Source organism: Adelges cooleyi, unplaced genomic scaffold (genome assembly GCF_023614345.1).
Source record: "Adelges cooleyi isolate 19-005CV unplaced genomic scaffold, UGA_ACOO_1.1 ACOO_flye_CR_arks_rails_tigmint_CR_PRNA_30, whole genome shotgun sequence".
NCBI lineage: Eukaryota > Metazoa > Arthropoda > Insecta > Hemiptera > Adelgidae > Adelges > Adelges cooleyi.
The window spans coordinates 5,342,494-5,630,851 of NW_026095971.1; the positions used below are offsets into that span (position 1 = coordinate 5,342,494).

The following is a 288,358-nucleotide window of genomic DNA, read 5'->3' on the forward strand; positions in this document are numbered from 1 at the left end:
ACAAAATATTTTAACAAAAACATATTAAAATAACCTAAAGTAATTAAAAATTATATTTAATTCAAATACAAAATCATATTTAATAGGTAACACCAATATGGTATAATACCAATTTTTTGTTAAATTGATTAGTTATGTATTATGTATGTATAAATATATATATATATACACATTTGTAAAGATGATATCCACTTTATCTCAATGTATTAAAAATAAAAATCATGTCAATTGTTTTATTACATTTGTTTTATCGTGGTTTGATAATAACAATTATTTCCTTTTAATTATACATAAATATTCCAACGATTTTGTGAAGTGATGTATTATATTATCGCTTCGTTTGACCTTCTAATATTGTATTTAACAACCTAATATGATTTCCTATTCATACCTTGTATATATACGCGTATGTTTTTATTAATTAACACACAATATTATAAATGTGTTTTTTCCCGAGTCTGGCCTCTATTTAGCGTGCTGGGCGGCGCGTAACGATGCAAATTCCAAATCACAGCATAATTATTATGACTCACTGGAATACCAGAATGAGTTTTACGTTGTTTCTCCAGTCAACACGTCTCCCACCAGTTTGTTCGTGAAACCGGTCGTCACCGAGTAGAGTGGTGGGCATGTTGTGGTCATTGTAAATGAAGACACGTCTTGACTCTGTATGCGTTAGTGAGTGCGATTCGTGCGTAACATGATGTCGTACGGCGTGTTGTGTTAGTTGTTAGCTTGCATTTCGAACACCCGGGAACATCGCGGCCAACATGAGTTTTAAATCAACGGCGGTCCGGCGCCTAAGTTTGGACGAGAGTACGCGCGAGTATCTTGAAATGGGCATGGACCTGACGGCCAAAAAGAAGCGGTACTTCAGTTTCCACGAAAAAGCTCTAAACCGCGATCGGGACCGACCGGTTTCATTCAGGGAGCCAGATACGGATTTGGTCGAAGATACGGAAGACCCGAGCGCTGCGGAAACGACCACGACGGACACTGGCGGTCAGAGGAATTCGAACCAGCTGAGCGTGAATAATTACAAAGAAATGGTAAAACAGTGTCTACTAGATTCGTCGAAAATATTTACTAACGGCTTTCAGTTTCTTCGGGAAATCGAGACGGGCCGAGCGGATCTGACCACACTGAAACGGTGTCCCCAGCAGCTGAAAAACTTAATCATGTTGTGGGCGTGCTTCGTTGACCAGTGCGAAATGGTCGGCACTCTATTGGAAGCCGGTACTAACGTAAACTACATACTTCCGTTCAGGGGCTACGGCGCTGTGCATATTAGCGCCTTGAACGGTTGCGTGCGCTGTCTAAGCCGGTTGTTGAACGCCGGATGCGATCCCAATGCTCGCGTCGATGACATGTCAGCGTTGCATTTTTCCACTTACACTGATTCGGTGGACGCCATGCTGTTACTCTTGGACGCCGGCTGTAGATTGGAACCGACCGTGTTGCACAGCGCCGTGAAAGCCAGGGCCGTCGGCTGCATTAAGCTATTGGTGTCCAATTACGCGATGGATATAAACGTGTTGGACTCGACGGGATTCGCCCCCATACATATATGCGCCGATCAAGGGTTCTCAGACTGTTTGTATATGCTACTGAGTTCAGATAAGATTCTAGTCAATATCAAAGATTACCAAGAATACACTGCTCTTCATTTGGCCTGTGAGTCGGCTCAAGCAGAATGCGTGAAGCTGTTGATCGAGCACGGTGCAAACGTGCACGCCAAAAACAACAAGTTTCAAGTACCAATGCACATGGCCGCCAAGGCGCAGAGCGTTGAGTGCATCGAAGCGTTGATCAAAGCCGGCGCTGACATAAACGCAAGAGACGCAGACGACCGCACTCCGTTGCACTCGGCCATTGCCGTCAAGACCTTGAACGTCTGGCAGGCCGTGGACACGTTGCTCGGCTACCAGGCTAAAGTTAACGTCCAAGATCACTTTGGGTTCACGCCGCTACATGTTGCAGCATTAAACGAAGTGCCCGAGTGCGTTGAATCGCTGCTGAACAAGGGTGCCAACGTCGGTATCCAAACGTTTGGCGGCATATCGGCGCTCAACATGATCGTGAGAAAAGTTCCGTCGTGCGTGCCGGCCGTCGCTAAGCAGTTGGATTGTGCGGTGACGTCCAATTGGGCCGACGGGTTCAAGCGTGGCCCTGAAATCCAACTGAGGTTCAAATATCTGCTAAACAGTAATACGTTTGGCGAAATAGACTTGTTAAAATGTTTTCAAGAAGAAGGTCAATACGAATTACTACAGCACCCGCTATGTCAAGCGTTTCTATTTTTGAAATGGAGAAAAATCAGAAAATACTATTTGATGCGGCTGGCAAGCTTGGCAATTTTTATTATGTTCTACACATTGTACGTGCTGACCGTTTTGAGCCATGACTGCTACAACGCGGCTAATCTGCCCAATCAGACGAACTCGACTTGCTCGACAAACTCGAGCGTCGGCCAATTTTTGATCAACAATTACCAAATCATGGATGTCATCGCCGACGCGTTGTACTTGGTAAGTCTGATCGAGGGTTTCCTAAAAATATCCGAAATGGCTGGATACATGTACTTGCACGAATATTTTTTGAACTTGAGCAATTTTAGCGAGTGGTTGGTTCTAATGAGCGTGCCGATCATATCTTTCTATCACAGCGGCCGGACCTACCATTGGCAGAACCACGTGGGTGCATTTTCCGTACTTTGCGCTTGGACTAACTTAATGGTAAAAGTCGGCCAACTGCCGTGGTTCGATACCTACGTTGCCATGTACACGAAAGTTCAAAAAGAATTCGCCAAATTACTAATGGCCTACATTTGCCTTCTAGTAGGATTTGCTGTCAGCCTCTGCGTTGTGTTCCCGTCATCCCCTTGGTTCGGCAATCCAATTACCGGATTTGTCAAAGTACTAGTCATGATGGCAGGTGAACTGGACATTGACATGTTGGAAATACACAACGAGTCCGCTGTTACAACCAAGCTGAGCGCTTATATTGTTTATTTAGCGCTTTTAGTTTTTGTGTCGATCATACTGATGAACCTTCTAGTCGGTATTGCTGTGCACGATATACAGGGGTTAAAGAAGACGGCGGGCATGTCCAAAATCAGATGTCAGATTAAACTTATCTATTACATTGAATTATTCATGTTGAGGAGTTTTTGGCCGAAAAGTATCAAACGTAAAGCCCTAGTTTATCCGTCTAAGAATCGAGCGTACATGACGGTTAAGCCGCTGAATCAAAGACAAGCCTTACCCAGAGAAATCATTGACGCCACCCGCACATTAGTTAAACGAAAAAAACAAGATGGCTGTGATATCGACGAAAAATTAAGTATGCAGGAAATTTTAAAAGAAGTCAAAGAACTGAGAGGTGTTGTAGAAGAAAATCAAAAAGTTATTAGACACTTGTTATTAAATGTCAATAACGTTAAGTGAATTACTACATTAACTGTACTCAAATCACCCTAATGCAAATGTCAATAACGTGTTAAATTAAATGCTTAAAGAATTTGATTTCTTTCTTTTTTATAAGTTTTAGGGATATTTGTAATCATTATTCATGTAGAAACCTAATTATGTTATTGTTTTTTAAGGATAATAGAAAGTGCCACATCGATTTTTGATTCGTGTTGAATGTATTTAACTTAAATGTTTATAATACATGTACTATAAAGACTGTTTTACAATGCGAGTTTGGTAAAACAAATAAGTGATATGTTTTGTTATTGTTCCTAGTACGTATATATTATTGCTCAATAAAAGTTTATAGTATGCCATTATCTCAAAATCACGACTGATTTATATTATATTATTGTTATATTGTTATTGACAAAACAATTAAAAACACTTTGTTTGTGGAATTAATATGTTTAATATTTTTATTTAACATTTAGTATTTTTTAGTTGTATAAGTTAAAACTCATAAATCATAATATATAATGTAGATGTTGTTAATTGCATGTTTAAAAATATAATATTTGCGATATAAATTACAGATTTCTACTATTGCCTATTAATAAGACGTTTAAGGTAAATGTTCGTTAACTGCAATGCAACTCATATTGTGCGAACCTGCAAATGAAAAATTGAAACATCATATCGTTGAACAGGTTTATGATGTTTTATTACCTAGTAAAAATAACCCCGTTCACAACGATGTGCAATAATATTATGATGTATGGTAATTTTGTGAAACTTGTTCATTTGTTACTATAGAACGACCTTGAATGTATAAAATATGTATGTATACTTTTATAATCAACACATTGATATGCATATGGTGGTTATGCGAGTTAATCATCTGGTAATATTTAATAACAATAAAAATGGTACTCAGAGAAACTTCTAGGTGCGATTATAATTTAAGAGATAACAGTATCAAAAAAATATCTATTTTAAATTTGTAACTTATCTAAGGATAACATAATACGCGGTAATTACATATTATGTACTTGTAATTTTAATATAATTAGTTACCTTAAAATTGTAACCATAACTACAAACGATGTATCTTCTTGTATCATTATATCAAGGTATTATAATTCTGTTTGATGTTAGCAAAATAGCAAGGCTCTATTAATTATACCTAAACCGAATTGCTTATCTTTGAAAAAAGGTGGGTTTCAAATTCTTATTCGAATAAATTTAGTCAGGTATATTACACATTTACGTTTAATTGTCTATTAGCCTACACGGATTATATGGTTAGATTGACTAGTCCAAATACATAAATGCTTATTCAAATTTGTTTTTTATTTAATTAGCTTATAATTAATTTAGAAAACATGTAACGCATAGAACATAAATTTAATAAGATTTTATTTGCTTAAATAATTAAAATTAAAAATATATAAATACAACACAAACGATGTTTTTATCGATAAATAGTTGTAATTGTAACATAATACATAAAATGTATTATGGAAAACATTGAAAACATGTTTCGACATTTTTTCTATAAACTTTTTTTGGTCTAATATAAGAGATATAATCTACATTTTTTAAAATTTTATTTTTCACAGAAAATCGATTTCGACCCGTTTTAAAATTCTGAAATTTGTATCAAAAAATCAGAGACTCAAATAAAATCTTTTTTTCTATTAACGGGAATGGGCCGAGATTTAATTACATTATATTTTGGTATTGAAATTTTTTTTTTTTAACTAAAAAAAATTGTATAATTTCAGTTTTTTTATTTAAAAAATAAAACATATCTTGGTAAAATTTGATTTTTTGCATAATTTGGGTGTATAAAATTAAAAATAAAATTATACATTTTTTTCTACAGACCCTTTCCCGTTAGACGAAAATAATTGATTTAAGTCTCTGATTTTATGATAAAAATTTCAGAATATTAAAACGGGTCGAAATCGATTTTTCGTGAAAAATAACATAAAAAACCTTTATTTTTTGGGTAAATATGAGTGATTTTGTAAAAAATTGCCTATACTTTACTCCTTAGAAATAGGTTGAGTGGCATCCTCTTAAGCTTCTTAACTAACATTTATTAAGGCGCATTGTATAGGCAATTTAAAAATTGTTCAACTTAAAATGCAAACAAGCCCTATTTTAGTACAAAAATATTTTTTTTTTAAATTATAATTATGTAAAAACATAGACGTGAGTATTAAAAGCGTTTATTGGTAGCTACTATACATTCGGCGTTTAGTCAACGCCAGGTTACAAAACATTTACATTGAAAAAATTATTAAAATTAACACATATCAAACTTACTCAACAAAATGTAAAATACACGTATAAATAGTTTAAATAACTTTAATTAAGAAGTATAAATTTTCAACATTAAGTGAAGTTGTAATTGTATCATCCCTGTTATTATCTTGATTCTTTTGAATGTGTACGAAAGTAAATAGGTAGGGAGTTATTTTTATAATGTAAATACAGTCCACCTGTTTTTAATAGGTTTGTACATTTAGAATATTATTAAATCCATTATTTTTTATTTCTTTGTGAATGTTAACTTACTAAAACTGAATTTAAATATTTATTACTATGAGTAATATTATGCCCAGTCTCAAAAACAAGCTTAGCAAAATTTGATTTAGGGTTTTGTTTATTTAACCTTATTTTAGCTATATTATGTTATTTAAATTTTGAAAATTTAGCATAAACATTGAGAAAACCCTACATTTATAAATTTATGTAGACATAAGAAAAGACTTATTTATGCGTGTATGTACATTATTTAAAGTTCGCGTTTATTCAAGTGTTTAAATTAAAATGTATTGCAAATGTTTCGTTAAGTCATTTGGCCAAATGAAATTAACTACCCCATAAAAAATTATATTTCTATACGCCTTTGGTTTTATGTCGCCTTACTGTACTTCGTGGTTTCAATAAGAACTGTTTTCTGAGCCGTCTTAATTTTTACAAATTTAGAAAAAAAAAACTTATACAATTTGCTAGATTGTGTATATATACGGAAAACGATTTAAATTGCAATAAACAGGTAAAGCTGTGGTAAACATGAATGCAACGGTTGTTTGGCGTGGTTAGCCTATTCTAGGATAGATGGCGGTTGCTGATAATCGATTTCAAAATATTCGGCGCCGGCCCTCGGTTTTTTGATTTTTCTTCAGTGAGCCACAGACCACAGTTTCCAGGACGCGTCCGTGTGTTAAGCAAGTAGGGAACAGTGCGATTTTGGTCGGTGTCAGCATTTTTACGCGATTTCCGTTAGTTATAAATTTAATAAAAACTGCATAATTGGTTTTTGCCAATGACATCGTGTATTATCTTTTGTATTAAATATTTAAATAATTTTCATTATTTTAAGGTGTAATTAATTTGTGCGCGCATTTATATACATTGATTTATTTTTAAGGTCTACAATATTTTATCCAAGAGATATCTCCATTCGAGTAAGTTCATTTATTTACTATAATTAGTGTAATCGCACTTAATACGGGGTTATTATCAATTTATTTTTTTTTTAAATTTAATTTCTGGCTTATTTCCTAGTCATAATTTGTGGTTATGAACTTTAATGTTTACCTAGAGATACCTATAATATATAATAATTATCCAAAACTGTTTTCAACATTTCCCTTTATTAAAAAACAGTATTTAAAGTCATTAATTTTACAAAATCTACAAAGCAATTTTCTCATTGCTTATTACCAAAATAAAATAGTATTTCAGTACATTTTGTACGTTAACCTTTTTTTAAATAATTATAAATTGCATTTAAAACTACATAAAATTATCCCAGCAATTGCTTTATTGCATATTTTATTAATATTAACAGAAACAAGGTCTTCAGGCAACGTATCTTATTGGATACATTTTTAAATATAATTTATTAGTTTAAATTGTTTAATAAAGTGCTATCCTAAGCATATAATATATTATATATTCTTATAAATTTGTTTATTTATGCTTATATTAATTGTATTATTATGTTTTTTTTTAAAGTTAAATTTGTGTTAAAAAAAAATATATATATGTTACAACAACTTTCAATTATCTCACCTTTAAAAAAGTTAAACACAAAAAAAGTATTAAATCATTATTTGACCTACCGTAACCTACTCTTTAAAATATCTTTCGACTTCTATATATTTAGTGTAATCATTCATTTAATACTAAAATATATGATATTGCCGAGCATGTCAAGTCAATTTTGGAAATACACATGGATTACGTACAAAGCCGATGTCACTATTGACACAGAAAGGATTATCGACATCAACGTTAACATAATAATATATATGTTGTATTCATATAAATTAATATATACTATGTACGAGGCTTTCATAGTTTCATGTTTCACCTGATTTTTTGATGATATACTAAAATTTTGTGAAAGTGACACTTGAAAACGTTTTTGACTTTTATTAATCAATAAAAGTTTTTTTTTTTATCAGAAGCGAGAATTGAGGAGGGTAAATTTTGAAACTTAAAAAGTAATGCATACCAACTAGTTTTTTAAATTAAGAATTATTAGCTTAAATTGTTGACTGGTCGATAATCCAGTTTTGTGTCATTAAGTTATTAGAGTTTAAAATGTAGGATGGGAAGTGGAGTGTGGTTGAGTAATCGCGCAGATACAAATAATAGTACTCTCCAATTCCTTCCTATCGTCATAAATTTTAAAGTCTGAGTAATGACTCATAACTGCTTATTGACCATTTAAAGTTTTCAGAAAATTATTCTTAATGTAAAGAAACGAATTAAATATATTATATTATGTTTCCGTTTAAGTTAAAAAAGTTAACCCCTCCCCCACTCCTCTTCTTAAATTTGGCTTTTGAGTGATAAGATACAAAAACTAGGTTATTATTGTTAAATAAAACAATTTTTTATTTTTGTTATAAAGTTTAACGTGGAGACTAAACATTTTATAAGCATTTATAATTCTAATTTGTTTTAATGGATCGAACTAAATTTTTATTGCTACAACAAAAATTGGCCTTTCAGCCCCATAGAAAAAATAGTAAGCTTCACATAACAAAAAAAAAAAAATTGAAATTCGTCAAATAGATACGCCATTAAATGACTTCGACGAAAGTCATTTTTATCAAACTTTCGCCATAACTCGAAGAAAAATAGCCATAAATGTATTATAACTAGAAGAACTTACGATGTTTTCGCCTTAAAATTAATCGGCTTATTAAAAATGACTACTAGTTGAATTTTTGTCTAATATTGCTTATCCTTTGCGTTATCACTGCAAAGTATGTCTTTGTGTAAATAGAAAACGCATCGCTGCGCCTTTTAAAGAAAACAGTAACTAGCTCTAACACAGTTATAAGCAATTATACTGATTATTGAAGTATGATGCAAATAGCCTATAATTAATTATTATTAGTCTATCAAATAATTTATACTTATTATATTAAAAATCTGTATTTTTGATGACAAAAATCTATTAAAAAAAAAAAAACATTATCCACCTTAATTAGACATTTTAACATTATGCGCCGTGTAATTAAGTTTTTCTGAATTTTCGGGTGGGGGCTACTGACCTTTCCTAACCTGCCGGCTGCTACTATATTACTCACAATTGTAGATAAAATTCTTTAGAATGCATATTTCTAGTTCCTTTTACTCATTTTATAAAAAAATTATCCACTGATTTTAATCGTAAACTGGTGTACAGTGTTGAAATTATCATGGTAACAACGGGTTACTAGGCGAAATGTTTGATAAACAATTGTCCAGATAAAAGAAATACGATATGATATGATATGAGTAATTATTATTATTTATAATACGGTATTATTTAACGTTTTAAACAAATTTATTAACAATATAAAAACATTTTATTTTGGAAAAGTATAAAAACTATACTAAAATTCTCCAGAAGAAGATAAAAACTTATGTTTAAATAACACATAAACAAGATAATAGAACTCTAAGAAAAATTAAGAAACAAAATCTAAAATTATTGATAATAAAATTAATGTATACATAATAGTAAAATATATCCTTTTTAGTAATTATAATAAACCTAGAAAAAACTTGAGCAATATATAATAAAATAGTATTTAATACACCCTTAACTATAAAATAATTCACTCTCCGCGTATACCTATTTCGGCAACAATGTTGTCACCTTCAAAAGACAGACTGACTCAGTATTTTTTATGGTTAAGGGTGTTTTAAATATTCTTTCATTTTAATTATAAGAACATTACATAAATATGAAACACTCAAATACTAAGGTATTAAGATATGATAATTTAGTTAAACTTTATAATATCTGTATTTAAAGGTTATTTTTTTATAAATAAATAAAAGAATAAACTTGAATTAATAGCTACAATTATTGTATCTTGAAGACCTGAGCGATTTATTTATTCTTTATTATTTTGTATTAACTATTAATGTATTTATACATATACATAAGTTATAACCTCAAAACCCAGATCACTGAATTTCCTATTTTTAACTTGAAAATTCTGCACTAGAATCGATAAAGAAACACATTGTAGCCTTTAGTAACGCACTCCTCGTTAGCTAGAATCATATTAAAAAAAAAAGCCAGTACAGTGGTTCGGGGATAGTGGGGACAGGGCGGTCACAGGTCTACGGATTTTATTATAACTGAAAGTGATAAAATCACTTTTAAATAAACGCTTCGATGCGAATCTGTGGATAGTATGTGTCAAACTACTTATAGTGGTTTAGAAGATACCGTGGGACCAGCAATAATGTACTTAAAATTTAATATTTAGTCTTGTGCAGGGTGGATACGATAAGGGTTGATCGTCTGTTTATAAAAATGTACTGTCATAGTTACCTATAAATCGTAATTAACAATAAAATGAACATATTTTCATTACCTGTTGACTGTTGATTCACACACACATAGTAACCTAGAAACTGACTACGACCAAAGTGTAAATTTACCCTATTTTTGGAGTTTTTCCTTAATAAAAAGAAAATTTGACTATAGATTTTTGAGAAAATTGTATATATTATATTTCCATTTTAGATTTACCTTTGGTCTAATTTTCAGATCTAAGTCTTTAAAACTTTGCTTGAAAAAGTGAAATAAAGAAAAAAAATCTATCCCTTTTAAGGGAAAGGGTTTATGATATTTTTTTGGTTTGTTAATGTTTATCGATACTACTATGTTTGAAGAACAATTCATATAAATTTGGAACATTTTTGACTATTTTTAAAAAAGTTATAGAGCATCGTAATTTTAAGTTGACAATTTTTTTAATTTTTTAGGTGTTTTTCTCGATTTTGATGGGGAAGGGGTGACTTTTTTTATTTTTGGCTCAATTAAGTACCTTCCAGGTATAATTTCTGATCTACAGAGTTACTACTTAAAGAAACCGGCTTAGTGGTTTACAAGATATCGTGGGTCCAGACACAAAAAAAAAAAAAAACCACATCATTGTAAAAACAATACCTTCTCAGCTCCGCATCGAAGCTAAAATTGGCATATTGCATAACCCCAACGCAGCTAGTATTTATACAAAGAAATGTTTTATTAAAAAAAAAAAGAATACATGGAGCTATCAAGTTAACTCAAAATCAACGGTAAATTAGAGTCAAATGAGTACAATAGATACAAATTATATGCTACTTAGTCCATATAGTTTCCTCCTGTTTAGTAAATTAATATAGTAATAACTTAGTGTTATGTCAATTTCAGTGCTCATCTGAAGTTGTTTGAGGAGTTATATTCACGTGTCTATGAAATTCTAATACACATAGGTAACTTCGCTGGACCACGTCTATCATCAAACTTAAATGTACTGAAAACTTGGCAACAGTTAATAGTGATAAGGGGCACGTGAATGTATGCTTTTGACGTTTAATGTAATAATGGTGTTCCTTATAAAGCTATTATGTAAGCTGTACATACATTGTATAGTAGGGATAATTTATAATCTTGCTTTAGTGTTATCCAAAAAACAAGTGCGTTCTAAATATGTGAAAATGTACTTGCCGAGATTTAACTTACTTAAAATATTTTTTTCTAACTTATATTCTTAATAAGATTTAGTTTTAATGTAGCTGTTAGCTCATTTTAGAAAACAGAAATCTATTATTTTTACTAAAAATATTATTTAACTATTAATTAATTACTTAAAAAATAAATTAGATGTACTTTTTGAAAATATTTAACCAAACAGAATAACCTAGACAACAATTTGTATTTTTTCGTTTTATGAGCTAGACGTTTACGTTGATCATTTTGTTTATAGTAGGACAGCTGTGATAGAATTTTTGTCAGCTATTATTACTCCCCTTTTAAATTTAGGTTCTAGCCACTGTTAAAAATGTAAACAGTATGTATACTTACAATCTTATACTTCAAATAAAGAATTAAACTAAAACTATACGTTGTAACTTGTAAAGGAGCGGAACAGTTAAAAGTAAAATTAAATAGTATACAAATAAATAAACGTACGATATAACACGAAATAACACGAAAACAAAATTACTAACATGTAGTTTTGTAAAATATAGGTGTGTACAATTATGTATTACAAATCTTTATTAATTATATTTTGATAATTTTTCTCTAACAAGTTAACACTCTGAAGTATATCTAGATATTCTATTATGAGATATATTGTTTATATGATTTTAAAGACAACATTTTTTCCTGTTGTATAAAATGTGTATTTTTGTGTTAAGTTATCAAATGAAAAATAAACTGTGTATTATTATTTTAGCTTGGATGTTATTATTTGAAAATGCGTTATCGAAATTTTTTTGTCATTGTTCGACTATGTTTGTCTAACATTTTTCAAAAAATATTGTCATATTGTCATAAAAGTTTTATGTGAAGAGAAATGTTTTGTTTTAGAAAAAAATTCTTCCTGAAGGTAAAAAAAATGTCTGAAGCGGTTGATTTTCTTTTGTATCTATCTTACTTACCCCATACTCCCTATATAACGACTATACGTGTTATACCCTAACCTGCAATACTTTTTATTTTTAGTTTACTGTTAGTTTATTGCTGTATATTGTACGGCCACGATTCACAAACTGTAATTACTTCGCCATCCGTTGATAAATATAAATGATTACTAACATTTTTTAATTTTTTATTAATACATAACCAAAAAATTTAATTCTTACAATTTTATCAACAAACGGCATATTTTAAATATGTTCATGTAAGATTTTATTGTTAAGTTATTTTTCATTATTTTATATGAACAATAAGTTATTTATAGCTAACAAACATTTTAAATACTTTATACTGATATTAAATGGCGGGGGCCGAATGTTTATCATAAAATATATACTTAAATTAATTTTAAAGTTGAACATACTGGTGGCATGACGTAGAAAATCGATTGAAAAAACTTTTCGATCCCAGGTATGTCTTCGGAAGTATATTTGTTTTAGAACCGACTGAAAGTTTTGTTAAGGTTAAAACAATGACTTTACTAGGAAAGATAAACGTGTCGAATACGTTTTATGACTTTCTCAGTTGCTTATTGACTTGGGAATTCGAGAAACCCCGCTTACCTCTCTCTCGATCTTTAGTTACCATACAGACGAATGACAATATTTTGTTTTATACTAAGGTTTTAGGTACCAAAATTATTGAACCTAGCAGTTCTGAGAAAACAATTAAAAATGCGTTTCAGTTAAAATGTAATTTAACGACGTTCTTAAATTTTAGCAGAACCAACATTTTATTTTCAGATAAAAATTATTAAGTTTGTTTTAAAGTCAATATTAAATATGTCAATAAAAATTACGATTAACAGAAAATGAGTTAATAATCAATAATTAGTATCTACGTAAATTGTGTAAGAACAATCTGAATAATGTGTACTGTATAGTAACATTAATGTTATTATTAAACAATATTATTGTTAATGCACGTTAAATCAAATAAATGTATGTATGTAGTAATCACTAATGTAGAATGGTATTGAACCTATAATATATGTGTTATGTTAGTATAATATAGGCTACATTATAATAAAAAATAAAAATGAAGTACACGTTTAGTTCCATAGACTATAAATAGGTGTTTATGTCGATTAATTTATATTTTATAATCATGTCTTTTTAAAATTTCAATAACAAAAGAAGAAGTTGATTGAATGTTGATTTAACTGCTGTTATGTAAGCATGTTCTTAAGAAAGTTATGTACTACTTTTAAAGTTTAAATAAGGTTTTTCATTAAAGATCTTTATATCTAGTCACAAATCACCAATGGTTGAAACTCTAATAGGTTTTTATCGGGAATAATAAACGTCTTATTATTTTAAGTTGGCCAGCAATAAAAACCGCCTGTTACGTTTTACGTAGTACGTAAAACGTATATTTTACGACTAATATAACTGAAATCGTTTTTATTTTGTTACGATAATACTTTGTGCAAAAAATGAAAAGAACACGACTAATAATAATAATTATTTTGCTCGATCTAGTGGTGTGGAGGGTGGGAAAGGACATTAAAGTTATTTAAAAGTTTTTACAGTGCTTCGGTTCCCGGTCCTTTTTTGTATTACATTTTAGAATAGGCATTATACCCGTTCCCAGCGATTCTACTGACTTTGTGTTCTCGCATACACAATTGAAATTTCCAAGCAAAACTAATTTATCGCCTTCCATTTCTATACGAAGGAGACTACTCATTTTTCCTGTATTTCTATAGAGTATTCAAAAATTCGGCGGGTTCTAAGTTCAAGAGTAAGTATAAATAAGAATAAACAATACTCTATTTTATAGTGATTGAATAATTAAAATGCCTTAATTTGCGTATACATTTTTCAATAGGCTTGTACTAATTGTTCCAAGTACTTTTGTATGATTAACAAGTTTTAAAAATAAACTGCACTTTGATTTTCTATTAGTCTTAATACGTTTAAATATTGTAAATAACAATCCACGCTAATGTGGCAGCTGTTGTATGATAGAAATTATTGGTTTTCGTTTTAAAATTGTTTCATTAAATTTACTTTTAAAAATGTTGGTAGTTAAGTATGATAAATTATTTAATGTGTATAAATTAAAATAACATTGTTATTAGTTAAGTTACTGTAACTCAGTAGTTTGTTTTTGAATTAATGCTCTGTGAGGGATTTTAATATTAGAGTCAACTAGTACAGTATTCTTCTTTTATATATTTATTTTGATATAAAAACAATTTTTTTTTTTAATATTTATTATACGTCATTTATTGTCTTAGCTCTATAATAACAAAAATTATATATTATAGTAGTTTTCTTAAAAATTGGATGTAATATGCTAATAATATTTTTGTTTTATTTTTTTAGCCAATCTTCATTACACGTTATTTAAAATTATAACTGATAAGTTTTTTTTCTCTTCAAGGCCGGTTATAGTAACGTTTTACACATAGTAGTAGCTATAATTTTCCATCCCAGTATTCCGCCAACCGCATGAGATTGCCATTCATGTCGTCAATATCCCTCGCTGTACACCCACCTTTTATTTCGGACTTCTCTACCCTTACACTTGTCATCTTCGGCTAAACCCAATTTATATATAATCTTTTTAGTATGGCCACGTGACACTTTTATTCGGTTTATGGTTCTCCATAAGTTCCATGGGAGAGTTTTGCCTTTATGACATTTTTCCCTTGACTCTTTACACTCTTTCATTTTGCTTTATGTTCAGTATCATTTGTTCCCATCACTTAACTCTTCCTTCACTTGTTGAAATGACAATCAGTGTACTTGTTATCATAAAACTCTTCCTTGATTTTAAAACAGTGTTTTGTCGGTTTTATAAAACTTTTATTCCATGCAAGTGGTTGTCTGACATCGTTTTCTATTTTTGGTCTCTCTTTATCGGCCGCCACATCTCTTCTGATCTGCTATCGCACTAATTATATATAAATCGTCTATTGTCGTGGGTTTAAGGCAATCTGTAATAATCCATCTTGTTTTATTTGTTGTAATATCTATTTTGTAGGTAGAGTTCTTTTACGCAGGGCATGCATGACACGCATATTATGCTGCCGAAAACCAAAGTGATATGGCAGATGTGCGTAATGTGCTCGGGTCTGCTCTCCTTTTAGATTCTATAAATTTTCTTATAATTCCGTTTCTCGTATTAACTTTTTGGTTGTGTCCTCGCAATGTTTCCTTAGCTTAAAGTTCTGTCTAATATTATTCCTAAATATTTTGGTGTATCACAATATGCCTAGACATTACAAAAAAAAATTATCAAGTTATATTGCTTAAACGTCTAATTTATTGGATGAAAATAGGAGACAACTTTTAATATTATCTGTACTCAAACGTGTAATACAATTTAATTAAAAAAATATTTTTAATTAAAACTGTATATTTTAGCATACATTCATAATTTATAAGTAGAATTTACCATAAATTAAAAAATATTACCTAAACCTAATAATTTTTATTATTGTATCTTAGATTTTATGATTATATCCGGATTGATTAGCGTGATTATGACTATTTATAAATTTCGAGCAGACGTTATGTTTAAGTAAGTACGGATTTCCGGAGTCGACTCGCCGACAACGAGGGAAACAATGGCAAAATGGGGTTTAAAAAAAGAATTAGACATGGTAACGTCACCGAAATAACATCAGTATAATGGACAGAACAAATAGAAAAGAAGATGTATAAAAATACTGAAAAGTTCACGAAGCGAGAGAACAGTTGGTGGACTTGAGAAAAGTTTATTCGATTACAATTGAGTTCCTTGTTATTTTTTTACTGACATTTATAGTCAGCTTCTGAACGACGTATTTGCATACTTTTGGGGCTAATTTATTTTTTCCTTACTAAAACATTTGTTTCAAAAACAACACTTCTACAATATTATGTCAAAAATTTAACTTACTTAACAAAAGTAGAAAGTGCGGCATTTTTGTTATTTAGCGAATTTCTAAGACGGTTTCTTAGTTACCGTAAATCTCGTTTCTTAAGGTCTTCAATTCTGCTTAACGTTCGTAGTAGTTTGTTAAAGTTATTGTTTGCTTTAAAATTACATTTCCGTAAAAATGTGTGGCGCAGTGAAAGTCGTAAAGATAACATGACAGCACAGCGCACGGTCACATGGGCGTTCAAACAAATTTTAGGTTGGTGGGAACAATCTTCATACCTAAAATGATATTTTAAAGTTTAAACAAATGATTTTGTTCTGTAATTTAATTTTTGTTTTGTTTACACGTTTATTTTGAAACACTGTATATAACATCATAAATCACGCCTAAACTCCCACATTTTCTACTCCATTTATTTCTCGTGTAAATACTGTATACATGCGTATCGCACATTTATTTAAATAACGCACATCAATGTAATCATTTACGTGCACGCTCAGACTATAAAAAATTTAGATTAAGATAATAACAGCTAAGAAACAACTGATATGATAAATATAGGGTGTTCCAAAAAGCAGCCACATTTTGAAAATTCTATAACTTTTTTAATATTCGTCCAAAATAAAAATAACACATACCATTGTGTTCAGGAGGTCCTGAGGTTTATGTGTGGAACATAACATCGGGCATATGACCGCCCCTGCTCGCCCTACAGGCCATCAATTCAACGTCCATGAAATTTCGATTTTCATCAATTTTTCGCGACTTTACGTATCCCCATAAAAAAAGTCACAGGGGGTCAGGTCACCAGACCGTGGTGGCCACGGAAATCAGGCGAGTGATGGGTGATCTAGACGTCGAAATCTGCGAACGCGTCATCCGCAATTTCACGGTCGTTGAATTGATGGCCTGTAGGGCATGCGGAGGCGGTCATATGCCCGATGTTATGTTTTAAGCATAAACCTCAGGACCTCCTGAACACAATGGTATGTGTTATTTTTATTTTGGACGAATATTAAAAAAGTTATAGAACTTTAAAAATGTTGCTGCTTTTTGGAACACCCTATACATTTAGTATTTTTTTTGTTTGTTTATTATTATGGCTTCAGCAGCTAGGCTATTAGCCAGACATTGGTTAATTAATTACAATAAAATTGAGCTTTTATAATACAATACATTTACAAATTGTTATACATGTTGATTTTTTTAAAATAATTGAACAATTTGGGAACTTACTCGATACTCAATATGGCTTTTGTCGTTACCAAAAATATTTCTTTCGTCAGACCACCGACGACAGTCGATAATTATATGCTTAATTGTTAGCTCCATGTCACATACTTCACATCTAGGTTGTGGTTCTTTGTTGACAAGGTAGAGATGAGTAATCCGGGAGTGTCCTATTCTTAGTCTTGCCAACGTAGTTTGTTCCCTCCTAGACATGCCATTGTATGTTATTATAGGGTTAAACTGGTGAAGTTTGTTAGTGGTTTCTTTTTCCCAGAGGGATTGGAAGGAGTCTCTTGCATTTTTTTTCTATTGATCTTTGCATGTCTTTGATAGATGTGGTTTCACACAGGGGAGCACCATTTTGTATCGCATCTACATTTAGTATTATTCCTGTTACTTATTCGATAATTGCGGTATGAACATTTTTGTAGCATTGCTTAGTAGAGTTTGGTTATATTTTAGAAATAAGTACTAAAAACGAAAAATGACGATATAAAGAAATGCGATAAAGATAGACACATAAAGAGACAGTTAACATTTTATACCTAACGGGTCCCTCGGTGAAAGAAGAAAATCCAACTGTACATTATATATACTAAATATGTATAACTTCGATACGAATATTAGACGACCATACGTACATGTATAGAAATATAATATTATGTGTATCGCCATTTTCTCACAAATGTCTTTAATGGTCCGGAAACACCGAAAGTGTTTGCCATTACTAAACTTATAAAACTTACCTACTGGAAAGCTTATCGTGTAGTTTTAAAAAAAATGCATTAAACAATATTTCTCATACAGGTCTTTGACTTTATAAAAGTTTGTACAAAGCTCATGTATAGGTATAAGTTTGTGTGCTTAATAACTATAGTAAATCATAAACGTTTATTGAAGGTCTTATTATAAAACTAATATTGAACATTACATCACGTTTTTATTTCAAGTGTTGTGTTTTTAAGCTGCTCTTTAAATAAATTATACTCCCGTGTCATTAATACCACATTTTTACTATTTTTAATTTGTTTTAGCGATTGTAGTTTGTACGAGTTTCTTGTTATTGTGTATGTATTGGTTTATTAATTATTTATAATTATTAAATAAATAATAAATAATTATTAATTATTAAATAAATAATAAATAATTATTAATTAAGAATTTAAAAATGAAATGCTGTTCGTTGGTATGCGCATCATATGAGAATGTCTGGACCGATTTGGCTCATCTTTTTAAATGATCGTAATAGTCCAAATAAGATTTTAAAAATTAAACAAAATTGGAAAAGTTGCTCGGAAAATTGGAAAATTTGGGAAAAACTGAGTGCTATTTTCCATGGGATTTTTGTATGAACTCCCGACCATATGTGTAAATTTGCGTAATTCTTTTTTTATTTTGTTCGTAAGCAAAATAAAAATCGGGAAAGTAGAAAAATTTGGAAAACTATAAAATTGAACATTAAAATAAAATTACATTTGTTGATTCATCTTGCATGTAAAATATCCCATTGACACATTTCGAAATGTACTCCTCCTTAAATTGAATATCCATGGTCACGATCATTATTAGATACAATGATCACCCAGAAATACATTTTCCTCTCATTTTTACTTTGTTTACACATTCTCAATAGCTTTTTACAAATTCAAAAAATGATAACAAACTAATTTATTGAAATTTGGACAGGACAACGTCCTAATAATCTTATTTTTTTAAATAATTGTAAATTAACGCACAACTCAGAAGCTTAATAAAATGTTAACAAAATACAAAACAAAGAAAGATTTGACCCCAGTAAGACGAGCACGAAATAAAATGTAGAAAAAAATATTTTTTGGACAGTTAATATTTAGAAAGACAGACGAGTAAACTATAAGGTTATATTATCAATTGTTTTGGTCTAGTTTTAATATTTTAAACAATTTAAATTCCTATAAAATATTTTCTACGAATATTTTTTGAAAAGTCTAATTCTACATTTTATTGTATGTAATTAAGGTATCAAAAATATTTAATGTATATATATTCATGGAATTGGGATCTTTGTAAAAGAGATCAATAAGTTCTACGTTATTGTGTTATTATATCTTTATTTATTCATACACAGAAAAATATTTATAATTGACTCTACCATAATTATGGTTATATATGTATGTACACAACACATATTTTATAGATAGAATAACTAAATAATAGATAGGTCAACTAAATTTAAAGTTGCTTTAACTGCACTTACCATATACACGTTATAATTAATAATTGAAAATGCTTTGATGTCAGAGGTTTGAACAATGCCGATGATGAGTGCTTGGAAATTATTGGGTTCTGTATCATCCCCATTGTCAGTCACTGCCAATACCATTAGTACATACAGGTTAATTTAAGCATAATGTATAACGTATATTCACTTATGAAGTTATCAGCATTTAAACGTATGCGATGAAGTATTTTTTATTTTTATTTTCCAATCTAATAAAATAAAGCTAGTACAGTGAGGTCGGGAAGATCACAGCTTTATAGGAAATATTAAAAAAAAATTATTATAACTGAAAGTGATAAAACCACTGTTAAAAAACGCTTCGATGTGAATTTGTGGACACTTAGTACTTTCTTACTGTGCTAAATCAGACTGTAAATGGTTTGAATTGAGTTAGATTCTTACTCTCCGCAGATTAACATGTCATATAATTAATATAGTTATCTATAATTATTAATTTGGATTTATTTATAGGGTTTGGTTGTAGTTCATTTCTATGCGTGGTATTTTAAGATAACTTTTCTTTTTATCTAACACTAGTTTCTGCTGTTTATGAAGTATAGAAAATAGTTTTCTTTATCCGACAACTTTATCCAAACCTACTTAATAAAACTATCAACGACAATTTCATTTCATATAATAACTATTAACCAAGTATAACACTTCATTAAAAGTTTAAATTGTTTTTAATTTAGCGTCTGCTATGGACTGAAACTACATGATTTCATATCAACATAAGACTCTGAATATAATATGTAGGTGGAAATCTATGGTACTCGGGAAATTTGACTAAGTCTAAAATTTGGAATTTTCAGTATTCAAAAATTAAAAGTAAAAAAACAAATAAAGTAATTTTTTATATTTAAAACGTGGAATGATCTTTTCCATAAACTTTGGAAAACGACAAATTTGTATTATAATGGAATAAGTAAATATTAGCTACATAAATAATTAATTAACTTATTTTGATTATATTCTAAAGATGTCCTATTTTTATAAACGTATAACGACTGATAAAATCGTTGTTAGATCGTTTTACCCATAACACCGTATAATTTTTCTGAATCTAGGTATGATATAAACTTATTTTCACAAATTTTAGACTTGACTAGTTTTTCCGAAACACAATCGAATTGTCCTTTTCTCAACATTAGATATTCTTTTTTAAAAATAATTTTTTCCCTACATCTTATAGCGTTATGTGTCCTCGGACAAAATTATTTCCTAGGTCCTGTTATTTCAATACAGGTAACTAAAATTTTAACCTCAAAATTACAACACTTGCACCTTTATTTTTGTAAACCTATTATTTTTAACATTTTCATTAACTTATTTATAATATATTAACAGCTATTTCCATCATAGTATTATTCCAACATTTCATAAAATCCTTACTATTCTACTTTTTTACCATAATTAACTAGCAACTTTATTCAAGCTACATTGACGATTATTTTAATGACTATGAATATGACCAATGATTTCATCCTCAAAAAATTTGCTGGCTTCTTAATTGTTATCCACAATTTACATAACGGTTTTATTCTCTATTGTCTGACATTTATGCGGAGAAATTAAAAAAAAAAAAACATAATTTTGTAAGCAGCTACAAACGTATTTTCTCTCAAATCTACCAACAACGCTGGTTTAAGTATCTAAATGTATCCCATTATACTTCAATAATACAATTTTGGTTTTTACATTTAAAATATGTATTGCTCTTAGTTATCACTTCTAAATTGTACTTAATAATTAATTAAATGTATCTTAAATTATATTAATAATGAATTTTGATTTATAAGAATAAAAAAAAATAATTAATAATAATTAAATGCATCTACAATTGGAGACTGAATAATAAATTGACTTTGCCCAAAAAATAGTAAGAATGATGGTACTGCGTTTGTGCAGGGTGTGTCTAAAAAATGAATTTATTATTTAATTTAATAAGTTGACTAGTTACTTAATATAAGTATTATACAAAATACTTGAGATTATTACTCAAAATATTATCATTTGAAGATTTGACATATTAACTCAAATTATGGTATAGAAAAAGTTTATGGTCTTTCATACGAGTTTTCTCAGTGAGAGTCAGTATTCTGATATAAGTAACAAGTTATATTAAATTAAGTTGTATAAATACAAATTAATGACATTTATTAGATATTTTCGTAATGAACTTAAAAAACAAGATGATCTATTAAAAAAATGTCATCGTGTAATAATAATAAATTAAAAAAAAACAGAAAATTAATTCATCTAATTTGAAAAATGGATTTAAACGGCATTTAATTGTAAAAGGATTAATATTAAAAAACAAAAAAGTACAGTGTCATGTGATTAAAAAAAACCTACACGTTTCGTATCTTCTTAGTACCCTTTCACGCTTGAAAAGCCTTATATCCGGTGATTAGCGTTATACGTTATCAGTGTGCTTACCCATAGGCAGGCAAAAAACCGGAAAAACTTCATCAACAGATAGAGGTTTTGAAGGCTTTAAACTCATTTGTCATCCAAAGTTAAGGAATTAAAAAATCGATAAAACCTATTACTTTGAAATATTAGCATTTCTTGTAAAATATGAGGTTGTATATATTACCGAAACCTTTTACAAAAAAAAAAAAATATATTAAGGAAACTAATTTTGAGTTTCATAATCAACGGTAAGGGTTTTGCTTATAATTAAAACATTTTCTTCTTAATTTGAACTTATATTTTCAATATATTTGTCTACATTATACATTATGTCTACATTATGTTTAAAACCTTTGTTTTATTGAATGTTATTTTCTGTTGGACGGTTTCAATCAATTATAATGTGGCAATGTGAAATATAGTGTATATAACTAAATTTCCTCTGAGGTGCTTCCCTAAAAAAATAATGTAGAATAACTCTGGCGTACTTAACTAAGAGCTATTCTTCCGGATGTCATTACATCGCCTTTTTCTCCATTTTTAGGAAGGGGGGCACACGTGCCAAATTTAAATATTACTTAAAACAGGGCAATGATTTAAAAGCGAGAAAATGTACATATGATATTTATTTGAAAGATACATAACACGGCATATCGAACTGTTCATCGAGTAGTTGGCTCACTGAATAAGATTATAATAAAAGTTGTTCGGTGAACGGTTGGATAGTTGAGGAACTAAAATGGACAAGCGATTAAGGAATTCGGGACAATAACTGAAAACACACTCTAAGAAGGCGTTATTTATGTTTCAGATAAAATATGTATTAGAACGGGATTGACTAAAAGATATAAATTTACCTTTTTTTATAATTCGCGGATTGAACATTTGACGATACGAAGATTATCATTCATCAGCGAATAGGAACATTTTTATTATGAAAAGGAAATGTCATTAGTATAAATAAGAAAGTAGATAGGTACCGAATGGCAACCTTGAGGTTCATTACTAGTTTGTTGAAATGAAGAAGAATAATAATTTTTTTCTTAACTATTTGTGAACGCTTAGAAAAATATGAAGAAAGTCATGATAAGAGCGGGTTGTAAATACCAAAAAATCTTAGTTTATCTTTAAGGATAGTATGACTGACAGTATTAAAGTCCTTAGAAATGTCTGTGAAATTAGTAGCTGCATATCTTGAATTTCGAAAACTATGTTGCTCATTGATCGTGTTAGAGTTAAGAGTATGAATAATATGCTTTGAAACCAGATCCTCAAATAATAAAATACAGGAAAAACACCGTATTTAATTATAATTATAATCAATATAAAGTTTTAAAAAATTATTATTATTATTATTTTATATAAATTACATTTAACGTACTAATTTCAGTTATTTACCGCTAAGTATTACATTTAACGCTAAATATTTTATAATGTCGCGACATCACTCAAATTTTTCGATATGTTACGTTTATGTAACGTGTTAACACCACCCTATATTTTATGAACATTTCAATTCACGGAACAATTTACATGCCACGTAAAATGATTTATAGTCTAGTTTTTTCATAGAACGATAAATCAGAACAACGCTGTGATTGATTTCCGTTATTATGTGCATGTAGATATTTTAAAAAATAATTGTTGTCAACGATCGTTTATGTGCAGTTTTTCGAAAAATGTTTTAAATCGATTAACGTTTTTACGATTAGCTTTTCTTAATTATTTTTATTTTGTTATTTATCGAATTAAAAAATCGGAACCATTCACAACTTGCATTACTTAATGCGATTGCCTTGTTAAAAATGAACGTTTGTTCTAGTTTTAAATTTTATGGTGTCGTTACTATCTACTGAGTTTATTAGCAATACTTACTGCGTTTTTTTCTCGTTTTATTAGCTACCTACCCTAAATATTCATTAGTTTATTGCCATCATTCTCTTCAGGCATGGCATCCTTCCTGTTCATACTCAACCGTTTAAAACTAATGGAGCTTAATGAAACTAACTTCACGTTGTTAGAAGGGGCGTAATTAATTTGACCTCGAATCAATATCAATAATTATTATTGTATACGAGAAAAGATTAAATGGACTCATAGATTTAGTCGAAAAGTGTTAATTTAAATTTTGTTTATCAATCGATACATTGAACATACATAAGCAAATTTGTTTTTTTCCTAAACTTTGGCCACTTTTGTAATAACTGTGGGTTGATTGGTCTTGAGTTTTTGGTTGGGTTTATGTAGATGTGGAGCACGTGCGGTGGGGACATGACAAGGGGCACCGTTAAAAATCCCGGGTGGTCACCTATCCTATCCTAATATTAATCAGCTGATAACAAAATATTTAATCTTTTTTGGAAGCAACTGGCTAATGGAAGAATTGACCAACAACAATTTTATATATCCACCCATGATGTATTCAATTTTTAACAGTAAAATCTGGGATTTTTTTTTTTTTGGTGATATATTAGTTAGCAAAACTATAAAAACTGTCAATAGTTCCTTATTTTTTTCCAGTTGTGCGGAAATCCGTATGATTTATACCCTGGTGTAACGAAGTGACTGGGACCCAACTGTTTCTTTATCACTACCAAATACGCATAATAGTTTCCAGTAATAAAGAAACAGTTGAGTCCCAGCCCCCACGTACGTTGTTAACATATTATATTGTTATTAAATATATTAATATTTTGTTCTTAATTAGTTAAATTTGTGAATATACAAAGGATAATTTTGTTTATTACTGTTATTCATCTTCTCTAATACATTTTTATAAAAAGTGTTGGAACTGCTTGTAAATTATTTTTAGCTACCATATAAACCCATACCCCACGTCTATTGGGCAACATAAAGACTCCTTCAATACCCCAGCTCTCCTGTACATGGACAATGCAATATATCATTGAATAAAAAAACAAAAAAATTCAAATTTGACTTTTTAATGACCTACAACTTAACTTTAGTAAAAAAAAATTTTTACCCGAAAAACAAATGTTAGGTCTGATGGGTTAAAAGTAATTTTCTGTCATTTTTTATTGGTCACAACAACTATCTAAATTAATTTTTTTATTTTTAAGATGTTATTTTCACCAATATTGTCTCTTTTTACTTATAATGTTTAATATTTCATGCATACAATTCTGCTGTTAAATTAATGCATTTCTTTTTCAATAAAATAATACATTGCCGCTTATTTTGAATTATTATTTTGAATGGCTTGGTAACGTTTTATCAATGCCGTTATTTTTCAAAATTCCCAAGACAAAAATAAAGTATATTAAATTGTAGGTCACATTTTGTATATTGTTATTGAATTGATTGAACCGATGTTTGTAGTTTTGGAAATTCCCAAAGTATTTATATAATCAACTAAATGTTGTGTTAAGCCTAGGCGAGAATAGCGTAATCACAGGTATTTATAAAAAAGAAGGAGGCACACAAATATTCTTTTGGAAATCTCGTCGGGGTTAGATCCAAGAGGGGGAAGTAAAAATTGTCTTTTAATAATGTTGCTGCGTGGCCCGGTGGGGAAATCTCTTGAGTATATATGAATACATTCGAGGGGTGCAGGTGTGGTGTACCTAGAAGGCGCAGCAATAAACCATGAGCAACGCGTTCCGTCTCATTTGTGCGACAAACCAAGTGGGTATACTGAACCGGGAGTAGCTAACGTGTGTAAGTGTCGCCACAGTACATTATTATCATCGAAATCGAGTCAGGGCAGGTCATGGCGACAAACGCAAAAGAGAAGCAAAGGAAAATAAGGGGCGGAAGAAGCACACATCTAGTAAAAGAGACGAAGAAAAAGATGAAACAAGATCCCTCGTGCACAGAGGTCGCCGTTGGGGGTGTGTATGCGCGCGACCCGTGATTTACAGCCCCACGACCGCTTTGTGTTACTGTTAATAAATAAAACACGGTTACCGCTGGTCTCGGGAGCAACGTTCCAGTGACCGAAACAGTGTCGTTTATCACTGTTATACTAATGAATTCAGCTTAAACCGTTGTAGAACGCCTATTATGAAAATTATGCCACGGTATGGTAAATTTTAAAAAATTCGAAAACATTTTTTGTTTTAAGCGGCTTATAAATCAATTATCAGTATTTCGTCATTTTATTATACTTAATATTATAGCTTGGACACGTTTAGAAGAAGAATTATACCTATATATTACTTATGGTTAGAAAACGGTCGTTAAAAATGGCGGTTTACAAAAAAAGTTGTCAATTTGAACGTTTTGGAAAACCACAAAAACCCTTCTAAAAATTGTCAATATTTTTCTATTAAAAAAAAAGTCCACAGGTGTCATATCACAAAAGTGTATATTATTGAAAATGTTAGTTATGTGTATTAAAATAAATACCTTAAAGCTTATTATACACATAGTGTACCTACAAATATTGGAAGTCAGATATGTATTGTTTTGACGTTGGAGGACTTAAAATATGCCATTAATGTATACAATTTTTATATGTTTTTCATACAATATAAAATATAAAGGGTGTTTTAATTTATATGTTTAGGTGTCTATCTCATTTTTGCCAAAAATTGGTATTACCATTACAATAAATATGTATAATATGTACACGCATATTAATTGCCTGTTTAGTTTTTGTACTACTAAATTTAATTTCAGTATTGAACTAGAAGTAAACATATTTTTATCAATTTATTATTATTTTTTTAGGTTTTATGAAGTCACAGAATTTCAGCAAATAAGTAAGTACCTTAATTATTTTTTACTCTTTAGTGATTATAGTCATTCATTTTTTGGTTTATGTTGAGCTATTAATTTGCGAGCTGATACTTTGATTTGTCGACTTCTTATTTACAGCATATAGTAAAAAAATCTATTTTTTCAAATACTGATTTAACATATATATGTTAAACATTTAAATGTATTAGTTTCATGTTACCAACAACACACATCAGAAATCGTACTGGAAAGATACTTAGCCCAAAAATTAAAAAAAATCATCCCATCCCTTTCAAAATCAAGAAAAACACCAAAAAAATGTACATCATTTTCAACTTAAGACTATGACGCACTATAACTTTTTTTGAAATAATCGAATTAGTACCAAATTTGTATAGAACAAGATTTAGAAAGTATTATCAATGTGTATTGTTTGTCTATTGACTATCCAAAAAAGTATCAAAAGCCCTTCCCCCAGTGAAAGTACGAATTTATTTCGCTTCTTACGTGTAGTTTGAGAGCTTAAGGTCTGAAAATTAGACTTGTGAATATAACCCTTTGTTTTTTAACGCTAAAAGAGAACTGTGCCAATTTATCTAGATATGCCGTAACTTCTACCTGAATTGTTTTATCACAACCCAAAGCGAGGACAATAATGACCAACTAGTTAAGAAAAGCAATGGTTCCACCTCTAACCCCTAGTTTTATTGGCTCGATATCCATTGGTTAAACTTATAACCTGTATATTGCATAATTCAAGTGTAAGTATAAGTACGATTTAAAAGGAAAAAAAGGACCAATAACATGAGTATTATCAAAGTAGTCAATTTTTTTTAAGCTCTTAAGTTTTAACAACTTGGTAGGTTATGGAACTGTTGAGATACGTATACTGTAAATAGGTTTTTGCTTTTTTTCTCTTCTGTACTTCTTCTGTGACTTTTTTTACATCGATTTTTGTTGGCGATTATTTTGTGTCGATTTTTACAATGCCGTAGTTTTTGTATGTATTTTATATTCGTATTTATTCAATGTATTATACTTGTATAAATTCCATTTTGTCACATTTCCTCCATATACTAAAGTTAGTTTTATGGAAATTTGGGAATTTTTTATTCAAGAACGACAAAGTGATACTTTAAAACTTATAATGTTTTTGGTAAAATGCATAAGTGTACAGGTATTAAGCTCACATAAAAACGTACATTTTTTACAAAAAAAATAATAACTTAACTTAATATTATTAAGGTTGATCGTCTGTCTATAATAGTTGGTTGCCGTTGTAACTTTTCTATATATATATATATATATATATATATATATATAAAAATAATGTATATATGAATAACTTATTATTCATTTATATTTTGAACGTTGTGAATACAACATATATATATATTGTATGTTATAACCCAAACTTTAGATCCATTTCTGATCTATATCTTTCATACTATATTTATAATTCCCATGTTAATACAACGTTAAAGGTATGTCGGTATAGATATATGGTTGCTACTTTAATGATAACTGACATGGACGAGCTTTGATGTTTCGATTAACAGTGTTTGGGTTTTTTTCTGGGCACTTGCCAAATCTAACAGAGAGGCAAGGCCATTAGTTCTTGTAAACGAACCAGCTAGGTGTACTCCTGTTCCAAACATATTGTTGTATTTACAATTGGATGGTTGTTCAATTCGTACGTCCAAAACATGTTTGTTACTTTTGTTTCCAGAATCTATTTGACCCAGCCATAAAGAATATTATATAAAGACAATATGTCTGCAATATTATTGATTTTTACTAAGTGAGTGCTGCACCGGTTGACGTGATTTTCACACACATTATATTATCGGTAACGAGTGTCAACATATCTATACCTCAGAACCAGTCAATACGTAAGCTATTATGCCAACTTTTCAAGAGTAGCATAAAAAAGTATAATGCGGAATTAGATCGGCTAAAATATACTTACACCTTTTTGACCCGCATAGTTTTTGACCAAAACGAATAACGACCGTTTTAATTTTAGGCCACTTCAATTTAAACACTAAACCAACGATAAAATATTTGAAAACCAATGATTGAAACATATTATGTACCCTAATTTATTATTTAACTTAAGTTTTTCTTTTTGATTACTGTAATTAAAAACAGATAAATGTTAACACCTTCTCATCGACAATCTCTAATTATGTCACTATTGCAGGTAACTGATAAATACAAAATAAGTAAATTCAGTTAATAAGTAAATAGGAATAATTATGTTGATATAAGAAAACTGAGTACGATCCATCACATTTTTCTGTTCAAAGGTCTGGGCAAACTTTTAAACAGAAATTTGTAGCATATTAAATATTTTAGATTACTAGCTTAACAATAAGTTCTTCTTTGGATTTTTTTTTTATATTTGATTAGCATGGGAAATTTTAAGTTTTTTTTAAATTGCTTGAAGCGAACCAAAATTTTGTAATTGGTCTTATTCTGTCGTGACTCGTGAGCGTTGATATGATAGTATTGCTACCAAAATAATCGTATAGACTAATGTATTTTTTTTTAAAAATACTTTACTGACTACTCTTTTATTCTTTACTAAAAATCGTAATGTTTTACTATAACAGCAATTATTGTCTCAAATTTATTCTTCAATGAAACGAAATTATTAACTTTTTTTATTAAGCATTCATTTTCATTCATTCATTAGTATAACAGTTATCATTTTATTTATGTAATTATTGGTTAGCATACAAATCAATAGCATAACCTTAAATTCTGAAAACTGTTATAAAATTATCTTAAGAGGACAAAAAATAACGAATTTTTAGTGTAAAATCAATAGTTAACATTTTGTAAACGGCCTCGAAAATATTTATTAAACAAAAATGATGTTGACATTAATACAAAGATCAAGATTAATTATTATGCTATGTATTCTTGAGTTTTTTCTGGTTTTCATTAGGTTAAATACTAGACCTAACGGTATTTATCTGTCATTGTGTCGGTATATGTTTCGTCTAGCTCCGTATCCAAGATTTTCCTTAAACAACCTTCTGTTCTCTTAAAACTTAGTAAACACAACACCGAACTATGTCAACAAAAGATGCCTACGCACCGTACAATTTAATTGCACCCCAAGCACCGGCTTATTCTCTTGTAGTTCTTATAGCGGTTCCGGTTCGAAAAGTAGATAATGGAAAAAAGTCATTATAAACGCTTTTTGCCTATATGATTTACACAGGTTTTTTATTTTCTATGTGAAATATTTCACAATCTTATGACATACAGTATTATTATTATTATTGGTCATTAAATCCTATATAATAGTTTTAATTTTGTATGATACATGTATAAGCATTCTGCATTAGTTTGATCATTAATTGTTAAATCCGGTTAGACCTTCTGTTAATTGCCAACAAATACATACTGCGCAAGATTCTGATTACTTATAATTTAATGTATGTGTCTATACTTTGAGAGCGTGAGCGCTTTGAATATATAATATAGCGCGGGTCCCGGGGTAATTTACTGTAATATCATCATGTATTTTGCATGTGTTAACAAATTATTTAGAACGCTCTATGCTTGTGAAATTTAGCCTTGGTCAAAATATCGTTCTCGGGCGATTAATATTATATACGTTGTTTTATTACGTATGCAATTGTAAAACTTAAGTGAGTGAAATTTTGTGTTTTTAATTTCTTTAGTAAAACATAGATATCAGTAATAGATTTAGTAAATAACTACCGTATTGATATCGCGACACTGTTATTATTGGTATTATCCTATGTACGTATGAAATTTGCATTTCGGTAAAATTAAATAGTAACGAAGCGGTCCAGATGAGTCCAATTTGTCTGACTATTTAAAATTTACAAAATTTTGGTTGAAAATTAATACTTCGTTTGCATTCAGCCCACTTCCGTGGCAATGAGCAAGGAAGTGAGCATGAAAATTGGCAGCGCGAGTATGTAAACACGTCACTCGCGCTGGCCATGTTCCTGCCCGACGCTCCCTCCAACGGCGGGTTTTTCAGCAGTGCGTGCAGCAACCTAACCGGTTAATGTAAACAATGGGCAATGTCAACACTCACTGCCTTCGAAGTATTTTGGGAGGTAAATTAAGCAGCACGAGGAGCAATGGCAATGGCTGAATGTAAACGAGATATAATACATTATAAATTAATTTTACTGGATCCCGATTATCTATGCATTTTAATGTTGCTTATTCTTTGTACTTATCAATTACTATAAATATTTTTCAATATCCCGTATAATATTATAAAAAAAAGTTACAATGTCATTCGATAATAAATTATACAGCGACACAGTCCTAACTTTTATCGTGCCTTATGACAAACAACTAGTCGATCAGTTATTTGATAAGTTAGTAAAGATTCATTAATATTTGATGAATCAATAAATCTTTCATATATGTAGTTGTCATTATGTCAGGTCTATGTATATAGATTCCATCTTCGGAATCATTTTAATTTTGTATACAACTATCATAAATCAGTAAACTAAGGTATACTGATAGATATGATTAATTTAATGAAATAGATCTATATTGTCCAACAAACCATTTATTTTGCCAATACTTTTACAGGAGTCTTCAGAATTTTATGGCCCACATGATTTTTTGATGATATACTAAATTTGTATAAAATTACATGTGTAAAAGCATTTTGATTTTTATTAAATAATAATAATTTAAAGTTTTTGTATTTATTCAAGTCAGAAGCTAGATTTAGGGTAGGGGGTACTTTTGAAATATAAATGGTAACGACTAATGTATACATACAATTTTGGAAATTTTGACTGGTTGACCTCTAAACTAGTTTTGAGTCAATTTTTAATTTTTCCTTTAAATAGTGTAATGTACCGAAAATTGATTTTTCTGGAGTTAATGCACTTTGCTAACTAGGCTGATGATATTATATTTCCAACGCAACCTTAAGGTTATCGTATTTTCCCCATCAATGGAAATGTTGAAAAATATTCTGGTAAGAAATCCTGCTTTACCTAACATGCTAGGAAACCATCCTAAAACATTAAAACGTAAATAGTGCCGAGACATATTGCAATAGTAAACATAAACTAAAAAAATACATAATAAAAAAAAAAAAATTACCGTGAAATGTCGTCGGTGTGCGGTTTCTTATCTCATGACACATTCGCTTTTGTAAATACAAATCCTTTAGCAATACGCTTGTTATGTACATTAATTTTATAGACGTTATATAACAAATAATGAGTAAAAAAAAAATTAAAATAAAAGTGCTTGTATGTATAATATGTATATTATACAAATAAATAGTAATATTTTACGAGCTCGGTTGTAACTTGTAATACAAACGGTGCACAGACGGAGAACAAATCCTACCACAGTAACCATAACTCAAACGTAAGCGAAGTGTCGTTTTTGGGGTAAAAAGAGCGAGGGCGCTAGTTATAATTTACAACGGCGTTAAACGTTTGAACGTCGATCGCGCGTAGGTGCCGTGTTTATTAAACCGTTATGTACCTTCTCGTGTCGTTGTGTTGTGTGTATTATATATATATATATATATATATATATACTGCTACGGATGTCTGATATATGTTAATAAATAATAAACCACATTATTATATTATTGCGGTTTTCGCAATAAATTCTAAACGAACGGCGAGCGCGTAAGCCTGCTGGTAACTACGAGCGTACGCGCAGTGCGGTAGGATTTTCATGATAGGTTGGGAACCATTGGACGTCCCGTCGGTAGAGCGTTGCTTGATAATATGGCCCTTGATATTATTATGTAACCGGTTGTCGACGACTGCGATGGAAAGACCGACGGCCCGCCGCTTGCAGTGTTCAACTGCTCACGCTCGCCGAAGTGTCTATAGTGAGTGTCCGAACGTGTCATGTCGGGTCGCGTGCATTTTTTAAAAACCAAACTATTCCCTAGAGCCGCCGCCGAGGGGGCGTTCGGTGTCAATGTGGAATACGAAGATTTTGATGTAGACGCGAATTCGGTGGCCGCCGATCACTTCGCGTCAGACATACTGTTCGGCACGGTCACAACGAAAACCGGCGACCGGCATGCCGTGGTGATCAAGTTCAAAAACAGTAACGCTCAGCTGTCTGCCATGATGAACATGCATCAAAAATTCTACAACGAGTACGTCTTCTACGCCAAACTGTTGCCGGAACTAGCCCGGGCGTCCGGCGCCGTTCCGTTGTCTGCGCTGTTTCCTAGATTCGTCTATTCCAATGTCACATTTGACGGTAATTCCGGCGCAAACGGCGACGTCAACGAATACCAGGTAATCGTTGTCCAGAACATGACTCCGACCGGGTACCGATTGTCTGACGAACGATTATTTTTGGACAAGCATCACGTGGAACTGGCGTTGCGCAAGTTGGGCGCTTTTCACGGGTACTCTTACGCGGCCAAGGCCAGCGAAACCGGGCGTCAGAAGTTCCTCGATCTTGTCGGTCTGCTAGCCGAGACCGAATGGTTCGAAGGCTACTGGTACAAGAGTCCGCGGTTCTTGGCAGGTATCTAAATTATTTGAACTTTAACCACAAATTAGATAAAACAGTTTTATCTAATCTATGCTTTAACTGCTCCAATTTCCGGCCTTCTTTCCAATTGTACAAACTTCGTTTAGCTTTGGCTTTTTAGCTTTAGGTTTGGCTCTGTGGTATATTATGACTTGTCTTTTACACGATAAGGGTACACTTTAGTTTGAAAACAATTCTAAACTTTTGAGAAATTTACATTAGATATTCGGATACTTGTTAACTTTATAGATCGAAAAAAAGAAACAATACTCTGGTCTCATGAAAATAAATATACAACATGTTTAGAATGAAGTCTAACATCTATTCTCAATATATTATATTCCACTGTATGTTATTTCACGCTTATTAAAACACATTTAAAAATTCAAAACATTTGTTTTGTCACTTTATTAATTCAAAATATTAATAAATAATTAGGATTTAATATGTTATTAAATATAGCTAAAATGTATACACTTTCTAAAGTTTAAAACCTTCTGAGTTAATAATGAATAAAAACGAATTTTTTTATGAGATTCAGCTAGAATTTTAAAAACGCTGTTATATAACGAACAATTTGACATTCTAACTTAACATATAAAATATTTGAAATTTGAATTAAAATATATTTTCTAATGTAACCAAAAGTCAACTCTGTGTGGTCGGGTTTGCTATTACATTCGATTTTCCGAACAAACTGGCAACCCATTTTAGATTGATAATATAGTCATTAGTTAGGCATATTTCTGAGTAACAAGGTTTTATAAAATTGCTTTACAATAAATAAATCGTTGTAAAACTAATATATTCTCAGCTTCATATCATAACTAAATGTCAAACTGTAATACATATTTATTTTATGTATATAAGAAGTAATTTATACATAGAATAGTTTAAAAAAATACTTTTTAAATGGATTTTTTGGAAATTTGTCAAATATATTCAGTGATATTTCCACACACACTCGTAGTTTTGAAATCAAAATTATTCTTGTTATTATTTTAATTTATTTAAAAAAAATAACTGTTAAGCTGAGCCATTAGAATTCTTAAAACACCTTTTTAAATTGAATAAATGAAACATAATTATTCTAAATTTTGTTGACTTTGAACTATACAGTACAAAAAATAAATAATTTATAAATATCGTCGTATCGGTTGAATTGCTGGTTAAAGCAAAGTTATAGTGAAATGTTATTAATTATACACTGTTAGAACTAGAAACAACACACGAGATAAGTCGGCGTTGTAAAATTTAGAGATAAACAAGTAAATATTTTTGTAGTTGTTTGCTAAGGTGGAATAATATCATCATCATTTGAGTATTAATTATTTATAAATTATGTATGGTGTACATTTAATAGCCTTGGTTAGATAACGACTTTACTTAAATAGTGTACAGTTGGCTACTATCACAATATGGTCATAACCAATATCAGAAGTCATAAATATTTTAATAAACAATGTAATAAAGCGACTAAATTCACTCTTATCACGGCTTTTAAACTAAAAGAAAACCAAAATGATTAAATTTAAATTGGTAAACCAATTATCACCGAAAATGTATGGTAACATACATGCTTCCAACAGTAACATATTATTTTTTTTAAATATCTCTAAGGGGAAAAAATAGCATTAATTATATCCCGAGTTATAAAATAATATTCATTATTTTAGTACACTACTGTTAAGTACTTATTACAAAATACTTTTGCAATAAGTACTTAACTACATTACAACAAATCTATTGATATTAAATAAAAAATTGCCACATAGTTGTATTATAATTTTTAAATTTGTCATTTGATCAATAATTTTGAAGTGTGTGATCCATATAGTTTCAACACAGTATGAGTGTTATAATTGTCAACATTATAGATAAGGTCTTGAAAATCTGCTATGACAAAAATATAATAAATGTAATAATAAAAAAAACAAACAACGGATTAACTTAAGTTCGACAAAAAAAATATAACTCACAAAGCCTAGTAATTGTAAATGATGGATAGGATGAAAAACACATTCTCTCGTTAAAAAATAAAATAAAATGAAATTTCCATTCGCGGTTCTAATTAAAGGCATTAGATATTTTTCCCTTTTAAGGATGAACTCTAGTAAAACCCATTCTGGTTAGAAATCTTGAAATTTTAGTCGATATGAATTTATGGTACACACGACACCGTTAAAATTCATTAAGTTATTTTCTGCTGCAAGGCAATACAAAAAAAATGTATATATTCACTTGACATCAACTGAGTGACTTTTCACGAAAATCTTTGTTGTAAGAAAAATGACAAGAAATATAGATGCTAGACATATATATGCTATTCAATTAATTAGGTTATACAAGTAATACACACATTATACATGGTTAGACCGTAAACAATTACCTATTATACTATCGGCTTTTACTTTGCCGGTATGTCCTATATACTATGACATTAAGTCACACTAATCGTTTGCAACATGTAAATGCTCATTTAAGCATTTCCAATTCGTTTTTAATAATATTAAGTCGTTATTACGTCTGAGAGCTTTTAGGAACGATTTCCTTCTGCCATTTTAATATCATTACTGTACATCATCATACTCATCACTTATATTAGGTTACTCGAAGGATAATTGCTAGCTTACAATATGGACGTATTAATAAGAATAAAAAATGAAATGAACATTTTCAGTTTCTCGCAAAAATGTAATGATCTTTAGTTATTCAGGCTTTGTGCTTAAGAGAGTAGTTTTATTTTAAAACAATGCCGATTCTAAAGAAAATTATTCCAAGTACAACAAACGTAAATCCTATCCAGACTTATGATTTTTTTCCAATTTTTCAGGAACGTCCTTAAGACTTCCACTCGCTAAGCAAGATTAAAACTGTAATTAAAAATTAATTTATAAAGAAAAATATGCCAACATTTAGGCCATAAGTAGTTTTCTTTTTTAAATGACACAAAAAATCATCACAATTCTATTATTATTATGAGATGTCAAATCTATTCCCGTAAGAAGTTTTTTTTCACTATAAAAATTAGTTACTGCGATTTATACAAACAATTTTGAACGTTATAAATTATAGTTATTTGCTAATGTAAGATTAATCCAGATCTTTTGGCTGGACGTCTATCAAAAATTAGCGTCATGTTACATTTAGTGTCCTATTGTTTCCATAGTTACCAACGGCCTATAAGCAACACGATTAAATGTTATATATATATATATATATATATTGATAAATATAATTACTAAACCAGTGAAATCGTATCTTCCGTACACAGTATAGTTTCGTACATCGTCCTGTATTATACTCCTTGTTTTATACGTTTGACCTTTTGTAATCAGTAGTGGGCTGGAAAATTTGAAATCGGTACCTAAATCCGAAGCCGAGCGTAAAGGATCAGTATTATTATTACCAAGCTCGAATAAATTTATTTTTTCAAACTTGTACATTCTCTCTATTGTGAGAGAGATGTTTGATTATGTATATTACGCACTTCTATCCATCAATCGGACTACGTTATTTTCGTTTTCGGTATCATTGATCACCCTATCCACTTCGTATTTCATATACTTTATTTCCCTCGTAGGAAAGACATTGAACCGTGTGAATTGAGTAAAAACCGAATATACCAAAAGATATGTAACTTCCGGAAAAAATCTACATTTTTTTGGTTAAATATATTCTATACTATTTTGCAATAATAAATAGGCAAAAGCAGGGCTCTTTAGCATTTTCCAGTTTTGAACTGTATATAATTGTTAAAAAATACAAAATGTATTGTAGTTTTAGTATATATTATACTAAAATTACAACAAATTTTGTTTGATAATTATTAAAATTATTTTATAAATGTAATACAATTTTCAGTTTTAATGCACTGATAGAATAATGATTGTACACGGAATATAAGTATGAACGAATTATTATGCTTAAAAAAATGTATTTACATGAAAATGCGGTTTCAAAATCTTAAAATACATACTGGCACACACCATTTTATCAAACAATTATTATTAAATTTTTTTTTTTTTTTAATTATTTACATGGTTCATTATTTCTAGACTGTGACAAAATGTATAATATATGACGGAGAAAAGAGTTTTTCAAATGGGTACACACAGATGACAAAGGCTTTGCTAGTGTATTTTTTTAACTAGTGCATCACTCTTTAATCAGGTGCATACGCCACTTTTTCGCTGTGCAAAAAAAGAGAAATACGTTTACACTAAATAATTAGAGACAGCCGTTGAACCGTTTTTACAGATAAATGGACTTTTGATAATACTGCAGACGCCCGGAGTTATATTAATTCCATAAGCATAATCTATTTAAGCTGTGTTTATAAATATTTACTGTACATCAGCTGTGTATTCATTAAATATTGGTAAATGAACGTGATATATTAAGCTTACCACATAATACGGTTATGTACGTACACATAACATGTGCAAGGGACGTTTGTATAGTCAATCATTGCAGTATAATTTTTGCATATAATAAGACGGTAAAACGGTATGAGAAATTGACGATCAGTATACGGTAGGTATATATTATATTCGAGTACCTAGAATTGGAAATACAATTAGTCCAGCATCCCGAGTACGTACAACGATTTAAGATATTAGCATTTTGCGCGTACGGCATTGGAGTGGATTACCAAAGGCCGGTATACCACGTTTAATATTTTAAATAAAGTCCTCGTGCTCGGTTTGTCGATAGTTTTTAATAAAGATGCTGATTGTCAGCCATTCTGAGATTCTGATAAAAAAAAAACAATACACTTACCTTATTATTTGAACTTAATACCTCGATTTTGTCTAATCAACTCCGAACTGGAATTATGTAGTAAAATTTGTAATGCACAGATTTGTTAGCACAAATAAAAAATACTATATTAACTATGCACAATACATTTTTACGGTCAGATATATCAATTCCATTTGTACACGTTTTTTTTGTTTTAAAAGGCTATGATAATAACTCGAATGTAACATAAATATTTATTAACTTTATGAAACAGTCGAAGGTAGTTTCTATGTATTCACTTTTTTTTTAAAACTCGCATCGTATACGGTAATCGAGTTATTTTGGTCTTGAAGTATGAGTTCTGAATTCCCCGAGATTCTTTTTAAGTCAGATAAGCTTAGACGTGATTAAACTGAGAACGTGTTGGCTTTACAATAATGATTTTTTTTATTTGTTCGCATTAAATAACTTTCAAACCACCGAGCTGACAATAGCGAGAGGGAGGGGAATACATTTCTCTAGGACAAAAATAAAACGAGTTCAACATAATATTTTTTAAGTACTTTATAACTTCAAGTTGTTTATACCATGTATAAGTAAAATTAAGGTATAAAGACTACAAATGTAGTATATTGGGAAATCTCGTTGGAGAATAAAACATTAGAAACTGTTAAATTAATTGTTTTTTTTTTTTGACAATTGTGAGACTAGAGAGTATGAACTAAAGATTTTTGATAGTATTTTTAATAATAGCCGATCTTCAAAATTACCAATAATTGAAACACAATTATTATGGCAATAGGTAAAAATTGAAAGTTTATCGTGGGGTTGGATTAATTGATGACTTGGAGTAGTTGATATTATATTTTAAAGTCAAATCAATCATCAGTAAGAAAAGCAATTGAATGTTAATCTGTATAAATTGAAAATGTAAGAAACATTTACGCTTTTATTACACGCATAAAATGAGAAGAAATAAAATAATTACGACCGCAAGATCATTTGAAAAAAATATCTTTTCTTTGTGGTAGTTCATTAACATTTCGAGTGCTAATGGATTTTTTTTATCAAAGGCGTACTCTTTATAGCTCAGTCGCTTCCCATGTAATATACATTTTTTAAATTATTAAGAAAATATAAGCCAATTTAAATCTTAAACATATTATACTTAAATGTCTAACATTTATAGACATTAAAGTTCGGTACGCCGAACTTATGTGCTGGGTTATACATATAATAACTGATTTAACTAGTTCAATGTACAATATAAAATAAGATAAAAGTAATAGTTTTATAATCATCGTCTGTAGCCCGTAATTGAATACTGAATAGTTTTTTTATTTTGTTTTGTTTTACTAATATTTAAAGAAACCAATGAGGGGAGATGTTTAAGTGTATAGTTCAATATTACGTTATAGTTTACGCTGTTTACCTTTGTCGTAGTTTTTATTTTTCTCTTCTACTATACATAGAATGTTTAGCATTTGTATTAATAGAAAAATGTTGCTTAATACCTAGCATTTAGTCGTCGTTCTACCACAAGACAATATTATAAACAAACAATACTTTACGTTAAAAGCGTAAATTGTTTGAACAAATAAAACGCGTTTATTTAGTGGGCAAGAAAAAACGTAGCTTTAGTCTTTATTTGCAATAACAATAATAACCAAATGATTTTTTTTTCACTCTCTAGGTGTTAAAATTTTAATAAAATCGGTTCCTTCCTTTATTTATTACTTTAAACGACAAGTTGATTTTATTTAATACAATATTATATAAATATTTACTACAACAAACAGCGAGGGCTTGTTACAAAATGAAATAATTTAAAATTTCTACAGCCTAACGTTATAATCCAAAGACGTAAAAAAATATTATTGGAGAATTTTAGTTTTCTCATGTACTTGAATAAAAAAAATGCAACCAGAAAGATTACTTTTTTTTTATCATTGATTAAAATTAAAATTTGGTTTATAAATTATGATTTGTGTAACGAAATATTTTTGATAGTTTCAAACGATTATTGTTCTAATATTTTTAAAAATACGTGTTTTGTTTTTAAAGGTAAATTTTCTGTTTTATCAATTAATAACTTTACAGTTGGTTCTGTCTAGAATGGAATCTCAAGCAAAGGCAAAAATGTGTTTCTTTAAGAGTACTTTGGTTACGTATCCGTGACAACCAGTTCTTGTAGTCGAACTCTCCAATTTAAGTTAGGGCTACTTTATAATATTTTTGGACTAATTAATGATTACGTTAAAAGAACAACTACTTTACCGAATAGTATTTTTTTTATATTTAGTGGTTACAACTACAAAATCAGGTTGTCACAGACGCACCTAAACTCTAGCTGATACAACATTTTTTCTCTCCTAACGAGACCGAGCAAACCCGTTTTTACTTTTTTATCTTATTTAGTAAAGTTTACCTAATTTGGAGTCTGTTTTGGACAGATTGTACTGTATTTGAGTGTAAAAATATGCCAATTTTAATATTTAGAAAAATAGGTTACTTTGGTTGTGATGTTGGTCTTTAATTTGGCTTAAGGGCATCGAATGCGGTGTATTTTTTTTTTTGACGTCTTAGAAAAAAACCCTGACAAAATTTCGACTACTTAAAATGGTCCAATTTCAATTATGTATAAAATTTTGTGTTTTTATGTAAAAAATGTTTTTTTATTATAGAAAAATTGTCAAATTATAAGTATTAATTGATTACAGTAAACTGCTTCGATGCGGAACAACAATGCTATTTTAAATGAAAATCTATGTTCTACATAACCCAGTAGTCAATGAATTAGAATTTTCTTACAGAATTGAGATCGAACTATCCTAAGTAGGTGTAATTTTGTCAGGCTTTTAGGTCTAATATACCACTGAAAAAACTACTTATTTTTCGTTTGATTCTATATTTACAGCATCTGATTTACACTAAAGTTCATAATATGATTCAATTTATTTATATAATGTTTGTTGTGTAATCACAATATTTGTTATATATGTTTACCTATTAATATTACGTATAATATAAAGTTCATAGTACATAAAGATAAAATATATCGTTATTGCATTGCGGCTTAGATAAAAAAGGTTTATCTCGGACGTCAGAGTGTTCAATAATATTAATCAACAAAAGATAATGTCAAACTGCCTTACCTTAAACCGTTGAACTTATTTAAGCGAAAGTCAAGGCAAACGTTTATAAACATAATCTTGTTACCTGCTATTGTCAGTTGAAAAACTTTTGCAAATGAATAATGTTAATAGGAAACTTAATGTATAGTTTTACGTATATTACTTTCTCTCAAAAACTCATTGTAGCGCGAAACATAATCGGGTTACAATATTAATCAATTTTATTGAAATATCCTAATAATAATTTTCAATGGAATATGAGCATTTCAATGTGCAAATCGCTTCGGCTACATAGTCATAAGGATCCACGGTTTAAGATAAACTTAAAATATTTTAACTCGTCAGTAATTCCACTTGAAGTTAAAACAGTCTAAGCAGTTTTCACAAAATAGCTTTCACATAATAAATATTAGTTAATTTAATGCGAAACAATCAAAGTATGCATGTAAAAAATTAATACAATAGTTCTTAACCAGACCCAACCAATAAAGACTTAATTAAAAAATGGAATAATTGTTTTGAAGCTATTATGGATTTTTATATTGTGCACAATATTTATCATTTTAAATGTTACGTTATAGTAATTCACCGTTGTTGGCTGGTGTTTCGGACCATTGCGTGGTAGATCATCAGATAGTATGCTACTATTTCACTACTGCATTAAAATTATGCACAGGGTGTTAAGTATTTTATATCACAGTCATTTTTTCTATTTAATAATAAATTGTTTTATCCAAAAAGTTGCGTTCACAATAATTATTTCATCAAATTATCAACAATAATTTAATATTGTTAGTGTTGTAAAATATTTTTGTAAAGGGTAATTTTTAATTTTAAAAAAGGAGACCAGCATATTTGATTTACTAATCAAAAGCAGAGTAAAATAATGAAAACAATGACTAGGTAGTCGATAATCAGTTTTGTATAAATACTTTTTGAGCATTTCTAGTATAGGCAGAGAAGAGGTAGCAAAATGTTATTTTTATCGTTAAAGTGTGCATTTATAGGGCTGGTTACTGTATTCTATTTAAAATTTTCTAGTCCAAATCGGTCCAAACCTAGTCATGTGTACTGTTGTACATAATATACCACGGGTCATAAGCCGATTGTGCCTAATTATAGTCGCTATATTGTATTATGTTATTGTATATTATGTGTTGCGTCACGCAGGAACCGGCCACAGAGGATTGAGCGCGCATGTACTCAACAGCGAAACACCGTCCGAACGGTTGGACGGGATGCGGTCGTTGTTGGATGGCAACAGTGAAACCATGGCGGAATTGTTACGACCAGTGGAACCGAACGCGGTTCTATGCCACGGCGACTTTTGTCGCAACAACCTGCTCTACAAGTACGACGAGACCGGTCGGCCCGTGGACGTGTTGTTGTTCGACACGGCGCAAGCGAGGTACGCGTCGCCAGCGGTCGACTTGTCCTTTTTCTTGTATTTGAACACAACCGAGGAAGACCGCCGGCTGCACTGGGATTCGTACATAGCCGCCTACGTGGCCGGCATGGCTAAAGCGTTTCCCGGCATGGCCGCGATCGACGTACACCAAGAGATGCGACCTCGCGCCCTCTACGGATACGCACACTGTTCATTCTTCCTGCCAGCAATGGTGCACCCGACGCCACCCGACGTAGAGAAGTTGACCACGTGCACGGACGACGAACGCATCGAACTGATCAACGAATCGGGTGGACCCAAAGCGGACCACCTGCTCGCGTCCATCGTAGGACACATGATCGAACGGCAGTACGTGTAAATAGGCAGAAATCTTATTTTTATACCGAATGAATAACTAATATTAATTGTTACCTACGGGGTTCGACTGTGATTTGATGCATGCACACACGTGTATGATACATTTCTGTAATATTGTGTTACAGTTTTAGAGATGTTATGTCTGTTATTTGTTGTAATAAAATATTTTTTCTCAAAAACACGAAATTTGCATTGTACACGCATATTATTTATATTGGTACAAATAAGATTATTTACGAAATAAATTAGAATACACTGCTAATGTATACTAGTCATACTTGCCATTTGAACTTCATCGCAATCTAGATCGGAAAAAAACAGTTACATAACTAATTTAGTTAGACCTTTTTTTATTATTATTGTACAATATTATAATATAATAATATTATGGCGTCTCGAGATTAAACAGATCGTTCTTATTAAATTAATAACACAAATAATGCAATTACCAAACGATACCCATCTTTAAAGTAGATAAATGTTTAAATGTAATACTTAATTAAAATTTAACGCTTGCATATTTAACAAAGTCTATGTAGAATGAATTCAAGGAATCAAATAAAAGATTCTTGTATAGTTAACAATAAATAATATTAACAACTTGCAATTTTGTGCGTACAACATTATTTTCAATTAATTACAATTTAATTTTGACGGAATAAGGGCAAATTAAGAAGAGGAAAATCCGCTAGGTGTCTCTGTTAACACCGATAATTTGTTTCAGCATTACGTACAGTCGTATATACTAGGATAAATGTTTATTAATTATATATAATACTATTTTAAATAAATATTCTATTTTAAAATCTAAACCATAAAAAAAAAAAACGTTTGGAACGGAGTGAAAAATTATTCCTGTACTAATTTTAAATAGAACTTTATGTAGTGTTTCTTTTTGGGTATAATTTTTTCCTTTAAACTTCCATCTTAATGAGTCATTCAAAAGCACTTATTTTGTGATAAATGTAAATAAGGACAAACGAGAGCAGTCAAGAAAGTGCGGATCGACATTATTTATGTAGGTGTGTATTCAAAAGCATGTAAATTGAATAGAATTACTTACAGATCGCATTACCTACACAATGTTACAGCTTTTATAATTATTCAAATTCGCAAGTCCAAAATCGAACAGCTTGAAACATTTTGATCGGTCGTTCTAATGGCGTTAAGACTTTTTAATGATGGTGTATATATATATATATATATAACTAGTATAATTAAAAAACCGAAAATGTATTAGCATATACTATGTGACGTGGAACACCTAACAGTGTAATTGTGTTCACCAAAAAGATTAATTTTTCATCTTGAGGACTGAGTTCTTGTTTTATGGCTCAACGTTTTCTCGTAAACTTGTGTTTTAGTAGTTTTTATCAGTTTGTATGAATTTGTTCACTACTATTATTTATTTAAACTCCAAGCCAACCGAAGGTACGTCAAAGTCCGACATATTATGAGTACTATTATTGAAAGCGGAATATTGTATTACTATCTCGGTACCTATCTCATTTAATTCCAGCCGAATGCGTTCAAATGCCAAAAAATACTTTGGGTTCATACTCGACGGCTATAGAAAAACAAACTTGCCCTGCTTCGATCGAACCCATTTTATGTTAAACATTATAGTATATAGTCGTGCAAAGAAAATGCCATCAACCCACATGCCGAGCATCATTTACTAACCGAGCTACCTACATCCCTACACAGATTTCAGTAACTTTACTTTAGCTGTCAAGCTGCAGTCGAAAAAGTATTGGTTTTTACAGCGAAGTGATTATGTTTGTTTAATCGAAAATCAAATGTTTGATTTAAAAAATAGTATAAAATAATTTAACTCACGGTTTTATTTCTGAAGTATGATCATAGACCATTGAGTTGAACTATACATTAATTATTATTATTATTTTTTTTTAAACTATAGATTTAATTATAAATTTGAATTTAGTATTTCAGTATTGGTTTTTTTCTTAGTAAATATTTTTAGTAGTCTCATCAGTTAAAACTTTATTTCTATATTTTTAATAATAATAATAATAATAAAAATAGTTTTTACTTATTTGGTCAAAAATTTCACTTCTTAAAAGGCGATGGACTGGTTCTCATAATGGCAGCGCAGCATTGAGCATTCAAGGTTTGTTCAACTACATGATAATAATGCAATCAACGTATAAATCATTCATTGAAAACGTTAAAAACTTAACTGCGCTATTAAAACATTAATATTTATCATCTAATTTTGTGTTGGCGGACATGTCTCTTTTCTACACTTTACTGTTTTAAACGTAACTGAAATACATTTATACTTGTGTAAGTCGATATTTACCTTATTTTAACGTTTTTATAATTATTGTTTTTGTATAAATAATATTATGTAATTAATGAGCCATCATATTACCTAATAAAGGCTAATAAAAAAAAAAATATATATATATTTTAATAAAACCGGGATAACTAGAGTGCAATATATAATTTTAAGTTAAAGTGTTTAGAACTTATAGGAACGTTTATTTAAATTATTAACTCGTATTTTAACAAAATGTTGACCTTTAACATAATGTATTGAGAAATTTAGTGCAGAGGCGGATATGTGCTGGACCTGTCTTCTTTTTATACAAAACACCGGTTGACTTTTCCATTAGGATTTGAGCCTTTTCTGCAATTAGTGATACGTATTGAGTTAAAAGTCTGAACGTAAATTTTACACGTGAGTATTTAATAAAAATCAATATGTTTTCCAGTAGTAGTGCATATTTAATATCGGTGACTAACTAAAAGCTTTTGAAAGTAATATGGCGTCTCCTGACAAAAGAAAGCGCACGAAAAACGTGTGAACACAAGTGGTTTCGTAATCGAAAGGGTCGCTTTCACGCGTCAAAGTTAAAAAAAGTCGATAAGTTTTGAAATGTTATTTAGAGAGTTGATGTATTGCAGCGCATTGAAGATTTAACCACTTAAGCCTATGTACAAACAATATAAGCCTACATTAAAAAAAAATAAAACGAAGTACCTAGAGAAAATATGCGTTTTCCACGATTATGGCTGTTTGAGACGTACAATTGTATTCACGCTATGAGTTCAAATTCTTTCGAGTGGAACCAGGCACACCGTTATAAATCCTTGGCTATACGGGGTGGAGATAAATGAACCACAATACGTCATAACTTATGCCGGTAATGAGCGCACGCAAGTAGTTGAAATACATTTGTTCGGCCGACCCAAAAGTACACTAACGGTTTAACCAGGTTGCAGCTCGACCACTTAACCTAGCTCAAAAGTGTATAAGAAATACACCCCATGTAATAGCGTCTTGAATGTAAACGATATTGTTATTTCTATGAACAAAACATTTTTATTGTTAAAAAAACGCGTCAAAACTGTTAAAAATATTAATTTCAAACACGTAATATATTTTATAGTAGAGTAATATTTAAGGTAGCGTAGAGTCCATGTATGTACTTTAGTACTTATCAATATCTTATATCTCATTGACAAACTGCAGTAAACTGTAGATGATGAAGAATAACAAAAGTCAAAAACATAACAAATTCTGAAGACTCGAAAGTTTACCTTTCAAACATTTGTCGCCATATTTTGAACACATCACATTATTTTAGTTTAATCGGCGGAAAAGGATATTCTGTTACAATAACTGACAATATAAACTCGGACAAAAATTTATCTATTATTAACAATTTGATACATAATTATACCTACATCATACAAATTGATATTTTTATTAAAAAAAAAACTAGCAGTCTAAATCAAGATATTAATCTAAATAACTCAGTATGAAATTATTAAATTGAAAGTGGGGTACAACCTAGTTTGCAGGTTGGACACATTTTTTAGGGTTTCCCGGTTTTGGCGTTGAAGAAGTTAACTAATTCTAATTCTGACCCATTAAAGTACTCTTTAAGTAACTTAAGTCTCTTTATGCATGTTTGTATGTATACAAATGACCACGTACGTTTATTTATAAATTTAAATGACACGGATGATCTATTATAAAAGTATATTAATTATTGACGCTAATTATAGCGTCAATAATTCGTATATTACTCGGGGAATATATAAAATAAAATAATTAGCTTTAAAACATTGAAAATATGTTATCTGAATTAATTTATTTGACATCATTCGATTTTGTCACAATATGAGATGTGTTTTTTTACCGAAGAAACACGGTAACTAAAAAAAATAACCGTAAGTAAATACCTATATATACACCACATGTATTATATAAATAATTATATAACACACTTCTACGTACTTTCGTACGTTTCAATCGTTTTATTTCTATGCAACTAAACTATTACGTATTAATTAAAACGTTTTTTTTAATAATCTTTCAAAAAAATATGGAGATTCATAATTGTTTATTGGTTAGTGTAACAAAAAAAAAAAGAATTCATCAGTTTTGTGGAGTAATTATTGAATATGAGGTATGAGGTTATATGGTGAGATAAAAATTAAAATTAAAGACTACACGAAAAAAGTTTTAACGGTCATTTTACGGGAAAACTAATAATAAATTATAAAACGGCTGTAAAAATATTTTGTATGCTAATATTGAATTTATAATAGATAGATTTATACAAATTACTATAACAATAACGATGACAGATGTATATTTAAACTAAAACTCTTTTAGATAGTCTTTAACCGTAACTTTAAATGTAATTTAACAGACAACATTATAACCCTCATAAAGCCTTTCCTAAAAATAATTTCTGGTAACACTCTGATACCGCTCAAAGTTCCTTGTCTTCTTTATATATTTTGCTGTTATAATTATAAAATCCCACAGTATTTATGTAAAAATATTATACATAAATCTTACAGTATTTTTTTAACAGTAAAAAGTAATTGTTTACTACTAATGATTTAAATTAGTTGTATTAACATTCGTATTATTGTTTTACTACTTAAATGTATTTGAATATATATATATATATATACTATTAGTAATTGGTATAAAAAAAATTGCAAACCAGTAGCTGGCTTAATTATATTATTAGATTTTCTTTCATTATCTGTATTGCGTTTATGTGATTGTTATTTTTAAATATATTCTAAATTTTAAATCCTGTTTTCCTGTTAAGTCACCGTAACACTGACAGATTGCAATTTTAAATGTTTAATCATAAATTCATTAAACCGTAGCACGTTAATTAAAAATGATTTAAAATGATAATTGTAAAAGTATTTGTTGACATGGGGTTTGTTTAAGCGAGTAGAATAAATTATTAAAGTAGACATTCGCACAGTTTATAATTTTAATGTTTCAAAAATAATAGTCGTTTTTACAAAAAAAGCAGTACAAAGAGAAAATCATTACTAGGCTTGGACAATTAACATTTCAGTTCCGATATTAAACTTACTAATATTTTAATGACTAATATTGCGTGGTTTAGAACATTCATAATAAATATTAGTTGAAAAAATATTATTCCCTACTGCTTTAATGTGGTTGCCGTTTATACAAATTTTCTATTTAAGGTTTTTTCAGATTAAAAATATGTGTCAATCATTAATATAATTCAATAAAAATGTTAAAAAAATAGCCAGTTACTCACACTCCTTGCTTGTTCCGAGATCTATAGCTGACCTTTTCAAGGTCGCTCTTAACATAGTAATAGGTCGCTTGAAAAAAGTAAAGAATAGTATGGCAGCATTGACCGCTAAATAGTGATTTTTTTTTTTTAAATAGCATTCAATCAACAGTATAACAACTATGGGGATCATATTTTAAGTGTGTCTTATTTTGAAGTGATAAGGAAGAGGATGATTAATCGTAGAATGCAGTCTTACAGAGATTTCGATTGGTATGACATATAAACCGTAAATAATGCATTGACCATATTTTAAGAAAAGAAGTGTACGTTTTCCGACATTTCGCGGTAACCATCTGATGTAACGCCAAGTAAAGTCTTTAAAAAATTTAAGTCATTATGTAAAGATGCATTTGATCGTGCATATAATTTTAAAACTGTATTATAGTGATACTTTATATGACTCATATATTGTTTTGTCTAGGTGATGTATCTGGTTTGACAATAGATTCATAATAATTTTTTTATTTAAAGATTTAAGATTAGCAGAGAGTTAAAAATTAAAAAGTATAGCCTGAGTTAAGCAAATTGAAAGGGTTATTTTTAAAATTACCATATACCTTCAGTTATTTAATTATATACATACTACTGTTTGTGTTTTTTTCAGGGGACACCGTGTCTCATTTAACTTCATTAAATGTAATCTGTCATTGTACGGTCGTGATTGAATATGTTTCAGTATGTTTTGTATGTAGGTCGTGATTCGTTGCTGCGGCACCCAGCATGACTGTTATTGGAGTTTATTTAGCTTTAAATCAAATTTTTGAACGTTCACACAAAACAGTTGGCAAAACTCCAATTGTGAAAATGAAATTATTTGGCGTTTATATTATTATACCATTTTGGAAATATAATGCCAAAAATACAAATTACTAATCTGGAAGTATATTGTAACTTATTACTTAATATACTTATAAGTTATTTATTTAATAACCGACTGTGCGTTATAAAAATGAATTACTGTCAACGGCATAATTATTACCTATTGTTTCATATAACTTTATCACGCTGGAGTTTATTCAAATAAACTTGTTGTAGAATAATCGTTACCTTATACTATTTCTATCGATTTGCGGTCTTTTATATCAGCGCTTGTGCTTTTTGTAAATAATACAAACGATACAGGACATTAAAATAGTATAGTTTTAGTAGAAGTACAGAAGTACAGACATACATATAGACAACTAGAACAATGCTGATGAAACTGGGAACATTAGGTAATTGCAAACATGTATGGTAAAACGAAATATCCTGACTCACGACCCATGAAAAACACAGTCGAAGCTAAACTAAATTGTGCAATGCTTGAATAATTAGAAAATAAATTTGCGAAATTTTAAATATTTTTTATGCTGAGTTACACTAAATGAAAAAAGCCTTTATCGATTTTTTTTCACTTACAATTAGCATGAATGTTTTTTTAGACCTAACGTCTTTTTTTGTCCAATAACGTATATATATTTATATATATACATATAAGACAGACAACTAAGGTCTATCGTTAGCGCTGAAGGTGACATCATTGTTGTCGAAATATGTAAACGCTTTACGCATAGAGTGTATTATTTTTATGGTTAAGGGCTTAGAAATTCAGATATTGATTGTTCAATTATGTTAAACATAAAACCGACCGACCACCCTTATGGAGGACTATTACGCAAAAGAAACAAATACAACAAACTTATATGAACGTTTATCGGTTACCAACCACCACATGTTGTTTCTTTGCTGTGGGGTTTTATTGTAAAAGATTGTTATCGTTATTTTCTGTGAATATTTTATTATATTGCGTACACACAACAACAGCTATAATTGCGTCGGGAGGCGAAATCGATAAAATTGCTGGGAGAAGCACACACATAAATAAGATAAATCCAAAACGAAGATTACAACCGTCGCAGTTGTTGATAGAAGTAATGTATATTATGAGAGAGGTGAACCGATTTACATTTTGATGTAAGAAAGTTTGCGGTGCACACAGGCGGGGAGGTTGTCGCCTCGCAAAGGGATGTATAGCGACGCGGTTCGCCTCGTCTAATTCTTTCTGGGACACACAAACAATGCAATAGAATCGGTCGTCTATCACTACCGCGTGACAAATAAGAATACAACAAAAAAAATTGGCTTCCATTCACAGCACTAGCTCTATGTATCCGTTCTCGCCAGCGGTACGACCCGATATCGGATGATATTCAATGGGCTTGTACGGAATGTTCATCATTTCGAGTATCTATATATTATGTACACATACACGGGAGACCAATCCGCTTGGTTATAAGACTTTTTGGACGGGCAATATTTGTTATATGCGTTATGAGCGCGTAAAGCGATTTTGATCCCCCTCCCCCTGCTAACCCGTTTGTTATTGATGGTTCGTATATTTTATTTCGGGATATTTCCGGTTCGACAAACGTCTATCATGCTCGCTTATGCGCCGTCTAAAAAGTAATACGTTCAGTTAAAAATTAAATTAAATAAAAACTTTTAACGGTACTTTAATGTAAATATAAAAATAAAAGAAAACCTAATGAAATAAATTATATAAATGTAAAACTTTAGTTTTGTTGTATCAAATTTACAAACTCCTTAATCGTTTTTTAAAACGGTCGAACCTGTGCCGGAAATGTACTAAAATTATTTTTAGCTCTGCTCGAGTTTAAAGTTTTTTCTCTCTCATAAATAGGTTAATTATTCATTCCTCTCCCCGCGGTTGCGTGTATCTTTCATCGCCGACCCCTTTTCTTATTCGGTTGAATTATTATACGGGTCCCGACTACCTACCTTATTTGTGTAATAGCGGGAACCCAATATATTTATGTAGTTCAATTATTATTGGCCAATGGGAATGATAATATGGTAATAAAACGTCTGACTATTATTAGTATTGTACGTGCCACTGAACAATGTTTGCTCCGTTTCTAATGTGCCCCGACCACACTGTGTTGGAAATTTTTAATTTCATCATTATTCTTTGGTTTACATAAAATTTAAAAAATGAGCTAAATTTCTTGAAACTCAAACGATGATTGATTATTTTATTTTAAATATTTGTAAAAAATCGTCAATTAGACACCGTTTAAATGTTCGTTTTTTTCAAAAAGCTCTAAAAATATTTCCTATCTAATGATTTGGGAAAGTTTTATTGAGAAAGCAAGACACTGTTTAATTAGAAAATCATTATTAATTAAGGCTGTGGTAGTCAAATAAAAAAACTTTGTATGACTACCATTAATGTATAACGAATAACAATGTTATTCGTTATGTATTAATGTTATTATATTAATTATACTAAATTATTTAAGCTCTAAATTAAATTTTTGCAATAACTGCAAGTGCAATAAGTGGTGCCCTCTTAACCATAATATATATTAAATCCTAAGGTGTTATCTAAAACCTTTTCACTTTCAAGAAACTTTGCTAGCTTTTTAACTAACGACCATATTCCTTTAGTGCAGGTTAGTCTACTTGTTCGATTTCTAGTTGTTTTAAATAATATATTGACACTTATTATTTATCAATGTAACGACTGAGGTCTGTGTGTTTAGAACGCTAGTGACTAGAGTTAAGTAAAAAATAGCTATTAAATACTATTAGATCGATTCAGATATTGACTTTTACGGGCTGAATAGTTTTTGTGACTATTTATCTAAATGTTTTTTTTTCGATACAGATTTGGACCCTACATAAAATCAAAAATATGATCTACCCTTTAAATGTGCCTATATATAGAAGTTCGTGGATTAGGGTCGACATGTAAATAGGTTTTCACGCATAATGGAGTGAATATTTTTCAATACGGGTTACGCTTGAAACCGTATAAAAGTCAACAGCTGGTTAAAACAATAAAACCAAATACATTCACTGGGTTAAAATGCGTCTCTCGTTATTACTTTCGGCATGGCTAATGTAACAATGAGGGTATATATTATTTGACAGCTTTGTGCGATTATTCGTGTGCGTTTTCGGTTTTTAGTCGTTTTACTACAAACCATAACATTTCACAGCTTGAATTAACATAATATAACACAAACCGCACATAAAACATTTGTATGTGATAAAATTGACATAATATTAACTCTTTCCGAGGGAAAAAAAAGAAAATTATTTAACAATAGTTGTTTTTTAATATAACTAACCCTAAAAACAAACAGTCAAAGTAAGTTACTTTTATACGTAAATGATAAACTATATTTTCCGAGAAACTATAACATTGCCAAAATCAAAAGGCGTACAATAATATAGTAATATATTTTCATACTCAAATTATATACTTCATCTTCACATATCGTACCTCTTTTCAGGTTTAAAAACATAAATTATAAAAAGATTATTTTACATTTTTAATGATTGGATTATCATATGTAATTTGAAAAGCAGGGTAAATAAATTAGAAAAAAACTTTTTTAAAAACATGCTTTTCTAAAAAAAAAAATAGTAAAAAGTGAACTAAAAAGTAAAAAATAATTTTACTACAAGAACAATTTACCAATCAATTGTAGCATATTTTATTTAAAATGTCAATTACTTTGAAAACAACCGAAAATTACTTTTTGAATAAAAAGAAAAGCGTGGTCCCTATTCAAAAAAGTCCAAATTCATTGAGTTAAATATTAAGAAATGTATGTGTCACACACTAGTAATAAACCAAATTTAAATTACAAAAAAACTTACAATATAAAACATTATCTGATAAATTTATGAGGGACTTTGTTGAATAGGGCCCACGCTTTTCTTTTTAGTCAAAAATTAATTTTCGGTTGTTTTCAAAGTAATTGACATTTTAAATAAAATATGCTACTATTGATTGGTAAATTGTTTTTGTAATAAAATTATTTTTTACTTTTTAGTTCCGTTAAAGGTCCTATAAAATAATTGCTGAATAGATTACTAAATTAATTTTGGAAGATTTGGAAAAAAATGAAATTTTAGGGAAATGACCTCAACGTTTGACCCTGTGTAAGGCGACCTGGATGTCCGAGTCCCAATATGATTACAGGATATTGTATTGTCATCTAAGATGAGTGTCTGTGCCAAGTTTCAGCCCTATACGACATCGGAAAGTGGGTTAAATTAATTATGCAAGATTTGAAAAATACCCGTACAAACGTACGTACGTACGCGTTAGCGAGCTAAAGAAGAGCATATAAAAATATAAACTCTTCGTCTGTGATTGTCATCGTCGAAGTCGTCTCGAACCCGCAGTTTTATGTCATTTCATCTTAGCGAAAATTTGTAACTGATTTACGAGTCCCTATAGCGAAATTTATAAGGCCATTTTCCTTTATTGTATGCTTTAACATGAACATAGAACGAACTGCGTATGCTATTTAAAGTTTCGTTTTAACTTCCCTACTATCTCTTGACCGTAAACTACGTCCTTCTGAGCTCTCTTATTAGTTGAGATTTTACATCATAGTAATAAACTTAGTCTTAAAATATTCTTTGTGGTCGTTTTTATCATATGATGCGTCTAGCTACATAAAAACAATGCTTTATCAAGATAATATTCTTAATATAACCGTTTACAATGACTTATGCGTTATTCATCTAGTTAAATCGACACACTATTATGCATTATTTAATGTACGCATTACTACTGTAACAACTGTGAATAAGTGTATAAGTCAATTTCAGTGATTTTACAGGGGATTAAAAAAAAATTAAAAATTTAGGATCATTTCTTACGAAAAATACCCATTTTTTGTATAAAAAATTTCTAAAAATCAGTATTTATTAATTATTAATAACCTTTTAGGTTCACTCAAGGGCCAGTAAGTTAAGGAAAAAAATACACCAAACCACATGTCAATTAAATTAATATTCATTGAGCTACATTGCAAGACGTGCGAAATATTTTTGAGAAAAACGCGTTTAAAGTAGCCAATTTTCAAAGTTTTCGGCACGCGCGGTTGGTAGATCACTTCCCGGATTTGAACATTTTTTTTTGCACTATTTTGCCAAATTTTATCATTTTTTTCGACAAATAATGTGCTTCTAGAGTCAAAATATCATATCTTTTCAATAATGCTGCCACTTATTATCAAAATATCAAAACAACAAGTATATTTGGCCAATAGACTGAAACGTAAAGGATTTACTCGCGCGGTCGTATAATATAACTCCGCTGGTGTAGCTCATGGTGTAGAGTGCGCTTATATAGGTACACTATAGGTATATTTAGACTTTAAATTTCAATTTGAAAATTTAAGAGAACATTCTACGGACGATATACTAATTTTCTAAGCAATAAAAAAAATGTAAAAACATTTTTTTTCACACGACACTCCCTCTTAAACTACACTTAAAAAAATTCAGATACCTTCTCTAGCCGTCGCATTTAGAAGCTAAATAACGCTATTCGTGGTTGTTGAACTATCGTTCTGGATATATTCTATAAGAATATATAAAAACTATACAAGTATGTATAAATTGTGTTGACGAATTTAGGCATGCAAATTGTAAACGGGACAATTCTTCGTACATAAGTAAAATACCTATATAAATATACAAAACGGCCAAAACTTTAAGGTTTAGAATCGCCTTACAATTTAATGTAAATGGATAAACGTAGACTTTTCGGATTTAACTAATAAATATACGATGTAGAACCATAAGGTCATTGAATACATAGTATTTTATCGACAACTTCGGCCGCAGACCCTGTAAAATCGCTGAGATTGTGTAAAGCGGTATTGCGCGGCAACTATTGGGCATCAAGCCATCCTACTACTAGGTACTCCCACCAATAGGTATATATATTTTTTCACCGTTTTTCTTTTTATAAGTAGACTTATATTGGTATCGTTTATCTTGTGAAAAGTAAGTAATGCAATTCATGTCTGTACCGTACCCGTCGGTTCCGCGAGTTATTAAAACAAAGGATTTACCGAGGGCAAAAAAACTTAATTAAAAGCGTCTTCAACCTTTAAAAAAAACGGCCGCCCATGCCAGTGTAAACTAGGTAATTACCTGCCCTCACACTTTTTACCAATAGACTGTCTCCGTCAAATGAAAGTAGAGCGATTAATTAATTTTTTAGACCTTTCCACAGAGGATATTTGACATGATCGACACCGGCCACTTTTTTCGTTCACTCTATTTTCCGCTTGTCTAACCTTTCTGATAAATTATGGACGTAACTTTGTCTTTGTTCGACATTTATCAAAATCAAAAAAGTACACATAGATCAATTGAAAAGCTTCGAAATACTTACTATAATCGTTAATTTTCCATAACCAACATTAAATATTTCCCAATACTAGTTAAAATTGATAATACAAAAATATCCCTCTTTTACAACGGACAAATGTTGTCTAAATAATGTGATATACTGACAAAACAAAATGATTTCAAAATACATTTTTACGTTTCCTGTACTTTTCTAAATATTTATACACGATAAACCATTAAATAAAATGTATATTAATACTGGCCATAGTTTTTTAAGCAAAAATTATTACTAAACATTACTATTGGTTTATCGATAATATTACTTTTTGCGATTTCTAGAATAATTGTTTTGGTTATATGCCGAGATCATACACCAAATCCATCAATATTGTGCGTCTACTGTCGTCGACCACCGGATGGTCAAATTATTAATTTACGGTTGTACATAAAAATGTTTTAAGAAAAAGTAGTGGAACGATTTGCGACATGGGTCCTATAATATGTCCCAAAGTTTACGATAAACGACTACGGTTAAATGAAGTGTTTGTATATATAATAAAAAGTAAGAACTATAAACGGTTTTTAAAAGTTATGGTCTAGGCTTGAAAACTTTCTTTCTTACTTATTTATTTTTTTATCCATAATAGTAAATAGGAATTTTCGGATTTATATTTTGGGTGCTCTTTGTAACATTTCAAGATGTAGCGGTGAGTAAGTGCGGTTGGCAGAATGTCGGGTACGTGCTGAAATCTCGGTCTACTCTCATAACGAACGGTTTTTCTGCTCGTTCAAGAGAAAAATTCTCTGACAAAAACTTAAAATAAATTGGAACCCCTAAACTTCTATACTACTAATCATAGTTCAGTTTTGTAGATTTCGTTAAATTTTGGATTTTATCGAAACGGCGTAAAAGACCAATAGGTAATGTACAATTTTATTTAATTATCATTAATTATATTTTTAGTAACAATTATTTATCAAATATACATTAATTACAAGTAATAAATGCGGTAGAAGCGATTTGAATAGTATTATAATTTATAATATAATATTGTGTGTACAAATATTTTACGAAAAATAATTTTTTGTTTAGGAAAGCAATCATTTTGCATCCATTGCTATTACAAAAAGAAAGTGTGATTAGCTTTTCAATGATGTTCATTGTTACTTAATATAAATTACATTTTATTATTAAATTATTTTATAACACTTAATAATTATCACTCATAAGAGCTGAAAATCAAATTAAGTTTTGACAATCTTACACCTGTTTTTAAAATCAAAAAACTTGATAAACTATTATTGTGTATTGTATATATTGCTTATTTTATATTTTTAATGTAATATAGTTGAGAAGGTCGAATTCTTAATAACACAATTATTAGCATAAACAATAAGTCATCTAAGACTATATAGGTGATTTTTAAAAATCCATAAGGTCTCGAAAAAAAATGACCACAAACACTATATTACAACAGAATAAATCGCTGAACTTCTGGTAGTTGAGTATATCAGAAGTTTTAAATTTCTATTTATGCAATTTACACAATTGCATAAAATTATTTCCAATTTTTGTATTTATGGAGGTTACGGTTATGCCTCAGCTGTTATTACTAATTGTAAATGCTGGGTTTTAAACAGGTATAATTATAATAATAATAGTTCTGAAGAAAAGACATTGATATGTAATTTCTTACTTACATAGCTAAAATGTAAGAAAAATTATTAAATTTTAAAAATGATTTAATGAGTTTTTGATTTTGTGTTTCGGTTTGGGTTTATTATAATAAAACAAGCCTGTATAATGGGAAAGGTTAGTGCCTAAAAAAAAGTAAAATAAACACCCAAGCACTGTTTACAAAAAAATTAACATATTAATGAAAATCTGTCAGATTCTGACGAGCTCTTGCTTATTTTAATGACTTTACAATCAGTTTATGCCCTGATTGTATTTTTAAAATAACAAAAAATTTAAGCATTTCATAAAAATAAATATAACTATTTGAAATGAACCTTTTGGCCACATAACATAGCATTTTTCTATTATTTTATTGTATTTGAGCGTAAAAATATGGGTTTACAAAAACGGAAGCAACTAACAATACTATAACAAAATGGCGTTTCAATAAAAATGTGTAGGTACGATCAAAATTTGTATAAAATCAATATTAAAAAAATTAAAACATTATAAATTTTCTTATTGAGTTTTGACTTAACAAATAATTTTTCAACAAATCATTTTTAGTTGAATACAAATCGATAGATTGTATATAATTTTAGTATTAATACAACTTTTATATTGCTAGAATAAGGTTTTTATGAAATTTGAATTTGTGTGGTCCTTACCCTGATTGCAAAGTTGAACATTTATTTACAATAGCATATCATACATTTTTTCGTCATGTTCAATAAGACTTAAAGCTAAACTCCACATGTTTTCATGTTTTAATGATTTTTATCCAATTTTCATAAATTCGTGTTTTAACGAGCTTTGGGAAAATAATAAATATGGATATTACTGAAGAAACTACTTCTATGGAGATGCTAAAATCCAATTTCTGTTTTTATTTCAAATAGACCAGTTTATAAAAATGTAAAAAAGCGTATTATGAGTACCTTTTTAGTAAACCTTCTTAAGTCATATTTTATCATATTTTAACCGTATTTTCACTATCCCTTTATTTAAAAAAAAACATGCGTGTATAAGCTCGTTGCCAGAACACATTATATTACACGATTGTAATAACGTATTAATCGCAATAACGCGTAACATAAATGTAGAGGACATGTTAGTCATAAAGATCAGCAATAAATTTAAATCAAAACCGTGTTCTGCACACATTCACCTTGATAACCGTCAATTTTTTTCATCATGAAGCTCCTATAAAAAATCCTTTTTTATCATCATCGCAGCCGGGTTGGAACTCTTGAAAAATTTAGCTTTCGTCATTTTTATTATTATTGAAATTACAATTTGTAATAAATATCAAATTCGGCGTATACTTTAATACGTAATACCTTATTAGAATAAACGGATTCATTTCTGACCATAAGTGAAACGGTACGTTTTGATAAAAATAATTTACATTCGCTTAAGATCTAATAAAAACAATTCAAGAATAAACCCTTAAGACTCTAGTTTTAAAGACAATACACTGAAAATATTAAATTAAGTTACAGTACCTCTACTGGGATTCTCTCGTTGCCGGTAAGGCCACAAAACTCTATAGTGACAAATTTGCTAAGTACCTTACTTCGTAGCTAAATACAGTTGAATAACGGAATAGTGTAAGAATCCAGCACAGTATGATATAAGAACTTAGTTGTTTATCGTCTAAAGATTGGCATCGAAGCATTTTTAAAAAATTGTATTTCAATCAGTCTTTAATTTGAATGATTTAAGATAATTTAAGTGCGATCTTTGTTTTTTTTCCATAACTCTATTGATAGGCTATAGTTATATTTATTTAACACGTAGCGTAGTCGAAATCTATTTTTTTCGCTGTATGAATACCCTGAAGAAACTCAATTATTTCATCTATTCATCCATTATGAGATTATATATTTTAACAACTAAATTATACACCGCTTACGAAGAATCTTTACACTTTTAAATTGTTCTCTTTTTAACGGATTTTTCTTATTTTATGTTTCCATCTTTTTTTAATTGTGTTTCTGACATATTTCTGCGTCTTTAACAAACATTCGTGCTCTGAATTGTTAAAATACCCCGCCGCTATCAATTTTCGTTTCTTCGATTTACATATTTTAGTATCGGTAACTTATTCTATCCAACTCGAGTTTTAAAAGCTTCTGAGCGTAAGACTTGAATGCAAATTTTTAATAATCTTCAATGAGGTTAGATAGATTGCCGAACCAGATGTTCAACGATGACATTGTTTTGTATATTTAAGCGTTCTTTCCCTTTTCCCCACAGTTTCCCATTTCCCCTCAGTAGTTCATGCCCAGTGTAGCTTTATATTTTGATTTCCAACTTTGGTATCATACACTGTTTATCGTTTACTGAAAAAAATGTATAATAAATTATGTATTTATAAAAAAATTTAATAAATCAAATATTGTTCATACTTATTGCATTAAATGAAATAAAATAAAATATGGGATACTTTGAAAAGGAAAATTAATTTTTTATTTTTACAACCTTAAACAATTTATGATAACGCTAACAAATTATTTTTTGTAAGTCAATCACTAATAATCATAAAATGTAGGAAAACCGGTACTTTCAAGATTTCTAAAATATAACAAACGCATTTCACAAGGTAAATTTTACAATATATATTTTAACTATTTTTAATTTAAAAAAATTAGTTCTAATATTTATTTGCAGTGTTAGTGATTACATTATACTAGTCTAACACGCGCAATTTTGAATCTTCTTTATTAATTGGTGTTTTGTATTTTAAACCCAACTTTTTTTATGTATAATACTTTTACGTTTGTTGACTTGAGATCTTTGACTGATTTTAAGAAGGAGAAGGACCTTTTTCAAGTTCCAACCCTTTTAAACACCGACTAAACACGACGATTAATGGACTATATTTGATATAATGGACATATATGAATAAAGCAATAATGGAAACCCATAAAACATCATTCCATAGGTGTTCGAGATATTGTATGTTAGGCAATTTTTGTTTAGGTTTATTTAAATCTTGAAAGTTAAAACTATTTTTTTTTCAAAATTTCATTCTTGTTTTTTTAGTATTCAACATTTAAGTAATTTATAATTATTTATATAAATTTTGCAAATGAATTAAGTACTCAAAACTTTTTAAGATTTTGTATAACCTAAAATAAATTTGTTTCGGGCTAGAACTTACATATTTTCAATTATATTTTTAATAATTTGTCGGCTATAACAGTAAATATAACTATTGAAATATATTGTAAACAATCAAAGCTGTGATATGACATTGTATTTTATAACAATTTATAATAGCTACAAACGTATCCTTAAATAAACCAAAAATGTTTTCCGTGTTATTGGGATTATTTAAATTTAATTCCATGGGTTAGGTACTCTAAATGCACATATTTTGTTTCGACTAAAAACATTTCATAAAATATATGATTTCGAATAAATAATATTCAAGTATAGCTCAAATTTACATTTTTAGAGAACGTAGAGCCAAGTAGCATACAAACTGTAAAAACTCAAATAAAAATAATTATGTAAATATACTCCAACGAAATCAGGGCGGGATAGGTTTCCTCCTTTAATATCTGACGAAGATTTCTTTTTGCTTGGATTATTATTTTGAATGAAAAAAAAAATTTTACTAGAATTACTCAACATTATTTTATTATCTAGTTAATATTGTAAATATTTTATAATGTAAAATTTTAAAATCACAGATAAAGGTTTATTATAGATCATATGATATAACATAGAACTATTTACCGATACACGTTAGTCGTCACAGCTAAACAATAAATAAATAGCCGACGAAAATTAGTTATGGCGCGTCGCCACTCCAAAAATTAATATTTTTAGTCACATCAGACCGGCTGTCAGCAGTAGTAGTGGTGAAGACTTTCCCCACATCTCTATCCACCCACCTCCTTAACAATCCTGCCAAGTACCATCAACGTGTTTTAATGGTCCCTTAAGGTCTCGAAAATGTTGTACATTTTTTGCTTGTCAGTGGTTCCCCAACTTATATGACTCGTGGTGCCCAAGTTGTTACTAAGGTTTTCTCAAGAAGCTTTTCTCTAAGTCAAAATATGAATAATCGTGAAGAACAGATAAAAATAAATAAAACCAAAAAATAAATGTATTTTTAGACCAGATATTATTCCGTGGCGGCGGCCTTGTAAAATGCGCTCAATTTGGAAACCGCTGTTGTAACTAATAATGTATTCAACCAATCTAAATTTCTATAGATATTTATACATTTTCTATACACATCTACATAACTTTCCCACTATACTAAGACCTCATATTTCTTATAATTTTGGACAGCCGTTCGCTCACAATACTGCCGTGCTAAGAAGAAATGTCCTAACAAACAATAATGCGATTTTGAGATTTTTGGCTCTCTAGGAAGTTTTTGGGGTGTATTATTTTTTTATCCAACTTGGAACGTCCTACGTGCATTACAAGGCTCTCTGGAGTTTATGAAAGGTTTGTCCTATTTACATTTTTATAGATTGAACTAAAAGTAAGTTATATCTGACCGTGTTAAGCAAAATTCAGATAGGACATTTTTAATAAGAATAGTTGGTCAATAAAAGAGTAAAATCTTTACGGATTAATTGGTATTGCTCTGTTTCTTGTATATAAACACAGTCGTGAGCGCTACGCATTTTTCACTTCGCTCAGCGTCAATACCGAGTGCTGGATTGTCTGACTATATTGCTTAGTTTATTAATTGCTGAATTGCCTTACAAATAAGAGTATAAAAAAAAATACGTAGACGTAGTGATATTGCATATACGAAACGCCGTCTTTTTGACACCACTATTTATCGAAACGCAATAAATGTCGGGTTGTGTTATTAGGTACATAATATATTCACATACAACTTTGCCTTTACTTGAATATATACAGACTGTTTCACAAAGATATGGCAAATTAAATTACTTTTGTTCTAGTGAATATTTTTAAGAATTTAAAAAAAATGAATTTATACTAACTTGCGCTATAAACACCACATTTTTTATTGTTCTTTACTATTTTACTTTTTTAAATTATTTTTCGTTCCATTTTTTTTTTCAAGATAACTATTTTATTAAGAATCATTTTTAAAAAAGAATTGGTGGAAAAATGTATATTTTTGTCTAATGGTTAAAAAGTTATATTCATTTGAAAGTGATGAAAATTTTACTCCGCGTTTAATGTAGCGGCCATTTAGTCATGTTTTTAAAAAACAATTATTCATTTTCACATTTTTTCATGATATATTTGTACTGATTATCTCGACTTTTACAACATAAAGTATTATCAATATAAGACTAAAAAATTAAGTAATTTGATCACGAACGTATTTTGTAGGGAGTTTCGACACTTTGAAATTCAGCCAGTGTAAGTGCTTATATTTTTGTCAGTACTATTAATAATACGCGTACAGCAGACTGTCGAGTCTTATCCAATGATGATTTTCTGTTTTTGTGTGTTATAATTTTTTTATACTTAACAAAATTCTTAATTATTTAATATAATCATAATAAACCAATCTTTTACTTATTTAAATGTTGTTACTATATATAACAGACATTTTTCGAGTTATCTTCTTCTTATCATCTACCGAACTTCTTTGAACAATTTGAATTGTAACTTTAGTAGGAAAACTCGATTTGTTGACCGGTCGAGTATTCGACACTTTATAAAAACTATAGAATAATTTTAGTAGTGTAGTTGATATAGAAAGAAATAAGTTAATTAAGACAAAATATGTTAGACAAAATTGAAGGTAGAAACTAAAATAGAGTATAAATGTAAGGATTACGGCAAGACGTGAAGTTGTAAATAATACAAGCAGTTATTACTTAGTATCATTTAGTGTTTAGGGAATGTTGTATCATGCCTGTTTCATCTACTCACGTTATAAGCATGTATAACTCAATACATTTAAATACATTAACAAATTATGTGTTCATCGATCTAGTGATTAGATCAACCACGATACGGTTGTCATGCACAATACATACAATTACTGATTAATGGGTTACAATTACGAAGCGAATTACTACTTTCTGACTGTTTCGGAAGTGTAGTACATAATGTTTACGGAAAATTGATTGCGTCCAAGTAAGTAGAAAGTAAAATGATGGATTTAGGGGTATAACTTTGAGCTTTTGTTTTCTTTCTTATTTCAAAAAAAAAATTGTTTTTTTTTTTGGAACACTCCGTTTAAAGCGTACCCTTCTATTCATAAATAATTGTTTGTAAGTACAAACTTTATTTACATATTGTTTCAAATAAGTTCTTTCACTAATTTTACACACGTGTGATTAGGTTAAATTATTCTGTATGTACTTTTATTCTTATTTATTTATTTAAGTTTAAACGGGCCAAGCCTAATTACATAAAAAGAATAAAATACAATCTTTCGTGGTTCGTAAACAAATAGTATGATACAATAAGAATACAATAAGTGTGATACAATATAATGAGAATTATTAACTAGAACTGTTAAGTATAAAATTACAATAAGTTTTAAACGAGTGAAAGTTGGGTGAGATGAACATATCAATTTTTAATTCATTTATGGTTTTCATTATTCTGTTGCTTGGGGTATTACTTGCATAATTATTTACTTTTATGTTTAGATAAAATGTATTTTTAAACCAAGTACTTCGAGTAGGAAAGTGGAAAGAAAAACGACTTAAAAATTCAGGACAATCAGTAATGCCGACAAAAAGCTTATTTGAAAAATATAAATCTAAACGAAAACGACATTGTCCATTGTTCCGAGGTTGAGAAGAGACAAAAGTTGAGAGTAAGAAGAATGAGGTTCCCTGGGTATTGAACATTTAAATGAAAGGAAGCGCAAGAATTTTTGTTGAACTTTTTCTAATTTGCATTTAAGACCTAAGTGGTAAGGAGACCATATTACTGATCCATATTCACAAATAGAACGTATCAAAGAGCAATATAAGGATTTTTAGGCATGTTTATCAGTAAAGTCGGCACAATTTCGATTGATAAAGCCTAATATTTTATTTGATCTGTTAATAATGTTATTAATGTGACAGTCAAATTTAAGTTTAGGGTCAAAAAGAATACCAAGGTCCTTAAGAGGCTTCAAAGTCCGATGTAGTATTTCACCATTGATATAATAAATACAATTTGGAACCACTCGAGCCCTGGAAAAAGTCATTAACTGGCATTTATTATATGTATATACAATCATATTATATTCATTTATATGTGTAATTATAACTAATCCAAAAAGTAATACGTAATAAGCTAGTATATCACGAATAAGCTAATATATTATGAAAAATGAACTGTCCCTAAGGTTTGTGATTTTTGGAAAAAATAACATTTAATTTTACTTTTATTTAATAAGTTTCAAGAAGATTAAACAAAATAATATCACGTACATCTTAACAATAAAATCAATGATTTTGTCGAGAAACAATAAAATATATTTCTACCTTATAGAATGGTCTAAAATAATCTGATGAGAGTTGATGCTGTTTAGAATTTGAGACAGCTATTACAGTTAAAATGTGTGTAGATTCACAGTACCGACTAAAGTTCCTTTTTATTATATTATGTAGTAACGATTTCTACAATAATATAATTTCATTAAGTAAAATAATATGTACATACAATTATTACAAAATAATATATTACTTAACAAAGTTATTGAGGACCTGCAGGTTTAATCAAAAATATTTAGGTACATCGAATTACTACATATTGGGATTATCATATTATACCAGGTTTATCAATTTGAATTTTGAAAGAGAATTAATTAGATTTAAATAATATGCTACATAAATAATAATTATTAATGACAATACTACAAGAACAATAATGAATAAACGAAAATACCTATTTAGTTGGTATGTTTGTCAAATAATGAGATGACAGTCAAATATTACAGAAAGGGTATAGCTTTACAAGAACGTAAATAACAGTCATCATGATATAATGGATGCCAAGAGCGGCCAATGGGCGTATGTGTATTGTAGTATATTTGAAGAACTGCCAGCTCCATGTCAGAGTCATATATTATAATGATGATGATAACATAAATAACAGTCAATATATTTAAAGTATTGGGTTCACGGAAAATAACATTAAAAATCAGACAATTGTAGAACCGTAAAACTTATCATGCTCTTAAAAAAATTCTAAAAATGCATTATTTTTCCTGTAATAAATGGTGGTCAAATATTTCGATGTACATAAAGTTTCAAATTCAACAATCGATAAGGTAAGTAAATTTATTAATTTAAATTTTATACAACTTTTTTTATTTTGCATAAATATTAATTTAAATTGTATACAATTTCAGTACATCATGTTAATAATGTAATTTAATAAAATATCTAGCTTAAATGTATATATCGAGGCGTCTTATGAAAAGTAGTACCGTTCAAGTTCTTACGAAGACTAGCACCGTTCGTGACTTGGTGCCATTGGTGCCAACGGTCCTAGTTTTCGTAAGGACATCGCCAACGGTGCTACTTTTTGTAAGACGCGTCGACATAATGTTGACACATATTTTATTATTATGTATATCAAATTAAGTATTACATTTTGTCGTTGTACAATGTATTTGTGTAAGACAACAAAATCTATTTATAAACTACTTACGAGTAATATTATAGTCTTAAAACGTTAACACCTAGCGCCTATGCAACTAGGTAATTTTTAACGGTACATTTTACGTCGATGACATAGAATATAGTATCTCCATACTTTAATGCTTATATAGTGACTCTTATCTGTCTATTATTCTCGAAAAGTACACACGAATGGCACAATGCATTTAGATTAACCACAAATACGTCGTATACTTATATACAACCCATTAGACTTTTTAATACTATAACTACCAAGAAAACGTGTTTACATAAATGTTAAACTATAAATAACTTAACAGCCGTGTAGAAGTAAGTTCTACTTAGTAAGATGTTCTGCGTAAAAATATTACACACAAGCGCAAGTTTTTAAGATTAATCGGGAACCATCGAACCTTTTCTCAAAGGTCGACTTACAAGTTTTCACATTACTCCTCGCCGAGTAATATTTCATTTTTTATCCTCTTCGGCCTCATATCACTTCCCTTATTTTCTTCTACCGGTCGTTTGATATTCTGTCAACAGTAAAGATCAAAATTATCTCTTTTCAGAAATGCGTGTATAAGTAGAAATGTATGTATAAGTACTTTATATAAAATATACTTTAATATTTATACATGAAAATAAATCGTAGCTTGTACGCCGATGATGATGTTTTCACGATAACTGAGAAAAGTGAAAAATTTCTTTGGGCTAATGCTCACAAAATTATCAGTGAAATATTTAAGCTGCAAAGAGGGTAATTTAACGTTAAAGTATAAACTACCGCTCGGCACATTATTAACGTTACGATACTGCACACCTAAACAGTAAATCCATTTATCCATATAGTTTTGCAAAATAAAAGTCAAAATCAAATGTATTATAATATGTAATATATTAACGCAGATCGCATTAACTTTTGGTTATTTTGTTTTTTAATAGTAATATTATAACCAGTCATTTGATTGATTGAACAGTTTATAATGATTGTTTTAGCTTGCTTACGTTTAGTGATAAAAATAAAACGACTACTCATAATCTCTAAATTATTGCTAATGATACAGGGTTCGCATTGTAGACTAATAGATTCATTTAGTCTATGTTTTAAATACAATATGTTTAAGCCACCTGTACTAAATGTAGTTTCTGACAAAAACAAAATAACAATAAATCAGAATGAACTGTATACATATATATATATACATCTAAACTTATAAACTTTAATTAAAATACTCTACATATAAAATATATTATTGATTTTTCCATTCGATTAACTCTGTATTATAATCGATTTGGTGTTTTCAAACAAAAAAGGGCAAAACGCAATCAAACTTCTTTGCCGAATCGCTCGTAAAGTTGTATTTTTTTAACGATGCTAGCAAACAATAATATTGTTTATATATTTTCCGACGTTTTAAATTGACTTTCATTTTTAACTACACAAACTCAATCCTTTCTTATTTTCTGACCATCTGCCTTTTATATTCGGTTTTTGGATTGTATTTCATTATAAACTATGCGGTTTTTTTATTAAGGTTATGAACTAATGTTTCCCTCAGAACAATTTATCACCAAATATTTTATTTTAAACTTTTAAATATTTCTACTCTCGTAAATACGAACTGCTTTTTACCTAGTTAACGCTGTGTATGTATTCCATTATATCTATGAGAAACTAATTTTATTAATAATAGCTCATTCTATTTTTTTCAACGAGCAATGTAAGCTTTCTTAACAGAAAATATACTCTGTTAACTCTAAAACCACAAAAATAATGAAAGTTTCTCCCGAATTCTCAGAACCGTTAGAAGGCAATCTTCTAATTTCCGTGTTCAGACCCGCTTGTATAGGGTTTGAACTTTATTGTTACTTTATGACCTAGACGTTAAGAAGCTTGCAGGACGCCTAAGACCGTTTCGGAAACCCATTAGGTGCTGCTATTATTTTGTGCAGTTAGGAAATATAATATAAATTATTATTATTTCACTGAAAATTTAACGTCCAATATGGCAGTGTAGTTTACTGAATGCTTTTGCTAAACATTTATACAAAATATGTACTTTTAGTAATATATATTAAGTGTAGAGTTAGGTACCTAATGTATAAATACTCTTAATAAAATACACTTAAAAACCTAAATTCGAGTTTAAAATAATTTTTAATTGGATGTTCGGGTATTTTTTTTGTAGTTCAAAATAATTAAGAGTTTTACTAGAATACTTTCTCATTGAAGGATTTCAAACAATCTTTTTTATACATTTTAATGTAATCTATTAATTTATGTCATTAGGTTAGACATTTTTTAGAATTGTAATGTTTAACTGTAGTGTAACTTTATTATTATAGTAATTCAAATTTGAAATAATTTAGTTCACGTGTAATAAATTAAGGAAATATATATTCACTCAATGTAAAAATTAGAATATGCTTATACAAAAAAAAAAAATAATAATACGAGATGTAGGTATTTAATTAAATTAATCTAAAAAGTATACTTCCAGTTTCAATCTGTCCAATATTTATTAATGTACTCAAGAACGATAATTTTACAGAAAACAAGTACATGTTTTAGAGCTTTAATTTGAAACACTAAATTCATAGTTTAATAAATCAGTAAGCTAAACATGTGTTCCACAAGTTTTCCACTAAGATACGTAATTTGGTTGACGGTAATAATAACATTTACCATATTTATGCAAATTCATTCTAACCAATATTACAGTTCTGAGTAATTTATAAGTAATAAACATATATTTTTTATTGTTTTCATAACAACCAATTTTATTTATTCTACTGATCATAAACTCTTATCTTCATTCTTTAATTCCGACATTCTCTAAGTTTTCATTTAGTAGTAAAATTGGCGTTAACATTTTAAAACAACTAAGCATGTTCAACAGTTTTTATATTATACGATCGATTTAACATTGTTGCTTATTTTTTTCTTGGCATATTATATAGAAGTGTATAAAAGTGGTACCATTGCAAATTTCATAGAAATTACAATTAATTAAAAGTTTTTAACTTTTGATTAGTTATACTGTAATTTTAGCTTAAGCCTTCAATACGAAGCTAAGAATGTATTGGTTATACAATATTGTTTTATTTTTTTATCTGCATAATCACAATAGTTTTTTTTTTCTTTGGACCGATTTACTCGAGTAATACGTTTATAGATCCAAAATCGTATGCTTTTGCTAGTTTGGTGGGAAAAGCGTAAACAAATTTGCCGGTTTTTCAACTTTTACTTTGGACTTTCCATGACTTTGCGAAAACCGGCCGGATCAAGCCAAAATGTTTATAAAAAATGTATTAGGCATGAACCTTTTCAAAAACTTTAATAACCCAAAATTCGATAACCCTTCCCTCCTGTACTTTACTGTGATCTTACTATCATTAGATTCTCACCGAAGGATTTGAATATGATTAAACCACCTTGAAGAACTATGCTTATTTTTTACTGTGCTGATTTGTACTGTACTGGTTTAGACTTACTTCGTTTTTTTAACTTTTATACTGTCGAATTAAATGATTGATTTTTTATAATAATATGTGAACCAATAACAGAGATAACTTATAGGAAATTTTGTTGTTTTTTATACAAACAAAAATAACTAATTTTGATGCAGGTACTATAAAAGTTTAACTTAAATGTTAACTGTATTAGTTTTAAAACTATAGTTCGTAAAGGCCAAGAGCCTAGGACTAACTAATGTTCTGCCTTAGGCCCTTGGATATGTGTTTTCTAAATCGTTAATCACCGGACGGCTATAGGTATATAATAATTACAAGCTCCATTCATCTACCGACGCCTATGTGAAATTTGAGACCATTGAGGCATCCCGAACAGCAACAACAACAGCCCGAAATGTTTTGTACTGCAACTTTCAGTTTTATTCTTACAACAACAAAACGTATTATATTTTCCTTTCATTCTGCATTGTTAACTAGTTCATATTACTTTTCTTTATTACTTTATTGTTGTTTACTCATTTTTACAAGATGATCGAACGGTTATTGATCGTCGTGCCGGGCTGACCGATGATGTATCGCCGGGAGCCGATGAAATGATAATTGGAAACTGGCTCTAGACAGTTCCCTGTTCGGTTCGGTGTCGACGGCCCGTGTCTCGGTAACAGAGAAAGCCAAAGCTTGCCGGCTACTTTTTGCCGAGTTGTCGTTTGACGTTCAGAACTCCATACGGGTACGCTATAAGTCCTAGGAAGACTTGGTGAAGTTAATTACATCAAGAATCCCGGAAAACGAATTTAAGGATGTTCCATCGTGGCAAATGGTCGAGGCCGTTTTCGAAGAACCACAATTACCAATTTGTGTGAAGGCTCTCGCAATTCGGCGACCAACTGTGGAAACGAGCCGGAAGAACCGTTAGCCAGCGATGTCGAGCATTCGGTAGTTGTTTATGTCGGTGTTGTTATAATAACAACATCGGGATAACATTGGACTGAGACAGCGAATCAGTTGCATCGCGACTCCGGCAGTTGACTATCGAAAACTTTACTAGTCAATACCGGATGCGACCGCATTCACCGTCTCTTCCTTGTGCTTAGTGTTCCTTCTTTTCTGTTATAGCCTCGAGAAGTGCGAAACGTACACTGCCACGATGGTGAAGTTCAATCCTTTCCTACTTAATATTTTTTACATGGATTTGTCTTATGGCTGGGGGTCATTCTGAAAATTTGCGACATGTTAAGTGCCACAGTGCTGACGTCATTACCATTACGTCATTAAGTGTTTTTTCTCTCTTTACTTATATAATTACTATGTATTTTTACTATGTTATAGGGTTACTCAACCCGATTTCTAATTTAATAAATAAATAAATAAGTATATATATAAGATTAGAGATAATAGGTATGAATTATGGATGGTCATTCTGAAAATAAAGTTAAGAGTATCCACACTTCATGCAGATACATCAAGTTGCAGAATATATAAGGATATAACAATATATATATAAGGATAGTCAAATTAATTTGTTAGGTAGGCACGTACTAACTAGCAAACTACGGAAATTGATTTATGAGAATTTTTGAATATTGATAAATGTTGCCTGTACATCGATTAAGGCCAGATATTATAAAACTACTAAAAAACGTTTGGCCAGAACATATAATTAAGACTATACTATCATCATATATTGCAAGGAGATTATAGATCGGAGTAATCATATAATTATATGTTAGGACATATCCATGTATTGATGTATCTGCATGAAGAAGTGTGGATACTCTTAACTTTTATTTATTTTTCCCAAATTCCTGATAATTTAATCTATGTAAAAATTGTACATACAAAAATTTTAAAAAATGTGCATTGAAGGGTTAAATATATTGAGATCGTTAATGTCTTATTAGCTCAATGTTGTATAATTAATGATATTATAAAAAAAAATATTAGCCCTTCATTAATCCGGCTATTTATTAGGGGATGAAATATCGAAAAAATGTTTTATTAAAAAAAAGGTTTTTTCGTGTCAAATAAGTCTTTTTTTGTTTTACTATAATAAACTGAAATTACGAATATTGAAAAAATATAGAAACTGAATACATTTTAAGACATTTTAGTGTAAAGTAATTACAATCACTTTCTGGGCACTAGTCGTCGACCATTATATGGATCGTTCATTGAAAAAGTGGTTACGTTAAAATGTTAAATTTACATATTTTTACTTAATGAGTCACATTTAGACATATCTTTCATTAATTAAAAATTCAACACCATGGAGATAATTCACTTTTACCCATCTGTACTGTTTTTTTTATTATGTAAATGTTGCGATTCAAAAATTATAATGAAAAATGAAATCACTTTTAACATCTAATTAACATCTAATCGTAAAATTAAATCTGATATGTTATACAATTTCAAGTGTCATGAGTCAAGATGTTTTTTCTATAATATATTTACGAATAAAACGTCAAACACTTAAAAAAAATACTGAAATCATATTTAATTGTTTTTTCTTTAATTTTTCTGAAAATGTTTATTTGTTTAATATTGGACTTGCTCGTTACTTGCAGTTAAATATGTAACTCCGGAATTTATGTTTGAAAACCAAACGTAAAAGACAATTAATATAATCATTAAAAAATGTCTTCCGATTATCTGACAGGATACTTATAGCAATAAGTATTAAACTATAATTGGCAGTACAGAAGAAGGCATTGAGGGTTAATAATTTGAAAAGGCGTTGGCAGTGTTAGTGATGATATTATTATTGTATTGTTAGTCCGCGAAACGGCAAAGAGGAACACGTGGCTGCGAGGGTGACAAGTACTGCTGCGGAAACGGTGATGAACGTTACACGAGTGTTGTTAGAGCCCAGTGGTTGTACTCGGCAGAGTCATATCGTGATTGTCTTTGGACGACATCGTTATTGAAATGTCATACGTCATAAGCTTTAAGCCCGTTTAACCACCCTGTGTCGTCGAGTCACGACCACGTTGATAACGGTCGTTGGTCTGTCATCGAAATCAGATGTGGCCTTTAGCCGTTCAAGTGTCAACACTATAAGCCGCGTGACCTATAATTATGAGCTCCAATAAGCCCACATGGTTAACATTAGACGGCATAAAATCATTTTCCAAGCGTTTGAATATTTTATCCAGGCTTAGCGTTTTCCCGTATCCCAACAAAAACACTTCGTTAAAAAGTAAAAACGAAAAACATTTGAAGTAGATAGGTTGATCTGGAGGAATGGTTGACCAAAACATTTTCCACAGACGGTATATTTCGATTGTTTGTTCCTTTTCTTGCTATAATTTATGGTAAACTTCGCTGTAATAATTCAAATGAATAATTTATTTCTTCCTCGATTTTTAGTTTTTTAAAAAATGTGTCTATTTTTTTTAAATCGCGTAAAATGGAATATTAATATTCATCTACTCAATAAAATTGTCTTTATTACATTCAAAAGAGAAACTGAATTAGCGTTCACTCAATTTGTTTACAATTAATCTATTCGGCATGTTATTTACATGTTATTATTCAAAATATATTACCATTAAATATCTAAAATTAAAAATGTGATTTTGTTTTCAGAAGCAACGCAGTTTTCAACCCCTTTATCAATTTCTACGTTACAAAGGTAAGGTTAAATATTACTTTTACAAATTTAACGGACTATACTTATTTGGAAAATTGAGCATAGTGAAATTGAATGATGAAAAAACTACGTGAATATCGATACAAAGACAAATTTACTAAAAATGATGGCTTAGAGTACTTTTGACAGATCAAATTACATTGATAATCTACTCCGTAGGTTAGTCATGGGGCTTTGCGCTCAATCGTCTCTGCAAATAAAACAGAACTTACTTTCTACAATGTATTCTAACACTTATTCGTTACGAAGTAGGTTTTACAACAACCGCCGTCTACCGTATCTTTTCACCCGTCGATTATTATTTTCTGTCGAAGTATCTTATTTCCGGTCCACTGTGTTTCGACGATGATGACAGAAGCGGTTAAATAATCAGTTTATAAGAACATCACATTAATGTTTGATGTCCTTCATCTCGCATTACCTACGTGACTACGTCAATGACGAAATAATAAGAAGCTAAAGCACCTCACTTTACATTTTGGGAAACTAACAAACATTTTATCATACACAACTAAAATTAAAATGTAATAAATAATTAGCATATTTGAGAGCTACATGTGCTATAGTGTTTTCGGTATATAATAACAAAAAAATATAAAACTAAGAAAATACAAATAACAAATTTGAAGGGGTCCGTGCAAAAACGAGACAACTCCAATTTTGGCGAAAATGGGTTTTTGGCCGTTTCCAATTAAGAAAAATTTGACGAGTATATCTGTGTAAGAACGAGACAAATCCGACCACCGGTATAGGAAATATAATGGAACTGGAGCTGTCTGGTTTTTTTTTCCATTGAAAAATCAGATAGCTCCAGAGTTATCTGGTTTTTGCGCCGAATGTCGTCTACACTGTAGTCGACACATGTTTTTTGTACTATCAATATTCAAAAATAATATTAATAATTTTTTGATAAAAATAAAATTGAAATAATAAATACAAGTTCGGGTCAAAAAACAAGATAGCTCCAACAATTTTGAGTTAATTTTAGCTCACATCTCAAATCAAAAACCTTAATCAAATCACGTACTACGTCATCTTTTTCATCATGGTCTAATATATATTAATTGATATTAACATTAGTTTTACCTTAAACTCAATATTTTTAAAATAGTTTTTTTTGTTTCTTGAAAAGTTTAAAAAAATGGAGTTGTCTCGTTTTTGCACGGACCCCTTCAATTACTCCTAGGTCTATTTCGTCCATATCTGCTATCGGATGCGGTGTCGTCATTATGATAACTTCTATTCTTATAATCATTATTATTATCGCGCTGGTGAAAATGTTTACCTACACCGTTACCATTAAATTTACTGCCATTATTTCTATAATTATTAAAATTTCTTCTAAAATTACCATTACTTTTAAACGGTCTATTATTCATGTTAGCTTTAAGTTCCTCAAGCTCTTCTCTTAAACGTCTTACTTTATCACTAATATCGTTATCTTTGCTAACTTTAAGTACCTCAATCTCTCTCCTCAATAATTCTAGTTCGCTTCCATTATTATTAATTGCTGCCATGTCCGCCTCATATGACCTAATATTTGATATTACCTTATCAACCGTAGAGTTGTCCATTGCATATATCCTCCAATATAAATCCTTAGGTAACCCCTTCATTATTATCTTACTTATCTCTCTCTGACTCATTTTCTCATCCACTCGTTTACACTCTCCCAGTACTTTCAAAATGTAACCCTGTAGTGTTTCCTCCGGCCGTTTCTTTCTCCTATTTAAATTTTCTCTTAAAAGCGCTCGTTGTTCCTCGGAATCATAGTATTCCGTGAACACCTTTTTTAAAATAGACCAAGTTAAGTATTAGTTTCACCCTCTATCTTCTCAAACAAAATCTTCGCTTCCTCTCTAAGGTACAGCGGAAACATAACTACTTTTTGCCCGTCAGTCCAGGTATTTGCTGCCGAAATTCGTTCGTAATCTTTCAAATACCCAATAATATCTTCGGTCATTCGACCGGAAAAGCATTGCGGAGTAATACTCATAACTAATTTTTAATTGAATAAAAAAAAATAACGTATTTTAAGTTAAATAAAATATACTTTAAAATTCCAGAGCAATTTGTACCGTAAAATAAAACACCTTAACACAAACCGAGAGCGAATAAAATAAACCAGTGCAGTTATTCCTACCCCCTATCTCCTACCTTCCATCTCCTACCCCTATCTCCTACTCCCTGTAACGGTTTTGTAACGCTTTGGTAAAAAACGCATTTTTGGTAACGCTTTTGTAAAGAACGCTTTTGTAGGTTATGTGCCAGAGCAAAGACATGAAAATGTCAAAAACCGGAAGGTCCAGTAAAGTGCAGTATAGCATAAATCAGTCATATCCAAACAGTGTAAACACTGATCACAGATTTGTTATTTTTGACTTTGTTTCAATACCATTTTTGATACAATGTGTTTTAATTATGTCTGTGTATTGATCAGAAATTGTGCCCAGGGCGGTACTTTAAATGGCCGGAATTGGAAAAATTTTAATCATTCATTTAAAATTTGATAATTCACTATCAACGTAGTTTGTTGGAAATATCTGGCCGTGTGGAAATAGTTTGGTTGTTTTAGTGATTTCTCGACTTAGGTTGACAACGAGATGTCTTTGCATTTGAAATAGACAGCCCGAAGTGTTCATAACAAATTATTTGTGTGTTTCGCAGTTCTCTATACAGTGACATATTGTCTTTCCTTTGTTATCCTATCGTTTCTTATCCTTTGTTTTTTTTTTATGATATATTATCTGATAAAATGACCGAACAGCAATTAGTCGTCGTTGCACAAGTGAAGGAAGACAAGCCGATCGAAGTCGACGACATGATAATTGAAACTTGGCTTTTTGAAATTTGCGAGGCATCCACCCAGTTTGCAGACGGCGACTTTGAACCGGCGGTTCATTCAAACTGGATAGACCAAGCGGAGAAATTCGAGACGGCACGGCTACTTTTCAATGAGCTGCCATTTGGCGACGACAACTCGATCCGGGGACGCCACAAGTCCTGGGAAGACTTGATGGAGTTAATTGCTTTGGGGGTCCCGGGAAGCGATGTCATGGTCATTCCCGAAGGTCCAGCCGAGGATAGCCAAGAAAATGCAATTTGTGTGGAAGCTCCGGCGCCACTGTGGAAACGTGTCTCGGGAAGCGATGTCATGGCCGTTCCCGAAGGTCCAGCCGAGGAAAGCCAAGAAAATGCAATTTATGTGGAAGCTCCGGCGCCACTGTGGAAACGTGTCCCGGTAAGCGATGTCATGGCCGTTCCCGAAGGTCCAGCCGAGGAAAGCCAAGAAAATGCAATTTGTGTGGAAGCTCCGGCGCCACGGTGGAAACGAGTCAGGAGAGCAGTTAGCCGGCGAGTGAGAGCTTTTGGTAGAGCTTTGTGCTGGTGTCGTTGAATAGATAACAAAGGGACGACAACGATCACGGTTCCGATTAATTGTATTTAACTATTTAATATTGTTTAAAATGTATGTAACAAATTGTTCTTCTTTATCATGTTATTAATATTACTTGTTTCTGTTGCTAGCCGCCGGCTGTGCATGGAACTGTGATCCGGTCGTCAAAGCTCTGTTGCCACGTTGGGTCAAACTTAAGATGTTTTGATGACGCATCGTGACCTCCCCCCCCCCCTTATATTTTGTAAGCACGTTCTTGATCTGTAATAAATTATTATACTATTGTTGTTATACGGACATTGTTGTTTTGTTGTTAAGTCATTCGTGGCAATTGCCTGTTAAAAGCCCTGGTTCAACACCAATCATATTAAATTTAGTTAATAGAATAGCTGTAACGTCTTAAAAGTATAATGTAACAACTAAAAGCTTGCCAAACCTTAAATCACGGGCTACACAGCTTATTAAAATGCGCACTGTAACAATATAGCTGGGTTTTTAACAGTAACCAGTGGCGCCGAACAACGAAAAGAAGTGTTCATAGTATTTCATAACGTGTTGGGCAATTGGTCGTTGGACAATTAAACTTTCAAAGTTTGTTCGTCGTCACTTTCAGAAATAGAACAAAAGGAATAAACAACATTTACCTATCCCAAATAAAACTTTATCGTATTAACCTAAATTCAACATTTTAAAATTAAGCCAAACTGGTTCCTTACCTCTTGACATCTTTGAACTCTTTTCAAAATATTTTGTTGACCCTTTCTTAACCCTTTCATACCACGGGCCCACGTCTATATTTATGACAAAATTATTTAAGATACTCATTCAAGTCATAAATATATACATAGATTGATTTGATGTATTCGTTATATATATACAAAAAGTAACTATTAAACACATACGTTGAATGAATTGGCTGTTCTAGGAAAATTATCCTAACTCCTAAGTAGGTACTTAAGTAATTCAAATAGTATTTTCTACCATTTTCTACTAATCCACGATTACTTTTATCCGCGCTTTCTTATTTGCCGCCAATATGTTAATAGGTCTATGAATGCTGCTGTTTTATTTTGTCAGGTTTAATTAGAGTAATAGTGTGTTTCTCCGACAACATGATTTGTGCGAGAAGGTCATCTAACTAATAGTAAATGAACATATGCGTGCCGATCCTAATTGCTTATTTATATGTAAGGGGCAAAATATAAAGATAATTATGTTTACACTTTTGCATAATTGCATGACACAGACCGATAATATTTACTCTTTTTTATTTTCATAATAATATATAGGTTTGCTTTGTCTTGAGGGGAAAAAAATCACTTATTTATTTACTATTATGAATCTACTACTATCATCGGCACATACGGGTGTGTGCGTGTGTATGTGTATATAGGACTTCGTTTTGCGTGTCATAAATATCATCGTCTCGGGTACCGTCTGTGATTGTACCTGTTACATTATTGTTCTCCGTTAAAATCATGATCATCAGTTTTAAATACGTTGTTTTATAATTTCTGTTCTAACGGTCAAGGAATCGTATTATAATATTTTATAATCGTGTCAAATTCAAATAATAGTATGAAGTGCGAGTCGGGAATTGGTGTCCAAGGATTGTCAGAAAATAAGACTCGGACATGTCCATGATTCATTTCTGACAACGCAATAACAAAAAAAGGCATTGCCTTACAACCGAACGTTTATAATTACGGGATAACGGTTAGGTTGAAGTTATAAAATCTGCAACGGCAGTTGTCTGCCGCCAAGGAATATGTGTTTTTTTTCTAGGTGTATTCATAGTTATCTTTTACACCGTGAGAAATGAGAATTATAATTTATATTTATATTTTTAAAGACGCTACCTAACAGAAGTTAATAATTTATATATTCGCGCATAATATAATTATATGTATGATTCCCCCCCAAAAAAAACAAAAAATTATACTTTTAAAAAGAAAAATAGAAATTTATTTTTCCTTTTCCTTATACTGCCTCTTGGAATTTCCATCAAGAGACAGAGGAAAACAGAGGAATTAAAGTTTAGACATAATTTTGGGTTCCTAGGTTATAATCTAAGTTCCCTATGTTATGTTTCTGGTTAGTGATAAATGGTCTGCTAGTATAATTGGGTCTCTGTCTATTGCTAATACTCTTTCTAGATTGATCGTTAACAGCACTAAAAGTAGACCTATTACAATTATATTCAAACTTCCTATTTCTAGTTCCATTATAATAATTTTGGGTTGTCCTATTTTTCCCATTGAATACATTCCTAGAATGATTATTATTTAACCCACGGGGGTGTCTATAATATTTATAATAATTAAAGTTACCCAAATTAATATTCTTATTAGCGCTATGATTACTATGCACACAAATCTTAAAATTCCTTTTACCATTATTAATCCTAGTATTCTGGCTAATCCTACTGATTTTATTATTCACATTCTTACTAGCCCTATAATAACTATTGTTGTTATTATCTTCAACCCTATTTATATTAATTCCATTATTATGTTTTTTTTAAAAAATCAATGTGTATTATCTCATTATTTACATTAAGTTGTATTTTTGACTTAGCAAAGTTAACTACGCCCTTATATTTAATTAGAAAATCAACTCCAAGAAGACTATTACAATTCAAATTTCGTACGACCGCGCATTGTATTTCTACAGGAATATTATTAAAATATACTTTAATAGTTGACCTGCCAACTAAGTATAATTTTGAACCATTGGCTGTATATAATTTTGTCTTCCCGTAAGAACTAATTACATGATTTTTGGGAAGCATATTTTCGTTAATAACGCTAGTACTCGCGCCTGAGTCAACAGTAAAATGATGTGCTACATTATCTAAAACACCTATGATTACTGGATTATCCCCTTTATATTTTTTATTATTAATGACACAACTATCTATGTTTTCTACTCGGGGTGGAGTATTATAATTTTTACTCTCTTGTCTATCATTATTCCTAAAAAACGAGCGTTGTAATTGTTTTCACTATGATTATCAAAATCGTCTTCCTCACTACTACCATAATCAGAATTTTGTTAAACACGTATATCGCGTAACACGACAAAATTATTCATTGTCTGTATGCTGTGTAGTGCATAGTGCAAAGTGAATATTTAAGAAAGATGTTGATATATCTGTAGTCATGCTTTTTTATCGGGGAAACCAAAACAATTAAATAATAAGGTTATAAAGACATTTATTTTCAATAGAATTGACAAGTTTTTGCATATAAAAAAGAACGTATGAAAAAACTTTAAATAATACAGAAAAAACTAAATTGATAATAAGGAAATAACTAAATATAATTTTATATTTTATTAATTAATTAAATAATCAATCATTTAAATGTTTAGGGTACCTAATATTACGTATTAAAGATACTAAAATCTGATTAATGTAAATAATGTTACCACGTTTGTTTTAAATTAGTACCTAATAAATAGTAAGTTAGGGTTGCTTAGATAATATTCAATAATTTAGTTAAAAATAATATGGTTTATCATAAAAAAAAATAAATTAAATTATGCAAAATACAATGTATGAACTATTGAAATATATTGTTATCAATTAGGGGAAGGTACTTATAACCATACTTTTGTTAAATTACATAACTTTAAAAAAACATTTCCTAATTATAGTTTTTTTCTCTTCGTCAATAAAAACCGATAATTAAGCGATTACTTTATTTTAAATAGTAAACAACACGTCCTAATAAACTTTTATATTATACTAAACAAATATATTATGTTATTATTCCCTGGTTTAAAGTCGATTTGTATATATTGTTATGTATTCGTAATGGATGTATAGCGTATAGCTGCTTTTTTTCTTCCTAAATTCTAGAGTACATATTCATTCCTTCAAGCTTTGGTGTAGTTTTTTTGAATAGAAACTATTAAAATATGTTAACTATATCTTGAGATATTTAATTTGTCATTAAATAACACCTATTACGTATGTGAACTATGCCATTTATTATAGTACATATAATAAACAATATAATAATATTGAGTTTTAATATTCATTGTTGATATTGTCTAACCAAAAACCTCAGTAATCAACTTTTAGGGTAAAGTAGAGTTTGGAATTGTATCAATATGGGCCTCTGCAAAAGCTTTTTGCCACAATTATACATGGAAAACGCCTCACCGACCCGTGTTCTTCCACCAAATGACCAATAGTAAACTTAAACTAACCACGACTTACAACCACTGAGGTCCGAATGTTTTTAATTGATTCAACTTTAAGAGAATTTCGCATAATATAACGAACAGTTGTAACTCTCTGCTCGTGCAAAGAGGGTCAAGCATTATAAATAATGGTGCTAAAAATTCTGTCTAAAATTCTTAAAAAAAACCAGTGCGTGTGTTACGAGTATACGCGCGAGGGAAATGAAACTTATTTTGGTATTTTGTGAAAAATACATGAATAAATTGATTTTAGAACAACCTAATATGTGAGACAAAAAGGGAAATGAGACCTCTTGAGAATCAAAATCGCAAGAGAGGCTAAAACATTGATCAGGGTTGGCAACATATTTAAGAAAAAAAATTAACTGGTTAAGAGCACACTATTTTAATTTTTGGTTAAGTGTCATTCTTTAAGTATGTAAAATAAAAAGTTGGCAACATTTAAACTAGAAATCGTTTTTCTCAAAAAACTATTTTCTGAAAATCAATTAAAACAAATGTAACTCGGTCAATTATCAAGATAAGAGAACGATTTTGGTCTCAAAATTTTCAGAATTTAGTGCAAAATTTGGAATAATCCATAAATCAATTTTATTTTTGCAACAAGTGGTCCCTTTTTAGTTTCCGCCTCACATATTATTATTTTTATTTGATTAAGAAAAACACAAGTACAACTTATTATGAATATTCAATTCATAGTAATGAATATTAATGAAAATCTTCTGCTGTGCAATAAAAAAATGTATGATAGAATTGATCAACTATATCTATATACAAAAATTACATTTGTATAAACTGAATTTTCATCAATATAAATAGTTGTATACAGAGACATATAGTTGTATAGGAGACAAATAACTACAGAGTGTGCTCTTTTTAGGCTATGACAATATAAAAAAAAAGTGTGTTTGGTTGTACGGTTGCCACTATGATATTAGTATAATTTTAAGTAATATTCGTAACGATTCCATTAAACGTACTGGTCTGAATAAATATTAAATAAACACAGCGCTGTAGTAATTATTAGCTATTATTATTCTTAACAACAGAAATTTAATCATGAGAAAAACTTATAATTCTTAGAATACACAAGATTTAATAACTTCACACAGTTTGGCCAATACAAATCCTTGGAACTTGCCGTAAATTATGTTGAACTGCACTAACTAATGTCAAACAAATTATTACCTCTTTATATAATGTAATATTATGGTATAGTATTTGAAAATTTTTAATTTAAACTTGGAAAATATTAAAATAATAATAATCGAATGGCGTATTGACCGGGAGGGCGCTATAGCTAACTTATGCCAGTTCGGTCGCCTGAGGGCGCATTGCATTTCTGCCATATCAGGAAATATTAATACATTTTTACATCATTGTATTTTAAAAAATGTATTGCAATTTTTGTATTTGTTGATATTTTTTTAAACTGACAATACATTTTGGTAATTATTTTATTTTATTCGGCAACTAACTAATGTTTTAGTAAGATGAAATATAATATAATACGATATAATGTAACCGAGTATTAAGTTAAATTGTATTTAACTAATTAGCTTGCATCAAATGAGTTGTAAGTGTTATAACAGTCTTTATAAGATTATTACTTGGTTGAAAATTACGGTTTTTGGCAATTTAAATACCACTATAATACTTTCGAGCTCTATAATGGTAATCAGGTAAAAGCTTTTAGGTATATATGTTAAACATAAATCAGTAGACAGTGTCTCGCGAAAACGATTAGGTGTTGACTGAAATTATTGCATAAAGTTTGATTTAATTTTCCTAGGAAACGTTTTGTATTAAGTTAGCTGACAATAGCGAAGCAAAATGTATAGTTTCTACGACTCATTATTATACGTAAAACTTTGGTTTCAATAATCCATAAATTGCGTTAATAAGAAGTAACCTAGCTAGCACTTTCCTTAAGAAGAGATTTTAGAGAATAGCTTAGTTAAGTAAAGTTACTAACATGCGGTCGTAAGTATACATGCTATTCTACTTAAAATTATCTTTTGTTCTGTTTTATCTCAGAAAAAAATACTCTAAAACAAAATAGTGTGCACATGAACACTAATTACTATAACCATATACTATAAATACAATAACTAATTTAACTATATTAATTAAAAATTATATTACAATGTTCACGGGAAAAAAATAATATCTATCTATTTAATAAAAAAAAATGTTAATTGTATACTGTTGATAGTCCCAAAACCAAATTCCTACAAACTCATTATCTATGAAGGAAAATATAAGACAGGGAGGAATGGAGGAAAATTGTAGGAAGGCAATACCAGTCGGAAGACTGAAAAACCTAAAGAAGAGAGATACTGTTGATTATAACTAATTATTGATGTGGAAAAATAATGTATTTAGTCAATTAATTCTTAGGTTTTCTTTTACTTGTGTTTGTATAATGCCTGCAAAAATATTTTAACTTGCATATTATGTACTGAAGAAATTAATAGCGATCTTAATTTGTAATTCAGTTGTCACACAACATATTTTATATTGTTAAAATATAAAATACTGAATTAAACAATTTCAAATTATTACAAGTTTGAATAAATTGAAAGAAGCAACATATCTTTAAATTATCCATCAGAATAATGATTGATAAATTAAAATACTAAGTTTTTAAATTGTTTTTATATAAACAGCAATGTATTATAGCGCAATGAAGTTATCATTACTATTTATATAATATAATACTAATAATTTATATAATATAGGTACTTGTGTTAAATCATACTTAATTTTTTTTTGTGATTTTTATTTTTGTATAATTTATCAACGCCTATCGAATAACTTATTGCAAAACACGACGTTATGATTTTTTTTATTTATAACATTTACATGTGGGTAGTTTGCTATAGTGCCAGTTGCCACTAATTTTGTGGCATATGGAGACAGATGTTGTGCGTGCTATACTCGTACAGTACAAGGGGCTTACAAACAACCCTCGCCTACCCTTGTATTGCTTATAATAGCTAAATAGTGTCCATTTTAACAGTTGTAACAAAATATGTCCACTTTGGTTATTTTTTATTGTTTGCCAAATCATGCCTAACGTTTCACTTATCATAAATTATTTCAAGTAGAAATTCAGTTAAATTAGCCATCACAAAGTTTTTCTAATATTTATCAATGTTGTCTCTCACATAACATTGTAAGAAATTATGATGGAAATCCAAAAATCCGGTTCAACAAAAAACGTAAACAGAGAACGTTCAACAAAAAACCTTTTATGTTCATAAAAAATGCTATTTAAGCCACTTAAAAATCTTTTAAATATTAAATATGTGTACAATATAAATCTGTGTAGCTGAATAAAAAATGTTTGATGAAAATGTAAAAATAAAATACAACATTGAAAATCAAAGTTAAGCTACTTTTAAATTGTCATCAAAATGTTTTCTTTGGTACACAATTTTATATTGTAATAACATTTAATATTTATAAGATATTTAACTGGCTTAAATAACATTTTTTTTTTAAATCCGGATTTTCGGATTGCCATAACTAGTAGAAACAAACATATTGATTTTAAAATCTTTTTAATTTATATTACAACGAGCATATTATATAAATTGTGTATGATCATGTATAAATTATTATTAGCTACTTATAAGAATATATGTAACATTTCATTTTGATAATACTTTATGAACTAAATAATAACTCACCCAAAAATACACACATCCGGCCATTTTATACGAAAGTTTCATAAAAATATGTATTATAAAAACTTTTGGAAGAAAATAGTTTACACAATCGCAGTACCTACTATAGCTTTAACGTTTTAAAAATAAGTTTTGTTAATAAATAATAGTTATTTCTGTGGTGAAGACTGAGCATACAAAAAATAATTTATTAGCCAGTTTTGAATGAAATCCATTATTTAAGAGCAAACAGTGGATTAAAAAAAAAAGTTGTAAGTAAAATAATCAGAATAAGTAGATGCAATTTTTAAAATAAATATATTATTAAAAGTATTATTATACGATGTTCTAAAACATGTTATTTTTTACCTCTCTAAATAAGAATTGCAAATAGCTTAAACTGGTCATTTAGGGTTATTGCTACCCCATCCTATGAGGGGTATTTCCCGATATTATTAAATAATACCATTAATTATACTATAACATTATGTTTTTAAAAAAATTCTAAGGAGTCAAAAGTAAAATTAAAATTTGTTTAGTAGTATAACTTAAAATAATATTAATTATAACAGTACAGGTATGTATTAAATATATTTTATATTTTACCATGGTATGGTAAAATGTTATGGTTTTTAAGAAAATTATGTAATGATTGAAAAAATGACTAAGACAAAATCCATATTCGTTAATCATTACTACAACAGATTTTGTGAAAAATTGAAATCACATTAAAAAAAAACCCCTTCAAAAAAATTGTAATAACTAATTAAACCCTATTACCTTTAGAGTGGATGATTTTTTTTAAAAATCACCTGTATATAAACACTACAGTTATCTTTAAATATATTATACTATAGAATATTTTTGATACATAATAAGTTTGTAATTACCATGTGTATACGTGATTATTAATTCTAGGTGAACAATTTATTTTATTAAAGCCTTACATATAATACCACATACATTAATACACATGAATGGCCAATTGACACCATGTGAGTAGCGATTTTTGCAATGTTGTTTGTAATTCGGCTAACAGAGTTGATATTGGACGTACCGAAAATGTAGCGAATTTGACATTGTCTAAAGAGACAATTGGACAGAAGAAATCCGTGTACGAAAAAGTGCCTTCAAAATTTACCAATATTTTTTTCTTCTCTGGCCCGGACGCTACGGGCGTGGGCTACCGATACATAATTCATTCGGACGAACCACCGGAACTGTCAAGAATGGTGCGGACGTGTCAGCATAAATTTTTCCGGCTGTCAAACAGTTTGTCTGTTACCTACTGTACTCACCGGACATCCGGCAAGGTTTTCGTGTTCGCTTGTGTACCCTAAACCGATCAAACATACCGGATAGAAGTTAACCGTTTCCCGCATATTTGTTTGTACTTCTGTTCTTTTGAAATTTGTAGAATTTATAGTTCATTGTATGTTAGGTTTACGTTCACGCACGATTAGGATTTTTTTCGTAGAATAAAGTGTAATACTAAACTTCAACAGTTCTTTATTAGTTCGGAGCTATGGCTATAGATTAAATACTGTAATAAAAATAAAAATATTATTATTCATGATAGTAATAACTAGGTTTACACAACACTTAGTACTTGGCAGTAAGGGAGGAGGTAGCTACTCGTCTTTAGTAAATAAAACTAATATTTTACCTGTTTACACGTGAGATATTACTGCGAGTGACAAGTACTAATGATTAGTACTAAGCATTGTGTAATCCGGGCATTGTGCCATGCTATCATACAACTACATAGTATCTTAATATGCAACGACAAATTTATACTACATTTTCTAATTATACCTGACTATGGAGGATGGAGGTTATTGAGTGTGTATACGTTTGTATGTATGTTTTCTTTCTACATTTTCTGTTTAAACTATTGAACCGATTTTATTGAAATAAAAACTAAAATAACTTGTAAAGTAATAAGTGTGTTCAAAGGCAGATTTAGTTATTGTGGGATTAAATATAGTTCGGCAAAACCAAAATTTTAACTAACACATTTATCGTATTCTGGAAATGTATTAAATGCTTATTATGTGTGCTAAGTATACACATAATCGTAATATGTTAGGGCAAATACTATAAATTTAACCAATGTTAAAATTTAAGTTCTGAAATACGGCAACTTTGCACAAAACCCCTAGGTAAAAAACGTACGGAATCGTGTACCTCAAAAAGTGCACGATTGCGTACACTCGATAAGGACCGTGTCGTACTCACTAAAAATACCGCAAAGATAAACAAACATCATAAACGTATAAAGTCGTTTGATATTTATGCAAGCAGGCATAAGAGAAGACTAACTCAAACGTTTCTATCTTAGCCAAAATTAATAACGTATTCTGCAAAATACTTAGTTAAATTAAAGGATGCAAAATGGGTGATTCACTGTTTTATAGTAAATCCGATAGAAGCATCAAAAACAAAAGAAGTGAAATAATTTTAATTCAAATAAAAGGAGACTTCTATCACAAGATAGAACTTAGTATTATAACGTCATTTAACTTATCAAAATACCAATATAATGTTATTCGTTACGATGCACTAAAAAGATTTAGTAATTCTTTTACAAGATGTTACAAAATTCAGTAAGCTAAACTTCGGTGCTTACCCACCTCAAAATAAATTTTAGCTGCAGAATTCGAAGCGAAAACTTAACTCTATATTTTATGGAACATACTTTTTACTAAAAAACATGATATAACTAATTTTAAAAACTATTTTTTTTAACTAATTTTATTTCTAATTGAGATTACATTACGCCTGATCAAAGATACCATGAACAGAAATTTGATGATCTATTTAAAAAATATTCTAGAATCTAAGAAACAAGTTTACTATTCAAATTAATCGATATCAAAATATCTGTATTCATTTTGAAAATATAACCTGTTTTTGAGAACAATATAATTTTAATTCATAAAAAACCTAAAGAAACCATTGAAAAATATTATTTTGAACTTTTAAACGTATTACAATTTTTTTTTAAAACATTAAATTGTAAATTTGTTAAATAGTAATGTTTTTAAACCATTATTTGAGATAAATTCGGAGAAGAATGTATTAGTTTATTTTATTGTAGAACAATTATTATTTAACATTACATATAATGTATAAAAAATTATATAATTCAAACTTTCAATATGCCCCTAAACAAATATATAAGACATCGGTTTTGTTTCTGCACACCTAAACCTCTAAAAGCCACCTATACTCTGTTCGCCGAGGGAATAGAAGTGCGAAGAAACCAGTAGTAATGAGATAGTAATGCGTTTTCGTTTGTGCGCACTCCAATTGTCTCGGTGACCGAGGTATAGTTGCCATTCTGTCTTTCAGTGTTCATAAGTATAATTTATTTGGTTTTATATTATTATGGTCAATTTCATTATAATAGTATAATAGATATTTTTTGAATGGGGTTAGTATTGTTTACATTGTTAATTTTTAGTGAATACATTATGGCTAAATAAGAAAGGCTTATTTGAGATTTTCACCCGGAGGTACCAAATTAAAACTCATTACTACACTGTACTATAACCTCCCATCTACACATTTAAACGTTAATAACGCCATATTCATTATTCAGAACTAACTATCGGCCAATCAATAATTTCAGATAACCCTGCTTTTTAAAATTTATTATATCTTGATTATTTACGATATAATGTGTAAAGTATATGTCTACCTCGATCATGTAGGTAACACTAGATTTAATCCCTACTTGGGCGACTACTTTGAAACAGATGTTGTCCTTCTCACCCATAAGCTCACTTTATTTGAAGAGGTAAAAATTAAAATATAATCCTATTGCCGCCGGCTAACTAACAAATCAACTGCAACACATCAATGGCACCATCTATGGTAGACGGTTCAGATTGAAATATAAGAAATGAGATGGAATATTTTATTTAAAACAGAATCGTGCTTATTTTTAACTGGATAAAATATAAAAAAGAAGTATGATTTTTTCACTGCCAACAATTGATGTAACACAAAATTCCTGAATGAAACTTTTCAAATCATTTTATTACATAAAAAATATGTCTTCGTTAAAGTTTCCAAGAAAAAAATAGCAGATGAAACGAATTTCTCATTTTAATAGTCAACCATTTATCGTGTGAAAAGTTTCAATTACTTTTGTTCAGTGTAATCTTCTACTATTGAAAAGGTAATACAATAAACAGTAAATAGTTTTAGTATTTTTGTATTATTACACGATAAAGTTAAATAATGGTATTAGATTTGAAATTGATACATGTAGTAGAAATATAATATGGAGTTAATAGAATCTATACTGACTTGTAAATATGCCATTTTTTAATTAGAACAAAACGCACCAAAATAATTATTTTTTTAATCAACCAACATATCTTTGGTCCCGGCTTATGTCAATTTTACGAATTATTTTGCCAATTGAACCAAAAAAAAACAGAAAAAATCAAGCTTTAAATCTACGGGGAAAAAAATAGTTGTGAAAAGTTCACTTAAGTCCTTTCTACCTGGGACGAAAGATATTATATTATAAGTTGGCAATACTTGCAAAACTACAACAATTACAACAATTCAAATTCGTCTAGCATTGCTTAAGCCACATTGGGAATGAAACCGGAATCAGGAAACTATGACGGTCGATTTGTAAAGTCTGTGAATACGTAATATCGTACAAATCTATCGCTTCAACTGTAGGAATGTTAGATAGTTGGATTGGAATATGATGCAGTTTCTAAAATGCATTAATATGGTATACATGCAGAATTATATAACAGGTATCAAATTAAGAAAATCAGTAAAAGAACATAATATATTATAACTACCATTTATATGGTATGCGAAATTGTTCGCATTCTATTACAATTTATATTTATCAAAAAGAAATATTTACAGAATATGTGAAGTAATTAGACCAAAAAAACTCGATACAACATTTTTAAACTATCATTTTTTTTCATTAAATGTGTGCACTTGATGAGTTATTTTGTAATTTATGTTTAATTCTTATTTCCTTATAATTACACCCTAATGAAAAGTTTAGATCATCAGCTTCTATAATGGCAAATATTCATAAAGACAATGAAAAAAAATTGGTGACAAGTTTAATGGGAAATAACTTATATTTATTAACATTATCTCTACTACTCATCCATGATTTTACAGATATTTAAGTTTGACTGTACTTGAAGTTTTAATCAGATATTTGTTTTAGTGTACGGTCAGTTTATCCAGATCTTATAATTCAAAATGTTTTGTTTGAAGAGTGAAATTACCTATCATGTGAATTTTGGAAACTTGCACAAACGGGTACACACTCAACCTTCTATAGAATATCTTGTGTTTTGTCCTTACATATAATAAGCTACCTAACATTGTTAGTTTATTTAGATTGAACTCTTTACAATCCAACCACTTTTATCATCTATTTTTCTATTAACGAATCTTTTTACATATATAAAAGAAAATGATCGATACTTATATATACATATATATATATATATATACTTAACACCTGCGTAATCTTTAACGAAAACAATACTCATTCTAATTTTAACTTTTAACCGTACTCTGAAACGCGTGGTCCGACAATAGTTTTGAAAACAAAATATAAAGATTTTTCAACAATTGCTTAATGAATTGATCCAAGTACATTTTTAATATTCGTTTTTAATGTTTTTGTAAAATCATTATACATCTTTGAAAATGCATGGTGATGTGTCATGCTAAATATCCTCTCTTAACAAAGTCTAAAAAGTTTAATATGCTTTTACCTTTCTAACTTTAGCTTAAAATGTTGAATTTATTATGTAATTCTTTATATTTTAACTATTATGCAAATTTACCACGTTGATGTAATAGTAGTGATCTATTCTTGCATCTATTTATTCAATTTTTCTAAATAACTACTAATTTCATTTAGTCATAATATATTTATGATGGTATATTATTCATTTTGAGTTTTCTGGATAAATAGAGATATAAGAGCTCTCTATTACATGATAATTAATCATATTTACGTCTACTCGTAGAAGTTATAAACTTTGGTTTTCAACTATAAAAGTTTTAACGAGTTGATTTGTAGCGTTAATTTTTAAATGATATTTAGTACTTGAATAACTAATTATCATTAAGTTTTATTTTATCAAAGAAGTTTTTAAGTATAACTGGACTTTAAGTAGTCTATTAAAACTACTTTAAGTAGTTTTTAAAATTATATTTCATATACATACCTAAATAATATAATACAATTGACCAAACTAGTTTATTGAACTCATAGCTAATTATTACTAAAAGTGAAGAAAACTCATTTAAATTGCAATTGAAAATCAGTATACTCGTAAAAAAGTATAGGTGTAATATAAAACTCAAAAATGTGTTATATTAAATTATTCTAATCTATCTTATTCTTATGTTGTAGAATAAATAAACTCAGAATATTAACTTTTTACAGCCCGTGGAGAAGTATTAATAAAAAACTTGTTGTCTAGTTATGTCTAACGATGTGGAATCCAATATATTAAACAATATAGAAAAAATACATTTAAGAATCTGCTCAACTATTTTTAAGTTTCAAAAGATATGCAATAACAGTTGAAATTATTTGCTTTTTAACATTATATTTAAAAATATAGCACAGGTTAACAAGTAAGCTAAATGTATCGAAAATGACACACGAAAGCGAGTCATATTGCTATCTGTATAATGTTGTAGGTTATAAGATGCGTAAAAACGTATTCAGCTTATGTGTTCCTAATTCACCGAGCACTCAGCCATTCAATACTTTAATGGGGTTATTAAATAAATACTATAAACCGATCAAATCATACTTTGCTGTGAATCATGCCATGTGAAACAACATCAAGATGAAACAGTAGCCGAATTTAGTGCATGTGTCAAAAATCTAGCAATGGTCGATTGTTATTAGCGACTTGTTCATTTTTAGAATAAATCCTGCACCAATACAAGATAGACTTAGAATAAGTTTCTTCAAATGTGTCTACCAAGTACTCTCAACTAATGGACATAATAGCTGACAAAGAATCAATTTGAAATATTAAAAGAACAAAAACCAACCAACCAGCAGCCAACTAAGGAAAAACCTAAGTTCGGAGTATGCGGCCATACCATCCATGCTCTAAAGAATCGAAAGACACAAGAACTACAGTTGTAACGTTTGTAATGTCAAAGGTCATCCAGTTAAAATATGTGTGTGTAAATAGGTTAAGCCGTAAAAATGACAAACCAAAACACTATAGTCTCCACAAAATAAAATCCTATCACAAAAATCAAATTAAAACGTATCTGAAAATTATATTAGGTATTGAATGTAGCAAGCCAATTAAATTGTACACTTGAACATTGAATTCACACATTGAAGTGTGAACTCACCATTAGGCTATACGGTGTGTATATCCTATGTGCCTTTTAATTTTTTATATTGTGACATTGCCAGCGAGGCCACCTTTAGTGTTAAGTTCAATTGAGTGCAAAACTTTTAATAATTATGTAATATTATTTATTTTTATTTAAATAATAATTTTTGTATATCTGAGCGTCTACACGCACCCTTTAACTCCGCTCCGATATTGTTCGATACTCAAACGTCCTGGCAATCCCGAGTGGCTAGCTAATACTCCGGCCCATTGTTTGAAGGAATTAGCGCAAGTACAGCAACCCATACTTCCGCCTTAAAAAATAACGTTTTTTTTTAACTTACTCCATCAGGAATATCATATTTTTTAAAAAACTATTTGATGTTCCTAGAATTGAAATGCCACTTCAGAGCTCTTCCCCGATTTACACGCTTGCTTAGCAATAACATAATGCTACTGTAAGTATGTTTAAATCTAATGTGTCGCTAGAGTTAACTACTCAAGTAAAAAAAAGGTGTTCTTAAAACGTGTACAAAATTTTTAAAATAATATTCACATTTATTGAGAAACCCCATAAAAACTATAATGACATATGATATGATTGTACAGACACCGTTACATTTCTATTAGTTTTTTGTTATGGTCAAGTTGATTTTTATTTTTAAAAACGTTTCTTTTCATTTCGATTCATTACAAATTGCACATACGTGTTTAAAATATGACTATTAACTAGGCATCGTATACAATTATTAGAATTATTATTTAAAAAACTTAATTCTATTTTTTTTTATATACTCAGGAGAAACGTATTATTGCAACGGCCATCCTCGTAGGTTATCCTGTATGTATTTAAGCGTGTGTATTCTGGTTTAGCGGTCTGGCGATTACCGGAGGATACGTAATCGTCGCGTTATCACGCTCATCAATGATGGCAGACTTTGGGCGAGAAGATCTCCTACGTTTACCGGTCATGCTGTACGGACTTCCGACCCGAATTGCTATCCGTTTCCCGTATAGTCCAATACTACCGTCCATTTCCGTTGCATGCACTATCGCCACCGCCGTTTCCACTGTGTAATTTCGCCGGTCTCCGTTGAATTAAACGCGCCTCCTCGATTCGTGCTGTATCGGAATATGTATCTGCTATACAATTCTGCTATTGGAACTTTGCACAGAATAGATGTTTCCATGACTTTATCAGCCGCGTAACCGCACGTGAAACTTCATAACTGGGACGGCTGCTTTCCCCAAGACCCAGCCCATGCATCGTCCTGTTTATAATGTAACCGATTTTCGACTGTCTGCCAAGGTGGCGGGCACGCGATCGAGGGACAGCGTTTGATGTACGTTTTATAATAATCATATTATTTTAATGGACCATAATAATATACCGGGCGACTCTTTTAACGCCCTACACTTACTTTAAAAATAATTGTAACTTTGTAGTTTTTCTTTTTGAAAACATTTTTGTTTATGTTGTAATATTACAATATTAGACAATATTCAGATTTTTATTTTGTTTAGTATTTTCTAGTTTTATCCACTTTTGAAACGTCAATGGTAACATAATATTATATATTTGATCGAATTTTTTAATTAAGAATAATTTACTAAAAATATTTACTGGTCAATACCCGTTTTGAATGATTATTTTTTTAAATTATTTAAGTTTAAAATTTAGGATGGGAGATAAAGTGCAGTCAAGTAACGAGCGTAGATAAAAATAACTATATAAAATAGTATTTTTTTTTTATTATAAGTTGGGACAAATTTAATATATTTTTAAAAAATATAATTCAATCCCTTATATGTTAAGACCGTATGAACTTTTTTCAATGGTAATTTATGTATTTGATTAACTTTTTAATTAAGAATTTTTTGCTGAACATTTTGACTGGTCGATAACCAGTTTTGGATAATTAGTTTCAAAGTTATTAAAGTTTAAAAATTAGGACGGTGGAATGGTGGAGAGTAAAGATATTTTAATCTGCGGGCAATACTCAACCGCACTTCCCGCCCCGTCATAATATTTAAACTTTAATAACATTAAAACTAATTATCCAAAACTGGTTATCGACCAGTCAAAATATTCAGCAAATTATTCCTAATTTAAAAAATTAATAATATATGTATGATACTATTTAAGTTTTAAAAGTTGATAAAGCTCTAGAAAATACTAAAAAAGATAAACATTGGAATATTTTCTAATGTTTTATTATAGAAACAACAAAAATGTTTTCAAAAAGAAAAACTAGAAAATTGTCTTAAGAAAACATTGAAGTTGAGTGTTAAGAGAGTCACCCTGTATATTTACAAGACTTCGTTGAGAATGGTCATCTAAGTTAGACACAGCCCGGATATAAACAAAAGCACGCTATAACAATAAATCATCTATATCTTTATATAAAATACGTGATAACTAAAGTATAAATTTCAGTATCATTGAGAAAAGAGAAATATTTGTTTTCTTCTAAAATAAATACCGCTTTTATAGACTATTAAACTGTTTCATAAAGTTGTTCGACGTTTTTGTGAGAACTGTATATGTTAACTATTGGTATATTAGTTTCTGGGTATAAAAGAATCGTAGTAATTACTCAAACATATTCACAAGCAAGAAATATATTACATACTTAGAAATTGAATTAGACTTATTAATGTTTACTGAATTTATTATTTAAAACGATATTCCCAGACTTCCAATAATTATACTCGTGTTAAAAAGATGAAAATTTAATATTGATTTGTAGCTTGATGTCTTTTTTTACAAATTCTTAGTATAGTTAGATTACCCGGTATGATTTAATTTATGTAGCTCATTTATATTATAGTAAATCTAGTTGTTATGTAATAGCTAGTTGCTTATAGTTGCTAACTTTTTTATCAAACTGTCTCAACTGTATGTTTTTGGCAAATGGCATTTTCAGCTTTATTGACTTTTACTTATATACATATATTATAACAAGCACATTTTATTATTTTATGATTTTCTATTTTCAACGAATTTATTTTTCGGGTAAGTATCCCTAAATACTAAGCTAGAGAGAGCCATTTTATGTTTTGTTTTTTTCTTATTTCCTCATAAATTCTTATAAAACCAACCGATGCTTTTCTTGCATCCATTGTAACCGTGTTCACTTTCACAGAATAAGTACGGGTTAACCACTAAACCATGATAAACCCTGACTTCAACAACTATGAATCTCGACATATATATTTTTCACAATCGCCGTTGTTCTTTTTATAAATTATATGTTCTCTGTTATTTCCGCAAACTCCATAAAAAAACATATTTTTTATTTAAACTTCACTAACTCGTTGTCGTCTGATCATACAACAATTGTTTGTTTAAAACAATAAAATATTTAGGAAAATGTTTTTTTTTTTTTATTAATTCAATAATTATTTATTTTTGTAGTAAAATAATTAGTTTATAATTCTTAAATCAAAAAAAAATATAATGTAGTTTGTAACTTTCGTAAGGAGTTTAAGACTTGCTTGGACTGATCTTGGATTGTTCTGATTTTAGCTATTTTTATTCAGTGCTTCAGTTATTATAAATATAATAATAATATAATTATAATATTAACTATGTATTTAAATGAAAATTTAGCTTCAATAAAAATGATTAGAAATTAATATTTTAATAATGCCAATGTCTGAAATCGCACCACATAAAAAAAATCAAAATATTCAGTATTAATGAGTATCTAATTTAGTTCCAGCTGCATCAACAGCAGGTATTTAAGTATCCTTCGAACTAAAAGATGTAAAGACCGTTTCCAAGATTAAAATTAAAAGCGATCACACGTTAATACTTTGCCAGCTGTATATAAACGATTGTTATTTGTTATTATTTTGTCAATAAACTAAAACTTGTCGGTTTTATCAAAACACAATAGCTAAAGTAAAACGAATCGTGACAGAAAAATGTGTTAAGGTCATTACAAATCGACTTATTCATATACGACTTCGAGGAAAAGTCAAACTTCTCGAAACGAATCATCAATCACCGAAAAGCTCGGCAAAGACGTTTGAAAACAGCGAGCAATGGTATAGATAAAGTGTACGCGGAAAGGGGGCCAAGGGCCCATCAATCTTTTATTTTCTTGTTTTCTCTGTTTTTCCACTTCCCGTATTATAGTGCGAACAAAACGCAACATTTTGATAAAATAATATATCTTTCTATACACAGCAGTGTCGGTTATCGTACACAACATAAATGACATACGTGATTCTAATTGTAATTAGTTTATGATAGGTTTAACTGTTACTGGAGACGGTCGTTGTTGTCACCAGTATTATACTCTCATTGTTCCACAGGTTGGTGCCGGTTAATAAAGTTCAGCAATTTATGCAGATCACATTCGAAGAAGACCCGAGGCTCATTAATCCAACCTGCTAGTAGGGTCCCCATAAATACGCCCGAGAAAACTAAAAACGCTACGCTTTACATTCTCTCGAGCTGTGACTGCAACTTCGGGGGTCCCTCGGGTGAAATACATTTTTGCCTCTTACACATACCAAATTTACATTAGAAATGTATGACAAATTCTGGATGGCTCGTTTGAAAAATGCATGTGAGCATCTTAAGCTAAAGGTAATTTTTTATAACCGAAATATACACGTGATTGATAAAAAAGCAATTAAGACTTTGTAAAGCTTGCAAAACATAAAACAGTAAATTATTCATAAGACAATTTCTTCCCAAGCTTATATATTCTTAATTTGTATATCTATCATCTTTGCGCTTTTACTGTGTTCGTAATTAAAACATAGTAAACAATTAAACTAGTGATTAATTTAAATTAAGATAGGAATAAAATAGAGTGACAAAAAGAAATATTAATATAGCCACAAAAATTTGATAAGAACGAAGAGTTTATTTTGTTCTGGAATAATTATCGAATAAAAACTTATTTGTTCCGGAACATAAACTACAGGACAAATGATAAAATTTCGAACAATATCTGAACTCTAACGCAAAAGTATAGAATGGAAAGATTAGTATAGTAAACGAAATAATTATTGTTTCAGAATACCTCCTTTAGGGACCAACCAAATATGATTCGAAAAACTAATGAGGCCCCTTGTCGATATTTTCCAAAATCAAGTTAGTGCTATTTTCTGAATCTTGAATAATTTTGAAACAATTTGAGTTTTGGTACATCTCTTTACCAATAATAATAAATACATTTTTTCGTGTAACAATATAATAAACGCTATAATAAGACTTTAATAAAAACTAAATAAGGCCATCATACATCCGATACACATGTGTACATCTGATTCTAACTGTATTTTAATGTTCAGCTAAATAAGAAAAACCAAAATGTTAAGCATGATTGCGTGTGCTACTGTACGATGAGGTGGAATTTTGTTGTTTGGTTTTCTCTTGTCAACACAAATGGTTGAAATTATTTTCGATACAGTTCTTTGCATATTATGTTTACTACTTTGCTCAATGTTCTGATAATAAATGTAAATAAATGTACATGTTCATATTTGTATTTACCTATTTTGCAGGAACATGGTATGTAAAATATATATGAAACATTTCTTTGAAAAAAATCTCGTAAACTCAAATGAATGTGAAATTTGTAAATATACCCATGAAATGCGTCAAGCCCTAAAGTCATTTATAAAAAAGGAAATCGCGTTACAGTGTGCACCTAACAGTCCTTTCCGTGAAATATGATTTTTTTTTACGACAACACATTTACATACACGGATGGTTACAACATTCCATAGCTTTTTTCGTGATTTTAGAAGGTTTTTACTGTGTGAAGCGTGAGCTCTTTGTAATTGTATGTATTGCACGAGTATTGAAATAGCTTAATGTCACCTATATCACCAATCACCATAAAACACTTAGTTAGCTCAGTATCAATGGCTAAAATCAGATAAGCTAGCAAAATATAGTACAATGGTCTGTTAATAATTGTATTACATTTGTTTTAGTAACAAACACCTAATGAAATTTTAGCATGGTAATTTTGAAATATTTTATTATGTACCTAAAACCTATAAGTTTTTCTTACTTATGTATAACTTATACAAAAACTTGTACTTACAAAAATATGTTACTCAACATTATATCATAAAAAACCTTAAGCTATTAGAATTATAAATCTAATAATATAGAAATTATAAAAGCATAAACTATTTGAAGATAGTAAGATCAGTTCGTTTAATCAAATTATTTAAAATTTGTAAGATATTTACAAATTCTCAATATAGTTTTTATTTTATATACAAAAACTAAATTATTTATGAAAACAAAAATATACAAATACGGAATAGCTTTGCTAGGATACACTAATGTGTACCGTATTTTAAATTATTCTTATTCGGATTTCTCGGCGTCCATATATGTATAACATACAACTGTATATAACACGGATCTTAATCTTTATCAGGCTTAAAATAAAAATAAAAACAGACAACCACAATCTAAATATCCAACCTTGTCTTTGTACGAATATGTATTTTTGAGAAAAGTTGCTGATAGTCATTCAGGAGCAGAAAATGTATTGTAAAGCTTTTATAAGAATAATTTATATAGTGTGCCAGGGTGAAAATCTGTGAAATCTAGTACAAACGTTTCTATTTCAAATTAGTATGAAAATTGTAAAGCGAGATGAAAGTCGGCCGGTAAATCTTGACCGAGGGACCTCCGACACAATTCGTAGGCTTAAATGCCACCCCATTGTTTAAAATATGGGCTAAGTGGTTTGCTCTATTGGATTAACAAAGCGTAATTAATTGCACTAGCAATTTACGTCTCCCCGAGGCATCATCATTAGAAAGTATTTTTGTTACGGTTGTCCTCTTCATTTGAACTGGCAAAATTAGTTTAATTCAAATAATATATTATTACCGAAGTCAGCGTGAAGAAAATATTATTTAATGAATGCACATTTGAAAATCTAGATAAAAACAATATAAAAAAAAAAAATTAAATTATTAATTAAACCCAGTGAGATACTGACTGGTTCATGATAAAAGAATCACCCTGTATAAAAAACAACAATTAAAACAATTGTTATAATGTTAAAAAAAATTAACGGATAAATTAAAAGAAAACATTTTTTGTAGAAGTATTTATAACAGAAATATTATTTGCTTCGTTTTATTGTGAAATTATTTTGAGGAGATAGTAAAACGATATAGGTATAAGGTTTAATGTATAAGGATTGTATGATATTAATCATACGGCTTTTCACTATAGCAAAAACTGAAATGTGTACTGTATCGAACTTTCTCGTTCATGCAAAATCGCTATCATACAACAACAGGATTATGCACGTTTATTGCTTTAGATTGAGTTTTTCTTATCGGTTCAATTACTACCAGATCTAGTAATGACTTAGGTCTAAAGTTTCAGCACTTAATATAAGTTCCCTACGGTCAGATACAAACAGTGAACACTCCGATAATATGTATATGCAAAATCGTGTTATCATTTGGAACGCGACTGAACTTTTTATAAAGTTGTATATTTATAGTTGTTGTTGTGTATTATCTTAAAAATTTCTGTCCATTCTCTATTGTTTTCATTATGGTTTCACTTTTCTCCGAACCGTTTTAACCATATTATAGTACATTTAACAGTAAATAAGTTAAAAGGTCCACTAATATTTAATTAAGATGAACAATATATTATTTATATTATGATATATTCAATTACTATATTCGTTAAATTAAGTTTAAAAATTAATAAATTACTTATAAATAAAAACATACAACAAATACTTTTTATCGACTTTTAAAGTTATAACAGCCTTTATAATATGCATTGTTTAAATCGATCAAAGGCTAAAATAGTTATAGCGTTATATTTTTCCATTGAACTTTATTGGAAAATGTTGTACTAATGTGACAAGAGCCAGTTAAATAAAATATATTTTTTAGTCCGTATAATTAAAAATTCCAATTTTTTTATTCGACAACATGCTAGAAAAATAAAAATGAAATATTTGGGATACTAAGTATTATTATTTATTTATCATTATTAAACGGAAAAAGCCCATATTTGGCAATATTCACAGTACAATATAATAACTCATATCATAGGCGTTACTAGAAGGGGCTAGAGGAGGGGGCTTAGCCCGCTTTAGTCTCTAAAATAGCCCCCTAATAGTTCAAAGGTTGCATGAAAACTAATAATGGTATGTACTAATGGCATAAATTAAGTTATGTTTTACAAAGAGTGCAGAAAATAGAAAACGAATGCAATATGTTATGGCCAAGAATATTATGAATCCAAAAACAGTTATAATTTACTGAATTCTGAGTAATACATTTGTATCTTGGTAAATGGCATCTTGGCTTTTTTATAACTACCTTCCACCGACTTTCTTCCAGTTAAAGTAGTGAAACACAATAGATTTCCTTGTAACAAAAACTTGTTTACTACGGTGAGTTTCCTTTTCTGGTATACAATTAATTTTATTCTTGTTTTTCTTCTATTACGTGCAGTGTTTTTTTCTCATACTTTTATTATGTTCGACATTATTCGGATTTTTTTATTTAAGAAAACTATTATGTTCATCTAATTATGAGAATGATTAACTGTTGAGCTGAAACATTTGTAAAACAAAGGAAAACAATTTAAAGAAAAAATGAATAATAATTTTTAACAAATTACCAATTGTAAACCTGATTTGTTTTGTTTTCGTAAAAATGTTGATTTTTAACATTCTAAGGGTGTACAATCGTAGGACAGTATAATTATTCAATTATTTAAAAAAAAGGCAGGAAAAATAAAGAGCTAGGAAAATAAAATATCTTCTAACAAAAAAGTTATCTGATTGTTACGCTGAAATAGGGTCGACCGCGACGGTTAAAAAAAAAAAGAGTTTTCTTATACGAACCGGCAACAGTGGCGGCAGCGACCCAACGAGTTTTCGTCACGTTCGCGAAAATATTGCAGCCATAAAAATAAACTATTATTACTGTTGCCTCGGCGCTGTATTATGGCTAACGTGAGTCCTGGACCTGCGATTTTTATGACCGGAAAATACATGTCCCTTCACTTGGTCTGTTCAGGCTTAATAAGTTTCTTACTGTAAAAAAAATATCCTTTTTCCCACATACAGATTTTCGCTTGGTCGTAATCTAGTTTTTATTATTACTTATTTTTTTTTCACAATCAAAATGTTTTACGCGAAAAGTTCATCGGAAACCCATCAGCTCACCTAAAACTTGGCAACTTTTTATTCGTTTTGCGATTTAGGTTTTTTTTTTCTCGCTCCACTATAATTTATATCTAAAATAAATTAAAAATATAATCCAAAAAAGTAGACGAGGCATAATTCCATTTAAAATAACCATAATAAGTCGTACATAGTATTTTCATCGTTTATCAATTAAAAGCCGATACCGTTGTAATTAGCATGTAAAAGATCTAAGAGTCCAAAAGTGGCTGTTTATTATGGGGAAAAATATGCACAACATTTTATCTAATATGCTTTAATCTATTTTGATTATATCAAGATCATTTTTCTACCGATTTGTATTGGTACGAGAGTACAGTAAATTATCAATATTCCTACAGGGCGCATTATGATCTCCGTTTTTTTATTAAATCGCCAAAAACTACGAATTACTAAGGTACCTATAAAGCTTCTTAAAAAAATTCTAGCAGGATTATTACGGCGCATAGAAATTTAAAACTAAAAACCGAAAATCAATGCGTCCTAAAAGACTTAAGAAATAATTTTCTTTTAAACAAAACAAAAGAACTATCAAAATCCGAGAACCTACGAATAATATTCCCTTAAGATATGTTATTAAGCTAAAGACCGTGCGTCAACATTTAGTTTGAAACTGTTTTTAATTAAAATAATCATGTAGAAAGCATTGAAAACATTGCCGTAAAGTAAAATTTCAATCACACTGAACATATTAATTTATTAAATCAAGTTTTCTTAAAATATATGTGAATAGCCAAGGATTTAGAAAAATATTTGTATTAAATGTCGAAATGTACTATGAATAATGGTGGTAGGAGTTTGGACATACACATATTTAAATAAATGACACTTGTAAAACGAACACCTTGGTACAAAACTAAACAAACGATTTTTTACAACATTACCGTATAAATCATGACTCGTAAATAATTTTTAATACTTTTTCACAGCATGGCTTTTTTTAAGATAGAAATATTGTTTATAGTAAAAACACGTTCAACCGTAACCACAAAAAAGAGTAAGAAATATATTTTTGGTGGCAAAAACTTAATAAGAGATAAAAGAAAATATGCTTTCGGTTATTGAATGTAAATATATTAAAATATTTTTGGCCATTTATTTTAACTCCGTGAAATGAAACGATATCTTAAACTCTATCGAATTTTCTATCTTTAGTGAACTGTTTTTCATTTGTATGCAACTATTTAAATTCCTCGCTGTTGTATTATTTGTAATGTAACAAGTCACAAGAAAATAATGTTTAAAATCAGACTATCTATGAGCTGGTCGAACTCGGACATAAGGGAGTCTATAAACCACCCGTCTCGGGAACTTAATGGGAACTTTCATTTATTTTTGTGCTATTAAGAAATTGATAGAAGAATGTTCTAATAAAAACGATAACCATTGTAGTAGATGCGTTTAGGATTTTTTTTTTTTTAATACAAATAATTAAATAATATAATTGACATTAATCTATTCTAGCACATTTTGCTTAACTGTTAGCAAATCCAATAAGACGGAGGTCTATAAGATTTGCATAGTTGAGAGTAGAATCTATTAGCGTCAGCATAAAAATGACTGTGGGTAATGATGATAGTCAAGTGTCCGGTAGGAACGACGCTTTGCCGCAGTTTACTTATGTCGATCCCAAGTCTTTCCCATAAATACCTTACCTCCTACACTACCTTTATACACATGAGTAGTTTTTCAATCATTTATGATTATACGATATCACTTATACAACAATTTACAATCTAATCAACAATCTAAAGAAGGATATTCAACGACTTACGCTATCAAACTTTACCGACGACTATCATATAGTTTGGTTCAAATATTTAGCTATAAATAAATTTAAATAGATACAGATGTAATTTATTACATCATAAATCAATTTTTTATTTAAAACTATGTGGTAGTTTAATTGAGCTTAACTATAATCGGCAATGCTTTTCATTTATAAACCTTTATTAACTATGAAAAATAAAAATGATGACTATCGTTGAAGTTTATTTTAATATATATTTTATTGCTTTTATGTTGGCAATGTTGCAGTAACATCACATACTAATGTCTCTAGGCTAAGTGCTTTTCCCCTGTCAATAAGCTGCATTAAGTTGCCATTAACTGTATTTTAAGTATACAAATATTATCATATTCTATAAAATAACCAAGTTACTTCAATGGTGATTTACCATATGGCTATTAAAATATTATAAACACTATATTTTGTTAAACGACAAAATTGCCTAATTTTGGTTTTGAATTTACATGTTATTGTAATTTGTAATCACTTAAAATCATTAACGTTCAAATAAATTATTTATTTTATAGAGAACGGTTGAATAATGCTAGATCGATCAAAGAAAATCCAGGATATTATGTAAGTAAATCAAGTATTATAGTCATAGTCGATTACCGTTTTTATTATTTTTTACTTAGTTTAATTAAAAATGGAACAAATATAATATACGTTACCATAAAAATGTTTTATAGGGTTTTAGCACATAATGGATTGAATTATAATTTTTAATTAAATTAAATATTAGTTAATTTTAGTTAATAATTTAATAATTCAATATTAAATTTGTCCCAACTAGTAATAACAAAATAACTAAAAACTATATAAAAAAAACAAATCACTGAGTAGGTAAATAATTATTTGATACATTTGTATTCGAATAAAAATGTGCACTAATAAGCAATCATAAGAACGGTTTTTGTATATTTAAATTCTTCTTCCTCGAGTATTTAAACTGATTTTGATTGAATTTAATTTTTAAAAAAAGGTTGCTATCACAATTTATTTTTAAATGAAACATAGTGACATGTTTTAAAAATCTCTACAAAATGTAAAAAAAAACCTATACTAAACTATACAACAATAGAATAGTGTTATTATAAACTAACGATTTTATTCGGTAACAATATATTTTATGTTTTAACGAAAAAATGTATGTAATTATAATATTATTATGACCTAAAGACCGATTTAAATATACATACTATAATATTGTTTTAGTTAATACTGTGTAAATGAAAGACAGCAAATATAATGATAATGAATAGCGAAAGCCATTTATTAATAGATAATGATAGGAACATTTCCTGGAAATAAAGGATGCGAGATTGTGTTTATTTATTGCGCACACAGAGATCCTAAATCATACAACACGACGAACTCTCATATCCTATACATTATTATGCTGTTTTTGGTATTTGTACGAAGTGACTATTAAGGATGTAAACTATAACGGATATTTGAATGCCTTTATAATTTATATTACAAATATAAATGTCTGTGTTCAAATATCATGGTATCCAATCTCTTTACACAATTCATCATTATATTTAATTTGATTAAGTTTACAATTATTATGTTAGCTAACATGTATTTTTATGACGTAATAGTATAATCACAGTTTATATACGTATCTAATACGTTAATTGCTTTCTAAAGTGTAAAATTATGTACCATTAGTACATTGAGTTAAAATATTTCACACAGTAGAGAAAATTCAGTATAGTAAATCTATACAAGATTGAAGGTTTGATAAAATATGTGCTTCGCGTGTTATTGACGTCCTGTGACGGTTTGTAAATAAACTTTTAGATAATTTCTTACGAACTAGGTACAACTATTATTCGCTTTTGAACCTTCGTCTTCACCCAAACTATTTGGAGTAGGCCATCTTTGTCCTAAACCTCCACTCGATACAATCTCTCACGTCATCTTCAAATATACAAGCAGTCCTCATATCATTCTCAATCGCATACAACCACATTTATTCGGTTTTTCTCTTGCCCTCTTTCTGACTACACGAATTATATAACTATAAACGAATTAAGTACAATTTGTTTAAAATTATCCAGAAGTCATGATGACTTGTACATGACGTTGGAGCTCAGTAAGGTAATTTTTAAATGATTCTTGTTACGTGTCTAAAACGCATACTCCGGTGAGGTGCTTATAAACTCTAAAAACCTACTGAATAAAATAAATTGTCATCTTGTGATCCAAAAGAGAAGTTATATGTTCTATGATGACCACGTCATAAATATATGATTTATTTAGAAATAAATACGGGCAGTGCTTCCAGCGACTCGAGACTGATGACCAAACAATTAAATCATTATAAAAGACAACAAATGTCTATGTTTTTTTGTCAGTCGACTTCTGTGCACTAGTTGGTCATCAGTCAAAAGTATTGGTTTTTCGCTGTGCGTTTCCAAGGCTTAAGTTCAAGAGTACCTTTGTTAAACATCTTGTACTTTTTCCTTTCCTTTCCTCGTACACTTGTCTTACGATTCGTTCGCACAGTGTGTGCTCCTATTGTTATTATAGTGTCTTGCAATCCGCAAAGAACCCGGACGGCAAACTGCAATACTGTCGGCAACTCTGACAAGTACAACTAAATCAATCAATCATTTATCCAGTTTGTGTCTTTACCATATTTGTTTTGTCCTACGACTTAGGTTTCATAAGCAAATGCATACACTGCACTCAAAAAGTATTTAAATTATAAAACTTTAAATTTGGTAATAAATACTTTTTCCAAGCGAACATAATATATTTATTCCAATGTTTACCTGTAAGTAAAGAAAATGTGTTGTAAAAACTATTTCGCAAGCGATAGCAATCATTGTATTTACATCCAGAAATTGGCAACAAGCATCAACGTATCTATTGATATAAGTATCAATAATTTTAAATTACGCTAGATTAATTAAACATCCAAATTATTAATGGATAATTATCATTGTGAATGTAAAATATAAGTACGTCAACTTGTAACTTGATAAACACATCATGATTTTTGGGTAAATCAAGGTATATTTTTTTGTATCGATGCCAACCTCTAACTATATCTTTAATTAATACAGATTCTTTATTCTTTGCTACCTGCCAAAAAATAAGGACTGATAAATTCCATTTGTTTTTATTTATCCATTGTGTAGACAGTTACATACTAATCCATGCTTTCCTGCGGTTGCTGTTGAAGGTCTCTCATAGTCTTTTACCCTTTAAAATGTATCCCTTTGGACTGTGTACCAGTCCGAAAATACGTGATGGCGCATTGTCTGCCACGTTTAATAGTACAACCACAACCTTAGAAGCCTTAGGTACTCTCAAAACTAATGGCATTATATTATGTTAATCTCCGATGTCGACCTCCTAAAAGAGCAAAATCCTTGCGCATTAGCGGTTATGCTTTCTTCGTTCTATATCTATAGACCAGATCGTACAAAAGGGCCAAAGATATCGATAGATGGTACAAATTATTTAATATCGTTTTGTGTTAAGGTAGTAAAGAATAGGGTAAAATATGATATAGGCAAATATCCTACCCTCACTTTAAGTGTTCTTGCCCTAGTTTATCATTACGACATTATATCACATTAGGTAACTTACCTTTATAGTTCTGTATTATAATATTTATCTTTTAAAAGATAAGGACATTTTGTCGAATCACTAATAATTTGAGTAATTCAAATTATTGAAAAACATATATTTTTTTTTTAAGTTGTCTTTTAAACAAATTAAAGTTTGATTGAAATATTACACATTCGTTTAGGTATTTCATTATTCTATAAATAACTTACTAATCACAAAAAAATATATAAATATATCATAATTTGAAGAAAAAAAACTTCAAAATAGTTAATCGCTTAAGCAGCAAAACCTATGTTTTATCTTATGTTTTTAGTCGGATTGAGTTGGCACAACCTTTATTGTTTATTCGATATTTCGTGTGGAATCGACTGGTAGCCTCAGATCAAGTCAATAAATAATGTTCTAATCGAATAATTGTGACTATTCAATAGAATAGTTTCAATTTTGTAATTTTTTACATATATATTTATTTATCTTTTGCTCGTATGTAAAATGGTCAAAAGATATTACATTTAACATCAGCGCTGTTTCCATGAAAAATATTGACGAACTTTTAATTAGTAGAATAATTGTTTCAACATTGCTTGCCATTTTCTAAATAAGTAATTTTAAATACAACGCTTGTATTTTATAACATACTTTTTGTGGTTTCATTTTTTATTATTTAACCTTAAATTTCATTCGTAAAACATAAAAGTTATTTTTCACTTATCAACAACAAAAGAACATTGTATTTAGAAAAAAACACACCTTATTGACAAACGAGGAATAAAATATCGAGTAACCTTTAAAAAAATATTTTCTATTCTTGAAATATGTTTGACAAAAAACATTTTTTTGTGGACCAGATTTTATAAATATTATAGATATTTTTTTTTAAATCTGTTTTTAAAAGTCAAATAGATAATGTTTTAGCGATAGCGTAAAAAAACGTGTAGATCTATAAGCTTTTTGTCGAGGGAACGCTTCAATTACTAAATAAATGTTAATGTAAAAATAATTAAAATCAGTTGTTTGGAAGTGCTTTAATGGTCATACATGTATTTTAACATGAATTATGTGAATCGCGTTTAGGTATACAATATACATAATAACGTTTGAAAAATATTTTTATGTGTGAAAAACTACACTCTATATGTATGGTAAATTTAAATTCAATCGCTTTTGTTTTTTTTTTTTGCTAACATTAGTCTGATTTTGTAGCATTTACATAAATTATGTGGTTTTGTGGACTTATCAGCACAAACACACGCTTGTTGAAATTCAATTTCCAAATAATAATAACAATTATTATTATTATAACTGGAACATATTTAAATATTCTAAAAAATTGCCGTTGCATTTTACACACAAGTAACTAAATTCTGACAAACGCTTACAATAAACTTGAGTTAAACATATTATAATGGTACTATGTGGCAAAAATAAAATGTAATCTAACAACGAGAAAACCTTTTATTTTTTATTTTTACGAAGGATTTTGGTGAAAAAAAAATATTCGTTTATTAGCAGTTTTAGTTTATATGTACATTGTTTAAGATATTTTAAGCAGAATTCGTAATTCTTTTTTGGTCTATACTGTAAAATATTTACCAGTTTTTGTTATTGATTTATTTTCAAGAGCAATTTGATAAAAGTAAACCAAGTAAGCTTATTTTTTTATAAAACGTATTCAAAAATTCAAAATCAATTAGTGAATAACTGTTTTGATAAAAACCAACTATAATTTTCAATCTGAAAGTCTGCTGGCAGTTTAAAAGGCGCAAAGAAAAATATGAACGGGTTTAGCTGGCTCTTATAGTTATATGTTGTATTACCCCATCCAATTATTATTTCAAATATTTGTATTTTTTTGTAAAACCGTCTCGGTAGTAAGACCGTACTCTATATTTATAATGTTACATTTTTTAAATATTTCACACAGCATATTATCTTATATGGCTATGTAGAAGGAGTAGCTGAACGTAATGTTTTTACGAAGCCATCTGTTTGTGATATGTTTGTGTTATTGCTTTTACTTGATGTTTTATTCATTGTTAACTTGGGGAGAGAGATTAAATATAGCGTCGTAAACCGTCGAACGTAAGAGTAAAATACAAAAATTAGATATCGAAAGCATAAAAAACGACTTGAGTCTCAACACCATATTAATGTATAACAATGCGCTATAACCGTATACTGGAAAACGCACAAATTGAATACTAACTAATGTCTATACTACTAGGTATGTAATGTGTAGAGAAGTCCAAATAAGTAATGAACAAGCGCAAACTGTATTATGATTATTTTAAGAAAAAAAGTAACATGCATAATATATAAATTAAACCTACACTTCCTTTCTTTTCTCGCAGTCAAGTAAAAAATAAAACTTATACTTCGTTAAATTTTAAAATAATGTCTTAATTTTGTTCATTTCAAGAACTCGTGAGACGTTTCAATATAATATTTAAATACAATATCAATTCCTATATTTTGTACCCCTACTTATGGCTATTATTTTCACTAGTTTTATCATCGAATAACAATTTTTCTCGCTTACAAGATTTTTTACGAGTTAGTTACAATACAATGTTTGAAACATTTCCAAATTTCTAAATACATGTTATGCTACTAAATATTAAACTTCCTTTAGTAATTCATCAATCATTTTTTACAGGGTACTTCAATGTGTCTAAATTAGTTATATTACTGACACTATTCTTCTTTTGCTCTTAAAGATAAGGTAGAACCACGTGTTTAGATGGTTAATTATAAAATAATAAAAATGTAAATAAGGAAAAAAATAAATGATTGAATTTGCACATAAATATTACATGGGTGTGTTTTGAAATTGGAAAATATAGAAAAAATGAGCAAATTTGGCTGGCATTGACTATTATAAATGAATTTATCCATTTCTATGAGAAATGCAAGGGAGAAGAGTTGCGATAGTATTACAAATGTTTTATTAATAAGAAGTAATAAAGAAACTCGTTTAACTTGAAAGCATATAACTGATTTACCTACATAATATTGCATTTGTAAAATATATTAAAATATTTGAATGGATAAACACCGATAATTTATAGTCATTATTACATTATTATCACGATTAATAATATTTTTAACAACATATACCGTGCACGTCAAGAGTCAACAAATGAAAAATGGTATTTTTAACACCTTTAGTGCCCGCTGTACGTTAAAGTGCGGTAAAAAAGGTAGACAAGGATAATATATGTATATAAATATTTTTTTTTAACAACTATCAATATTTACTTAAATAGTTTGTGTCAAAATGTTGATACAGTAGACTTTCGTGTGTTTTTTTATTTCACTTGTGCCTACCAGTACTTTTTCAAGATGTCTACTTAACTACAAGTGGGGCATCGTGTTCGCCTTTCTTTGTCAACTTATTAATCGTCTCTAAAGTTACTAAATATGTAACTCTTAAAATCTCTCGATACGCGATACTTGACACGAGTATAATGCAATGCACGCGTCCAATTTTATAAAGGACAAATACCATTAAAATATAGACTTCAATGTAATTTAACGTTTCCATTTCAGTCCGAGATCCGATTTCACGGTGCAATGAACACTTGAAATAGACGAGCATTCCTAAACGGCATTAAAAAAAAAATACATATATATATATATAACTCTTCAAAATGCTACATACATATAGATGACAACACGAGAGGGTCATACACTGTATTTCCGCACTGATGTAAGACAGCCTCCTTGCAGAAACGCGTAAAACCACTTTGACTAAATCATTTTTGTTTTCCTTACTTCGTTTTCTTTTCTATTTGAATACAATTAAACATAAAGTACCAAACAAATATGTCGAATAAATAAAACAACAGCTATAACTTTTGTACATTTTTTTTTCAATAATCAAAAACGTATATCTCTTACTTATATATATATATATATATATTATATATTGTTAGTTGACTTAATTGAATAATTAAATTGCAATTTTCCAAAAAAAAATGTTGAAGTTCATTTCCTAATTCTGTAGATAAAGTGTTCGTACCTGTGCTCATTGTGTGAGTTGTAACATAAAGTTTACAAGTAAACACATAAAAAATTAAATAAACGAAACAAACGTTTGAAAACAACAGTACCTACGTGACAAAACACAAAATTCTAGTCAGCGGATTCACGAGTGTGAACTACTAACAAGTTTCTAAAAGTTGCTTTTTAAATCAGAATTATTGAGCGATTCTTCTACATATATTTTATATCATATAATCATAAAATATAATCATCCGCCTTTGTAAGCATAATATGTTAAAACATGTCACTCAAAGTAACAAACAAACAAGTACAATACAAATAAGAAAAGTAATTAATTACACTCTGTTTACATTTTTCTTAAACATAGTTAATTTATTTTTATATTTACTGATTGTGAGTAAATGTCTATTTTATATTGCAATGACTTCGCTGTTTGATATGGAAATAATTGATGATACCCAAGGGTGTCTAGGTCAAAACATATACCGAGAAATTACATTTTTTCCGTAACTAACGTTAAACTACAAATAAAACAAAAAGCACATATTTAAGTATAAATAATAATTATATCCCGTATAAATAATGAGGTAAATGTAGTTACAGGTCTATAGAAATTATTATAATTGAGAAAGGGTATTTTGATATATTTTTGGTTTGTTTTTACTGTTTATCAATAGTACCTTATCTAAATAATATTCTATACAAATTTGGAGCTAAATTGACGATTACTTAAATAGTTAACTTATAGTGCACCATATTTTTAAGTTAAAAAATATATCATATTTTGTCGGTGTTTTTCTTAATTTTAAAGGGGAAACGGTAAACTTTCTAAATTATTGGCCCAATAAAGTACCTTTCTGGCACAATTTCTGCACTATAAGTTTGCTACATGAAATCGAATCAGTGATTTAGAAAATACCGTCCAGACACAAAAATGAAAAAATTAAATAAAAACACATTATTGTAAGAACAATAATTCCCTTATAGGCTCCACGTCGAAGCTGAAAACAAAACAAAGTTGTCGTTGAAAGAAAACCTCGACTGTTTGGTAATTGAACTTTTAAAAATGAAATGTAATCCATTTAAAATGTCTCTAGTTAATGGATTAAAAATTAAGAAAATAAATTCCCAAACCGATCTAGGGCTCGAGCAGAATATCAAGCTATAACAGCTGATACCACTTCTAAAATGTTTAAAATTTTAATGAAAACTGACACGTGTCATTTCAAAACCTGAAAACTACATTTTATAATTTATTCGGCAGGTTCTTAATTATAATTTAATTAACTTATATTTTATTCAACAAATATTTTTGTTTAAAAGATTAAATTAACGTCAACGTTGTAGTTGTTTTCGATCAGAAATTTAGTTATAAACCGTATTGTCATCTCTGAAAATAGAAAATACCACTTTATATACATGGTGGTCCACAATAATTTGACAAATGAAATAACTTTTGTTCTAGTGAATATTTTTGAGATTTTTTTTTTAAAATAATTTATACTCATTTGTGCTATAAGCACCATAGTTTTATTGCACTTACCTGTTTTACTTTTTTTAATTAATTTTTTTTTATTACATTTTTTTTTTTCAAGATAGCCATTGTATTTAAAATCAATTTTAAAAAAGAATTGATGAAAAAAATTTGTATTTTTATTCATCCGTTCAAAAGTTATATTCATTTGAAAGTGAGGATGACTGGGAACGGGAGATGGAGTGCGGTAGGTAACGCGCGCAGATTAAAATAATTCTACGCGGCTTACTCTATTAGTTGTGTAGAATATTCTAAAGACATAGTATTACCGATAAACATTGATAACCTAAGAAAATATCATAAGCCCTTTCCCATAGAAGTGATAGACATTTTTTCTTTATTTAAATTTTTTTAGCAAATTTTTAGGGATTAAGGTCTGGAAATTTTACCGAAAGTAGATCAAGAATGGGGCTATAACATGCACAATTTTCTCAAAAATCTGTGGTCAAACTGTGGGTTTTTATGATAAAAAAATAATTATCATAAAAAACCCCCAAAAAGGAGAAAAATTACAATTTTGACTTACAATTAGTCGATTTTTAGGTTGCTATGTGTAAGTGAATTAACAGTCAACAGGTAATAAAAATATTTTCATTACATGATTAATTACGCTATATGGGTAACTGTGACAATACATTTTTATAGACAGACTGGCTTTTTTAAATTGCTGTTGTTATTAATAAAAATGTTTCCTTCTTTGCATTGTATTGTGGTATCTGGCTTGAAAAGTATAATAAAAAGTTAACATTAAGAATAATCGCTGTAAAGGTAATTGTTAAATTTTGAAATTGGAACTAAAAATTACAATAAGTTTTGTATTGCAAGGTTATCGTTGACTCATGGACGACACTGAAATAGTTCTGAAATATTTTATTATTAAAATTTTTAGGTATAAATGAAGGACCTTTTATGGTCTTTAATGTGAACCATATGCTTAATCAGAAACCAAAAAAAAAGTTCGTAAAAAGTTAACTTTTTTTAAAGTGAAAAATTGATGTAAAAATTCCTTAGTTTCAGAGAATCCTGAGTCACCCATATATAAATCTAAATTTATCAGTGTTCAGTTTTTCGAAGACTTGCGGGGTTAGTAATTTGATAATCCAAAGACGGCTTATTAAATCGAAAACGGTCTACTTCAAACAAATGTCTTGTAAAAAAAAGTACGTTCTAAATTTGTTTGAGATAATTAGAATGTTGCGTTATAAAGAGAATACTTGGCATGTTTGCAGAGCCTTTGTAGTAAAAAGAACACAGAGGACGTTCGTTGCACTTAAATGAGAATGCATCTTTTGATCCCTGCACAAGATTAACTGAATGTTTTAATCATTAGGGTGTTCCGTGTAAGAGTAGATTTAGCTGGTTTTCTTTCCCTTTGTACGTATACATACGTGATCTTATTTGTTCCACTGTTGTGGTGATCGATAGGTAAGAAGTACGCAAACATTGTCTATCCTAAATTACACAGACGTCATGTGTGCCTAGTGCGGGGCCAACGATGCGGGAGGATCCTTAATTACGGATGAGACTTGGCGATAATTATCCATAGTAGGCATTTAATCTACGCATCAGCTGTTTTGTTTGGAATAGACTATATAGGCGACGACCGCGTACATGACTGCGGAATTCGTTATAATCCCAAATGTTCTTATTTGAATATAATTGCGTTGAAGAAACAGACTCGAAATAGAAACTTAAGCTCTAATTTAGAAAATTACATATTCTAGCATAAGGCTTGTACGCGATTAATTCAAAACACAAACCAAATAGTTTCCAAAGAAATAACTAATTAAGCTCGAGTTATTTATACTATTATGAAAATATAGCCGATACTTGTCGTTGTACAATTTTTTTTATTTATATTTCAACGTTTAGAAACAGTTGAAGCCTTAAAAACATTAATTTAACTTGACCTAAGGAGAACCACATCCTTCAATCGCAGGCACATTCAAAGGCTTTTTTTTCTTGGACGCACCAGGTGGAACTAATAACTGGTAAGACATTTTTAATATCGTTGATCCTTGCGAAGATACGGTCGCAACAGAAAATTGCATTGACAATTGCATCTTTAGGCATTGCTGCCACTTTGTTAAATGGTGGGTGAACGGCACATTTAGCATTCAAGCTGCCATTAGACATTCATAACAATGTGTAACATTAAAAAAAAGCGGAATGGCTGCAGTATTGCAAAGGAGTTCAATAATAAACTGGGATGAATGTACTATGGCTCATAAACATTCACTTTAAGCATTACACTATTTTGGCCAGATTCCAAATATTGATACACTTTTTACGTTTATTACTTTCAAAATCACATTGTCAAATTTAATTTTCAAAAAAGTATTCGAATTGATATACAATAATGGTACTGTTTAAGTCCAAAAATGATTAGACTTTGAACTAAAATCTAATGGTTGTAATCTCTTATGACATGCTAATAGTTATGATTACAATAATTGAGGTCTTCGTAATAAAATCAGGATTTCCTTGTCCTATTTTTCAACCAGTGAATTCAAATCGAATCGATCGTCAAATTATTCTTTAGAATTTTCTTGAACAAAAAGTCACGAGCTTCCATCAACTATTTCAATGAAAATACTTAACACTTGAGTGCTTCAAAAGAACAATAAGTTTTTACGCCTAAGTGTCAAACTTAAACGTTCCATAAAAGAATTTATAAGTAAAAGTTAAAAAATTTTATCATTAAACTTATTTTTCTGTTCAATATATCGTATAAACTACAAAGTCATATTTTAAAAGCTCGCATTGATGTATTGCATCAATAGACGCATATATTTAAATTTCAGTATTTATTGACGAACACAGAGGACAAATATTACATAACTTTAGCTCTAACAATATTATACCTACCTTTAACCGATTGTAATTATTCTTATATTCAAAAATTTTAGTTATATATGTATCATGTAAGATAAAATATATGTTTTGTTTTAACCTGTTAAAAATAGTTTTATAACTATCGCCATTTTGGTTAGTGAAAATATGAAAATTGTCTATTAAAATAGATCGCAAATTTCTTATCATGTAATAATTCTATTATTGTATTATAACGAACTGAAAAGTTATTATTGTTTATTAAGTAGTTTATTTAACACGGGTTTTAATTTTAAACGCTAACTGTAGCTGGTTTGACTCGCAGTCACGGGTGCTCCGTTTGACGGACGAGAAATCGCCTGGTAAAAAGGAACCACCATCCATTCTTTCTATAGAAACCTTTATCCCACGATGGCAGCGTTGGGCCTTCAAGGTCCATTAAGCTACATGATGATGAATAACTTTAAATAAATACATACTTCTGTACGATACATTTGACCTATTCTAAATGATAGATGGCAACTTAACTCATTATCACTACCTAGTTAGCAATCTAGTTTATTATTTATATATCTCATAACTATAAGAATAGAATCAATAATATTATTAAAAAAATGGTTTTTTAATACGTCTTGTAGCTTCGCATTGATGCTCAAAAAAGTAAAAATCACTAGTTCTTGAATTTTCTAGTAAATTATACTTTAAAGTTTAAAGAGCTGTGGTATTACGCATTAAACTTGCAAATTAAAACAAAATTGCATTACATACCTCCAACTTTTACTATGTTGAAGTTTTATACCTATTCACATAGTAAATTCATATTAAACTATGTATTATATTCACCGTTTAATACTCTTATCTTTATATAGTTAAACACCCTTAATGTTGGCATGTGGACTGAACCAAGTGATTATATAATTGCAGATTACATCAGTACTTAGACTCTAAAATTATAAACGTCACGTTTAACCAATGTTAACAAACGAGACTTAAAGTTTTTATTTTTCATAAAGGTACAAGTACCTACACTATTAGAAAGCGTAATTTTTTTTAACAGGCTTAGCGTGGTTAAAATTGTTTTCATAAAAAATGACATTTCTCATTTTTCTACTTTTCAAACTATGTTTTGTTTGTTTGGATTTGAACAAAAATAAAATAAACGATTTAATACGGCATTAATAATACAAAACATAGAGCTACGTTTTTAGCTCCGATGCGAAGTTAAGAAGATATTATTTAAAAAGATTCTACAGAAACATATTGAATGTTAGATAGATACTCCATCTCAATTCGGCCAATACCTACTATAACTATAAGTCGTTGAACACCTAAAGTAATTTGGGTGTAAAATTGTGTACTTCTAAAACTTGTGAACAACTCGGAATGTTTTATTTTCTTTCGGTCCTTTGAGCATACCATGCAATATAATAATGCGGTGTATAATATACATTATATCATCATGATCAGATCGGTCGACGCGGTCAGTCACCATGATGCGTAAAAGAGGTACGCGCCCAGTCCCTCTATACCGAGTATAATAATAATATTATACATTATCGTACAATTCAGTCGTGACTAATACAAAATTGTGTGAGCCTCGCTATTCGTTATGCAACCGCATTGCAGCGGTTCGACCATAAGTATCATTATGTATACATAAAATGGTGGTAGTGGCTTGTCGGTAGGTAAACGGATAGCGTGAATAAAAGAAAGAAGTGTTCGCCATAAAGAAGGTAAACGGGAAATCGCCCTATACACGGACACATACGGTCAGACGGTTTTACGAATGGAATGTATATTTGGTTAGGGTTGTGCGAACCATTCGCCGACTTAACGCCAGCCCGAAAACGGTATCGACTGCGATCATTTCCAAAACCTGGCCGACCGCAATAATCCCGAAAGTAGATGGGAAAAAAAATTGAAAATAAATCTGAAACAAAAAAATAAATAACGCTACAACGCTGCAACATAATATTCCGGCCGACGAATTTGGCTGTTAAATTAAACTTGGAAATTACCTAGGCTCGACTGTGTGTGGAAAATATTAAACCAGCTGACATAATCAAAAGTATAATCGCTGACCTACCGATACCAAAAATCCAATGGAAAGTATGGGCATAATGTAAAAATAAAAGATTTTATTTTAATTATGAATTTCACATAATATTTCTTTTTTCGTAGAATATTATTATATTTAAATATGTATTTATAATGTTTTGTCACCGGTCTAATTTGTAAATCTTAATGGTTTAACTACCTAATAACTTCTTGTACAACTTAAAATCGTTGTATTCTACCCTTTGTGGATGTTATTATAAAGTTTAATGAAAATAAGAACTTTTGTCTATTTATTTAGAAAATGACCTTAGTCACGGGAAGACGTATTTTTTTAAACTTCACAAAACCCTTCGATCGGTTAAGTCATGCGGCAATTTTGGCAGAGTTGTCAGGTTAGAGGAACCTTTGCCATCATGGTCTTATCTGTCCAGATGTCTTGCGGATTAAGATTAATGATTCAAAATCAGAAGTCACGATCATTCTCTCTGGTAGGCCTCAGAGTGGACAACTCTCCCCTCTTTTATTTGCTTTATTTTTAAATGGTGTTAAATCTGTGCTAAATCGTTGCCAGCTTTTAGTCTTTACGAATGACTTGAAATAAAACCTTAGCTTAATTGCCTTAGTGACTGATTTATTCTTCAAGGCGAAATGGATCTTTTCGTAAGGCGGCCACGTAATAATATGGGTACAGACATCACATGTCGAAATGTCAATATCCATTTCAAGAGTTAATGGTCCTTTACGTTTTGCGTACAATATAGTAAAATATGACATTCCGTTAATTCTGTTTAATCTAAAAAAATACTTAGTATTTTCCACTCCATTAACTTATGTTTTCACTTACATATAACCCTTAAGCCTTCGAAAAAACTCGTTTTTTAAAAAACGTGAAGAATATGAGTTTAACTTAACTGGATCTTTATGATAAAATGACTATACTAACTGATGGATGGCCTCCTCTAGATTTGGTCCATTGTGTAAAATACTGCAACCTCTCGGGGGAGATTAAAATACATTAAAAGACTGGAGGTTTAGATTTTTGTTGTGCTATCTTGAAAAGTAATTATCCGTCTCACGAATACATGACGGTATTTGATCGACTGGCCCTTTGTTCGTTGTCTGACAAAGTCCATCCATTCTAAGGACCAAAAGCAATCCACATTAAAGTTTCATCACATCTCATCCGTTATCACTCTTGGTTTCAAAATATAATCCTTTCCATTAAACTTTCTACGGCGATATATATCCATTCATTAATATTACAATGTATTATTAACTCGACAAATATATATGTTCTAAATCGTTTATCAACTAGTCTTACACTATAATATTATATCATTCTCATTTTAATAAATTATTAAAGTACCTATATAAGTTAATATTTTAAATTTTAAAACCCACCGCCAAAAATACTCTTTAAATAATGTCTTTATTGGAAACAAAAAATAAACGTTTGCTAAGACTTAACTGTAATGTAAAATATAATATTAAATATAGACACTTTTTTTACTAAAATATTGTTTCCTACTATTACTGGCCCAATGTTTTATATAATTTTTTTTTTTTTGTACTTTGATATTTGGATCTTACGATTTGTCTGTATTAATAAATAAATAATAGTTCTAAAAAATGTGCACACTGACACTCCTAAACATGATTCACAACTGTTAAAACTTCTAATACACAAAATTCTTCGAATATCGGTGAAAGACTGTATTGGCAGAATCCGTTTAAGTACTCTATATAATAACGAAAAAAAAATATATAACTTGTACACTTAAAGTGGAAAATCCATATTAATATTTTGATGTTTTGCACATACATCTAACATCTGAATCTCAATTATATATATTTCTCGTGTTAAAATTATCGTTAATACTGGTGTTTAATTCAAATTAATTCAACGCCACGAGATTTGCCTAACCATATACTAATAAATAATAATAATAGCTTCGAGTTGAATGTGAAAACGGTCAACGAGACAATACCGTATTACTCTCCCAACTATCTTGACTCTCATTACACACATACTTCACAATATTATAAGGTCGACAAAACACTATTTTGGTTTTTAACGATTAAATAGCATTTTTAAATATTAAAAATATTATATGAATTTTTTTTTCATGAATAACAAGCTATATTTTATTAAATAACTATAATGTACGAGAATTATGATGAGTCATAAAGCGTTTCCTTTTTAATATGGCTCGATGGAAGTACACACAACATAATTGCATTATAATAATAAATTAAGCTGTACGGGACCTTTGACGTTAAAGATAGCTGTGAAATACGGTTCAACGAAAATGGTCGGTTCGAAGGAAAAACAATTATACATGCGTGAACGGACTAGAATAGTGTATGTTATCACCATATAATAGTACCTACCTGGTAAATATATTTCATCAAATAACCCTGTTGCGACTTGCGGTCAACTGTCTACTAGATTTTGGAGTGAATACGGTTTGTGTTATCAATAAGACGAAATCCGGCACATATGCTCTAAAAATAATAATTGTTAGGGGCAGCATAAAATATATAATACGACTGACCAAAATTATTATTACTGTCTGCAATAATCACGTGTTTTGCCCTTGATCCGTTGGCAATGATAACAGAATAACAATATGTTACCGTTAGGCGTTCATGTATTCAACTAAATTATGAAATGTACATTAAATATTAACCTCAACACATATATACATGTACACATTATTAATATAAGGATATTTAATAAGACCCTTGTGGCATCCGAGAAAAAAGAAACCTGTCAACAGCGTTTATCTGTAAAATGACAATTCCGAAAGTTATATTGTACGGTTAATGATGATATTTTTGAGAAAATTCATGAAAAGTAAATACTAAAATTCAAATTTAATTACGATATTACGTCAGAACTTGTCCACGAGGTATTATTCTGTTAAACACTCGGCGGTATCCACAACTGTCTTTAAACGACTTTCAAGATTACATTTTTTCTCTTTCCTATTATGATTTATCTCCATAATCTAATTAACAAAAATAAAATAATGAATTTGGGCGGGCTTCTGGAAATTGTGTTGGGTTAAAAAGTTCAACAAGCAATAATACATTTTTTGTGAAAAACTTATTGGTATTTTCATTTTCTGCTAAAAACAAATAATTTGCATGAAAGGTTTTAAAACTCGTACGTCTTTAATACAATACTCATGACATAAGCAAAAAGCATATTGTAGTGCAAATTTGATAAAAAAAAGTATATGTATTGAAACAACCAGACCAAAACACGATAAGTCTCTTACCAATAACTCGGATAAGATCTCAAATAGCAGACCCGATTTCTCGGTAATATCAAATCTCGGTTTTTATCAAATCCATTTTATTCTTTTCAGGGTTTCTGAGTAAAAAAAACATGTTTAGCTCCAATTTAAGTTTACTTTGAAAATAAAATTGTTGGATACCCTATATAATTATAATTACTTAATGCACCACCAGCAATTGTAAATAAAGTTGTATAAATTAGTATAACCATTGTAGCTATAAGGTAACTTGTAATTAAATTTCGATGGGCCTAATGTTGGAATACTGTTATTGAGCCCCCACCCAGAGAGAGTGTGTTTGTTATAAGTACTGTATATATACTATTTACTGTGTGTGATTCATCCAATAAATGGCATCGGAAACCCGGGGGAAGTAATGCCCCACCAGGCTAGCCCCCCCCACTCGGTATTCTATGAATGCACGTGGGAAAACTTTTTTTTTTAATATTTATATAATAAATACTTAAGTAAAGAAACAGCTTGTGTTCTGTGAAATCAGCGTGCCTAAAAAAATAATAAAAATATATTAATTGTCACTGAGTTTGCTCTTAATCCTTAACCACGCGCGACATTGTATTTTGTACACAAAACTTTTATTTTATTTTTGTTTGTAATAAACAATTTGTTACAATTAAATATTTAATAAAAATCAAGTTCATTTATAAGTGAATAGTTAATAAATAAAGCTAACTGTATAGGATACCACATTGTTTTTGGTGTAAACTACGTTGGTGTATTAAATTCACCACGCGCGTAATTATTGATAAAAACAATAGCGTGTAGAGTTAAGTATTGATAGTCAATAGTAGAGTTCCTAACACCTGGCAAGTATAATAATACTTTAATATTATAATGTAGATGTCATAATAATTATTTTGTAACATATTAACTATTCTAAGCGTGGAAGTAGCGAAATTGCATACACATTACGCCGTCTTATAATATAAATTACAGTCTTGTACAATATAATTTAACAACAGGATTTAAATATCCTATGTCACGTGTACTTAGTATTTAAACCGAATGAACCATCGTGCACTGCAACGTAACGCATCAGTATAAGCTATTGCCTGTACTATGAAAGACAACGTGGTGAAATCAGACAACAATAAACAAACGGTTTATTTATCGTTAAATCGCGTTCAAGTGTCGTTTGATTCCGGATGAGAGATTCACCTCGCAAACCTCAAGCGTCTATATTCGTATAAAAATGTCTATGGTTTGATCTCGCGTTTGGTCGATTAATATTCAACCTTTCTTCTTAATATTATGCCTTATGGCCTTTAAAATGTAAATTGGGAGGCCAAAATATTAATTAAATATACTACAAAAGAATAGTTTACGGTTTTGCTATTGAATATTTTTTTAATTATGTAATTCCAGAATATAATTTAGTCGGAGCTGAATCGGCTTAATGTCAGTCGATAATACAAAAGAAGCGTCATATTTCTTATGCCGTGATTTCGTTCAGAGATTATCTTGTCAATTGAAAAATTTAAGTTTTAATTGAACACGGTTAACTTAATTGACAATAAATGAATGAGTATTTACAAATCATATCCAGCGTGTCGTTAAAATGTAAATGGCGAGTAAAACTATTTCACACGATGTTCGTGTTTAGAAGGAGAAAAGGCAAACCTCCAACTTGCTCTACAGTTAAACAACAATGTGAGTAGGTACTGTGAGCAATAGAAAAACACTTTATCATATAGCTGTTATTTCTCCGTTGAAATAACATTGTGCTATAGACAATAGCCAATATTGACTAACCTTTATCAGGTGGCTTGAAATTGGTTTACAGCCCGGCGAGAAAAAGTTTTTACGACCGAATAAACTGGACGCTGCAGATCTGTGGCGGGCGGGCCTGCGGGAAACCGACTGCGTGAAAACGTGGGAAAATACGAAAATAAAAAAACAAGCCAAAAAAACCTTTTTGGTGTTTTAAAACGTCCGCGGTCACAGCGATCACGACGTGTACGTGTGCATTTGTACGCACGGCCATAATATGATGTCAAACAATTATGTTGTGTCGGTAATAAATTTTAACGGGCAACTTATTGCCACAAAAATACGTATTGTACGCTACGCTAGTGAAGAAAGGACGGTATAGAAAAAAATTGTATAATAAATAAATGAAAACACAGGCGGCCTAAGGGTGCCTTTTATACTGCGACTGAAGCCCACACCCCTCGTGTGGTACCCTGCACCGTCCTTCTCTCCCGCGCATACACACACAGGCGACGCGCACCCTGCTCCACGTGCACGTACGCACAACATAGTTTGTTGAACATTTATCTCGTGAAAGATTTATTACCCGAAATGTTTCCCGACAGGTTTTTATGCGAGACCAATACACAATATCCTGTTATCGGATTCCCGTAAAAGGCAGTGTTCATCCGATCAATTTTATACTATTGCTAGAAATGACAAGTATATATGTACCTACTACGCCGTCGTACGACATGAATTGCCAAAGTAATTGTGCGTGATGCAGTCACCAGACCTAGTGCACCTATCTACATTTTAATATAATATACTATACAGATAAGTCTGTAAATAAACATGTAATTTAAGCGACGTCGAAGTTTGAGTTCGTTTTCTAGAATTTTGCATTAGAACACCACAAAAAAATACAACTTCACTGAGACCACGTAAAGAAGATTGCTAATCGCACAACCTCGTCATAGTCGTGCATCGTCGGGGAGCAGCTGGCGGACGAGTTTTAGTCGCTGCACCGGTCATCTTCTTAACATGCTCGTATTATACAACAAACTTAATACTAGGTATAACAATGGCAAGATATTGGATCGTTTTTTGAACTGAACTCAATATGAATAGGCTAGCATGTGCCATATGTGTATCCGTAAATCAAAGGCGGTCTGGCCAGTTGTGTGCTATGTGATAGGTTCTGTATTCAACATGATTTTTGCTAAACCAATGACAACCATTCATTTTAATGTTTCTTTCCTAAGCGAATGGCCGAGTGTGGGGTTAGATTAGATTCTCTTCATGAAGTAACCTTAAGATGACATCGTTGAGCTTTCAAAGCTATTCGATGAAGATGATGATTCTAAATCTAAATTAGTTGCTTTAAGCCCAAAGTTTGTAATCAAACGCATAGGATATATAAAAAACATGTTTAAAAATGGTGATCTCGAGTTATTAAAACATAAAAATCTATGTTTATTGCAAATTATTTGCAACATAAATCAAATTTAGTTTTCCTTCATTTTTTTTTTTTTGTGTAAAAAAAAAAAAGATATTTATTTATTTTGCTATGGAAACAATACATTGATTGGTACTATAAACATTGTCATTTATAGTCTGTTGAACCCTTTGAATACTTCTAAACAAATAATGTACGTAATTATTTTTATTCATTTATCAAAATATGACCATTTACGCGTGAATGGAAAAAATAATAAGAGCTCACGAAAAGAGGAAAAGATAAAGCGAACATGATAAAAATTCACTAAAACAATTGGAAAAGGTTTAAAAAAAAATTGTAAAAAAATAATAATGAATTTAAAATATATATTTGTATAATTTGTATGTATTTTAAAAAATTGTTGTTGAATGTATTTTGGTCGTTAATTATTGTACAATAATAATAGGCTATAAACTTATCAGTCCGTCCTTGTGAACCATAAATGGAATTACTAAGCAAATTAAATTCATATTACAAACAAAGTTCGAATTCGATTAAAGTTCAGTCGACTTACTCTAACAGTAATAAAATCCGTATACCATTGAATGATGATAAACAATATAACGGTTCCGTTTTGGTTTATACATAAAAAACAAGCAATTTAGTATCAAAATAAAAATGCACCTATCAAGTAAATTAATTATGTTGGAGCGCACGTTTTGTACTAATACAATATATATAAATGATATTAAAACTTAGCTAACGTTAAGGATAAAAATAAACAGACTTGTTAGACCTTTTTTAATTTTAATTGCATTTCATTATATTATTATTTTTGAATTAGGTTATCAACATAGTAGTCTACAACGGGAAGGTGCACACTTTAATTCGATATGTATGTTGTGTAGCTCAATACTCGCGTGTCTATAATATAAACTGTATTAAATAGGTTAGTGGGTTATAATAATATTTATAGTTAGCTCTATGAGTAAGAGTACAATTAGTAAACAAGTGATAATTGGTATGCCAAATTACAGAGCTGAATCAGCAAACGATATATTCCACTTAATACTGTTACTATTGAACTAAGTTAACAGAACGCCATATCACTTTTGATCTGTAGACAGTAATATATTCCTAAGGAGATAGTCTTTTCCGAGAAATTTAACAGTGTTAGCGTAATGGTTTTCTTATACTTAATTAAAGATCAAGACTTCCCTAAATGTTGACGCAATTGATATTTGATAAAACGTTGTTTAACTCAATGTCAACATGTTACATCTCAGTTTTTTATAACATCCTTTTTATTATTTTAACACGTTTAGATATACGAGTATACTTGTAATCAATAATCGATATTTTACTTAAATGATTAATTTTTAAAAACAATATTTTTAAAAGGGTTAACTATCCAAGTTAAAAAATTCCGTTAGATTATTATATTGTACTTAATTAAGATATTAATACGTACAATATGTGGGTAATATGTATGTGCTTGTTTTAGTTACTACTCGTTTAATTACGAGTTTGTACAGTTCTTATAATAATATTTGAACCAAACGATCGATGGAAATCACGGAACAGTAAAAAGAAAACGTGTTCATTATACATTTCGACTGTGCTATTTAATATTTTTAACAAAAAAATAATCATTTAGGCTCAAACATAACATAGGAGTTAATGAGCATTTTGGTTGGCAAAAAATCTCTACAAGATGATAGTAAATGTATAGCTGCGCAAAATACCTACCAAATAAGATAAAAATTTGGGTGGTTAGATTTACATTAATGAATAATAAATAGGTCATTAACAACACCGTGTACAGTGACAGTTCGGCGAAGAAGAACAATAACAGCAAAATATACTCGATAACAGTTTAATTTAAAAAAATGGAAATTATGAAAAAGTACTGCAGTTTATAGTTTTATTATGAGACCATTTGAACGAAATACGAATATCTCGTTTGTGAATGTTTTAAGCAGACTTTAGCAACAATAACAATTGTATATTTTAATTTGTAGTTCTGTGTGTAGCCCTGAAATATAAAATATGCTAGAGGCGATTAAAAGTTAATTTTTAAGTATTATAATTTAGTTAGACTATTAAGTTAAGTGCAAAGACAATTTTGCAGTAACGACGATAACCAGACATTAGTAATTTCCAGATAACACTAACGAGCCGTCCAAATATTGCGGAACGTTTTTATAGTTGTAAAAAAGTCAAAATACAGTGTTCATTCCAAGATAACTCCAGATAAACATAATAAACTTTTTGAAAAAAGACAAAGAAAAGTTGTTTAGTTGGTATTATTCATATGATTAATAAATTCGATTTTTGTGGATTTTCGAATTTTGAGCAAGACTTACAAAAATAAACTTGAACTCATTCTCAATGTACTCTCATCATTCAGTTTCTGATAGCTTTTGTTCTATTTAAAGAAGGGAGTCTTTAGTTTAGTGGACTTTTCCGTACCCTTTTTAAAATCAAGGGGGTCGATTTTACTGATTTTGGGTTTTTTGTCAACATTTATACACTAGTATAGATTTTATTAAAAAACAACTTATAAAAATCTACACATAAAAATATTATTATGTTAATTTTATACATACAATATACATAGGTATATTCTATAGAATATTAAAGCAGTTTTCTAAAACACAATTATTACAGAACTAAAACCAACAAATCTAACATTAATATTTAATAATCAAATTGAATAGTTTTTTGAAAACGTTAAGCATAGTTCTTTTAATAGTATGTTCACTTTTGTTTTAAGAAAGTATAAAATAGTTCAAAAAGTAATTTGAATTAATATTCTTTCAGAACGGATTGTGTGTTCGATTTTACTATAGGTGGATGAGAATGTAGAATAATGCATTAATTTGTGTATTCCTTATACAAAATATTGTATCGTTATATTTATAAATATAGAATTAAATACAATAATACATTGAATCATGTTTGAGAAACATCTAGCCAAGTGAGTTATTTGTTACAATTTTTTTAGAAAAATAATAAATCATGAGCACTTTAAAGCACGACAAAGTGAACGGTTGTTGAAGTAGTATATTTTATTATTATCATTTGAATAGTATAATATGACCGGAGGCTATTAAGGATGTATAATACCTACTTGTATATTTGTTTTTCCTGTGGTACCTACGCATAATGTCGAAATATTAAATTAATAGCGATGAAAAAAAAGTACACAAATCGACAGTGTAGACGATTAAAAAAACGTTAAGTAAAATTACATCGGTTTATTTATTAATGTCTTATCGTCTCATTTCCGTATTAATAAAAAAATATGTAAATATTTGTATTATGCATTTTAAACTTCAATCTTTACTTTAACCTTCGTAACATAATTGTATATTTTAAAGAATCCTGAGCGTAATAGCTTTGTAAGTCAATTAGAGTTAAAAAATACAAGCTTTCGTCATGTTTTATGTAATACACAAAACATACAATATATAATGTATAACTTATTATAATAATTATGTTTTATAAGTTTCCTGATTTGTTGGGAATTATGTAGCTCATTAATTTTTTTCGGAGTTTAATTTATTTAATAAAACTACAAAGGAGAACAATTTTTCTTTCATTAGCTTTTCTAAAGAAGTTCGAAATACTTGTTTTGACAAACATCTAAATGGTCTCTTACCGAGTAATTGAACTTTGTTATCGCACAATATATATGGTAGAAACGATTATACAGATTAAAAGAGGAACGACGAAAATTCAAATGTTCGCATAAACCGTCATTCTTTTTAAATAACAGTCTTATCATATTTAATTTTAAATATAATTTGCATATATTATGTAAGCATAATATCTTTTAGAAATATTTTCTAAAAAGATTCAATTGAAATATTTAAAGTGAATTAGAAAATCTATAAAGTTAAAAAAACAAGGTTAATTCGGATCATTTTTAGCGTTATCAATTTTTTCGTTCAGTATTGATTTTAAAAAACATTTTTTTATGTTTTTATTGAGACATTTGATTATTCATACTTCATAAATTTGAGAATTAAAAATAGATTTTTTTTTCTTTTGTAAACATTGTTTTTTTTTAAGTCCCACTCCTAATACAGATATAGGTACACAAAATTCCACTATCGTTAATATTCTTGTCGGTTTAAAAACTGAATGCAGTTACAGACCAAGTAGGGTTAATTAAAATATACACTATAGGATTTCAGAAAAATGTAAAAAATGTATTACCCAAGATATTTTAATCAATATTTATAAACTCATAACATATTTAGAGCAATTTAAATAATCAATTACATACAGGCACCAAAGGGAATTAAAAAAAAAAAAAATGTAATGTAATTTTTTAACTATAACAATTTTTTTTTAACAATACTGACTTTCTCACATGTTATCAACTCTTAGTCTTAATTTGGTCATGATTATCCAATCCTTCTCCTTAAAACTGACTTTTGACTGAAAAAAAGACAAAAACTTTAAACCATCGTTTGATAAAAACGTAAAAGGTTGTACTTAAGTAATTTATTCATAATATAATTATTAAAAAAACTTGATTTATGAAATTTTGAATATTCTGTAGATACAACTACTTAATAGTAGCTAAATAATAGTTTGAAAAAAGGGATTTAACAATAAATGGAAATGTATAGAGTATACATTTATTAATGATTAAATAGCTAAGTTTAGTATCTAATAATCTTGTATAAAAAAACACTTTAAATAAAAAAACAAATCTGTCTTGCTCCGCTTGGCCTCAGTCAAGTACCTGTCAGCCGCCGCTGAGCAGCCGAGCTCGGTCTGACAAATCAATTTATACATTTCAAATTCATATTATTATATCGTTACTTTAACTTAATACAAGTTTGATAACGAAAAAACACTTCTATTAGTATTTTTCCTACGAAAAATACTAACAAACATGTTTTTTTTTCAAAGAATTCTATACAATTTATTTTTAATAAAAAAACTTTTCTTTTCTTATAAATTAATTTTTTAGTATTAAATTAATAATGCTTTAAAAAAAAATGAACACTACTTTATAAAAAAAATCAATTGTTTAACTAAACAAAGAACTACATAGTGTCTTCAGCAGGTTGAATTAATCACCGTGTACCGAAAAAGTAATCTTTACTTTTTATGTACCACTTTTTGCTAAAACTTACAATGTGTATGTCTCGAATGAACGACCATTTTGTTCCAAATTGAACAGAACAGCATTTCTAATAAATGTGTGTTTATTTGATTTGTAGGTAGCCGCCTCATGTGAAATGTGCCGTGTAAGTTAAACTAGCAGTGACTGTCCGATGGTGCGTTCATACAAAAGTTATCAGCTGTGACCGCGGCGGTGGTCATCATGGAAAGGGCATGTTGCGGTCAACCAGCATCGTACGGCTACTCGATGAACTCCAATACACCGACGGCCACCGTTACCGGTTACCCGGTGTCGTACGACGGTCGGCCGGCGGTGACCGTACCGATCCAGGTGGACGAGACTCAGGGTTGTTTCTGTTGTGACAGCGACGACGACAGCGTCGAACGAGCCCGAGTGGCGCACGCCAAACGGAAATGTTACAAGAGCTGCGCAAAAAACGTGTTTGTCTGCGCCCTTTTGGTGTCTTACACGTTTGCGGGTGCCTTGATCTTTTTGAGCATCGAGGGCGACGCTGACAACGGCGACGACGGCGGGCCGGTGCGTTTAGCCGGGCTCATGCCGGCGGCCAATATTGTAGGCGGAGGCCAAAACCTGACAGCCGCTCTATTGGCAGCCACAGCCGCCGGCGAAGAGAGCCGAGCTCGGACTGTCGAATCCATTTGGGAGATAACGGTCAACCTGAACATACTGTATCGGGAGAACTGGACTAGACTGGCGGCTCAGGAGTTGAATCGATTCCAGGAAGACTTGATACGGAGGCTCACTCAGCAAATGGACATCGAGTCGGCTGCGGTCAGTTACCATACGGGCAGTGCGGTCGGCGACGGCAGTGCCGATTTCGTGGACGCTGGATTTGAATGGAACATGGCCACGTCATTCTTGTACTGCCTGTCTATACTCACTACGATCGGTAAGCACTAAATTATACACTAATCGTTATACGTAGTCTTTTTGTTAATTTGATTTTATACAAGCTCTCCGGATCCGGCCCTGCCCGGGATTAAGTTTGCGAGGGCTGAGTAAAATAATTATAAATAAGATTTAAAAAAACTCAGTACTCCAGGTTCTATATTGTAGAGCTTTAGACTCAAGGGTCCCAGTCCCAGATCCAGTTCCAATGTTTAATAGCGTCCCCAGAATCGGCCTGTTCCTTTAATCATCACCTACCATTCGCTCGAGTACCGTGGTTACCATGGTTACCATGGAAGTGTACTCAACAACCTCCCAAAGTTTCATGGCGATTGGATGAATGGTGTACTAATGCATAAAGGACAAATAGACATTCATTTTTATGTATATAGATTTAATGTAAGACTTTTTTATTTGGACATTTACAATATGACATATTGAATATGTAACAAAATACAGTGAGCAAATGTTTTGACATAAAAAAAAAGTTAATTAATAACTAGATAGTGACATTTCTTAAGGTCATAGTCCTACAGATAGAACTTTATATGTAGAGTTTATACATATATTATGAAGTATGCAAACACACATATATCAAAAGTACTCAAAGAGTACAGGATCAAAAGATGAATAGCCTATATTTATTTTTTAAGAGACTCTGGGACAATCGAGCATTTATGCCTAAAAATACTTGTAAACAACCTTATTTTATTAGGAATATGTAAACAGATTGAAAAATATTATTACCGATCATAAGAATAAACAAACTAAACGTTTGAGAACACGCATTAGTTTGTAAGATGTATTACTATCATTCATGCTAAAGAGTAAAAAAATTACCTTCCAAAAACGCTTTCGGATGGCGAAAGTCCAGTAAATACCAGTAAAATTTACGATAAATTGTATTTTCACTTTAGAATTTATTTTTAGACAATTTTAGAGGATTTTCTAACAAAACAAAAATGCTATTACTAATTTTTTGTATTATTCAATAAATAATATTATAATTATAATATTAATCAACACTTTATTAAAGCGTTTTTTAATATAAATGTATTTTCATCGTATAAATTTAGTAAAACTACGGATGGGATTTGAAAAGGCTGACATACTCGATTGTATAAGTCTGATCAGAGTCCAAATTTCGTGACTCGTATCATTCGACAGAAGTCGATATATCGGCTTAATAAACTGTTTGATTAGGTCATTAGTAGTTCGCATTATAAGTCGACCGAAATGGCGATACAGCCTCTATACAGTCTATACAAAGACAGTTATAATAACAATACGCTTGTTGATTATAATAACAACTAATAATATAGGATAGGAATTTTAAAAAATCTGTTTTGGAATAGTTGTTTGTGTACCAACTGCAACCCAGAATATTCCTATTTTACGTTGTTCAACGAATCCTATCTATTAATCGTATTGTGTTGAAATTATATTCTCGATTCTCGTGTAGACCGTAGCACGACCCCTATGCAAGCATTTATTAGTTACTAAATCATGTATCATTCTTTGTGTATTTTGTAAAGTGTCAGACCGCATCGCGCTGAATGTTTTGTAAAATTTGTTTAGGATTTAATTCAATACCTACAGGCGGACTCGCATAAATTGTACCTTTTCATTTTGGGTACTAGGGCAGTTTTCCGGTAATTTTTCATCGCTGATAGAATACATTATATCTACTCTATTCTGGGAAATAATATAACGAACTTACCGTTCACAAATTGTCAAGCAATTGACATCACCCATTGTTCAGTATAATATAGGGATAGAAATATTCATAATTATTATAAGGTAGGTGACAAAATAATTAATAAAATAGCTAAATTAAAAAAACTAAAGAAATCTGTTTAATTTGTATTATAATCGCTGCGATAGAAATATAAGCCACATCAGTGTAATAAATAAGAAGTACAACGGGATTAAGTAGGTTAGCTGATAGGTTGATGAGAAAAAAAAGCTTAATTATCCGTAAAAATAACTATAAAAGTTAATAATTATTATTGCCGTGGAAACAAAAAAAAAACAACGTTGACTTCGTACACGTGTTATTAGTGTTTATAGTTTTATCCACTAAAAAATAAATGGTAAAAACAGATCTTTTTAAGTTTGTACTACTTTTACATTAGTTGTATACAATACAATCTACCTACAGTCATAGAATAATTTTCAAATTTGTTAATAAGAAAACGTCTAAAATAATACTTGATGAAATAACAGGTTTAAAAAGTACAAAAATATTTTTCTAACTTTACTGTTATTCGACTAGAACATAATATCTAAAAAATCTCTAGAATTTAAAATGATTTAGTCTAATTTATCAGTAGAAACTAGTTAAATCTGCAAATCTGTATTTGTTTTACAATTTTGAAGGAAAAGGAAAAAGTGTTTTAACTTTAGCCTTAAAAAATACTTTTGGTGAGCATATTATATTATAACATTATAAAAATACTTTAAAATTTATAAAATACAAAAAAATTGATTCGTTTGAGAAAATAAAGAGAATGTTAATCATCAAAATAATCATAGTTATATATAAAAAAATGTATTATTTAATCATACTAGTGTTGTTAAATAATTCCCAGAAGAATATTCTTATTTTAAAGAACTTTATCCTTCAATAACATCACGAGTAATAGTGTTACTGTTTGGAGATAACTTTTTTAATATGAATAAAATTATTAAATTCTTAGGAGAATCGCATTTGTTTTTAATTTATATTTCTCTAGCACGAATAAATCTATAAAGCTATAAACTAGTGAGATGCGCATACGGTGATATCGTACGAAACGATAACTACTATTTAAAGTAGGTAAAACAGATTTAGTATAGCACAGAAACACAGTACTTAAGAGAGACGCACAATCGTGTATCTTTCAGTCATTTCTAATTGGTTTCCACAAAAAAGCACGGACGGATTACGAATGACAGATATCTTAATTTATTGAACTGGCCCCGACGAATAATTTTCTTTTATAAGCTATTATCGGACAAAGCTGTTTTTTGTCATGGTAAAACTTAAGAGGGTCAAAGTTAAGTCAACACCGTCCATGTCCGTCTACGTCCATAAATCACGAGACCCTTTTATGTCACTGGGATATTATAGCGACATTTTGCCTCGCCTTACAACTTATCGCCTAACACACGTTAAGTAGAATTATCCATCGAATAGTAGTTAAATCTACTGATTACATTTTGCAAAAACAGAATACAACATGCGTTTTACTATGTTTGCAATAATAAATAAAATAATAACAACAAATATTTAAAATAGCTTGTGGGCTTAGAAAAATTATAATGATAACTAACAAAACTAATTCGGCTTACAGCAATTAATCTAGGAGCTACAGTTTCTAGATATAGATGGTTTGTAGTCGAGATTGCCTAATAAGAATTTTTAGGGCCCCAGATGGAAGTTAGGATCCACGGTCATTAGTTCGCTAAATCAGGCCCTACGCGGAGTAGTACCAAACAATTTATTAATCAATCAAGTAAGAAAATATTGAAAATATATATTTCATCCACACCGTACTTAAGAATGGGGATAGTCATATGATCTGTATAATATTAAATACATTAAATATAATTTTTTATATGAAAAATATAATCTCTTCGCAAAGTTTTAGTTCTCTTATATGTGCTAAATCACCATCTACAGTAAATGTATTTAATGTATGTATTATAATGTTCATCTTATTACTCTAGTAAAACTGTTCGTAATGAGTCGCTTTAAATATTGATAGTAGCATGTCATGATAAACTTTCACTAATTGTAAGTGTTTAAACCAAGTGGTCCTACGTTTTAGCTAATACAGTGTAAGCTAATCCTACTTATAATATTTGTCATAATTATTAAGCTAATATCTTAGTATTCTGACAAAATTGTAATAATATTTTTGAGAGCATATATTAATATTTTAATTATGAAAAAAAACTTCGCTGAAATTTCGAAAATAGGTAGACAATTGGTTTAAGCAAAATAAACAATAATAGCTATAATTTGCATTCTTATCTATAAATCTGGGTTAGACACTCAGAGTTAATTTATTTTAATGTTAATATTGCCGTTCGATGGCAATACTTTATTAAGAAGTCGCCTAGTTAGATAACTAAAAATAAAAAGTTGACATCATGAAATTTATTTTTACTAAAATATTCTCGGTAAATTTTAATTGATTTCAACAACTATAAAACAAGTTATGATAGTTTTATTCAAGTACCGTCAGATGGAATTTTGATGTACACAAATAGTTAATTTAATGAAGAGCTGGTTTTAAAATATTTAAAAAAAAAAAATTATTTATTTAACGATGTTAAATGAATTCATGCAATACCTTATTGATTAGTTAAATAATAAACCCCAATCGCTCTAACATTATAATATACCTATTGTTTTTTATTTGATTGCAACATTCCCAATAAATAAAGTATTTACAGAAGTTTTTATAACATTATAAATTGTACTAAGCAAGACTACTGTATTTTTTTATGTCTTTCGTGACAGGCAACCAAAGTAATATGACAGCTAATTTAAATAAATAAAGACTAAATAAAAGTACCATTTTTAATTTATAACGAGTTTTTTGTTACTAATATAATTACCAGCTTATTGCGTTTCCAAGAATCAATTCGATTATATATTTTTAAAGTCAAATTCTTTATATGTTTGAAGGTCGACAAAAAAATGTTTTGAAAAACGCCAAGAATTTTAATATTTTACATTAAAACATTTTAATATCAACATTTGTAGAACATATGATTTAATCTGGTCTATAATTATATATTTAAAACACCAGAAAAAAATAAAACATCACGAAATTTTGTTTGTACACATAAAAACGTTGAATCAAAGTCGACCACTTGTTACTGGTGAATGATAAACATAATTTAAATAGTTACCCACTAGACTAAAAAAAGTCATAAAAATAACTTAACATTTATTAATAATTCATTGTTTTCATTAACTATGATAATTTATTTTCGTTAAAACTAAATAACCTAAAAACTGTTTTGAAAAAATTGTTATTTTCAATGATTATTTTTTCTAACAAAAACAAATATGATTAAAATGTAATGTTTTTATAATCTGTTTCAAAACACATTATTTAAAATAATATATTAACAAAATATTAAAATAAAACATTTTTATACATACATACGTTAGGCAATGAGTCAACCGACTAACAACTTAAAAAATAAATATGAATTTTGAATAAGACTTGTTTTATTTGTATCTTAAAAAAGTAATTTGTTTAATATCATTGCCTGATATAACGTATGTACGTGTACAAATATGAATTGTGAAATAAAAATGATAGGATTGTCTCCTTTTGTTTGAAGGGATTGCACATCAATTCAACAGAAAACCCAATACACATAATACATGTTATACTATTTTGAAAAGGGTAAGAAACAATGTGACCATTGGATTTTTCATCGACAGAATCAGACATAAAAGATTACAAAATTAGATTTGTTTTCAGATATTCTCTATTTTCAAAAACCTTATTTCACCAATATTAACTTGAAAACAATAACCAAATCTACATTTCACCCGACGCCTTAAGTCTTTTTATTATTATTGGATGTACCGACCGCTTTTTTAGTATAAAAATTCCCATAAAAACATACATAAACAGATGCATAACGCGTTTATAGACTATAGTTATATAACTTAGATACAAATTCACACTGCGAATAATTATTATTATGCATACGTAACTTATTTTCTCTGTTTTTTTTTAAATTAACAAATTTAAATTTAATATGAGTGCCATTTTATTTATATTTTATTGTAGACAGAATTAATGAACATGAAGTCATTAAACTAAAACAATATTCAAGCTTTTATTTTTTAGGTAAATTCTAGTTCTAATAACTTTTGAAATTAAAAGTAATAACGTATATATTTTCTTGACATTTTTTATTTAAAAAATAATTTACTAAAAATGCTGACTGGTCGATTCAAAACTGGTTACCAAAATAACCAGTTTTTAATAATTATTTTCTTATCATAATAACTTGTCTTATTCTTTGTAGCATTTTATATTTTCACATAATTGCGGCGTTACAATAAAGTGAAGAACAAACATTTAATTACAAAAAACTCTAAATTAACTATTATGACAGCTACTTTAATTATAATTAGTTAAAATTAAATTGTGAGTTTTTAATGCATTTTGTATGCTATCTAAAAAAATTTCATAAGCATAAACTATTGTTATCTCAAAATGACATCAATGCTCTTTAAATAATCTAATAAAAACCACAACAATAAAGATTTTAGGCAAGCAAATACTTTTTCATGAACTTTTTTGGCTGGGTCAGTTTTGGCAAGCATAACTGTAGAGTAACATGTTTTTAAATGCATTTTCTCTTCTATCTAAAAAAAATCCCACTAGCAGGACATGGTTCATCTCATTAAACAGTACTCCCCACCACTTGTTCTTGTTTAATTACTATGAGTAACATCCGAGCCAAAAAAAACGAATGAAATACAATACATACGAAAGAAAAGGAATCTACTACAATAGCGTCCATAGTCGTAAATTACCGTCATAATACAAGTTGTACGGCCAATTTAATCGGTTACTGTTGATGACATCTTTTAGTTTGGAACTGGTATTAGCGACCAACTAAGAGAAAACTAATCTTATGAAAATAATCTTTAAAAAAATTAGAGACGTGGCCAATAACATACTAAATTTGTATGAATAAGTATTTTAAAGCTAACTTAATAAATTGATTCTGTGACGTTTTATACATCAATAATAATAACAATAATAATTGCTAATAGTTGACACTATTATAACTGTACACGAATATAGCTACATAACATATAATATAGCTATGTTAACTAATAAATTAACTTACCATTATACAGATTTAATGCTTCATTAAAATATTATACTAAACCTACTAGTAATGTGATGTATGAAGAATTATTTAGTTTTTAAATATTTGAATGTTCATGTGACACGGCATATAAGAATTCAAAATACTCGCCTGTTAAATGGATGAACATTAAATATTGACAAACTTCTTGTATTATTCTCTAGAGAATACAATTTATGTATAATTATTCTTGCAAAATTTGTTTATCTTGATTTTTATACTATGGTATAATTAAAAGATTTGTTTTCAAACTGGAAATGCAGAAGATTATACTTTTGCTTAGGAAAATTGTTTATAAAGATAAACACGATAATTAAATAAAAACTATTAAAAAAAAAGACAGCACAATAGGCGCCAACAAAATATAGGTATCGGGAATGTCACAGCAATATTATAACTGAAAATGATAAAATCACTTGAAACAAACGCTTCGATACGATTCTATAGAGTATAGATGGTAGGTGTAAAAATACCTTGAGGCGTGAGACGCTATAGAAGTTACTCTGCTGTCAGTCCGTCCCCATTATAATTGATATTAATTATAATTTTACTTATATATAACAGTTATGCGTAGACAAGATGAGCCACGTGGAAATAGATAACGAGAAACTCGCCATCTTAAAATAGAAGCAGGGTCCTATTATCTTATATCTTCTTGAGTTTTGTTAAAAATGGATTCAATTAAGTTTAAATTTTGATTTAAGGTTAAGTCACAGTTTACTAGAGTAAATTTGGATGTGGGTTTGGTTAAAATATAGAAATATATAGCATAAAAAGCATAATAGTTGTGGCTGTACACTGGGGTACGCTTGCCTTTATTTCTATGGGAGAAGAAAAAGAGTAAAACCTATGTGCATCGTAAAATAACGATTTTCGAGGATATTATAATTAACCTACTTCAGCTAAATTTCATAAAATATCGTATGTGGTTTACAAATAATAATAATGTAAAGAATAACAAACAACCAAAGGAAAATATACGTCCAACAAAATTAATAATATCCAGAGTTCCGTTAACCTTTATTTATTTGTTTAGTTCAAAATTATTTTTATGAACGTAAACTACGAATAACGTTATAATTTCTTTTACCCCGAGAACGTTATACCGAATAACGTTACAATTTGTTTTACCCCGAGAATTTTAAAACGAATTTTGCTAAGTTAGGTTAGGTTAGCAAAACTAGTGATAAAAAATAATGTACTTAAAATGTTGACTGGTCGATAACCAGTTTTGGATCACTATTTTTGCTAACCTAACCTAACTTAGAAAAATTCGTCTTAACATTCCCGGGGTAAAACAAATTATAACGTTATTCGGTATAACGTTCTCGGAGCAAATAACTTTAAAATGTTTCTCGTTAGAACGTTCTCGGGTTAAAAAAAGATATAACGTTTTTAGTTATAACGTTCTCGGAGCTAAAAAATGTAAAAAGTTATTCATTATAAAGTTCACCAAACATATACTAATATTATGTTATGTTCTGTGAACTTTATTTTGGTAAACGAAATAATTGAGTTCATAACGTTATATTTCGTTACGGAACCCTGATAATATCTACGTAAAAAACAAAATAAAACTCAATATTTTCGAACAAAACGATTAGATAATGACGATATTGGAACTATAAGTATCTTCGGTATACTTTTAAACAAACAAAAAGCTTAAGCAAATAAATAAAATAATATTAAAGATTAATTTATTAATGTTTATCTACAGAAAAAAAACACATACAAAAATTCTAAATATAATAATTCAAGAGTCCCGGGGTAAAACCACTTTACAGCACAAACTTGAAACACGAATTTGAAAGTTTTTCAACGTGTAAAATATATATGAAAGGTTTATCCAAAAACTTCGGACAAATTGTTCAATTTGGTGTTTCGCAAAAAAAATTTAAGGAAAATTGATGTAAAGTGGTTTTACTCCTTGGTCTTTCAATACATTTGTTATATGAAATTAATATCGTAGTAACTACTTAAGTGTTATTAAATATAATTGAAAGCTTTCGAGTAGTAATTTAATCCAAATAATTTAAATATTTCTTTTGTTATAAATATATATATATATTGTCTGGCCTTTTTGGGAGTTATTTCCGCTTTGGTGATTTTCAAAAGACTATATAATATGACGGGGTAATAATTCTAAAACCGTTTTTGATGAAAGTATTAACGTTTTATACGCTTTGTCCAGTAGCATTTGTTGTTGTGTAGCGATGAAATAATTAAAACCGTGTTAATATTAAACATATCACTAAAGGTTCAACATTGCATTATGTGTAATACATAATTTAGTTTTTTTATGGAAAAAAATAGTACAAACAATTACATAATAATGCGTAGTTTGAACACATAAAGTGACACAATTCATATGATGTATTTTATTACAATGGTAAAGTAATTAAAACGAAAGCATAATAATAATGATAATACATGGAGGTACATAAGTACATTATATGAATAGTTAATAAAGAAATCGTGACTATTAGAGATTTGTGGAAGTAGAATTTTGCTATCTGGCCATTTACATAATATGAAGCATAAGAAGAAGTATATACTTACCGGGGTGTCACCTAAAGAAAATATGTATTAAATAGTGTATTTCTTATGCTGCACTCATATTAACTTAGTTATGTTGAACGACATTTTCAGGTAACTACTAGCTGCGGTATGAATTAATTAACTAAAGTTAATTTGAAAAGTTTGTCCTTACCTATTTTGTATGCCCCGAGTTATCTTTGATTTTTAAATAATAAAATATGTATAAGTAGAAAAATGTATTAAATATAATTATTATTGAGATAACCAAAAATTTAAATTCATAATCAAATAAATTATAACTAAGAGGATGACTTAAGAGGCGTTTAAGATATCTATTGACTTATCTTTAACTTAATAATTCACTAATACCCACCTTGATAAAACCTAATTTTTTTTTACACAGAATTAATGGAAAATATTGAATGCAGCCTATTTTATAAGGTATATATTTTAGAATTACAGGTAAAATGGCATACATATATATTTCGACCAACAAATATTTTAAGCAATATTATTTAAAGTGTCCAATGCAACGTTATTTGATAAAATATAATATCTCTGAGCATAAATACAATGCCAAACGTAGCGTATCAAGTGGGTAAATTATTGGATAGGAAACCAGGATTGGTTTTTTTTTTTACTAAATATTATTTTTTGAGTGTACCATAATATATTTGTATATTGTTACCAAATTATTAAATATGGGATTCCGGCGTTAACCGTGAAAAAAATGCTAACACCTGTCCTCCCCCTTTGTCGATACATATTATTTTCCACCGCCGTATACCGGAACTCGGGGACATAAATTCCGTTAGTACCGTTGTTGGTAACGTATATAAACTATCTGGTGTTTAAAGAGAGCCGGTGTCGGGTACGGTTTTTTTTTTTTGGGGTCCAGTATAGAAACATATTTCACACAATTGCTGTTTCTGCCGCCACCGCAGCCTCCCCGACATCGGCTAAGTTTAAGGGTCGTGGATTCGAGTATTTTTTTTTTCTTTTTTTTATTCTGCTTTCTTTTTTTTACAATATAATATATACTTTTTTTTTTCTCGACCGTTTCGTACTATCCACGCCATCGTCGACGTTGGGTAAAATATTCATGAAACGACAGCGGCCGCCGGGCCGTTTGTATATGGTTGCAGGCAGCACACAGCACAAAAAGGACACAATATGACGGCGACCGCCCTCTGCGCTAATACTGCACAGTTCGTCAAAAAGACGAACAGACCCCCATCGGGCAAATTACTTAACCGACGGTCTCGCGATCCGAAACCTCTTTCTTCTCGTGTATCTCTCTATACATACATATTATCCCGCTGGTTTGTCACCACGATCAACATCAAGCGTCACGTTGACAATAACGCTAACAAAAACAAACGCTTAGCAATGTTTATTTGTGACGAGCAAATACCACGACCACGAGCTTTGTCTCGCGTCCGTGTCATTTGTCTTCTTCCGGCAACTCGGAAAATAAAAATTAGTAGATTTTAAAAAACCAACAACACATCGAGTACACGCATGGATAATAATGAAAATAATGGAGGTCATGCGAGTGATTTCAATTATTTAGAAAAGTAAAAACTTAAACGTTGAGCTTTTTACTACAGCAGGAAAACGATTAATTTATTATTAAAAACTAATATTGCCCTATATTCTTTTCATAATTTTTTTTATTCCAGAAATGTTGTTAAAAATATAACGATTCTGATTGTTCAAATATTATATCGTTACTATGTACTATATTATAATATACTTTTAAAATAATATTTTAAACTGCCATTAACGAAAATGTTAGTGATCTCATTTCCCGTGGTAACGTTTTCAATCATAAACAGAATTTTATGGAAGAATCCCCACTCAAATGTTGCTATGGTTATACGTATCGATACATTATTACTTGCACTACAAACTGAAATTATGTGCCTATTGCTAATTAGCGTATAATAAATTATAGAATAAATGTATTATTTTTTTCTCTCAGAAATTACTATGCATTTTTGTCGCCCATTTTTCCCCAATAAAGCAACGACTCCTAGCGTTTCGTCAATAAGCACTATCTGTCATTATTTCTAAACTCTACACTAAAGTATACAAATTGTCATTATGGTGCAAAGCCAGGCATAGTCACAAGAGTGAAACATATTAAGCGATAGCGTCCAACTAAAACAATCAGGTATATACGATTTACAAAAACAAAAAACAATAGCTAATTAAGTCTTTGTTCCAAACGCGACAATAAACCGCAAACCAATAAAGCGTTACGGAATCGAATTGCAATCGGCCAATTAATGGACCTCTCGTGTTCCTTCGCTTCTATCATTAAATCCGAATTTCTCCCCGTTGTTTAAAAAATATTGTTTAAAAAAAATAACCATCAACAGTCAAACGGTATTATTTATAGCCGTCAATAACAATAACACGATTGTTACTTAGTTTTCTCGTTTTTTATTTTACTTCCAAACCAGAATTGTATCAATTTTAACGGCGAAACCACCAGGTCCCGTTCACAACACAACTTATCGACTGCACTAATACGCAAAATGATTCTTTGCGATGCAATAACATACATATATAAATGTACGAGCGCTTTCTGACTTGCCATTAAACGTTCTATTACATATTCGACCATCGGAATAAATGTCTCACTCTGTGGTTCCACTAGAAAATACTGAATTTAATCTTGCGGAAAGTAAAAATCTGAAACCCAAGTCAACAACTATAAAAGCTTCGAGTCGTCGTAACTCATTGGAAATTAAAATTCTGTAACGCGAAACGATAAAAAGATAAAAGCACAAAGATAAAAAAAAGAAAATTCGATTACAAGACATTATACGCTTTTTGCGTCTACACTAGACTTCTTGATTTCCCTGAATAAAACACGCTTGATAACAATACACCCTTAGGAATTAAGAATAATAGCGTAACCTAGTTATACGAATAGTGTGTGACAGCCATCATAACAACGCATTAGTAAATTCATTTTTTGTTCTTATTTGTATTGTATATACTAATACAAATTGTAAATATTTTCAAATAAAATTAAAAAAAATAAAAAGATATCCAGTTCTTTTTAAAAGTTAATATAAAATGTGTGTCCGAGCCAAGAAAACTAGTTGGACGTTTGTAATACACTGACAATAGAATGTAACATAAAATTCGTAATACACCTTGTTGTTTACCTACAATATCCATTACGAATTAAACCAGCTCTGATACATATTTTAACTATTTTCATAAATATTTTATATTTATACTAAAATAATGGATACAAAAAATCGTTCAGTAAAATGTTTAAAATATAATTTTCGTCGGAGTTTGTACGTTAATGTTATTTTTTTTTTTATGTTGGTTTAGTTATTTTCTGTTTTATTATTATTTTGTATACTAAAAATATTATATACACGTACAATATTTTTATATGTAAATTAACGGTTTGGAAGCATATATTACACACGCACACATACAGAATATACATGGGGGCATAAATAATTAACGACATCGATGTGAAATTATTGCCGGAGGGGGGAGGGTCTTCCCTTACCATCATATAGGTGGTTTATATACTTGTATTATTCCTCTCCTAACACACTTTTTCTACTTTATATTCTCTCTCTCTGTATTCTTTGGGGTAGGTACATAATACACGCGGCACTAATAATAATAATAATAATAATAACGCTACCCACGCTTGTGCAGAGTTATATATTATGTGTGTGTGCAGTTTCGGTGTACAAACCTACCACCGGAAAACTATAACGTCGCCGTAGACCCCACAGCGCCTGGTGGCCGCCTAAAACGAGCAACTACCGCCGCTTGTATATACAATTATTAATCTGTCCAACAAACATCGTTACGTTTACCGCGCCTTACCTTGTCCGGATCTTAATATTTGCACGTGTATTGCGATAATAAGCTTCGAAGCACCGCAACGGCCTAGCCGCGACGACTGGCGCCTCGCGGTTAAGCCGTATCGACAACGCGGTGACGACGTCGAGACCAAAGTCTTAGGGGCGACGGGCGAGTCTTTATTCGGCATGGCGAAACCAACGTACCGGCGCAATCACCGCAAATACATATTTAACGCCCCAACGCAATTAGCGCGGATAGTGCAACACATCGTAACGACGTACACCTAACACGGTTTAATAAATTATATATCGTATATGAGAGCTGCCGAGAAGATCAAACAATACCCGAGCCTCCCATCCACCCCCCACTCACGGCGTTGACAAGACAGACCGCAGCCGGTTGTCACGACGTTCAAAAGCCAATTTTCAACTCAGAAAATGCCATAACCGTACCGTGGACAATTATGTAGAATGGGTGGTGAGAATTTGACAGGTTAACATCAAATCTTCGCGATCCACATTGTATTCATAACGGGTTAACATTCGTTTGCTTACTGGCAATACGTTTGTTCACACAAATTGTTTTTATTTTTAAATATTTTCCCTTAGAATTATTGGTGTATATTTTTGTTTTTCATTTAGGATAAATGCAGCAATATTCGTCGACGGTCTCGTTATGTAATTTTTTTTTTTTTTAACAAATTAATATTTTTTTCAAATTAATTAATTTTGCGTTGCTGAAAAATATACGAACGACCCTATCTCAGATATGCCACTAAATGTACTTTATACTATTATTACACTACTATATCGTTAACTGCTCGCCGTACACAGATATGATGCACGTTTTTTTATTACAAACGTTATAACCAAACTCCGTCGACTCTTCCCTGACGTTTATATAAGTTTAGAATCTCGCAGCCCGGTTTACAACAATTTAATACGGTATTACGCTTGTTAATGCAAATTACGTTGATAAATAAATTTAAAAAAATGCTCGTTTCTTTTTATCATTTATTTTAACATATTTCTTTCATAACTTGAAACATACAACTCAAGCTGAGTTCAAGCGGCGGTTGCAGTTTGTTATTATAGTACTACATCGATTGACGTTGTAATTATATTCCACCAAAATATTCGTTACATATTTCAAACAGTTCGTTTAGTGTGATTTTAGTCGTTTTAAAGTCATAACTAAATACCATACAGTATTAACTTCACAAGATATACCTCAAGTTTTATTCAAAGGATAAAGGGTCGACATCGTTACACCTGCAAAAGAATATTACCAAAAAAAAAAGTTTTCCCGTCAAATAAAAATCGTGGTTTTATAATCCACAAGAAAAAACTAATACCTTAGTAAATAACTGCAGGCCAAGCAATAATATATGTGTGCTATAAAATATAATATACATTTTCATAAAACTTTAAAATGAAGCGACGCTTATAAGAACATGGCGTTAGAACAATATAATAATAATACATTTTATTTTAAAAGTAATGTTTTACTTATACATTAACGTATTAATTTAATCGTGTGAAATGTTAAGTTAAGATAAGGAGTGGCCAGTGGGAAGGTACCAAAGACATATTTATGATACTTTGTTAAATGCGTATTTGGAATATCAACATTTTATGAAGTATCGTAGTGTACATTAATTAAACATGTTTAAATTTGTAAATAATCTATATGCATAAATATAAAATAAGTTCATGTGGACTAAAAATCGTTTGCAGTTTAAAATTGCCTATTTAGAGAACAAAATCAGACGTTAAGAAAACAATTATTAAGAAACCCTCGAAACAATCGTTATTATATATCCATTAATTTTTACGCATATTACAATTGTGCAATTCTTTGTTTGATAAGGTATCTCGCGGGCAACCATAAACTACCGGCTATAAAAGTAGTTGGGCACATCTGTCCTTTTAATTATCAAGATGATGAGATAAAATGTAAAATATTATTATGACTGTGGTCGGTACCTATGTCCTGGTGAACAAAATTACTTTTGCTTTAAAACTGTTTACTCTGGGTATTCTCGTTTAAGTGGTATTTCGTATATTATGTTTTTAACTTTGCACACATCTCGGTTCGGTATTAAAATGTTTCTGAAAACATAGTCTTGTCAAAAAACAACTGGAACTATTGAGTACCAAGTAACAACACAGCGCCAGCAAAACCCGTTGAACTTGCAAAGCGGATTTGCAAAAGTAAAATTTCCGTGGCGAATACATCTAGTACATTTATTACGCAAATTAATTTAATAAAATTAACAAGTTTTCCTCGAGGCGGCGAACGAACAAAAACGTTTCTTAGGTAAACGTGAATTTAATTAAAACCAGATAAACATTCCACGAATGAAAAATGTCGCCTGAAATGACTGATTTCATATTTACATATGTTGTTGTGCATACTATCATAAACTGCAGTGACTGTGTGTTTCTAATTTCCTTTTACCAAAACGACATTTTTTTTAAACATTTGTTAGCTTAATTCATTTTTTATTTTTTAACACACTATCTAAGTTAGATTTCTAAATACTCACCGACATATTCTATTATAAAAAGGAAATATACAACATATTTTGTTAGTCGGACTAATGTATATTATAATATAATGCAGTATTTACATTTTTTTATCCCACCAATATGCTAAAACGTAAATAAAATTATTCGAAGTATATTATTAATCACTTTTCGGCTCTCGTCCATGCATAGGAAAATTAAATATAAATTCACGTGCACATATCCGTCCTCATGACGTTTCCTGGAATGTAATAATCAATTATTACAAAACATTTTTTTATTGTTTTGTTCAATAAAATAAAACATTTCAAATTAATATAAATTTTACCACTTTGCTATACATTCTGGAAACAGTACCACATAGCATTCCCACTCTTCAGACAACCTTGCCTGTCTGCAAAATGCATTGTCCTACAATAAACCAAAATTTGTTTACATGTTTAATATTTTCATTCGTAATTCGAATAAAATGTATTCGAATAAATTGGCATTTCCAGTATTGATCCATACGTGTACCTATTATGATACACTATTTTCGGGTTCTTTTTATTCAAAAGAGTCTATCTACCAATAGTTTACTGTCAAACATAAATGAGACAATTTGAAATCTAAACTTGTAAAGAATTTATGATTACTTAGGTTGTGCAAATTTCAATATAACTCTACTTAAAGATTGTATAAACTTCATTTTGCGCAAATATAATTATTGGTTATCGATAATTAATTTCCAAAAAAAAAATTAATATTGTTTGAGCAACATTTCAAAAATTAACATTATTAGATTTAAACTAACACGCAAAATTCAAATTCTCATTGTTGTATCCATCGAGTAATACATGGCCGTGTATGAACTTATAGCAGTTCGATTCTTTCCACTTCAATCCCTTCACGGCGCGGCGCTTACGACTAATTTTATTCGTGCGTATATTAACTTGTTTTATCGCCCTTGCTATCATTGGACTCTAAAACTTTGCCACCAAACTTTCATAAGAAACTCGTTTACGTTTCATCTTAATTATTTACAGGTCAAAGAACATAAACTGGCTAAGTTGAGCCATTCACAACTGATCAATTATGATTGTTTGAATGCTCAAAGTGTCGAATATAGGTACAAAACAGGTGACAAATAATAATTCAATGAAGAAAGAATCACAGATTGGATAAAACCTCCTTAAATCCCCCTTAGCTCAGAGTAACCACTGGTAGAAAAAAAATACTTAATGACAAATTATTGCTTCAGAACTGAGCATCACTGAATTTATTGATTGTTATCACTGATATATTATTTGATAAAATATTCATTTAGTCAAGATAGATTAATCCACCTTATAAATAGTCAAATATTTTGTACAATAATTTAATTTCTAGAATGTGGACACACTAGATTGAGGAGGCTTTCGTTTATTAGTAAATAACGAAGCACATCATCTGGTTTTATCTAATCTCTTAAAAAATCGCAGAAAGAAAATATTTGAAAACCAAAACAATAATTATACTACAAACACAGTTCAATTTTTTAGAGCTCGAATCAGACATGGTGTATTGTACACGATTGGTATAAGTTAAAGTCCCCACTGTGCTGACTTTTTTAGGTCTTAACTACTATAGGTACATTTCGAATGAACCACAATGTATTAGTATAATAAAAGAGCCTTTAAATAAGAATTAAAACAATTTATTTCTATACACCGAGGTATTAATGAAAAGTCTCCCATTGAAATTTAAATAAACTATTCTTCAGTATTTGAAAGATCTTTTTTCAAATTCAAATAATATGGAAATTTTTCTATATATTTTTCGTTCAGTCAATTTAATTTGAATACATTATGAAGAAAGTGTTTTGTGGAGTATTTAAATAATTTATTTTACCTCAATCTCAACATGGTAACCGTTGAGAACTCACTATAAAATGCCTAGATATTAACGGAAATCAATATTATCTCTACATTATTTTAAAGATTTACATGACAAAAAAATATAAAAAATATTTCAATAACTTTAATACTTGTAAATTATAGCATATTGGCTATGTAGTGAATGTATAGTGATGAAGAAAAATACTTGTATAACATCGTTAGATTACACAGGGTGTAATATATTTTAACTTTAAGGTAAGTTCGTTAAAATTTACTTATATTTAATATGTTTACATTCTACAATTTCGTCTCGAATAAATCAATTATTTCAACACAGGATATTTTAATATTATTTGTATAATTTCTGCATAAAATATTATCGGATCCCACTTAATTTAAAGTGTAAACGCTATTGATTACATAAACTATATATTGGATAATATAACTGTTAAAACAATACTTTAATAGTTATTACAACGCCATTCAAAACGATTCAAATTACTAATAATTTAATTGAAATTAAATCGAAATATGATGACTTGGATTGATCCAAATTCGAAATATTTGTTATCACAATATTATCATTTTTCTTTTTGCGGTTGTTTTATATTACATGCTTTTCTACGACGGAAATGACATGCTGAGACGTTTTGTGCTTTATATGATTAACTACTAGTAAGGTTTACCCACAGTTCCACATAATCCCAATGCAGAATATAATGGCAAAGTCGCCTTTGTAGAGACGTTTCGCTAATTCTGTTTTGACATAATGTAGTTGCTTCTGCTATGCCCAAAACCACCGTGGAAAACTCAACCTGACCCAAATCTCATTTCCTCGGCTTGTTGCATATTAAACAGTTAATACATTTTTTGTTCACACTGGCAGCAACTAATATAGTTATTCGAGTACTTTTTATATACGACCTATTTATTATGTTCCTATACCACTCAAACTAATACTTTAACAAAAACCACAAACTCCATACACTATTTAAAGCTTAACGTAATAAAAAATATTTATAATAATGATTGTATTTGTTCATAACAGCCTCAATTTCTAGCAACTGAGTACAGTATTGATATTATTTCCATGTTGATTTTTCAAGGGTATTTGCATTAATTAGAAAAAGTTTTGAGTGTTAATTTTTGCTTCTCTTGTATTTTCCTTTTAATTAAATCAAAACGTTAATAATTTGTTTAATATAGACAATATATATATATATATATAAGTCAAAATCAATCGAGTACGAAGAATTTGTTATTGGTTCATTTCTTAAAGTTAACTACCCAATTACTAACTAGAATATTGTTGTTAAAGTGACTCGTTAGATTCCAGTATTTAATTAACCTTTTACATTGAAACTGCTCAGATATATGGTTAAATATCTCTGTAAAAAAATGTTATATTCTTTCGATCTAATTAACTTAAATAACGCACGATAAACTAGATAATGTATTTTATTTAGATATATATTATTGTTAATCGGAATGCTGTGGATTTATATAGTAAAACATTTAAATTCCTAAGATGTCGCGTCGTATTTATCGAACGGCCGTTGCATTGGCATATTCGATTGGATACCCAATACAGTTTAGCAACAAAACTAATAGCTTTTTGCAAAATAGTATTCATGTTACGAATTTCAAGCTATTTCCGAACTCAAAACAGGAGGACAATACAAGGAAGACAAATAGAAAGTTTCCTGTTACCAAATACAAAATGCCGTTTAACTATTGTTACATTGTTTTACCTACTACAATAATTATTATCAGCTCATAAAATATATCGCCAGCAGTTGTGTGTTGATATATTACTTATTCGATTAAGTATTTAAACTATCTGTATTGATCAGTAACGTAGATGAAAGTGATATAGATGAAAGACTAAGAAATTTATAAAAAAAGACATGTCTTTTTTTTTTACTTTTGTGACAAATATGTCATACTGACAAAAAAATCCATACTATTACTTTGATACTGGTACGAAACTAATATAAAACACATTTTTTGACAGAGTTATTTTCTCTGAAACTTATTTGAAACAAATATATCATATTTTATTTTACATTGTTTTTTAATTAAGAGTAAAATGTGAATTTTGCCTTGAACTTTATCCAGACCCCTGATAGATACTCCAGCCTACAATATTCAGTTACTATATAAACAGTATACACTTAAGTAATTTGACCTCAACATAGTCTTTATAAGAACAAACATGAATTTGAATGCAGTCGAAAGAGCACCTACCCGAAGTTATTTGTTCAAAGATGATCTGTGCGTTTATTTATGTTGTCGAGATAGTGGACGATGACGATAAAATGGCAAACATAAATGATATAGTACAAAAAGAGAAATAAAACAAAAGAAAACCATAGCATTACATTAACACAGCTGACTATATCCCACGGTCTTAACAGTGTCTAATGGCTCTGTTTCGTGCACGTACAATAGCGTAGCTGTTGTATAATCAATAAGTTATCGAATGCCGACCATAATGCCTATACTGAAGCTATTACTTTTGTTAGTATTATCATTATTATTGTTATTGTTATTTTTATTTGCCAAAGATAAAATGGCAATCTGTACGTATGCTTACCTACTGAATGATAAAATTCTTTGGCTATAAAATTGAATAGTTCCCGTTGACATTATTTATTACTTTCACTAAAAAATTATCAACATAACAAACCAGATACTGTAGATACTATAGTTGTACTACATAGTATGGGTAGTGTATTTTTTACGAGTATTTAGCCATTTGGCAATATTGCAAATACATTAAAAAACATAAATAATAATACATTTTCTCAGACTGCTTAAGTATCGAAAAACTCAATTTATATTAGTTTTTCTAAAGAAATCCTGTTTCAACATTATTATTATTATTATTATTATTTCATTATAATATTTAAACATTGTGTCATATTTACACAATAGCAATAATATATATATATATATATAACAAAAATATTAATTACATTTTTAATTAAAAACTCATGTGACATGTCTATACTATACAATTTATTTTAACCACACGTCGATTTTGTTTTCATTAAATTTATGTCGAATTGTGCACATTGAAAAGAGATTGTAAAAATAAAATAAAATTTAGCTATACAGTTGGGATTTTCAGTAGTTTGAATTTAGTAGTAGTGTGTAATTTAGTTTATTTGACAACAATTTTAAACCTAAAAATAATTTCCCAAGTATATAAAATGTAAATTAATTTATTTTGCTTAGTTTTTTGACTAAGTTTTAATTGTATAATCTTTTAAATCTGTTGTTATTCAGTTTCTGTATTTTTTTCTTAATTCAGAGAATTATTGTTCGCATTGCGTCGACGCTGGATTTTTATTTGGATAACATTTGTATTAATCATTCAAAGCTTAACTACCTTATAACACTAAAATAACTAGGTAAATTATATTTTTATTTACATTGAATTTCAACGTATACATGATTAAAAACATGGTATTGAATGACAAATATAGCCAGACGGCGCGGCATAATGTAACACGAATATTACTAGGACAGTTTTGAAAGAGAGTATCAAATAATGTTAAAACGAATAAAGCCAAGTGTGGAAAAAGATTCCAGACAACAATCAGACCAGAAAATGTAATTAGATAATTGACAATACAAAGAAACCCATTTTGCTAAAGAATCAGCAACCTCTTTACCAGAGATATCCGTTTGACTAGAAATCCATAAAAATAAAATATCAAATGGTGATTTCAGAAGCTTAGAGATATTGTATCTAATCTTAAGAACAAGTTATTTAGGATGTGGTAAAAATATATTAAAATTGAGGGATTCCGAGCTAGAAAATAAGTCGCAATCAAGAATTTCTTATGAGAAAATAGGTTCAAGATATTCTTAAATGACGTAGCATTCGTCAGTGTAAAATGATGCAAAAAGCGGTACATTATGACGTAACGAGATAAAACTGTACTTATAATTTTTATGTACATAATTTACTACATTAACGGTGGCATTTATACTTTTATTTTTGTATTAAATACATACCTAATAAATGTGAATACTCAATAGAAATCTATCACTGGCAAAATTGTCATACCAATTCAGTTTTTGACAATAGTCAGATTTTGTCGGCACGATCCATTTGCTTTGATTAAAAAATATCCGAATAAATTATTGTTGGTTCTCTCTTTGTTTGTTTAAAACCCACAAAACATCTACAGCAGAGATTTTTTTCACACGTACGCCATCCTCGTTTTCCTTCCGTTCCATATCATGACAACTTGCTGTGTATGGTGAAGGTGACATATTAGTTTTGCCTTTTTCGTCTCGGTGGGTGTTTTTTCATTATTTCTTATTCTCCGACACAACGCCATGGTGAGTGTGTTTAAAGAAATGGATCGGTCGGAAAAAGAAATACCCGAGTACAGACTGGTATGCGCACATATCTTCTTCCTGTGTCTATGCTAAAGCTCTGCCGGCTCCAGTCAAATTACAATCGCTATCCCAGTTATTGCCCAGGATTTGGCCGAGGGGATGGATGAAAAGTGACGAAAACGTATAAACTCGGTTTCGTGCATTTATACAGTGAGTGTATCATAAAACTTGCTACCAGTAAATCCCCACCATCAGAAACTATTACGCTGAGAAATATTAGACTTAAAGTTAGACAATTTACGACTCGGCGAAATAATCAGACCGAGATAGTACATAATATGATATTATCTTAATCTCATTATTTTGTAAACAAATTCGACTAATACATTATTATCACGTGTAGAGTAAATTAGTTATATCCTCATATTTTAAACAAGATTTTTTTAAACATTTGTTGTTAGTATTGTCTTTTTAAATAATAATATAATTCTATTAAAGAAAAACTCCATTTCTAAAAATGTAATCACGACAGTACCTAATCAAACATTTCCTACGAAATCAACGATGTCATTATTTAATGATATTTCCTTATGAATATTTCTTTATGAATCCTTTCAAATGTCGTATTACTATCTAAATTTTAGATAATATATTACATAAATAAAAAGTTGATTTAATTAAATACTAACGACGTATGGCTTATCCTATACTGACACTGATAACATAATCATTATTTACTTCGAGTTAACACAATATTTAATTTTGGACTTAATTAATTATAAATGTTTTATAATTAATTTTTTTGTTAAATTGACAATATTCGTAATGTGATTAAGCACATAATATATTATTTGGAATTCACATAAATTACTGCGAAAGCATAAAACTCTAATGGTTGTACCGAAGTAGAACAATTTTTATCACATCAAAATTTTACAGAACCATAACAATAATAATGATATACGATTCCATTTGGTATATTCGCATGACTGCGGTAGATAAAAATGAATAAAATAAAGTACAAAAACAATATCGAATCAAAAGTCCGTGAATATAATAATATAGTAAGAGAGTGTCAGCCAAAACGTTTTGATAACGACTCCCATTTATTCCTCTTTTTTTAGTTCGGTTAGGAAAAACACCATTCGGTTTGGGTTGTGTAGCCTGAACATCTTTATGGGTCTCGTGCATCAGAAACGTTTATTGACCCCGATTCCCGGCCACCGAACACTTGAAGTGAATCTCGAAAGATTTACATAATATTTCTAACGAATGCCCACGTACTCAACAACCATCGTCGAGAAAGATCAAAAACAGAAGGTTTTGTATTCACAGAGTTAATTGAAAGAAGAATTTAGGGAAATCACTTTTCTTTGCTGACAAAAGCCTTTATATATAAGAACTCCTATTACGAAGTCTACACGTTCGTACAAATATACATACATTATACAATAATATATATATATATATATATATATTATTTATTTTATATATAATGATATTTGTATGTACGTACATATATAAACATAATGCGCCTGTTAAATCTTGTAAGGAAATATGTATACAATACGATCAACTCAAGGTGTCGCGAAACTTCTTGCGTTTTATGTTGTCGACCAAATTATCCATTAAGGTTAATTTATATTTTAACGCAAGGTTAATTAAAATTCGTTCAGAGTCTCTCGCGTTAAACACGAATTCACAACTTATAAATAAAAAACGCATAACATACTTATTATTCTTAAAAATGTATTGCCGTTTCAAAATCTATACATAAGCGGAAATACTTATTATGTCGTGGTATATAATAATGTTTTTCACTTCAATATTTATAATACCACGAATTACATTTTGAACAAAATAATAATACAATTCGAAATCAATGTTGACCTTTAAGGTATAAGAAAACTTTATGAAGTTTTTAATGAAATAAAATAAATAATTAGAATTTTCTTCATGCAGCTTAATATAGTGTTAACTTTATTATTATAGTTTATAAATTATTTATAAGTTATACCAATCATTTTTTTTCTCAACTAGTATTCAAATACTAATTATTATGATTAATTACAATTAAAAATCAGTTTGGTTTTTAGTTACAAGCCATCCTGGAATGACATCCACCTCAAATTTTAAATTAGACAGCCGTGCATTATGTTAAATATTATATAACTATTTAAGCAAATAATGGTTTTATGTAAAAATAAATGTTAAACTTTTTAAATAAAAGTGTTCCCAATTAAAATAATAAACTGTGTTGATTCTTAAATAGGTACTAATAACTGGTATCACTGTCTAATAATATATTAACATTAATATTTAATTGCGTTCTTAATTCTGCTTGTTGATTATGATGTTATTTAAAGTTGATTGAGTTTATCTTTAAATAATAATTATTTTCGTAAACGTGAAAAGTTATTTGGCGGAATTTGTAATCACTAAAATGGGATAGTCGCGTGTTAAACGCCAAATAACCAAAAATGGACTAATGAAATTGTAGTAGGTATATCTGCAATTCTATTTAGAAAAATTTGCCCGACGCTCAAAGGTGCTGAAAAATCGAAATAAAAAAGTTTAGGTTTTTAAGATTATATATTAAACAATATTTTCTGGGATTTTCGAAGCCTGTCAGTAACTGTAAGATTGTCGACATGTTGCTAAGTCCAATCATAGATTTATCATTTTGCGTTTGGTATATATTATTTGAAAGTGTTACCCATAATATACAATAAACTACATTCATATTATTATACAATAGGCATAAAAGTCCAAGTATTTCCCTCAAAAGATTCAAAAACCCATTTCAAATAAAAATTTTTACCTTTTTTTTTATTCGATGCATTTTTAAAATATTGCTTTAAAGGTGATGGCGATTTTTTATGAGGTAGTTGCACAGACACCTGTAAAAGCTGATATGAAAACCTAAGCCCTTTATCAAATTATTGCATCAATTATATACTAAACTGATTATTTACACTATAACAGTACCCTACTATTATTATTCCGGTCTAACAGATAACGAGTTTAATATTTTCAAAAACAATTTATGGCAGCTTTTAACTTTTATAACTTTCACAACTATTTTTACAACAAACAAAGAAAATAGAAAATACTTAGCAACACTTGTGGTTATATATTATAAAATAATTAAATATTTAAATAAACCCTTAACCATAAAAATAATTCTTTAAAGCGTATACGTATTTCGACAGCGATGTTACCATCATGATAGAACAGACTGTAACTGACAGGTATCTGATGTATGCGCTGATGATGGTAACATTGCTGTCGAAATACGTATACGCTATAGAGAATGATTTTTATAATTAAGGGTTTATTTAAATATTTAATTTTTTTATAAAACAGACATAGTATTATCAAAGTTGTTTAAAAAGACCAGAAAAATATCAAAAACCATTCCCCCCAGAAGTGGTGGAAACTTTATTCTGCTATTTATGTATAGTTAACTGTAATGTTTTAGTTGAAATACTTTTTTTTTTCATTAATCATAATTTTAGAGTTTTATGAAGTAATTAAAAATCCTTTGACATAAAAGTGAATTAAATACTTTTTAAGTATAATTTTACTTAAATGCTATTTTCTCTCGCATTGCGCTATTAATTATTTACATTTTGATCATTGCATATAACACGTTATGATATTATTACGCCCGTCGACCCATATTTTTCATTATAAATCACAATTGATATTATTTTAAAAAATATATAATTGTCTTTTATTGTAATACATATTTTACCACACGGTTGATGGCACCCGTGAGGTTGTGGCCCTTGTACCTTGTGTAGGTTACCGGTACCGATAGCTATGGACGAATCAAATATAGACGACAGTATTGCAGTGAAATGTATAAATCCCACGTAGACACGTCAGCCATGGAAACGATGAAGTGCTGCTATTACACGGGTACGATTTTAACGTCTGTCGTTTCCGCCGCGAAGTAAAACAAACAAGTTGGATCCAAGACGAGCCGGCCGATTCCTACATTCTACTCGTCTCCGTTTGACCCATTATATTTCAACCTTTGACCGGAGATGGTAAACTATTTGGGAGGCTCGCCTGAATGATGTGGAAACTTTACCGGCGAAATCTCGTTAAACCTCGTTCAAGCCTTTTTCCCCGGTGGCTTTTAGGCAACGATTTTTGTAAGCATTCGACGACGCGTCGAATTGACTCGCCGGCCATTACCGCCAACTCCTACCAAAACACCCCAATTTCGGGTTAAACCCTTTAGTATAATGCCCGTGCACACGAGTGTGCGTGAGTACTGAGTAATGCCGTTTATTATTTCCAGGATACGGGAACATTACGCCGAAAACAGCCGTTGGAAAAATGGCCACTATGGTGTATGCGTTGATTGGCATCCCGTTGATGTTGGTATACCTGTCGAGCATTGGCGGACTCCTGGCTTGGTGTGCCAGAGGAATATTCACCAGGTAACTCGTATAATACTTTTTTAATAATAAATTTGGTTTTTTTTTGCTAACTAAATAATGTCACAAAAGTGTTATGTATCTATTGCCTATGATGATGTTATGCCAAATATAAGTCATAATAAAACAAAATAAACTCAAAATTTCCAAATTTTTTTGGATACTCTTGAAATTTTGTTCTAATAAAAATTATAGCCCACCTATTAAAGTAGATGCAAGTAATACTATATTATTAACAACATAACATGAATTGATAAACAAATAAAGGAATACGGGATGCAGCTGCGGATAGTGGCTAAAAGCGGTTGCCCTAGCCCCTTGGGTATTTCTAATAAATAGAAATGGATCTGGTGATTGATCCAAAATTAATGATATTTGCGTAAAAGGATACTTAAAACAATTCATTTGGAGTTATTAAATAACTTGTTAGCTGGTTAACGTTTGTAGTTTTTAAATCAGTATTTAGATACTGATAAGTAGTCTAGTCAGTGAAACCGCATAAGAAAAGTTAAGTTTTATTTTGTTCAGTTGACTTTTAGATTATTTATAAATAATCCGTTCCCTATAACACGCGTTACCGGTTACATAAGAAAATTAAAAAAGCCAACTTACAAAGACTTGTTTTATCTGCACACGAGTTATTTCATTTGGATACTATTGCAATCCGACTAACTGATAATAGAGTGACTCTTCTATTTTTTTTTATATTTCCAAAAGCATCCATTGTCAATGATCTAAGTGTTTCCTATTCACCCTTTGTAAACCCGGCATGTAACACAACGTTGGTAACATTATCCTTTTATCCAAAGCCGTTCATCCAAAACAAATCACATCCGCCAAAAATATAGCATTTAGTCTTGAACCAGAAAGAAGTTTTCTAATACTCTTTGCTTAAACATAATCATTTTAAAAGAACATCTCAATTAGAGTTAACTAGGGTGATTGTAAAATATATATATTTTTTTAATTAATTGATAATTTTTTATTTTAATTCGATATCATTAATTAAAAGATATTAATACTACTACATAATTAAATAAAAAACGAAAATTGCCAGTTCTGTCCATAAAAAATTGCATATACATTTGCTCCATTCGTTTACAATTGCCCTACTTAACCCTAACAATAAACGCAAGCAAACATAAAACGTTTTTCTTTTTTAAACATTCTGATATAATGGCTAAATTAATGGTGTAAGATCTTTTATGTTCTCTTTGGCTATTATTGCAACTCCAAACGCTCGTCACGTCGTTGGATTTAATTTCTTTTCATACTAGGTACTACCTCGTCCGCGTTCTAACTCACCTGTGTACTTTTCTCACAAGTGCTAATGATTTTTCCATTATATTTCCGTGTATTTTTTGTATTTTTATATGATAGCAGAATTACGAGTAACGGTATTGTTAAAGATTAAAACAAAAGATAAGATTTTATAAAATTAAGAAAATCAAAAATGACGAAATGATAAATTTAGAAGAACAATTGACAAATTATAGATTTTCCTTTATTATTTAGTAAAACATTAACAAGATATATATGTTTAAATTATTTACATTTTTGGTTACATCTATATTGACCTATTGGAATTGCCAACGTTTCGGAAACATTATATCTTCCATCTTCAGGGCTGTATTTTTGTGCTAATGTTACTCGATCCATTGCTGCTGCCTTTAGATTCACCAGTCTACAAGCGACAACGTATAACACTCATCTTCTTTGAAAATAGTTACAACTTTTTAGAGAAAAATTATGTAGTTATTTTACAGTATTAAAAAATAATCAAATTTTAAACTTTTTTGATGAATTCTAGAGTTTTATCAACTTTTGAAAATGAAATGGTAACGTATGCACGAGTAGGCTAGAATTAAAAACTCACATGATCCAAAAAAAATAAGAAAATGAGTTGCCAGCACAGCATTAAAGAATTTTTGACGCTGAACTCGAATGTGTTATAAATTGGTTTTAAAACCTACCCAGCCAGTCTAGATTAGACCTTGAAAGTTATGGTTAGTGTGAAAACAAATATAAATTTAAATAGTTTTTTTGCGTTTTCTGAAAAATCTGGTTTGATTCTAGCCTACTTATACTTAAATAACTTTTCAAGTTAAGAATAATTTGCTGTAAATGTTGGATGGTCGATAATACATTTTGAATAATTACTTTTAGTTATTAAAGTTTAAAAATTAAGACGGGAGGAAGAAGGTGGTTGAGTAATGTGTACAGATAAAAATAATACTTCACACCCTTCATTCCGTCTACTATACTTTTTCTATGATAACCCGAAGAGTAAAATAAAAGTCGATTGACCTTCCTATCTAATATTTATAGATTTTAATATTTCACGAAACACTGACTGCAATATCGTTAAATAATAGATTTATATACATTCTCCACGGTCTCAGTCCAAGCTGTGAAACACACGTACAACCCCCACCTTATCAATCCCTGCTTACTTTGGGGGCCTTCAGAAATCAAGTACACAATTAAATATGTATTTATGGTATGAGTTTTTAAGTATAATCATACACAGTTAGTACATCGAATGTGTAGATATTATATTTCTTATAAAATAAAATAGGAAATAAACAAGTTAGTAATTATAGCAAATAGTTTAATGCACATCCATTAACAAAATAACCATCGTCCACCAGAATATAATCCTTCTAAAAAATTGTATGTATTTTAAAATGTATAAAGTAACCATCTATTATGAATACTTTGACAAAAACGATACAAACTACAATAAGAATAAAGTAAGAATAAAAAAAATATTTTGGATTATTTTTAAATTAAAATAAAATCATATTGATTAAAACAATTGACAATGAAAATTTTAGTTATTAAAAACTAACAATAGTTTTTCATAAAATAAAAGTTTATACAAAAATAATTTAATTAGAAGCGTCATTTTTTTGATAAGTTTCCAAACAGTGTACGACAGGACATTTTTTTGGTACATTATCGATTATCATTATATTTTGTAATTAATAAATGTGCATATAGATTCGCAGTACACTAAACAATAGAAATCGCATGTAGTAACATTATTTACTGTTGTAAATAGTTATAATAATTCTTTATTTAATCATATAATATTATACTCAATGCTAAAAAAAAATATGTATTACTAATGTCAACACTGTAATACGACGTATAATAACACATGACCATATTAATGTGGTAATAACGTTTGTTGCAGATCTCTGTGCTGTTGTTTGTGTTCCAAGTGCGGGTACTGTTGTTACGACGAGAAGCTAATGGAACAAAAAGAGCGGCGGATGAAGCTGAAGCGGGAGCGCAGGGAGTACGATATGCAAATGAAGTCGTTGTCGGGTCACGCGCTTGAGCCGTACTACGTCAGGCCGGGTGACACGGACGACGTATTCCATCGGGTGGCCGACAAGGCGGCGGCAACGGCCATCGCCTCGGCGGCCGCTGCGGAAAGCGCGGCGGACAGCGTGGAAAATGCCAGCTTTATTCCGTTGCTAATGGTCGGGTTCGCGTTCATGTCGGCGTACATAGCGTGCGGCGCCGCGATACTTTACAACCTGGACACCGGCAAATCGTACCTTGACTGCGTTTTCTTCTGCTTTATGTTGCTAAGCACGATCGGCTACAGCAACTCACGGCCGCTAGAAATGACGCTGACAAGCACCGTGACCGTTTGGTTCTGTTCGGTGTACATACTGTCCGGCATGGCGATGACCGCAATGTGCTTCAACATCGTGCACCACGGCGTATCCACCAAACTGAAAACACTGTACCACCATCACCAACCTGTGCGCGACGACGGTCGCCGGTTGAGCTGCGACGGCACCAGTATCAGCGACCTGACGCACGGCAACGGCGACCACTCTTGACGTCAGTCGAATGGCGGCGTACACCGTGACGACGTCAACCCGGAAGCTGGGTGCTCGGTGGCTATGGCCAATTTCATTGGCCACAACGGATACCCGCAGCCCGAAATCGTGGCCATCGCCACTGGAAAACCGGCCGCCGTAGTAGACATCGACCCGTTAATCGTCGACTGTTTCGACATTAAGTTCGACAGCGTGCTGACCCAGGCGTCGTCCATGTCGGTGGTGGACTTGACCAATTTAGAAACCATAACGGAATCCGAAGACCCGATCGAACAGTGTTAATAACGACAAAAAGTGTACCAACCTAACAAGGCACATGAGGGTCATGAGGTTTCAACCTTAATTATCAAGAGCAACAATGAACGCTAACCAACTATAGCAACTTCCATTAACATGTTTAATACCAGGTGCCCAATTGTCGGTACACAAGTACATTAATCGATGAACAAAAAACATGGGTCCTTATTTTTCGTTTTACATGTATCATGTTATTGCGACACTATTTATACAAATTTAATTTATTGTAAAAAAAACCTTGTTTTATAATACGCGAGTCAAACGAATATAATAGTAATATTAAAAAAAAATAAAAGCATTTAGTGTAAATTTATAGCATTTACCCTCCCACGATCAGTTTTTAATTGTTTTTGGTTACATACATTATAATTTATAACATAGAAACAAACATTATAACAGGTTTACAAATGAATTGTTTATTTTGTTTTTTGTAGATCATAAACTTTACAATTTTTGCCGTAACATCAATCAATACATAACAAAATCAACTACAAATATAACTAGTAGATTTAGTGTTTTTAATAATAAAACAATCATTTCTAATGTTCAAGTCACCAAACTTAAATTCTTTACTTTTAACCATGGTATACTTTTAGTGGTTAAAATAGCACTTTATTGTTGCTAGCAGACATTTTCTTTTTTTTTATTATGTCTTTCATGGTTTTGTTATAATTTGTTTTCAGTGCAATAAAATCACCATAAATTACATTATATTATATTCGTACTATATTGCATTTTAAAAAGAACGCACTAGATCCTTTTACTATAACAGCATTAAAAAAATAACGAGTATACCGTGATTATAAAATAAATTACCCATTATTTGAGTATAACTTTAATACAAAACAATAAAAAAATATTTCTTTTAAAATAACGATAACAATAACACGTAGTGTTACCGATCTAAATGATAATTTAAAGATTTATATTGCCCGTAAAACTTTTATAACTACTCGTATATCAATACAAATTGAAGTAATGTACCTATAATAAAAAAATAATTCAAGCCAAGAATATATTTTGTTAATTAAAGTCATAATAATTATTTACCCTTAAAATTAATATATCTTCGTTTATAATTGAATTTTTAATTTCTACTTGCATGGTTTACAATATTAATTAAAACTTGCAGTGTTGCTCACAGATGTTTTTACTTACTATAGGAGGTAACACTGTTGATTTAAATATCATTTTTATTTAAATACTAAATACAACTTAAGAAGCCATTAAGTTGGTTGCTACTTGTCAGTATTTTCTTTTTATTTAATGTCTAGATATTTTCAAACTATTTTCTTTAGTAAATTTATATATATTGTCCGCTAATAATTTTTTTTGTACGTTACCATAACTGGTTATTATTTTAATTTAATTTTAAGTGTTATATTTTCATTATAACTATTTTTAAACTTTACTAATATGGATTACCAATGATTTCAGACATATTATATCAAATCTGTGTACATAGATTTCATTTTAACATCAGTCAGTTGCATTTGTTCTGAACTGTATGTATAAATAAATATACTATTATATCGTTTATAATATTAGTTATTGTTTTTATTTGCGATTGTAAATCAATTCGTCACGGTTGATTGTATGTTTGTGTTTAATGCAAAAACTACAATTCACTTTTATCTTTTTACCAAAAATATTCCATAAAATATTTCGACTAATTGTCGTAAAAAAAATTGACTTATATGCAAACATTTCTATGAGACCGATGTATTATTTGTTAGACTTAATATAAGCTCTATACAAACGTGACGAATTGACGGTATAAACTTATCCACAATTCCTATTATTTTTAAAAATATATACGATCATTTTTATATATATAATCATTTATAAGTTTGTTTAGTACAAATAGACACCAAGGCCGAGACACACTTAATATCTCCGCTACACGAAAAAAAATAAAATCACGTATATGTTTTTCTCTCCTCTCCCCTTCCCACCTTACCGAAATTGAGGTGTCACAAAATTGTCGACACAAATTGGTCTGGTATAATTCTGCTATGATGTCGCTAATTCCAGGTTGACCCTTCAGCCCAAAAACATATTTATGGTAACTTTTATACGACGTCAATATATTTGGTCCAAGTAGATGTTTTTAGTAAGCCTGAAATAATAACACTAAGCCTAAATCTATATCTAAGACATTGATATTTTGTTATTTTTGCCAAGCAAAAGCTTATCTTTAACAACTATATGGTTACATTGTAAAAAAAAATCGATACTCGATTTACTATTGACACAGATATCAAACAATAATCTATGGTCCAATTCGGTAAAATGACAATGGAGACAATGATATGTTGGAGATTGAACTTCTCGATTTTCAGATTTACGTTTTGGATAGTGCATAATAGTGTGAAATGCGTTATGACTGGAACGGTTTCGTAATTGAGATTTGCACTTATCTTGCGAACATAGTCAACCGTATTATTATTTTTAAAAAAGCCATAAAGACGTTTTACTCTATAAACCTTAACGGGTACGACAGCAAAAAGCGAAACGTTTTAGACATGTCGTGAGACATTTTAAAAGTTGTTTCTACTTACATGGTATAGAAATTAACTATTAGTTTAACAAATATATATATATATATATACAGGATGATCATTTTATCGCGAATCACTCAATATCTGATTGGTTTATTTAATAATTGATATTTTTTTCATCAAATATTTATGTTACTATTTAAATTTCAAAAGGTAATATAAAACTAATAATTTTGGAAGGGAGGTAAAAACAAAAAAAATTGTAAAAATTGTGATCACATTGTATAAAAGTACTATGAAAAAAAAAAATGTCTTACTAAGCCTAAGAGATATTGAGTGGTTTACGATAAAATGATCACTCTGTATATAAACTTTTCTTGATTTTTTAACAATCAAATTCGATATGTTATTTATTAAAAAAAAAATTATGGCCTCTTTGTTTTACTAAAAGGATAAGCATTTTAGTATACTTTATCTGCAGTTATCGAAAACTCAATTTTATGGAATACTACGAAATAGTATAAATTAAGCATATCAGTAGCCCTAAAAAAAAAAATTTTTAAAAAAGTCTATCTATCTATCTATAATTATACGTAATGATATTGTATTTGTCATTCAGGCTTTATGAGGTTGTGTGGCAAGTTGTTGACCGCAACTTAAAAAAATTAAAAACATTTAGATGTCACCAATAAATTATTAAATAGCCAATTTATTTGTTCAATCAATTAAAGAATTTTTGGAATTATTGCAACTACAACTGCCAATTTCTGGTTACTTCTTATTATACTGAAAATATTTATTATAATTCAAAATAATGGATAGCACTTATAAACACTGCGTTGAATTTGAAGTACATTTCTAGGTAATAAGTTTAAAAAATAAGTATATGATATTATACCTAGAACTATAACAATTTATTTTGACAACGCACTACATATGTTTTGGCCCATTGGCCAGCAAGAACAGACTAATATGCTTTTCATTTTAAAACAATTCACAAAAACTATTGTATGTAAATGACAAATACCTACAGCGTAAGGTGTGTAAAATCTAGTTTTACTTTCAGACAAATGTATGGGTGCATAATGGACCACAATAAAAACAAATTTGAAAATGCTGAGACCAAATTGTTTATTAAAATTACGTTTCTTAGTTATTTTTTTCATATATATATATTTCACATCTAGAAACTATTAAAAAATTATATTCGACTGGTTATTGTTATTTTTAACAGACATTTTTTATTAACATTTCTGCTGTAAACACTTTCCTACTCTTTTAGACCCAGAACATAGGATGTACCGAATCGGTTACACGTATTATACTAATATATAAATAAGAGAATGTGAATGTTTTTTAACAAGCAAATTAATTTGGTTATTAATTAAATAATAATTGATAATTGATTAAATTTATTGTTTGAATTTAAAACATAGTTCAATAAAATAAATAATCCGTTTTTTTGGTTTTTCCCCGTACATATTTTGAATTTCTATCCAAGTACCTATGTATGTTTTATTGGAATAATTAGTATATCATAGTAAAGTACATATGCTATAGAATATATAATAATAAAAAAATCAAACCTTTAAGAGACTCTAAAAATATTTAACCTTATTTAGGGTGAAATTAAAACGTTTAAGTTAAAATTTAAAACCTAAATCAAGTATTTCATTACAAAAAAATAATTTAAATTAAAATTATACCTTCTAAAACCAACATAGGCTCGTCTTTTTTTATCATTTAATGGATAAATTATAAACAACAAATAATTACTCTATTCGTGATTTGTTATTTATTCACAAATTATTCAATAATGATTATTCGACCAAATCAACGAATTATTCGTATTATTCGAGTCTTTAAAAAATAAATTATTTAGCTCGTTTTCCGAATTGAAAACTGAGCAAGAAATGAAAACCAGTAATAATCCAACTAAGAAGAGGTCCAAATAAATACACGGTCGCGTAAACATCAAGAGAAGTGATGGAGAAGAGGGAGGAAAGTTTCTAGATTAAATATGAGGCCATATATTTTCCTTAATATTTTTCTCTTAAATCCGATTATGCTATGATGGTTTTCTTTTTTACTTACTAAAGTTTCACAACCATACGTTAAGATCGAACGTAGCTTGTATACAGGATTTATTTTTTATTTTTGTGATGGACTTTTTGATTTGAACAGATTTTATAGACTGAATTGCTATTAGCGCTTGCCAATCTATCTTTTATTCTTCATAAATATCATTTTCACTATTTTATGTTCACTCCAAGGTACTTCAATGGACGTATTGATTGTCATTGGTAATACATCAGGATAGCGTTTAAACCATTTCAACTCAGATTTTTGGGTAATTAATGAGCGAAATAAGCTAATCACAATAAATTTAAAAAATGTTCTTTTGTCTTTTGGAAACGTATGTGCTACCGTTAATGAATCGGCCTGTATAAAATACATTAGGTATATTTGAATTACTATTTTACTTGGCTCGCACACGTAGTATAAAATGGTAATTAAATATATTTTAAAAATTTACGAATGTAGCCATAGATAATTGTACTTTATTTAAAATGCACATATCGTATAACTGTTTCAAATTTGCCAACACGAACACAACGATTTACGGTAATATTATGTTGCTTTAAATGCATCAATAAAACTCTGATATTATAATACTCAGATCGTAGAATAGTTTTAGCCGTATTACCGCATAAACTTTTACGTCGCCAGATACTTATATTATAGAGTTCACTTTTAGCTTTTAACACAATCATATAATTTTTTTTTTATATAGCCTTTATTATTATAAAATATATAATATTAAAGATATTAGTTATTACTTCCTGCACAATATTAAAATAAAATTTAACTTATCTTCTTAAAAACATCTACGGTCACAATGCAATGCCGACGCAACTGCAGTTAACACGTTTAGATAAAATATTATTTTCGCCACAGAATGTTTATCATTATAAAATATCAATACAAAATATGCTCACTATTATTTAATATGTTTATATATGGGTATCTTGGGTGGAAAATATATTGATAATATAATGTGCCGAAAATCATACATATTTAAATTAAATACCTAGCCAATCTACCACTAAAATCGTATTCAAAATAAAATTGAACTAACTCGAATATCAGCACATAATATGCATGGGGCTTACCTAATCAGTATTCAAATAGAATTGCCACATTTACATACGAAAGAATTACCATCGGAACCTTAAGTATACCCTAAACTTTAATGAGTACGAAGTATATGGCCATTATATACCTATTCTTTTACGTGTCTTTTTAATTTTATTTCAAAAACAATAATACTTAATACAATAATAATTCCTCAATTTTCTTAATGTTTATTTTGTAATCTACTTACCGCGCTTGCACATGTTTTATGCAAAGTTATACAAATTGTATAAATATAATTTTTGTAATTCCAAATACTTTGATTTAAAGTATAATATGTTAATGTACATTAACATATTATGTATTAGTATGTACTTATCAAATATAACTTTTTTGTTTTAATACACTCTTGGAAAACCTATGAAACTCAAATACAAATGTTGAACTACAATATGTATAAGATAACTATAATATATAATAATAAATATTATAAAACAATAAAATATTACAAATTACCGGATGATTCTTTATAACGACCTACACTAGTTAACTCTTAAAATAATTAAAAGGTGTAATTATTATTTTTGAAAACATATTTGTTTATGTAATATTACATAAACAGACAACATATACAATTTTACAATTTTATCGTTTTCTAGAGCTTTATCAACTTTTGAAATTTAAATGGTAACATACATATTTAATTCCATTTTTTAATTTAATAATAATTTTCTTAAAATTTTGACTAGTCGATAACCAGTTTTTAATAAATAGTTTTAGAATAAATAAAGTTAAGTAAATTAAAAATAAATAACAAGTTCAAGGGCGTGTATATGGATTCAACTTTGACTGAATAAATCACTATAGTAATAGAATAGAATATTATGATTGTCGTTTCTTTAATATATTTGATTAGTAATAAGTGGACGAAGAAAAACTGTTGTGGAAAAGAGGAATAAAAGAATTAAAAAAATATGCATGTTAAGAAGAGTGGAGGATATGAATTTACATTAACTTCCTCTTTTTACATTTGGATAAAACGGGGAAAGGAAGAATAAAGATCAAGGCTGATTGTGTTTTTCAAACAGTGTAATTTTACTCGATATTATTATCACTATTGTTAGTTAGGTGAGTTAGGTCCCATAACAAATATAGTATAAACTACATTTAAAACACCGATAACCCTTGAAATCCGTTTAATCTTTTTTAAGAATTATGACTACACAATTCGATAACTAATTATAAATTAAACCCGATGTTGGTACAGAAATATTAGGAGTTTACGAACCACATGAATGGAAAAGGTTTGTATAAAGCTTATGGCCAACAACAGTATGGCTTATTTACGGTTAACTGCGATGCATTGTAACATTTTCAAAATAAAGAAACCTACAGGTTTATTTTTAACGGCATTTTAAGTAATGGCACATAAAACGGCCACCGAATTAATAGGTATAACATGGGGAAATGGACCTAATTATAAACGGTTTTTTTCATATAATGCTGTTCCCTGATTTTAATGGTACTTATGCGTCTGTTGTTCAAACAACATTTCAAATATACCTACCTACTTCTTGTAATCCTTTTTATCACGCATCCAGCCGATTCCCAAGAGGTTACCTAATAGGGCGATAAAGTACGAGTAACCACTCAACTAAACACTTCCAAATGTTACTTAATGCTTAATTTTCTTTGGAAGATTAGGATAATTGAAAAGAATTAAATTTTATTAACATATAACCAAAGATTATACCTAGTATTTACAAAAATGACTCAGTATGTACAATGTACATATACATCAAATTTTAAATTTAATTAATTGTACGTGTAGCAACTCTATAGATCAGAAATCGTACCTGTAAGGTACTTAAATGGGCCAAAAAATTCAACACTTCCCCTTCAAAATCGAGAAGAACACACAAAATTAACACATTTGTTAACTTAAAGTTACAATGGTTTAGTTAGTTGTAGTTACATAATTCTAGTAAAGAGATACATGAAATATGTTTTTATTTAGAATATTTAAACGCAAAATGTTATTTAAAATTATTTCCAAACGATATACATAGGAAAAGTTGTTCCGAATTTAAACATACTATTTTTGATTTTCATGTCGAGGTTAAAATGCTTCAATTCTTTATCTATAATGGCATATCACTGACCGACACGCGAAGAAGGAGATCTATAATGTTGTGAAATATTAAGTGGGATTGGTTTGAACTTGGTTTTAATATATATTCGTGTTGGAGTGAAGTTTCGAATTGTTTTGTATCTGTCATGCATCGAATACGGGGCTTTCAAAAATATATTTTGAAGTGTTTGTACTTGTTTATCTGTAGTTAAAGACATTAAAACTTATTACCAAAAGGATTCAAGAGGACCCTTATACTAATTCAACATTGCTCTTAAATTATTAATAATGTACCTTACATTAAAGATGTTTACTATGCCACCAAAATAACTGTACACAATTTCCACGAAAATTAACTCAAATGTTTCTAGATAAACTAAAATGTTTCAAATCAGTCCGTTTTACTGGACTAAATTGGGCTAAAAATGAGACATTTCATATTTTTACTTTATTAAAGCTCAAAAAAGTTATTCATACAACCACGCTATATTAAATAATCTAAAATGTAGATTATTTAAGCACTTTTGGCCTTTTAGAGTCTAAATATTATTTTGTATGGCATTTTTATTCTCGGTAATAAATAGCAGAGAACAGTATCGTGGACAGGTTAATTTTTCACATTATTTTCACATAGTTATAATTTATAACCAGAGAGTTTGTTTACAAAATAAGGTAAATTTTTTATGGTGATGGATTGTTTTAAAAATAATATAACATATTTTTAGGTAGGTATCATCATTTTAATAAACTTAAAAATATTTTAGTTTTTTATTTTAGTTTAGTACGTCTATGGCCTACATCAAATAAGTATTTTTAAACGAAAAATTATAGGCAATCTATAATTTGTATTTTATTTTAACTTAGGTAATATAGGCATTTATAGTTTATAATTTGTATTGACATTAGAAACGTCACGAACTCAAGTTTCTTTAAATTTAAAAGAATAATTACATTTTTTTATAGTGTTGATTGAAAAGGGCCTCCCGGGATAGCGCCTCAAACAACCTACAGAAAAATCACACTAAATCCGAAAGCGGGAAGTCATCTTTTATAATTGAGGCGCATAGGGCCAAAATAACTCGACCCATAAATTCATTAGTTCAGGTTATTCTCGGCCCAATATTACCTTTTTTTACTTTTTCGTATATTATTCGGTAAATTGATTATTATATTCCATTGAATAGTGTTCATGAATGATACAACGATGTTCAGCAATTATATGTTCTTAAATTAAACTATTTCAAAGTAATACGAGTTAATCAAATGGTAAAAAAATAATAAATTATTACTATTGGTGAATCCTATTTTTTTAGAACTGATTTAAAAATCAAAATTGTATAATAAATGATCTAATACGTATGGAAATTAAATCGTTTGGAAATCTTATTTCGGTGAAAAATATTATTACAAAAAAATCATATTATAGCTTTTATTTTGCACTTCTAATAAGTGCAATAATATCTGGAGTTTATTGCAGTTATAGTAAAAATGCATACCTATACCGTTTTTTTTAAAACATGTAAGTAGCATAATTGCATAGGTACATAGAACGCCGTTTCATAAAATTCTACTTATTTTCTAAGAATAATAATAATTAAGGTTACGCTAAACCACCCCTAAAAAGAAATCATGGGCACGCCCCTGAACAGGTTAAAATTATTTTGACCCGTTCAATTAATAAACAAATAATAATTATAGGTATGTAAGTATATTATACTTCCTTGATGACACTAATACTATGTGTTTTTGTTTATTTTCCAACCTGTACCGTTAAGCCGTCGATCGGGACTATCTAGTCATACAATGCATGTCATCTTTTAAGATTTGTGAATGTAATCCTAATATAGATTTTGACCAGTTTTTTTTTTAACTTTCTGAATATACTTTAAAAAATACTTATCACTAGGATTTATGAGTTGGTTTTTTTCTCTGTTTTAAATCTTTTCAGGGTGTTATTAATTTATGTTTATAATGCACCGTCCAGAGTCAAGTGGAGTTTTTTCAATTTTGACCAATTTTTCGGGTGGATGACTTTTTGTTATAAATTAACTTTAGGTCTTGTATAATAACGCACGTGTAACAAAAAATATTTTTCTACATGAGTTATTCCTTTTGCATAACGGTTCTTGGTGTATTAAATAAACCGTTGTTAATAATATTGCGAGTCGCTATTTCACTGTAGGAAACAATTAAAACTCGAATATTAAGTTTAATGTGGTAGGTACTATAAAGTGTATATGCGCGTGTAATGATACCATTCGAAATTTAACTGCGGTTTAACGGATTCCATGATTTTCTCTTATCAGTTTACTAAAACTTAAAGTCTAAAGTCAACAGAATCATTACAGTCGTTAAAATGGTTAAGTTTGAAAAAGTCGTTACTCGTAACAAACTTTTTTACGATTATTCCGTGTTGTCAGTTAATTTTATTTTAATGTAAAGTATGGCTTCGATGCAGAGCTGAGAAAGTATTGTTTTTACAATGATTTTTATTTTTATTGACCCACAATATATTCTAAACCATTGAACCAATTCTTTCGAGTACTAAGCCTGTAAATCAGAAATCATACCTGAAAGGCACTTTTCTGGGAAAAAAATTTTAAAAGTTCACCTCTTTAAAGTCAATAGAAATGTACATATTTTTCAGCTTAAAATTACGGCGCGCTATAACGTTCTTAAAAATAATGGAATTACTTTAAAATATTTTTGCAATAAATTACTATCGAAAAACGTTGGCAAACCAAAAAAAACATAAACACTTTTCCCTAAGAAGAAGTAGACACTTTTTCTTTACTTCTGTTTTTCGAGCGAAGTTTTAGGATCAAGGTCTAAAAATTAAAAAATAGATCTAGAATGAGGCAATCTAGCAAAAACTTATACAATTTTTTCAAAAATCTGTTTTCAACATTTTTTTATAAAAGAAAAATTACACATTACCAGTTATAAATTACTAAGTTGCTACCTGAGAGTGAATCAACAGTAACAGGTATTTAAAAAATAGTTATGTTGTTAATTACGATTTATGGGAAATAACGACAACATATAGAATAGACAAAATATGATATTTTGTTTATTTTAGGGTTGATATTTTAAATATCAACCCTATGATGAAACACTATTACGATAAACTAATAAATTGTGTTGTTTTCCTTGCAGGATTCATAGCTATTAAAGGTTCAAAAATGATCCACAAATTCTAGTGTACCGGCAACACTGACATTTAATACTATATTTTTGAACGCCTGACTTGTAGTCATGTAAGTTCAAGATGAACTGGACAGGTTATATTAGATTAATTCCTGAAAATCTATGACCTCACCGATCCCAATTTTCTCCATCTCCACTTTACCCCGACCTCACTGTAATGCCTTTTTTTAATTTGAAAACAACCAGATCATTCGAGAATATCTTCATAAACGTAGGCAATTGTGAGTTATTAAATTAAGAAATTAATTTTGGTCTAATTTTAATATTTACCCTAATCTCAAAACAGATAATTAGAAGAAACAAAATAAAGTGGAAGATATCCAAAATAGAAAGTAATTATTAATATTATTATTAATTATCAAATTATTCTTTGAAAAAACGAATGAGGCAAATAATGGCTTCAAACTAAAATCAGTGATTGTGAAAAATGACGAGGGGTCATTAATAACTGATTAAGTGAGGTAAAAAGAGACTTCAACAATGTTTTTAACAAATCCTGAATTATGAGTATACCGACTTAAATAGAAACGGCATGAAATTTTAAAATAAAATATTTGCAAATACTAAATTGTCTATATAATTAATAGTGTTTATTTTACGTTTCTATAGTCTCGTGAATATATACTTCTTTAATATTCTATTTTTTTGCACAAAAGCTGTACAAAACAAAATTAAAAAAGTTTTTCTATTGAAACTTTAGATATATTGTAATATACTGATGAATATTGTTCAGTTACATAAAAAATTACACGTATATATATAGATATACAAAATATCTGCAATGTATTTTTGTGATACCATCATGTATTTACTCAAAGACACGTTTTATCAATTAAAACATTTCTTTCATTATTATGCAATTTTGATTTTAATTATTTCAAATTAGCTGGTAATTTATCCAATATTACCATTTAAGCAAAAAAATATATATATAATATACATAACGTAAAATAGTGTCATACCGTGTATACCAAGGTGTTTAAATATGCCATGAAATGAAGGAATATTAAATAACTCAATTACATGAACAATGAACGAGTTCAAGTATACTGTTTAGCTATGCATACACCAAACATGTAATACGATGATTTCACTCAGTAGGATGACTGTAAAATATTATCAAAACGGTTTATAATATAATAATAATTATTATGAATAAAATCTTAATTTTGCAAAATAAGTCTTAGCGTTTTTTTTTTAAATTTAATTATCCTGAATAATTATTATTGATAGTCCCTGAAATCTTTATCTTGATATCTATAGCAATTAATATATTTTGTTTTTATAAAATAACAATAATAATCATTATTATTATTATTTCTATCATAATCTTCAAAGAATTTAAAATTGATTTAAACCCCCTTAAGGTATTTTAAACACACACATCCAATACCCAGCGATATGATTAAAAGTGATTAAAATTATACGCTTACTTCGATGTTATTTTAATGTGTACAAATATGTACTGTGTACATAATATTACTTCTAGTACCTACTCGCTACCGACATGTGTCGGTTCCTTTTAAAATATTCCATAAACACCAAAGTATATGTTAAAACCTGTATACCAGTAGGTATAGTAGTCTCTGAGCTTTAATACATTGTTAGTGTTGTTAGTTTTGTCCCTATATAAATTATAAAGTTTTATGTGTACTGAGACCCAGGGCAGACATTATTACTGGATTTATAATTAAATTATAAGCAAAATTACAACGTTACTCTTGTTAAAAACGCTATGTTTAGAGATAAGTCTTTAAAAACGTGCTGGTTCATATAAACATTGCAATTTTGATAATCATTTACATTTTTTATGCAAATATTATTAGTATTATTGTAAATATCCACCAAAACATGTATTGAACATCGCAAAACAAAGCAATTGTACTTGTTTTTTAATGTTCATTATAATATGGTACAATATATGTAGATTAGAGTTATTAAACACGTTCAAATTTAGTTTATTTTAACGAATATTTTATTTATAATAAAATAATTGTTCATACCTATTAAAGTAAAAACTAGTTTTATCCATAAAATGTATAATTCAAAGTTATCATGATATTTAAAAAAAAAAACAAGTATCATAAATTATGTTTCTGTACTGTACCTGTGACATGTATAATTATAGTTTCCCTTTCATTATATAATTAACAGCAATCTTTTTAATTTAATGAATAGCTCCTATTAATAATAATTATTATTACCGCACAGCCCTTCGTTCTTATTATTTATTGCAGTAATTTATAATAGAGTAGTTTCATTTTAGTTTCAGTACTTGTAAATATATGTTATTTTTTTAATTCATGCATTCGTTAATTAACCTATAGTACATTAATGACATTCTGTTTAAAATTCTTTGTTCAGAATATTAGGTATACAAAGAAAGATAATATGTATATTATTGTCAATAAAAACAAGTACGATTTCTTGTTCATCATAACACTATAATTTTATTTAAAAAAATAAGTAAATTTTATTTGTTCAACGAATTAAAAAGCCAAGTAAATAATTAACTATGTATATATTCTCCTGGTAGAAAGACCCTCAAATAAATTATTAAGTTCCGACTAAACTGCTATTAAATGTTAAACGAATTCATTGTAGTTGGTTATTGCAAAATAAATGCTAACTGCATGAACAATGCACAAATTAAAAGTTAACTTGGTGATTTACTTAAATATTATGCAAAACACTAAAATCCGAAACATTTAATAAAACACAAACAAAAGTTTTTTATTGTCGATTGAATTAAACAAAAAAAAAATTGTAATAATTAAATTAATGTAAAAGAGTCATTGAAATCCATTTTTTATTTGCAAAACGTTTATTTAAAGCTAAGGACTGATAATTTAATCTTTTGAAAATTAATTATCGGCACGCACTGTTTTTTTTTTTATGACTCAAGTAACAAATAAAACCTTGTTTTGGAACTATTACTATATAAAATATTAAAAAAGCATTTGTGTATTTCCTTTTATCATTTACATTTTTCCCAATTCTCATGTTAGTGTACACTGTACCTACAATGTAACCTGAAAAACATTTTACAACAGTACTTTATTTTTTTACAATTTATTTTACAATGCACGTTACTACAAATGTCAAACACACATTATCCGTATTTCTGACGGGGTTTTTATTAAACTCGTTTCACCTAGTTCTGAAGTCATATTGTGTAACATACTTTTATATTACTTACACCCAATACACCCCATAAATCACTACAAATATTGTCAGTACATAAAAATAGACACTATAAAATAATAATTAAGCTAGCTAGCAATTGTTGTCTGAAACCACGGTAATTTTTTAACAGGACGTCGGGAGTCGGGACCAGTAGGATACTTTATGAAGGATGTGTGTATAGTTTAAAAATAAATTTGTTGCAACTTTTTCAAAAAATATATTGATAGCCAATATAATTAATTTTTAAAGTAATAAGCTCACAAAAAATATAAATTTCTTTTAGGTTTTCATTAGGTAGATTACCTAAAGTGCATCTGTGTATGATTAAGTGGGGTTCATTTTTACTTGTATACAGACAAACATAAATGTAATATTTTTATCTAAATAAGATATTTAGTATACTATAATTGGAAAAAAGGTCATTCGTTCAAAGGTCTTATGTTCGGAAAAATTTTTTTCGAAAAAGTATATTTATAAAACTCCAAGTAAATATAAATATATTTACAATTTAAATAAATATATTATCATTAGTATAATTTAATAGCAATGACAGATTTTTCAAACATCATAATTAATAACATTTTAATATTTAAACAAATTTTTTTTTTTTTTAATAGCCTTTAATGGAAAATATGATGGCTCGACATTAACACACATTTAATTTGTATAATTGTTATCTATTTGTGATTATTTTATTCTTCAAATGGTTCAAGCCCAAATTACATAATATCATGAATTATATAAGTATGATGTCACGTGGCAATACACAGCTATATTTCAATAACTAGCATTTGGTTTAAATCCTACTATATTCCTGTGAAACAAACATTGTCATAAAAATTACAAATTTTTTCTTTAAAAAAAAAAAAAAAGTATTTACCGAAAAATTCAGATTGCTTGTAAAAAATATAATAACATATTTTGCTAGTTTATTTAGAAAATAGTACAATTAGGTAAAATAAAGATCACAAAGTAAAAATTATATACTGCAGTAAATTCAGAACAACATATTATATAATATGTTTAATATAAATAATATTATTTACTTAAAAAAAGAAGGGCTTTATATAAGCAATGTATATATATAGTTTTCTGTAACACACTACTACATGCACAGGGCGTTTGACCTACGTAAAATCATAAACTTAATATATAATGTTAACTTTTGACATACCATTAAGAGTAATATAATAGAACAAAGATGTTTGCATTGTTTGCAAGTACAATAATTGTTAAGCTATGAATTCCATTAAATGATAACAAAGAAAATATAATACCATGGTTTCTAAGCAACACATATGCATAACAAATAGTACAAAAGAAAAAGAAATAAACACTGTTTATTTTATAAAATAAAAAAATTACCAAATGGCGAAGAATTGGTATTGTAATTTCGAAGCTTCATTTAATTCTTTACTAATATATATTCTTTAAAAATACATAAAAAAAATGCATATAGTACTAAATTATACCTTTTAAGATATTATATTCCTCATGTTACTATACAATTAGGTATTACAAAATAGGGTTTCTTAAAAAAAAGTAATGAACATTAATATAATCATAAACAGTATTTAAGTTTTAAGTATTTAAGTAGGACTCTGTGGATAATTAAAAGTGTTTTCTTTATAATCAAAAATCAAAAACCTTATTTTTTAATTGATAAGAATACAATATAATTTGTATTCAGTATTATATTAATATAAAAACAATAATAGCCAATGAATAGTTTGAATACAAATTGTTAACATATTATACATTTACCACTTTTTCATATTTTAAGTATATGGTAACTGTAGTGAAAATATATTTAAATAGTCAAAAAAGTGAAATAATATTGAAAATGCAAAAGTAAATACTTCTAGTTTCTGGTATTTTCAAGACATTTTCAATTTTAATTTAACAATTAAAAATTAATTAATTACAATTTTCTTATAAATTAAATGCTATGTAAAAACTACAATATTATCACAATGGTGAAAAGTATTATCACACTAATTGATTAATATATTAATCAAATCCTTAGTTAAAAATGAAAAAAAGCTGTGAATCATAATATTTTAACACTATTTGCATAAAAAATCTGAACGAATAGTTCTAGACACCATTATATGAATATTCAGCTTTGTTGTGCATTATCAATTGATCATTGACAAAATAAAAGCTGTCTGATTTTGTTTCAAACGGATTATTGATCATTTCTTGAACTAAAAATATAAATAAAATATGTATCGGTGTATTTTGTTAAAATTAAATAAAACATTTGATCAAGCTAGTTACTTAATTCAGGATCCAATTTTGGAAACGTATATATGTGTTCACAAGTATTTTTACTATGTGGAATACAAAAGCCAAAGTCAAAATCAAACATCTTGAGCAATTTATCCCGGAAAAAGTGACGTTCAATCATACGAAACTTAGTCACTGGTTTACTACCAACTCTAAATTCCACACTATAAATCAAATTAAAATTGTATTAGTAATTCATTGAACAATTCACTAATAGTTGATTAGAAATAAGAACACAAAAAGCCAGTTAATTGAGTACTATTGATTGATTATATATTTATGAACATGGTATATGAGACAAAAGCATAAAGTTGTTTTTTAGTTATCTCAAACAAAAAATAACATTGGTTGTAATAACCAATTGTATTCTATAATAACTCCATATATAATCCGTCCAGTTCATCATAAGCATATTCCATTAAGGCCAATTTTTCCGTCAAAAATTACCCATTTTACTTCAATCAGTTCGATCGTTGTATTGATGCGATAAGACTTCTGAAAATATATATGAATTTTGCCCTCAAAATTCCACAAGTTTGATTTAAATTTTTTGAAAATGTTAAATCTTGTAGTGGTGTTTAAAAAATACTATTAAATGAAACTGAAAAGGTGGCCTGACCGATCTCAAGTAGACTTCACGCTAAACTCAAATTGATTTTCAGAAGTCTTATCGCATCAATACAACGATCGGACTGATTGAAGAAAAATTAGTAATTTTGCAGCATAAAATTGTACGAATCTTGAACAGTAGCCGTTTTAACCGACTTGTGCGTGTGCGTACGAGAGTCATTTCAACAATGAATTAGATGGGTGCGAGGACGGGAGGGTAAGATAACACTCACACTAATGTTCATTTACTAAGTACACAACGACAACGCGTAACAGAAAAAAAACCAGAAATGGCCAACCTACAACTCCTTAATTAAGGCCGGTACCCTATCGCCTTAATTTTACACAAAACCATAATGGGCAAACAGGCCTAAGAAGTACTAAGCGAGTTAAACAAAGATTGTTATTATTTATCAAATTGTACACTAAATTCAAATTTTACTTGTATTTGAACTGAATCCTAACAGTTATTGTTCAAAATAATAGCATAAGATATAGGTTGACACAAATTAAATTAATTGATTTAATACATACGTTGCTCCAATTAATTTCAATTTTAGAAACTTTGGAGTGAATTGATAACGTACAAATCGGCCACTGTTCAAATCGGTTTCTTCTACTTTTTTTTCTGCTGAATCTTCATTAATATATGCAAAATAACATAAAACAACAAAAAAGTTAGTAAAGGTATGTAAATAACATATAATATTTTTGTAATGCTTACCAATACCTTCGGGTTTGGTTATTTCGAATAATACAGTTCCCGAATCAAGATCACGAATTTTAAAACGAATAAAGTCTATGTTGTAAATATTAGCTTCTGGCAAACATAAATACCCTGAAATGATACATCAAATGAAACATTTTACCATTACTCTACACTTATTCTTCTCACTTACCAGTAGTAATATACGGAAATCGAAATATATCGTCTGGTGTTATACAAGTTTTTGTACGTAAATATTCTTCATGGTCTTGTGCAGCTATATAAAAATGCATTATATATATAGTACAAAAGATAAATGGCAATAAAAACTTTTTTCAACTCGAAGAAACTACTACACTATCTCAATATCATTATAAATTATTTTTTGTTTTTGTGTGGGATTTGCTCTTAATATTTATTTTTCTAAAAATTTAGCAAATCAAAATGTAAAACAAAATTTGCCACCATCATATTGAGCAAAAAATATATATTAGTAGCATAAGTTAAAATATATGGGGAAAGAAAATATTTTGAGACTTTTTTTGCTAATTTGATTTCAACTATTAATGTTTTTCAATTAAACCAATGCGTATTTTATACTAAAAAACATAATCAAATATTAAAATAGTATAATATAATGCTTACTAATGATTTCCTTATTGTTTATGGAGTTTATTTGTTTGCTAGCCATTTTAGTTTAGTTCCTATAATCTGTCCATTAAAATATAAAGTATACGAGATCCATAATTTTCTATACAAAATTGAGATCCATAATATTTGTTATGAAACTATGTTCAACTGTGACGCATCTGAAATAAAATGAGTATATAGTTAATTATTGTTCTTCTTTAGCTTTATCCCATACACAGTTGATTTAAGCGACCACTAATTATCAATATCACAGACTATATATATCTGTGACAATATTCTATCACTGTTCACTTTAACTGTATCCACCATACTCTCTCTTTATACAATCTATATCAGTAACATAAAAAATAATTTAAATAAATAAAATAATAAATTAATTTTACTTTCCAATTATTGACACTATATTATTATATGATTATTAGGTATAATAATTTCAATAAACCATACATCTAACGTATAATTTAACTTTGCATTACCTATTTTAACTTTTCAATCGAGGTATTGAAACATAGCCAAATATAGGCATTTAAAAAATGTCTCTCAAATAAAAAATACTAATCAGTGAAGTTTTTACATTGTTTCTATAAAATTTAATTTGATAGAATAATATTTCTTTATAGGCGAAACAATTTGAAACATAATTATAATTATAAAACATTATATAAATTATAGTTGTCAAAAAAAATCAACTTACAAATTGAACACCGTTAATATACACCCGCAACAATAAAACTGACGGATAGATTGAATACTCGGTACTTCTTTTCCAATTCAGAACCCTTGCAATACTACAAAAAATACAAAACGAAATAAAAAAATTAATATAGGACAAGTATAATAGGGGTCAATGGTCTAGCAAACACATTAACCCCCAAACACTACCAATATAAAATTATTTTACGTGTGTAAACTATTGTGAAGGACCAGAAGTAATAAAAAGCACAATCAATCCCTTTACTCATATCATTTTGCAACGATTGATTTTATACAAATACAACTAACGAACTCTAGTCGTCTACAATTTTTTTCATATAATTTTAATTTGTAAGGAAAAGTACAGCCAGATTATTTTATTTGTAATAAAATTATCGTAAATATATTCTAATTAACATGTGTGATGTACAGATCTATAATTTTCCCGGTTATTAAACCGGTAAAATTTTGGGGTTAGGTTAGTTTAAACGTTGTCATGGTATCGTATTTTCACCTATTACGAAAATGAAACAAGATAAAACAATTATGATCACACAAGTTTCACATTAACACAACTGAAAATTAACGAATTTTACAAAAAATAAAAAAAAATAATACTTAAGAACTATGAGATAAATAAATAGAAAGGCAGGATCATAATATAAGGTTGCAAAGAATAAAAAAGTATAAAGCCAGTACAGTGGGGACGGAGAGGTCACAGGTCTACGGATTTTTTTATAACTGAAAGTGATACAATCACTTTTAAATAAACGCTTCGATACGAATCTGTGAATAGTATGTTAAAACCAGTTATAGCGGTTTAGAGGATATCGTGGGACCAGTAAAAATGTACTTAAAATTTAATATTTAGTCTTGTGCAGGGTTGATCGTCTGTCTATAAAAATGTACTGTCATAGTCACCCATGTATCGTAATTAACAATATAATAAAAATATTTTCATTACCTGTTGACTGTTGATTCACCCACACATAGCAACCTAAAAACTGACTACGGCCAAAGTGTAAATTTACCCTATTTTTGGTGTTTTTCCTCAATAAAAAAAAAGTTTGACTACAGATTTTTGAGAAAATTGTATATGTTATAGTTCCATTTTAGATCTACCTTTGGTCTAATTTTCTGATCTAAATCTCTAAAACTTTGCTTGAAAAAGTGAAATAAAAAAACAATTTCTATCCCTGATAGGAAAAGGGTTTATGATATTATTTTGGTTAGTTAATGTTTATCGATAGTACAATGTTTGAAGAACAATTCATATAAATTTGGAACTTTTTTGACTATTTTTTAAAAAGTTATAGAGCATTGTAATTTTAAGTTGAAAAAATTGTAAATTGTTTTGGTGTTTTTCTCGTTTTTGATGGGAAAAGGGTGACTTCTTTTAAATTTTTAGGCCTATAAAGTACCTTCCAGGTATGATTTTTGATCTATAGAAAGATGTGTTCTACACGAAGAAATCAGTTCAGCGGTTTACGAGATATCGTGGGTCCAGACACAAAAATAAAAACACATCATTGTAAAACCAACACCTTGAGAGCTCCGCATCGAAGCTAAAAACTAGACGTTTTAACTTTTTGGAAGAAATTGGATTTTTTTTTTAAGAAGTTTAAATGATTAATGAATTAATAGTATTATATAAATTATTGTTTATTTTGTTACGAAATTATTATTCTGTATTATTATAGATTTACCGTGATTTACACAAACCGGCAAGATGACAAAAATGTAATTATTTAATTATTTCGCGGAGGTACGAAAGCAAACGGTTTGTCGATAACCATTTAGGGCCCAAAAACTCATGCGATTATTTTAATATCAAAACCATAGACCTATATCTTTATAGGTCTATGATTTCGGTACATCAGTGACAAGTATAAATATTTTGTCTCCAAAGTGTACCGCTACTGCCAGAACGGTATACTATAATCTAAAATTTATATTACAATTTACAGTAATGTATACCGCTTTTTGGTTTTTAGCGTTCTCATGCGGCCCAGTATTTCTTACAGGAGAAAATTGGCCACCATATTGTCAAAATGTTTAATACAAATTGTTGATATACCTAATCATTTTATCATGTTATCAGATTAGCATTCGCGTTTATCAATTTGTGTATATCTGCCATCTAGTATCATTGAAAAACATTCAAGTTAAACAAATAAGTAATAACAATATATTCGATTTTTAAGTTATAACGTCGAGCCGGCTTGTTAAGATTTAAAAAATATCTAATTGTAGTATTTAGGTGTCGACAGTATCAAAATGATCACAGAAAGTGAAAATCAAGACGATGCCCCAAAAAAAGCACTTATATACATATGTGGAGGTAACTTATTTTATAATTTATATTTGTACTTTACTTTAAATTTCAGCAAAAATACAAAATATGATAACAAAATTGTACATACATCATGTACTATGTTACAACTGTCAATTGATGTTGAAGGTTCTTACAAATTTGAATACTTTCAATACCTTTTAGTCTTCTTGTTGTTACTTCTTCCGACTTTAGCTGCTATCTAGCCTGACTCTTAACCTCTACTTAAAACTACTCCTCAACACCTTTGTACCTATACTAGCAATCCTTATATCATCATTCTCATTTATCTCTGGCTAGTTTTGTTACCTTTTTCCCTACATATTAATCACTAATACGTCTGCCTCTGCCCTTTTTATATTTTCTTCTTAAAACATGTTTCCCATTTATTTAATTATTAAGACCTATACTACTTCTTTGATTATACCTAATAATCATTCTTATCTTACCATCCCAGTTTTTATGTATTACTCATAAAATATAACTTTCTCCATTACTAAAAAAACATGATAATAGATTTTTAACTGTTAAATATAGTTGTCAGCTGCAGACATTAGGTGTTGCAAATATAGGGTGGGACAAAAGACATGCATCGGTTTTGAAGGACTGCAGAAAAAAAACTATTCAATTTAGAGAAATGAGATTTATATTGTTCAATTCAGTAGACAATCTAGTTTTTACATAAAATTTTAAAGATTATATCACTAAAATGGCGACCGTTAGCAATGATGCACTCTTGAAGGCGATTTCTGAAGTTTTCAACCGCTTATCCACACATACGGATGGGTATAGCCATTATTTCTTCCCTAATTCTCTTCTTAAGTTTTTCCAGGTTGTGTGGATGATGTTTTAAAACGTTTTCCTTTAGGTATCCCCAAATAAAAAAGATGAAAATAGTCAAATTTGGTGAGCGCGCTGGTCTGAAATTGAGACAAATGGTCCCCGAGCGCCTGGTCTCTCCGAGGGGAGATGTGGGGTGGTTTGTGCGCTCACGGTCACTATTTTAGTGATTTAATCTTTAAAACTTGATGTAAGAAACTAAATTGTCTATTGAATCCAACAATATAAACCTCATTTTTCTAAGTTAAATAGTTTTTTTTCTACAGCCCTTCAAAACCGATGCATATCTTTTGCCCCACCCTGTACATGCATGCTACACCTAAAATAATTATGGTGTTGAAAAGCTATAGCATTGCTATACCAATAAATGAAAGCTTGTTTGCCGCCCCCTTATCCTCCTGAAATAGTATCAGCAACATCAAAAATCATAGAATTTTGGTAGTTATTATAAAAATATATTGCTGTAAAACAACTTAAATTTGCACTTATTATATTTGTATATACGGGAAAAAACTAGTTTTTTTTTCTTTAAGTTTGGATAACTTACTTATTTAATTCTAATTATTTATAAGGCATAAAATTAGTTACTCTACTTTCCATTTAAATGTGAGTTTAAATGTAATCTCAAGTTATCTGTAAATAAGGACATTTTTGTTTTAGCATGTCAAGCAGAAAATGAAATGAAGCCAAAAGACCCTATAAGATGCAGAGAATGTGGTTACCGAATTATGTACAAAAAACGCACAAAAAGATGTATCCTTTTTCGTCACCCCGACAACTTAAGTTATTTGCAGTTTTTACAATAAAGTTTCCTTAAGTTTTCTTCATAAGTTAGGTTTTAGAACAGGTTATTAACCCTAGAACTCTCACCATTCGTAAATTTGACAAATACCGATAATTTTATACCGACTATTTTTAGTATGTATGTCTATTCTACCACTCATCTATCAATCATAAATATTGTTGGGTATATTTAATGATAAAATAAAAAGTTCTATTGTTATCAGTTAGTCCTTGATCTACGATTACGCAAAACCCACATCGTCAAATCGATGAATAGCTGTTTAATAGTTCGCCGAAAGGACGAAGGTTAATAAATAAGGGATGCTTTCAAAAAACACAAAATATAATTATACTTATTATTTATTTATATTATTATATTTATTTTATATTACTAATATATTAAAGAAAAGAAAACAAACAGAGTAGTTTTAACATATTTATATTAAATGTCCATTTCGACAAATTGACAAATTGTTAGAAATAAAAGGGTAGAAATAAGATTAGTTTTCTAGGGTTAAAATATAGATTGTTGATTGAGAGCAATCAGCATGACTGATCACTGAAATTCTCAGATAAACCAGGTACAAATTTTAAAAATTGAGAACTAAAATAATGAGTGTCTAACGGTTAGCTCAAAGCATAGTTGTCCAAAGGGTAAATTTCAACAACATGTCGCAAATCCAAGATGAGATCTAAGCTGTAGCTCGGTGACCTGATCCGACCATGCTTGTTAATTACTCGGTTAGGTGGTTTTTTCCTAACCGCCCGAGAATGTTTACATTAACATTGATTTTATAATAAATAGGTTGGCCAATCTACTGGTAAAATGGCAATGCCTAAGTACATTTAAACCAGGTAGGAGATATACTAGCACATTTTTCCCTTGTTGAATGCACGCTAGAGCTGCTATTTTTAAAAAAATGTCAATTTGTTTATTATAAAATCAATGACACATTTCCTTCTTTTATTCTAATAAATGTAATTGTTTTAAATAAACAAATGTACTTCCTTAACATAAATATCAATAGTGGTAGTGTTCAATGCTCGTTGAAGATGTCGCAACATTATATACACAGCAATAACTATTCCTGATATGTACAGCAATCAACAATGAGAAGGAGTTCTGGGTAAAAGAAATACTTTTTTTTTGTGGTATTTCATTATGATTTTTTTTAACAATATATTTGAAGTTTGCAAATACCGTGTTTTTTTATTTACATTCTTATTCCTATGAACTTAATCTAGCAACTTATGGTTATATATATATATATATAATAAAATAATATTTAAAACACCCTTAACCATACAATAATAAACTCTCCACGTATATGTATTTCGGCAACAATGTTGTCATCTTCAGCGCTAACAACAGACTGAGCCTCGTGAGCCTGGTTAAGGATGTTTTAAATATTATTTTATCCTATAAACTTCATATGAAATATTTAATTCTCAACAGTTGTTTCTTAAAATCGACTGAAAATATTATGTTTTAAATACACATACAATAATGTAAACTAAAATAAAAAAATCTGAACCTCTTAAAACAATGTAAGGCTATTTTACTACTACTGAAATGAAGGATTTATTTGATCTACTATATAATTTATCCAACTTGATTCATGGTAATTTTAGTTACTCATAAATTGTGATTTTAGAATAATATATCTACTTCCTTTTTTTAAAAAGAAAAACTTTATTTTAAGTATACAACTATTAAAATCATTTTGATTTTATCAAATTTCATAAGAAAATTGTGTATTAAAATTTGAACAATCAGTAAATTTTTCTGGGGAAAAAATGGACATTTAAAATAAGGACCATACACAGAAACTTTGGGTTCTTTTTAAAAATAAGGCCTTTCACGTGACTTCCATTGTCAAGTATTCCAACAAACTTACAGTAATTTTTAAAAAAGTGATTTTGAATCATTATTTTAAATAAATAATAAAATATAACAAATAATTTAAAACAAAATAAATAACCGAATGTCAATGATTAAATAAAAATAACTTATTTATCACTCCATCTAGATTAAAATTTACTTGAATAAAGTCATGGATTTATCACTAAAATACACACTCGTTGGCCTATCTGGGAGCTAGTGATGCTTATGGCAGATTAACCAACTGCAGCTACCACTGCATCACACCATGCCATTTCTTTAGAAATTGTGATTAATAAAAAAAAAAATACAATAATACTCATACTACTTAGATAGCCAATAGTTAAGTTTGACTCCATAGACAAAGTACCATTGTTGTGTCTACACCATTAGTCATTCTAAAATGTTTTAATTGTGCTGATCAATTGACAACTCAAATATTATTCCTTTTGGTAAAATGTAAATATAATAATACCAAAATGTATGTATTTTATCTATTTAAAAGCACACACTTCAATCACTACTATTTGAACTACATGATAAATTGAGAAAATGGCTCTTGCTAACCAGAAAAGACATTTACACATGTTAGTAATGTATTGGTTAATGATTTATTAGAAGACACAAAAAAAGTAATAAGTATTAATAATAAAAAAACACAATAATTAACAACAATTTTGTTTTTATTACTATATAATTAGAATTCCTAGAATATCAGGAATAGAAAATTAGACAGGTTTTTTTTAATCCCTTAGAATTTCTTTTAAATAATAATATATTACACTTATATTTTTAAACGACTAAAAACAATGGAAAAATAATTGAGTTTACTGTATTGAAGTGTCTACTGATAACCAAAAAAAATATAGTAATAATAATAAAAATAAATAAAAATAAAATAAAACAAAATGTTAACCACATTATTTATACACAACTATAATAAAATAAATAAATTTAAAGTGAGTTTTTTTCTACAGAACATGAATAATTTGAAATGATAAGAAAAAATTAACAGTTTGTTATGAATGCAAATAAACAAATGGAGTACTCGACAGTATTTTGTAAACTTGAAACTAATGAACAAATAAAATGGCAGATATTCATATAATCTTAATAATTATTGTTTACACCAGGATACACAATCAAATTACCTATACATAAACTGGAATGTTTAAACGCGTCTTAGTCAAACGCTCACTTGTAAGTTATTATTTTAGATGAACTAGTAGGTATTTTAAAAACTTTTATTTAAGTTCTATTTTAAAATTCAAACTAGCCAGTAACCGTGTGACATTTTTATTTTACAATAATTGTAAAAAAAAAAAAACAAACAAACATTAATAATACTTCTAACTATAAGTCTATGAAATTCTATAACTAAAATTTTGTGCTGAACTTTTTACTAGTTTCATAAAGTTAATATAATGTGTACATTTCTCAATTTAAGAGGATTCGCACACTGAACTAGGTTTGGATTGCAAAGTCCTTGTTATACGAGGGCTTGACACCTCGATGTTTAAGTAACATTTAAAAGTGAGGGAGGAAAGAAATTAGTAATAACTCATTGGAACATAAAATTTTAAATTAAAAATAAAAGAACACACAAAATATGACATTTGATACATGAAATGGCCATCCTTTTATTTAATTCATATATATATATAGAAATGTTTAAAATTAAGGTTTCATATTTTCCTACGTGAACAGAAGTTGTTTATGAAAGCAGGGAAGGAAGAATTACTACAATGAAGTGTGTGGCGAAATATTTGATTTCCTTTTTAACTAAAATGTTAATAGTATGATAGTATATGGTATAATTTGTTTGTATTGTTGACTGATGTCGTTTCGGTGTTCACGGTTTGTTTGTTGAACAAAAAATTTGTTTTTTTTTATTAATTTGGGGCAAATTTCTTATTTAGTGTAAAGGTAAATTGCAACAATCAGTCCATACAAGCCCAACACTTCCGCAAAAATAAGGATCAAGATCATTCCTACGAATAATCTGGGTTGTTGAGCTGTACCTCTTACACCAGCATCGCCCACAATTCCAATTGCAAATCCAGCAGCTAATCCACTGAAGCCTACTGAGAGACCGGCACCAAGATGAATGAATCCCCTAAAGAAATTAATTAAATATAATTGGTGATATATATAATTAAATTAACATACATTTTTTTTTATCACCTAGATAGTTAACTTACTTGAAGAGTGAGTATTTGGAGGGTTCTTCTAGAGCACCTGCTATCAGAACAGCAACGACGAGACCGTAAATAGCAATAATACCAGCCATGACAACTGGGATAATAGATTTCATAATAAGTTCTGGCCTCATAACAGACATGGCAGCAATACCGGTTCCTGATTTTGCAGTGCCGTAAGCAGCACCAAGAGCTGAAAGCATAGAATGATCATCACTCATCAGTATATTTCATAAAAAAATATTTAAATGTTATTTTTTTACATCTCATGATATAGTTAAAAACAAAAATTAGTTTAATTTCTGTTACGCGGTGCTGCGAGAACTAAACCCAATGTCTTTAGTACCTGTCAGACTACACTTTATAACACTGCGCCGCACACAGCCAAACAGTTATAATTTACTTTCTCATTTAAAGTAAGTATGTATAAACAATGAATCATGCTAATATACTATATAGGTCCTCATTAGTTAGAATAAAATTAAACAGAATGCAGATTTAAAAATTATTACCATAGAGCCACTGATAAAATTTAAAAATAATTGTTGGAAAGCAAAATAAACCTCCTTGAAGGTGCAACTTTAAAAAGCCTGATGGTGATTGCACTGCGGTGTTAACACTGCTCAGTCTTGCATGGGAACATTTTTTTTGCACCTATTGTGTTGATAATCTATCAAATAAAGAATAGAGAAGTGTCTAGGCTGATCTCACATATTTGGATAAAGCGCGTTTTTTCTTCTATATAAGATGAAGCTCTACAAGGACGACCCCTAGGGGTTAAAGAACAAAAAATTTCAAAAAAAAAAAAATATTAAGTTGCTGTAGTTTCATAGATATTTTAATGTATGTATAATATGCATATATAATATTTATATATTATTGACCATGTAACTTTGATATTAAATAAACAAACTTTTTTTACTATTAATGTTAACTATAATACAATTCTTAAAAAAAAAAAAAATGTCTAAAATAACAAGTCACATTTTATAATTAGTCTATGCTAATTAATTACAATTTCCCTTTCCATAAATTAAATAACATATTAAAATGAACTTATATTACATTGATTATTAAATTATTAGTGATCTATAGCATTATTTAAAAGTATAATTATTAAAAACCGGTAATAAATAAAATAGATTAAGTCAAGTATCACACATTAAGAGAAAATTGGGTGCGGCTTTACACTGACTTCAAATTGGAAAATAAGTATAACTAAACTCAAAAATTACTTCACTTTAATATTTTCCCTTAAATGAAATAAATATTCAAAATGTTTTAAAATAAAAAATGTCTGCTTTGCTTTATTTAGATTGGGAGGAAGGGAATATTGGTATTTAGCAATGCCATGAACCATGTTTTCATATTTAAGGTCTGACCTAATTGTAGCCTCGTTTCTAAAAAAGAATGCATTTGTGCAAATCACGTTTATAAAATATAGAAGTTAGGTATGTTTTTAAAAAGTAATTTGTAATTTTTTTAAACACTTGCAATATTTAATTACTGTAATAATTCAGTATATAGAAGGTAATAAGAAAATATTAGGGTTAAACCTAAAACATGATACAACGTAATGAAAGAATTGTTCATCCAAATTTTTATACTAGTATAACAACTTAGTCACTTTACCAATTGCAGATACTTAATTAAAATCATAATAGGCTTTCAATAATCAATTTTGGAGTGAGAAAATTATATGACCTTCAAATGCCGCACCCACTATTAAATTCTATTAAAATCATACTAAAGCAGTTTAGAGTAAATATTAAAATTTGAAATATTTCTAATTAAAATATATCAAGAGAGAAACTGTTATTTAGGCTGGTAAGTTAAAAAGAACAAGACAAAATAATGAATAAATTAAACTAAATTGTGGTCACGCCCGCAGCCGAAATACTAGCATTTTGTTTATTTTTTTAATTCAATGATTTTAAACACAAAATTTAATTATTAAGTTTAAAAAGAAACAACAGGTCATTATAATTTAGAGCATAACCATGCCAAGAACATATTCTACACAGTGGGTCACACCCTTATATGATAATGATGCAATTAATTCGTTTTTCAATTTAAACCATTAGAGGCCATTTAACCCAATTCACAAAATAAAAACCAAGATATCATAGAAATGCTAACCATGAGTATTTCAGTTAGTCCAACAATCTTGGATTAACTAGCTAAAATAATATTTTAAGGAGAATATAGGGCAACATTATAATAATCAATACCCATTAAAAAAAAAACCCAAAACTAAAAAGTTTAACAAATATGGAAAATAAGCATGATCGTACTTAACAAAACCATAAAATTGTATTGGTCTACGAAATTAATTATAAGTCCACTCAATGGCAATTATTATCAAAATTAGAGGCGGCGGCGGCAAGCCACGCCTAAAAACTGGCGCACTAGTGCCTAAAACGTGCTAAGTTAGAACGACCTAAATATGATAAAGCTGATGGCGGCGACCGGAAAGTTGACCACTAGGCACAGCCCTATGACAAAAATCGCAATAAGGGTCGATTTACAACAAGATAGGCCAAGGGCCGAGACGAATAGCAAACACGGCAAGTCAAGAGTGGGTGTGGCGGACGTGCAACAATATTATATGCTTAGCATTCCGCCTGTTTATCAGAAAACATTGCTGCCTATGGACTATGGTCCACAGTAACAACAAAGTCGATTAAAATTACATAATATCAAAAGTTCATAGTTGTTGTTGTATGCTTACCACTGAATATTATGGCAGATGCCGCGCCCATGACGCCGAAGAACGGCCCGTAAATTGGATTCTCAGCAGTGGCCATAATGTGTTTCTATCTTAAATTAATTTCAAATAAAAAATATTACAAACAACGAACGATTCTTGTAGACGTGGTCGTTATAATAACGCGACTAGCTTAACTTCATAAAATTTAATGAATTGTTTAGGAAAACTACCGGCCAACTGTTAGCGGGTACGTATTAAAGTAACTAATGTAATGAGTGTTACGTACACGGCGTTACGGAACCAGTCACTAACACAGGCTGCGGGCAGGCGAGTAGCGATCAGTAGACAAAAAACCGTGACAAACGTAAAATGATTGAGGGCCACGGTGCGATCAGTACGGGAAAAATTGTAGTGGTGGTCGCTGTCTGGGGAACGCGAAATGCTGTTCGGTACAAAAATGGCGGCCCGAGGCGATTGCGACCGAAGCGTCGATGGATGACCGCGAAAATTTGAAAATTATCACAAAAACAGTATTATTAGTTGAATAATAAATATCTTTATGCATAACGCCATTCATTTATCATATTTATTATTTTTTGATAACGGCAATTCAAACTATTCGTCGCTAACTATGCCCAAATATGCATTTCTTTTGATTTATGTATTATTTTATATCGCTCCTTTTTCTCTATTCCAATAGAAGATTTTATCTCTACCATTTCAATCGAAAGTAACGCAGCTAAATTTTGTTTAGTATTATTATAATTTAAGTCAATATTAATATGTTAAGACTTAAGTTTATGTAAAGTTATCAATCAAAACAAATGGATCCACGGAGGTGGTTAGCTGTTAAGCCCTCTTTGGCTTTTTTTAAATACAATTTGATATTTTTTTATAATGCATAGCTGCATTAATGATAATGAAATTAACCCCCTAAAATGTAGATTTTTAAAAAAAGTTTTTAAAATACGTTATTTAGGGATTATTTTTGACAATAATTTAAGATAATACTTAACGTAAATAACTAGATTTATTATTTAAACAATATTTATTTAAATTGTACGTATTATTTACATATATATATTTTAAAAAGATAAAAAATATTCTTCTGTCGTTGAACTCAATGCTTTTAAGATATTTAACTTAAAAAGAAATATCTTCAATGTTAAAAACTGAAAATTTGGTATTAATGTTGATGACACAAATTCTATAAAGCTGCTAGGTTAAATACAGAAATATTAATTTAGGGGAGCAGGGAGCAAGCCCGGAAATCCTCCCTCAAAGCTATATTTAACCAACGTCAGATTAGTCATCCCTTCCTCCATATTTAATTTCTAAATCTGCGCCTGGTGCCAAATTATAAACATCAAATTACTAACTAGAATTTTTTTAATACTAGTAATTGTTATTGTTATGAAGTATTGGTATATGATACATATATATAAGTTTGATTATTATATATAATTTACACAATCTGTGAATAATTATTATTTACAATAAGTGAAGTGATAATTGACTATATCATGACTTAATAACTTATTAAGTCATGAGTGACATAATGTTTAAATGAACAAGGGTCTTGATAGAAGAATTCATCCATTGATGTAAAGTAATAACTTCATCAGTACCTCTATATAAATATGATTGGAAAACTAAACGGTAAAGTAAACCTAAACGATGATATATAATTTATAAATTTTCATGGATTTGACACATTTAATAATTTGTGTTAATTGTTGAGCTGTTAAATTTACAATAAAGGCTATGTAAAAAAAAAAAAATGTGTTATCATTTATCAATAATCAATTTTAGTGGCGATAACAGTTTCTCGTAGAAGAAAAAAAAACGGGCGTAGCTGCCGCATGTGGAGGTCCATAGAGTTCGTTGTCGGGCAGCCGAACAGCTTACGTCAGGACGAACGTACAGTCGCCAGTCACCACTATTGTAACTTGTAACCAGTAACCACCACTTCCAAGTTCTATTCCAATTTCGACCGTCGCTGTCGCATTATCAGTGGTGTAATGGCGTTGTGTTTTGATAAGACACCGGCGATTTCGTCTTGGTTGCTTCACGAGCACGTAATGAATATTGGAAAATGTTATACAATTTTATTTTTCAGTTAAGTTCTAGCATAGATTAAATAATAATAACAATTATTATTATTTAATCCACCAGTGACTAGAAGATAAGCTATAGCTACAGCTCTACAGCCAGACGCCAACAAAAACGCTAACCTAAGAGAAACGCCCCTTACAAAAAAATTGGTGACGAGATAATAAAAATCGATTATTAGTATAATGTCGTAATGGTGCAATGATGATGAATGATGAATTCAGTCTATATTAACATTTAAGCTATGATCAGTCTGCGTCTGTATGTTGTCTGTTGATATGGATTAGCCGTGGACGCCTGACGGTCGGGGCCACGGTTGTGTCGTACATCAGTGTGACCACCAATGCGTAACATATGTGTATGGTTGGCACTGTCGAATAAAAAATGTAAATAAAAAAAAAACAACACGGGTAGTGGAAAAGTTCAATGAAGATAGAATCAGAAGTCGTAGTCGATTTGTCGGCGAAATCATCTTGCGTGAGCTTAACGTGTGTGACGTCCGTCTCTTTAAGGGTGACAACTGTCCGACGTCCGTCAATTGTAACACCAAAGCGTTGTGTGTCGACTTGCCTGGAGAGCGCGCCAATTCAGTGATAATCATGTTCGGACTACCTTTGCAGTTGTCGTTCCGCTGAGACCTGATCGAAGTGCAAACGTTGTCACTTAATATTTGAATGACTCCTTTACGCTACTGCGGTTTCCAGGTATGTACAGCTGTTAAATGTTAATTAGTGTAATCGTTACGGCGTACCTTTTAAACTATTCCTTGTCCACAGTACGCCGATGACTTGGTTTTTCTTTACTCGGACATGACCCCATAATAAAAATTAGGGGTCGATATGTATGGCGTTTGGGTGTTAAAATTTCATGTTTGGAGTACCTGTACCCATATAAAGTTTTTTCCGAGTCTACATTTTTGATAATACCCAAATGTTTTATATTGGTCAAATAAGCAGGAAACTGTCCATTAAGCACAATCAAACTATGTCTAAGAGACCATGTAAATGTCACCAGACGTAGAAATAAATTGTTTTGAAAAAAAAAGCTTCTCGATTAAGTCACTATGTAAACTGTCATCGATATATTATTTAATAAAGGCTACTTCAACACGTTCATTGTAGATGATGCCAATTTAAATTTAAATTTAAATGTAAATTTTAATGATAAGGTTAAAAAAAAAAATTAAAAAATTATCATTATTTTAAAGTTAGATTTGGTCTAATATTAGTATAACAAAATTGTATTTTTTTCAGGTGTAAAGTTCATTAGTAAGTATTGTGTTGCAATATCAAAATCATGCCCGCTGTTAGAGGAGATGGTATGAGAGGATTGGCAGTCTTTATTTCGGATATTAGGAATTGTAAGTACATATACCTAATAATTTTTTTGTTTGTGATGAAAATTACAAAAATCTTAATGAAAACAGTAGAAAATTTGTTGCACTTTCAATTTATTTTAATCGTAAAATATTAATACACGATTATCAATCGCAAATTTCTATTAAACAAATTAAGTTTTATTTGGATTTTTAAGAAATATTGAATAAATTATAAAATTAAATAAAGTTTTAATTATTGACATACGGTTAAATTTGTATTCAGCATATTGAAAACTAATTTTATTTGGCTATTATTTCAAATTTGGTTTTTTGTGTGAACATTATTATTTATACCTTATATGCAAGTTATATACATGTTTAATGTACTGGATAACACTTGAATATAATGATTTATTGTCTACATTTTATATTATGAAATGTTGTTTTAAAATATGCATACTCCCATAAATAATGATAATAAATTATTTTATCTTATGATGAAAAACAAATTTTAATTTTTAATTATAAATCAGTGTTAAATTATAAAAAAAAAATGCTTGATATTTTGATACAATTTTATTCATTTCATATAAGTATTTTAATTACAGTTTTGGCTTAGTAGAAATTACATCCATTGTTATCACTATTATTGAATTTTTATTTTGTAGAAATATTAAAGTACTATAATTTTCTATAATAAATTTACTATGTTTTAGGTAAAAGCAAAGAGGCTGAAATAAAAAGAATCAACAAAGAACTAGCCAATATTAGAAGCAAGTTTAAAGGAGATAAAACATTGGATGGTTATCAAAAAAAGAAATATGTTTGTAAGCTTTTGTTCATATTTTTGTTGGGCCATGATATTGATTTTGGCCACATGGAAGCTGTCAACTTGTTATCTTCAAATAAATATTCTGAAAAACAAATAGTGAGTTAGAATTTATATTGCTAATGTAGAGCACATGGGTGTATATAATTATTTATAAGGTGACCCATTTAACATAAGCTAATCATTTTTTCCCATAGACCTTATACTAATCTACCAACTGACCAATAATATGAGTATATGTATGTCTATATTTTATTTTTAATAAAAACATAGTGTGCTATAAAAATTACAATTATTAACATTTAAAAGTTTGTGTGGGAGAGGAAGTGTGTTTGAGTAGTGTGTGCAGATAAAAATAATATTACACTATACCTCTCTTCCGGACTTCACTTTTAATAACTATTAATTTCAAAACTATAACTGAAGTTAAACACCAGTCAAATAATGACCAGTTATTTGTTAATGTCTAAATTGTTGCGACCAGTCAATTAGGGTTATAGATTATAATAAATTTATATGACTGTCAGTCATATGATCAAAATTTATGAGTCTTTTTTTTAACATTGTGTGTTTTAATATTAATTGTGATTTTGTCATTGGTTATCTCAAATATCTTAAGTCTGTAGTTCTTGGATAAAAAAATCTAGAAGCTAACAACATTTGTAGTATGTACTGTTTACAATATATTTGGTTCTTTTAAAAGATATTCTAATAGATTATTATTTTTAAGATAACATTTACCAATAATGTGAAATATTCTTATAAAATTAATAAAAATATATTTAAATTTTAATTATTTAAAAAAAAGTTTATTAATAGTAATTGAAAGTAAACTATTGAATATTTTCATTATTTTTAATTAGTGACAACCCAAAACTAATCAAATATTAATTTAAATTATTAAAAATTAAGATAAATATTTTTTAACTTTTAAAATACAAATAGATAAAAAACAAAGTTTGGAAATTTTTTTCTCTTATTTCTCTATAGTAGCAGTAATATTGGAAAACGCCTGGACTTCAATTTTTAAGATTATAGCTATAACAATAATATTAAATGTGCAACCATCAATGTGTTAAAATAAATTTGTATGCCACTTAAACATTTTATTCTTCTAGGGATATTTGTTTATTTCCGTACTTGTCAACACCAATAGCGATTTGATAAAACTAATTAATCAAAGTATAAAAAATGACCTACAATCACGGTAAGTTTTTATTAACAGGGTGTTTATGGTTTTAATTTTTTAATCGTAACATAACTTAATGACATTTATGTTTGTTTTTACTAGGAACTCTATCCATGTTAATTTAGCAATGCAGTGCATTGCCAATATTGGCAGTAGGGACATGGCTGAAGCATTTGGGTATGAAATACCTAAACTTCTAGTTTCTGGGTTAGTGCTTTTAAAAGTTACATTAAATTATATCTACATAAGTATAATGTCAGATTAATAATTGTAATAATATGTTTTTGTAGCGATACTATGGACGTGGTCAAGCAATCAGCAGCCCTCTGTTTCCTACGTTTATTGCGTACTAATCCAGATGTTGTACCAATAGACTCTAATGGTGCTAGTGAATGGACATCAAGGATTGTACATTTACTAAACGATCAACATTTGGGTGTTGTCACTGCTGCTGTTTCACTTATTGATGCACTCGTAAAACGAAATCCAAAAGAATATAAAGCTTGTGTCAGTTTTGCAGTTTCAAGGCTTTCAAGGGTACAAACTGAGTGTATTTAAACTATTACGTTAATAGTTATAAATTTATGTATTATTTTGGTTTAATAGATTGTCACTGCTAGTTATACTGATCTACAAGATTACACGTATTACTTTGTTCCAGCTCCATGGTTATCAGTAAAATTACTTAGACTTTTGCAAAACTATAATACGCCAGGTATATATGCTACTAAATTTTGTGTGTTGGAATTTTTGTTTAGTTCACTCATGATTTTATAATGATTATTTAATGTAATTAATTATACAAGAGTAATCTAGTTAATACAAAGAGGGTGAGTGGTCGAGAAGTCTGCATGGAATCGGTGTACTTAACGCTCACTGTGTCCCATATAACTTATTCGTCTACCAGGTGAGAAACCATCTGATAAAAAGGCGTCACCATTCTCCTCCCCGGCAAACAGACTAACCACTCGTTCTTACTTAATAGATTGTCAAGAAACCTCTTATTTAGGGGGAGGAACCGTTGGGTCTTAATAACCCGTTATAAAACATTAATAACTAATTAAAATATCAAAATACACCTTTAATATATATATAAGGTGTATATAAATACACCTTTATTAAATAAAAATTTGAAATTAAAATCACTAAATTGTTTTATATAATATTCACATTCATCTATGTTATTTTACAATTTTTCTCCACAATATTACAATTATAAATTCATGGTGAAAAGCCAAAAGTCATAAATAGCATCTACACATTTATTGAGTGCCTATTGTTATTTTATAGCTGCTAGTTATTTTTTTTTTCAACAATGGCCTAGTTTATACTGTTACCTAAAGAAGCTATCCATTTAGTAGGTATTTCTTATCTTTAAAAAGTAAGTATTAACACCATATGTCCTGAATTTGTGTTTTATTCATTAAAGTAGTCCGTCTTTTAACATTCTCCTTATCAGTAATATTATCTCAAATGGCTGTTTACACTACGTTACCTAACAACAGCTCATCTAAAATTGACGAAGGATTGAAAAATTATGACTGTCTGATCTGTTTAAGTATAAGTACTGCAGAATATACACTGTACGACCTCGCCAAACATTAGTCGGTTATCCCATCCTATGTGCGCAGTGCAAACTAGACCATTGTCTTTTGAACCCTTGTAAATTTTCTAAAACATTTTTGACTTAATACTTTCATTCTAAACACTGATATTTGTCTTATACTAGTTTAATTTTTGGATAAATACTTTTTTTTATAGAGGACGCAGGTGTGAGAGTAAGGCTGAATGAGTGCCTAGAAACAATTTTAAACAAAGCTCAAGAAGCTCCAAAATCAAAAAAAGTGCAACATTCCAATGCTAAAAATGCTGTATTATTTGAAGCCATTAGTTTGATAATTCATAATGATAGGTAAGAATTTCTTATGTATAAAAGTTGTTTTCTTTTACCAGTGTTATAGCTAGCCTATATTATTATTAATTTGTATAGAGATATGTTATATTACTTTTTAAAAATCATATTTTGGATAAATGTAATTATACATTTATATAAAATCACCTAATGAGACCTTAATCTGATAACATTGTTTTGAAATTGAAATAAAAACTAAAAATGTTGTAAGTATGTACAATCGACAATGTGCCAATATTTAAAAACAACAAAAATTAGGTTTTTCTTAATAATGAGTTGAAAAATGTTAGCTTCTGGCCTGTGAACTGTTGATTAATTCACACATATCAACCAGGAAATTTAATACAGCATGAGTATAATTTTTCTCTTTTTTTTTTATAAAAAAAACAGTTTTTAATTATACCCATGTACAGTGAATTTGGAGGAACAAAATTAATAGGTATTAATGGGGGTACTGTCATACTCTGTTTCAGGGAAATAGAATAATAATAAATTTGGACATCAGATTTTTGAAAAAATTGTACCTAAAATATGTGAGTTGAAAATAATCAACTGAAAATGTTGATTGATTGGAAAATGTTTAATGTTTAAAAATATCCAACAAAAATTATAAAAAGAAAAGGATTTTAAAAACTATAAGTTACAATTATTTCCAAAAACGTGTTTTAACATGAGGAAAAAAAATATATCAAATTGTAAAATAACAAGTTCCCTTTTTATGTTTCCCCAACAAGGCTTTTGATGTTTTTTGGGTTTAACTATATAACTGTAATATTTTATCTAAAGAATATTCCATATGTTTTGAAGTAATCTGACTTTTTAAAAAGTTATGGCATGGCACACTGCAATTTTAAATTGAAGAAAAATATGTAAATTTTTAGTGTTTTTCTCCATTTTGATGGGGAAGGGGTGAACTTTTATAATTTATGGCTCAATAAAGTACCTTTCAGGTATAATTTGTAATCTGTAGTAGACTTCCAACATAAATAAATCTGTTCTGCAGTATAAGAAATATTGTGGGTCCAGAAACAAAAATAGAAAAATAAAAACCTGTTGTAAAAGCTTTCAGCTCTGCATTTAAGTAAAAATATATATGATTTACCACTGTAGCTATTTTATAACTAATATATAATTTTGGTTTTTTAGTGAACCAAATTTACTTGTAAGAGCTTGTAACCAGTTGGGTCAATTTTTATCTAATCGGGAAACAAATTTAAGATATTTGGCTTTAGAGTCTATGTGTCTCTTAGCCAATTCTGAATTTTCACATGAAGCTGTTAAAAAACATCAAGAAGTGGTTATATTGTCGATGAAAGTAAGCTTTCATTGTGAAAATCAAGAACATAACATAAAATATGTATATCATGTGTTGTATTTCTTATAATTAGATGGAAAAGGATGTTTCGGTCAGACAACAGGCAGTTGATTTACTTTATGCTATGTGCGATAAATCAAATTCTGAAGAAATAGTTCAAGAGATGTTAAACTATTTAGAAACTGCTGACTATTCTATAAGAGAAGAAATGGTATGCATTTTTAAACTATTAATTTAAACCATAATGACGATGACATAATAATTTGTTTGTTAGGTACTCAAAGTTGCTATTTTGGCTGAAAAATACGCAACAGACTATACGTGGTATGTGGACGTCATACTTAATTTAATTAGGATAGCAGGAGATTATGTTTCTGAAGAAGTGTGGTACCGTGTCATTCAAATTGTTATTAATAGGGATGACGTACAAGGCTACGCTGCTAAAACTGTCTTTGAGGTAAAATTGTTTTGCAATAATTATTTAGTTTTAAATATCAACTTCATTAGTGTTCTAATTCTAAAGAGGGCGAGTGGCCGAGTGGGTAAGGCGTCAGTGTATTTGGCGTTCACTGTCGCCGCTGGTGCAACACTCGGTCATGGGCGAGAAATCGTCTAGTGAAAAGGTGTCGCCATCGTCTTTTCTGGCGATGGACTGACGACCCGTCCCGAATAGCGAATTTGTTAAGAAACCATCTCATGATGGCAGCATTGTGCCTTTAATGCTTGTTAAGCTACATGAATGGTGATGATGACTTATTGTTTTATTAATAAATATAATTATATACAGGCACTTCAAGCACCTGCCTGCCATGAAAACATGGTAAAAGTAGGAGGCTATATTCTTGGAGAGTTTGGTAATTTGATTGCTGGCGATACTCGATCCGCACCAAATGTACAGTTTCAACTGCTACATTCCAAGGTACTTAATATAATTTTAAAATAAATTGTCCTAATTACTTGTTATTAATATTTTTGTTGTTTAATGTAAATAGTACCATTTGTGTTCACCGATGACTCGAGCATTGTTGTTATCAACATATGTTAAATTTATAAATTTGTTCCCTGAAGTTAAATCTACAATTCAAGAAATCTTGAAGCAAGATAGCAATTTACGAAGTGCTGATGCCGAGTTACAGCAACGAGCGTCTGAATATTTGCAGCTGTCTAAAATTGTATCTACCGATGTTTTGGTGAGTATTAAAGTTTTTCTTATTATTTTTTTAACCAAAATAATTAGTTTTCATTATTTGTTTATATGTTTTTGATCGATTGAAAACTTTTGTGTAGTACAGTATGTTTTAGTTGAATGTCTTCCTTAAAATATTTATGAATTTTTGATATCTGTTTTTAGGCTACTGTATTAGAAGAAATGCCATCTTTTCCTGAACGAGAATCTTCGATATTAGCCGTTTTAAAAAAGAAAAAACCAGGCCGTGTACCCGAGACTGAAACACAAGAAGGCCGTAGTCCCGAGCCGTCCCCGATTAACCATCAAAATAATCACGCTAATCATACAAATGTAAGAAACTTAGTGAATATTAATTTAAAATGTTGTTTAATGTTGATCAGTTTTGAGTTAAAATTGAATATAACAATATTATATTATCTATCAACATAACCTATTCATGCTTATGTATCTACATATTGTTAAAAAAAAAAAATGTGTACAAGTTCTATATTTACTTATTTTGTGTTATCTCTTCCTATAGTCAAACAGTAATTCTGCAGATTTGCTTGGTTTATCTACTCCAATTGTTACATCTACACATTCAGGTAGTAACGCTAATGTATTAGTAGACGTATTAGGGGATCTATATGGCGGTGGAGCAGCAGGTTCTAATTCGTTAAATGCCAGTCAAAATAACTATAATCCTAAGAAGTAAAAAGCAAAATTATTTTTAATTGTGTGTGTAAAAAGATAAAAATACTTTATTATGGTCCATTTAGATTTATTTGCAAGAATAACGGAGTGTTGTTTGAAAACGACCTTATTCAAGTGGGTGTTAAGTGCGAGTTCAAAAAAAACTTAGGCCGACTTGGGCTTTTTTATGGCAATAAAACCACTGTACCTTTGCAAGTATGTTTAAAATACATAAATTATAGATTATTGGTTAAAAATACTCTAATAACAATTTTGATATTTCAGAATTTCTCCACTGTCTTATCTAGTCCTCATTTATGGGTTACTAAATTAGCAATACAGATCAAACCTATTGAGCCAGTCTTAGAAGCTGGTGCACAAATACAGCAATTGGCCATCATTGAATGTATAGAAGAGTACATAGGTTTGTAAATGTTTTTATTAAAAATATATATCTTCGACGGATGGTCAAAACCAGTTAAGTCCTTTTTTTTGACCAAAAATGAGAGTTTAACTGTTTTGGATTTAGAAAAAAAATCTGATTATTAAGTAAAAACCGATAATGTCTAAAACATATTCTTGAGAAAAATGATTCATAATAAAGAGTTATCTTAAATATTATTAGTTAAAAGACTAATCAATTGCATGCAAGACAAAATTGTTTTACAAGTTTTCTTTTGAAACTTTGATAATTTGATACTGAAAAGTTGGATTTTTGGACTACATTTTGACTGCTCCCTGAATAATAAATAATGTATATATATATATATTATATTTATGTACCTAACAGAGTATTATAGTATATTTATGACTTTTAATTTTATTCAGGAACCCCTGTAATAAATGTATCATTTTTATATAATGGAGTGCCACAAAGTGTTGCTGTCAAACTTCCTGTGACATTAAACAAATTCTTTGAACCAACCGAAATGAATAGCGAATCGTTTTTTGCTCGATGGAAGAATCTTGGCAGGTAATTTTTTTTTTAACTATCACAAGTGATGGGCTAAATAATGATAATGTATTCTATAGTTAATTATATTATTAAAAATACTAAAATGTAGTAAATAACAAATAAGACATACTAAGAATAGCAGATAAATTAACTTTGAATTTTTATAAAAGGAACTTTTATATTTAATTGTAATATTTTTAAATTGGAGAGCTTTAATGACTTATATGAAAAAAAATGTCATCTCGTAGAGTAATTTTTATCTACTTATTGTTTGAAACAGGAAAATGTTTTATAGTTCACATCTTAAAGTTAACATTTAAACATTAATCTTGATGCACTAATTCAAAATTTCTTAAAAAATAAAAAGAATTTTTTTAGAAATTAAAAATTAATTTTTTTAGAACTATTAAGTTCTATAAAAAAAAATTTAAATCAGACCACTCTACAATTTGCCTTTTAAGAATGTTTTTACTATTTTTAATTTAATTACATTTTTTTAATGGAATTTTTTTAGTAATCATGATCCACAAAAATCTCAAAAAATATTTAAGGCATCCCAACCAATGGATCAGGTGTCAACAAGAACAAAACTCTCTGGTTTTGGTATGCAGCTTTTAGATGGTATAGATCCAAATCCTGATAATTTTGTGTGTGCTGGTATTGTTCATACGAAGACACAACAGATAGGTTGCTTATTACGACTAGAACCTAATAAACAAGCTCAGGTATGTATCTAATATTGTATGAATAATATATAAATACAATTATATAATGAATAATTAGCTTTTCCATCAAATTTATATTGCATACATTAACTACAACCTTTAAACTCACAAATACTTCTTTGGCTCATCTCTGCCGTTTTGCATTTAGCACGTCTCCATATGACATATTCTTTACCGTTCTTCTTTTTTTGTTTTTCAAATCTAACTTTTCTTACATTTACAAACCAACGTCTTGGACCACTTTTTGTCCAATTTTTACTTTTATTATTTACTATAGATTTAAATATTTTAATTACTTCTAATTCTGCTCAAAATGTTATCATTGTGACTCCACACGAAAGGATATTTTACCAGAAAATGTGTATCAATATTATATCTTCCTAAAAATGCTCAAGAGTAATCTTGATTAGAACAAATTGTTCATTACCTTTTTTACACATGGTACTATGTATTTTAAGTGTATAATTATTTTTAAACTGAATTAATCATGTGTGAATCATCAAAATACTGGGTCGTTGTTAGCCTGGTGGCTAGTATTTTATCATAACAACTTGTTTTTTTTTGTTAACTTCAACCAAATAACAACACAATTTTGTGTAAAAAACATTTTGAAAATATTTACAACCGATTTTGGTTAGTGCCAGCTTTCACCAATTAAGATCAGTTTTTTAAAATATAATTATTAATATTATATTAATTTAATTATTAATATATAATTTCTCTAACTATTTTTGATATTCTCCACTTGGATTTTATTTACTATTTATATACTAATTAATATAGTATCATTTTTTAAATATTTGTTAATTAACTTAAGTCGATGGATGATTTGAACCCAACCAGCTCCTAATAATTTACACATTTACATAACGAATCTGTTGTTCAACACCTACTGCCATCTTGGTTTCACTTTTAACTTTTTTAATATTCACTAATTTATCACTGTTCCACTTTCATTTGTTTCAATCTTAAAAAATTCATACAATTAGGTAGTAATGAAGTACAGTTTCCATCTCATCTTAAATGTTCTTCAAGTGAGGAAGGTCTACTTTGAACAGAATGTCATATTAAAACGTTTATAATATTATGTATAAAATAGATACTGTGTTTTTATATTTCTATATAAATCATACAGGGTGGCGGAGAATGAAAGACCACATTTGTAATAGGCGTCATAATTTTAATTTTTGAGGTAGAGGGGTGAAACAAAAAACAAGTTGTTGCTAATTTAGGGAAGTTTTATTGGATGTGAAAAAAATATTATTTGGGAAACAGAATGTCCAATAGATAGCGTTCTTGCACGGACATGCATTGTTGGAGGCCCTCACTGGTAGTGGAGACCGAAAAACCTCTTTTCCACTTAGGCGGCATCATTAAACAAAATTTCCGATATTGGGCAAACGGTAACCCAAAAAATTGCACCAATAGTCTCTTCACAGTGAAAAAGTAACGGTTTGGTGTGCATCGTTAAAAGTCGGAATAATTGGGCCTTATTTTTTTGAATATAAAGAGAGAGGGTATGCAGTGACTGTGAATTCTGAGCGTTATGAGACTGTTCCTAGATTTGTTCACCCTTTACCTAGAGGAAAACGAAATGGATACTGAAAATATCTGATTCCAACAAGACTGTGCCACTACCCACACGGCGAGAATTTCAATGGAACTCAACCGTTCAAATTTTCCCGGACGTCTGGTCTCTCGAAATAGTGACGTTCCATGGTCACCCCTCTCGCCGATTTCCCCCCCCTGCAACTTCTCCCTATGGGGGTATCTGAAGTCGAATGTTTATGTCAACAAGTCACAAACCCTTTTCGATTTAAAGGACGTAATTAGAAGTGAAATTGCATCAATTCTAGTGGAAATGTTGGAGAAAGTGATAAAAAAACTTTGGCGAGCGTCTTCAAGAATACATCCGTTCATTTAAGGACGTCATCTATCGACCATACTGTTTCACAAATAATATTTTTTTCATATCAAATAAAACTTCCCTAAATTTGCAACAACTTGTTTTTTGTTTCACCTTTCTACCTCAAAAATTGAAATTAAAGCGCCCATTACAAATGTGGTTTTTCATTCTCAGCCCCCCTGTATTTATAGCACTATGTTTTTTTTAAAAAATTTTATATTATTCATTTAACTTAAACGTATCTCTAATTGTATTTAATTAATTTTTATTTTAACAGATGTATCGTTTAACAGTAAGATCAAGTAAAGAACCTGTATCCATCGAGATTTGTGATCTCTTAGCTGACCAATTTTAAAATCTCATTTTATGATATTAGCAATGGTAAACATCTATAAATATTATTGTATAACAAATGTTTTTTGTGGTTTTGAATTATTGTTGTTTTATGCCCCCACACATATTCACCCAATGCATACATTAATATTACTACAAAAATTAAAACAACGCAATGCTATTTAATTTCAGTCATTTTGTTATTTTTATTGTCTTGTTTTTTTTATATATGCATTGTTTTAGTTTATTTTATTTGTAGTATGTGTATGCAAATAACTGGTGATTTCAGGACCCCAAAGATGTTAAACAATATTTTTAAAAAATATTTATTATGGAAATGTATTAATAGTAACTTAAAGTCAGCACTTTTTGTATTATGTTATTAACTTCCTAGTTATTTTATATTTATTTATTTATATTTATTATTTCAATATACCAAATCTATAACGATCAGAAGTATTGCGTTTGATATGTTTATTATAATTTACTGTAATATATTCAAAATTCAATATTAAATTAAAATCTAGGATACTGTTTTATCCGTTTAATCCACATTAATAATATTTGTTTCTTCAAACTAGGTTACATTTAGAAGTTACCACAAAAACCATTAAATTTATTATACTTATGCCATTGTATTAAGTAAATAAGTCTTTAAATATAATAATTACAGCAAATGTATATATTGATATTTAATAGACAATATTCTATGATCTACTATTATTTCCTATACAATTATGAATTTAAATATTTCTAATAATCATAAGCCTAGGTCTACACATAACTTATACTGTTTTAGTCACTAGGTTAGTACTACCTATTATGCCATTAAAAAATATTAAATTAATAAGTTAAAATTATGGTAATTTAAAGTAAAGTATTATATTTTGACAATAGACACAAAACTATATTATTTGGTTAAACACTATTGACTATTGATTATAAAATCATAAATCCCGCCTAGTATTTTTAATAAAATTGTTTACAATTACATTGTAGTTATGAAGTAAAACCCTATTGTCAGTATTGAAAAAACAACATAAAATTAATATAATCGTTTTATTATTTAACTTTAAAATACTATTCAATATTCATATTAGATTGCATAGAATAAAAATATGTATCTAAATTACGTATTATATTCTCTGGTCAGGATATGACAAGTCACATGTGTGCACTGGGCCAAAATAACTTCTCTAGTAAACAAGTCATGCCACCTAGTCGTCTTCTTATCGTAAGCGACTATACACTAATTTTTAGTACTTTGTGGTTGAGATACATTTTTCAGTAAGTAAGAATTTTTCTTAAAAAATGTTAATAATATTAAATTAATATCTAAAAGTAATTTATTTTTACCGGAAAAATATTATCTAATTTATTTTATTTTGAGATCTAATTTTTTTTTATAATTATACTTATTTACATTTTTTTTTTATTCCATTTAGATAACTATGTTTTATTATTATTTACATAGAATATGTGTAAAAGTAAACGTATTATTATAACATATATAATCTTTTTAGAAATTTAAATATACTATGAAATAAAAAAATTAAAAATACTATTATGTAACTTTATCGAATCTATTTATCTATCATTGTTGCATTATTTATAACTATATAGTATGACAATATATAATATACTTAACTATTGTATTATGTGATCTTACTTTATCCTAATTATTTATATCAAGTTATTATTTTTTAATATTATTATTTAAATATTTTGTAATTTTAGTAAACAAACTATTTAGATACACAATACTGAATAAAATACATTCTTCATATAATAAGGATTTTATTTATTTGTTTGTTAAATTATTTTGTATTATACTTTATTTAATTTTTTAACTTATATTTTTTAAATGTAACACAACAAAAAAAACAGTTTTTAATAAAGTGGCTGAAACGGAAAACAAAATTTAGTAGATGATTTTGTTATTATAGATGTTAAAATCCTTTTTACTATAGTACATTATCATAAAAATATTTTGTTTGTATAAATATATATTTTTTTCTTCATAAAACAATGTATATATAATTATATAAACTGCTTATATTGAATGAATTGTTTTGTAGTGTATTCTTACATATTTCCATTTTTTTCTTGCAATCATCAAAATTACAATATAAGAGAAGTTCAGGCTCAATTGGTTGAATAAACTATTAAGTTACATTATACTTAATAATTATAAATAGTTAATACTATGAACACAAAAATTAAGTCAAATAATTTGATTTTGATACAATAATCAAGTTAAAACAAATATAGTTCCAAGATTATAAAGTTGAAAAATATATTTTGCAAAACAATAATTTTAATAATAGTTAAATAACATGAATTTAAAATAAAATTATTTTATATAAAAATATACATTTAAAAATAATAAAACAAATTTGTATTATTATTGTATACTTTTTTTATCAACAATTTTATTGAGTATTATTACAATATTTTAATAATAACAAAAACACCTAACAACTACTAAGTACACTAATAATTTCAAAACTAATTATATTTGAGCCTACAACCAATTGAGAAAATATTGTTGTTGTTTATAGCCAAATATAGTTTACAGTTTTTTGTACTAGTGAAATTGTTAGTTTCATATTAAACACCAAAATAAAATGCTATAATTATTCTTAATAAGTGTTAACTACATTTAAAATAATTTAAACAAGCATTTAAAACATTGACATTTCTCTTATAATGTTTTTGAATGCATGAAAGTGGTTTGGGGTCTAGGTCACCAACATGTACGTTGATCAAATAGAATTCGTCATTAATATTGATAACATATTCATTGTCCTCCATCAATGGATTTACTTTACAAAATGTCACATATATTGAACAGTCTCGAGCAGTTGTTGCAATCAAATAGCTTTCAAATGAATCCAAACAAAGTTTATCACAAGTTGTAATGCTAGATAACAAGCGTTCAATATAATAATAATCTGATAACTCTTTAAGTTTTTGTTTATATTCTGTATATATTGATGAAAAACTTGTAGACTGCAATTTTTGCATTGACAAAATATAACTTAATACACAATTTTGTGGTAGAAAGTTTATAGAACTCAAATTGCATGACTTCCCAGAAAATGTTATATTGTTGATTGATTTTTCTACATCTGTTGTTGGTAATTTATTTAAATCTTCAGGTTGTGTAACAATTGTATATCTGTGTTTTACATTATTTTTGAATTCTTTTACCAATGCTGAAACTATTAACGTACAGAAGTCATTATTATTTTTAAAAGCAATGTTAATGATACTACCAAATTTATTAACGGCTATTGGTTCACCATCCTTAAACAGTTTTAAATTATTTTGTGGTGTTTGCAATAAACTCTGTACGGCTTTTTCCATTCTCATTAATTCTCCAGAAAACAAATCCATGGGACAATAGCTACTAATAGCATCAATTGAACCTTGAGATATTTTTAAATATTGATTCATACAATAAACACATTTTGAACCTATTCTTTCAAATTCATTAATCCAGCCTTGTTTCGGCTTTATTTCTGCACAATAAATGGATCCCACAATATAATTCTTATCAACAGTTACATTTTTAGGTAATAATAACGTATAATCTGGATATACAGTAACTAGTTTACTGCCTGCAATTTTATGCAATCTATTTTTTGGTCTAAAATGTTTGACAGATTCATTTATTTCCCTAATAGAAATATTTTCAATCAGCATTAGCTCTGGAACATTTACATATTGATTATGGAAAAACACAGATGAAACAACTTGATAAAAATTTGTTTGTAATAATAATTCTCTTTCAGCTTCAATAATGGGTATGTTTATTTCATCATGTTGTATTTTTATGATTCGTAAAACAACACAATCATCAGGTATGGACAAAACTAAATTAACATTGCCTTCACCCTTATAATACCATTTTTTTTCTTTTAAATTTAATTTTTGTATTTTATTTTTTCCAGACATGGCTTGTTAACAATTATAATATGATTAAAATTATGTCTTCAGAATAATATATAAATTATAATGTTTCACTTTGTTACTGTGTAATTGCCAAAAATTTGTCAATAGCAGCATTGAATTCCTCGGTATACCTTAAATGAATATTATGTTTTCCATTAGGAAATATTTCAAGCCTGAAACAGTTTAAAATAATGGTGTTATTAATAAAATAAAATTTTAGCAACTATAAAAATCAATATTTTTTGTAGTGGCATACACTTGGTTGTTGGAATTATTTTAAAAGTACAAATTATAATTTGTTGTTTTTTATAAATAACATACAGTGATAAGTGATAACGATTTGTAACTGTCTGTGTTGAATATGATAAAGGAAAAGCCTTAAAAAGTGTACCTTATGTACTTTTTTTAAGGAATAAAGAAGATTATTGAGTGATTCAAGTGGAGATGCAAATATACTTTTATTTAAAACATTGATCAACAGTTGATTGTTTGACCTGGTTACTATAATATAAATTTATTTAAGTAATAAATAGTAAGGACTAAATATGTTTTAATACTTTTTTACTAACTAGAATAGAAATAATAAAGAAACAAGAACTAAAATATAACTCACGATCCATATTTTATATTTTTGTGTAAATAAATTGGGTGTTCCATGGGCACTAATGGATCTTGAGCACCGTGAAGAATGAATGTAGGTGCTTGAATTTTAGATAATGCTTCACAACAAATATCTCCGTTGTTTTCTTTCAAAATTTCTTGAAAAGCATCAACCCATGCAGACCATGTTTCAGAAAAATATTTTTCCCCATACAAATCAATAAATGGTTGTTTCATTCTTGGAGACCATTTCTGAATATCTCTTATGTTTTCATACAACTTAATATCTTTTTCTGTAACATAAGCATTGCTACCCCAAACTATAACACTTTGAACTTGATCAATTGCCTTAGATGCTGCAATTAGCGCAGTAATACCACCATCACTCCAACCTACCAGTGAGTATTTATTAATATTTAACGCCTGTACAAAGAAAATTATTTTTAAAATCATTAACAAAACTTTTAAGTCAACTCATTTACTTTCATTAGCATTACTGCATATTCCGCATCTCTGTAAAAAAACCCAGATGAAAAATCTCTATCTGGTGGACGACTAAGTCCATAACCAGGTGGATCCCATGCAACAATTGTATATTTTTCATAATCAAGATTTTCAACTTGTGGTTTGAAATCAGTAAATATAGATCCTAAATAAAATGTTAAATTTTTTATAAAATTTATAATAATTTAATAAGAAAAGATACTTGTGCACATTATGACTATAAACACGTTTTTTTTAAATATTATAATCAATCTAACTTTAACACTACAAATTACCTAATGCTCCAGGTAACAAAAGCAATGTTTTAGGCCCATTACCAACTTTGAGGTAATTAATATCAATACTATTAACCTTTATTTTTTTAGTATTCTGAAAATAAATAAAATAAAATATTATCAAGTTAATTTTTGGTAATTATAGACACCGTAAAAAAGCACACACAAGTTATTCTTCCCATAAAAAAGTATTCAAAAATGAAAAATTTACATATTCATTAGTTTCAAAATGTTTGTACACTGATCAAGATGTACAAAAATTAAAAAACCTTTAGTTTTTCAAAAATCCCTTTATAATAAGTATACACTAGTACCCATAAAAGTATGCGTGTTCATTACTACAGCATACTTCTTTCTCGTAGTTGTATGGTGTCTAAAGTAGTCAAATTAGAGAATTGATCCAGATAGTTTGGGAATAATGGATAAAAGGAGAAAAAAAACAAATTAAAAATAAGAGTAGTTTATGCTGCAGCGGTAGACTGAGGGCAATTAACTTAGGACATCTGATGTTTTAGGCCTTTTGAGCTCATTAAATCCATTATTTTTATTAAAAATAATTGAGGGAGGCGGTTTTTTTATGCGATTGTGGACAAAATTGTATAATTGAGTCGCCAGATATTTTACCCTAGCCCACCCCTGTTGTGATGACTTCTTTTTTCATTTACCTACTGAGAGTATACTATAAACTATTTTGAGGATGTTTATATAATATTTGCATAAAATATAAATAGTAAATATTACTACCGAGTGGTTAAATTACTTTCAAATAAAACTTCAAAGCAGAACTTTTAAATAAAAATATCAATCATTTTATAGACAAGTAACTAAATACCCCGACTTATGAAAAAGGTAGCACCTGTGTTATATAACGATTTATAAAAATTATAATTTAAAAAATTATTATCAGTTATAACTTAAAGTTGAAGTTTATATTTTAAAAAATACTTATTTTTATTTAGTTATTTTTTATTAATAATGAAGTATTATTAGTATTACTAATGTTGTTATTACTATTACTATTACTATTGTTATTATTGTAGGCTGTCAATCATGTGTGCTCTCATGCCCTTGCAAAAATGGTGAAAAAGGTGACCCAATGACATCCGGGTGGAGGTATTTGCAACAACTGTGAAATTATTTAAATGCCTTGCCGAAAAATGGGAACATTGAAATAAAATGTGTTCAGACCAAAATAGAAATAAATGAGCAACGCACTCAAGGGGGTGTTGGGAAACTGTGTGAAAAAAGAATTGTGATATTATTTAAATACCTCGCCGAAAAACTGGAACATAAAACACGTTTATAATAATTTACAATTATTTTATTGATTTTTGGGTTTTCCTTATTAAAAAAAAACATGGCTTCAAATTTTTTTATAATGGTAACACAAAAATGTCATCAACTTTTTAAGTTGAAAATAATGTACATTTCGACTAATCAATTGGGAAATTCACAAAATTATAAAAAAAACAATAAAAATATTTTTATGTAAAAAGTAAACATTGTTGTATTTTATGAAAAAAGCATTACTCAAAACATGTATCTGGGTGAATACAAGTCAAATTCAATAGTTATAATAGTACCTTTACAATAAATGTAACTAATAAAACAAATAATATTATTTAGTTGTTTTTCCAATGAGACATGTAATATAAAATATTCAATTTTTAAAAATTTTTGAGGGTACACTATTTAAGCAACATCAAATTTTAGTAGGGTGCTTACCCAATGTCCCAGCTTATAGTAACTCTGTTATGTTATAATATGGATAATTATGTGTATAAAAAGTTCTATTAAGATGTATAATTGGTAGGTATCACTAAAAATTACAATAGCTTAATGAATGTTAATTATTTATGCTTCTAAAGTATTATAAAATTGTTTTTTAAGTTTAGCCATGGTTTATTTTTAGTAACTTTTGATACAATTTGTATAACATTGAATAATTAGTTGTATTAAGAAGACATTATACACCTAATTTTGTAGCGTTAAAACATACCTAGGCAGAATGCGTTTTACTCTTTCCATGATGGTTTTAGAGCAAAATTAATCATGACAAAAAGTCAAAAATGAAAGATGGCAAGATTTTAGAGACAATATCATATACCTTTATGATACCTAACCTAATTTTTACCATTTAAAATCAAGTTTTGTATGCAATTATTTTCAAAATCGGATAAGACATTGTTTCCAAAATGTATCTTTCAATTATATTATTGGCGTTTTTGCTCTAAAACCACTATGGACTGAGTAAGATAGATTGCAAAATAAATTAACTAACAAAAAAAAGTTCTGATTACTTAACTAATAATTACACATTACAATTTAATCTTTAAATTAAGATTTTGCAAAAAATTTTCTAACTTCGTATTATATAGGGAGTATAACGTCCTCTTAAAAATATCTACTTTAATTTCATAATTGTCGAACTAAAAATATTCTTATAGACTTGAAAACAATAATATTACCTCTAGAGATAAAAATCTTTTATTCATTACACAGAGTGGTTGAGAACGTTTTAAAAAATTTAATAGTTTAATGGACATAGTAAGCAATAAAAATTAAAACTTGTAAATTATTTTGGAAATAGTAACATGACAGGCAAAGTATTAAGCATAAGCAAAAAAAAAAGTTTGATTTTTAGTTGTTGCTTATCAACTTTATGCCGAAAATTATCACGATGTAGTTATCATAAACTATATCGGGATAACACCACTTTTCCCAAATTGCATACGTTACCAAGAATCAATTTTTCCATTTTACTCTTTTTTCTAACTACTAATAGGCAATAATTGACCTGCCGCACACTGGAGCAAAAGGTCCCCAAACTGGCAAAAAATAAATTTGAATTTAAACTACGAACAATTTAGCAGTATGTAACAATACCTTATTATATTATTTTTGTTTGTGCGATAACACGGTTAAATAGGTCACGCTATTTTAGTAACATGGTTAATTTATTGCTCGCGACCAAAATATGACATTATGGCACTATTATTATATTATATTTTTGCCAATTTTGGAGGTCTCTTGCCCCACTGTGCATCGATAAGAAATTTGTCATAGGCCTAGTTAACACCGCACACGTAGGTCACGTTACCTGACCATTATTCTGTGAGGTAAGAGTTAAAACGGTGTAAATGTATTAGTTCATTATTATAATTGGTCAGGCCAGGTCATATTTCTTTGCATTCCTCACCAATAAATGACCGTTGACAATAATAGCGTTTCTGATGTAAACAGTTTTAGCTAATAGGCCGTCATTACGAATTGAATTTTATGATAACATTTAAAACATAAAAGTGATATATTATGTTTTTACATTCAATTATTCAAATACGTTCATAATATTATAGTATTGTTAATATTATTTCAAGTTATAACAGTTATTAATTTATTATAATGGGCTTGAGACAAATTTAGGACACATGGTGTAAACATAAAACGTTTATAAGTAAGGCACCTATTGTAAGGTGTATACCTATTATAGTTATAACAGTGTAAACTAGGCCAAAGACATTGGTAATTTATGCAATTTGGGAAAAGTGGTAGCAATCCGGAAACATTTTTGAGAAAAAAAATTTATATCATCTGCTCAAGGGCAGTTAACTTTAAATTTTATTTCTTAAGTATGTAAAATAAGTAGTTAGCAACATTTCAAAATCTTAAAGGGTGGTTTTCTTAGAAACCCAAGTTCCGAAAATAAATTAAACAATAACCAAATATAACTGCCAATTTTCAAGATAGGAGAACGATTCTTTTTTTCGTATTATTAACCCAACATTCACAATTTATATTTTAATTCTGACATTTTATTGCTTTTTTCTACTTTCATACATGCGATTCAGTTAGGTAAGGGACTCGATGAGGCGACGTCTCAGTTCGCGCGGCGCGTGATGGCGAAAAAGGAGGAGACGGTAAGAGTCTGCAGAGAACAGGGGTAGCCCGGCGGGGCTGAAAAACCAAGGTGATGCTCGGCGGCCGATGCGGAACCGAGCAGATAAGCAAATGATGTACATAATGCATATAGTATTTAGCAGTTAAATGTGGACCGAAGGCTGCAACCTTTTCTGAATTTTCAGGAAGTATAAATTATTAATTACAATTCAGTAGCACTTCAGTAGTACCAAATTTAATAGGTGTAATTGTATAAATATAATCATGATTACAAATGGAAGGATTGTCGTTTGAGTTTTCTAACTAAAGTTTAGACTAAACTAGAGTTTCCTAACTCGCAGCCGGTTTTACCAACTATTGTTAAATACACTCTTAAGTCTTAACACAATGTTGTTAGTTAACAATTCATATTTCATTTAAATTTAACATCCGGTTAAATTAAATGAGCTACACATAAGACCATAACATTATTATTGTTAAATTCTATTTGTTAAGTTAACAAAACGTTAGTTGGGTTACCAAAGCGGACCTCGATTGCAACGTTCTCATTGGTTATCAAGATATGTGATAACGGATAAGTGATTGTATTTTGTAACTTTCTATATACCTACTCAGTTTGAATTAGAAAATAGAAAACAAATTAATCTCACCGTTTGTAAAGTCGCAGTTAACTTCTATTTCATAATTGTTTGCTCTGCTAAAATAATAAAGTGATAACTTTTCTATTTGATTGTTGTTAGTACGACAATATAATTGATGTATATTTTTAGATCATTGAATTTATGATAATTTGCTGATAGAAACATTAATAGCTTATACTTATTTATTTCAAACATCATTTATTACTAATTATATTAAGTACAATAAAACGAATAATCCGAAATCACAATGTAGTACCGGTTAGTGTTCTTAAAATGCAAATACGTGTTATTTATTTTATAAGAAACAACTAACTCAACAAAAGTCTTGCACTAAAATATAAAAAATGTACCCTATCTTACGGTATTTAAAATATGTGTAAAATTGTTATACATTTTATATAAACTTTATAAAATCATGAATTTGTTTTTTAATTTTTTAGCTAATTAAAAATTTGAAAAACAATAATTGTTTAAGGGGATTTCATGTTTTTAAGGAGCTTTGTATAGACAATATTAAAAAAAAAAAAAGAGATTTTAATAATTTTCGACCATGTCAATTAATTTACCTGTTAATTTGTATAAGCTTCAAGGTATTATAATTAATACAAATAATTTTTTCTATGAGTAAAAGCCATGTTGGCTTTATTTTAGACGAAAAAGCCAGACAAAATTTCAACTACATAATATGATGCGGTCCAATTAAATTTTTTTTGAAGAGATTCGAGTTCTCAACTATGTATTATGCAGGAAGCCGATTTTCATTTAAACATTTCAATTTCTTGTAAATAAATAAATAAATTAAATTTTCAATTTTTTTCAATTTTAAAACCCAATTTTTTTTTACATAAAATAGAAATCGTGTACCTTACCAGAATTAAAATCGGACTGTCCTAAGTCTGTCTGGCTCTTCGGTCTAAAACATCTAAAAAGCAGATCGTTATGTTAGATCATTAAATTGTCTACAAAGAATGTTTGTACACATTTTTCCAAAAATGCATTATTATACGAGAAAAAATTTAACATAACTTTTTTCATTTATTCGTATAAACTGGTTTTCTACGGTTATTTAAATATATTTGATAAACGAGTAGAACGTGTTTAATATATTTTTTATAAATAAAAATTAATTAATCAAAGACAATATCAATACAAATCAGTCTTAATAATAAGTCAATAAGGTTGACCAGGATCTAATTTTTTTACGGTAATTATATTTTATATCAAAGAAGATTTTTTTTATTTAAATATGGCTTCGACTACTAGGTCATTAGCCTTTAGTTTACATTTACATTTACATTTTTTAGTACAATATTGAATTTTACAGTTTATTACATAAGTTAATTAATTTAATGAATTTTAGAATGTTTTCTTCGTTGTTTTCTTTTAGTGCGTTTTGAATGGTTGGGTTAGGTTGTTTGGCTGGTTGAGTATGTGGCGTTCGTTGTTGTAGTTGTTGCATTCTATAATGATGTGTTTCATGGAGATTGGTTTATTGCAGGTAGAACATATTGGCTGAGGTTCGTGGTTGAGTAGGTGTGCGTGGGTAAGGTGGCTGTGTCCAATTCGGGTTCTTGTAAGTATTATGTCCTGTCTTCTCGTCAGTGATACGTTTGAAAGCCATTTTTTAGTTGTTGTTTTAATTTCTCTTAGTTTATTACTGGGTGGAGTGTCTTTCCATATATTTTGCCATTTTTGGTGGAATCTTTTGGTGATTTGATGTGTAACGTCATTTGAAGTGATTTCTACCAACATGAAGATGATTTATTTTATACTGTTCCCAGTTTAACAATTTCTATAATATATCTTTTTAGCGATCTATTAGTAAAAAATGGACGATCGTATGAAATGTTTTTTTATTATCTATTTTGTAGGCAATTTAATTTTATAAAATAAAAAATTAAATAATAAATTTAAAAGTTTTATACTTAATATATTTAATAGACATGCATTAAGGAAGGAGGGGCTGGTCTCAGCCGTCCATCTACAACGTACCAGGGACGTGAGATTTATAAATTTATTAGCCATTATTTGTCAATATATAATTATTTGACGTCATAAGGTTACTATAGTAAGTAGGTATTATTATTATAATAATATACATGTATGTTATTCTAAGTTTTTTGTCTACTGAGTTTTATTTCTGAAAAACAGGACTCAAACCGTGGAGGTAAGTCGTACCAATTATTATAGTCTTGCTTTGATAATGGTATTAGTTGAAACACGCTTTATTATTTCAGGAAAAACGGCAGATAGCAATTGTATATTGTACGCAGATTGAATACTTACATTCAACAGAAACGTAAGTCGTACCATTGTATTATTCCATTGCACAGACCGAACCAGTGATCCGATAAGCAATCTAAAAACAGATGAAATTTGAATTCACCATTTGAGTTTACTTACGATTGGTCAGGACACTCTTTTAACTTTAACCCTTTCCAAATTTGAAATAATGTTCTAACGTGTTTTATACATAGTAGGAATAAGATATCAAAAAAGTACCCTGACCCTTAATAAGTAAACTTTATGACGAATTCAAATCTGTTTTCAGATTACTTATCGGATCACTGGTTCAGCCTGTGTGATGCAACAAAAAATGTATGTTATATTAACTAAAATGGTTTTTACTCATAGACAAAATAATTTAAATTAGAAATAATACCACGAAGCTTATACAAATTAACCGGTAAATTAATTGACATGATCGAAATTTATTAAAACAGAAAAAATGTTCATGCTTAATAGAAATGTGTGTAACATTAAATGTGAGTTATTGAAGTAATGTTTACCATTGTCCAATACCGAAATATTGATAGCATCCAATTTCACTATTGCTCTAACGTCATCCATCAATTCAAGTGCATTCAGTGTTTCATCGCGGTGAAAAAACTTATTTATAAATTCCATTGCTGTTTGCCGGTGGTCTTCACTGGTGATAGAACTATAGAAGCTATCACCAGTGAAACCAAGTGCTAAACCAATCATTTGCGGTACTGGTCATAAGTAGATAGTAAAATGCCGGTTCTGTGCCGAATGGAATGTGCCGATTCATCATAATTTTAAAATTTGATGCATTTAATGACATCACATTCCATTCGGCACAGAACCGGCCTGCATTGTTGATCTAGGTCAGTGACACCCCCCTCCAGTCCGACCCCAGCAACTAAGTTATTGCATGCACTTTTGACCTAGGTCAGTAGAATACCCCTCCTCTCCGACCATCATAGACATGTTATCGTATGCAGTTTGAACCTAGGTGAGTGTCATACCCCCTCCCTTCGACACCCCGTCCATGTATGCATATTTGACCTAGGTCAGTGTCGTACCCCCACTCCGACAACGAGTCGATTGTACACTTGACCTATGTCAGTGCCGTACCCCCCCCTCGACTCAAAACGGGTACGGTGGGACGGCGCCCTAACTTCGGCGGCTGTTGGTACACACACGGGCTTATTAATTTAACGTATGGTTTTATATAATTTTAAGTATGGGGTATATGTGATGTCACCACGGTTCGGCGGCGACTGGTACATACACGGTTTTATCAATTTTATGGTAAAAAAAAAAATATTAATTCTGAGATAGGCACGGGAAATTCCTTAAAGAGGTGAAATGCAGGCGTCGTGGGAGAATCATAGATACCACGCAACAGGTATTGCAACCTAAGGGGATGCGAAAATGATCAATCGGTCGGAGTAAGTACGATGTAAGTGTGACGTCACTACGGTATCAGTAAAAAAAAAAAATTGGCACATGTGGCGGCAGCGAGAGATAGTCCTTTTAAATCTGGTTCTATTATTTATGTTGACATGCATGTATATCATTGATCTTAACGGTAGTTTAATTCATCAAGGCATCAAACAGATGGCAAACTATCTATCCAGACAGTTGCTGAGTCTTGTATGCAGTTATTATGACCATGGTCGAGGGTACTGTGTGTGTTTTTGACTTGTCTGACTAAATCTATATGATTGATAACTTTTCTCTACAACAGATTGATTTTTAAAATAACCACAAGTAGTAAACAATTTTCTTAAAAATTTGTGATCATTTCTCAATCATGTTCTATTAATAACTTTAATGATTTCTAATAATTTAGAGGTGTTATAGTCTAACAGTACAACATTATCTCTTCATCCGTAATATATAATATTATGACTGAACTTCAAGGGTTAACTTGGTTACTGTAGTGGTATGACAAGATAAAAAAATTATACTCCTCGCTACCGTTAAAACAACATCTAATATTCTTTCTATACTTTTTGTGGTTCTGGACACTGATGGATCTGATATTGGTGTCAACGTGATGCATAAATGGTTTCTCAATGGTGTACAGCGATGCATTAGTGTTGTTCTGTGAATGTCTAGACCGATATTGCTATTATCATGCTTTCGAACCTTTTGTTAATGTCAGTGTTATTCTTGGCATTACGTGTGATGTTGCACTGTATTGTATATTTAGGGAGAGAACTAATTCTTAACCAGATATTCTGAACCAGATTCGACTGAGGCATATGGAAACTCCAAAAGGTTTAAAAAATACATATCTAAACTATATTTTATGTTTAAAGACTTGAAGACCAGAAGACTTGACGAGTAGACATCAATCAAGTATATTAAGTCGATTGAAGAGACCTAATAGATGAGCATTTTGAGACGTTAATTATAAGAGTAATAGTCTTAAATTAGGACACTAGGTATTGCATGTTGGTTTTAATGCATAAGTAAGCATGCAGAGGAAGAGTTTATTCTAAAGAAAAGTTTTATCTTGTATTCAAAAATAAGAATTTTAAAATGTCGAAGGACTGTAGTACTTGGCTAACAAATAATAGAAATATGTGAGGAGAGATGACAGTACATTATGTCAACCCTAAAGATCGTTTGAAACTATCGAGAAATTTTCATAGTCAGAATGCTAGAGTTTCATATTATATAAATAAAAACAGATCCAAACGAGAAGTCGATTGTCAATACCATAGTGCTCAAGAATTTTTATTAAAAGTGATCTATATTACAATCGTCGGATGCCTTTTTCAACGTGGATCACATCAACTTGACTGTGCTGACGAAAGGAGTTAAGGATATATATGCTAAGAACTAGATTACAAGTAATGGTTTGTCTATCAAATCTGAATCTACGGTAATCATTAATTAAGACGTGGTTAAGTGTTGTGTGAATTGTCTATAGTACTATGGATTGAAATAGCTCGACGATAAACAAGAATAATGTGATATTATGACGTTAGTTTGAAATATTCACAGGATTATAATTTTTTAGAATATGTATAATGGAATTCATTTTTAATATAGTTATGAATATAACATGAGTAATGTATTTATTAATGACATTTTTGTTTTTAACGATTACCGACTGTCTATGCTTTTGTATCAAACAATGATTATCCAGGTCGCATTTATTTGTGAAAATATCACCACATCCACATACATGTTGTTCAATATCCATTTTGTATTTTAAATTATAAACAACAAAATACCAAAAAAATCAGTTGCTAATTCAACATGACCAAAATATTATTTTATTGTAAGTAAAATTGATTTATTAAGACAATTTATTAAGATCAATATAATATTATTATTATTATACCACTTTAGTATACTATTATATTTCAATGTTTTGTTTTAATTAATTACTTATATATAAATCATTATTACTAAATAAATTCAATAAAAGGTTCTATAGTTAATCATTGTTTTTTATTTTTATGTAATTTTATATTATAAATATTCATGACATAAATTATTTATATATATATATATATGATTACAACTCATATATTATGTTATATTAAATAGTAATAAAAAAATTAATGATATGTATATATATATTGGTTTAACAATACATCTATTTAAAATCAAACTTAAAAGCATTTCCATTGAAAAATATTAATTATTATAAAAAAAATAAAATACATGTTGTCGATATATTGATCTATTCAAAATCAAATTTATATATATATATATATATATAAATAAGCTGGATAACCACCGATGATTTTTGGTAAACATAATATTATATTGTATACTGTATAATATTTTGATATCCATCAAAGAGGCCACCGAGGGTTGTAGTATATTAAACCAGACGTTTGTTTACATTTAAAAATGAATGTCAATCGCGGCCGCCGCGCGTGGTGATTTTTTTAACCGTGGTGACATCACATTTTACCGTGGTGACGTCACACATACCCCATACTTACAATTAACCATACATTAAATTGATAAGCCCGTGGATGTTCCAGACACCGGCCGAGGATATGGCGCCGTCACACCGTACTCGTCGAGGTGGGGGTACGGCATAGGTCAACTGTGCAAACATGTTGTTATGGTACGGCACTGACCTAGGTCAAATATGCATACATGGACGGGGTGTCGAAGGGAGGGGGTATGACACTCACCTAGGTTCAAACTGCATACGATAACATGTCTATGATGGTCGGAGAGGAGGGGTATTCTACTGACCTAGGTCAAAAGTGCATGCAATAACTTAGTTGCTAGGGTCAGAGTGGAGGGGGGTGTCACTGACCTAGGTCAACAATGCAGGTCGGTTCTGTGCCGAATGGAATGTGACGACGTCATTAAATGCATAAAATTTTAAAATTATGATGAATCGGCAACTCAACAAAAGTCTTGCACTAAAATATAAAAAATTTACCCTATCTTACGGTATTAAAAAAATGTGTAAAATTGTTATACATTTTATATAAACTTTATAAAATCTTGAATTTGTTTTTTAATTTTTTAGCTAATTAAAAATTTGAAAAACAATAAGGGGATTTCATGTTTTTAAGGAACTTTGTATAGACATTAAAAAAAAAAAAAAAAAAGAGATTTTAATCAATTTCGACCATGTCAATTAATTTACCTGTTAATTTGTATAAGCTTCAAGGTATTATAATTAATACAAATCATTTTTTCTATGAGTAAAAGCTATTTTGGTTTTATTTTAGACCAAAAAGCCAGACAAAATTTCAACTACATAATATGATGCGGTCCAATTAAATTTGTTTAAAGAGATTCGAGTTCTCAACTATGTGTTATGCAGGAAGCCGATTTTCATTTAAACATTTCAATTTCTTGTAAATAAATAAATTAATTAAATTTTCAATTTTTTTCAATTTTAAAACCCAATTTTTTTTTACATAAAACAGAAATTGTGTATCTTATTAGAATTAAAATCGGACTGTCCTAAGTCTGTCTGGCTTTTTGGTTTAAAACATCTAAAAAGCAGATCGTTATGTTAGATCATTAAATTGTCTACAGACAATGTTTGTACACATTTTACCAAAAATGCATTATTATATGGGAACAAATTTAACATAAATTAATAAATCGTCTTTTAATTAATCAAAGACAATAAGGTTGACCAGGGTCTATTTTTTTAATAATAGACTTAATATATTTAATAGACACGCATTAGAGGGGGCTGGTCTCAGCCGTCCATCTACAACGTACCAGGGACGTGAGATTTATAAATTGATTAGCCATTATTTGTCAATATATATTTATTTTACGTCATAAGGTTACTATAGTAAGTAGGTATTATTATTATAATAATATACTGTATGTTATTTTAAGGTTTTTGTCTACCAAGTTTTATTTCTGAAAAACAGGCAGACAAGCACTTGTATAATAAGGTCACAGGACTCAAAACGTGAAGGTATGTCGTACCAATTATTATAGTCTTGCTTTGATAATGGTATTAGTTGAAACACGCTTTATTATTTCAGGAAAAACGGCAGATAGCAATTGTATATTGTACGCAGATTGAATACTTACAGTCAACAGAAACGTAAGTCGTACCATTGTACTATTCCATTACACAGACCGAACCAGTGATCCGATAAGCAATCTAAAAACAGATTTGAATTCACCATTTGAGTTTACTTACGATTGGTCAGGGCACTCTTTTAACTTTAACCCTTTCCAGATTTGAAATAATGTTTAAACGTGTTTTATACATAGTAGGAATAAGATATCAAAAAAGTACCCTGACCCTTAATAAGTAAACTTTATGACGAATTCAAATCTGTTTTCAGATTACTTATCGGATCACTGGTTCAGCCTGTGTGATGCAACAAAAAATGTATGTTATATTAACTAAAATGGTTTTTACTCATAGACAAAATAATTTAAATTAGAAATAATACCACGAAGCTTATACAAATTAACCGGTAAATTAATTGACATGATCGAAATTTATTAAAACAGAAAAAATGTTCATGCTTAATAGTAATGTGTGTAACATTAAATGTGAGTTATTGAAGTAATGTTTACCATTGTCCAATACCGAATTATTGAAATAACATCCAATTTCACTATTGCTCTAACGTCATCCATTAATTCAAGTGCATTACTCAGTGGTTCATCGCGGTGAAAAAACTTATTTATAAATTCCATTACCGTTTGCCGGTGGTCTTCACTGGTGATAGAACTATAGAAGCTATCACCAGTGAAACCAAGTGCTAAACCAATCTTTACACTAAATGTATGTGCGGTTGTGTCTGATCAAGGGACAAACAATCAGTCAGCGTATAAGATGTTAGGTATGACATCTGAAAAACCTTATTTTTATGTACGTTATAAACAAATATTTTCTGTAAATGATGTGCCACATATTTTCAAAAATATTCGTAATAATTGTCTTAATTTTGAAAAATTTTGTTATAATATTTTATAATTTGAATGTAATTTTGATTTGTATTAAACTATACTATTCTACAAACCACTTTGGTCGCTAGTCAACGCTGGACAACAGTTATTGTTACTTGTTATAACAATTATTGTTAATTATTGTTACAGGATGTTTAACCCTTTATGGGTTGTTGCCCCTGTTGGCTTAGTTGTACTGGCGTACTACTCGTACAAGTGTTATGCAAAAGGAGACGATGAGGAGGACTGGCAGGATGAAGAGGACTGGCAGGATGAGGAGGTGTGGCAGGAAGATGAGCGGCAGGAGGAGAAGCGACAGAAGGAACAGATGTGGAAAGAAGAGACCAAGACGGAAATGTTGAGCCAACAGAGGGAGTTGTTAGGGAACTGCCTGGAAGTAGCCCAGCAGGTCCGCGAACCTGGTCAATATTCCAAGTTCATCGACCTACTGTCCGCAGTGTTAGCATTCCCAGAAAACGAAGTCACAGATACGGCAAGGATAATATTTAAGCCTATTCTTCACCGCATGAGACCGGACGAATTGCGGAAGTTCGACAAAATGGTGAACAAAAAGAAAAGAATTTTAAAACGAACTCCGACGCCGTTCGGCGGCAACGTGTACAACGATGTACTCGAAGGTGCCAGGTAACTTTTGGTACGCCGTCGGACTGTTGGTATGTATCTCTAATTACTTTTGTTCCTTTTTTTCCCTGCAATACCTTTGATTTTTATAACCTCTATCGTAACTGTTCTCCCTATTGTAATTTTTATCACTAGATCATTTATAATCTCTGTCTCTTGAGAATGACCTATCCCTTCTACTATCTCTGCCTCTCGAAAATGACCTGTTTCTGCTATCATATCTCTCTCTTGAAACTGACCTGTCTCTTCTGTTCCTATCAGAATCTAAATCAAACTTGATTGTGTCAAGTCATCGTTTTAAGTCAAGTGACGTTTATTCAAGATTCGCCTCCCTGTGTGTTCTGCGTTCGCTACCTACTTTTCTCCGGTCAAACACCACTCGTGATCCACCGTAGATTATCCAAAGCGCCAATTCTCGAATATTTATCGAATTTGACAACATTTTCTCGCCATCGGTTTAAAATGGTGACCAAATTTTTCCGAAAGTGACGTTTATTCAAGATTCGCCTCCCTGTGTGTTCTGCGTGCGCTACCTACTTTTCTCCGGTCAAACACCACTCGTGATCCACCGTAGATTATCCAGAGCGCCAATTCTCGAATATTTATCGAATTTGACAACATTTTCTCGCCATCGGTTTAAAATGGTGACCAAATTTTTCCGAAAGTGACGTTTATTCAAGATTCGCCTCCCTGTGTGTTCTGCGTGCGCTACCTACTTTTCTCCGGTCAAACACCACTCGTGATCCACCGTAGATTCTCTAGAGCGCCAATTCTCGAATATTTATCGAATTTGACAACATTTTCTCGCCATCGGTTTAAAATGGTGACCAAATTTTGCCGAAAGTGACGTTTATTCAAGATTCGCCTCCCTGTGTGTTCTGCGTGCGCTACCTACTTTTCTCCGGTCAAACACCACTCGTGATCCACCGTAGATTATCCAGAGCGCCAATTCTCGAATATTTATCGAATTTGACAACATTTTCTCGCCATCGGTTTAAAATGGTGACCAAATTTTTCCGAAAGTGACGTTTATTCAAGATTCGCCTCCCTGTGTGTTCTGCGTTCGCTACCTACTTTTCTCCGGTCAAACACCACTCGTGATCCACCGTAGATTATCCAGAGCGCCAATTCTCGAATATTTATCGAATTTGACAACATTTTCTCGCCATCGGTTTAAAATGGTGACCAAATTTTGCCGAAAGTGACGTTTATTCAAGATTCGCCTCCCTGTGTGTTCTGCGTGCGCTACCTACTTTTCTCCGGTCAAACACCACTCGTGATCCACCGTAGATTATCCAGAGCGCCAATTCTCGAATATTTATCGAATTTGACAACATTTTCTCGCCATCGGTTTAAAATGGTGACCAAATTTTGCCGAAAGTGACGTTTATTCAAGATTCGCCTCCCTGTGTGTTCTGCGTGCGCTACCTACTTTTCTCCGGTCAAACACCACTCGTGATCCACCGTAGATTATCCAGAGCGCCAATTCTCGAATATTTATCGAATTTGACAACATTTTCTCGCCATCGGTTTAAAATGGTGACCAAATTTTGCCGAAAGTGACGTTTATTCAAGATTCGCCTCCCTGTGTGTTCTGCGTGCGCTACCTACTTTTCTCCGGTCAAACACCACTCGTGATCCACCGTAGATTATCCAGAGCGCCAATTCTCGAATATTTATCGAATTTGACAACATTTTCTCGCCATCGGTTTAAAATGGTGACCAAATTTTGCCGAAAGTGACGTTTATTCAAGATTCGCCTCCCTGTGTGTTCTGCGTGCGCTACCTACTTTTCTCCGGTCAAACACCACTCGTGATCCACCGTAGATTATCCAGAGCGCCAATTCTCGAATATTTATCGAATTTGACAACATTTTCTCGCCATCGGTTTAAAATGGTGACCAAATTTTGCCGAAAGTGACGTTTATTCAAGATTCGCCTCCCTGTGTGTTCTGCGTTCGCTACCTACTTTTCTCCGGTCAAACACCACTCGTGATCCACCGTAGATTATCCAAAGCGCCAATTCTCGAATATTTATCGAATTTGACAACATTTTCTCGCCATCGGTTTAAAATGGTGACCAAATTTTTCCGAAAGTGACGTTTATTCAAGATTCGCCTCCCTGTGTGTTCTGCGTTCGCTACCTACTTTTCTCCGGTCAAACACCACTCGTGATCCACCGTAGATTATCCAGAGCGCCAATTCTCGAATATTTATCGAATTTGACAACATTTTCTCGCCATCGGTTTAAAATGGTGACCAAATTTTGCCGAAAGTGACGTTTATTCAAGATTCGCCTCCCTGTGTGTTCTGCGTGCGCTACCTACTTTTCTCCGGTCAAACACCACTCGTGATCCACCGTAGATTATCCAGAGCGCCAATTCTCGAATATTTATCGAATTTGACAACATTTTCTCGCCATCGGTTTAAAATGGTGACCAAATTTTGCCGAAAGTGACGTTTATTCAAGATTCGCCTCCCTGTGTGTTCTGCGTGCGCTACCTACTTTTCTCCGGTCAAACACCACTCGTGATCCACCGTAGATTATCCAAAGCGCCAATTCTCGAATATTTATCGAATTTGACAACATTTTCTCGCCATCGGTTTAAAATGGTGACCAAATTTTGCCGAAAGTGACGTTTATTCAAGATTCGCCTCCCTGTGTGTTCTGCGTTCGCTACCTACTTTTCTCCGGTCAAACACCACTCGTGATCCACCGTAGATTATCCAAAGCGCCAATTCTCGAATATTTATCGAATTTGACAACATTTTCTCGCCATCGGTTTAAAATGGTGACCAAATTTTTCCGAAAGTGACGTTTATTCAAGATTCGCCTCCCTGTGTGTTCTGCGTTCGCTACCTACTTTTCTCCGGTCAAACACCACTCGTGATCCACCGTAGATTATCCAGAGCGCCAATTCTCGAATATTTATCGAATTTGACAACATTTTCTCGCCATCGGTTTAAAATGGTGACCAAATTTTTCCGAAAGTGACGTTTATTCAAGATTCGCCTCCCTGTGTGTTCTGCGTGCGCTACCTACTTTTCTCCGGTCAAACACCACTCGTGATCCACCGTAGATTCTCTAGAGCGCCAATTCTCGAATATTTATCGAATTTGACAACATTTTCTCGCCATCGGTTTAAAATGGTGACCAAATTTTGCCGAAAGTGACGTTTATTCAAGATTCGCCTCCCTGTGTGTTCTGCGTTCGCTACCTACTTTTCTCCGGTCAAACACCACTCGTGATCCACCGTAGATTATCCAAAGCGCCAATTCTCGAATATTTATCGAATTTGACAACATTTTCTCGCCATCGGTTTAAAATGGTGACCAAATTTTTCCGAAAGTGACGTTTATTCAAGATTCGCCTCCCTGTGTGTTCTGCGTTCGCTACCTACTTTTCTCCGGTCAAACACCACTCGTGATCCACCGTAGATTCTCTAGAGCGCCAATTCTCGAATATTTATCGAATTTGACAACATTTTCTCGCCATCGGTTTAAAATGGTGACCAAATTTTGCCGAAAGTGACGTTTATTCAAGATTCGCCTCCCTGTGTGTTCTGCGTGCGCTACCTACTTTTCTCCGGTCAAACACCACTCGTGATCCACCGTAGATTATCCAGAGCGCCAATTCTCGAATATTTATCGAATTTGACAACATTTTCTCGCCATCGGTTTAAAATGGTGACCAAATTTTGCCGAAAGTGACGTTTATTCAAGATTCGCCTCCCTGTGTGTTCTGCGTGCGCTACCTACTTTTCTCCGGTCAAACACCACTCGTGATCCACCGTAGATTATCCAGAGCGCCAATTCTCGAATATTTATCGAATTTGACAACATTTTCTCGCCATCGGTTTAAAATGGTGACCAAATTTTGCCGAAAGTGACGTTTATTCAAGATTCGCCTCCCTGTGTGTTCTGCGTGCGCTACCTACTTTTCTCCGGTCAAACACCACTCGTGATCCACCGTAGATTATCCAGAGCGCCAATTCTCGAATATTTATCGAATTTGACAACATTTTCTCGCCATCGGTTTAAAATGGTGACCAAATTTTGCCGAAAGTGACGTTTATTCAAGATTCGCCTCCCTGTGTGTTCTGCGTGCGCTACCTACTTTTCTCCGGTCAAACACCACTCGTGATCCACCGTAGATTATCCAGAGCGCCAATTCTCGAATATTTATCGAATTTGACAACATTTTCTCGCCATCGGTTTAAAATGGTGACCAAATTTTGCCGAAAGTGACGTTTATTCAAGATTCGCCTCCCTGTGTGTTCTGCGTTCGCTACCTACTTTTCTCCGGTCAAACACCACTCGTGATCCACCGTAGATTATCCAAAGCGCCAATTCTCGAATATTTATCGAATTTGACAACATTTTCTCGCCATCGGTTTAAAATGGTGACCAAATTTTTCCGAAAGTGACGTTTATTCAAGATTCGCCTCCCTGTGTGTTCTGCGTTCGCTACCTACTTTTCTCCGGTCAAACACCACTCGTGATCCACCGTAGATTATCCAAAGCGCCAATTCTCGAATATTTATCGAATTTGACAACATTTTCTCGCCATCGGTTTAAAATGGTGACCAAATTTTGCCGAAAGTGACGTTTATTCAAGATTCGCCTCCCTGTGTGTTCTGCGTTCGCTACCTACTTTTCTCCGGTCAAACACCACTCGTGATCCACCGTAGATTATCCAGAGCGCCAATTCTCGAATATTTATCGAATTTGACAACATTTTCTCGCCATCGGTTTAAAATGGTGACCAAATTTTGCCGAAAGTGACGTTTATTCAAGATTCGCCTCCCTGTGTGTTCTGCGTGCGCTACCTACTTTTCTCCGGTCAAACACCACTCGTGATCCACCGTAGATTATCCAGAGCGCCAATTCTCGAATATTTATCGAATTTGACAACATTTTCTCGCCATCGGTTTAAAATGGTGACCAAATTTTGCCGAAAGTGACGTTTATTCAAGATTCGCCTCCCTGTGTGTTCTGCGTGCGCTACCTACTTTTCTCCGGTCAAACACCACTCGTGATCCACCGTAGATTATCTAGAGCGCCAATTCTCGAATATTTATCGAATTTGACAACATTTTCTCGCCATCGGTTTAAAATGGTGACCAAATTTTGCCGAAAGTGACGTTTATTCAAGATTCGCCTCCCTGTGTGTTCTGCGTGCGCTACCTACTTTTCTCCGGTCAAACACCACTCGTGATCCACCGTAGATTATCTAGAGCGCCAATTCTCGAATATTTATCGAATTTGACAACATTTTCTCGCCATCGGTTTAAAATGGTGACCAAATTTTGCCGAAAGTGACGTTTATTCAAGATTCGCCTCCCTGTGTGTTCTGCGTGCGCTACCTACTTTTCTCCGGTCAAACACCACTCGTGATCCACCGTAGATTATCCAGAGCGCCAATTCTCGAATATTTATCGAATTTGACAACATTTTCTCGCCATCGGTTTAAAATGGTGACCAAATTTTGCCGAAAGTGACGTTTATTCAAGATTCGCCTCCCTGTGTGTTCTGCGTTCGCTACCTACTTTTCTCCGGTCAAACACCACTCGTGATCCACCGTAGATTATCCAAAGCGCCAATTCTCGAATATTTATCGAATTTGACAACATTTTCTCGCCATCGGTTTAAAATGGTGACCAAATTTTGCCGAAAGTGACGTTTATTCAAGATTCGCCTCCCTGTGTGTTCTGCGTTCGCTACCTACTTTTCTCCGGTCAAACACCACTCGTGATCCACCGTAGATTATCCAGAGCGCCAATTCTCGAATATTTATCGAATTTGACAACATTTTCTCGCCATCGGTTTAAAATGGTGACCAAATTTTGCCGAAAGTGACGTTTATTCAAGATTCGCCTCCCTGTGTGTTCTGCGTTCGCTACCTACTTTTCTCCGGTCAAACACCACTCGTGATCCACCGTAGATTATCCAAAGCGCCAATTCTCGAATATTTATCGAATTTGACAACATTTTCTCGCCATCGGTTTAAAATGGTGACCAAATTTTTCCGAAAGTGACGTTTATTCAAGATTCGCCTCCCTGTGTGTTCTGCGTGCGCTACCTACTTTTCTCCGGTCAAACACCACTCGTGATCCACCGTAGATTATCCAAAGCGCCAATTCTCGAATATTTATCGAATTTGACAACATTTTCTCGCCATCGGTTTAAAATGGTGACCAAATTTCCTCCCCAGTGCTACTTCGCTGAACCTGAACGCTGCTACACCTGGTCTCCAAGAGCGGTCCAACCTCTGCTTAACGCTCTCACTTTCTCGTGCCCTCATTTTATCCCTGTGGACAGGGGAGTAAGAATACTTCCAAGGTTCCCGCGCCTGTCGTAAAAGGCGACTAAAGCGGCGTCGAGCCCGACGTAATGTGGCCTTCTGACAGGTCACTTCTTCTTGAGACCGCTATAGGCCAAGGAACACCTGTCCCATGCACTTAGTGCATGGCATTTGCTATGACGTTAACCAATTGTGTTTAATTATCTTCTGCGGAGATTTTTAGCTTTTACAGCAGTACCGTTTGGCGTCAGACAGTTTCAGGCTCGAGATGAAGGCAAGCATCGGCGATGGATCTGCTCCTGCCGGCCCTCTGGAATCGCCTACGAGACGAGAGAGAAGACTTCCTCGGTCGCAACTGACGTAAGTTTCTGACAGGTCACTTCTTCTTGAGACCGCTATAGGCCAAGGAACACCTGTCCCATGCACTTAGTGCATGGCATTTGCTATGACGTTAACTAATTGTGTTTAATCATCTTCTGCGGAGATTTTTAGCTTTTACAGCAGTACCGTTTGGCGTCAGACAGTTTCAGGCTCGAGATGAAGGCAAGCATCGGCGATGGATCTGCTCCTGCCGGCCCTCTGGAATCGCCTACGAGACGAGAGAGAAGACTTCCTCGGTCGCAACTGACGCAAGTTTCTGACAGGTCACTTCTTCTTGAGACCGCTATAGGCCAAGGAACACCTGTCCCATGCACTTAGTGCATGGCATTTGCTATGACGTTAACTAATTGTGTTTAATCATCTTCTGCGGAGATTTTTAGCTTTTACAGCAGTACCGTTTGGCGTCAGACAGTTTCAGGCTCGAGATGAAGGCAAGCATCGGCGATGGATCTGCTCCTGCCGGCCCTCTGGAATCGCCTACGAGCCGAGAGAGAAGACTTCCTCGGTCGCAACTGACGCAAGTTTCTGACAGGTCACTTCTTCTTGAGACCGCTCTAGGCCAAGGAACACCTGTCCATGCACTTTGTGCATGCCACTTGCTATGACGTTGAAGCGGTAGCATCGCGACTCGGTGGTGACCGAGTACTAATTACACCCGCACCCGCTTTCTCTACTCGTCCGACAGGCCGCGCTCGCCGCCCAACCGGACACTTTCATTGTAGATGGATACACGGACATTTTTATGAATATACCTTGTCTTCAACCTTTTGTGTAAATAATAAAGATCAACCGTGATACTTAAACCCGGCGTATATTTTATTTTCACAACAATTACCCTTTTTGTCTATCACGATTTCAACATTTGGTTGAAATCGCTAATTTATCATGGGGCGCACCGGGAAAACTCCCGGTGTTTTTCTATTTTGAAGGCCTAGAAAAAGGTAGATAGTGATAAAAATTATTGGAAGGGCAGAGAGGAAAAACGGTAGTTGTCACATTATGAAAGTTTTAGAGTATAGCAAAAACAAAGTTCGTGAATTCCTCTACCTCTTACATTAAAACAAAAAAAATCACATTAAATGCTACTCTAATAATAAAAGTATTTATTTAAACAATCTATTGACATAAAAAAAAAATTATTGGCATAAATTGAAAAAAACTATTTGAAAACATTTTCATAATGTGACAACTACCGTTTTTTCCCTGTTCCCTTCATTTCCATCGTTGTACACAGGATAGGCAAGACATAATAATATTTTCTAAATTACAAAATACAATACATTATGATATTTGAACGTATAATATAAATCTGTGCCATTCCGTTTTACCTAATCTACCTACATAAAATAACTTCTGCATACCTAATAAAGGATTAGCGAAGTTGTATTTTCTATTGTTCTCTAAACACTCAATATAAAGAAGTTTCTCGTCAAATGTGTAATTCATTATTATATATTACTAGTATACTCAGTCAACAAAAATTATAAAACAATTTCTGAACTATAAAAATATAAATATTACCGGCTGTCGGTATATTTTTCTTAGTTACCAACTATCCCTGCATTAATCACTTAATACATTACTGACTACTGCATAATACATTGTATTGCAACGCTAATGTATAGTGATGGGCATAATCGAGATATCTCGATTATGAAAACAATCGAGATATTTCGATTATGATAAAAATAATTGGATAATTTCAATTGTATGTAAAATAATAGAATTTTCTCTCGAACAGCGAACTCGAAGTGTTTCGAATCGTCGGTTGTCGTGTCTGTCAATTGATAAACATTATTACTAATTTCGTAATTGAAGGGGTCAGTGGATAAAGGTATTAACTGATATTTTTGAAGTTGTTCAGGAATGCTACTTTTGTAACTAAATATTACACAAAATCTATAGAACTTTTTTATATTCAATAAATGAAATAACTTATAAGTGGAAAAAAATCGGTCTATAATATTCTATGAATGCTCTATAATATTCTTTGACACTTTTGTTTATGCATTTTCGAAAAAATGTCAGTTAACATGGATTACGGTACATAATTAAATTGAAGATAATAATAATTATTGAACGATTAAAAAAAATAAAACATCTTTGTCATTTTATTTAAGACACCCACTAATAATTAAGTATTATTACTTCTAAATTACGATTCAATTAATAATAGGTATTATACCGACAAATAAAAAAAATATATTAAATTATTTCTTACTATAAGTAGGTGCATATTTCTTTACTTATACCTATTTGATTTGGTTATAACTTCTTTATCTTCGCCTTACACTCCCAACTACATGAGGTCGGCAATTTGGTTATAACTTATAAATGGAATTAATGTAATCGAACATACTCAAAATCAGTAAAAATAGTCTATTATTTTAATAATAGACGATTTTAGTTTCGAGTAATTTTTCGAGAGATTCTCTCAAATACTAATCATTTGATTATGCCCATCACTATTAATGTACAGCAGTTTTATAAACAGCTGATAGAGTACCTTAATACGTAAACTATAAATAGTACCAACTTAAAAATCAAGTTTTAAATAATTTATTATAATGAAGGCTATTTTAACATTACAATTGTTTCAGTGATTGTCAACCATAATTTAGAAATATACAAAATATTAGTACATTATCTATTACACCAAATCTTATAAATTCTATTAAAAAAAAATATGAACACAGTTTAACATTAAATTTATGCTAATTATATTATAGATAAATTATCTACATTTTGGTGAAAAAGCAGTAAAATCGGACCATTATTTACAAAACGCATTTTTCCTCTGCCAATAGTAGTAAATGAAATTAAGAATTTCCTTATGATCGTCGTGAATAATTACTAAAAATTGAGTTAGCTGGTTATTGCACCGGTCCCTTCTAATGCTTTACATGTAAAAATAGCTAAGTAAATAATAAATAGGAACAGTTTATATAAAGACAAGTTCATTTATGTGTTTTAAAATTGTACATATTATTATAAAACACCTCACATTTTCTTTATCTACTCCATATTGGAATACTATACTAAATTGGATTCTATGAGATATTTAGACACTGCTTGAGATGGTAGAACCAATATTTAGTCTGCACTTTTTATCAAGATTTTCTTAATTAGCTTTAGAACTTACATGTTGTATTTATATATTTATTACAAATGAATCATTAAATTGTGTTTTAATACATAGTTCCACAACAAAATTAACTATTTTACTTTGTACATTTTTATGTTTCTGAATATTTGAGATCTTTAAATCTTATACTACAATATGGACTTTTTTTTATATTATAATGTTATTTTTAATTAATTTAATTTATAAATGAATTTAAATATTTAAAGCAATTTATCGATAATAAATAATTTGTGACTATAATGGTATGGGACTGTTGTATCATTTATAGATAATAAATATTAAAATTAAAAATAGTTATATTGAATAAATTATTAATTTTGACTCAAATGACCAGGGCACACTGGTTCGTCGCTCGGGCTCGATTCACTCTCGCTCGATGAACTTTCTGCAATATCCCAATTATCTATAAATAATAATGAAAAAATTAATTTTGAATTGATATCATAACATTAACATTCTTCAAATCAAACAAAATGTTTCTCCTTAAGTTTTAAAAGTACGTAATGAAAATCTTTAGTATACTTAGAACTATATCATAATGATAATTTCACTTAAATCAACTAATGAGTTATTCATTAGCTAAGTTTACATAGCTCGATAGTAAATGAAGTGATGAGAACTAAAAAGTGGGTACAGGTGACATTTTTTTTTTCAAAAACAAGTTTTTGATTATACAATATTTGTCAATGAATTCTATTTATATCTGTATTTGTTTTACAATTTTTGAAAGAGAAATGAACATCACTCGCAAGAACACTTGCAAAATACAATTTAAATTTTACTCTCCTGTTCAAATTTGTTTAAAAATAACTTATACTTGATTGATTTTAATCACTTCAAATAGTCTAATATAATAAAAGTAGTGTATGCTTGGTGATTACCTTTATAGACATCTTCTAAACAAAGCATTTCATCTAATCCTTTTGTCAAGTTTTTCAAAAAACTAAAATAAAAGAATTTGTTTGTTATAAAATTAACTTACTGTTGCAAAAAAAAAAAAAAAATTAAAGAAAAAGGCATAAATTAAAATACCTGTCTTCTGATGTACCTTGTTCTTCAGTTTCACCATTTTCCATGGATAATGTATTCTGTAATTAACATAATTAAGTTTCCAAGTAAGTCGTAAGATCATTGAATATTACCCGAAATTATAAGACGTGTAACCAAAGACATCGAGAAATCAAACTGACAAAGGACGAAAGACACCCTATGTTCGGACGTTACCATATGTGATTTTGTTTTTTTAGATTTACCAAATTTGTTACCTAATTTATTTATGTATTTTATTATTTAAGTATTTACCAAGGTTTTTTTAATATTTTTATATTATTAGGACTATTGATAATTGGCATTTTATATTCGGACTTGACAAGAAAAAGACTGTCTCCTTCAAGATAGAGGTTTATTGAAGATTCAATATTCAGAATGGATCGTGAGTTAGTTACCTGTAACCAGAGATGGGCACGAATATTATTCACAGGACCCTCATCTGCGAATTCAAATACAAATACATTTGAAGGGCTGCGGGGAAAAAAGATCAATGTCAATTTTTGTTTATTCTGAGAAAATCATGTTTTTAATTTCAAAACGTAATACATTTTGCCTGTATGCCTAAACTTCCGGCGGTCGTTACTCTCGACGAATCTGTTTTTTCCCCTGGTTCGAGCACATAAAAGATACAATACGTCAATACAAACAATTTGATACCAAAATCTCATTTTTAAAAAAAATTGACATTAATCTTTTTTCCCCGCAGCCCTTCATTTGTATTCACATTTCCAAATATATTTATACTAGCAGGTATGAGCACATACAAATACGATTATATTCGCTTTCACAGCCTAAAAGTAGGAATACATTTGTATTCACAGCCAAATAATACAAATACATTTGTAATCACTTTTTTTGGCTGCAAATAATAGTGTATTTTTATTTTTTTACTTTGAATACGAATATTTTCTTACTTGTCTTCACAGATGAGGGTCCTGTGAATAATATTCGTATTCATGAATACAAATACGCCCATCTCTACCGGTAACATACTTTCTCCCCCTCATTCCGTCAAGAAAGCACAATTTACTACTAGATTATATTAAAAAAATACATAATAAAGTTATACAAAAAGTTCATAATATATATTACACACACACATATATATATATATATGGCGCTTTGTAACCAAGTACTAGCTGTGCATGGTATGAAACTCAGTCATAAGTCTTCACACCATAAATATCCTTCCCCAGGATACTAGCGTTGAATGCAAGCCTATCTATGGATTAATAATTATAAAGAGAGATATATTATATTTACACATACGGAATTAGTAGCACCATGTAATTCATGCATCAAATCATGTTCCAAATTTGATTGTAGTAATTCCACTGAATTTGTTGCTAATGTCAAATTGTTCGGAATAGAAGATGTCGGTTCAGAAAAAGATTCTGCAACTATTTAATTATTGTAGTTTTACAAATTACGAAAATGTTATTGTACTAATTTTAATTTTAATAATAATATTGTATATTACTTGTTTGACTGTTAAGCATAGCATTTTCCAATTTTGTTAAGCGAAATCTAATAAAATTAAATAACATGTATACATTATATTACACTAATATCACTATAACTGCAAATGTCAATTAAAATATAAATTTAAATAGCACATACAATGTTTATTAATAATAAAAATAATAAATATATAAATATTTACCTAGCTTCCGTTATTTCAGACTGAATTTTATTAACCATTTGTGCATTTTCAGCTACTCCTAAACATATTATAGCAGTCAAATAACTAATATACCACCATTTATCAAAGATAATTTAATGTATTAACTAATTAACATACTAATATTATATTTTATTTGTAACTCACTTAATCTTTTCGGTGAGTTAAAATGGTTAACCCCATAAACGCGCAAACGATTATCCAAATTAAAATCTAAAATCACAAATAATATATAAACTTATTTAAAAAAAATTTAATTTTCTTAATATGTCTGATTTTAATAGAATTTACAAAAATGATTTATCATTAGTAAAAAGCATTTTTTTTCAATTGTTATTATTTTTTTTTTTTAACCCAAAGGCGATTAAAGGAAAAACCTTATATGTAATAATTACAAATGAGTTGTGCATGCTTTCTCTTATAGTTCAATTGGGTTGTCTATCGGAAGGTTAACCTCTATATTTAATAATATATAGTTGTTTATTTCTCTCAATCAGTGGCGGCTCGTGGTGATTTGACACAGGATTGTGGTAAAAAATTAGAAAACCATAACCCAAAATGATAAGTAATCTATTTATTTCAGGAAAATACATATAAGTATGAAATAAAAACTTTTATTTGTAACCTTACCATTAATTTCATAACCTAATATTAATGCTAATTGAAATTTGTTAAAGATATCGGTCTAGATATTGTCTACAATTATGGATACACACTCCAAATTATTTATTTCAATTAAAATATGATTTTTTATAATATTTAAAATAAAATTCAGTAATTAATTTTGTATGGTTTTAGAAGTACCTCTAAAAACAATAGACTTCTGAAAATGTTCCCGTAAAAACTTGGGTCTAAAGCCTAAAAAGTATTTATAGGCTTTCGTCCAAATTGTGAGACGAAAATTATCGCGCTAGTCATAACATAGCTTATACGGCCGCCGCCGTCAATAATATGACATTATATTTATAGATACTACGAAAAATAATAAGAAAGTATTCCTTAACATAAAATATCAAATCAAATATATTATTTATACTATTTCGTTATTTCTGTTAGGGTTGCGGCCGCACATAGCCACGAGCCGCCACTGCTTTCAAAAGTGTATTACCTTAAAAATAAAATTTATTATCATTTGAACACTCATTAAAATAACTATATTAATACTCATATCCAAAATTATTAATATATATATCTAAAATACTTTACTTTTAACGAGTTTACTAACCAGGTTGACTAGGCTGTTCTGCATTATTCAACAATGAATTATTGATACTACCGACATTAATTGGTCTATCTGGAATCTAAATAAAAGTTCATTATATTATTAATATTATAAGTTATATAGGTAGAAATAAAGAACATACAATTTCATTTTCTTGAAAAAGTCTACTGAGTCTTTCAAACATTGATTGCGCTGTTTCACCTTGGAAACGAATGGGAAGTTCACTGTCATACAAATTTTGTAACGAAAAGGGAGGTAATACTGAGTTAGAGGCAATTTCAATATCACAAGACCCTCCTTGACTTCCATGATCTTCATTTGGATTTTTATCGATACTTCTGTATTATTAAAATATACTGCTTATGTTGTCACCTTTAAATTATATTATATAAAAGTACACAAATAATTACCCAGTCGCTTCAACACTTTCAAACTCATCAAGTAATGATTGAATTTTAATTTTAAGTTTCTTTTTAGGACTTGAAACCTCTTTAATTACAGGTTTCACTTTAGCTGGTACTTTCTGAAAAAAAAAGTTGACAAAAGCATTGATTAACATTTTCAATGCAAAGGAATAAAACGTAATATCTTTAATTTTTCTAGAATTGTATACTATATAATTTATTATAAATTATATATTTTTATATATAATTTACATAAATTATAAATAAAAATAACAGTTTATTAGGTTCGTGTATTGTCTTCGTCGTAAAAAAAAAAATACACATTAATTTATAACCCTGAAAAATTAGACAACCCAGTTATATTGAGGAATCACTATGACGTATGTATAAATACTTTAAAAAAATTGTTTTTAAAGTTTAGTAATAATAATTGAACTATTGTGCAATGTAAAAAAATAACCTGTTTCAGTTCATCACATTTTTGTACTAATAAAGAGTTTTCAAGTTCCAATTTTGATAAATACCATTGTTGTTCAATGCATTTTTGATAATATGTTGGTGGCCTTACACTAAACCTAAGTGAAATATTATACAATTTAAGTATTAGTAAGAAAAACATGTTAAACTTTTCAGCTATTTGCTATAAAAAAAAGTAGTTGCACATAGTAAAATTTACAACAGTTCTAATGTATTGATTATCGTTCATCTATAAAATATTAAAACATTTACATTAATGGTACATTTACTGAATCAGCTGATGGTTCATCTTATGTTATAAACCTTAGTTAACTAACAAACTTTATTAATTATCCTGTTATTTAACAAACCTTAATTAAGTTATTATTTTGTTAATTATTTAAACTGTTGTATTATTTACAATAGTGCGGAAGGTTAATCGTTAAAGGCTTACTTTAAAATTAAAGAGTTTCGCTGTAGGAATCCTTCATTTTCCAATAAATCTAGTCTAAAAAATCTGTTGTATCCCCAACATTCACCAATCTCAAAATTTGAAGTAAACTCTCTAAGTACATTTTTGGAGGGATCATTTATATTCAATTGATTTATCATTTCAATACGATATTCATACCTAAAACAAAATATTGATTCATTAAAACTCAAAGAAATAATTTCATAATATAGTGCAGCTAAAATAAGTTAATAAAAAAAGTTAAACAAATAAAACAAAACTGTATGTATGTTTTTTTTTTTAACCTGTACAGTACAAATCTTTTGTAATTTTTTGTAAGTTCAATATAGTTTATTTTATGAATTTTATTATTCATGTAATTTTATGTTTTATGGGGAAATTGAGTTAATTAACTTACCTAGAAACACCAGGTGGACCTGAAGTTAATTCCAAAAATACAGATAAATATCTATCTCTTACAATACCGTTCCCATTAGGATATACTTTGAGTCTCCAACTGACACCGTTACATCCAATAGGCAATGAATAGATAGGTTCAGATTGAGTTATTTTTTCAGAAAATGATTTTATAGTCAAAGTACCTCCTTCAAATTTAGGGGTCACGGCACTAAAAGGAACAAACATACATAAAATGTCTCAATTATTTTATTTCTGTTCTATAAATTATTATACTATTATAATTTATTAAAAAAAAATTACCTATGGAACTCGGGATACACAGGAATTAATAATGGAGCTTGCTTTTGCTGCATAATAGTAACAGTTCTCATAAACCTAGGAGCATTACTAATTAGCTGAGACATTGTCATTTGAGAGACTTCCAAATCACAGTCATGTAAAAACTCTTCAATTTGTTCAGCTTCGTGGACTAGATGACTTTTTTGGCTTAATAAAGTTGTAAGTTTGGTATCAAGATCTTTTTCTAAATCCATCATCATACATTCAATTGCCGTGCGAATTTCACGCACTTTTTGATCTTTGGCTTGCTGTACATCTTTAATATTTTTATCCTAAAAAATGTAAGCATTGGTATAAACAATATTACTTAATTAATATAGCCTAAAAAAAAGATAATTTTAGTGTAATGGAGTAGTGTTAAAGACATTAAAACACAGAAAAATTAAAACATAAAAAAAATGAATGAAATAAAATGATTTTCAAATTAAGTATACTAACTTCATTTTTTGAAAATTTATTTTTTCAATTTAACAACCTAAGGTGCTTGTATTAATGTTTTGTATACAAACTAAATACATACTTAATCACAAAATGTGCTGTTTTCAATTAAATGTCATATCATAATATATAATTTAGCTCACAACTTTAAGAGTTTTTGTGGACCGTACCTCATATGGCATAAAAATTCAGTTAATATAAACACTATCAGAATTTTTTGATTAATCTTTTTATTAATTATAAAAATCAATTTTGATTGATGATAATAATAAAACAATTTGAACTCACAATTTCTTTAATATCCTTTTTAATCAGTTCTTCTTTGCCTTTCAGATTATCACACTCATCTTCGAGTTTTGTCAGGGTTTCATTATAAATTTCCTCGATTGGCCGAAATGAATGACTAATATGAGACGAATTATCAAATAGTGCACATCGATGACAAATAGATAGATTGCAAGTAGCACAGAAAACAGTTAATGGTTCATTGTGTGTTTCACAGCTAAAATAATAAGTTTTATGTAAAAAGTTATATTATAAATAAAAACATTTGCAATTTAGCATCAAAAGAAAATAAATTTATTTAAAATTGTAAGAAATCTTATATGTAATAACCTCTGTTCTAAGCATTGTCGAACATTTCTTGTATCACCAGTGTTGTTTAAGCAGTCAAGTTGATCAGATAAGTCTTCCACCCATCTGCAGTTAACAATTTCATGTAAATGTAACGTGGCTCTACAATGAGGGCATTGTGACCGCTGTTCTGTAAGCCAACGACGTATACAAGAATAACAACATAACTTAGAACAGTGTGGACATAAATGAGCATCTTGTATTTTTTCCATACATATAAAACATTTGAATGTCTCGAGTAAAGTCTGAAATAAAAATAAGTGCATTCATGTTATTAACCTTTTATGTAAAAAAATATTGTTATGGGATTACAACTACGGAAATAAGATAATGTCACGAAGATAATACCAAGAACCCCAAAAAATAAGAGCATATTTTAGTTTTAAGAGAATATATTTATATAAAAGCATTAGTCACCATATTTAATTAGTCTAAAATATGTTTAAATATTCACATAAATTAAAGAACTAGGTATGGACTATCAACATTTAAAATTATTTTATAGTGTTCAAGAAAGTTTAAATAATAAAACCGAGGAGAAGAAGATATGGCGAGTATGATACATCTGTAACAGTTATGCCAGATAAAGAGATTTTAAATCTGAGAAGAATATGATGAAAGTCAAAATAAGGGATTTTCATGAGGCGGGAGTTAATTATGACAAGTGAGCTAAAAAAAACCCACTTTTTCATTACCTAACTCTAATGACTGTGCATCCATAGAATTTGAAAATTGTTACTGGTTTAAACAAATGTACATAATATGAAATGAGTAAAAAATTTCAATAATCATAACAGGATTTATTTTTAAATGGAAAAACTATAAAGCACTAAGTGTCACAAACAAAAAAATATCTTGGACACAAAAATATTATAATGTAATTATTACCTGTAAATACTCTGGTCTTGGTGCTACAGCCATTATGAATTTTTCGTTATTTTCTAGTTTTATAAACACTCTTCGACTTCTTCCAATCTATCTCGTTCTAAGCGATCATACAAAAATCGTAAATATATGAGCAATGTAACAACAGCAAGAGAAATATTATTACCTAGTATACTGGTATTGATTTTTGAATAAATAACATTTTCATTATCATTTATTGAGATAAAAACTTAATACATAATTTTATACAATTACAACTTCCGTCTTTAAAATAATTACAACTAATGTAGTTACTAATAGGAACTGTAATACTGATCACCAAAAATATGTATTAGGCATTAACTACCCAAGATTTATTTGTTCGGTTTATTTTATCTCTGATAAGTTTCGAATAATCGATCGCTATTCGCTTTCGCCAGCGGCCAGCGGCCTCTATATAGGTAGTCGAAATTCGAATAGTCCATTCACCATATGATTGATAAAGAACCAAGCCTTGTTATCACATTTTGCGGCTATTGATAAGAAATGGACTGCTTATATAGTTACTTCACGATTGGGAAAAGTTATTATGTATTGTTAATAACCTTCATAAAGTTAGCAACACAACCTTTGCAGACATTAGATAAACTTTTACAACAAATTTTTTAGTAGTTTGTTGGAAAATATCGGAGAAGAACCCAGAATGTCACGCTATAGAAAGATTTAAAAATTAAGGGGATTGAAAGCGGTCTGATTTTTGACGTTTTAGACCTAAAAGCCTGACAAAATTAGCCCAACTTAGGATAGTCCGATTTCAGGTCTGTAAAAATATTTGAGTTTATCGGCCTCTTTTCTAGGTTATAATGCAGTTTCTCCCACTTCTAAAACCAGCTTGCTCCCTGGGTATTGTACGTTCTAATAGTGGAGACATTCGCCTTAGTAGTAATCTCTCAAAAAGCTTGTATACTACTGATAGCAACGAAATTGGCCTATACATTTTCTCGGTTTATTTGTCTTCAGGATGGCCACAACTTTCGCTTAGCGCCATGCTTTAGGGAGAGTCCCTTTATTGGCCCCGACGTTGACAAAAGCGTGCAAGCCAAAGTCTACTTCTAGGACCTAGATTTTTTATAAATTTTGGTAGTATTCCGTCGACACCTGCCGCTTTCCCATTTTTTACATTTTTTAAGACGAGACGAACTTCCTCTTCTATGAAGTCGTTCATTAAAGCAGATCTTTCTTTACAATCGTCTAGTTCTTTTTTGTATTCATTCTTTATCATAATATTCCTTTGTTTTGTAGGTTTAATGTTTGAGGTTTTGAAAAGATTACTTAAATGGGTAAATAACCTATTTAATTGTTTGCTGTACACTATATTATGTAATCAGTAACTGTTATGATACCGGTTACAATTATTATGTAATATATATTATTACAAATTGTAGACCACCTCTGATATGGTGAATTGGTGCGTTGTGAACATGGCCCCCATACATGCACGCAAAATTTGTTAAACATTACTTCCGATTGGAAGTTACTATTTACTTGCAATTATATACAGTAGTAAATGGTACCGATACCAATAGTGCCGGATTTATGTCCTGAGGTACAGTCTTCAATTATAATAGTTCTGAGGCCCACAAAAAATGTAGTCCATTTCGCTTGATATATTTCACTGTGATGAAGTTTTTTTTAACTAGTAGTTACTTATTTAAAAATTAGTTTCTATGTTCTACAACGCTCTCTTAAGATGACAAAAATCGTATAGATATGACGCTTATGAACTTTATTCGTCGGTTTTTTGTAGATTTGTTTTGTTCAAAACTGTTAATAATCAGTCATAAATGACTAAACATATTTAAAAGTACAACTTCACAATTTTACAAGAAAGCATTTATAAGTTTTTCTTTTACAAATATTTGACAACATGAAGTATTGTTCTACGCTTTCTATCGGTTTAAATATGGATTATTTCACATATTGGTTTTTACAGTACAATAACCTTTCTATTTTTTATCAAACTACAATAAATTCATTTTGTGCCAAAAACATATTTTTTAAATGTTTGATCGGTCTAAGGCTATTTGGCTTAGATAATTTAAGCCATCAATATTATAAGAGTCACGATACAATGTATATATTTTGTTTAGTTTTTTGTACAAGCATAAACAGATGTTCCGTTTTGTATAGATCTACTTCACTTTGTAAAAACAAAATTGTTCGAAATGTCATTTACTCATCATTAGTCACTATAAGTTACTTAATTTTGGTTTTGATGATTGTATGTGGATGCGTAGTAGCGGTTGTTTTAATATGATTTTGACAGATTTACAGTACATTGAGACCACCCATCCGAATAATGGACGTGAATCTCCACCGGTGTTTAGGCTGCTGTTTTCTTTGGTCGATGACAGCATCACTTAGTTCGAATATCCTTGTTAGTGTAGGCGGATTTCTTTCTTGTAATATGGAAACATATTTTTTTTTCAAAGTGGTTAGAACGAATAATGTTTTAATATTTAAAAATAGACACACGAGGCTAAAGAATAAATTGAGTATTTTTTTTTAACGACCGCGAGTAACGTAAACACATAATAAGAAGTCATAAATCATGTGAGTAAAATAAAAAATTAAGTAGCGACATATTTAAAAGTATACATTTCATATACACGCATCTTTATCGTTGTTATTCCGTCATTAAAAATGCGATGTTTGGGTTTTACTTAGGCTGCCATTAAATGAAAGATCGTGTCAAACGTGCTTTTTCACTTTGCCAAAATCTAACTGTCGCATAATTATTATTATTATTTGTATCATATTATTGCTCATGTTGACCCACTATTGAACTCGAATAAGTATCTAAATTGTATGGGTTAGTATTTTATTATTTATTTTATGGATATTATTTACCGATCATAAAATAATAGTATTTACTATTTTGAACATTTTTTTTTTTCATAAAAAACTTTAAGTACTTCTACTAGTATTTGTTCCATAATTTATCTTCATAAAACATTATTATTAAGCGTAAATATTTTATTAATTAGATGGTTTTTTTTAAGTTTAATTCAATGCTATCGAAGTCACAATACGAATGAACATAGTATTTAAAAAAAGCAAAGGAAAAAAATATATATATAATGGAAATATACTTTATCTAATACAAATTTTTATCTTTACAAAACTTTTATATATCTTGTATCAAAATGAATAAGTAAAATTCAATATATTGATAATAATATTTTATTATAGTCTACTGTTTATTATATCGCATTTAAAAACTGACATAAATGCAGCATAATCAACTTGTTGTTTTATTTGGAAGTTTTTGTTAAAGTCAGAAGTTTCTATCTATGTTACTTTTTAGTTATGGGTATTTTTTAAAAAATCATTGAACCGATGATGATTGCAGAAACGACACGAGTAATTTTTTTTTTTATAAAATTAAGTTTTTAGTAAAAACTTGTTCCAGTCATGTGTTTGTATCCTTTGATTGTATAAAAAATGTATATTCAACAAATTATCAGTATTAAGATCTAAAGATCGATAAAGTAGTTTAGCCAACTAAGTGAGTAGACACGTTACGCAGTTACGCCTGTGTGGTTGCTTGTTGTAAGTAAAACCGATAGATGGCGCTAAGATACTGTTTTATCTAATTTAAGACAATCGATCTAGCAGTATATTGCAGCAGTTTATAGCTTAAAAAACAATAACAAAACATAGATGAATTATACAGATAGACATCATTAATAAGATTATACATTTATAATGATACAAATTAACTTAGGACAATTTTTTATCGAAAGACATCTAGGTGTGTATGAACCAATACCATTTTTATGGAATAAGACGAAGAAGACACAATATTATTATATTAATCTTCACTAGTAACATTGTTAAAAATTTGTTTTAAAAAATGTATAATATTACTTTTGATAACTTTAATAACTCAACAAATATTTATTCAAAATTAATTATAGACCGGCACTATTTTCATTATTTTATTATTATTTAAATAAGACAATTTTATAAATGTAGGTTAAAATTCAACTTTCAAAAGTTACCATATATTTTTTTCAGAACTTAACATCTGTCAGCAGGCTATTAACATTAATTACCATAAAATACGAGTAAAATGTTGAGTAGTTTTGTATTTACTACCGATAATGTTACAGAATATTATCATCTCAATACAGCAGTAACAAAAGCAGATGACAAATTGCTCAGAAAATATTCGTGTTCCATAAGTCAATGTTACTCTTCTCACTACGATTGTTTTTCTACACAGTTGGTTTAATATATAAACGACAGTGACTTCGTATACCGTTTTGTGATTTTCCCTGGGGTGGTGCGTATAATATGTTGCCATTGTTAGCAAAATGCGTGTATCATCAGACCCCCAGTGGTTAAATCCTTAATCGTTTTATTGTCAAATGCACATGCCTCGTATTATACATACAATAGTCAATTCTTTTTATCGCATTAAAACACCATTGGATTTAATAGTCTACTTGGTATAACTTTAGAATCGGAGAAACAGTAGGTCTGTATATTATGTACCTATCTGTATCTTAGACTTCTGGCGTTATGTCGATGATATTTGCCAAATTTATTTAATAATAGCGATGATTAGTGATGATGAAACAAACTAAATGTTTGGTTGTATTCACATTACAACACTATCAAGAATTTACTTAGTTTTAATGCTGCTGTAACTTACAGATGCATAATCCTAAAAATATTTTTATATAAAGAAAAATCCAAGTCCGATGTTAAATAGGTAATAATTAGTTTTAGATGGGGTTTTTATATTTTCTACTAATGAAACCAATTTAATAAAATATCAATTTGCGCTTATGCAATTCGATTATGTATTGATATTATATTAATATATTATAGTATTAATGAAATTGAGAATTCTGAATTTTGACGGATGGTCCGTTAAATCAATGCAGTAAGCCGTTTCCCTAAAATTAGAGCCTAGAGGCAATCTGGACAAGCTGATATTTTACGTTAAATTTATCACCCTGTATGTCACGTTTTACATATGAAACACAAGGCATTTCGCAGACACAAAGGTAATATGATAATAACAATATCGCTAACAAGAATGAGTTAGATCTTCATTAGCCATTTGGCACTCGCATCATCCTGGTGAGGGAATAATTTCTCAGGTAGTCAACTGCATAGAAAGGAACACAAAAAGATTGCATAGTAGGTTGAAAGTCGTGACTAGTAAAATATGAAAATGAATTTTACTAACGAAACCAGGTGCATAAACTTGGCCTAATATTAACTTACAGTTAAAATTCAGATTGGCCGTAACTCTACAATCAACTAACCGCTAACGTACTTGGGCTAAACCATTGGAGCACCGAAGTATAGTCGTGAGGTGGGCATCAATAAGCAACACATGAGCAACAAATTTCAAAAGCTCATGCTCTCCACTTTCAGACCGAAGACTACTACTAGATGTTTGAAGGTGCCAGATCATAAGACTATACTCCAGAATAGAGCGAAGTGCGGACTTTAAGAGAAGCGGTTAACTTGAATTTCATGAATTTACGCTTCACAAATTCTTAAGTTTTTAAGGCTTTGCAAGTTATCATATTAATGTGATTCCGGAAGGTCGACTTTCAAAGGTTAAACTAAGGTCTCCCGTCTCCCATCGAAAGGCTTACGCCCTCAACAAAATATGTAAAATAGAGATAGTGGCTTACTATACGGAAAAAAGTACATAGTTTGACCAAATAATATTATGGTCAATAAATTGGACACAATAAATGTATAGTAGGAAAAAATAGACCAATTGAGTTTATTTCTAAAAACAACTTAATGTCATCTTCAAAAAACTAGCAGCTGACAAAAACGAATAACTTTTTCGATGCCGTTAACGAACAGAGCAAAGTGTTAAGACCGTAACGTCTACGGAACGCCAGACGGAATATCTACAAATTCAGATTTTAAGTATTAGTAAGGACATCCATAAAAAAAAACCTAAATACAGCATTGCCCACTGGTTGTCACTTGTGTATCATAAAATGGTGCGCTTGATGCGTTACTGTGAAATGACACAAGCCGAGACTTCTGTGGACTGCAATGCGAGTTTAAATGATTTTTAACGAAGAGTCTTTTGAACTGCTCAGTTGTTGACATCGTTTGCTTGTTGAAATTTTGCGGTCCATAAATCGCTTGTAAAGCAGAACACAATTCGTATGCTACATATTATGCGCAGCGACACAGGGAACATATTATTATCATTATTGTAATACACAGTACCCGTGACACTGATATCATACACGGCTCTTGGGCGCGGTCCCGCCCCTTATTGCGCTAACACAATTAAGTTCAATAAAACCGAGCGCCGCCCATTGACGATTCGATTTCACAATAATTTTCCGGTACATTCAACCCTTGTGATGCGATGCGAAAATTCCCCTAGGCCGGTTCGCCCGTATATTGTACAAAAACAGGCCGACAGGGAAAATATGTCTTTTGGGCGCATACACATTATTATATGATCAATGCACGAGTACATAATATAATGTAAAATATTGTAACCGTACAATGGCTCTTCGACCCGTGACCGTCGTCGTTATCCAATAGTATAATAAACGCGCGATATTTAATGAAGTGGTAAAAGCAATATAACGCGCTTCTCTTCTTTTATATTGCATTATACGTTATTATTGTTATTTTGTGTGTACACCCGTTAAATTATTATATTATAAACTGCCGTCGATGCTGCGAACCAAAGCCGTCCACGGTCCATTGCCAGTTTATCAATACGCCATTGGGACTGTGAAACCAGAATTTTCTTTTTGTTATGCCTGTTGGCTGGTGTCATTTCACCTCTTTTATTCTCCAAAGCGTCCACCAACGGATTGTAAGACGTATATTATATAAAACTATAATAATAATATATATTATACAATATAGTATAATCTATATAAGGTGTCCAGCCGCATATGAAATAATCATGATCGTTACCGAGAAAAAGGACGCGCGGCGAGTCCCAGTCGTTTTGTACTCGAGTTTTCCACTCGACCAAGTCTGCAACGCCGATAATTGTTTCCATTGTCGTTTTATTATTATGCAGTTTTTTTTGCTAAATAAAAATCATATTATATATCCGTCGTTGGTCGAATAGCGCGTGTCGTTTCTTTCACAGTCGTTTCACGCTCGATTCGCCAATTATAGACTTAAGCGCCACAACTCAAGAGTTTATTAATTGTTTTCGCCGTTTCAAAATAAGTTCTCGGCTATTATAATATAACAAACTTGAAAAGATATTTTTTATATAGTACATATATTTTATACTTAATAACCGCATCAGAAATAAAATCAAAATTTGTATAAGTTCCGTATTTTTGAGGAAACTTGAGTAAAATGAGGACTGTGATAATAATGGATACTATTGATTAAAAAAAAATGATCTAGACAATCAATAATGTACATAATGGCTGTTGCGTCCCCTGTTTCCTAGCCCTTGTCAAATCCAAGTTTACTCTAGATAAATGTCTTAAATAATTCCAGTGGTTTTAGATGATGAGTACTTAACATAACTTTTCATATACTTAAAATTAACTTTATAATATCAACACTAAACATCAAATGTACATAGGTTCCCATAAAAGCAAATTGTTGATATATTAATAAAATGCATAGCACATGTTCAACAGTATTACAATGTATACTAAAACTTTTATGTTAACCATTATGCTGTTATGGCTATTTTTATTATTTATTATTATTATTATGTTTGACTATTATTTACTTAAGAAAATATGGTATAATTTGTGTGGTGTAAGAAATATGTTTCCAGATAATGAAATAAATACAAAATTGGAATTACAGTAAATAATCTTAAGTAAAAACGGATATAGTAATTTATTCATATCGGCAATAATGTTTTTTTCGTTTTTATAAACACATACTGATTAACTTATATTGATGCCGGTTGTTCGTAAAACATAATTAGTACGTTTTCTCCGTGGGAGTTCACGTGAATAGCACATCACGATACTTTAGTTTTACAATAAACATTTTAGTAAAATCAAGCGAAATAACAATATATACTATGTATTTGTCCCTATAGAAATATATAACATCACCAGTACACGCTGCAGATCTATCCACAATGGCGCCGCGGCGGTGATGTGTTTGCTGTGAAAAGCGAAAGAAGGTGGAGGAGCAGTTGCACGGAGTGGAGGTAGGTGGAGGCTCGTAAAATGAGATATTACAAAATGTTTGCGTTTTCCGCCGACGCCGTCGGTTGGCGATTAACGGGTGAATCCGTCTTTCGGTGATTATCCGGGGCCACGCCTCGGGTATTATTTTATCATTATAAAGTGGCGACGACGCGGGCATAACTTTCTAAACTGTTCAATATTGCGAGCAACACGAAATAATACGGCACCCGGCCGCGGCCCTTGCCCCGCATGACGGTGCGGCAAGCCAAGAGCACAAGGCTGATGGCGGGACGTGAGCGGCTCACCCACACAAACACACGCGTACAATATAAAGCGGTAACAACGTAATAGGATTCGCTTTTGTATATAGAGGGATAAATTGATAGTCGGCGGTCGGGCGGCGGCGGCGGCGGGTGGGGCGGTTAATTCCGGCGCTTTAGCCCGGGCCAACGAAATGAGTTTCCGGTTAGTTTATTTGCCTAAACCCATTACGCTCATAATCCGTAACGGCAACTCAAATTGCTTTGCACTTAGCGAACGATCTCGGGCTCGTCCCCCCTCCCTGCCCTCCCCCACACGACCACAGGCAGTCTCCACGTCTGCGGCAGCTTCACCGTCGGTACCGTCATCATCGCCGTCGCCGCCACCACCGCCTCATAGTCCCCGTCGAGGTCGTCCCTCCCTGATCAACGCTCCCGCCTGCACCGCCGTCACAGTATAATGTACGACCGTTGCCATGGTGACCGTACTAACACTCGACGCGCCACCCCTTTTGTACATTTTTATTTCCTCCCTCAGTACCGGCTTTAACTCTTTTTACTTCTTAGATTTCTATACAACGTACGCCAGTTTGGCGTTTATTATTATTATTATAATTTGTTTTCTCTGAACCCCGTATTGTCCTGTTGCGGAGCTCTACGCGATGACATTTTTTTTTGTTACCACCAACTGTTTTGTGTATTGAAGGTACGCGTAAAAAGATTTATCCATTACCTGGCGATATACCCGAAGAAGAAAAAATTACAACTAGGTACTTTTTCCCGAACGTACTTGTCTAGTAGGCATATACATTCACATACATAGACGGTAGTTGTCCTAGTGTAAACCTTGTTTTCTTAAACGTTTAAATAGCCCCTCAACATGTTTTAGTATTATGCTATGTAGCTAATTACTTAATTTTTAATATTGTGTTGCAATATGTGAATTTAACAGTGGTTACCTGAAGTATATACATTTAATAATAAGCAATTCTTTGATTTGAGAATACGCTTAAGTTTTTTTAAATACTTGTTGACTTAACGATGTGGAAAAAGAATTACTATTATAATTAAAACCAGCCTATAGTATTACTTTTTTGTTTTTAAACGTTGATCAGTGAAATTATGCAATTTAGCGAATATTTAACCGGGTACATAGTTCTCGATCAAATATCTTCCGAGGAACATAGAAACTGTTGAAAATACAAAATGACTAGGTAAAGGATATTATTAAATCACTAGTTATAATTACAGAATTCAGTTATGAACAATGATAAAATAAATGTTGACAACAATATATTAAGATTTAAGCCAAAATATCTACAAAATAATACAGAACGTCGAGTCGGCTTGTCTTAAAAATATGCCACAGACATAACATTTTAAAAATTATATTCGACCATATTAAAATTTCGACTAAATGCTTTTCATCGAGTTTCGGCTTTGCTACATGTACCTCACACTATATTGTTGTGGTTACTATACGTTGACCATTGAGTATATTTCGTGTCACCTATATAATATAAATTAATTATCAATATATTTAATTTACTGTTATTATTATTAAACATACTGCTATCATCACAATTCATATCCTATTCAGCTTACATACATGCGTTTCCCCGATTAAATAAATTATTATAATTTACTTATAATACATATTTACTTCAAAGAATAGCTAAACCGTCTACAAATCAAATTGACTAACTATTACTACTCAAGTCACTTGTCTGTTATACCATTGATTATAAATACTAGTTTTTGAATCAATGTTATACCTTCAATGTTATTTTATTATATTCTATCTGAATAGCTTACGTCGTGTAGAATATAATTGTACATATGTAAGTGTATTCAGCCAATATATTGTATTTAAATAATAAACGGGAAACGTTTTAAAGTATAATTTTGTAGGTTTTAACATATACCTAGTCTAAAAGCTTGTTTTTATTTTGGCGTTCATAATGCAATGATAAATAATATTATATTATACATTTTTAATTATATTATATCATTTAAAATATTTATTAACTGATTATAAAACTATGATCATATTGGATAATGACAAGTCTGAATATACATAAAAATGAACATACAAATAGCACTATACATTACACAATGTATATTATTTGTTAGGCACTTAAGAAGAAACAGAGTATAATAATGAAAAAATATTTATACACAAGTAACAGTAGACTATTGTGACATACGTTATTCATAAAACCCGACACAGTGGCGATGAGTCGGGGTGGCGGCTTATAATTTAATTTAATTTTGACAGTTCTATTAAAAAAGTCTCACACGGGGTAACAATACTTGAATATCGTGGGGTTTCGTTATTCAACAAACAAAAATAAAAATTATAAATAAAACAAGTGTCACTTTACAAAACGTGGAGTCACAACTGGAAAACCAAACGAGTCACAATCGAAATCTTGTTAAGCAGCGTAAATAGTATTATAATAATTTATGTGGTGCATAATATTGCATTGATGTATTATTTAAGGATCCGGATAAAATTACAACAAATGGATTGCTTCGGAGATAATGACTCGGTCTAAAAAATGTATTTAAACATTTTTTTTTTTGTAATGTGTAAAATGATTGTTTAATTTTGAAAAAAATAATTGTTCGGTTTCGTCACTGATTTGATTGATAGATGTGTGTACATTTTTTGGGAAGGTGTTTAAAAAATAATAGCCCGTTGCGCATTTCGATGGTACTTTCGTAAGTATTATAATCATATAACGAGACATCAAATCTTGAGAAGAATCATTTTCTCGAAAGGACCGATTTTTGACTGGATAAGTCAAGTACTACTACAATAGTTAGGTACAAGAAGCTTCATTCTATTTAGTTATTGTAAATTCAAATTGTTGCTTTATGTTGTACGGAACGATTAATATTTTTATTTTTATTTTTTTTTTAATTCTATTCATAACAATGACACGGGCAAGCGTGTGTTCGGGGGGCACGAGTAATAAAATAAAAAGACGCGGTGCATTGTGTTTTATTTTACAACTTATACGTGTTTTTTATTTTTGACAAATGTTTACATAATCGTTTCTGGACATCGGTCTTTGCTCTTCTCCGGCATTACTACAACGTACGACGCGAGCAGATGTCTTATTCAAAGGCGTAGGTATACTCAATAAATAATATTGCCAAGTGTCTGTATTCGGTATCGGTGTGTCCGCCACATTATAATGGTCGTCTTAACCCCTATGTAGCTGATAGAGTCAAAAAATATAAAAACCGATAGGCAAGTAGTGATATGATTTAACACACAAAAATGCGCGTGCAAACCTATAACTTATATAATATGCACGTGGTACACGTCCAGTGAGCAAAACGACAACGTCAAGTGCTTTGCGGTTTATGGACGGTGTCAGCTGCCGTGCTACTGCTGCTATTACTACTTATCAAGTAGTACTACTGTTGGTTTTTAGGGTTGAAAGTAATAAAACGAATACCACGTTAGTCTGTCACTTCGTGGGTGGCTTACATCATTATTTATTTTTCACCAGGCATTTGAACAAGACACGGAACGGCACGGTGCGTTTTTCCCTTTTGACCTCTCTCTTCTTTTCGCTAATCTTATTGGGTAAACACATTACAAAAAAGGGATGCGCGTATACCGTTTGTTGTGTACGTTGTCTATAGTATTATGTTGGTGGCGTTATACTGATGCTATGTGAACCACTTGACTGGTGGTGATGTATTCATGATATTGTGACCTCCGTGTCATTTATCATATAGGGTCTTGGATATTATATTGTGTACATGCGTTTATAGCAACCGCACTTCTTGGAAATAAGTAATAACCCGTCGAATTCAACGTATCGGTAGTTGTACAATTCTTTTCTTGTGTTTTGAGAATGTTAACAATTTGTGACGAGTTTCCTGATAAAGGGTTATCGTTTTCTGGACAGACAACATAGTTTAAAATGTACACATGTACATTTTAAATTTACATAAAAAACGGAACTGTTAAAGAAAATCCAACTGATATCGTTTTTTAATTCAGCATAGGTGCTTAATACATATTCTGGTATACTATAATAATTTGCCAGAGGCGTATTATAAAAAAATAAACTAAAACAGTTAGATTAAATAAATATTTATTTTTGTATCCATTTTTTCAGGTCTGGGATGGAAACTAATACCCTTGAACCTCCTTCATCCCCTGTAATCATACTATTGTAATTTATAATGTTACTATTTTATTAATCGTTTACGGGTTAGTAAATTAATCATATGATAATTTGATTATGATACCTAAAATTAAATACATAATACGTATTGTTCAATGATAGATCTTGCGTGTTAGCATCGCATTAAACTAGTGAACCGTAAACGAACTCAAATGTTATTTCTATACTCAGAATAAGGGCCACGATTATAAAGTGACAAAATATTTTTTTACAGTTTAGTTTTCATTTAGATACTTTACAAATATTATTAGTGTATCTATGTGTGCATTTGTCTGTGGGACAGTTATTACCATTGACAAGAAAATAATAAGGATTGAACAATGAACCGAAAATATGTTCTTGATCTTGTATAGGAAAACTTAAAGTATTAGATTAATCATTTATTATACTTGTCTGTAAATTTGTTAGTTACAATGATTTATCTGTCGATTTTAAACGTTTTAAGTTTTAATGCCAACATCTGTACGAACCGTTGTATCGGTTTTCATGTTTTCTAACCGTAACACATTATCGAAGGGATCTGGTCAAAATAACAGTGTCAGACGTCCCACAAGAATATTAATGACTATATGCGTAACCGGAGATGATCCCTCTCAAGTTTAAAAATACTGACAACACACACTACAAGTCTTAACACTTAAGCAAACATATTAATTTGCGTACAACTATTTATGTTTTAATAATTTTTTTGGTCATAGAATCTTCAATCTAATCATGATTTCATGCTATAAATATGTACTATTTGATATTTTTCGAAGAGTCTGTAATCTCTTAATTGTACTTACTGTTATAGTTTTATATTATACTATGCATATAGTATCTATGCAAATTTATACTATTACTTTTTTTTTTAAGAAAGGTATTGTGAACATTATGAAATTAAGAATTGCGCAATGAATAAAAAAAATAGAAACTCGCAATTTAGCTAGAGCGTTGTGTTAAGTACTTTATGTTTTATAATAATATAAAACAGCATACAATATAAATGCGTCATGCGTGTTTCAAAATTGCACAATTTGGTGTGAACATAATATAAAATAATTTAAAGCGATCTGTTCATAAATGTACATAATATATAAATGTTTGTGTGCTGTTAGAAATAGGCGGTGATTCCTTTTGCGACTATATAATATTATTATACTATTTATTGCCGAGCGTTTAGTTTTTGTCTCCAAAAGCGATAAACGTCTTGATGCGAATGGTCGTTGGACGCGCAAGGTTTGATAGGGACATGGGACGAAGGGAAACCGAGCAAGACGTTAGCGAAGTAATTTCGAGGGTGGAAAACAAAAGCGAAGCAAGGGAATAACAATAAAAACTGGTCCGGGGTATTTTTGTTGTTTAATTGGATTCGCTTTGTCCCGGGACGCGGCGCGGTGAAAGAAAAACGAGAAACAAGAGTAAAGCTTTTAAACTGAAATGGAAACAAACAGCATACTGTGCCAAGTTCATTAATAAAACGGCAGCCCCTCTCCGCCGCTACAGCTTGGCGTATAGTCGTCGTTTTACTTCCATCTCCTTCGTTTAACCATCATCGCCGCCGCCGCCGCCGCACTAAAAGCTCGTCCGGGTGCCATCGATTAAACTACGCCGGCCAATCGGAGCAAACCATTTACGAAATGGCGGCTTTAAATGAAGTGCTAATCCTCCTTCAGCGGTACATCCATCTCTCTCCCTTGCCGGATCTCACTTTTCCTCGATTTACCCGACCGTTTCCAAAGACGGTTGCGCGCTCTATACCAACCAATAAGCTCAGTAATGACAACGCACAAAAGTTTTAACTATAATCATCGTCATCTGGCCGCCCTCGCCTATTCCTATCCAATGTTATAAAATACTACGCGGTCCAATAAACTCGGAATCAAATTCTATACAACAATTGAGTATGGAAAAAAATGTCGATTTGGCTCGTGTTTTCTACATATTTATATTAGTGTGTAATATTCAACACTAAATTATTTTAAAGTAAATTTAACATATATTTATCTACAGAAAACAAGTTTTAAAACGTTTGTAAAGAATGTCAACGTGACTTTCTCGAAAAGTATAGAGAAATAATTGAGTGGTCCGTGAAAATTATAATACGTCTGGTAAGCAAAAAGATATTTAAGAAAGACCTGTAACGTGTTCTTCAAAGAGAAAATAGGAATTTCCTTAAATGGGAAACTGCAGGAAGCAAAGAGACGTACGTGTAGAATCTTCGCTGTACATCACAAGACACATTTTGTTAAAACCATTAAAAACTACAGGTCATTTCATCCAAGCACGAAAACCTTAATATACAAAGATGGAAGAATACATATTATGGAACCAAAAAAGAAATAATAAGTTGGAGTGATTATTTTGTCGACCTATTAACTATTAAGTGGTTTAATATTCAATCCACTTAACACTACCGGAAAGTAATATTTATTAAGGGGCAAAGATAGGCAATATTTAATAAAAAATGTTTCCAGAAGGCATTTTGAATAGACTTATTTAAGCGTGATAGTAATATTTGTTTATTAATTCATTTGTATACATAATTTTTAAATGTAATTGTGTTATTGTGAAACTAGTTAAAAACATGATTTTCTTACACGCTACTTTTTGACAAATCTGTTTTTTTTCTTTCTTTCGTATTTTCATGCAAAGTTGTAGGGGTTTATGTATGAAAATTAGACCAAAAGTAGATGTAGAATGGAGCTATAACATATACAATTTCCTCAAAAAATGTGTAGTTAAAAATGTTTTTGTCAAAGAAAACCCAAAAAATAGGGAAAAACTTCACTTTGACCGTAGTCAGTTTTTAAGTTGCTATGTGTGATTTATACATATTAACCACAGATTCGCATCGAAGCGTTTATCCAAAAGGAATTTTATCACTTTCAGTTATAATAATTCCTGTATACCTGTGACCTCTCCATCCCTACTATGCCCTGACCCCACTGTAAAGCTTTTTAAAAATATTTGTGTCGTATTTTAAATTTATGCTTTCTTGAATGGACGTGCATAAATAATTTAATTATCGTTTTAAAGGTTATAACTAAGTTTAACAGTATTTAATTGTAAATGGAAACTAAATGACAAAACGATTATTGAGAAATAAAAAGAGCAAATTTGCTGATTTTCATTTATTTACCTAGGCGTAGGCCGTAGCATGGTGGATTTCTGTGTTTGGGGAGGAGGGGGGTCCATAGCCATACATCCAAACTGTGAACGTACAGACTCGTGGGGGCGAATTTCCACAACTATGTACCTGAATGTAAAAAATGAAAGCATTTTCATGGGAAAGCTAAAGGATTAATTGTAGAGGGATTATAGCCAGCTTCAATGGCGTAGTTATGGGGGGGGATGATGGGATAGATCCCCCTTAGAGCCTTTTTTTTATGTTAGATTTATGATATATGTACAGTAAAAACATAATACTTTAACCTACCACGTCCTTATTTTGGTTTTTAAATTGTACCTATCATACGCAATATGCCACGCGGAAAACGTTTTTTTTCAATATTTAATTGTGATGATAAGTGATAACCACTGACGCACTACCTATGGCCACGAACCATGTGTACCCATACCATACTTTTATCTATTCTGTGCCCATACTACCCACGTGCCATGTGTAAAGTGACAACACTGACTTTTATCAAAATAATAAAATTTGATCATTTTTAGCTTCTATCAACATTTCAATTAATTCTTTTCGTAGTTCTTGATTTCTGTTTAAGTTATACTATTATTTCGTTTTTAATAAAAACAATTACAATTTTAACTGAGGACGAAGAAACTTCATTTAAAATATTAATTGAATTTTACTCTACAGAAGTACAAAATTTTGATGTTTTACTTGTTGAGCTGAAGTTGTAGAGGCGCAAAATTAGCAGAACTAATACAGTTCCAAAATCGACTCTTTAAGCTCTTATTGAGTGTGATGCTAAAATGTTTCCTAATATAATTAAAATTACAAACATTTTATGCACATTGCCTGTATCTACCACCACACCTAAGCGGATGTTTTCCACTCTAAAAAGGGTAAAGACGTACTTAAGAAATACCATTTGTAAAGAAAGAACAAAAAATGCTAACATTTTATGCATTGTGATTAAATAATTGATAATACATTTTAATAATAATTAGCCATTATTTCTCTTAAAACAGGATAGATTGAATAAATTAGCTATGTTGGCAGGCCATAAAAACATAGAACTTGACACTGAGGCAGTAATTGATGAACTACCGAAAAGACCTCGAAAAATAGATCTTATTTTATAAATTATTATTTAAAAAAAATGAGTTGTCCAATTTATTTGTTTCAAATTTTCAATGTATATAATATTATAAAATACATAATTGTCTACAGTAGTATATTAAAAAAACGTTAACTTGAATGAGGGGTGTGGGGGGCGTTGTCACCCACTTAACGTTTACTCAAAAATTCATCTATCCCCCCCCCCCCAGAACAAAATCATAACTACGCCACTGGCCTACTTAGACATCAGTCCCCCTATTCTACGCCTATTATTATTATGTAGTAACTACTAAGTATTCGTGTCAAATACTACTTTTGTAGCATCTGTTTACAACAATATATAGCTGTTAAAATAACTATTATTGTAAGTATTATTTGTAAGCTACATTATTTATATTTCTAGACTCTATAGATACATTTATTATCGGCTTAGTGCTATTTAAAATATAAAAATAACATTTTTCTCCAAAAATTGATTGCTGTGGGTTCACTTAACAATTTCTATACTGTTTGTAAATCCATGAAAATACCATTAAAATATTGTAAAATCAGTGATTTAAGGTTAGTAGTAAAAAAGACAAAACGTTTGAAATTGTGGAGGCACAATAGTGAGACGGCGAGAACGCGGCAGGACACCGTCGATAAAAGACTGTTCAAAACGTCCGTTGGGATGAAATTGATGACCGCAATTCCCAAACTACAAATAACTTCTGGTAAAATGGCCGATATAAACTTGTAATGTCTAGTGTATTTTATAAAGTTGTTGTTGAAACGGCCGGAATGATCGGAGCAGGGCATTGTGTATTCATGCAATATGAATAGCGTATGCGAGCAGTATATTTCCCTAGATACCATCTCATATTTTATCCCGCGGTCTGCTTAAAAGAGATACACTCGCCAAACGATGAGGGGTAGAGGAAAATGTGTGAAATATTATTTTTACGTGACACGTCTCTACGGTACATTTGCACACGTTTCGGATAGCTCATATTATTATTGTAATATAGGCAAATCATATATAGCTACACTCGAGAGAAATGTGTACAATATATTAACAAGGAAATAAAATATTTTGGTTTTTCATTTCGTTACCTTAGTACACACTTATGCGTTATTGGTTATTATAAATATCACTTTGACTCGATCAGTTGTGGTTGTTAACGCTAATTATTATTAGCTTAATATTATTGATCGACACTTAAAAATACTCGAATTAACAATTTTCGAGCATCGTTTCCGTGGTGTAGCGGTTATCACATCTGCCTAACACGCAGAAGGTCCCCAGTTCGATCCTGGGCGGAAACAGTGACTTTTTTGCTTTATTAATAAAACTAATTAGAAATTAAGTTTATTTTTGCATACGTTTATTATATTATTTCAGTTACTTTATAATTTCAATAGATATTAATATTTAAAATACACAAAGATTGAAAAACAAGATAAAATGTTGAGAGTTAAACTAGTAATATTTAACCACATTAGGATAAATTAAATATATTTTAAAAATGATAGTTGTACGTACCTACCAGTTTTATGGGGTTTTTATTATAAAAAATTGTTTTTTGATAATTAATTATTTTTTAATGTAATTATTACAGTACGTCTCGTTTCCGTAGTGTAACGGTTATCACTTCTGCCTAACAAACAGTAGGTCCCAGAGTCGATCCGTGCGGTACAATTAGTTTTCTTATTAGTTTAAAAATAAATATAGGTGATTTTATCAACACCAAATTTTTTTATGTTTTAAACCTACATATTCATTTTTTATTTTTTTTTAATTATTAGATAATAATAATTAAGGTTTATTAAAAAAAAAAAAAATAGCTCAATTGGGCTCCCGAACGCCACACACTCGTGTTCGAGTGTTGTTAATAACCAAGGTTTTACACCGTTTATGTACTTCAGATACCTACCTATTAATAATATTAATATACATTGTGTTCCAGCATGAAAGGTAAGTAATAGGTGATTGGACATCTGGAAGACCCCCAAATAAGCCTCCCGTTTTAATTTTTTCGATAAGTCAAACAGTTAAGTAAACAAATAATGTCTTAAAAAAAAAATGATTTCCTGTTATTCAGTGCAATAAGCTCACCTTAAAAGAGGGGTCACGTCATTTCCAGTCTTTTTCGGCCCTCAAAAATTGATAAGAAAAAATGATTAAAGACCATAGATATATATAATAAACTAGATTGCTAACTGTACATGCCACTAATTAAGAAGATTGAAGCAACCACTTTCCGCCATCTTGGTGGGAATTAGAACCTTATCACGCGAGAATAATATATGTTTATAACAATCACACATATATATATTTATATAATATTATATAATAATATATATATATATATATATATATATATATATATATATATATGTTATATGTATGATATATATTATATGCATTGATAACACACATATATTCCACCAGAATGGCGGACCGTCGGCTTCAATTCTTATTGCTAGTTAGCAATCTAGTTTATTATATATATATCTGTGTTAAAGACATGGTGATAAATGACAAGAAATTAGAGTTAAATAATTAGAAACAAGAAATAATAAATAAATGATAAGATATTAGAGATAAGAGATAAATGATTAGAGACTAGAGGTAAGATATAAATGATAAGATAAGTGATAAGAGAAGAGTTAGGGGCCGAAAGGGACTGAAAACGATGTGATCAGTAACGCCTGGTTTTCTTTGATTCTCTTTTGTGCGGATCTTCGTATACGATATAGTACGAGTTCCCCCACTTCTTCAGCTCCCTCTCACTCTCTCTCTCATACATATATATATATATATATTTGATTTTATTATGATATCTAAATAGATGTGTTAGTGTATGTTGGCGTTAAAACGTCGCCAATTAAAATTAAAGTGGCTTGTTATTCTTGCGTGCGTTGATTCACTGACATTTTACGTTCGCACGAAAGTCCACTGCATCTGTCGTATAGTAGTACAAAATGCATTCAAGTTGCGAAGACGTTATTGATCAACCCCCACTAAAAAAAACATTATTGTTTTTTCCAATTTAATACTACTTTTTCACTTCTGCCGCGGGGCCCGAGACCCAAACAATTTTTTTTTTGAAGTCATTATTTTTTTACTTAACTGTCGAAACCTTCAATTTTTGACTTATCGAAAAAATGAAAACGGGCTTATTTTCGGGGTCCCCCAGATGTCCAATCACCTATTACTTACCTTTCATGCTGCAACACTCTGTATAGTATTAAAACTACCTAAATTAAGTACCAGCTATAATAAAATGCATGTAAGACGTAAGTAAAAATAAACAGTAGCTACATTTATTTATTTTTCGTTGCTCAAAAAAACCTAATTTCTAATAAATTAAAAAGAAGCTTAAAATACCATACCTATATAGATGTAAAAAAATAAAAAAAATAGCTGTTTCCGCCCAGGATCGAACTGGGGACCTTCTGCGTGTTAGGCAGATGTGATAACCGCTACACCACGGAAACGATGCTTCAGTTAATTAAAATTAAGTAGTTCTTGGTATTGAGAGTTAAAAGGAAGTTAATTAACCCATATTTTTGAGTATAAGATGAGCATTCTCCAATAATTATTTTGGTAGTCTAAATTATGATATTAGTTAGAATAGATACCATTTCTGTCACGTCAATATTTTTAGAATCAATTTTGTTTATTTCTTCACCAATCAATGCCGAGAAGATATTCCTGTTTATTTTTATAAAGTTACATGCGAATCGTATAATAACGATACGTCTCGTAGAGGTATTTTAACAGAAACCTGAACGTGAAACTTTTTTGGCGAGGAACCCTAGAAAAATGATTTCCTTTGCCTCCGACTATATGGGTTTTTTATATTAACTTTTAGAGGGACGAAACAAATCTATTTATTTCCTAACCCTATTTCGCCTTATATGCGTGCGCGTGTGCTTTATTTTTTCAATTTATCGTTTACAGGAAATTGAATCGGATTTTGTATATGCATGTGATCCGAAACCACTTCGTCCAATAAAAAGAAGCGCTATTTTTCGACCTAATAAAACACAAATAAAAAGCTATCACGCATGACAATATCCCTCTTGTTTGTCCCGCTATGTTTTATATGTATCAAACGCATACACGGCTTTATCCTTTTCCTCTTCTTTTATTCCCTCATTTCCTGTCTACTTTTCTGTATGAAAAAAATCGTACAAAACGAACTCAATAGAAAATCATTACAATCTGGTGAATCTATATAGGTACAAACACCATAATATATAAACGTATATCTCTAGTCAACCGAAACATCTATATATTTCTCTATAATAACCGATCACAAAACAGGAAATCCTGAATACATTCGATATTTCTGGGAATACTAAACTTATCGACCATACAAAACTAAGTATAAACTGAAAATTGTTTAAAGCGTAACTTTTATTATATATACACCAACTTACATAGACGGCTTAATACTCATTTAGAGGCAGATAATCATTCCATTTTGGCGTATAGGAGGCAATTAAACAGGTTTTGCATACATAACTCATTAATATAACTTAAGTAGCCAAATGCCTACTTGAACATGTGATTACACTAAAAAAATATATAGTTAGATCAACCTTTGAAACGGTAATTAAATTATTTTTTGTATGTTTATTCAAGAAAGCATATATTTAAAATATGACAAAAGATAATATGGCAAGTGATTTTAATATTCTCCTATAAATAGGCTGACAAAAAATAACTACCAATAAAGAATCCTCATTACTGTATTTATAAGTACAATCTAAATTTTTAATTAAGATTTCCTGTATAATTGCTTATACTTCAGCGTTTACGTTTTAAGAAATAGGCGGTGTGTTGTACTCATTATAGTTAATTTAAGATATTTAAATATTTGTTAGAGCAATTTTTGCCTTATGAATGTGATTATTCAAATATAAAGAGCCCAACTGCATACGAATAAAGACTAAAACGCAAAGGAACTTACAAGTCTATAATATTATGATTAATACAGGGCATATATAGAGACACAATACATTTAGGTATAGACTATAGTTGGACTTACTTAATACACAATAGGCCTTAAAATAAACATTTGTTGGCTTAACTATTTATTTAGTTATTACAATTTCCAACTATAAATGGTATTGTGTCCAGTGACATAGCTACCGTGGGTGCAGGGGGCAACATTCTATTTTAGGGCGTTTTTGTACTTTGGGCGTTTACTATACATGTTAACATGTAATATAGGGCGCAAAAAAAGTCTTACTCCTGGGCGCTTTAGTCTCTTTTAGTTACGCACTGATTGTGTCCCTATTTTAACTATATATTTTTCTCGTGTATGTGAGATTAATAACGATAACGTCCATTTGTCCGAGAAGCACATTGGTTAAGATATGTACATTTTCCCAATGCCGAAGTGTTTATTCAATTTACTACACATAATATGTTTAAACAGCGTCAATAATAATTAGTAATATATTTGTTCCTAGGATTTTTTTATGAATTTCTAAAAAACGGACAGCTTATTAAGATACCTATAACCTATTGCAGCTATTTAATGACTAACGAAAGGTTACATAATACTTTGATGTATACGATACATTGAACAGATATGATATATTTTACGTAACACAAATATATAGTACAAAAATGTTAATAAGTACTTAAAGTATACTTTATATTTAAATCCACGCTAATCGCTATTAATCTAAGCCCTAAGGTATAAGCAATAATATAAATGTTAAAGATGTAATTATTTTGATGTAACTACATTATACGTTAAAAGTATGAAAATAAAATAAAATAGAAGTATTTAACTAGAAAATTGCTTAAATATTAACAGTTTAAAAAATAATATATAAGTTAAATGTAAAAATTGTAAAAAAATCGCTGTTTCCGCCCAGGATCGAACTGGGGACCTTCTGCGTGTTAGGCAGATGTGATAACCGCTACACCACGGAAACGATGTGTATCATTGCGTTTTTAGAGCCTTTTAACATAATACGAATATGTATCAACAAAATAATTATATTTTATCACAAAATTTATATTGTTAGATTACCTACCCCCACAGGCCACGTGTACTTTCAAATAAAACCAAGTACAAACTTAACCACATTAACTGAATAAACTAACAAATAATATTTACCTATATTTTTACTTTCCATCTACACCGTTATTTGTACAAATATGTACAATTATTATTTAATACCTATTTAATGTTTAGTTATATTTGATTTAACATGAGGCACCACATAAAATTGCTTTTTCAAAAGAACATTATGTTGATTATTTTTTTTTTCATGTAGCCTAACAGACCATGAAGGCCCATCATGAGATGATTATATAATTTAATAACGAGTTATTTGTCAATAATAGATGTAATGTAGATACCTATATATTTTTTTCAGAAGAACTCAAAGTAAAAGCTATAGGTGGAAAAATAAACGGAAAGGTAATCCATTGAATCAGATTTGCTGATGATATTGCCATGGTAACAGAGACAGCGACATGCAACAATTACTGGTTACATTTAATGAATATTAAAACGATACCTTATGAAGATCAATATAAAAAAATCAAAAGTCATGGTAGTTAGTAAAGAGAGTAGAGTCCCCATCGTTAACATACATTTAGATATTTAGGAAGTACACGAACCAGTAACAGTAGATGTTCGGTAAAAATAAGACACTTAATTGCGTACATATTGAAACAAAATTGAGAACCCCGTTTTGTAAAACTTTTATAGTTCATAATCTCTGGATTATCGCGGGCGATCGGCATAGCTTATTTAAAGCAAACTATCGCTACATATTTTCCTTATGTAATAACTATAACACATAAATACCTAAACAGTAAAATAAAAGGCAACGTGGTACTGTTACCAAGAATTTATTTATTCACGATATGGTGTACCAAACGACCCGTAGCAATATGTAATTATGTTTATACAAAAGTATGAAATAGGCTTTGTCACTAAAACAGTTATTTGCAGGGTCGGCCTGGCACCCAAAAGGCCCCGGATTCTAAATCTCCCCATACAAATTTCCTCAAAAATACACTCGGATTTAAAAAAAAAAAGGATTAATAATCAAACAAAAAATCGGGGACGCTCCCTAGACTGGTTTCAATTAGTAAAAAAAATTCTCGAGTTTTTTCAAATTTTTATATCTAACCCTTCCTGACCCTATTAAGTGAGAAAATCTCTTTTTTTTCGATTTTTCGAAATTTATTGACACTAAAATGAGTAAGTTTATTTTTGTGCTTTTATATTGTACGCTATACTTTCCTAAATTAACTTAATCTAACCTCCCCTTTAACCTTTCTTCCCCTTTTATGTCTAAATCACCATATGGATAGTGTCGGGAACTTGCTGTATTATAAGAATAATTGATGCATTAATATTGGGCACCCGCTCGCTTTGCTGTCTTGGCGCCGTTACTTCGCTCTGCTAAACTAAAAATATCCTAGGTTTGCAGGGTACAGTCAGTATTGGAGGAAGTTAAGTTTCAATTGAAGCATAAGTAAAAAAAATCACACTAAAAACTACAAACAAGAGACTTGTTCAGAAGAACGCTTGCGCGAAAGTCCCGCCGTAGTAAAAGTGAATAAAATGATCGAAACAAATGTTTCTCTTCAAAACAGGGTCAGGAAGGGTTCTGGGTTAGAGATAAAAATCTGAAAAAAATAGGGTACATTTTTTTACTATTTAGAACTGATTTAGGGGGCGTCAAACGTAATTATTGCAAAAAATCCAAATAAGAACCACCCTAATGTACATATATGACAACAAATATTGCCAAGTGTCTAGGCCTGAGTGACATTAGATTTAGATTAGTCGCGTTGCAAATAGTCACATTCGCCTGGCTGCGACAATATTTTGTGGCCACTTCGTGCTTTACCAGTCATCGGGACCGACCAATTATTTTACTCGGGAAATAATAAATACCGTGGACAGGTGTTCGGTGGTATCCTAAACGAGGTGTATACGTAGGTATATTATTTTTATTTGGAGAATAAATTACATTACACACAGTGAAAGTAAAGCGGACTCCGTGTACACACACATACTGAACCGCGGCATATAGGCATGTTTATAGCCGTCTGTGCGTCTGCTCCGGCTAAGGACATTTTTTATGTTATATAGGTACACATAACATTATTATAATGTGCGTATGCTCCTTCCCCCTCCCCCACCCCCCTTGACCCGATCGACCTTTCCGCCGTGTCTCGCTCATTCTCACCGTACAGCTCCGATTGTTATCACGTAAAGACTTTATTAAACCACGTATAATATATGTGCCGACGATTCCAGTAATGTCACTTTTAAGGTATTTAGCCGTGGTAAAACGAGCCCGACATTCCACCAAGATCGGGTTTCCAACTCGACAACGGCGACACCATTAATATTATTATTGTGCATGTAGGTACGCTCTGCACCTACTCGGGATGTGTTAATATTAAAAACAAATATATAAATACTAACCAATGCAGAAATATACCTCTGCAGTAATAAAGTATAATTATTATTGTGCTTATTCGTGCACGTTCTTGCGATACCTACCGCCGTCGCAGGATTTTCTTATTTGTGGACTATATGTTATTATAATTAAGGACATATTATTATCGCAATATAATACAACACACAATTGCGATAATTATTAAGTAATATACACAATATTATTGATATCTGAGCTGTTGTAACGGTTTTGCACGATGTAATATTATCATTTTTCTTCATTGCGCGGAATCTGTACTTACTGTTAGCGATTAATCGTCATATTCTGCAAAAGACGGCCGTTGATAACGGCCAAGTGAAAAACGTTTCGCCGCGAACAATAAGAGAAACAAATAGACCTAGAAAATGGGAAAAAGAGAAACGTTTGAGTTTACTGTCGATGGTAAAACGAACCGTCTTCCCACGTTTTTTTTTTGTTGCATTTATTGTCGTCTCTTCCGAAATCCGAGCATCAATGTATGTATACATACATAAGTTGTATAAACACATATACACACACGAGTGTCGTTATCTATCACGTTACGGTATTATTATAGGAAATTGGCAAGTATAGACCGAATGCACATGAAACCGATTCAATTTGCCGAAATCGCCCGATTCCTCAGACGACAACAGCAAAGGCGGGTATAACCATAAAATAGGAATTTGGTTAACGACATGTGCGCCACTTATTGGATCCAACGCGTAATTCTATACTGTCAAGTGCCAACCGATCCCTCAGGAATAATTCCGTCTGGCACATGCTAAATTTCCGAAGTGAGTCAAAAAACAAGAAAATAGGTTTTCTATTTTCCCGTCACCGACCCAATACTGAAATTCTTGGGCTTTAAACGCGGATACTCCAAAAGACCCGCGCATCGTTAAGAGCGTGAGCGCGCACGTGTACGGCTATTTATGTATATTCAATCCATAAAAAACGCTTGACCACCGCCATACCGAGCTTTTACGACGCCTTGGATACATCATAATATTATAACGTTTATTTTACCCTCGGTGACCGAAACTTGAAACCGATGGATTTTTTTCCCCCTGTTTGTATTAATAAAACCCGAACATGTCACGGCCGATTCATTCCACTCGAGCGGTCCTTATAAATGTATTTTACGATTACATTAGATATTATGATACACGTTTACAGAATACTCACTAAGACATTTTTTTAGGCAACGAAGTCATTTAATGCATGACTTGGACGACGATTAAAGGTATTCCATTCAAGAGGACGCGTAGTCCTTTCGCTCTAAGTATAGCATTAAGTCAAGTAGAAATTATTTTTTATGTTTTTGAAAACAAGAGAACTTTACGCGCACTAACTTAAAAACTTAGAACTTAATCTGTGTTCTCTTTTATAGTTGTTTTTGATAATTTGAAACGACCTAATTAACTGATGCCTTGGGGTAATAAATATCATTAGACAGATTGGAGACGGTTTTATTGAAATTCAACGTTTTCCGCGATTTAATAGTGTAAGTACATAAGTGATAATTTTTCAAACTAGGGGTTTTGGTCACGCACGTGAAAACAAATAATACAAAACCCGTAGTTTTAATTCACGTGAAGAAGTTATACGCATCACACGTGATCACGTAAATACTTATTAGTTAGGTACTTCCGTGTATAACGGCGGCAGTCGTGCGACCGACTATAATGGCAACGAGTGATGCTCACCCTTTCCCCATCTAGTCTAAACTATAACCAATAGTGGATAGCCCATTAGTTAGATATGTTTTAATAAATAAATAACCACACGAGGACGCGATCACGTGAAATAGAGCCCTAGTTTAAACTTTAAGCCCGTCACAGTAATATATTATAATATAATTATATATAATTTCAACCACTTATCCTAGTTTCCGGGTTGCATTTATGGATGTGTTTAATGGTTCTTTAAACACCAAATAGTGTCTACGATTATAGTTAGGTATATACTGCAGTCCATAGATTTTAACGATCCTTTAAATTTAGTGCGTATCTCATCCTGGTTAGTGTCCCTAATCGTTTCACTATAATTATAAATAATTATTTGAAACAAATATGTAATAGAAAATTACCAAAACTAATTCGAAAAAACAACCTAGCCATTATGACTTACTTCATAATTACTGTTTCCTGTAATTAAATATTTACTGGTGTACGGTTCATTGCGTAATACGTTTACGTTTATTTAAAACGTAATATTATTAAGGGGAAGTAGTTATGCTATTACTACACATGCTAGTATTTCACAAGTCTATATGAATTAAAATCATGCATCACATATAAATTATAACCGCTTAGTTACTGCTAGCCCCAGGTACTAGCGGAGCCTCAACTAGCCACTAGTATTATTCATTACTGTTTAGTATTTTCATTTTATTTTATATAAAATAGTTTAAAAGGATTATATACCGAAAAGTGAAACGACCTTCAACAATCATCCACCAATGTTATAAAATATCTATTTCTAAAAGCATAGAAAATATATGAAACTTTTTTATGGAATTTACAAAACAATATTCAATCAACTGAATTTTTATAATACAAAAACCTGTCAAATTTTTCACTCTTAGTATTTCATATTTAACGTTGAAAATTTAGCCAAACATTAAAATACTAGTGACCTTCTTTTTATAATGTTAAGTATTTCATACAGTTTTACACTGTAGCATCTAAATGTATTGAGCCGTCTGTCTGTTTCCACAAAACGCTTGAACATCATGCAACTAAAAACCAGTATTCAATAATTATTATAGTAATTTCTCATTACGTATTATAACGCGCTTCTAATGATAATTACCTTTGGTTGTTCGTGACGAGAAAAGATACTGCTTGAGATTTTCGGTGCAGCATAATTAAACTGGAATCACAGAATTCGCTGAAACATGCATATGATGTATAATATTATCAAAAAACGAATTCAATATTTTCTTTTTATATGATGTTTGGCCTGCAGACTAAAATTTAACTATAACAACACATACCGGTACAATAATCGAAATGTTGTTTACAAATGTGTACTAATTTCAAGTTCAATAGCCAATAACACTTTGATATATTAATATATTATACGATACAAGTTTAATAAACAATATGATATTATTCAACGGTTTTTAGAATAAGATAGTTGCCGGCATTTTAGAGCTAACATGTTGAGCACCTAACAACCGAAGCTTGTGTTTTTGCCGGTGGATCTTTGATTTGTACCTATTGTTATATTTCTGAAGATAAAATGTGTATTATCTTGATTTTGTAGTTTGCACGACCAAGCCATTAGTTGTTGTATTCAACAAATTGAATACTCGGTCGCGATAGGAATCCATTTCACATTGTCCTCAATTAGCGTACCCAGTTTTGTTTTACCATTATACTTGGCCAACACTGTAAATCATCCCATCTGGCGTGAGTGTCATATTATTCACACGCTAGAGCTGATACTACACAACACCGGACAGACAGACCAACGGTAATTGTGCGGTAATGTCGTAAAAGATATCATTGCAAGCAGTACCTACTTACAGAACGAGATTTTACTATATAGACGTATTTGTCGAGCCGCACACTCGATTATAACGACATCGCGTCTCCAAGTACATTATTAAATTGGTCGGAGAGTCCTTTGAGAATATCTAATTAAGAATTGAGAATACGAATTAAGATCAGAGATTACCAGCTCCGCGCTGTGGTATGGAATGTTGACTTAAATTCTTCACGTGTATAAATATGTCGGTACACTAACAACCGAGCGTATATGTGTGTTTTATAATGCGTTGTTAGATACCTTACAGATATGGACCCAAATTACCGAAACACCGTGTTTCTATGTGTATATTATAAAAAAAAACATCTTCATTATTTCTAGCGCTGGCCGTTGGTTTTTATTATATTATACGTATTTAAATAATGCAAATCGTATTCACTTATAATACGTCATTTAGATATGTATACGGACTTGCTAAGACTACGGGACATGATAAACGGTTTTCCACAACTCATTATATCTGATCGTAATTCGTTTACAGTGTAATTGGCAGATCTTCCAGTTATGGCGTGTTCGATTCGCTTGTACGCTTATGTTATTTATGTATTTTTAAGTAAAATACTTATTTCAATCGTTATTTAAATTGCTTTAAGCGTTAAACACTTATCAAATGCATTCAATGTTAACATGTCACTTACTGCGCGAGGACAGAAACAAGTTGTTTATTTATTTATTATTCTTTTTTTTTTTGTACTCAATAGTACATATAATATAAGAAGACCATTTGTTGTACATCTGTTTCAGCGCTTATATGGAATTATTAGAATACGTTTTAAAATATTCTTACTAAGCTTTGTACACCTCTTGAAAAATTAAGCACAGAATTATTTATTGTAATATATAAATAAATTGCAGCAAATTGTGGCGTGGTATAGTATTATAATTTATAATTATTATACTGTTAACTGTACTTTAATCGATTAACTGTGTTTAATGTATTATTTTGATTTAATTACCATTATTAGCAAAATGATTATACATTTGAATCATTTTAACGTTAAAAAAGTTCTGGTATTTAAAAGTTGTCAAATACAGGAAATGTGTAAACCATTAGGGTAAAGGATTTAGCTGACCTGAAATTAGGTTTTAAATAATAAGCCAAAATATTTGTTTTAAATTGTCTTTATTCTTTATTAATCATAATTCATAACCAATAAGTATTGGTATTTTTTTTATGCTTCACAAGAAGCTCTTAGCAAAACTTAGCAAAGTGTTTAGCACTATTTAGATAATTTTTAAAATCATTTTTCTATTCGATACTCTTAGAATAATTTATTCGAATGACCGTCGAATAATTTTTTTTATTTGAATGATCGATAATTATTATACACATAAAAAAAACTTTGATTAAATTATTTATACCTAGTTTATTTTTCTTAGGTAAGTTATTTTATTTTTGACACAATTGTCGAATAAATTAGTTATTATTCGCTATTCGAATAAAAAATGCCCAACTCGGAATATTTTAAGATTACTTTAAGACCACAATAAATTTATTGTTGGGAGTACTGAACAATTTTGCATTAAAAAATTTTCACGTATCTACACTGTAATGCCGTCGAGGAAAAATATCCATTGTAAGTAGTTTACTCAAAGATAAATTTTTATTTTTGTGGAGACATGACAATTAGTTTGATAAAACTAAAATAAAATTATATAATTGATAATTATAAGACTTTGGAAATGTATACTATAATAATTATACTCAATTTGTATCTATACAGTATATTTTATAGTAGCTATTGTATTTACTGCTTAGAGTATTAATTAGTGTTTAAGGGCCGTTAAATGTTATTACTTATTATACAAATAAAGACAATAAAGACTGTAAATGTGTTAATAATAATCGTGTTTTTGGGGTTATTTCTCGGTATAAAAAAGTGTAGATAGTATAGAAAGTATAGATGCAGAAGAATAAATTATAAGTATAAGGTCGTTGCTTGATGTTTGTGTTTTTCTTATAATCATCAATTAAATGTTAAATTGTGCTAATAATATGAGACTTTTTAAAATCAAGTCAATCTACTCAATTTTGAAAGCTATAATTTAAAAGTGATATATGGTATGTAGAATCTTTTTTCTCATTTTTTATCGTTTCCTATATCTGTAGTCGAAACATGTGCCTAACAGCAAACTCCTAAGTACACGCGTGTGTAAAATATCCAATCGATTGATTTTCAATTCGCTACGAATCGCATTATCTATAACGTAGATATTTATTACAATTTACAAACCAAAGGACATGTGCACTAGGTTTGATGTCTAGGATAGGTATTCATACTACTAAAAAGGCAGCTATCTCTTTCTACTCGGAAGCATCGTTATTTCTACATACTAGCTATTGGTCGTCGATAGTTAACAATCTTAAAAATTAGGATTTACCACGACATATGAATAATGCATTACACGCTTTTTCCTAGTCGACAATAAAACAACTAAAACAGGCTGTAGATAAACTAATCTGCGTTTTACAGCTCAACAGCCGAATCTATCTCCCCCGTTTTATTGGAAACATTATCCGATTATTGACTCGTTTGCTTATATTATTGTCTAGTTTCCTTGGTATATTATGCATGTCATACTCCATTTCTTATGATCGATACAAAATTGTATTAGCGACAATTAGCTAATAATCGGAATTTGATTTTATTTAATTACACGAACGCAAAACAATTAAAATTATTATTCTCACAATAATTATTAATAAAAATAATAGTGAAAAAACATAAAAAATAATTCTACATAAAAACTTACGATATAACCCGCCCAGTTCATCTTGACACTACGTGACGTCACAGTAAACAGATCAGGGGTTCGAAACTTATGGTCGACCATCAGTGTTACCAGTGTAAGGAAAATGTGAAATCATTTAGAAACCGTTAAGGGGTACTGACTTATATTGGACATTGATACGAGATAATCAAAAACAATAATAGTTGTTTTAATGTTTCATAAAAACTGTAATACTCAAATAGTTCATAAAACATTTAAATGAAAAATGTTGACAGCACCTCTTCACTAATACTACTTTGCTGACCCCTACAAATTTTAAACCGTAATGGTCGTCAGGTGTCGAGACGAACCAGACGGGTTATAATACACGGGTGGAATATGGAACAGTTCTATAAGGTGATTAAAAAAAATGTCTTAAACACTTGAACATATTGTGTCTAATTGCCTTTTTTTAAGCTTATAATTGTCATTATTATAGCAGCATTATGCAATGTAAAAGTGTTAAAGTGAGGTGCAGTGTTTACAAATTAGCATCAAAGCGGTTTTTTAAAGTGATTTTATCACTTCCTATTAGTAGTAATTCCTGTAGACCTATCTGACCTCTCTGTCCCCACTATGCTTTGATCCTTTAAGTCTCGACGTACTGGCTTACTCGGATAAAATCACTTTCAAATAAATGCTTTGATGCTAATTTGTAAACAGTGCACCTCACTTTAATACTTTCTTAATGATTCTCATCAAAGCGTTTATTTGAAAGTTAATTTATTATTTTCAGTTGTCATAATTTCTGTAAACCTGTGACCTCCCCGTCCCCACTATGCCCCGACGCCACTGTACTGGCTTTTTACACTTACAATTACGGACGTGTAGCGTTCTCTTAACAAGTTATTGATTATAGTGTTCTACTTGGATGTTAATTTAGTAATTCATTAATTGTACGTATACCAAACTAGAATGATATAAATTTCCGGATATAAAAAAAAAAATTATAAACGCCAAAAATAAAGAACAGAGTTTTATTATAGTTTTTTAAATTCACATTTTTAAGTTATTTGTTATAAAACCATAAAATTAGATATTGAGTTAACATCCTCGAGGTATTGTGTGTATCCGCTATCACTATACATTGTTTGAAATTTGATAGGAATAAGCCTATCAAAATCCCTGTGGGGCAATTTTTACTATACACCAATTTATTTTCATATAAAAAAAAAACGTTAGTTTCCAAAAATATCTCCAAAATGGTACCTAGCCGGTTTTGGTCCGGTAAAGGTTACGAGCCTCCAGAGTGTGATTGTTTATGTTGCGTAATGTATTTTTATCTTTTAACTAGCTTTCCAATAATTCTTTTTTTTTCATCGCGAGGGTAGCGTTTATTTTACCAAACGCTCGCCTTCTAGTATATAAGGTTTCCAAAGTAATGGTGTTGTCGAAGGTCGACCGTTACACATTGACATGGGTTGGTCGAAATCACGTCGTCACATCAAATGATGGGTCGCTTTTTATTTGTATGCACGCTTATGTATCAAATAGCAAACGGTATACCGTATATATATATATAGAGAGAGAGAGCTAAATCTAAAATTCCTTTTCAATTGGCTTTCCGCCCTAGAGTCGTCTTGAATTACACGTGAACAAAATATGTGACAAAACTGAAAACAATAATTATATTAAAATCGCTGAAGGTAGATTTTGGGATTGGCCTATCGAAAACACCGTTAAAATTCTTGCAACAAAGTTCCTGGCACAGAAGACAGTGCCAATTTCTTAAATTTATTACCGTTCAACTAACCGTGGCTCTTGGCGATCCTTCACGATTTAAAATTATTAAAGGTCAGCAAAACTATATTAGCACCGCAGAATGGATAATAATTGTTATGCATTGTCAGGTCTAACGAGTTATTATCTATATAATAATATATTTTAAAGGTTTTATTTTTGTTTTATTATTTTTTTTTTGTTCTATAACAATAAAGTGATTTAGGTGCTTGCTATACTTATAATGCAAACAGCCAAGTTAACAAATCCAAATACTTTAAAAAAAATATTTGGTAGTAGTTTTACATATTATACGTGTTGACATCAATAAAAAAATCGTGGTAAAAGTTTTTTGGTAGTGGTCACTGATGGTGGACACTTTTGCTATTATTCTTTGAACCACCGATTTGTCATACTCGTGACGTCCTAAAATGGTCACACTGGGTGGGTTATAAATATTAGTTACTCATTGTCAGTATAGTTACCAACGTATAGATTATGATAGGTTAGATAATATACTAATTTATGGCAAACATTAAGCGTAAAATTATAATTGAAAAAGACGTTTTCAAACATGTTTGTAATCTTTAAGCAATATAATAATAAACGAAGACCTCCTTCAATGAATTCTTGTTTTTGGGGTCGTATTGCGGTCAAAAAGCAGATAGTATCGTATGACATAATAATAAAGTGTCTATAAAGGGTGCTGGGTGCTGTTATGTTCTTAAGAGGGAAAAGAGACGAAGAGACAACCCTCTGTGGACACACACGTGTAGAGGGTGTAAACAATGACTTGCCACCTTCGTGATTCCCAGATGAAACCGAAACTTCCGCAAATAATAATTTAACTCGGATAGATTTATGTGTACGATAGCTGCTTGGACGAAACTAGCTACTTCCCATTTCAAAAACTTGACTATTTATCGCATCAACATAATTCGACTATTGTTTGGCTATAAATTTGACGTTATACTCTCTATATACTAAAACTCATATGTAACTAATTAGTATAGCCATAGAGATTTTTTTGTAATTAATTATTTTATCAGACATCTGCAGAATCTTGGCAACGTTTATAAGAGACTGACACTGAGACCGTTTTTGAAGCATTTTCGGGGGTTTTTGAGGAACATTCTCTCACTTAACCGAATTAAATGATTCTTTCTGAGTCTTAAAGAACTACATTAATAATTGCTAACTGCTGACTTGTTGGAAAGACTAAAGAAGAGGAAAAACTCAATTTATGGCGCTTAACGCTAGAAAAGCGTGTACATTTGTTTGTTAGAAAATACCCCCTCCTCTTCCATTGATATATGAAAAAAACAGACATAAAGGGAGGCTCTCATGATACAAAAACACGTAAAAAAATTAACAGGCCAATGTAACCTTTATTAGCTCATGAACACATCTGGTAAAAACTAGATTTCTGTTATAATTAACAGAATGGAAAACACCTTGATTTTACAGGAGAGTGGAGACGCGTTTTTCGGAAAATATTTAAAATAAGGATACGTCGGTGTTTAGAAAATGCTGACCTCTTTCATATTCATTTTAAGTATTTTACTTCACATGCATGATGGTCCGAGTAAAACGCATTTTGCGCAGTTAAGTTTTTATGCTAGAAAATTGGGTGTACAATATCTTCTTATGCGCATGACTAACATTGATACTTTAAGAAATATTTTATTAGGTAGATCAATTTTCTTCAAAATGTTCTGTGAAAACTCAAACTAATGTACCTATATATTGACTTATTAACGTTCTTTATAAAATGATCAACTATTAATAAAAATCAAACGATAATAAAGTTTGAATTTTTATTAATATGTATAAATTATAAGAATATTGGTTACGTCATAATAGCATTGTCAATTTAAAATTAAAACGCATTCACAATAAGTAAGAACAAATGAACTTTTAGAAAGTTCATATAATTATTTATTTCTAAATATCATATCACCGAGTTCGAAAAACCTGAATAGGTATTCAGTTTTAACTTAAAACTGATCAATTAAAGACAACAATATGTAGTTTTATTTCCAACACTTCTACTCCTTTTGAAGGAATTTGACTACTGAACAACTGAAACTTGACGCATGTACACTAAATTTGCTTAGCAGGTTGAAATTAAGTAAAATATATCCTTCCAATATGTTTAAAATTTTGGTTTGTTGCTTTTTTTAAAAAAAAATAAATAATAAATTAGGTTTGAACACTACTATGAACAACTATCCTCATAAGTCATATTCGCAACAATGTCTAATTATAGGCTAAAAAAAACTTAACTGGTCTTACAAAATAATACTTATTAAGATAATATTATATTCTCTTATTTGTTGCATCAATTTTAAACATCAAATTCTGTAATCTGTATCTTATTTAAAAAAAGATAATAATAATAATTATTGGCAGATTGATTCAAATAATAGGCGCATTATATTTTATTGTTTTTTTTTTAACCATGAGAGGACATTTGATTTATTACTACCGCTATTTTGTAAAATAATATGACCGAAAAACAAAAAAAAACTGAAGGTTGTTAATTCAAAAGAATGCCAGGACGAAGGCGACAAAAATATGATCACATGAAATATTTATGTTGAAACTGGTTTTGAAAAGTATAGGTACAAGATTGTTGGGCGACTCGCAAAAAAAAATTACATTAATATTATGTCTTTGAAGATAAATACATTCATTGCATTTTACTAAAAAAAAAAAACATGTTTACAGAAATTCACAAAATTAACTAAATTCATAAACGAAGTCACACGTTTTTGTGTAACTCATGTGCATTTTTCTATCTAATACAACCTTTTTGTACAACCTGTATTTACAAATAAGCATCAAAGCGTTAATTTGAAAGTGATTTTATCCGAGAGGACTTGTACAGTAGAGTACAGGCATAATGGAATCAAAGCAACGAGGGGACGGAAAGGTCACAGGTCTACAGGAATTATTATAAATAAAAGTGATAAAATTAATAAAATCACTTTCAAATAAACTCTTTGATGCTTATTTGTAAATACAGCAGCTCAATTTAATACTTTCTAACTTTGCTGGTTTATACTGTGCTTGGTTTGGGCGGTACTGGCTTAAAAATACTAACTACCGATTTGCAACGAAGCGTTTTTTCGAAAGTGATTTTATCACTTTCAGATTTAAAAATTCCTGTAAACCTGTGAACTCCCCGTCCCCACTATGCCCCGACCCCACTGTACTGGTTATTTTATTTCGTCTTAGACGATTTTAAAATAGTTACCATCATGAAAATGTGAAACGTCATCAAGGGTAGCAGAGTTGATACGTTTAAAACATTTGGTTATAAACTTTGCAATTTACTCTTGGTTTATTTTCTATCCGATCCTTATTTGTCTAATAAAACTCATAACCTTTGAGTGTTAATATACATACTGTATGTGTTTATAATTATTTATAAAAAAAAACGTTTTAACGCGGTGATCAATAGCTAGAAGGTTTAGTGTCTAATGGCTAGTTAGAGGTTTTTAATAGGTGATACAAATATAATATACTGGTAAGCTCATAGGTTAAATCTTTTTTAAAAATATCTTTGTATTTTCATTTTTTCTGATAAATTTGTTTGAAACCCCGTTCATTGCAAAACTAATAAAGATTAATTGCAAGTCATAGCAGTAAGTGCGTATGAGTGTGTTATACATAGTATATTTTTTCCATTTAATTGAAACGCCGTTCTGATGGTTGCCGACGGCTGTCGTGTTTACGCGGACGGTGACTTTTTCTTGGTTTTATTCTCGGCTTGTAACGCGTTCTCCTATTAAGGAACGCCTTGGCCTCGACCGTGTGTGTGTGTGTGTGTATTATCTGACCGCATGCGTTATGAAAATCACTTCTGCATTTGTTGAATGAAAATTTATATAATTTCTTTTTTACCTGCACATCGTTAGCGTGCGCGTACGACGTCGTTGAAGGGAAATCCACTGTAATGGGATACGCGGTCGCTGTGCTGTGATTGACAGCCACGCTTGTGTATATTTTTACAGATGGTTTAAGATAATCCCGAGCAGCTCAACAACGACATGCTGTGCCTATATGTTAAACAAATAACCGCGGCAATCCTGATGGATGAATGCCACACCGCCACAGCGCAAACGGCGCTCGCTGTATTTAAAACAACCGTTTATCCATCTGAAGTCCCGAGGATTATTAATTGTCCATTGGTAATCAAATTAAAAACACTTTATTCGTTTGTTTGGTAATCATGTGCGCATTCATATTGATCAGAAATATAGTTTATGGTGGCCAGACGAGGGTACTACACTATTACAGTGGCCCTGGTGAAATCGGAAAATTGTTAAAAGTGTACAGATGACATAGAGCAAGCCTACTATAATATGGTGTTATCGATAACATTAAAATCTATATTATATACTAAACATAACCCATATAATATGCTGTACTAACATTCAACGAGCCATGTTTTAATACTCTTTAAGAAATTTTTGGAAATGTAAAGCTATGTCACGGTATTATTTCAATCTATATGTCCACCTCAAGCTCTCGGAAATACTTAAAATACAACTTAAAAATATCTCGACGCTTAATTAGCGTTAATAAAAACAAGTTTGTATAAGGATCCACCTCCTCAATAGATGCTGTGTTCCATAGACCTCGCCTCCGTTTAAACTCCTCCCATTGCGTTTCACATTGGAAGCAAGGTGTGTTAATAAAATACATACTCACCAAACGTTAGTTTGATTACATTACCCTCACGAGTAGCGTTAAAAGGAATGTAGATGATATAATATATCATCTACATTAAAAATATTATTATTAATTCATTGTTATTATATAATTTACGAATGGGTAATATTGTAAACAAAGAGGGTAAATAATAAACATAAATACGTAAATAATAATTAATACTAAACAATAAAAAATGTTTACTTTAGTATATTTTTTACTTTTGTTACAAATTAGCATATAAAAAAAATGAAGCCTACAAGTAAATTTTTTAAAAAATACTGTTATTTCTGTATACAAATTGTCATCTACATTTACCCTATTATTTACAAAAATGTATACCTACGACTTGACTTAGGTATCAAATTACGAATATTAAAAAATAATGATGTAATATGTAATGCTATAAAAATGAATGTGTATTATGCGAATGTCAAAAGATAGATTAGGATATATTTAATAAAAGTAAATATGGTTTTTGGTGGGAAAATTTAAATCATATAGGGCAATATAGCTAAGGACAAAACTCAATCAAAATCCATTTGTATGACACCCAACTCGGTTTCTAAACTCAACTATAGTCTATACCTGACTTTCCTGATGACTAGTTGGATTCTTTTCAAATGGGTCAATTTTTTGTCTTAATTCCTAATATTCGTTAGTGGTATCTTTAATATTTTTCATGGCATTTGCCTTTTTGTTACCACGAATAATTATTTCATCAAGGTGCATCATTACTGTAAAATAGCAACTTTATAAATCATATACAGTTTAACGTTTAATTTACTCTATAGTTTTAATTATAGAAATTCAGGTGTTACTACTTTACGTATTGTTAGCGTGTTGTCAGAGAATTAAATAGGAGACGTTTTTTACCTAAGACGGTTGTAGTCGTATGATTGGGCTTAAAAATATTTATTAGCGAGTCGATTAATGTCCATTCAGTTGCTTTTATTTCCAGTTTTTCTGCTATAGATACTCTATATCGATAAGATCGATAGTCTTGTAATATTATTAAAATATAGTTTATAATGTGTCAAAATACCATCTTGAATGCGATTTAAGGACTCATATTATGACATGAATATAATTATTTATACTTAGTTTGATGTATAGTCTAAAAGTTAATTAAATTTGTTATTACTTATCATTAGAAATAGATAAAATCAATTCATACTAAATATTTGTGGCGTCCTCTTAAGTGTGTATTGCTCATTTGTCTTAAACTAATACTCCATGACGATATTTTAATACAGTACGTCGCACTCAGCAATGTAAGTCTGGACTCTGGAACGTGCAAGGACAAGACGTTTGGTATTTTGCAAACCGTTTACTAAACTGCTCATATTTGGCCGCAGCACTCGGATAGCCTTCCGTGCTGCAACGCCTGCGATGTATAACATATAAATGTTAAATATAAATACACACAAGATCAAAACGGTCAATAGGCAAAAACGTCTACACCCGCCAACTGACGACTGAGCCGTGGTGTGTAACTGTCACGGTAATAACGGCTAAAAGTTCCATTCCCTTTTAGAGCTGATATTATACGAAGCCGTCCGTCAAACGGACGCAGGAGAGAACCGCTCGCGCCGCCGCCGTTTAAAAAGGCGAAAAACCAGTTAAGCCATTGTTGTGTGAGGCTGTGTTGTTCTTTTTTTTTTTTCCATCATACAAACACATACGCACGTATTATACTTTTAAATTTCCCGTTAACGTTCCGGTCTCGCTGTTTTTTATATTATTATTATAAATATACCCTGTAGAGGTACCCGAGGCTCGCCGAAAACACACCGGGGTCGGTGACTTTAAACGGGCAATTCTAAATACATAAACACAATTATATTATGCGTATGTGTGTACATGCGTTTTTTGTCTTCGTGTTATTCGATTTTTCGCTAATAGCGTTTGGAGTGGTGACATTACTACACAAGGAGAAAATCGGCGTTTCGTCTGTATAACCGGAGCTCGGTGCAATGCATCAATGTCATCTGGTCGGTTGATGCGCCCGTGACACTTACAAGCATTTCCCCTCCAATTACACCGTACCAACAGCCGCTTTTAAACTACCAAAGAAGACGGAAACAATACACGTACACACGCGACCGAGGCAAATGCATTCGCCACCTCAAAAAAAAAAAAAAGAAAAGAAAAAAGAACACCGACCGCTGTACATTCTCCGAGGTCGTTGTGACGAAGAACGATGCGGACGAACAGAAGAAAAAGAAGTCGGTTAGGTTGACTTATAAAAAGTTCATCGTTAATAAAAATAAAATATAAGATAGCGAGATGCGAACATAGTTTTAGATGATATTGCCACGGCCGATCGTCCGTGTGAATACCACAACGTAGAGACATGGTTTTCAACATACCGTTTCTATTTAAAGTCAAAGGACTAAACAGTACAACAATTATGCAGGTCGGACGCTCGACTTATATTAACACAGTCTATTCCCAAATCCACCATTTCCGGACATGCAATAAGGTCGAACTGTCGAAGAAAGAGGTTCTATCGAAAAGATGTCCAAACTCCAAAATACAAATAATCTAGATTTATGTCACAAAATAGGAAAACACTATACAGAAAAAAGGTATTGCATTAACAACCAGATATTGTAGTCGTCTCCACCAATTATCATATAACATTTCTATCAAATAAACATTTAGTTAATAAAGCTTAATTTTTGTTAAACATTTACTAATAAATATGATAATAGAAACATTATTCAGTGCATACAGCTACAAAATCTAGATGACACGTATGCAACCACACTTTTGTTAATGCAACAACATATTTGTTCAGCGTGGTGTTAATTGATCAAACGTAATAAAACACTGACGCAGATGTCAGTGTAATCATGACAACTATGAAAGTCAGAGAAATTAAAAAATATACAACAAGATAAGTAATTAACAGGCTAAGAATTTGTTTGAATGTCATACACTTCTTACGTTATTTGTTTAATCTAGAAACTCTTTGAGTATCATTTTAAACCACAGATAACTTTTTAGTAATTAAAAATAGTACAATATTAAGGATATTTTAAAAATTAAAAACGTATTTGACTACAAACGTTTGGGTAACACAATATAAACTTAACTTTGAGATTATTTTTTATTTATAGGTTTACTGATCTACTAACGGTTGAAAGCTATGTATTTTTCTCTTTAGGGATGCTTTTCAGAGTCGCACTAAAACTGTACCGCATGAAGAACCAGTCCACAGGAAACATACGAAATACCTCAAACCAAACCACTACCTTGAAGACGGGAAATTCAATACAGTACACGAGGCTTCCGAAATGTTGAGAAAACAAGGCAATTGGATATAATACTTGTGTCTTTGAAGTAAACACGAGTAATTAGAGTTACTAAAAGTTCACTCACTCTTAGGCCTGCAGAAATCTATATTAGTCACTGTCGTACACATTTTTCTGCGATATTAGGGCTCAGTTCAATCCCACCTACGGGTTTAATGATTATCTCGCATCTGGAATACCTAATCTTCTCTACGTGGTACTATTTATACGACAGCGATGATGATCGTTATTAAATACAATATGTTTTAAACGTGTACACGTGTTCTTATAAAAACATAATCGTCCGGCTGTTCCCTTTCGATCACTATAGGCTCAATGAGAAAAAAACTAAACTTATTTATTGCCTCGCGCCTCAAATAGAATTTCTAACGACCGTCTTTGGATTTGGTTTTGTCAAACTCAAAAGGCCAAACATAATGTAATAATAATAAAAACTGGTGTGTGTTTGTGTGCAATATAAATGACGCGAAACCGACGGCGGCGAGATTTGACCCATTGTATTGTTGGAAAACGATGTAGCTGGCTGGCTGCTGCTGTTGCTGATGCCTGGTAGTGTTTATTCAGGGCTGCCTCAAACTATTAACGTGTGGGGAATGCGCGTAAAAAAACCATACAAGCCAGACGAGAGAGAGAGAGAGAGAGAAAAACGAGAAATAACAATTTTACACCTTTTCAGTAATAATACCTCACAGTGTCATTGTAAATGAAATCGTGATCTCGTCGTATTCTTCTTCTTCTATTCGTCCTCCCTTTTTATTTGGAAAATTATTATTACCGAATCATTGCGAGCTCCCGCAATTCGAATTCCAACGAAAGGGTCCACATTAAAACCCAATTCTGCATTATGATTTTATTCGCGTAATTTTCATAATAGTTATACTGTTTTGCAAAGATCTTGTTTTATTTAAGTATTGTTTACTATTTTTTTGAAACTAAATCGGTTAATAATGCGCTGAGTTAACAGAAAATTTACTAACGATGAGGTAATTTCGTTTATCGATAATTACAAACATGACTCAAATGTAAACTCCAACAACTTTACATATTTATGTTATTTCAATAGTTTGTATTTGTTTATTAACTAAAATATATACATCCTATTATTTATTATTACACGTATCTTAAAACGAATTTTTCTCATTTATCGATTGAAAACTAAAGATATATTGCCTTACATCTATTAGATTTACTGACTGCTTTACAATATTATATACAATGAAGGTTTATATTCTATTTAAGGCTATTTTAATTGTATAATATAGTACGACTGTTAATTAATTTTACATTTTTGTTGTTTATTGCCAATAAAAAAAAAGTACAATTTGAAAGTGTTACTCTGCGTGTTTTTAGTAATTTTAATAATTCGTGCTGTTGCATAATAAAAATGATTTACTGTAAATCACGAATAATAAATATTGTATCATTTGTAAAGTTTAGCTTTTAATTGGTCAGTGTAAACTGATCATGGTTAAACTACTCACTCCGAGTTTCATTGAAACATTGAGGTTTTAATTTTTACACGGTGATATTAAATTCATTTTTGACCATACGGCCGCTACTTTTATTGGCAAAATCACGGCGTGTGATTTCGAACCCACCACTTTGGGTTCACATGAACCGGACGTTTGTCATTATGGTCTGCTGCATATCCATTTGTTGTTATATTCGTTGCGGAATCTGTTTGCGTGCCACCGTCAATTAATATACAGCCAACACAATTGGATCAAAACCGTCGCAATACCACCGTGCAAAGGGCTTACATCACTGAACTGTGTCCTACGCATAGACAGCAGCTATTACTTCTGCAGGCTGCAGCCGATTATCGAATAAATGCAATTTACCCCCATCCCCGTTGACTCCCTATTATGTATAAATTGTGTTTAATGTACTGCAACTAAGTGCAACAAGCAATAAATCTACTGCTACGGGAGACAATCAGAAACTTTCAGTTTACTGCGGAATAAGCGTATTATAAGCATATGGCATAAACTATAAAATACATAATTCACCCAAGGTCTAGTATACAGAATTCTATATGTATTTAAGTAATTTGTTTTTAACTGTTCAACATGGTAACTATATAATTTTCTTGGGTGTTAATAACTTACCTCAATCGATAAACAACCGTTTAGTCATCTTTAATACCTTAATATGAATACTATCAAATATGACATTCGTGGCAATGCATACATCTTTACAGTATGATATAAATCGTATTATTCTAATCATTAAATATTATGTTGAAGAAAGATTTGGATGAAGTAAAGGCTCCAGAGGTATGAAATAAGAAAACGGCTTTATCTATTATAACAACGTGACATTTACTCTTTCTAACAACAGCGATCAATATGTCTATTGACGCGTGAAATAGGACTCGATGGAGAGGTATTAAAATATCTTTTAAAGTAAAGAAAATCAATTGTATATAGGAGATATCTGTACTTTATCATTCGTATGGTTTTTATTATTTTTTATTGTTGCTCCTTTTCTTATTATAATACAATACATACATATTATATTATATTATGTTATATTACCGTGGTCCTCGTGGCGCTGCTGAACGCCACTCCGTCGTACCAGCTGCAAAACACTATAAACGTTAACGTCTTTATATGATCAGGTCGAAAAATGCGAAATTTTAAAAAATCTCCACGATTTCGGTGTGTGTCCAATTTGCTTATACTTACCGACGACGCGGCAATGACGGTGGCAGAGGTGATCATGTAGGGTGTGTGTGCGACTATCATTGTGTCCTCTATATGTATAATAATACGGGGATCACGACCCTTGTCATGCCGCCACCACTGCCACCAACCACCAGCCACTCAATAACATCGAGTCAATAGTTTAACAATAATAATAATAACAATAATAGTATATATATAATGTACGTATTATACATACACGGAACGGTTCCGCCATGCATGCGCTCCCCGTTTGTGTATAGCTCCGACCGGCCACCACTTTAACTCTCTTGTTGTTATGTATTAGCCGAGGGCCGGTTCGAATCGAATAATAATATATATAATTCCCGTCCCTTTTATCGTGAATACAATAATAATAATAATAGTGTTGCCGTGTAGAGGGTATGATGACAGTTTTCGGCGGGAAATCATGTGCGATACGGTTTTTATGCGAAACGCGTATAATATAATAATATTAAGGGAACGAGGTCACGGCGATTTTCAGAAAAAGACCAACAGCCAATTATAGGTAATAGAAAAGGTTGATTTGTGTAATAAAAAGATAGTGAGTGGTTGAATACTATGAAAAGTTTCAATAATAATTGGTTCAGTTTAAGAAAAAAAATAAGTTTTAATAAAAAAAAAAAAAATTAATCCAGGTGGAAAAACATGGAAATAACTTTAATTTTGCACTGGTTACGCCGGTCTTCGTGCGAAGGAAATCTAAAATTTATCTTTCTTACTCATTACTAAGTTTTATGATTTATTGTTCGGTTATTAATTTATACAAATGGTTATGTAAGATTAATTACCATATAACTCATTTTTTCTCAGCTTTGGCGCATTAAGATCGTATTTAATAAACTATCCATTTCGAGTATTTGATTATTTCTCAAATAAATTACACACCTATTTTACATTTGTCTTATTTGTTTTTCATTGAAATAATTATAGCAATGGCGATAATCGATTTATCGGTAATGTTGCATTTTTTCAAATAGTGATTAATGATACCATATTCGATTCTATAATGAGACGAGGAAAACGATGACAAGCATACTAGAAGAAACGCAATAATAATAGTATAACTGATGTACGTATGTCAGATTATGCGTGGACTCGTGTGTTGCAGACGAGCAAGTTACTGACAAACTGTTGTTTGTTATGAAATTTCCTCGACGATTTAGACTGGCTATCAAATAAGTGAAAACATAATAATAATCACCGACCCGTCATCGGTTCGCTGTTGGCCATTTGTCAAATTGAACACCTCATAAACATTTTCTCTCTGTTCGGTCGTAACGAATTTCACTAGAGTTTAGTCATTAGTTTTTCGCCGTAACGTTTATTCTTCGCGAGTCTAAAATCATTAGCAATGGTTATCTAAAAGAAAGAATACTAAAAATCATTTCAGAACACCGAATTTAATATTAGTTTATTTTTAACGATTGGAAATAGTTTGGTTATTAACAAGCACGTATAAAATCCCCGAACACCATTTAAACTCATTAAAAAAATCAAATTATCCTCTACGGGAATCAATTTTTTTTAGCAGTTTACGTTGTAAATAAAAACAAAACAACGTGTTCAAATTTTAGAGTCATTAAATACTACTTTAACAAGATTTTTAAAATGAATTTAAAAACTAGTTTGAGTCAGTGTTTCAGAAACGAGTTTGGAGGAAAGAAAAAATAAAAAACCTTAACGACTAAATTAATTCCGTGGTTTCGGCCGAAAACCGCTCTGTTAGTGTATTACACTATTACGTACAAAAACGATAATTTTCAACGACTGTTTTTAAGATAATTATCTCTGTATAGTTTATGTCTGTATAATATATAAACATAATAGTTAAAACGACCAAATAAAACCGTCGCATTACCGACGTTCCGAGTAATGATTGTTGGAAATCTTCACAGATTTATCTTTAGATAAACTCGATTATTTCAAACGTTCAGTAAACGTTTACATCCGTAATAAAGCGGTTATTTTATTACCGGTCATTTTTACACAATTATAAAATACTTAAGAATTCGAAATGTTTTTTTTTTTTAACATGAACCTTATAAGACGAACCATGCGACCGTCTATGGTTTTTATAGCTGATACTTTCCAGGCACGATTAGGTGGTGATTTTGTTTTTTCAACAATTTTACAACGACTAATTAATAATTTAATAATTGATAATTATTATCAGCACTCGACTTGCGGTCAGGGCCGGGTTTACACTACATACTGTGTAGACTGTAGTAGTACATTCATATGCGATCAATGATGAGAAAAACACGACATACCGATCGCTCTGGCCATAATATAAGGGGTAGTTAATAGCTGTAAATCTATCTGATACATATTATAGGGTACTTAGAACTTATGGAGCGGTAAGGCGTTTGTGATTTAGATATTATAGTGCGTATGTCTCCAGGCATGCAACCACCGACTATATTATAGTCTGTAGACATGGGCGAGCTAAAAGATAAGTCTTTAACTAAACAGTTAATGACTCAATAACGTTTAGCGCTTGTACGGATGATAAATGAAACACCTGCACGTCGAGCCAAGTATATCGATGACCGCGGCTCGGTTGATTGGGCTCCGGTAAAAAAAAAAAAAAACCTTTGTTATTATTTACAGAGTGACACTAATGTTTGTATATGTATAAGGAAAAAAAACTAATAATCGTAATGATAAAAAAATGATCCGTCAAAAGGATAGCAGCTATCAATTTGACAGATCGACCGTATCCTTCTCTCTTCCGACGACGACCAGGCGTCTATACCCATTACCTACAGTGTCTACAGCCGAAATATGTGAATGTGTGCGTGTACAGTGTACCTATATTCATTATTCAATAACCGTGCTTGGCTGGTTGGCGCATTTCAC

At 30.2% G+C, this 288,358-nt stretch overlaps 9 protein-coding genes, 1 long non-coding RNA gene and 3 other non-coding genes across 21 annotated transcripts; 6 read left to right on the top strand and 7 right to left on the bottom strand.

The window, feature by feature from the left end:
- The first annotated feature begins 639 nt into the window (after nucleotides 1-639).
- On the top strand, nucleotides 640-3,824 carry LOC126839055 (transient receptor potential channel pyrexia-like). Its single transcript, XM_050573994.1, has one exon. The coding sequence runs from the start codon at nucleotides 771-773 to the stop codon at nucleotides 3,444-3,446; it is 2,676 nt and encodes an 891-aa protein (XP_050429951.1). The 5' UTR covers nucleotides 640-770; the 3' UTR covers nucleotides 3,447-3,824.
- Nucleotides 3,825-6,644: 2,820 nt separating this feature from the next.
- Nucleotides 6,645-160,398, top strand: LOC126837892 (uncharacterized). 4 transcript variants are annotated; one of them, XM_050571863.1, is made up of 7 exons: nucleotides 6,645-6,892; nucleotides 26,886-26,917; nucleotides 73,184-73,229; nucleotides 103,441-103,489; nucleotides 128,624-129,436; nucleotides 155,778-155,919; nucleotides 159,116-160,398. In XM_050571863.1, exons 5-7 carry the CDS (start codon nucleotides 128,728-128,730, stop codon nucleotides 159,774-159,776), a joined length of 1,512 nt encoding a protein of 503 aa, XP_050427820.1. In that variant the 5' UTR covers nucleotides 6,645-6,892; nucleotides 26,886-26,917; nucleotides 73,184-73,229; nucleotides 103,441-103,489; nucleotides 128,624-128,727; the 3' UTR covers nucleotides 159,777-160,398. The 4 variants fall into 4 exon arrangements, with proteins under 4 accessions (XP_050427820.1, XP_050427824.1, XP_050427823.1 ...); XM_050571867.1 differs by lacking the exon at nucleotides 103,441-103,489; XM_050571866.1 differs by lacking the exon at nucleotides 73,184-73,229.
- LOC126837894 (uncharacterized) lies at nucleotides 14,723-17,734 on the bottom strand. The gene is made up of 3 exons (XR_007685652.1): nucleotides 17,525-17,734; nucleotides 16,306-16,566; nucleotides 14,723-15,636 (listed from the first exon to the last, which is right to left on the bottom strand). It is a non-coding gene; the product is annotated as an uncharacterized LOC126837894 (long non-coding RNA).
- Nucleotides 32,690-43,259, top strand: LOC126837893 (uncharacterized). The gene is made up of 2 exons (XM_050571868.1): nucleotides 32,690-33,425; nucleotides 42,479-43,259. The coding sequence occupies exons 1-2, from the start codon at nucleotides 32,789-32,791 to the stop codon at nucleotides 43,072-43,074; spliced, it is 1,233 nt and encodes a 410-aa protein (XP_050427825.1). The 5' UTR covers nucleotides 32,690-32,788; the 3' UTR covers nucleotides 43,075-43,259.
- A 15,750-nt stretch (nucleotides 160,399-176,148) lies between the features above and the next one.
- LOC126838293 (protein unc-119 homolog A) lies at nucleotides 176,149-179,520 on the bottom strand. 3 transcript variants are annotated; one of them, XM_050572606.1, is made up of 8 exons: nucleotides 179,390-179,517; nucleotides 179,183-179,276; nucleotides 178,483-178,646; nucleotides 178,031-178,114; nucleotides 177,856-177,969; nucleotides 177,666-177,768; nucleotides 176,514-176,686; nucleotides 176,157-176,440 (listed from the first exon to the last, which is right to left on the bottom strand). In XM_050572606.1, the coding sequence occupies exons 3-8, from the start codon at nucleotides 178,526-178,528 to the stop codon at nucleotides 176,331-176,333; spliced, it is 630 nt and encodes a 209-aa protein (XP_050428563.1). In that variant the 5' UTR covers nucleotides 178,529-178,646; nucleotides 179,183-179,276; nucleotides 179,390-179,517; the 3' UTR covers nucleotides 176,157-176,330. The 3 variants fall into 3 exon arrangements, with proteins under 3 accessions (XP_050428564.1, XP_050428563.1, XP_050428561.1); XM_050572607.1 differs by having other exon boundaries at nucleotides 176,149-176,440; nucleotides 177,862-177,969; nucleotides 179,183-179,520; XM_050572604.1 differs by having other exon boundaries at nucleotides 179,183-179,514.
- A 1,796-nt stretch (nucleotides 179,521-181,316) lies between these two features.
- LOC126838124 (DNA-directed RNA polymerases I, II, and III subunit RPABC4) lies at nucleotides 181,317-184,336 on the top strand. Its single transcript, XM_050572272.1, has 3 exons — nucleotides 181,317-181,522; nucleotides 183,014-183,106; nucleotides 184,165-184,336. Exons 1-3 carry the CDS (start codon nucleotides 181,459-181,461, stop codon nucleotides 184,185-184,187), a joined length of 180 nt encoding a protein of 59 aa, XP_050428229.1. The 5' UTR covers nucleotides 181,317-181,458; the 3' UTR covers nucleotides 184,188-184,336.
- A 2,297-nt stretch (nucleotides 184,337-186,633) lies between these two features.
- On the bottom strand, nucleotides 186,634-190,298 carry LOC126838123 (V-type proton ATPase 16 kDa proteolipid subunit c). The gene is made up of 3 exons (XM_050572271.1): nucleotides 189,948-190,298; nucleotides 187,220-187,409; nucleotides 186,634-187,134 (listed from the first exon to the last, which is right to left on the bottom strand). Exons 1-3 carry the CDS (start codon nucleotides 190,021-190,023, stop codon nucleotides 186,930-186,932), a joined length of 471 nt encoding a protein of 156 aa, XP_050428228.1. The 5' UTR covers nucleotides 190,024-190,298; the 3' UTR covers nucleotides 186,634-186,929.
- Nucleotides 190,299-192,371: 2,073 nt separating this feature from the next.
- On the top strand, nucleotides 192,372-205,816 carry LOC126838224 (AP-2 complex subunit alpha). Of its 2 annotated transcripts, XM_050572480.1 has the most exons (21): nucleotides 192,372-192,742; nucleotides 193,292-193,398; nucleotides 194,073-194,284; nucleotides 195,304-195,392; nucleotides 195,477-195,581; nucleotides 195,665-195,911; nucleotides 195,981-196,089; nucleotides 197,136-197,286; nucleotides 198,433-198,601; nucleotides 198,675-198,812; nucleotides 198,876-199,058; nucleotides 199,389-199,520; nucleotides 199,594-199,791; nucleotides 199,953-200,120; nucleotides 200,311-200,480; nucleotides 200,549-200,678; nucleotides 200,748-200,886; nucleotides 201,291-201,435; nucleotides 201,932-202,142; nucleotides 204,326-204,429; nucleotides 205,535-205,816. In XM_050572480.1, exons 2-20 carry the CDS (start codon nucleotides 193,335-193,337, stop codon nucleotides 204,401-204,403), a joined length of 2,838 nt encoding a protein of 945 aa, XP_050428437.1. In that variant the 5' UTR covers nucleotides 192,372-192,742; nucleotides 193,292-193,334; the 3' UTR covers nucleotides 204,404-204,429; nucleotides 205,535-205,816. The 2 variants fall into 2 exon arrangements, with proteins under 2 accessions (XP_050428437.1, XP_050428436.1); XM_050572479.1 differs by lacking the exon at nucleotides 205,535-205,816 and having other exon boundaries at nucleotides 192,373-192,742; nucleotides 204,326-204,906.
- Nucleotides 205,817-206,791: 975 nt separating this feature from the next.
- Nucleotides 206,792-212,362, bottom strand: LOC126838935 (valacyclovir hydrolase-like). Of its 2 annotated transcripts, XM_050573739.1 has the most exons (5): nucleotides 212,186-212,354; nucleotides 209,718-209,811; nucleotides 209,421-209,587; nucleotides 208,952-209,361; nucleotides 208,309-208,511 (listed from the first exon to the last, which is right to left on the bottom strand). In XM_050573739.1, the coding sequence occupies exons 1-5, from the start codon at nucleotides 212,261-212,263 to the stop codon at nucleotides 208,415-208,417; spliced, it is 846 nt and encodes a 281-aa protein (XP_050429696.1). In that variant the 5' UTR covers nucleotides 212,264-212,354; the 3' UTR covers nucleotides 208,309-208,414. The 2 variants fall into 2 exon arrangements, with proteins under 2 accessions (XP_050429695.1, XP_050429696.1); XM_050573738.1 differs by lacking the exons at nucleotides 208,952-209,361; nucleotides 209,421-209,587; nucleotides 209,718-209,811 and having other exon boundaries at nucleotides 206,792-208,511; nucleotides 212,186-212,362.
- Nucleotides 212,363-232,795: 20,433 nt separating this feature from the next.
- On the bottom strand, nucleotides 232,796-241,756 carry LOC126838150 (E3 ubiquitin-protein ligase TRIM37-like). Of its 2 annotated transcripts, none has more exons than XM_050572314.1 (18): nucleotides 241,543-241,756; nucleotides 241,380-241,476; nucleotides 240,474-240,736; nucleotides 240,147-240,360; nucleotides 239,382-239,692; nucleotides 239,080-239,289; nucleotides 238,665-238,841; nucleotides 238,215-238,329; nucleotides 237,761-237,873; nucleotides 237,493-237,688; nucleotides 237,354-237,429; nucleotides 236,276-236,341; nucleotides 236,111-236,168; nucleotides 235,928-235,974; nucleotides 235,717-235,841; nucleotides 234,430-234,485; nucleotides 234,279-234,340; nucleotides 232,796-233,800 (listed from the first exon to the last, which is right to left on the bottom strand). In XM_050572314.1, exons 2-18 carry the CDS (start codon nucleotides 241,410-241,412, stop codon nucleotides 233,709-233,711), a joined length of 2,214 nt encoding a protein of 737 aa, XP_050428271.1. In that variant the 5' UTR covers nucleotides 241,413-241,476; nucleotides 241,543-241,756; the 3' UTR covers nucleotides 232,796-233,708. The 2 variants fall into 2 exon arrangements, with proteins under 2 accessions (XP_050428271.1, XP_050428270.1); XM_050572313.1 differs by having other exon boundaries at nucleotides 235,717-235,847.
- Nucleotides 241,757-259,481: 17,725 nt separating this feature from the next.
- Nucleotides 259,482-259,554, top strand: Trnav-aac (transfer RNA valine (anticodon AAC)). Its single transcript has one exon. It is a non-coding gene; the product is annotated as a tRNA-Val (tRNA).
- A 2,102-nt stretch (nucleotides 259,555-261,656) lies between these two features.
- Nucleotides 261,657-261,729, bottom strand: Trnav-aac (transfer RNA valine (anticodon AAC)). Its single transcript has one exon. It is a non-coding gene; the product is annotated as a tRNA-Val (tRNA).
- Nucleotides 261,730-264,116: 2,387 nt separating this feature from the next.
- Trnav-aac (transfer RNA valine (anticodon AAC)) lies at nucleotides 264,117-264,189 on the bottom strand. Its single transcript has one exon. It is a non-coding gene; the product is annotated as a tRNA-Val (tRNA).
- Nucleotides 264,190-288,358: the final 24,169 nt, after the last annotated feature.

What these genes read in the sequence shown, in the direction of transcription:
- LOC126839055 (XM_050573994.1), top strand. Translation starts at nt 771, where the DNA reads ATGAGTTTTAAATCAACGGCGGTCCGGCGCCTAAGTTTGGACGAGAGT.
- LOC126837893 (XM_050571868.1), top strand. Translation starts at nt 32,789, where the DNA reads ATGTCGGGTCGCGTGCATTTTTTAAAAACCAAACTATTCCCTAGAGCC. An exon ending in GAGTCCGCGGTTCTTGGCAG is followed by an intron (nt 33,426 to 42,478) that starts GTATCTAAATTA and finishes TGCGTCACGCAG; the next exon opens with GAACCGGCCACAGAGGATTG.
- LOC126837892 (XM_050571863.1), top strand. Translation starts at nt 128,728, where the DNA reads ATGGAAAGGGCATGTTGCGGTCAACCAGCATCGTACGGCTACTCGATG. An exon ending in GTCTATACTCACTACGATCG is followed by an intron (nt 129,437 to 155,777) that starts GTAAGCACTAAA and finishes TATTATTTCCAG; the next exon opens with GATACGGGAACATTACGCCG. An exon ending in GCCAGAGGAATATTCACCAG is followed by an intron (nt 155,920 to 159,115) that starts GTAACTCGTATA and finishes CGTTTGTTGCAG; the next exon opens with ATCTCTGTGCTGTTGTTTGT.
- LOC126838293 (XM_050572606.1), bottom strand. Translation starts at nt 178,528, where the DNA reads ATGGCTAGCAAACAAATAAACTCCATAAACAATAAGGAAATCATTA. An exon ending in ATTTCCGTATATTACTACTG is followed by an intron (nt 177,970 to 178,030) that starts GTAAGTGAGAAG and finishes GTATCATTTCAG; the next exon opens with GGTATTTATGTTTGCCAGAA. An exon ending in AAAATTGGATCCTGAATTAA is followed by an intron (nt 176,441 to 176,513) that starts GTAACTAGCTTG and finishes TTATATTTTTAG; the next exon opens with TTCAAGAAATGATCAATAAT.
- LOC126838124 (XM_050572272.1), top strand. Translation starts at nt 181,459, where the DNA reads ATGATCACAGAAAGTGAAAATCAAGACGATGCCCCAAAAAAAGCACTT. An exon ending in ACTTATATACATATGTGGAG is followed by an intron (nt 181,523 to 183,013) that starts GTAACTTATTTT and finishes TTTTTGTTTTAG; the next exon opens with CATGTCAAGCAGAAAATGAA. An exon ending in CAAAAAACGCACAAAAAGAT is followed by an intron (nt 183,107 to 184,164) that starts GTATCCTTTTTC and finishes AAATATCAATAG; the next exon opens with TGGTAGTGTTCAATGCTCGT.
- LOC126838123 (XM_050572271.1), bottom strand. Translation starts at nt 190,023, where the DNA reads ATGGCCACTGCTGAGAATCCAATTTACGGGCCGTTCTTCGGCGTCATG. An exon ending in ATCTGCCATAATATTCAGTG is followed by an intron (nt 187,410 to 189,947) that starts GTAAGCATACAA and finishes CTATGCTTTCAG; the next exon opens with CTCTTGGTGCTGCTTACGGC. An exon ending in TCCAAATACTCACTCTTCAA is followed by an intron (nt 187,135 to 187,219) that starts GTAAGTTAACTA and finishes TAATTTCTTTAG; the next exon opens with GGGATTCATTCATCTTGGTG.
- LOC126838224 (XM_050572480.1), top strand. Translation starts at nt 193,335, where the DNA reads ATGCCCGCTGTTAGAGGAGATGGTATGAGAGGATTGGCAGTCTTTATT. An exon ending in CCTAAACTTCTAGTTTCTGG is followed by an intron (nt 195,582 to 195,664) that starts GTTAGTGCTTTT and finishes ATGTTTTTGTAG; the next exon opens with CGATACTATGGACGTGGTCA. An exon ending in TTCAACTGCTACATTCCAAG is followed by an intron (nt 199,521 to 199,593) that starts GTACTTAATATA and finishes TAATGTAAATAG; the next exon opens with TACCATTTGTGTTCACCGAT.
- LOC126838935 (XM_050573738.1), bottom strand. Translation starts at nt 208,341, where the DNA reads ATGTCTGGAAAAAATAAAATACAAAAATTAAATTTAAAAGAAAAAAAA.
- LOC126838150 (XM_050572313.1), bottom strand. Translation starts at nt 241,412, where the DNA reads ATGGCTGTAGCACCAAGACCAGAGTATTTACAG. An exon ending in CAAGACCAGAGTATTTACAG is followed by an intron (nt 240,737 to 241,379) that starts GTAATAATTACA and finishes TTTTTATTTCAG; the next exon opens with ACTTTACTCGAGACATTCAA. An exon ending in CGACAATGCTTAGAACAGAG is followed by an intron (nt 240,361 to 240,473) that starts GTTATTACATAT and finishes TTATTATTTTAG; the next exon opens with CTGTGAAACACACAATGAAC.